This window comes from Leptosomus discolor, chromosome 6 (genome assembly GCF_034619465.1).
Source record: "Leptosomus discolor isolate bLepDis1 chromosome 6, bLepDis1.hap2, whole genome shotgun sequence".
NCBI lineage: Eukaryota > Metazoa > Chordata > Aves > Leptosomiformes > Leptosomidae > Leptosomus > Leptosomus discolor.
The window spans coordinates 50,914,995-51,179,069 of NC_141396.1; the positions used below are offsets into that span (position 1 = coordinate 50,914,995).

Consider the following 264,075-nt stretch of genomic DNA (forward strand, 5'->3'; position numbering starts at 1 on the left):
TTTACAGAGTTTCTGTATACAAAGGAAGGACTGGGACAAAACAATGTGTTAAAAACCCTATGTATTCCCTTACAGAGATTAGCATGAAGAATAGATCCACTGTGTTGAAAACCACAACATACACAGGGAGAATATTTTATGTGTATATATAATATATATATAAATACTTGTTATCTCTATGTTACAAATAATTTTTTTTTTCATGGAGACTAAAAGGATTCTAAAATGTGTAAAAGGGTGTTATATGCAATATATGTAGCATCTTTCAGATGGCTCTGTTTGTACTGATAACTCTCTCATGAGTGATATGTCACTTCACAAACATTTTTTAAACAGCTATTGAACATAGATGATCTTATCCCCAAATACCATTAGATTTTCTGTGTATGATGCACAGTGGAGCACTGGCCACTCTTCCTTTGTTCATGTTGAATGTTTGAATTTTTATTATTCTAAGCCTAAAATTCAGGCCCCTCAGCAGGCACCCCACGGGATGACGTGCTACCTGAAGCATGGCGTGTACTGACTGCGCATTTGTACATGGAGCACACCAGGTGGGCTCCCGCAGCATGTTTTCAAGTGTATGTTTCATCTGAAAGGCATTGGGTACATCTCTTCCAGATCCGCTCCACAGGTCAAAAGCAAGCACAGGAAGTGGGGACAACTAGGAGCCTGGCTTTGGAAGTTGGCTCGTGGTCCGAACTAAGATGCTGATGTAGATGCACCAGTGTGCAAGTTTGGAGCTTACTGTCATGATTCCTTTGGATCTTCCATTTAAGTGCACAGACTTCACAACAGTGTGTTTCCAAATCTCATCTTTTGACAACCTCTTCATAGCCCTGATCAAATGAGTTCCTGTTCTGTCTTCCCCACAACAGTTTACATACACTCTCCCTGGTGCCCAGCTGACATCACGCTCTCCTGCTACAGAGAGCAGAAAAAAATCTACTTGGAAACACCTCTCTTTGGCCTGGCCGTCAATGGAAATTGAATGTAGTCTGAAGACCAAGCTAATTTGTAGGTGTGATGAAGCATTACAATAGCAGAGAGATGAAAAAAAAAGAGATGGGAAATCTTTGAAAAAGCCAACAAAAAGGAAATACTTTGATGTAGTCTTGATTCAGCAAATCACTTCGGCTTCATGCTCAACATCCCAGAGAAGCCATTGGCACCTGGACTCTGTGTAGACAGAAGGTAGACGTGGAAATGACTCACTGGTGTGGGAATACAGAAGGGAGGCCACTGAGCATTGCCTGTAGGAACCTTTGAAGGGAAAAGAAAGCGTTTCAGCTCACAGAAAGTTGGAAACCTTTGTGCTTGTTGCAATGTGCACATCTGACCTTCAGCACCATTCTAAAAGCAGATAAGAAAGTATGAAGGGAAATAACTACTTTAAGAAAAGCAATGAGAAACCTGTATTTAATTCTACAAGCAGTAAAGCTTTTGGCTGTGCTGAGGCAAAAGCAGACCCAGCAGAGCATGATCTTTGCCTTGCTGCTAGTTCTCAAGTGAAAGCAAACAGGAGTTTCCAGCAGAGTGCATTTTGTTTCCTCTGCAAGTTACAGGACTGTTACACAGTGAGTGAGGACCCTTCTTATGGCTGTCTTCTACTGTCACCAGTGACAATATATGAGTATGTCCTTCACTTCTCAGTCTCTTAAAAAGTATGACCTCCTCTTTCACCTGTCACAGAAGTTCTAGTGCCAATAAAAATATAAAACAGCCATAACAAATTTGTTGTTTCTTTGTCAGGTCACTCAACAGCTGTCCTCCTGAAAGCCAGAGGGCCCTTAGTGACCCCAAGGGAGCCAGCCAGTCTCCAGGCTGGAATCACAGAGGGGTGAGTTGGGGCAGAGGAAGAAAGACTGCGTGGGCCTGATTCTTGACTGCTTGCAGAAGTAGCAATGATGGGGATTCTGTTCCCCGCGGTGGTGGTGCTGCTGCCTTTTGCGGCTCTTTCAGGTAGGGCTGTGTCCGCCAAGCTGCGGCTCCAGAGCAGAATTATCTCAGATGACTTGAAGCTGGCCCAGCAGTGTCCCACCTAGGAGATGGTGTCCCTACTGTGGCTGTGCTCTCCACCCCATGCCATCTGCATTTCTAGGAGCATCCCCTGCCAGTCACTGTGCTGCTCCATGCAGCAGGCAGGATAGGGGAAGAGCAGAATCTTCTCTCTAGCCCATATTGCCTGCCAGGCTAGAGGTCACCCCAGGCTCAGGTTTGTGTGGGTAGGCAGGAAGGAGGTGAGGTACAACTCTTAAGCAGCCCAGCTAGTGCTACAGTCGAGACAGCCCCTGCACCCACGGAGGGGAAGCCGTTTCCCCTGTGCCCAGGCACCTTTATAAAGAGAGCATTCATCTGCTTCCTCCCTGCGCTGCATGATAACCCACAGCAACTCAAGAGATTTCCTTTCTCTTCTCTCTCTCACCACAGTTGCTCCTCACAGCACCACAGCTGGAAACTCAACTTTAAAAGAAAAACATTGTTTTCTGTTCCACTGGCTTTCAAAAACGGAATACCAACATGGATCTGGACACAAAACGGATCTTCCCTTGAGATGCTTGGGCTAAGCCCATTTTTAACTGCAAAAAGTAAAATGTGCCTTCCCTACATCATGTAGACATTCTACTCTTATCCCCCTGAATTTCACACATGTCTTATCAAAGAGGAAAACAGAATCTCCACTATTAGCTGTGATTATGGCTATTATTTTTGCATTTTGACTCAATGGATATCACGGGTGGTCCAGCTCATACACGAAGCTTGATTTGTTCTCCCTCTGAGCTACAGCTGGGTGGTTCTTCTGTAATGAGACATGAAGCCAGGTGGACACAAATATGGATCCCAGGCCAAGTTTAACTCAAGTTTGCAGAGTCGCAAGCCTTTCAGCAGACGTGGACCAATTTCTGCTTCCAGGTGGGAGTCAGACAAAACTCTGGCTTTGTCTGTTTTTCTAAAAATCCCCAAACAAAACACAGCTCAGCAGTTTGAGAGAAGTTTGGCTCCATCCTTATGAATTTAATAGGGAACAAATCCATGCAAACCAAAACTGCACAAAATAGCTTCAAGAACCCCTGAAGCTAGGACTGCTGAGATTAATTTACTGTCCCGGATTACTTCCCTAGTGTAAGTACACAGTGATTTCTGCCGGCCTGCTCCCACGAACTCAATAGGAGTTTTGTAACACGTTCCATTGCTACAGTCACTTTCCATTATCCATGGGTGGCTTCTCTGTTAGCAGATAAGCTGCATCCCAGGCCTGAGCCAGCTGAGCCAGCTCTATGCAGCTCAGCCGAGCCAGGGCTCTTAGCTCAGCCCTGGCCCTGCACACCTCTGGGTGACCATGGAGCAGACGCTGGAGCTGGCTGCTTAGATCTGCTGTGAAGTTGGGAGAAACTTTCAGAGGATTGAGAAGGGGGAATGGAGGGTGACAGAAGGCAGTAGTAGGTCTGGGAGCAGTTATAAGGCTTTGAAAAACAGATAGATGAGAGATGTGTACGTTGAGAATACACCCTTCACTCTATTCACTATTGGCTGCTTTTTTTTAACTGGAAAGAAGATCTCTCTTACGTGCAAATTTTTCTCGGTGCTTGTGAGCCCCAAGGCACAGGGGAGGTATTTCAGAGCTGTACCTCCCTGTAGGCACCAGCCAGCTTCACCCTGCCTGGGCAAGTATGCTGCCTGCTCTCATGGCTGACGGTAGACATTGAACCACTCCTCCACCCGTTGCTGGGTATTGGCAGTTCGCAACCACAAACTCCCTCCTGCGTGGTCCTTGCATGCAGCTCACCCTTCCAGGCAATGTTCAGCCACTGATACTGCCAGTACAGCTCCAGGTACAGCCTCAGCCAACTTTCTCTACTTCTGCCAGAGCTCACCACCCAGATCTGCTGGCCTGGGATTTTTGTCTTGCACATGTTGCCTAATTTACACAAATGCAGGAACCTCGGGTCTGAGCTATCACTTGCAGTTCAGGCACCCCCAGAGTAAAGGGTTGATCCAACAGGGATGAACTTTGCTCAAGTGAGCAATTTCTACTTAGTCTTTGTCTGGTGAAAAGGGGAGGGAGAAAATGAAATGCAAAAAACATTTGTTGCCCAAGTTCACGCTGATGCTAAACTGCTCTAATGTATACAAGTCCTGCCTTTATACAGGACACCATGTACACTGCGTATATACATTTATGTACACACAGCCAAGTCGCATGGCAAGTTATCTGTGGCATGGTGTCTTGTAGCTCTAGGAAGTCAAGGAGGAATGCAACTACATAGATTTTGGGGGAAATTCAGGAAGAGGTTTTATTGTTAGCTAATCCAAAGGAAGAGTGTTAACAAATACTTGGAGTGTATGCAGTGGAGGTTAAAAAAAATAGTAAGCATGGAAAAAAATACCTCAACCTGTCAAAAACATATAAAATAGGTCAGTTTAATCAACAGTCTTTTTATTTCCAAGCAATGAAACTGGGGCTTACGGAGCTCTGCACCTCCTAGCCTCAAGTCCCCTTGCTTTCAGAGTGTTTGTGTGGCGAGGGAGCTGTCTGTAGCAGCACAGCATGGACATACCTTTCATGACTGTCACAAGCAGCCTTACCCCAGTCCCCCAACAATAACAGTATAATATTTTCTTCCCTCTGGACTTTTATACCACACAAGATTTCCCAAAGATGCATAACTAAAAGATATCAACCCCATGCTAGCCAGTTTTCAAATGAGACAGATATACAAAGTTGCCTGGGCTAGGACACCTTCTCTCATGCTGTATTTCACTGAGCACACAGAAGCACTGAATTGTTCCCCACTGCATTAGAGCTGAAATGCCAGGTCTCACATAGGTCCATTTTAGGGCCTGTTCTGGCACTTTCTCTCTCTCAGTGATGGACAGCTGCTGACACTGGCCTCTTCTCAAACCCAGCTGTGTGGTAAAAGTGAAAGTCTGCTCCAGTTAGTTCAAAATAGAAAGAACAAAGTGCCCTCAGCAGTGATCTGCAGATACCTTTGCCTCCTCCAGGTGCCACTGAAAGCAGCTCTCTCCAGCACTATGCTGTTTCGTACCCTCAGGGCTGTCACTCTAGAGCTGGGGGGCGGGGGCAGAGTAAGGGTTGGGATATACCCTGCAGTCAGGCACCCATCGGTAGGCAAGAGCCTCCTGAGGGCTTTCTGTGGTCAGCACTCCAGGCTTCACTCCACAAAGTTGCAAGAAACTTCAGTAGAAATTCTGAAATTACCTGTGAGGCGCATGTTCCTGATCAAAAATACCCAGGAGAAGACAGAGAAGGTGGCTTGGCGCTCTGTAGCGATTTCACCAGCAGCTTCTGGGGGCGTGTTCTGCAAAGTGCTATTGAGCTACATTGCTCTTCTGCTTTCTGTGCAGGGATGTGTGAACACCTAAATCCTAAGAACAAGAAGTGTTCCCAAACCACAACAGCAAACATCATCCTAACAAAACTACTCCAAATCAATGGTCACACAACAGAAAGCTGTAATTCTTGAGTAACCTCAAGTTACTCAAGTGCATGACTGATGTCAGATTTTTTGAAGAGAAAGATTTAAATCACCTCAAGCTGAAAACTGCTTTAAGGATCAGAGAACAGTCAGAAGCCCTGTTCTTTTCTCCCAAGCAGGTCTCTCCTTGATATATGGCTCCCAAAGTATCAAGGGTAAGAGATTGCACAAGTAACAATCATCTCAAGGTGTGTGGGATGAGAGGAAAAAGAGCCTCAGACACAGATACTGCTGGAGATTTGGCACTGCCTCGTATCAAGCCGAGTGAAAATTTCAGACATCAGCAGTTTGGTCTAAACCCACTGTTTTGCATGTGGGTTTTACAAACCCAGGCTTGTACAACAGATGTCACAAGACGTCCCCAGACATGTCTAAGAGACAATTCACAGGCAGCTCCCTCCTTCCTACACATTTTGAGGATTTAATCCATAATCCGAGAGTTTGATCTCAGACATGTAAATGTTTGAACTAAATGCTTGATTTGGACCTGGCTCCCTATCCTGTCTTATTTCTGCTTGGGTTTGCTGGGAATACAAACTTTCAGACTGTGGATGTGTCATCTATTTTGTTTCTGCTGACTTTGGCATGTGAACATATCCTGCTTGTAAAGACAACAAGGCCGGCCCCCGCTGTGGCCAGCTGGATGTATCTCGTAAGGGACTACCTCCTGTTGGAGTAAATTGGGTTTTTTCTCAAACAGAAGTCAGGAGACTTCTACAATAAATGACCTAAAATATTGGAATGCCTGAATTCTCAAAGAAAACAGGTTGTCAGAGCGCTACACATTGGGTTTGGTGAGTGGTGGCCTGCTGAATTAGCCCTCCTTAATTATGGCGGAGCCAGAATTTTGTACTGCAGGTTCATACTAACTGCTAGTGATAAATTTGACAAAACCCACAAAAAGCAAATTAAACAAAATAAACTGTTTGTTATTTTGTATGCATTGATCTGCTGCAGGGTGCTGGATCTGCATAGGTGCCTTGCAGAATAAGGAACATGCCAGGAACCGGAGAACTGTTGCTTTGGGTACAGTAAATGATACCTACGTCTGAGCAGTCCTGCACAAATGCTATGTGCCCAGAGATAGCAATGCCATACTGAATACATTTATTGGTGTTATTTCTAAATGCATAGTTATTGTTTTATCTTAACAAAACCCAGTGTTGTGCATTCCACACTTGGGTGTTTGATACCTCTTCCCGTAAGGACTGTCTCTCTACATTTCAGGGCAGACACAGCCCTGCTCTGAATGAGGTTTTGAGGAGGCAGCAGTGTAGTCATTTCACGTGGGCAGGGGGCAACGGGCCACTTCAACCAAGGATGTGGGGAGAAGTGTGAAAAGGCTGAAGCTCTAGCACAGTTAGGTACTGCTGATTCTCAAAAGACCCATTCACAGAGGGAACCTGCATGATCATCTCAGGAGGGTGCCCATGTGCTGTAACCCAACTAGTAAGTACAGCCCAAAACCCACGGAAGTACGTGGGGCAGGAGCAGCTACATAGCTATGCATCCCTGACCATGCCACAGCACTAGTTAGGCCTGTCCTATATGAATTTACAGGGCACTGAAAGTGGAGAAAGCTGTTCTGCCTCAGTGTGACTTCCAGGAGTCTGGAAAGGAGCTAGTGTAGCTACTGTAGCATAGATCTACACCATAGCTCACTGTGCCTTAATCTCCCTGGGCCAAAAGCAGTATAGCCAACCATCAAATTAAGAGAGCAGTCAATGTTTTCACATGTTCTCCTCTTTTTTTTTGTGCTAGATACAAAACATACTTGGCCACCAAGGGTGGTGGCCTGGAGAAGAGGCAGATGCTTAAGCCCATGTGCACATCAACCCCATCATCACTTTGTTGCGTGGTGGCTACATTACCAGTTAGAGGAGCTCAAGGAAGGTCTGAGAGACTACAAAGGATCCAGATTAAATTTTATTTACCACATATTTGAATAATTATTTCTACAGCAACATGATTCACTTTTCGTTCTTTGTAAATTCCTCTGTGATGTACTCCTAGGAGTCCACTATCTGTTCCAAAAGCTGTTTTATCCTCTTTTTAATGAGTATCAGATGCATCCTTGTAATTTGGACCAGCTTATTCAAGTCAGGGCTGCTGCAACCCAACACTTAGAAATGTGTTCTACATTCATTTGGGAAGAAAATGACACTGAAATAAAAAATAACTGGGCCCAATGGTCCAGTGCTGTGTTTGGAGTGAGATGCTATTCAACCTAAAAGCAGCCAAACAGAACCCTAAATGGTTTTGTTTGATATTAAGTGAGAAGGTACCTGCCGGAGCCTCATATGTTTCAACACGTACCCATACACTGAATTAGTCCTGCCACTTTCTAATCTGCTAGATCTCACCTCCTTTTTGTCCTCTTGTTTCCTCTCTCTGGAGCGGAGGGCGTCGTCCTACAGACTGGGATCCTGGAAGTCCAGATATGTCTGAAAACAAACAAGCCTTTTTTATCTGCCATTTTGCCTCTAAATTCCCCTTCTGCATTGAAGACCCGCTGTGAATACAAACATATGTTTTCAAAGAGACACAGTTTTGTCTTGCTGATCGCAATGTAATTAGAAAGCTATTTGGCACATACAGGAACTTCTGTACTAATTTGGCACTATCCCATCCTGCTACTGGCAGCATTGGTTTCATTCCCCGTTGGCGATTCTCCTAGATGTCTTACAGCTCCTGGAAACATCAGCCATGCCTATTCAGGGAATAAGTCTGGCAGGATGCTGACACCTTGTGCAGTACATCCAGCAGCAATGTATGGTGTTCACTCATTATCAGACTCCACCACTGTATCTTCTGATGGGGTATGGCATTATAGAGACAGGTGCATGGTTTGCGTTATGAAAGCCAGCGTGACATTTCCCATTGACTCAGCTTCAACGATGGAGTTTTATCTGAGTTATGCTTCAAAATGGGGTCCTATGTCAATTCCTCATTAGCTTTTCGCTGAAGAACTTAAAGGAGAAAGCAAACATTTTCTCCTTGATCGTCAATTGCTTTAATAGGGAAGGACACCTCCAGCTCCTGAGTTACGACGTTTCAGATTTCAGATGTCTCAGATATCCTTGTTGATGATCCATGGGGCATGGGTCACCCTAATCTAACGTGTTGTCTCCTGCATTCTCTTGTCACACCAGCAATGAAAAAACATGTATTGCAGGTTCCTATGTGGCAATTCTGGGAAAGAAGATCTCATAACCTTTACACAAGAATATTCATATCACGATAACTTGTCCAATGACTACTTCCTTACCACTATTTGGATATTTTAGCTGTCCCACTAAATCAGAAGCTCCATGCCCTCCAAGTCAACACACATTCAAAACATGAAGTAATTCAGTGTGGTGAAGTCTTCCCCTGCTCTTCTGCAGGACTGAGCCCTCCTTCTTGGGGCTGTTGATCTTCATTTTCAGCAACCCTTTGAAATCTAGCCTCCCTTGTTGTTTTCTGGATTATTTTAGCTTCTTCCAGAGCCTTTGCACTGCCTTCTTCATAGAATTTTAGAATAGGGAGATGTAGAGCTACTTTTTCTTTCCTAGCACTTCCCTCCATTTTCTCAGTCTCTCTGTGGTGTAAGTGGCTATTTGTATCTCCTCGTGCCTGTTGACACACTCCTTACAACTCCTGTCAGCTCCAGGAGCTATTCTCAGTTTCGCTGACACCAACCACTCACATATCATGACCTATCAAACCAAACATGTGCAGATTTCATTAGTTTTTTTCTTCTTTTTTGAAACTTCAGGAGTCAGATATTCAAGTTCATTTCTACAAGTGTGAAAGCAAACAATTTGTTTCCTTCTTTTAATGAAAACTTTGATTTTCACACAGTATTATCACCACTGGGAAAGGCCACAACAAACAACACTGGCATAAACTTCATAATAAATGAGGAGGGTTGCACATCAGAGTGGACCTCCTAGTGTCCCTCTAGCTTGAACTGAACCCAACTCACTGTGCCAGGCCAGGCCTGTGCTGCCTCCAAGGGAAAACACTTTTGCTCTTAACGTCATTTGCAGCCACTGTAACTAGTGCAGCTGCAAACATTACTTATATAAAAGGCTGGTGCTTTTCTAATCCTGCAGAATCCAGTAAAAACCTTCATCGTTGAATTCTACAGGTTTTCTCTATCCTACTTATTCTTGGTTCTCTTTATCTACTTTAAACGTGTCACCTTGTAAATGTGAGCACCCCCTTTTCCTTGTTTTGTGGGACAGGCAGAACAAGAGCATCTGACTGGCAAAGATGTTGATCCTCTGTGCTCATGAAAACGTGGGAGGAATTAGGTCCTTCCTGCAGATTTGACTGCATTCTCCAGAACCTAAGCTTTCATTTAAAAAGCTAATGAAGTGTTTAGCCCTTCTGGTTGCAAAGATAACCATGCTTCAGTTTGCATTTTGCAGAGGTTATCTTGTTGTGTCAAAGCCAGAGAAACTGCAGCTAAACCATGGAGTTATGAGCTTCCTCTATTTATCTTAGAAGGGAGCTAACTGTGAAATGATGTGTCAGGGATCTTGGTGCACCACAGACCTGCAGACAGAGAAAAACTTTGCTGAAGAGAGGCCATCCGAGAGGTTGATCCAGTCTAGATGGGAGTTCCTGTGTGGTTCTGCCACCTCCTGCCTTCTCTCCTCTCCTCGCTCACTGGCATCGCTCTCCTCCAGCTTCATCCCTCAGCCCTTCTTTGCGTGGTTCCTTTGTGAGTCCTGACTGACGCCATTTCACTTTTCTATATGGGTTTATGAACCCAGACCATAAGCATGACAATATTTAATAAATATGACAGGCAAGATAGGCCATGATCCTGGTTGGAAAATGACAGAGAGGGAAACTTTGGCAGAAGCAATTGGAAATATCCTGAAAAGAAACAGCATGGCCAATGCTAATGAGGAGTCTGAGTGCTTAGACACCCCTTATGCCAACCCAAATCTTTCCAGGCTCCCAACTTTTGGTGCATTGCCAGAGGGACTGGCTGGCTCCTAGATGCAAGTGACAAACTTCATCATCCTCGGCCATCTACTCACTCAAGAAACGTGAATTATTCAAATATTCTTTTACCAAGTTCACATTTTACATGCAGCATCTAAAGTCACATGCAGTAATGAGGCTGATGAGCCACCCCTCGGTGTGCACGTGTAGCTACACGTGCAGCCATGTCTGGGCACCAGGGTAGGTATGCTCTTATACTCTACTTAATGCATCCCCCCACTTCAGCATCTCAGGCACATTTTTTCGCTTCTGCTGCTTAGTATCTTCACTGAGCAGTTCACAATAATGCTCAGTTCTTTTCCCCAGAGATTACAGTTAATTCAGAAGCCATCAGCGTGTCAGAGTAGTTTAAATTATTTCTTTCAAATGCATTACCTTTTAGTTCAAGTTCATCTGCCATCATGTTAGGACAACCACTGCTGGTATTAGAGTTGTCTGTTGTTTCAAACAATCCTTTGCAGCTTTTCCTTTCTGATCAAGCTTTTATCAGCAGCACATTTTGACATTTCATTGTTTGTCTAATTCTTAGTGTTATTAGGAAATGCAGCACTTAGCAAATCCACTGAAACTATGATCACAGTCTTAAGACATAGGAAATAATTCTAAAAATCTCTAAAAAACCTAATGGGTATATTCCTTATCTGAAAGTCCATATTTGTCTCCTATGTGTTGTAAACAGATCCTCATAGGAACTGAAGGAAATCAGTGTAATATATGTACAACATAAGTCACCTGCACATGGATAGATTAAAAATAGTCCTTATAGACATCCTTAGGGCACTTCACTCTTAATACTTTTCAGCCTAAGGCTTCAGACATTTATTCCCACTGCCAGCTTGTCTCTTCAGCAGTTGTTAATCCAGGACAAGACTTTACTTCACCTTCTTGTTTCCAGACTTCTTTTGTAGTCTCATGGGCAGAATCCTATTGAAAGCTTTTCAACACTAAATAAATTATATCCATCATCTTGCCTTAATGTACTATTTTTTTGACTCAACGAATTCTAGGAGTTTAGTAGAAGCATAATTTACTTCTGTGTATGTCACACCAATATGTTGTTATCAAATTATAAAGATTCTTGTGCTTTATTACTCTCATGATTTTCTCAATTTTCTATGCACTGAAGTATTTATTCAAAAATTATCCTTAACTCTTCTTTTAAATTTGGGCTCCATATTGAGCGCTTCTACTTGTATTTGTGCTTCAGCTGCTGCTTCATGTGAGGGAAAATTCCCTAAGCTTTTTCATCACAAACTATCTTCAGATTTTACAGTAACCTGGTCAACTCTTGGAATTGACTGCAGCAGAGAAAGCAGCATAGCTTGAAATGAGAGCTTTCAACAATTTTTTTTTGAAAGACCGTTTATGGATAACTATCTCACTGCAAATGTCCTCCACAGTTTTAACAAATCTTGTTATAATAATTAACTGGGTGTTATGCACAAGCTGCTGTGGCACAGTCGTTTCTGTGAATAGCTTTATTTGGAATATTATTGCAAACCGAGAAAAACAAAAGCTCTGTGGGAACTTTACCAGCTAGAGTACAGTACTTAGCTATCATCAGGACTATTATTAACCCAGTTACAGAAACAGTTACCTGAATAATGAATGAGCTATTACTGCGTGCTGTAAGCTATGAGATTTAAAAAGAAAAGCTGAAAGTGTTCACTCAGAGCAGTCAAGTAAAAATGAGGAAAAAGGAAGTCTGGCATTTTCTTTTGTCAAATCTTTAATTTGTCTTTTAGGTTAGTTTCGGAAAGGTATTGATCAACATCTGAGGATAGTGATCTTCTTCCCAAAGACTATGATGAAAACCAGTCCGCGCAGGAAACCGCACCTTTGAGAGGCTGGAATATAAATTAGCCCTCAGACACAAAACTCCTAATTTTTTCTTCCCTGCACAAATGGACACTCTTCCCTCTCACCCACTTTTATCCCACACGCCACAAAGCAATTTTTTATCAAACCTCCAGGAATGCCACAGTCAGGCAGCACCAAGGCAATGGCTGGGCAGTCCTGACACCCACCTGGGTCTGAGTTCCCACTGCCTAGAAGGATGCCCAACAGCACTGCAGTGCCCCAAAGAAAATGGCACAGAGGACCTGGAGTTATCCTGACCCTGAGCCTCAGGTACTCCCTCCAGGCCACATCCAGTCAATTCCAGTTGCATCTTCCTCAGAGTGATCAGGCTGGTCATCCTGGTTCTCCTTCTGGAGCTGCCCAAAGGCTGTATTTACTGCTTAGTCCCATAAACTCCTTCACGTGCAGTTTACAAAAGGAACAATGTGTTTTGCACCATTTCCCACCATGCATAAATAAGATCTCTCTGGAAGGTGATGGACAGTGGTGTGTCCTCCCACCAGGAGACATGGTTTGTGTGTTTTGTGCAGAGTGAAAGTACTAACCTAGTGAGGCGGGAGAACCCTGCGAGCAGGGGGATCACAGGAGAGGAGGAAGACCTGCATCTGCTCAGCTTGCGGCCTGATCTGCAGGAGCAAAGTGAAAGAGGTTCTCCTACCTTGTGACCTGTAACCTTCTCCAGGGCTCCTCTACTGCTGAAACAGTTCTGCTTTGTGCAAAAGTTTTAAATCATCGCAGAGACAGTGTGAGGAGGAACCACTAGCCCTCTGGTCAGACACCTTCCTGAGGCCTCAACCCCATCGATCTTTCAATGCAAGAAGCTGAGAGTCCTCTTGGGTACTTTATGGACATTGCTTCGGGCATTTCTGCAAGGTCTGGTCCTTTCAGAAGAAGAAAGGATTTGGAGCTAGGTCTCCCATGTTGCAGACAAAGGCCAAGGTGAGGTCAAGATGAAGGAGGATGAAACACCACCTTCCTTCCTTCCTTCCTTCCTTCCTTCCTTCCTTCCTTCCTTCCTTCCGCCCTTCCGCCCTTCCGCCCTTCCGCCCTTCCGCCCTTCCGCCCTTCCTTCCGCCCTTCCTTCCGCCCTTCCTTCCGCCCTTCCTTCCGCCCTTCCTTCCGCCCTTCCTTCCTTCCTTCCTTCCTTCCTTCCTTCCTTCCTTCCTTCCTTCCTTCCTTCCTTCCTTCCTTCCTTCCTTCCTTCCTTCCTTCCTTCCACCCTTCCTTCCACCCTTCCTTCCACACTTCCTTTCTTCTGCCCTTCCGCCCTTCCGCCCTTCAGCCCTTCCTTCTCACTTTTTCCAGGTTTTGTTTTCTGACTGGTTATGGTGCATTTATTGGAAACAACTTTCCTCCTCTGTAGGGCTGCCCATGAACTGTTGTGAGATATTTCAAGCTCCTTACAACTCATTTGCACCCTGCCTGCCTTTTCATTTTTGCCATCTCTCCAATCACGTCATTAATGCACATTTTAATCATCCCTTTTTCTAGAACAGTATTTTGATTTAAACCAACAGTCAAATTTTTGCCCAGGCGAAAATTAACAATTTACTCCCATGTATATTTTTGATTAGGCTGAATTCACACACACCAGTTTTGCACTGATAAAACTGTTAGCTAGGAAGAAACTTTTCCTAACTTAAAGTGGCATCATACTGTAATTTGTGCCTTCCATATCCACATGGTAATAAGTTATCCTGCTCATTTCCTAATGAGTTTACTGAATCTCTTGAAGGCACTGTTGCCAACACACTTAAAAAACCCTTTTCTCTTATTTTTTCTGTTTTGTTTTTTTTTTTTTTAAATTATTATTATTTCTAGGGCTACCTTTGCTACAGATACACCCTACAGTCATTTCATATTTTTTTAAACAAGACTGTTTATATTTCTTCTTATGGATACAGAAAGGAAGGATTTCCATTTTCTAAAGGATACCTGGCTGGCTTCGACAACCTGTTCAATCTTTCCGCTTAGCCATCTGGCAGAGGGAGCTGCAGGGACTCAGCCCTGGACTGTGTGTTCATACTCTGCCAAATGTGGTGCCTGCGTTTCTCACAGTGGGAATCACCCTGCCATGTCCCAGGGCCAACTTGAGCTTCATATTTATACTCTCATAGCTCATTCATCTGATGAGGCTGAGATAAACATTCACCAAACAAGATGTGCTAGACAGCAACTCTAGATCAGATGAAATGTGCCACAGAGAGCAGAGGAGCTGCATTGCACATCACTGGGAAGACCTCATTGCTTTGAAACTTCTGGCTTTAGTACACATTTTTAATGGCTTTGCTTTCCAGTTGTTTTTTTTTCTCCCGTCTCAACTCATCTTGCCACCCAGAAAAGAATCCACAAAAGTCATTTGAAGTAAGACAAGGTTAATTTCTATATTGCAATCATTCCAAGAAGTGGCATAGCTAATGTTATGCCTGAGGGCAAAATATATTTGGAAGGCTTTCATATTTTAATGAAAATATATTCTACTGAGTATTAACGCTAAACAATATTACCTAGAGATATGTAAATAATAATTTTGTAGCTTACTGGAAGATTAAGATTTGACAATTCCCACAGAAGCACAGCCTTCTGCGTAAATTCCTCTTAAACCTTGACAACAGTACTACAGAACTGATAATTTATTTATTTAAAAAATGTCAGCAGGGTATGACCACTGAGCTGAAACATCTCATTTTCAAGAACATCTTCAGGGATGATGGCAAATTACAGGCACTCACAGCAATGCACTTGGCATTAAAGAATACAGTGTATGATCAAATATGACAAGTAGAGGACTTGGGTTTTTTTTATAAACAGAGCAATAAATTTGCTTAAAAGGTAGATAAATTGTGATAGAATGTAATATTCTGTACTATGATGTTCTAGTCCAATGGCTCTGAATAACTAAAGAATATTTTTTGCTTTTATTTCAGAGAATTTAAACTCTGTCATATTCACAGCTCTCAGTCTGTGTTAGTTATCAAGCAGGGCCTGGTATTGCAGTAGATGGAGAAATAATAACCTAATAAACAGCAAATCAGTTTTATGCAACTGGATTTTTTTCACTTCTCCCTCCCAGGGAAACTGTCATGGAATTTCCTGATGCTGCTTTATGTAAGTCACTGCTGTAGGGTTTATGTTTTCTCCCTTATATAAAGTACTTTTTAAAATCATTTTAACATTCATCCTTTGACGTTTTTTTTTTTCACATTTAAGAAATCTCACACTTTCCACTGTATTACAAAAATGGTCCTGTGATCAAAACATACCAATGACACACATGAAGTTTCATTTGCTGAAATAAAAACACAGATGCTTTAACAGAAAAATCCACTTTCCATCAGAGCAGCAATGGTCTGGGAATTACCCTATCAGTAAATATGCATCCAAAGATCACAGAAGGTATGGAAACATTTTAAGGGCTCAGTGTAAGATTTTCCTGGTGAAGAATGGCATGCTGTACTTTTTTATTCCTTTTGGCAATACTGTCTTTGTAGAAAGATGCCTTTTTCAAAAAAAATAGATACAAAGAAAGAAGTGCTCAGAGCTGCACGGCTCCCAGATATAGACTCTATCACATGTTTTAAAGGCCTTAAAGTCAGACCCTCTCCTGGTATAGGTCAGCATGGCCCCACTGCCTTCAGTGCCAGTTCATATCAGTTGGGACCAGCTTTCATGACTTTAGTGAAGTCTCTGTACTGTACAGTGGGTTACAGATTAAAAATACTTTTAGTTTTCTTGAGTACATGAATGTTTCCAAAGCGCCTGATGTTGAAACACAAGTGTGTTGTCTGCAGAACAGATGTTTCCCCCTGCTTGGCCGCTGCAGTGACCACTGACAGAAAGACCACTGCAGGGCTGCATGGACATAGGAGTTTTGCTTTCTTAAGACTCACTTATCTGAGAGTATCTAAGGCTCATACTTGGACCTGGGTGTTGCCTGCCTTGCTGCCTGCATATTGATTTTCCCCGTGCTCACTCAGGTGTAGCTCTTCTGTGGGTGTGCAGGACCAGGGCACACCAGCTGGGACCAACAGTGCAGGACCAGGGCACATGGACTGGCACCTACAGCAACCCTACCTGTAGCACCAGGATGACCCAACAACACATGTGAGACCTGGCAAAGCTGTGCCTACACCAAGTGACATAACCAGCAATTCTGCAGAAGCTCCCAAGTGCTGAAGTGTCCCTCCTTCAATAGGAAACTGTTTTTCATCTCTAAACAAGGGCTGCATTGAGGGAATGGCAGGTGATTACAGCAGAGTGTCTGAGCCCAGCGTGGAGCCGGGTGCCTGCCACCACCACTGCAGAGCCAGCCTCCTGCCTCTGTTCTTTTACCATACACTGCTAGACACCCAGACAGACCAAAATCTCAGAATTAAAGTTATTGCAGTCCTCAGCTGTGGCATAAATGATGCAAAAGCTGCAACAAAAATCCAGGAAAGGATCAGATCCATCACACTGATAAGATACTTTGCACTGCTTTACTGGGGAAAACCTTTCTTCAGTCCCACCAGGACTCCCTTCAGTAGGGGAGTTATTATTAAACAGGGAGTAAAACCTGTTTCTTTATCATCTCCACTTCCAGTCCCAAAACAGGGATGATGATTAGGGAAAAAAGGTCTTGAGAATGTATATATAATCCCTTCAATGTCCTGCCCCTGCCATAGGCCTTGGGACATTCAAAGCAGCGATAAGTCCGTCTCAGGATTACTTTTACACACATCAAGAATGGCACCAGTCCATTATTTTCCTCCTCATCCTGAGCTACACTGGATGCATCTTGGCCATTGGTAGGCTTTGGCCTGCAGCCTATGGAGTGCTGGTTTGGCATGAACTCCTGCTGGTTTCCCTGTGGGGAAGATTGAGATGATCATCTCCAATAATCCTTGCAGACAGTGTGAGTTAAAAGCCTGGTTCATGACTATTTTGTGACTCGTGCCCACCCCACAGCTAGGTGAACCTTGGGTTCTATGCCCAGTTCTCACTTTCTGTCATGTCCAAACGCACAGCACCAATGGCTGAGAGAGTACTCTACCAGGGCTTCTGCCTTCATTTCAAAGCAAAGGGCTGACTGGGATGGTGTGTATGCACCTGGGAGCACGGCAGGATCACAGCAGGGGCTGATTCCTCCAGCAGGCACCTGCAGAAAGTGCTTTATTCTCCTGCTATTGCCCACAACGCTCCAGCCTGCAGCTTGCAACCCCAACAGAGAAATCTGAGTACTCTGCAGAGCTGAGACACACACCACTGTCTGCTGCAGCTGCATCCTACATCCTCCAACAGTCCGGTGGACTGGGCTTTAAGGCTGAGTCCTGAGCATGAAGGTGAAGGAAATACTTTCAGGACAAGCATGTCAAAAATTGGATCAGAAATCTGTATCCCAAACAGGTCAAAATGTGAGAAGATAGATTTCCACTCCAGAGTAGTCTGGAGGGAAAGCTGTAAGAAAGAGAATAAATCTGCACAAAGATTGGAAAGAGAAGTGATAAGCAAAAAGAGATGAACATAGCTAATCTTAGTACTGCCAAAGGAAAACTGAGATTGATCTCACAGAATTTGAGGCAAAAAAGCAAAAGCTCTTCAGCAGCATAAAACACAAGGAAATCAGAAGTGAGGCCCTATGAATTCAGGCTTTGCCTCAGTTTCCCACAAGGGTGATGAGCTGAATCATGAGAGGAAAAGACAGGCGATGGGAACAAAAGCTGGAAATCATGGTGGAAACAAAACTCAAGGAGTTCAATGCACTTGGTTCAGAGAAACTGGGTGATCTCATCCCTGCATTCTGAAAAAAACTGGCACAAAAAATAGCAAGACGGGTGCTTAAGAAGGAAAACAAAGTGCTCGGATCAAGTCTAGACTCATTAGTCTGTCTCAGCGGTATTCAGGGTTTAAAACAGATTCTGAAGAAAATCGTAATTAAAGACAGGAATGTGAAGGGAAAATGTGATAAAACACAACAGGAGTGATTTTAAGGTAGCTTCTGCCCGATAGCCTTTGATAAGACCTTAAATTTATGTAATAAAGAAAATGTTACAGTCAAACTCTCTGGACTTTAGTAGGATATTTTTCTATAGGTCATACGGAAATCCTCCTTTAAACTGGAAAAGCTGGGGTCAATTGGGAAAGTGAAAGGTGAGTAAGAAGCTGGCTTAGAGATAGGAGTGTGGAAGGAAAAGGAGGCAATGAGTAATCCTGCAAGAAGTGTGTGGCTGGAGGGAGGTTACTAGGCAAGACTCCAAAGTCTTAATATTTTGATAATGACCTTGTCAAAACCATTAGAACTGTGCTAATAAATTAGCTGGTGACCTAATGTTAAGGAACATCATGAATACAGAGCAATAGCAGATTACCATGCAAAAAAAAGAAGTAAATGGCCCTGAGGTCTAGAGTAAAGGAAAGGGATGAAATTCTGCAGTACCAAAAATGAGCTCATGCACTTGGGAACAAAAAGTCTTCATACAGACCCAGTGCTACCTTCAAACTAAGGAATTTGCTCAGTCATGCCAGCCTGACACAAGAGTTATCTAATTTGTATTGATTGGAGTGGGAAGCAGCCTCCAAAACACCCTTAAATTGTGGAACATAAAGCAGATAGACATCAAATATCAGTCCTTGTCCCAGGCAAAATTCACATTGCGTGGGCAAAGCAAGAAGTGGTAACATTGGACACTCTGCTCCAGGGTGAATGGGTGCCCCATCAGCAACACCTTCATAAAAACCTCCTGTGAATCACAGCCTCGAACACAGGACCGGTATGGCCACTGCAGCTCCCTGTGCTGGCAGGTACCCTGCTGCTGGCTACTGACTACCCAAATAGGACAGCCTGTCACCACTTTCTGGCTGGGCACCAGGCAGCATGGGGTCACAGGAGACTTGAGGGTGTCCAGACTGCAAGGATTGTCTTACCACAAGTTGCTCGACAGTCATGCTCAGGAACAGGGGGGTTGGAGCAGGTTCAGTAACAACAGATGGTCAGCCCCAAGGGACAGGTTTTGGAGCAGAGCACTCACAAATCCCTCAATAAGAAATAGCACTAGCTATTGTTTTCCCCTCATGTGGACATGGCAACCTTCATTGCTTGGCACTTCTGGGTTTTTTTTTCAGTTTTCGTGTGCTGTGGAGGGCATGGGCACAGATGACTTTTCACAGAGCAGTTTCTCTCAAGAGAAGCCTCAAGGAGAAGCACTAGCCAAAATGCAAACAGAAGCAGACCCCGAATTTGTTCCATTGCCATATTGCTCTGCCACCACAGAGGCAAGCAATTGAATCCAGATTTAAGCATACGTGTTTGCAAAATAACAAATGCATTTCCCAGAGCTGGAGGTACTTTGCATAAACTGAATGGAGGCACTTTGGATTAACTTGGCTGTAGATCCAGCATAAAGCCAGAATTTGGGTCTTCACACACAGTAGGCTAGGGGAAAAGGAGCCTTCTTTTAGCTTGCTGAATAGCTACTGAATAGTATTTTCAATAATCTTTACAGAGCATCTGTAATGATTAAATCTGAGTCTATAAGCAGTGGATAAAGATCTCTGAAGGACTGAAAAAGTAAATATTCTAAATATCAAGTACTAGTAAGGTGTGCAGAGGCCCAGTTCTGTATGTGAATAAACTATTAAGGTATTTGTAAAAAGGAAGAATATAACCTACCCAAAAAATCTCCCAGGTCAGAAAAATAAATTTAGTGGCTACTTTTCAGCTTTGAAGAAAAGGGCGTCATAGCTTTATCCAATTTCCACATGCTAAGACCTCAAAATTACAGTCATATAACTTTGTGGGCATTACCACTGCAATACCAGGACCTGTCTATAAAAAAGGCACAGAAAGAGTTTGTCCGAAGAACAGGAATTCTGACGACATGGTATCAGCAAGGAGCTTGGTAAAGACCCCAAACACATCTAGAATACATGGGCTGAAATCATGGTTTAAATTTATTGTTCAATTACAGCTTCAGGCTTTTGGAGTTCACTGCTGCCAAGAAATATATATGACATTAAATTATGGAGTATTTTGTTAAATATTTCAATACATTTGAGTACTTATAACATTTTATTTAAGCATGTTATTCAGAGAACAGAAAACAGTGCTCTTTCCTAATTAAAGGTGTGAGTCAGCAAGACCAATAAAATGCTTACTCCAGCATTGGAGGAAACTCTGAAAAGGAAGAGAAATCCTATTAGAAAGTTGCCGGTTATCCTGGCAATGCTTGCCTGAGTGACATCTCGATGTATTTTTGCTGAGTTAAGCCTTACAAGGCCCATCCACTTATGGCACAAGATTTCATTTCACCATTAATTTATTTGATTTGTCAAGAGATTATTAGGCATGTGAGATGTTAGTTAAAATTTCAGAGCACATTGTGAGGCTCCATCAGCTGGAGGAAGGCTACTATTAACAGGAGCACAGATGTTATTTGAAGGGTGGAGGGCCACAAAAATTGAGGTGGGACTGGCCAGCTTTCATGGGAAGGGCCGTGCAGACAATGGGCAGTGCCTTCCTGCTGCTTTGGCCAATGAACCCTGTAGAAAAACTCCTCAAAAAAAGAACCAGATAAGAGATCTTAATTTCCAAAGAATATTCTGGCAGGGTTTGAGGTGTTTTGCTTCTTGTGATCACACCTGCAAGACATGCTTGACCATGCAGCTCTGGAGAATTATGAGGAGTAGCAGACCAACAGTTTGATCTCTCACTTAGAAGGTTGGCCCCACACCTAAAGAGCTCAGCAGCTGGAGGCTTAGCCATCTGCACCTAGACTAGGCAGGTGTGCTCCTTGGTGCACTCATGATCTATCATCCAGAGCACAGAGATCCAGGTTTCTTTTACCTTTGCCTTTTTTTGGAAGCCACAGCAGACAAAGAGTGCATCCAGGTCTCACCTCTGTATGGTTTCAGGATTTCAGCAGGCTGTGTAGCTAGGCATGAGAGGTAGGAAGTGCCCTTGATCCTGTAATTTAGGTGGAGCTCTGTGGAGCAGCAAAGCCAATACATAGGATTACGAATAGAGTTTCACCTTTACTCTAGCTCTTTTAATTTCTGAATGGATCAATCATTAAAGCAGCTTGGATGGGATTTTTGAATGTTAATGATTTGTGACCATCCAACTTTCTCCTTTGCATTCGAGGACCATTAAAGAGGCTGTCTCCTATCTAAGCTCTGTTAAATAAGAGCCCACTATTAAAACTGGGATCCCCTCTCAGCTGCAAATTTTTAATAAAATTTCTAAATGGCAACATCACTGTCATTAGTAATGAAGAAGATACAATTATTGCTAAGTGAGCAATCAATACATATTAATAGAGTCTCATTCAAACATGCAGGAAAATTGCATTAGTTCCAGAATATATCCTGCAGGGAACAATCTCTCACTGCCACAAGGCCAGATTCCCATGTTGTTCAAACCCATACAGCTAGAGGAATAATTCTGCAACTTCTGATGGGTTTGAGAGAAAAATATTTTCAACAGCCTTCCCCAAATGAAGGCTCTGACCCCTTCTGAGTGGGGGGTAAATCCACAGTGGAGTATGGCCGCTCTAATGTTCTGCATCCCACTCCTACTCCACAGCCTCCCTGATACTCTCTGTCACCCTCAGTCAACCAGGTACACTTCAAAGCAGGAGATGATGGCCAGAACCCTTTCAGGCAATGACAGCATCTGAAACCAGATTTCTTCATCCTGGAAAGTCCTCCCACCACTAAAACACCAGGTAAACCCAGGTGTCACAGGCAAACACAGCCACCTGGTTCTCAAGTCCTGCCCAGCTGCCTGCTGAGCCTCAGAAGAAGGCTCCCACCTCCGGGCCATGCCTGGGCAGACACTAGTGACATGAAGCTCCGAGCCAGTTCTAACTCCTAGAGAGCAGTGGCCCCTCTGTTATTTTCTATTGCCTTGCTCTAGGTAGCTCCCTCAGGGTTTTCTGAGGACCTAACCCTCCCATACGCTCTCTAGCCTGCTCACAGGCTAGATCTTCCCCATGCTTCTGCATCCTCTTCCTAGTTCAAATCACCTTATTTTAAAGTATTGCCTGAATTGTAAGCACCTAAAATGGCTTTTTGGATGGCACCATAACACGTCACTGAGCCCCGTAGCCTTTTGCTACGTGTTTCATCTGCCTTGTAAGAACTGAAATCAGCTCCTCTGCCTACTTTCATGGACTGTTTGAACCAGAGCTATGCTCTTTAGCTGCAGGTACAGGCATCTCTTAATGCTATAAGGGTCTGCTTTGACTTCAAGATAATCAGCTTTTTTGGATGAGCATGTATCTCTTCCTTGGGCTTCAGATAATGCTCTCTTGACCATGAGGGTCACATACAGAGATGGTGATACTGCAGCCATCCTTCCAGGAGACTTTCCAGAGTCCAGCAGTGTTGCTACTGTACAGATTTCTTGAAAACATCTGTCTGCTGAAGTTTGCTGTATCTTCAGAAGTTTTATGAAATCCTTATAGAAGCTGTGGCTGAAATTAAAGCTGGTAGAAGAGTCTGGTAGGATTTGAAAAGCACAATTCACTGGAAGTCATGAGAGTCACTTGAAGCAAACCTCTCCAAAGTGGGCACAGTCATTGCTCTGGATGAACATATGTTTGCCTTGTCCCTGTAGGAGTGGAGCACATTGCCCACCGACGCACAATCTCGTTGTTCTAAAGATGTATTTTCTGAACATCAGCAGCTTGTCCAAATGCTAGTCCTGAAATTATTGAAGCAATTCTCTAAAGACTGTTATTTTTCCAATACATGTTAGAGGGTTATCCTGAACATTGTTTTTCTTTTCATTTATTCACCAAACCTGCAAGAGATTTTCCTAATTAGGGCATGAGTCTGCAGCTTTGAATTTAGTAGGAATCTTATTACTGAAATAATATAAACTAATTTTTTTACGTGGTACATAAAATAGGACATTTACAATAGCCATGACATATAAACATCACATATTTTCCTTTTTTAAGGGAAGTGGCATAGCAGTGTTGCCAGAAGAGAAATATTCCCTGTTCTCTTTCCATTTCTCCTTCATGCACACACTTTTATAGTGAATGTCAAGAAAATTACAGCGCCATAACTGAGAATTTAGAAATTGCCCAGAACTATGAAAATGCTGGACTGAGAACAGGCAGGAAGAGCTCCTGACGTGCTGAGCACTAACCGTGAGTGCCACAGTGGAAGAAGATGGACATGGATCTTGCAGTAAGAGACTGGCAGTCTCTTTGGTGAACTCGCACTCACTGTAACTGAAAATAACCCAGATAACACATATCCCTAAAGCCATTTGGTCTGGGACACAGATCTCCTCCTCCTAGTACCAGAGCTGGATTTCTGCACATTGACAGTGTCAGTGTTAGCACTACCATCCATCACGCATAACTCTTTCCCTTCTAGGCAACTCCATTAGTATAATGCCGTAATTGCTATCTGAAGAAGATTGCTTTTATCTCGAAGTTAAAGCCCCCAGTGTAATGTTTTCCCAGGACTGGCAATCCAGGGTTTACCTGGAATGTGTGACTGCAGGCAGAAGAGCCAACGGTAAGTGCTGTGGGCTAAGCAGGCAGATCCAGACATCAAGGTCTTCACTGTAAGCATGGCAGCACTGCAGCCTTGATGTCATAGCTCCCACCACGTCCCACATCTTCCCTTTGCACCATGTCTTGCTTTCATTACCTCTGTTTCCATCTTCAAGCATTAACATTGCATAGGCACGGGGTGGTTTTAAGCTATCCTTGTAATTCCTTCATTTTCCGTCAGGGGAACCAACACATTTCTCCATAATGTATTAAGAATTTCATTTAAAGTTAACCTATCTATATGGCAGACATCAGATTTGAGCATTTCAAAATCAGCATCAGCAGAATGCATCAGAATATGGGAGGGAATGTCTTGGGATACCTGCATGGGTTTTTCCATATATATGGGAAAAGTGTGGATTCAAGACACTGTGACTCTGTGATTTGCAAGAACTCTGCAATTTTCAAAGTTTCAGTTGCACATGCAAGGTAATGACTCCCTTAATCCTGAAGATTTTCTCATAGTGTTCCAAATGCTGATGATTATTTGGAAATTACAGCAGCAGTGGGAATTCTGTACGGGAAAATGTTGTTCAAACAGGTGACATTACTTACTGCTCGAGGAATACATCTATTAGTGTGGTCATTTTCCCATGCAACCCACCAGGAGGATGCTGATTTACAACCCTACTCTTAAAAAACTAATAGTCTGTTCTAAAAGTGAATACGGAGAATGCAAAGTGACCCATAATAATTCATAATTTTCTGTGAATAAGCAACCCAAGACTGTGTTATCAGAATGGGCGAATACCTTAAGCACAGCAGTTTTGCTAGTAGCCACCTGAGGTTAAATACTTTGTTTGAACCTCATGCAGACAACCCTGTCACAACCGTGAAATCACTGTGGTAAATGATAGATGATACTGCGTGAGTCCAAGGACACAGCTGAGCTTTACATGGTTTGTTCCTGGAAATGGGTCATAGACATTCCTGTCCTTTATTGATCTTGTCATCATCCCAACATGAAATTGGGAAATAACCAATACAATTAATTTTTCAGAAGAAATTATCTGAATGAGGAGTTTTCATGCTCCTTCTTAACTGAGAGGATCAAATGCCTCTGCAGATTTTCCTTTGAATTTACTGATTTTTTTCCTTTGAGCTTTTTGCAGGTGGAAGTGTTTCCTGGGGAAAACAAGGCTTCTAAAGAGAAGTAACCACATTGTTGCAGTGGCTGAAACCTTGGAGTCATCCACAAACACTTTCACAGGCTGAAGGAGTAGCCAGGCAATAGGTGTTTTCAAATTACTGCTATCTACCTTAAATGGTCCAGCATCCAGAATACCCCATGTACTCCCAGCCTCCAGTTTTTGGCCTGAGGTGTGGATTTCTTGGGCCTCTTGGAGTAACTCCAAATCCCAACTGAGATGACAGTGCCAAGGTCTTAAGTGCTGCAGCCCTGCTTCTATCGCCGCACAGAGCCGGGGAAGAAAAGCAATATGGGTCCTGCCAAGCAGACCAGAAATGACTTGCTGAGCCCATTGTTGGTTTGTTTCTCTCAAAATAGGGGTTCTCTTCTTTTCCTCACCATGTTTCGTACCCGAACACGGTGCTGATTTGTTCCCAAATCTGAAAGGAGACCTGGGGGGCTCTGAAATGGCGGGGGCCTGAGGCTTTCCAAGAAAAAAGAAAGTCTCACGCTTGGTTTCCCAGCCTTGCCAGATCTGGTGGCTGTATCTGGCAGCAGGTGGATCGTCGACCTCCCAGGAGCAGACTCCACATCCACAGTGTTTTGGGTTAGGCCAGTCCAGGTATTCTGGCTTATTAGTGACCCAAGTGAGCGGCGGGAAAGGCTCCCTTCGGCTGCACGTACCTCCTGAGAGCTTTCCTCATCACGCTTTGCACCTCTCCTTGCGATGTGCAAGGTGGCACGGGCTCTGCTGGGCTGGAGGTAGACAAAGAGAAGGAAGGCATTAGGGGCAGTAAATAAGTAAAAGTTAACGCCATCAGTCGAAAACCTCAGAGGTGGAACGTTATCAATCTTTGAAAGCTATTATGCAGAAGCAAAAACTGCTGAGTGCATAAATATTTTATAGACCTTAAACTTTTGAACAGTTATTGGAGCTGGGATTTAATCTCTTTCGGCCTGACTTGACAAAATAACAAAAAAGGGGATCATAGTGAGAAAAGAGACTGCAAACTAGTATGATGAAACCTTGGAGTCTATCCAGAGAGCCCATTCTCTTCCCATACTTGTAACTGTTGTAATTCACTGACTTTAATGAAGTTACTTTTTATTCACACCCAAAATAAGTACGAGAAGAATAGAGTACAAAGCTTTTTATTAATCTTTGACAGTTTTGGAGTATTCAAACCTAATTACCTGCAATGCTAAGGGCATCTTCTCAGTGGTAAATACTCCCAGTGCCCTTCAGACTGCAGATATAGTCTGCAGAGTGTCCCTGGAAAAGCCTCTCTTTCTCCCTGGGAGGGGAAGAACAAGCCCTGCCAGTCCCTCTCCTGCCATTGCGAGCCTCTGACTTCTCCGCTGTGACCAAACCCTCCACGTGCTCACAGTGCAGAAGGATCCTGTGGCTCAGAAAATGGCCTGCCCTCAAGCACAGCCTGACAAATGTCATCTTTTTTCTTTTTTTTTTTTTTTTTCCAAATTTGTATGTGTGTAAGGCAGGAAGGTCTGCTTTCCTGGAGTCACTCTATAAATGAGTTGACAAGCTCTGACCCTGTGGTAGAAAGGCAAACTCCTGTTAATATATTAAGAAAGGGTCTCATTCGGGTTAAATTTTCACAGATTTTCTAATGCAATACACTAGAGCAGATTTTGCAGTAAAGGTTAAAAATCCTTTTCTTTAGGAAAAACATCCCTTTCTGTTACTTTTAAGACCTGTCAGTCAGCCTTGGTTGTGCTTAAGGAAAGGTGCGCAAGGAGCACATGTACCAGCACTGATCAGAGAAACATTGGGCAGGATTAGACCGTATCTGTATGACAGCAGCAACCTTAGACGCCATTAAATTAAATTAGACTCCCCATTAAATTAAATTAGACTCCTCTTTACTTCTTGGGCTCACCTGACAAAAAGAAAATTAATTGCTGCTATTTACATGCTGCTTTGGCTTGTCCCATCTTTCAGCATCTTGACATGTAAGACACATACACATTTAAATCCATGTAAAATAAAGTAAATGAAGGTGGATTGAAGGAAACACAAAAAGGATGCAACTTTCACCGGGTTGATGTGAATTTGTCCTACTACTCTCAGTTCTGGCAAAGGATGGAAGCCTTAGAGGGCACAGCAGGATGAAGGCCCTTCTCCATCCCTCCCCTCACCGTGACATGATACCTCCCTTCCTTCTCTAGCAGACCTAGCCCCATTGCCACTTCTGGGTTTCTTTGGTTTCCCCAAGGTATGTGGAATGTTTTTTATATTCACTACCTCCCTCCATCCTCCCTCACTCCTACCCCTATGACAAGCACAGAATAACATTTATTACCACTGAAGAAAAACTTTTAACATTTCATTCACTCATTAGCAATTTTTGGTGCTTGTTTCCCTGCTGTGTATCTGTGAAGTTGGGTAAAGAAAGAGAGACTACTTCATTCTGACATTCTGCCTACTAAATATCCTTCTCCTGTTCTTATGCAACAGCACAGCATATAATTAAGAAATATTTTCTGCTTTGGAGTGACTGTTTCCAGAAGCAGCTGGTACAGAAACATTCTGTTAAACTTAGGCTGTGTTTTATTTTTAAAGTTACTTCTCCACAATGTAAATTCTTACTCTAGAAATTTCTTTCCAATGTTTAATCAACCCTTGGGAAATGCACTTGCAGCAGCTGTTCTTTTGAAGCTGGCACACCAGATCAAGCTCTGTGTTAGATAAAGTGTGTTTCTCATATCTCCATTCAGAATAGTCAACATTTAAAGGCTGGTTTAGATATCTTCCAGTGTCAGCAGTGCTAACAAGAGTCCACTCAGCCTGTGCCTTCAGCTGTATGCTTTCGGACTTTCAGGACTTTATAGAGCTTTAGGGGTTCAATACTGCATCGTACAAGAATTGTGAATTTGCCTTGGCCCTATTTTCTTGCCTGGGGTTTGCATTTTGTCTGATTTTTCCTCCCATCCTTTCTTCTTCCACTTTCTTCTTTATTCACAGACACCTGCTTGCTAATGTCTACGTATTTGAGGAAGGCATCATACTTCCTCTGTGTCCACCTTGTATGTATTCAGGAACTGTTCTGCAAGATGTTGAAGTTCTCAAATGCCTCAACCTTGGGCTGCAAGGAATCCTACATTGCTGAAATTTAACTTTATCTGAGAATCCTGATAAATTAAGCTAAATGTCATTGATGCTGGAGGGAGCTCAGTTTTCTTCAGAATAAGTCCCTGCCTGCGTAGGGCATTGCTGGGAGAGGTGCTGCAGTTCTGCCCCAGGGAGCAGACAGTACTGCATGCTTTTCTATTATAAATCCTCTAAATCACTGATTTTTCATAAGAAAATATGAATAAAACATAAAAGAGACATCCATATGCTTGCATAAGTTAGACAATACTCCGCCTCCTTGTGTTGTGCTACAACCTTTCATTACAAATTAATAGTCTGGTTTTATAAAGCACATCACAAGGTTGATTTAGTTTTTCTGCAATCTTAAATTCATGTAAAAGTGCCATTCAGTAATATTGATTTCATACTGTTATGTATACTGTCATGTTAGTATCAGAACATCTCAGTGTGTCTTTATCAGCCTGGGCCAACACCTTTGGTCCTAAATGCAGCAATATGAGTAAAAACAGTTTCACTTTTAGAGGTGCAGAGAGCAAAATGCCTCTCCTGGGAGTCACCTGGAGTGGAGATGTCCATCAGTACACGGACTCAGGGAGTTCTAAGACTCCCCAGACTTGCAGCTGAGGGTCTCTTTCAAGACAGATGAATGTAAGTAGACTACAGATGCCAGCAAATGTTAACTATTGTTGTAGGCTTAGGTTCTGTTTGGCTGGCGAGCTGCAAGGTGACCTGTCGATAACTGCTGTCTTGCTCACGTATGGTCCTATAGATAACTAACGGCTCCGGCCCCTGCGTGCACAAACAGAAACAGAGCCCCTCTCTGCTACATCTATAGAGGACGATAACAGCAATGGCTGGTGAGAGCATGTCAGAAGCAGCAGAGGATGCCACAGAGATGATAGAAGTGGGGGACAGGACAGCCAAAGGCCAAAGCTCTTTGGGACATGGCAGGAGCTGGGAGGAGACCCCCATCTGTCCTGCATGGCGGGATGTGATCCCTACACTCACCCCCTCCTCAGCCCTAGACTCAGCTCAGCATGGGTTACGCCGTGTGACACTTGCGCAGCTTGGGGTTTGTTAAAAGAGGAAAGTCCTCCTGATCCTTTTTGAGATCATGAAGCTCTACTGACTTACAAAGTGTTGTCAGCAGGATTTGATTATTTATAATTCCCAAACCAAAAAGAATTGGTCTAGACCCTACCAAATGTTTTCAATAACTTGTATCTGTTCTTGTTGTGAGATAAATGATTTAGTGAAAAAAAAAGTGAAATAGAGACACAGCCCAAAATGCATTGTAGCCTGGCTAAAACAGCCAGTGAAAGTTTTTGGATTTGGCCATACATATTCTTAGAAGTTATAGTAATAATGTGACTCAGGTCAAGAGGTCGATAGGAGGAGAGAGGACAGCAGCGCAGAGGATGCAAAAAACGAGCAATTATGCATAGATGGACAGTGCAAATGATAAGATCTCCTCTGAGAATGCAATTAGTGGGAGAAAAATGGATGACCTCAGAATTAAAACACAAATTGGAGCACTGACATTTGGGAAGTAAAGACCTCCATGATTATTAGGTTGCAATATGAAACAGTTTGTCCCATATCTTAAGCAATATACAAGTCAGATGAGTGGAGTCCTTTGGTTCAGCCTTTGTGTGCTGCCACACATAATTTAGGGCTCAGCAATTTATTAAGTATATAAGAAGTCTTCCTTCAGCTTTTTTTTTTCCTTAATGAGTCTTCAAAATATAGTCCAGTACATTTTTCACTCAGTGCTTTGATATCAGGGTGTTGTACGCAGTTTAAGAAACTGAACAACAACAACAACAATTTAGTAATACATACTAATCCTATACTTGGATTAGGAGCTTGGCAAAAATGCTATTGAATATACGGGTTTCAAGACTCCTAGCTTGGGCAAAGCAAAACGAAGGATATAGCTCATGAAGGCAGTCTAAAAAGCTTCATTCTCACTACAGCATGTGTTTTAAATGGGCTACAGTACTTTAATAATCTACTTTCTGGTTTCCTTCCAGGTCTCTTCATTGCTATCTCCACTTGCTGCAGAAATCGAGTACTTGTGTACGTGGGAGACATGGTGTAGCACGGATTTATCACGGAAAAACAGAGCACTTCTTGTTGGAAGCACACTGCTAATACCTCTGAAAGGCTACAGGGCTTGTTGGAGGGAACTTAAATCATCCACTGGTATTTATTTCAGCTCAAAGTTATGCATGCAAAATAGCCATAAAAAGGGTGGCTCGATGAATCTTGCCTGACCTGAACTTGCACTGCCCTGAACTTGCACTGCCCCTCCTAGGTGACCTGCTCTGGCACAGATGTGTGGCACACAACCTCTCCCATCCCTGGCCTCCTCCACTTCTCTTCTCCTGGGGAAAGAACCACGAGGGGAAGCTTTCAGCTGCAAACCCTCTGGCCGTATCCTTCGAGATGTGTGAGTCTCCAGCGAGGGCCCAGCAGCCCAGCAGTGCCTGGCTGGAGCCGTCGTGCTCCTCGGCTCAGACTCGCCATGCAGGGATGCCACCTCCAGTGCTGGGATCCCTCTGGCAGCCCCCCCGACCAGCCAGCCCCCCCAGCAGCGGCATTGCTGCTGCTTCAGGACATTCGGGGGTTTGGCATTCTCTCCTCACGCCGCTGCCTGAAACAGTTGTTATGTCTCAGCCCAGATGCTTCATTTCAGAGGCGAACGGTGTGATTCCTGTATACATTTGCTTTCTCAGTTTGTCAAGCACTTAAGTGCCTTTCATCTTGAAGTATCCTAAATGATAATATGCACTTATATAGCTCAAGCTCCTCTAATGAATGAGATTCTTCATAAACACTTGGTAATTAGACCTCACAACAGCCCAACGAGCTGAGAACAACTCTTTGCAGTGGTGCAGAGGGATGAGCTGAGGCTGCACAGAGACAGGCAGGGTTCAGGCTACCAGCTGGACACACAATAGCCCAGCAGCCACAAGGCACTGGGAGCTGGGTCTGCACCAAGGATGGTCCTCCTGGTGTCCAGGAGGAAAAAGCATAGAAACTACAGTCTTTTTCCCAGAAATTACTTTCCACATGAACAAGGAGAGTGAAAACTGAAAGGCTTCTGCTTCCTCAGTGCCTGCCCACTCCCTCTGCCAAGAGCTCCTGGTGGCCCAGCCCAGCCCCTTGCCCCACCATTGATCGGTGGTAGGACGAGGGCCCTGGCACCGCTGCCAGGTCCTGCAGGGCAATGGTGCTGGACTTGGTCATCGCAACCTCCTGGGAAACTCATGTCAGTTTTGGCTGGAGAGGAACAAGAGGCTTCTAGGCGAGCAACCAGCTTCAGACATGCATTCTTGAAGGAAATTAAAAAGGGAAATGTCAATATAGTCAAGTGGGCATTTCCCATCAGAAAACATTCCAGCCAAAGAGGAAACAAAAAAGCCCTAAGCAGATCTGCCTGCACACTTCTCTTGCTCTGGCTCTTTTTGTACCTTTCTCAGCACTGCTGTCATCTGTCACTGGCAGCTCTACTGTGGGAATTTCCTTTCTCTCTGATTTTTTGTAACGCTTTCAGCACTGTGACAATCAGGAATTGTATCTATCACAATTGTAGCTTTCAGCCAAAGGAAAGAACCTCTTCTGCAAGGTCTTTCATTGTGTCTTCCATAGTCTCTCTTCCAAAGATACAATGAAAACTACTTGCTTGAGTCAAAGGAATTGGCACAGCTCAGATGCATGCAGCTGCTACTTTCCTTGTAGCAGCGTCTTGCACAACTTCCAGATACTGAACTACCTTCTGCATGTGATCTTTCTGTCTCCTTGCCTCTGCCACTTGCTTTTTACTAACCCATAGGATTCAGGTCTCCTGCTGAAATACACAGAGACCTGATGGTAATGTTGTGCCATCCTCCCGTGATAACCATGAAGAAATAAACTTACCCATTTCTCATTTTTCAAAGCCTTGAAATTACCCACCCCAGCAGTACAGCAGGAGTGCGTTTTGCCTTGCCAATGCAGCGGCAGAACCTAGACACCAGCGTGGCATTGTGGGAAACTTGTCCCCATGCTTTTCCCAACTATATTGTGTCTTTGCTGGTGTTGAGGTGCCTTTTTGGTGGCCTGCTCCTGCCCATCCTCCTGCCCTATGGGGATGGTCCCCCCCTTGCCATGTGGGAGCTCCTTGCTGCACCTTTTATAGTTTCCTCTTTTGTTTTCCTGCCAGCTCCCCCCTTCACCTCCTTCCCCCTGTGCTGAGGGTTTTCCTGCCTTATCAGCCCTGCTCCCTGTCTCTGTTCAGTTCAGCAAGCCCTGGGCCTGCCTTGGTCCCCAGCAGTAAGGGACACCAGCCCTGTCCCCACACCCACAGAACACTCTCACCAGCAAAGTTGCACTAATGCTTTTCTTTGTCTCCTTTTTCGCCCGCCCTCTCACTTGAGGTGGGATCTGTCTTTCTTTATACCAGATAGTGTGAGCAGAGAGAAACCAGACTCAGGACAAAATTCCCATTAACTTCAGTGGGGGCAGGATTTCACCTCAAGTGTTTCATGTTCTGGGCACTGGTCAACAACATGAAAGGACTCCACACTTGTAAAACCTGAGCCGCCGCAGCCATTCAAGCCAAGCAAACACAGATGCAGTTCCTGGTGCCCCCTCCAAGCCCCTCACCGCAGTCACGCATGCTCCTTCCAAGACCTGTGAAGGTCGTTAATCTCTCCTCTTAGCTGTTTATTGTTGCCATGTTGGCAGCTATTGCTGAGCATGTAGTTACCTCTGCATAGCCTGAACTAGGCTCTGACTTTTACTGCTACCGCCCAGCAATACCTTGAGTCTTATTGTCTTTCAAGTGTGCTCCACTTCAGTCCAGCCTTCCACATCTTGTTTGTGTTATTGCTACTGATGGGGCTTTACAAGCCTCTTTGGCTGCTTGAGTCTTGCTGGCTGGTGACCTGCTGCTCCTCTGGCTTCCTGGGATACTCATTTGCCCAGCACTCCTGTGTCAAATCTGTTAAATAGATCTTGCTATGTCTTCATTGTTCTCCTATGTGCTTGCCAGCTGCCTTCTGCTGATCCATCTTCAGTTTTAGCTCCGCTGCTGCCCTAAGTACCAGCTATGCTCCATGTCTCGCTACACATCACACTGTTGCCTTTTGCCTGATGGTTGGTCTTCCACTCGGTCACTGTCCTATAGTGGCTTTACCCTCAGCTCCCTTTATTGCTGCGAGCCACTGATCTATCCCAGTGTTGTCGTGCCTGTGGCTGCTGACAGCCTGTCTGTTAGCTTACCCTGGGGTCTTGATTTTCCTACTCATCCGTTTCTCACTGAGCTGGTGTTTAGTCCCTGGGAGGGTTGCTGCAAGAGCACAACATTTCCAAGTAGACATTTCTTCTTGTCTGTGCAGTTTTTGCTCCTGGCTCTTTACTGTCATTCCTGCCTTTCACTTGTTTTGTAGGTACCCAGGGGAAGAGGTCTTGTGCTCAGATTCCCATGGTACTGAATCATTTGAATTTTGCTGCAGTGCATTACAACCTACTGTCTGAGAAAATGTACCTTGTGTTTCATGATCTCAGCTCTTGCTTGAATGCCCTCCAGATAGCCCATTTTTTAGAAAGAGAAGTAACAATTTAATATGGCCATGTAGTTCCTGTCTTTAAAATGGAACAAGTCAGTTCTGACTCTGTTTTAGGGCTGATACTTTCCTGGCCTGATCACTCAATGCTCGCACTGTTTGATATACATCAGCTGAGCATCCCAGTCTGGCTGGCAGAGCTACTCACTGGCTTGTCTGCATGTCCATCTCCTGATGACAGTCTGCTGGGACTACTGCTTTGCCTAGTGCCGTGATCACGGATGGTCTCTTACAAAGCAGCAGGGTAGTTTCTTTGACACTATCCCTTTACAAGTGGCCATGAGCTGCCTTAGTCTATATAGCACCGAGAGTTCTTCAGTGCCTTGTTACACGCCTAGACATTCCCAACACAGTGTCATAATGTGTTAAATACTATTTATTTTCCTCAGAGAAATGCAGTTTGGATGTTGTTGTAAGGGTAATACCTTGTTTTCCACTGTAGTACTAAAAAAAAATCATGTAGTTTCTTGGTATAATTACATGTGTCATCAAGACCTCTCTGGGATACCAGTGATGCTCAAAAACTCAAAGCTGAACTAATGGACCCAAAGAAAATACAGAAGAGAAACTCTTCTCTCAGTCTTGCTCTCTTGTTGGGATGCTGGGACTCTGCTAGCTGCTCTGCCTTATTCACAGTTGTCCTCCTGAGGCAGCAGGTTGGAGCTCTGGTTGTCCCACAGGGACTGAGGCTGATGGTTCACTGAGGAAGCCCCCAAGGTCTCTGTGTGCCTCTTCCTGGGCTTTCCAGAGCAAGAAAAGACAACTGCCTGTCTGCACAGATTTAATCTTTTGGTTGTGGCTTGCCAATCAACGTTCTTCAGAAATCAACAGACGTCAGATGTAGAGGATTAGCATTGGGCTAATTTTGCCCCAATATTCTCCTTCTGACCTTTGTGCTGAGGTTGCAGAGTGCAGCCACACATTCCTGCCTGCTTCCTCTGGCACGCAGCTCTGTCTGCAATACCCCTGCGATGCCTAGGAGTTGCTGGTGTGGGCCAGTTCATGCTGCAGCACCTCTCCACCTGGCCTGACAGCCGGGACCTGTCTGCCAAGCGTTACTTGACAGCAGCTGCATCCAGCATTGGTAGGTGGCTGAATGGCTCCACTGCCTTGGAAAGCGAGGACCCTTTATTGTGCTGCAAACTGTGCACGCTATTCCATACACTATTAGGTAGCTTTTTCTCAGCCATTAATAATTCTTTTCAATATTCAGTTTAACTGCTTTCAGCCAGTGCAGACGCTTTGGTTACCTGATGTTTTTCTCTCAGCCACGGGCAGACCCTGCGCTGGGACTAGAGGCTGGATGATGCCTGTTTTTTGCAGGCCTGCGTGTCCTTTATCACTGCCTCGCAAAAACAAATGGTCTGCAGCTTGGCGGTCGTGGGTGCACCCTATGGAGTGGGACAGGGGAAGCTATTTGTAGCTTCAGCCTCATCTCAAGCTCTCAGAGCTGCAGTCACCCAGGGGCTTCCTCCCTGGAGGTTCGTTTAGATACTGCTTGGTGATCCACCCAGCCTCTCTCCTCCAGCAGCAGCAGCAGGTGATCCTGGTGACAACAGCTCTGGCTTTAGATGTCTCAACAGCTGCCTGCATCCCCTTACTGGCCACAGGATGGGTTTGTGATATGACTTAGATCTCGGTGGCTTTTCTCCACCTAATCCTGCTGCTCAGCAGTGCCCCGTTCACCCGGATGCACCCACAACTTCTGACAGTTCAGGAGAGGACAGACAGCTTTCTCTGGTGTCTCATATCTGGTTTGCCCTCATGTCCATTTTTTTTTTCCCCAGGACAGTTTAGTGGGCCTCATTATTTTGAAGCATTTATCTATGGTTTAGAACTGTTTCTTTCACCGATCAGTCCTGCAAGGTGGAAGCACGAGTCTCACAAATGACCCTGTCATTAACTGGGGAATCTTTAATGTCTCCAAATTCATAGAGGGTGTCAGATTTCTCATCTGCGTAGTACAAACCTCTATTTTCCTCTTGGGCAGTCTCACCTGCCTGGAATAGGCTATTCATCTGACAGTGTTATCCACTGATTCTGGGGTTTGAGCATTATTCTTTGCTGAAGTCTCATTCCTTGTCATTTCCTCTGTGTTTTGAGAGCAAAAGACAGAAAATAAATAAAAAGCTTTCCCTTCAATTTCTTCTTTTCATGACTATGGCCATGGCTCTGTACAAGCATTCAGATTTTGCTCCCATTTGCCCCCTGCTCAAAGTATCTTTTGCCTGGAAATCCAGCACTGATATATCCTGACTCTTTACCTGCTTTGTCTACTCCTGGAGTTTGTTTGTTAATCCCAAAATTTGCTAACAGCATGTATCAAGTGTTGGGGCCAAAGCTGGGAAAATAAAGGTGATGATATACAAAGATGTTGCACCTGTGGCAAATGCTGAGCTATGTGCATGGAGATTGACCTTTTACTGCCTTCTCCAAAATATTCTGCCTTGCAGGCTGTTTTCCTTCCCCAGCTTCCAAGTAGGTTCATATATCCAGTCTAGCTTAAGACCTCCTACCAGCATGACCTCCTACCTTGAAATCACTCATTTTATTAAAACATTCCTCCAAGGTAGTCTGGGTCTATGTCACAAATGGGGAACAAAAAATCCAGAAGTTAACTCTTTTCCTGGGGAGAAAAAAAAAAAAAAAAAGGTTAATCTGAATAAAAGCAAATTATAAGAAAGCGGCAAAGAATATTTTATTCTTATATAATGATATAAGAACAGAGAAGAGAAAGCTTTCGATGGTCTGGTGCAATGGCAGCTTAGAAAGTCAGATATTTCTGATTTCTAATTCATTCCAAGATAAAAGCAAATGTCATAATAACAATGTTACCTTATTTGGGGGAGTACGAAGGGAATTCAGGGACATCATGAAATTTGGACGTTGTAAATATAAAGCATTTTATGGAGTAAAAGTTACTTCCACTAGGCTCTTCTCTTTGCTCCATCTAGGCAATACAGGCACTTGCAGGTCCCACTCCAAACATACTGCATGTTTTGTATCAGGGCAGAATCCGGCTGGTGTCTTGAAGTAATAGAGTTCTGCCTGTCTTCTGCAATGAGGAGAAAATAATTTCTTAGAAGCATATTTCTGAAAAGTAAACAAATAAGGAAGGAAGAAACCCTTGCCTTTAAGGGAGTTTTAAAGTTTCAGTGAAGGAGGAGGCTGGATATCAATATTCTTTAATTCAATTAAGCATTTTTCTAAGTAGCAAGAAAAAAATACAAAATTAAAATAAAACGCATCAATAACATAAAGAAAGGAGTGAGCTTGAGACTGAAGGATTTGTGTCCACATCCGGACCTGGGGCTTGAAAACTAGGTGGCTGAGGTCATTCCGTTTTATAAACCCAGCTTATGAACTGTATACACAGCATATGAACAAGTGCAAAGCCTGGTGTCACATAAACTGTGTATTTCATTCCTGGACATTGAAATAACAAAAAGGGCTGAGTCAAAGGGCTCCTCTCAGCATATGTGCCTTATATATATGAGGAGTGCCCATGTGACACTGAAATAATAACACCGGGAATGTGGAAAATGAGTCTAATATTTACATTACCCTTTCTTTTTACTGGGGTGAAGGGTTAGATTTGGTTAATGATAGGCTGATTTGGTCAAGAATATGGGCTCCATCACCTTTCTGAAGTTCTCTGAACAAATAAAATTAATAAAATGTTTTCATAGGATCTCATTTGTAACCTGAAACCATTTCTCCCAGAAAACACGTTTACTTGTTAAAGCAAGTAAGAACACACTTGCTTTACAGTGCAAACTGAAGTAAAGAATTTAAATGGACTGTTCCTTCAAATCTTTGGCATCTTTCTTTCCCACGCGCCTTCCCATCCCAGTCAGGAGGTCAGAACTATCCGCTAGTGCACAGGGATTAATTGTGGCAGCTATGTGTGTCACCTATGCCTATATTAGCAAGAAGCCTGCTCTAGCCTCAATATGACAATGAAGAGCTGTTTCTGTAGCCATGTATTAGCCTCATGCTTTTTGGTTGAAATGTGCAATCACAGTAAGTTTAAGGGCAGATCTACAAGCAGAAAGCTCTCTACCATCTAGAAAAAACAGGCCTGTGTCTCTCAAAACCAAGGAGGTTTCTGAGACAGCTGAGTCTGAACACACCAGCGTAATGCTTTGCAACAGCTGAAAAGACAAGCAGCCTGTAAGCATTATCAGGAGAGAAACAGCAAGCTGACCAGAAACCAGTGTGCCACCGCATCAGTCCTCAGTGCTCCTGTTTCTTAAATGCTGCATGAGGTCCGGTTATCTCATTTCAGACGGTATGCAGTGGAATTGCGAAGAATAAAGGGTATATGATAAGGATCAGTAGTACGGAACAGCATTTCTACAGGGAACCTGCAGTGGCTAGGACTTTCAATTTCAGAAATTAGATTACTCTTCTTGTAGAGGGTTGTAATTGAAATCTATGAAATTATGAATTGTTTGTAGAAAAAAAAGAAAAGGGGACAATTAGATGCTGTCTGTCACAGTAGGATTGGGGGCTGCCAATGTGTTTGTCCAACAGTAAGTTTAAAACAACCAAAAATGTGTCCTTTTTCCTGCAATTAATGATTCATCTCCGAAATGTATTGTCATGGGATATAGCTGAAAGTATAGCTGAGTGCAAAAATGTGATTTGTGGTTTGTAATTAAACACCATCATAGAGGATATGTTGAGCTATGACTGATGAGCCCAGTGCTCTAGACTGAACTTCTTACCGTGAAATTCCTTAGAATATTGATTTTTATAAACTGGGAGGTACCAAGGAGGCTCATTCTCTAGTTGCCCCTTTCTACACAGGGCTTTAACATGGCTCCTAAACACACTAGGAACAGGACTGGTGGCAGAAGGGGCTGGGTCTGATCCAATTTGCTAGTTTTCATATTTTTAAGAGAGTTACAGGCAAGTGGCCACTTGATATGCAACCATGTGAACATCTTCATGGTCAAAATGTGAACGTACAGACTACAGTCATCATGAACTTGGAGGTTTGAAGGAGCTTGGAGAGAGAGGAGGGCTATCCTATTCCCAGAACTGGTCCCCTCACACCACCAGGCCTTACTGCTGGTGATGTGAACACTACCCTTCATTGGGGATTTGTGTTCAAACTCAGCTTAATTCACTCTTGTCTAAACAGGAGTGAACTGCAATGATGATATCTTTTTGGTAGATACTTATTACCTTCACCTAGCTGATGACCTAAACTTTCTCAAAGAGCATGCCAAAGATTTGCACGACTCCCATCACAAAGTATCTGTTTAAGTTTGTTTCACCAAACATTGCCACAAGACAACCTTTACCTGAGACTGCCTTTAAAATAAAAACTTGCCCACTTAGACTGTAAAGCTGTTTGTCAACTTTGAAAATAGTAGTTGGAAGCTCTTTTCCCTTCTCTGACCCACGTTTGGTTTTGTTGCAGTAAACCATTTGTAAACCAGTGCTGTCTTTTGGTCAGGTCAGACCACGGTTCAGATAGCAGTTCTGTGACAAATAAACCTCCCAGAAATCATAGACCAGAAAGCAAATGAGAGATCATACATAGGTGATAGATGAAAGTGTATAACCAAATTGTGATAGCTTTCAATGAGAAGCACTCAATGTGAGTCAGCCAACACGATTTTCAAGGTGCTAGTCTGGGTCTGCAGAGGCTGGCAGCAAGCCCCTTTCAGGGTGAGTAGATTTAATAGCGAAATTTAAATTAAGAAGATCTTTTCCAAATTAATCTTTAATATGTCAAACAATATTTCTATTACATATTTCTCCACATTTTCTTCCTGGATCTTGTTAAAGAAACATTATTTCTGAAACTTTAGAAACTCCTTGTCAGCATTAAGGAATGGAATAGAAGATTCAGTTATGTCTCAGTTTTGACCTAAGAAATTGCTTTGCATGACACAACCCAAAACTTCTACAGAAGAGTTGTGACTTTAATGACAAAGGGGTCCTATATATCCCATTTTATTATTGTGTGTTGGTTGTAAATGTACACTCAGCCCGAAAATAATCAGCTCACTTGAAAAAGTCATGTCATGATGTCATTACATAGTCTGCTTTACTGCTAGCATGGAGTTCTTTACAGTTACAGTTGAACTTGATGATCTTAGAGGTCTTTTCCAACCTTAGTAATGATTCTATGTTACAGAGAGCACCAGCCTCTGCAAGATAAATTAATCTGGTTTGCATACACCATCCCTAAATAGGGCCAAAGACCAAGTAGAAGAATTGAATAACTCACGGAATTGTTAAGGAAAGAGGAAACCTTTCACGGCTTGAGGACTGGTAGCAATCACAAGCTGTTTCAGCTGATGGCTGTGCTCATTTGATGGCGTATGAAAACACAGGTGTGCAAATTGCAACCAGCATAGCCCAGATGGCTTTCCTTTGGGTGTCTGGATAAAATCAAGGATCTATTAGGCCACAAAAGCCACAAGGCTTTACCCTGATGACACTGCTTCTTTGGGCTGGAGATGATGCACTGCTTGTGGGACAGGGAGGAAAAGCCTGGGCCCCCACTGCAGCTGCTCGGTGGACAGGCAGAAAAATCTCTCTCAGCATGCTTGTTCTAGCAGTTTTACATGACCACTAAGTCCAGTGCGGGGAAAGCCTTAGGTAGAAAAAGAAATACTGTTCAGTCTGTTTTCTTCAAAATGTCAGACTATTTCCTGAACTCATATGGTCAAAGAAAAACTTCAAGAAAACTGCTGAGATGTTTTTAATACAATTGGTCACTTGAGACCTATATTTTCATTCTTAGAATTTTGCCAGTCATTTCAAGGGTTTCAGCACTGAGAAAAACATCTTGTCTCCATAACCACAAACAAATAACATCGCAACAAAGGAGATACCTCTTCCAGACTCAGCCTAACAATTTATCAGAGCAAATCTTTTGTAAGATTTCTGAGTGATTCGGTTTTGCTGCCATTAAAGTATTTTCTTATTTAGATTCACAGGTTCAACATTTCTGCTAATGTTGCATTTCACATGCTATCTGCTAGGTGGATGCTTCTGCTATCTTTTTCCTTTAGGAATAGAAGTTAGTGACAATAGGCACTTCAGCTTTTCAAAAAGGTACCGCTACAGAAAAAAACCTGTCCTACTTTTCTAATGTAAGGGTGAACATACGTGCTTAATGCATGACTCTACTGTGCTCACAAAATGTATATGCCTTCCCTAGCCAGAAAAAAACTAATGAGACAAAGTCTCATTCAGGAGGGAGGTTGTACATCACTGTAACTCTATTGAGTTCTGTAAGTGTGCAATGTTCAGTTTTGGCTCAATTTTTTAAAATTTGAATCACTTTTTTTTATTTTTCTATTTTCCCCCCAAAATCCTTGTTATGACAGCTTGCATATTTTAAGATTTATTTGCTTCCCATTTCTTAATGTTCCCTAGAGACAGCAAAACAGCTTGTCTATCAGTTAACATAAATTTTAAAATGGAGTCCAAATATTTAATTGAATTGGTTGTGTCAGTGACCTAATCACCTAATTGCTGGGATTCTATTTCTGTGATACAGATTGTCAGTGAGTTTGATAGATCAGTTTCTGGAGGCTGGAAATAACCTCCTTCCAAACTACATAAATTGTTGAACAATACAGGCAAAATATGCCCTGAATGTGCACCCAATTCAAACTTTGGCTTAAACAAGTCAGAACACTGTGTCTGTTGTTCTTAAAATTGATTTTTATAGAATACTAGGTGTCTACTTGAGTTATTCTTTAAGATGATAGCATTATTAATATAATTCTTTTGCATCTTACATTACTTGGATTAAAGATATGGGAGCAAACAGCTCATTTTTAAACACACGCGATCAATATCACGATCTTCCACCATCTGCAGTGCAGAAACAGAGAGAACCTGGAGGGTTGAGGCTTTCCAAAGGAAATATCATAAGATGAAAGTGAATTAATCTTTGGAAACTATATCTCATATCTTTGTCTCAAAGTTGGATTCTAGATAAAATCTCATCAGCCTTTTAATTTTTATTTAAATAAAGCATGTTCTTTAATGGTTGATGAGAGTATCACTCAGAATCTACATATTATTGTATGTTATATATGCTCTAAATGGTTTTTATAGTTGCCAGTTGGTAAGTGTATTTCAAACCTGGCAAACTCGGCTAGTGCTCACACAGTTCCTCAGTTCAGCTGCAGATGAAAAGAGAGCCAAAACACATACTTGAAACTGGAGGAGAAAACCTGAGGTGTGGCACAGAGCAAGAGCAGGGGGTAGGTGTGCTTCATGAAAAGGTGCTTTGCCTGCTCGTCTAATAGTATTCACTTTTTAACACATTAAGTCTTTGGAAACAGTAATTTTGTGGCAAATCCAAGGATATAAACTTACCCATGTTCCAGTACTAGTAAGAGAAGAAATCCTTGTGATAATGCCAGGAGGTCTCTGGGAAGCTTTGGGTGGGGACTTTGGGTAGATAACCGCTGTGGAGGAGGAGGAGGAGGTTTGTGGCTGCGTGGCAGAGGCACTGCTTCCCCATTGCCTGCTGAGGGCTGCGGCTGAGGAAGGACACCTGGCCTCGGGGACTGGAACATTATAAATTCCCAACAATCCCAAGGGGAGGGCATGGCAAATTCAGTCTCTGAACCTGAAACTCGATGACTTTAACAGCTCCGCTGTTTATGGGACTTTTTCCTACGTGACAGATAGGAAATCAAAGGCTGGCCGTGGCCGTGGCTGCGGGGCCCCCCCAAGCAGAAGGCAGCCCGGCTCTCTGCACGGCCCTGGGCTGCAGGTAGCCATGGCTGGAGGGATGCCCAGGCTCCTGCTGTGGCTCAAGGAGTGAAGGGGAGAGAAGAGTCAGGCCCTGGCAGGGGTTGTGGGAGGCAATGCTTATGCTGTGGACAACGAAGGTACAAGTGTGAGTGAAACAGGCATCATTCCTCACCATCAGAGCAGGTCTGGGGTTTGATTATGAACCATGAAAAGCCATCCAGAAGCTCAGCTGAGCTCTGCTCACAGCAGGAGCAGTGGGAGTGCTACCTGGAGAAGGGTAATGCACAACACTTCTGAAACTTCACCTTTTGAATTAAACTCACTGCACTGTGCAAAACTTCACGAAACATTTTAGGCTTTGACAAACTTGGATTTTATGGTGACCTTAAAAGGGCAAGGCTGGAGCAATGTGTCGGGCAGGTGGACACTTTGCGGGCTTCTCTATGTAAGCCCACTCTGTTGCTAAGAACCTAAACAATTATAACTTGGATACGGCCAAACAGATATTGTATTGTTCCCACTTTTTGTAAAATAAATTCATTGCCAGACTGAGACCTTGTGTGCCAAGTTTCAGACTGGAGTGCATTTTACGGCTGAGTTATAAACCCCTGGAAGAAGAGGTTTGTAACGTAAATGCTGACACAGCCAGAGGTATAACAGAGTGAACGGTATTGCAATGATATCTTGTTTACTTCTAGCAAGGAGCATATAGGGAAAACTAAATACTGTATTCCTGCTGCTACAGATCATTTAATCAGAAAAACTTCTGTCAGATTTTATTTGGTAGGTTAAAACTACAAAGTTCGTGCATTGACTAAGGAAGAGTAGCAACAGTCTATATATTCCTATGCATTACAAGACTTAGATATTTGCATGTGGTAAAGCACTCCTACATTTACTAAAATGTATTAACCATTATCTTACAGAAAAGGACAATTGAGAAAGAACAGAAAAGCATAGCACAGAGTAAGCAAAACTGCAGCAGCTTATTGCAAATGACTACAACCGTTACAAAAGGAACAGATAGGTGACTGCTGTATGTGATTGAGTATCCAAATATTAGCTGGTGCTGCTTTTCTTCCAGATATGAATAATTTAGAGCAGAAACCCCAGAAATACTCTGCTATAGCATGACATCTGCTTAATTGAACAGGAAAGCATCGGACTGAGGTAGCAAGTTACGAACAGGAGGCTGGTCATTCAGTCTGAAGAAAGCGGTCTGGAAATTATGGCCACTGACTGCCAGTCTCTGCCACCAACTACACCTACAGCACATCTGTTAGGGATGTATATGGTGCAGAATTTGTGCAAATAAGTAGTCTCTAAGTTGGTCCTGTACAAGAACCAGTGCCTGTGCTTCAGCATTTCTGTACTGTGACCTCTCTGATGTCCCCTAATGGGTCTGGAAGCCTGGGCTTGGCACGCTGCACTACAAAATAAACCTACTAATTCTGAGAAGTGGTTTTTCAGGCACCACTGTCACTTCTGGATGAAATACATTCAGCCTTCTGGAGAAGACAAGTCAGTCTACCCAAGCAATGTGTAATGTTTTCTTTTGTCCTTTATAAAACTGAAACGACTGAAATAATATTTCAAGAGAAGATTTTGCTGTCCTTGCTCCAGTGTGCCTTGGCAGTCCCCACGCAGTGAATAGTTTCTCCAACTTCAGTGGAATGCCTCTTGGATGGAAGATAGGGCTCACGGTGAATTTAGCTGGCCTGCTGCTGCTGCAGGAATTCAGGAGCACTCTCTTACATATTATACAGGAAAAATTACACAACTGTCCAATGACAAGTGCATATTGTCAACACTGTATCCAAGAAAAACGATTGTATACATTAAAGAATGTGTCTTTTTGGCACTTGCCAAAGTCAAGAATTTGTGGTTCAAGCTCTTTTTAAGTCTTTACATGATGAGAACAAGCAACAGTTTCTGAGCATTTTTGCAGCACTTCCCTGTATCGGTCCCCTTCCCTGCTTCCCTCGCCAACAATTCTCTACGGCTTGCTGAGCGTCTGCTTAAGCTCAACCATTACTGGTAAATCTTACACTTTTCTGCTTAGGCACAGGAATCAAACTGAAAAACTCAAACTGATTTTCTTTCTTGTAACTGGTTTATTTCTCCGCCTACAAAGCAAATTCAGTCTTTGCTCTGTAATTTAAAGTCCGCCTCTTTTTCCGCCAAGGTTGGTTTGGTATTTCCTTTACAAACCTCAATTGTTGGCATTAAAAACTTGGCCATTTCAACTCTGCTGGACTAAAACTTGGCAAACAAATTGTCAGCTAGCATTTAAATTGTCCTGCTAAAATTTCTTTCTTTTTATGAGTAATCTATGACCAGTCTTTATCCCTGCAATCCCTACTACATTTCTAGGTCCGCTGAAGGTGAATCACTGGAAGTGACTGGCTTGAAAATGCTGCTGACTCCCCTTACAAACACTCAAACCAGAGACTGCATAGCCCAAGCTCTATACCAAAATGCAATTATCATTCTATCTGTCTGCAGGCAGCCTTTCTTTATGCTTCATATCAGGCAAAAGTCTCTCGGCAGAAGCTACAAGGTAGAGTCCTTACCAAAGTCAGAAAGGCAGAGGAGCAAGAAAGCACATAGTAAATCTCTCCTGGTGCAAGGTCTGGGCTTGGTCACCTCAGTGATCTGGCAAGGTATTCCTTGTTAGGAAAGGAGACATACCATAAAGGTGTTTCTACTTGTTGTAGTTTACAGGAGGCTGCACCAACTAACTATGCCTAAAACCAGTGGGACCTTGGTGAGGGGAAGCCTGGAGGAAGGACCACAGAAGCAAAGCCCAAGAGGGTGCTCACCCTAATCCAGAGCAATAGCTTGCAGCTAGAAGAAGGACAAGAGAAAGTGGCCGTGTTGTGGGGCCGGTTGAGTTGGGAAGCGGGAAGAGCCCTTTACTGCTGCCTGTATGGAGCATAAGGGGCTGTTGGTGGGAGAAGTCACTGGGCTGGGCAGTGCCAGCCCCATGCCACCCCTGCCCTGCCCACTGCCAATGCCAGGGCTGGGGCACCATTTTACTGGCAACCCCTTCAAACTCTCTAGCCAAGCCTTCGTTGCTGCTAGCCAAGTCCTGCCAAAGGATTATGCTTTTATTTGTTTTTTCTGTCTGGAGAAACAGAGGCAGCAGGAGCCGTGCCGCACTGGCTTAGCATCCCCCTGTTTGAGGTGGGACCTGAATCCAGTATTTTAGCGAACATCTCCCAGAAACCGTATTTGGCCTTCCTGCTAGCGAGCGAGGGCTAGCAGCACAGTCTCGGCAGCATTTCTGTCCCTGGCATACTTGTTTTGAAGCAACAGTGATATCGGGAAGGAGACTGAGTAACTATAATACAGAAACATATTTTAACGGGATGTGCATCATTCTGAAGAAGTACTAACAATTTTAATACGATTCTCTTCTCTCATATTTCTCCCTCCCACAAAATAGCAGCAAAAAAATGACAATATTGTACTGGAGCATTACAAGAGATGCGACTGGGACACGGCTCTTCCAGGCAAACACTCACCAGGATCCAGCTCATGGAAAAAAGTATTTTGCAGATATGTGAACTCAGCTCTACGCAATTGCTGGGCAGATCTAAATGCGTAAGTGAAGCAGAATATGCTCCTCTTTCACTGCTGTGGGAAAAATTGAGTCGTAAAAGTAGACCCACTTTAAGAAATGCAGAGCCTACCTCAAAGCATTCAGCTCAGTGGTGATCACCAGCTTTCCTAAAAGCCCGCAGCCATTTGGAGGGTTTCCAAAAGGCTTCATAGAATCATAGGATCCTAGAATGATTTGGGTTGGAAGGGACCTCAAAGATCATCTAGTTCCAACCCCCTGCCATGGGCAGGGACACCTCCCACTAGACCAGGTTGCTCAAGGCTCCATCCAATCTGGTCTTGAGCACTTCCAGGGATGGAGCATCTACAGCTTCCTTAGGCAACCTGTGCCAATGTCTCACCACCCTCAGGGTGAAGAACTTCTTCCTCGTATCTACTCTAAACCTGCCCTCTCCCAGCTTGAGGGAGTGCTGAGGAATTAATAGAGACCCCCTCCTTAATGTTTGCAAAATGTACAGTCACACTTAACTTCTCAAATATGGAAGTTCAGAAATGATTGACAGAAATTATCTGACTTGAGATTATGAAATTAAGTTACATATAAAAAATGCTTAATTTCAGTGCAAGTAAAACTTTATTACCCATGACCACTGAATCAGTAATACACTGGTTGCTAAAGGGCCACAGCCATTAAACTGCTTTGCCAATTGTATAGTAAGGACCATCTGGTTAAGCCCCCATCCAAGACAAACATTGATTGAGAACTCTAAAATGAAAACAGAAAAAAAATACGTTTAGCTTTACTTTAGCACCTGTCCTGTGATTGTCCTGTGAAATAATAGCCATAATATATGGCTACTTCGTGAAATATTTTTCCAATTTCAAGTCCATTTTGTTTGGGATGTAACTATTTCCTTCCACCGCAGGAGCCATCAGAAGAAGAGATTTGTGCTTATCTTTCATAAACCTTTTATGCAAAAATAACTTTGATATTAGGAAGAATTTTGCCTCAAAAGCATTTTACATAAACATTTATTACTAGGTTTTGTCTCTTTCTCTGAAGCTTTGGGGACTCTTGCTCCTCGGCTGAAGACACTAGAGTGAGTGGGTCATTTTATTGAATAAATTCAAGGGAAAAGGCAATTTGCCTTCCAACCCTATTCTGCTGTAGCAAGTAATACTAACACACCGTCTCAAAGATGCAATTTGTTACTTAATGGGAAGTGCACCCAAGTCCACTTCAGTGCTGACAAGAGACAGTCTTGACCTTCCCTGCTGATGTCCCGCTGTGTGTCGTGCCTCAAACTGTGGGTTGACACTCACTGAGCCCTCCTCCTGAGTGGGTACATCAGAGCGGCATCCCAGCAGCATCAGGAGCTCCCTTAATGCGGACAAACCCTCTGCCAGCCAGCCCCACTGCTATGGCCAAGTACAGCACATTTGCCCAGAGCCAGCTGGTAACTAAAACCTGATCCTAGGAAAGAGAAAAAAAAAAAAAAGCCAGGAAATAAACTGAGCACTTATTTGTCTGAGAACCATGGGTAGAATAGGGTGGAGCTGCTCAAAGAGGCACAGTTAGAGATAATATTTACTTCTCTTCCATGGAAAGGCACGTGCTCCCCATCTCTGACCCCCATCACCTAACAGAGGCTATGCAGTTGGTGGAGCTGGATTCCCTTTGGAGGAGCAAATAGAACAGAGGGAAGACTTCCTGACCATGATCTGGTCACAAGATTCCTGGGAAATGTAGCAGAGACTACCTGATTCCTGGCAAATCACACACAGGTAATTGCAGTTTTTAAAGGAACCCTTCTATAACTGCCCATTTCGGAGGGGAAGGAGGTATTCAGAGGACTGTGGTTTAAAGTCAGGATAGCAACTCCATTTTTGGTCTGCTAGCAAAGATTTCTGGTCTGCTACCAATGAAAGGCCGCTTGAGTTTATGGTGCACCTTAAGTTCTCCCTGATTGACATGGGAAAAAACATTCAAAGCCTAGTATGCCAGGATGGATGACACTATTTTTCTGAACCCAGTTGCAGGGTATTCTCTTGGGATAGGTGGCATAGCATCTGACTCATCTGCTAGTAGGGAGTGCTGCTAAGTGACCACAACTTAAATAAACTTGAATTCCTTAGTCATGACTGAGGGATAATGAAAGTTCCCTCCTGTCCTGCAAGTAGCTTCTGCAGGTGTTGGACATCTGTGACTCCCTCAGCTCCCGAGATCTATCAACCACAGAGAAGAGAACAGATTGAGTAGATTATTATGGTTTTGGATGATACAAGAAATCAGAGACCTTTCTGATGAACAAACACTGTCTGTAAGTGCTAGCAACATTCGTTGTTCCCGTGTTAAATGGCTTTTCTCTAGTAGTTACCACAAAGTCTGTGGTTTTAATGAAAAGTATGTAAGCTGAACAAGTTACCTGGTCAGGACAGTCCACACAGAACACCCAGATAAATTCTCAGGCATGCAAGTCATTTATCATATCTCAGGAAAACAGAATATAAAGCCATATAATTGTGTAAAGATAACTTGTGCTGAAATACAACAAAGCATGTTATTTTTAGTAGTTGCAGATCATAAGTGGACATTTTACAGAGAAACCTACAAAAGTTAGTTGTACTTTCTGGTAGTAATTACCTCCCACAAATATGACTCACTTCTGCAGTTTAAATGCAATGGTTTAGTGTCCCAAAATCAACAGTTTTATAAATAAAACTCTGAATCACAGACTGAATGCCTGAAGTGTTTAAATATCTCTTACTGGCCTGGGAAGTAGTTTGCATTTAAGGCTTTAACTTCATAACAAATTCCCAGTGAGCAGTACTGATACTGAAAGGGAGTAAATACAGACAAAATAGGAAGGCTGCGGTGAGCTCTGTAGCAGAATAGCATAAACTAAGTTGTCCCCGTCTTTAGTAGTTCTGCTAACGTGAAGTGGGATTGCCAAGTTGGATGTGAGTATGGCCCAGGATGGGCTCGATTTTCCTCTTTCACAGCATCCTCTCCTATGGAAGCACCCGGGGCTGAGGTCGCCTTGCGGCATGGCTTTCCGAGCAAGGCTGGAGGGGACTGCCTCAGGTCTCCTGGAGAGGCAAAGCAGAGCCCGCTCCTCACTGAGGAACGGTGGCGGAAGAAGAGGCCTCTCCTCAGGGAGCCAACGCACTACAAGGCGAAAGAGGAAAATCATTTCACTCTCAGATCACAGGATTTCACATTGCGAAAATGATAGCATCACATTTTTTTACAACCAGAGCGCTTTTCGGCCGCTCGGGCGCAGGTGAACGCACCCAGGTTCGGCCCCGAGGCGCAGCGCCGCCCGCTCCCCCCGCAGGCCGGTGCGCGGCGGGGGGCACCCCCCGGCCCCGCCGCCGCTGCTGGGGCTGAGCTCGCACCCGCCCTGGCTTCGCCCCGCCGCCCGTCCCGCCGCTCCCCCCGCCGGCAGCCGGCGGGGCCCGGGGAAGCGGCCGGGGCCGGGGCGCTGGGGGCTCCCCCGCCCCCGGGAGCGGGGCCGCCGCTGCAGCTCTCCTGCGCCGGCCCGCCCGCAGCCCCGCCGCGCCTGGGAGCGCCAGGCAGCCTGGGAAGGGGGGAAAAAAGGAAAAATTAAAAATAATTCTAAAAAATCTTAGCTATAGAGCTTTGCCCAAAGGAAATAAGGTCTCCCAGAAAAAGCCTGAGTTTTTGCGGCGATCCTTCTAGTTTCATTGCACATTAAACTCGGATTTTCCTCAGTCAGAAAGGAAAAAAAAACCCGAACCCAAACCCCAGTCACTCCCCTAGCTGATAGTGGTATACCAGCATGGCTTTCTTGACTAGAGGGGACCTAAATAACACTAAACTGATCAGATATCAAGGCAGAAATATTTCTACATGTACCCATGTTAAAATGTCCTGGTTTACGCACTGTTAAGTTTGCAATGACCACCCAGAAGACAAGCAATGCAGATTCACAGTTGAAAGCTATAAACCTTCTATCTTTATTTTGATTACAAAGTCAGTCAAAATCACTACTGAATCTGGGATTGCTAGTGAGAGTTATACATCGTAAGTGACAGCACTTCTATTTTATTACAGAAATATGATTAAAGAGAAAAAGGAAAAGAGAACAGAAATCTAAAGAAACAGGAGATGAATAAAAGAAAGAAGGAAACAAAAGCAGGGACATTTTAGATGTCATCCTCTAGCAATTAATCAACGATTTCTAAAAAGTTCAAGCTCAGATTCTGCAACCTTATCTTGGTTTCTAAGTCTCAGTGTGATCTACAAAACAGCCCACTTATGAGTAAATGCATTCACCTCTTGGCTGACTCATCCTCAGACATTTGCCTTTCTACTTTATTTATATTTCAGCTACTATAAAATCTCAACCACTTCATCAAACCCACCTTTGCGGGACTCGCGGATGGATCACTGCTGTTTCTGCTGCATGACCACTCGGAGATGTGCTGTACTGGCCTCCTAAAGCAGCAAATCCTCCAACTGTGAGTTTTTAAACTATTTTATTGGGAACAGGATGGGGAAATTATATTCTCTCAGCTTACCTCCAGCAGCTGGAAAGTCTGATAACTTTGTCAGTCTTGGTTATATCCATTTACATTTATTTATCTAGAAATAGATGTTCCTCTCATATTATGCAGGCAAAGATTAGAACAAAGCACATCATTACATAGATTGTGAAGCTCCAGTTTTGATGACTGTGCATAATATCATTTAATCAATTGCATAAAAACCCTGTGAGCTGCAGACTCTGTGTGTGTTGCCAGCTACTGCAACACTCACTTTCCACAAGCTAGAAGCCCTAGTGCAGCGGGCAGGCACACGCTGTCTAAGATTATCTGAATTGATGCAACTCAAAAAAGAGCAAGGTCTCCTGGCTCTCCTACTTAGAGTTTTACATTATTATTTTACATAAAAAACAGTGCCTTGAAGAAAATTATTGGGTAATAATGAAGATAAGGCGGCATCATCAATATAGCATATTTTTTTTTTAGAAAGAACCAGAAAGGGGGAGTGAGGTAATAAAAATGAGCTGGAACTTAGAAGTAGAAAGTATGAGATCAAGAGCTTCAACTAACTACTACAATGAAATTGAAACAACAGAGGAGGGAGATAAGCATGAACGTACTGGTTGATCACAGGATTACCGCAGCCTACCAGTCAGTGTGGTCCTGAGAAACGACAAACATGATCATAGGATACAAAACATGATCACAGGATACAAAAAAGTGTTGGCAGAGCATAGGAAGAATCCAGGCCTTTGTCCAAGGCATTGGTGACACCTCACCTGACATCTTTTGAATAACTGGGTTGCTTACATTCAGAAAAGACAAAGTCAAATTGGGATAGGTGAAGAGGAAGGCTACAAGGTTAAGCAGGTTATTTTATGAGTAAACTACCTTAGGAGACTAAAAAAGCCTCCTAAATAAAGTCAGAGAGGAGATATGATTGCTCTCTTCAAATCTCTCTTATTGATGTTACTGATGCTAGAGGAAAAAAAAAAAAAAGGTACAGCTCTAGAAATACCATAGCAATTAAACACATTTGCAGAACTAAATGCGTTTGAAAACCCACTCTGGCTTTTCCAAACAATGCTTGAGAGCTGTGCAGACACTCCAGCCTTCCCAGAGCCAAGTCAGAGATCTCAGACTGGGCGCAGAAAGGCCCAGTTAGCTGGGTCTAGAGATGGAGTGTATGGCAAAAAGAGCTGGCAGATTTCCAGCATCTGCTGTGCCCGAACAAACCACCCCATAGTCAGCCTTACAAAGGGGCTGAAGCCATGGGGGTGCTTTAATAGCCTACAAATGCTGCCCATTTACTTCTGAGTCCCTCTCTCAGGGGGAGGCAGGTTTCTCTTAAATAGCCCTGGGAAAGACTATCCTCTCTTGCATCGTGAGTTTATGAGGTAGAGGCAAAGATTGCCTAAAATATGAACACCCCAACGCTTAGCCCTTCAGAGAACAGAGCTCAGACACAGCTTCCCCTGCTGCTCCTGCGGAGTGTAGCTGCTCTGCCATCCCCTCCGAGAACAAGCGAGTTGCTAAAGGTCACGTTTCTCATCAGGGACACCACGTTCCTGCGCAGGTTGTGCCCTAGGCGTAACCAAGCACAGCACCCTCTGTCCTTGCCCGCTCTCACCTCCCTGCAGAGAGGCCAGGCATAACTGGGTTCCTATTTTTGCTCTTGCTACAGAATGCCTGAAAAGGAAGAAAATTTTCTTCACAGTGAAAAGAGATTTGAAACAGAAGAAATGCTCCCCAAGTGGACTGAACTCGGTGACTCTTGTGGTATGCTCCCTATACATGTTCAAACACTTAATGTAGATGCTCCAAGTCCTTCCCTTGGTATATCTTCCTCTCCAAAGCTAGGGAGAGTCTTCTGGTCTTCTGCTTGGGATCACAACTGTGAAATGCCTCAACAGGCGAGTGTGCTGTCCCAGCTCTAGCTGCAGTGACAGAGGGGACAGCTACATACCCAACGGAGGCAGGAGCTTGGCACGTCACCCTGAGAATGCAATCTGAAGCAGTGAAGAAAATGGAGTCTGATTAATGCATCCGCAGTGCAAAAAATGGACAGTGATTGTCCTTTGTTTCTCTATTTGTGACTTTGCAATGTGGATTTGATTACAGCGGTCTGAACTCAGCAGATTTCCTCCCCGCGAACAGTGGAAAACATTGATGCTCTATTTACAAAGAATTTCTGGGAAGCCTGTTGCACATACGTATCAACAACTACTTGCTTGGATGGTTTTTATTTAATAGGGTTTTGAAAAGCATATGGAGAAAATTTCTCCTTTGGTGCATTTAACTTAGAAATGTGCCGTGCCTGGAGGAATAAGCTCTTAGGAGTCACAATGCTTTTGTATCTGGGTAAAGTGTGCTGGTGTAGGGATGTGTATTTGGGTTCTTGTCTTATTGTAGTCTCTGGGGCCTGTGGCTAGATTGTACCTTGCTGGAGAGTGCAGCCTGTATAGGCAAGACTCTGTGTAGAACTTGCTTTTGCTAAATTTTTTTGCTCAAGGCCTTGAGTTTTATAACATTTTTAATGACGTTTTCTCTTTGGAACAATATCTACAATATGTTCATTTTCCTTTTACTCCAAGCTCCAGCAATCATCCTAAAATGACATTACATAACATAGCACATCTGGCCTGGAAAAGGACAGTTCAAATGCTCTATATTTGGGTTGCAAGCATTACCTTAATATAGGTCTAGTGAGGGGATTTGAAGATGGATAATGTCTCTAAAATTTGAAAAATTCTATCGTGTCCTTTTATGGTATTTGTTTTAACTGACCTTTCTTTATTTCCAGATCACAGGAGAAGCCCTTCAGAGCTGACACATAGGAGCAATACGGAGTACAAGCAAGGCGCGTCTAGAGTTTGCAGGGACCCAATATATCCTGCACTCATGGTTAAATGAGTGGAAATTGCAGCCCTTGAACCCCACAGCATTTGGTTACACTTGAATTTGTTCGCTCCCTTACAAATAGTTTCTGAATTTCCTAGTGTGCAGTAGCAAGCCTGAACACACAAAAAGGAGGTCACTGTTATTCAGACATTTTTTTATTTCAAAATAACCCAGTATCTCATGCAATTCACTTTAAATAGTACATCCTCAAATCATTGTTTTAAAAGCTTCCTTAAAAATTATTAAGGGACTTTTCTGTTTCCCTATTGAAATTTACAGCAGTCTTTTCAGCAAGGAAGAAACTAATCAGGATCCCAAATCTAAAAAGTCTTTACACAGACAGTTAACCAAAATAAAGTTAAATATACATGTTAAGTCTTTGCAGGAATTGGACTCAGCTAACCATAAAAGAGAAGTTATAAAATCTGACTATGCTGTCCAAAGCACAGAGCAAACCAAAAAAGTGAGACTATTTAGTAACTGATCTCAATTTAATCAAGCTGCAAGAACACGAAGTACTCATTTCTGAGCCAGCACTGTGATTTTCAGGTGGGAGGCAAACCTTTGGGGTAATTCCAAAGAGGTCTCACAAGTTATTTAAAAGTCCATATCCATTCTTTATAGCTGAAGTATTTCTTTTGTTTCACTTTCAGTAAAACTCACATTTGAAACTTTATAGGTTTAAAAAGCATCATTCGGCCTGGTTAAAAGCTTACTTTTGCAATACAGACTGAAAAATACAGCGCACTCATGACATAGCAGGTAAATATGAAGAACAAATGCATACACACTATGTGTAAGGCAACAGATCTCACACTGGGAAACAAGAGGGGGAACTGAAAGAGAAAAGACTGGGAAGTAGGCAGAAGAGGAAAGGAGACAAGAATAAGCACTAACAACCTGAGTCAACATTAACAAGAAAAGACTCCCTGAAGGGAAGAGGTCCCTTTCTCATGACTTCTCTGTTTATTGATTCAAATGGAAGAAGATAGATACCACATTGTGGACCTGTTTTCTAATTAGCAAACAAACTAAAAACTATAATTAAAACCTCTGATTTAAAGAATGCATGAAAAACAACCTTACCGTTTTGACTGTGACCTGTTTTGTCTGGTTTGAGCTTTTTAGAAGCTCAATATCAGAGGTTACAGAACAGATGGAAAAAAAAATAATGCCAGCACATTTTTTCCCCTTAAGCTAAATAATAGGACACGCAGTAGGCAGATACCACATACGCAGTAGAAAAAACCTTGATTTAGCTTTTAGAACTTGCAAGCACCATACACATCGTGATTCTTAATTACGGAAAATCAGTATTATATCTTTAAAAAAACAACAATCAAAACTTCCTGGATGATTTTAGGATGCAGCAATGTGTTCTACTCGCACATCAAAAAAGTCCCAGTTCATGTTGTTCATTCTTCTATATCTTACATAGGAGGGATGCTTTCAGCACGCTGTAAATCAGTTGCATATCCTTATTAACCTTAACATAGTCTTCCACAAGGTTTTGAAGCTCTGCAGCGTCCCTGGTCATGCTCACAGCTTGCAGCAATCACGACTAAGTTGCCTACATACTCCCACTGGATTTTCAAGGTCCAACGAAGGCATAAGAACATATGTGTTTGCACTGATCCCACGCTTAAGCTCACCACAGGAAAAGCTGCTCGGGCTTGCTCTAAGCCTGCCGTTAAATGGAAGAAGACAGATAACCTCTAGGGCCTGACTCAATATCCACCAATGTCTTTGGGAGGCTTGGCAATGATGGCATCAGCCCATCAGTTGGGCCCCTGGGCATTTGGTGTACAGTACACCCAGCTCTAAGAGCTGTTTCCAAATCAGGAGCAATATGTCTTACTTCAAACCTGTTGGTTTGTGAACTTATCTCCAAGTAGCCCCACAGGAAAACAGTGAAGTGTCAAAACCCAATATCTTAAATTATTGACACATGGAGTAACCAGCAAAGGAAAACAAACACATTTGCTCTCTTATCATGAAAACAAAAGATTGGCACTGCTTCTGTAAACTATAGTAAAACTGGTTTTTTACCGGTAGTAATGCAGATTCTACACCTTTTTATTTCTTAGAAGATTTTATTGATGACAGAAAAAAACTAATAGGGGGAGGATACATGGACAATGAAGAGCAGAACAGGTTTTTAGTTTGGTAGAGCACTGAGCAACCAGAGCCTCTGATTATGGCACATCAGTAATATTCCTGTTGGATAGCAATGGGCTGGAAATTAAAACCAGACTTAATGGAGAGTGGAGCTAAGACATAGCGCTATATACAGATAATGTAAATTGATCTCCACTGACCAAGATCACAAAATTATGTCATCTTTATGCATCGTCAATATTTTTATTCATATAGCTAAAATGTCAGTACCCAAAGAGCATTTGTTAACACCTTCTAGAAAAACACCTAGGAAGAAGTCAGTGAGTCAGAGGGTCATGTTTTTTGGTTTTACAGTGATGCTAAAGACAAAATTCATTTGTAAGAGACAGAATAAAGTTTACACTTTGAAGTTGAACTCTCAACAAGTTGTATTGAAGTTTTGTCTACATCAGGGAATTATAGTGGTAAAACAAGGAAGAAAAGTAACTTTCCACCAGCTAAGCCCCACTACAGTTAAAATTGCTGGGAGGTTAAATATGTACATATTTCTGCTGTCTTTCAGCATTTTTACTGGTGGATCAATCAAGTGTTCCTCAGTGAGCTAATTCTGTCCCTGCTTTGGAGCATGCTTGGAGTAGATGGATTTTTTTATTTATTTTGCACATCCGTGTGCTAAATTTGAACAAGTTTCTACTGCCTATGTATCAGCTGAGATTTTCCACAGAAAGCAGAAAAGACATCCCAACAACAGGGTGACGACTTTGCCAAATTTTAAGCAAGGGGTTTAGAACTTTTCTATATGGTCAAAATAATGTGGTTTTGTTTAATTGCTTTATAGATACTGATGAAAAATTTGCTGAAATTCTCACTCTTTCTCTACTACATCCTTCTCAAAAAAGTCAGATTGCAGGAGGTATCCAGAAAAAGAAACTCCTGCCTAATCAGTTAAAATTTAAACCAACCAACAGCTGAAATTACAGCCAACTAAAACCTGCCTCTTATAATGGAAATGTCAGACATCCTTAATTATAGGGCACCAACAGTTCTGCCTACAACAGAGTAATTTTATTTGCATGCATAGAAATGAATGGAGTTTGGGGGGGGGAATCCACCTATTAAATCCAAAATCCAGGCTGCTCCTTCACTACCACCCTGCTTCAGGCCAGCCGAGCAGCTACAGAATTCCCACCCTACTTGTTTGCTGTGGTTACACAGTCCTGTGTTATTTCCACTATCTCACACACAGAGCCAGGAGAACTTGGAAGATGAAAAGACTTTTGCTTTCAAATATTTTCCTGTTAAAAGCAGAAAGCTAAGTGTGATTCTATTAATGCATTATTATTTTGGAGGGACTGCTGAAGTCAGGAAATTCCAAGTCATAGCTATATTATATTCATTGTGCAGATGTACCACTTTCTATTCCTCTTTTCCTTGTTAAATATAACCTGTTGTGGTATATTTTTTATTACGGAATGTACAGAGGGACAGTTTCTGAAGCAACGCTGGAATCACCACCCAGGGGAGATCAGTTACATCTGAAAGCGGATGGACAAAACCAAAGTGTAAAAAATGGCTGAAAGCAAGGCAGTGTGTGCCAGAAAATGAAGATCATACTCCACTGGACTTTCACTTTGATACATTCAAGACATTGATCATTTTCAGAGAATTTCTGGGAGGTGTCCCTCATGTCCCACTACAGGTAGCTTTGTTATTTTTTTTTTGTAACACTGTATCAAAAGTTTGTACTCAAAATTCTGGGGATGATTACTAGTTCAAATATTTGGAAATTCTCTTGTTCTTTATCTGTGCTCCAGTATTTTGGAGCACTTAATTTTAAAACACTTAGAAATCTAAAGTTAGGATATTTAAGATGAGAGAGAAAACAAAACAAAACACACAAAAAAACCCCAAAACAAAACAAACCCTCCAAAAACCCAAAACCCCAACCCAAACAAAACCCAACCCAAGAGTCCTCAAGCTACTGACACTGACTTAAAGACCAACCTTTTCTTCCCAGACATAGGTCATTATCTAGCCTCGAGGCTCTTCCTAATTGAGGATCCTTAATTACCGACTGATGCTTTAGGTCTTCTAACCTGATCTTGCTGCATTGTTCTGCTGAACAGGGCGCTAAGGGTGCCTCAGGGTGCCTTCCCCAGACTGCAGGGAGGGGTGGCAGAGGGGCGTCCGGGGCTCCCGGCCGGGGAGCGCTGGAGCAGAGTCAGGCAGGGGCCATCAGGCAGGGGCTGACCTAAACCCCTCCGTGCCCTGATCCGCTCTTGAAGCTACTGCCTGCCAAATGCAAACCAGAAGAGTTTTCAGAAACCTCTGGTTTGCGGCTCTTCTAATCAAGCAGGAATTAAACACTAGAAGGCAGTTTCTGTGCTTGCCATTTCAAGCCTGGTTTTAGCCAGCACTTTGCCAAAAAAGTTCTTTTGCTGGACTTTCTCCCCAAAGCACATTTTTACTTCTCCTCTTGTTGCTTCTCTCTGCCTCTTCATGAGCAGCTTTGCAGGCTGTATGCCAGTGACACCCACCCATCCCTCCTTTCATCTGCAAGGCTGACTCCAGACAGTATTGCCTATCGTTACGCTTTGGGCAATGGATTTATTTCACCTGTGTCACTCCAAGGAAGGACCGTAACCACTCTTCACTTTTTACTGCCCTGAGATGAATGAAGGGCAACTACAGGCTGATTACTCTCAACAAGTTGCATTGAAACACACTCATAACAATATAAATTGTTACGAAAAACTGAATACACTAAAAAAAAAAAAAAAAACAAAAACCAGCTGCCATGTACATCAATTTAAGCAAGGAGAAATGGAGACTAAGCACCAGCAGCCTTGTGTACAAAAGATACAGCACTGATGCTGGCAAATCTTATAGTAATGCCCACTACAGACAGCTCTGTAGGGACTTGCTACTGATTAATTTGTCACCCCAAAAATCCAATAGCAGTCCTGCGGATGAAATCAATAGGGGTGAAGCTGGGTATGGCCTGCTGTTGCAGCTCTTGGGTTCTGTGGGTCATGGGTCTCTCCTTGTATTTTTCCTGGCTATTCAAAAGAAGAGGCTATGAAAGCACTCCAGCCCTCCTGTTTCCTTCCATAACTTCCTCAGATCCTCAGCTGTAATTAGGACTCCCAGGGGAGAATCTGTATGCACTTAATGCTGACTTGACTCAGCAGAATGCAGCGAGGCACCAGCCAAAAACCTCCTTGTGTTCATCTCAAAGAGCACTGCTTCCCAGGGAACAGCCTCCTCTGTCTCTTCTTTAAGTGCCTTCTGTAGATTCTCACTCGGGGAACAGTTGGTTAAGCAGCACTGTCAAGTGAGGAGGGGACATGCTCCCAGTGATGGATGCACTGCCAGCAAGCAGAGCGGCTGACAACTGCTCAGATGGACTCTGTTTAGGAAACACGTGGTTAGAGCTTGACAGAGCAGCACCAAAAATTTCATAACAGAAAATGATAACAAGGAGATTACCTTTAGCCTTATGGAATGTGACCTAATCCCTAATGGCAGAGGCACAGAGACAAACCTGACACTCTCATCAACATATATCTTAACTCCTAAGATGTCTTAACATATAATCAACATATCTTAATCTTTGTGTTTTATTATTATAATTATATTTCACTATGTCATTATTATTATTAAATGACTGCTTTTTATTTTCTGCATAATACTAAGACAGTAATTTCTTAAACTCTTTGACTCTTTTTAGACAGGAAGGTTGTACTCATTTAGCATCTAATGGAGGAGTTTAACTTTCATCTGATACTGCTTTGCATCTTGCTTCAACATGTTCCAATTAAATATGGCAAGCTGAAATATTCTTTCTAATATTGGAATGATGTTTTTCTTATAAAAGGATCCCAGATGGTCAGGTAACAGAAGAGAGGTCTCTTACACTGAAATGAATAATAACTTAAAAATGGGAGATTATTAGTCCCTAAAATCAAATGCCATCTTCTAATGGGAAAGATAGAAAAATGACTGCTACATCATCATCCTGAAACTTACATTCTCATGCTCCAGATCAATGTCCTGATATTAATTAATCTCTATGTTTTCTTTTTGAGATCATATCTGTAACTAGGAGATAGGAAGGGCTCTACATAGTCTGGTGATGGATTGTGGTCCAAGGAGCACTGGATCCTCTTTAGGAAGCACGAGCTTTCCTATGACTTCAGGAAGTGATGGATCTCTGTAACGAAATAGCATGCTTACCTTTCATAAACTATCTAGGAAAACACAGGGAAAGCCATATGGCATCTCCTAAAATTAGATATCATTTAACACAGTACCTAATTATAAGGCCACAGAGCCTACATCTGTTGGAACTGGGCGTAGCACGAAATGTCAAATGCAGATTTAGATCCAAGTAGGACTGCAAAAAGGAAATTAAGTGTTTTTGAGGAAGAAAGAGCTTCCTGATGAATTTGTTGAGATTCTGATGGGGAAGAGCAAAAAAGGTTTGGAGAAATCTGAATCTTTTCCTAGCAGAAAAGTGGAATAAAATTTACTTGGAGCTTTTCTGTTACCTACTCCCGCATGCTACTCTCCCACAGAGATGTATACCTCTAGCTGGTAGTTATCATGACAGTAGATGCTGTTGGAACAAGAAAGTTCAAATTAATCCACAAACACTCTTCTTGTTTAATGAATTTCCCATGTTGTGATTTTGTCTAGTTTCTCCAAACATTTGGGAAGCCAGCTCTGATGAATGAAACGTGTCTGACATGATGCATGACCTTCCATATAGTGCATGTCATGTAAGTCAAAATCAAACATAAGCATATGCCTAGAACTGTCTTCCATGGAAATTCCAAGACTGTCTTCAGAGTGGGGTTTGCATAACCTGCATGATTAGGATTTGGAAGCTATTTTGAACAAGGAGGAGAGATACATTAATACATTGCCAAGTGACACTTCTCCTCAAGGTGCAGGAAGAGATGGGGTAGGTAGTGTAGCTAACATAACATGGGACAAAAATTAAAATTCTATGACTGCAAAGAGAAGCATTAATATTTCCATTCTATAATGTTGCCATCCATGCCGGATATAGCTGGAGCAGCTGAAACCAACATTGATCATACAACTGGAAGCAGTAACCTCTTCAGCCACTTCAGATAAATGGGAGAAAGACTGAGTCTGCAGCTGCTGGCCCAGTGTAGTACTTTTAATTTGAACTACGCTGCTTTCAGTTTGCTAATACGTGGGGATTTGAACGGCTGCCTCGGCTGTGGCGGCAGTAATCTCTTGGGGAGGGACAGGGCAGGCAGATGTGGGTATAACCAAGGGATCATGAATCTAGGCCAAACCCATGACTTTGCGACCTTCCTAATCTTTACAAATAGCTTTATGCATGTGTGTGTGTGTGTACACAAACAGATGCAAAGTAGTAACAGTTATACACCATAAATGTTATCTAAAATTGTTTTGCATATTTTTTAATATTCTGAAAGGTGAGTAAAGCTAGTGAAGAAAGGCACCCTGAGCTCTTGTGCAGTAGGATATAAGAGACAGCATCGAGTAGCAAGTAAGAAAAAGAACACACAGATGAATTTACATAAAATATTTCTGTTTCGGTTTAGCCATGGGTTTTGCTCTGGTACATTCAGTGATCCTGGGCTGGATGCATACTCTGACTAGTATTTTCTTCTATGCATGAAGAATGGCCTGTTTGCTGAGCTTGGCATTGCAGCCTAGGTAGTCACAGCAATGGACAGGTCTATTTGTTTGCTTTTTTTTTCTTCAGTCTTGACCAAGTCAACAGAAAGGGTTACCCATCACTACACCACAGGAAAACCAGGCTAGGAAAACAGCACCAAACCATTTTGCTCAGGATTCATATCAGTATGTATCAGTGAGGAGAACGGAGACTGAGGCAATGCATATGTCCTCAAAATGCAGTTTCAGAGGCTGTAAAACTAATGCAGTGCATTACTATTTAAGAGAAAATGTGACCGTGATTTAGTCTGATTCAGATTAAGACTAGATTGTAGTTAAAATGTCTTGAAATAGATGGTGAAAAATAGTTGTGCATAAGCTACATTTCATAGGGGAAATTAACAGTAGTCACAAACATAATTTTTCAGACCTTCTGGAATAAAAATTTAAGCATGCAACAATGTTAAGATAAAAACACTACAGAACCTATAAATAGTATTTAGGAGCAGAGCAGTCTTTATGAAGCAATCACCAACTAAAGATAAAGCAGTCTAAGGTGAAGCATACAAGTAAGTATAATCCTGGATTCATGGTGAGAATGCTATGGTAGTGAGGAGCTTTTCTATGTTGCAAATTAAGATTACACCTAAAATTATCAATTCCCATTAAGTTCTTGACATTAGAGTAAATGGCATGGCACCAAAGCACTATTATGAATAACAATAAAGCGAATTTCTTCTGTACTCCCAAGATGTTGCAATGATGAATCCAAATACAAGCATACCCAGCTGCAGGAACAAACTTTGAGCTTTTGAATTATACATCTTTGAAGAATAAGGTTTTCATAGTCATCCTCTCTATGCTAAGACTGCCCAAAAGTTTTATAAACAATTGTCTAGATTACAAATATTAAAAAAGAAACAAACACCATTTTTTCATGCCATAACAAATGCCCTTGTTGCCTTAGGTGTTGTGTGATATATAGTACACTGTGCAAAAATCTGCAGAGCTGGTATGGCCTTATCAGGGAACAGTGTCTAAAGATACTCAACAAAAAAGACACCAGTTGCAGGTGAGTCAAGAAATTCTAAGACTTTTCACGCTCCAAGACTGGGAGTAAAAATTAGAGCAGAGAGATGAAGTCATCTCCATAAACCCCAACCACTTCATGACAGGAAAACATATCTCACTGATTGGACTGCTATCGAGAGTAAGAAATGGGGTGGGATCCATCTCACTTAACTTTAGATGCCTGTGAGGTATACCAGGCTCTACTGACCAGATCCCCACTAACTACAAAGGCAGTCTGGAGGGACTAGCCCAGAAGTAAAACTCTACATAAGGCGGCTAAGTCCCGCGCACAATCACCTGCCACAGTTACGAAACATGACTTAGTCATCGCCTGCAAGAAATCAACTGCTTCAATGAATGCCTACCAACAGCTACTGAAATAGGCACGGAATCTTTTAAGTAGAAATAAAATTACCTAAAACACAACAAATTTTAATTTTATTACTCCGGATAGCTTTTGTATTTGCAAAACAGCGGTCACACAAGATCCTCCAGGCATCTAAATCCAAACAAAGCTCTCCATTACCGCTTTCAGCTTCCAGCTAATCCTCGTTACTCGGGATTTTTCAGTTAAATTCTCCACGCATGTGAAAATCTGCTTCTGGTCATCCCCACAGCTGCCTAGCTCTCCACCCTACATAACCACCTGCAGATTTTCAAGCTCAGCTTTTCTCTACCTGGCTGCTCTGTGGAAACTGATTTGGGCCATTCAGAACATGTCCTGTGTGTGCATGAAATGTTGGGTGTAATCCATCTTTAATGTGAAATCCCAGTAGTCACTGAGTTCCTCCAGGATATTAAAAACAAGGTTCGATTCTATCCCCTCCTCAAAGAAATATGAATCATCATCATTCACCAATGATGCCAATTCACCCTCCTCCAGACAATTCAGGTGGTCTTTATCTGTACTGATGAATGGTTTTTGTTTCTATAAAATACTTTAAATAGTCATTGAACTAGAGAAAGATTATAACCTAACGGCCAGAACATTTATCTAAGTGGAGAGAGGAGTAGAGAGTATTTCAAAGTACTCGTCTTAATATGACACAGGAGCTCTTGTCCTTTTTCATGCAGTCAGCATCAATAACAGGAAATCATAGTTCTTCAGAATATCGAAAGCCCAGCGATTTAGGGTACTGCCCACCATAGACATCTCTGTTCAAAGCTTCCCAGTAAGAATAGAGAATCTAATAAAGGGAACTTTTGAATAATTTGGTTCATGGAAGCTCTTGGACCACCTGCTCTGCTTGTTACAATTGCTCTAATCCAAGCTTTTAATACTTGTGTAAAAAAGACATTTTCTATTTGATCCCGTATAAAATCTTTTTAGGCTTTTATTTCCACAAGGGAAAAAAGAACAGTTTGTTGTTTGGATGGATACAAACTAGGCTTTCCTTGTTTGATCTTGCAACCAAAAATTCCTGATATGCACAGCCTTACATAAGAATCACAATCCCTTTCCAATTCTTTATCAACACGTGATCATTCTTGCACTGAACTGCTGTTCCCCACTCCAGCAAACTAAAATCAGATACGATTACACTAGATTTTACACAGCTCTATAGTGCCAACAAATTCGGTCCGTGCACCTGGGTTTCAAACATACTGTTGTCCATTTTAATACCATATGTTTGTATGTACCAGGCAGACCCTTACCTGGCCAAATAGGAGAATCAGACCAACTATTCTGAGTTCATCTCAGAAAATAACCATTACAGTATCTGTGGTTCTCCTTATGGCATTGGGTGATTGGCTGAGGTCTCTTAAACAAAATTAGACTTTTAATTATATTTGTTTGGGTTTTTTGGTAGACTCTCATATTCTTTTTTTTTCCTGGTTTTCTTTATGTTAATTCTGTATATTCAGAATACACAGCGTAAACTCCAAAATTATAGCAGCTCCAAAACAACATCATTCCTTTATGTATTAACAAACATTTCCTGCAGTGAGAAAAAAAAATGAAAGACAAATGAGAGATAACAAATGAATAACATCTACTATTAGAATGTGTTCCAGCAATTAAAAATGCCAAATATAAATGAGAAGAATATGCAATGAAATAATTAAGAAATCAATTTTAAGTTGGGATTTAAAGAGCTGAGTGAGCCAGCTGTACAGATATCATAACAAAGAGAGTAACTCCAAACAAGAGCCAAATGAGCAATCGTACAAAACTGTGAGAAAGCAAACAGCAAGAGGGCTGAGGAGTAAAAGTAAATCAGAAACAGAGTGTAATTTGCAGAAGGAAACAAACATCAACCATATGGGAAAATATTCACAACACATTAGTGTTTAATTAGATAATATAATGGATAAGGACAGTTATGCAGAGTCATCATAAACAAAGATGAATTGAAAATGTGCCACTAATAAACCCAGGTAATCTAACTGTACTACAACTGTAATTTGATCACTCACAAGTTCAGATGTAATTTAAACCAAAAAACAATATTTTTATACAGCATTTTGCTACTGCATCTAGTACTAGAGAATGAAGTATTGAAGCAGGCATTCTCAACTGAAGTTCCAGGTACTTTGAAAACAAACAAAAAAATCACAACTGTTCACAATCCAATGCTCATACCCAAATTTCCATTCCAATTCCATTTTGAACATGCAAGATTTGCCTTTTGGATGAAGAATGTGGAATGACCTCTTCAAATTTATTCCTTCTCTAAAATAATGTTTTGCTTGTGTGAAGGCCCTGAAACAGAGACCACATCTGCAGTTAAAACTAGCAAAAGAACTGAATTGTGGGTCCTGGTTATGTTTTTGTACACTTATTTTATACAACATATCAACCTGACATAAGTACCAGCACAGGTTAATTGCTTTCAAGAGAAAAACAATATGCAACAAGTAGGGCAAAAAGAGAGAAAGGAAAACAAAATGGTCTTGAAGGCCTTTGTGATGTTCACAAACACTTTTTCTTAACAAGGAAATTTTTGAAAAGTCAGTTGCACACATGCAAGTCATTACCGCTATACACAGCTACGTGCACCCATTGGCGCTTTACGGCAGCTTACATTCTTAAATCTTTCAAGCAGGTACAGCCTTCTCAAGTCATGCAAGACAGGACAATTTATCAGGAATCATAGCTTCAAGCTTTAAATGAATAAATAAATTCATAGTAAAGTACAGAAACAGAAAAAGAAATTATAACCAAGGAAAGTGAAAAAAGGGTAATTTCTCTTGATAAATATGTACAAATTGTGCTCTAAGTGAATGTGCAAATTTCAAGTGACTTTACCATTTTTTGAGACTGTACAACATCTCAGGGTACCCCTTCAAAACTTATTAGATTCACCTGGAAGCAAAAACAGAAATTGAAAGACCATCTGGAAGGGCACTAAACCCATTTGTTGATATCTCTAAAGTCCACACTTTATTCAAGAACAGTTCCTCAGCTAGCTGCAGTCAAGTTGCATGTTTCTGGGCCATTGTCCTCCTAGTAAATCTTTCAACTACAATTTCTATAAAGGAGCAAAAGCACATTTCCAAAAAAGAAAAAAATAATCGATTGAAAAGTAAATTTTAACTGACATTCCAAGAAAATACATGGAAGTAAAACCAAAGTTTCACTAACAGAAATCAGAGAAGAAAAAAAAAAAAGAAAAAAGAAACTCCACAAATCAGAAATGAAACAAGAAACAATTCACCGAGTCATAGTCCACTGTAATTCTAAATTCTTTCAAGTAAATGAACACCATTAAATCTAGGCTCAAGATAGAACATGAAACTTCATTTCGTAAACATGAGTAAGGAGTAGGCATACAGAGGACTGAGTGCTTTTATTTAATAATACATACTCAAGAGATTATAACCCGTAACACAACATGCATGACTATTTTTAAAAAGGCAAATACTGTAATAATCATTAGCTGGTTTTTGAGCATCCATACTCCAGTGTTACTACTGAAGTATTCTAATTCCTGTCTTCAGACAACAGAAATGAATTTCAAAAAAAGGTGAAGTACAGCAGCTATGCAACCTGACATTTCAACTACATTATGCCTATTCATGTTGCCTAATTCCCAAACAAATGATGTCTCTAGAGATAAACTAATCATTATGGATGACCACTGTCTTAGAATTTCTCCTTTAAAGAAACGTATTCTCAAGGCCGCCACATTTAGGAGGATGCAGAAAATACACTGCTTGGCTGAGATTTGGCAAATTAGTACATTAGTTAATGCCTGCATCCTTGACTGAAAAATCAGACTGAAAGCTATGCGCCAAAAAGAAAACCAGGATTTTTCGTTCTTGCAGCACAAACCAGTTGAAACTACATATATAATGTGCTCATATATTGCAGAACACTACAAAGATAGCAGGAATTTTAACTAGTGGGTTTGTATCCAGGATTTGAAGAAGGTATTAGGTCAAAACGCTTTAAGAGTGGCTGCATCCTTAATCGTGATGCTTTTCAGCACAGGAAATAATGGGAACTTTGTATATAAAGATGTGAAGTACCCAGTTGCTTGTATTAAATATACCAAAAGCTTTAAAAAGGCTTAAAAAACAAACCCCAAAAAACCCAACCCATCCACAAAACTGATTACAAGTTCTGAATGAGGCGTTTTCCACAATGGATAGTGATTGGGGTAATCAGTAACTTAATGCAAAACACTATCCTCTGCTTTTTTAGTTTCTAGACCTTGGTATCAAAGGTAACATACACAAAGATTGCTTTGGTTTTCTCTTCTCATTTATCAAAACTATAGCAGTGTAGAGCTAGCAGTGCTCCTGCCAGTTTCAGTTCTGCTCTTCAGAAACTAATGGGCAGCAAGACTTGTCGTGGGTTTTTCCTAGCTGCTTGGAAATCTCAAGAGACTAATGCTCAAACAGACACTACAGCTATTTGAAAAAGAGCAATAACAAACACCAGGAGACTGCTTCTCTCCTCATTCTGTTAGGAAACATAAATTGCTCAAAATGAAGTGACAAGAATTCTTATCCAGAGGTGAAAAGTGACAAAACTCAATGAAAACAAGCTACTTGAAAGTGGCTTAAAGAGGGGCCTGGAATTTTGTGTGGGCATGCAGGGGAATATTGTTACAAGCCTACAAATATATTTACAGATACATTATTATTTTTATTTCTGCAACTGCCTTCTAAAACAAATTTTAAGGAACTAAAAACTCAGCATGAAAACCTTTATGTGATAATTTGGTCAAATTAATCCACAGAATGATAAAACCACACAATTCCGAAGCACCTTAAGCCCTCGTTTGCAAACAGTGTCACAGCCACAAGTATCTTCTGTAGAAAAACTTAACAGGCAAGGATGTGGAACTATCAAAGCAGGTCAAAAATTAAATTCTGCCTTAAACTTTCCAATTTACTCGCTCAAAACTCTGCTGGCGTTTCATTTTTATCTTGTAGTTGGTTGCATGTTGCTGTTCTTCGCTACCCTTGTATTTGGGGTTCAGTACTCCCAGCTAATGCCAGATCTAATGCTTTTATTTGCCCGTCCAACACTTTGTACTGTTTAACAAATTTAACGACTTCTTTAACGACTCTCAGGTAGATCCTCATTAAATTGTTGAAGTCAGCAGCCAGTTCACACTGTGTAAAGATATATATGCAAAAACACTACCCTAAATTGATCAATTTTTGAGAAATATTAGACAAATGATTTGTACCTGTAAAGAAGAGCAACAACTATTTTCACGTGAGTACCCAAATCCATGACTCATGTACATTTCTGAGTGTAGAATTAATTCTTAAGAAATCCCTCTAGCCCTTTACTAACTCTGCATCCATTTTAGCCCTATACCTCTTTTCTAAGCATTTCTGATTGTACTGACTTCTAGGGAAGCCTCAGACACAAGGTACTTCCACAAATTGCTGGTGTTCAATAGTTCATTTTCTAGAGCCATGCTATGCTGCTTTCATGAGATGAGGCGATATGTTACAGTGTGTGATCATACAGTACATGGACACAATGTAGAATAGCGAAGGCCTCAAATTCAGTAGTGTATCAATTACTTATTAAAAGTATCCCATTAACAGAAATGCTTTCACTGAAATTTAATTTGTTCGGATAGAAGAATTCTCCAGAAGCACAGAACTATAAATTCTACAGAATCATTCTATGATAAGGAAAAAAAAAAAAAAAAGGAAATAAGAAAGCCTAGAAACAAATGTAAAATAAATTATTTTATTGCTTGAAGTGAAAAGCCAGAGTAAATAAATAGTACGAGAGTTTGATGGTAATGTTCTAGTTTTTAATATCTTAAACAAGTTTATTATGAACGAGCTTTTTTATTAATTATGCGTGAAAAATGGCTCCCTCCCCTTCTTATTTTTCAGGGCATAGAATTTTATACCTCTTCTTCTCTTCGCTAAGTATGATTAAGGAAAGCCCAGGAATGACAGATTTCACATGCGGTGGGAACAGCATCACTCTCGTCCAGCTGTCTGTTTCATGATCAGACCTGGAACGCAAGGTCACCGTCACGATGCGAACCAGCCCGTGCCAAGACCGCCGCGCCGCCCTCCCCGCCCGACTCCTTCCCCGGCCGGTTACGGTAAGGGAGCCCGGGGGCTCCAGCTGCAGGCGGGTGAAGAGAGGACCCCGCGGCGGTGACAGCCCCATCGCTGCTCTGACGCCGGAGGCAGGTGCCCGGCGCGGGGGCGAGGGGAAGCTGGGCCGGCACAGGCTCAGCGCCGCCAGGCCCGGCCGCCCCCGCTGTACCTGGGGGCGGCTGCCGGTGGCTTGCTCCGAGCAGGCCTCAAGGCAGCGGGGCGGCAGGCACCTGGCAGCGGGGCGGCCCGCTCGAGGCGGGAGGCGGGTCGGTCCGTCAGCGCGGTGATGAGGGGCGGGGGGAACTCCCCCGCGGGCCGCGCCGGTGGCGGGGATCCCCCTCCGCCGCCTGGGGGCTGGCGCACCCCGCCGCCCGCCCCCCCCCCCCCCCCCCCTCCCCTCCGGGCTCCCGCCCCCTCGGCCCGCCCCGCCCCGCGGGGATCCCCCCCTGCTGCCGCGGGCGCAGGGCCCGAGGGGCGCACTCCCCCGGCGGGTCGGGGGTCCGCGGGTGGCGCCGCAGCCGCCTCAGGAGCCAACCCCCCCCGCTGTGGCCGCCGCTGCCGGTACCTGCGACCGCAACTTTTCCCCCGCCGCCGTTCAAACGTCCTGCCGTAAAGCGCCCGTCTCCCCTGGCAACAAGGTTCCGGCCGAGCACTAGGTGTAGGAAGGTGATGTAAAAGTAAAACCACCCAGTGTCGTAAACCAGGTCCGGGGGGGAGGGGAGGGGAGGGAGGGGGGAGGGCGGGGGAGGAGGTGACTGGAGCATTTAGACACAAGCGAGAGGATCATGGCGGATGGCCCCAGGTGTAAGCGCAGGAAGCAGGCGAACCCGAGGCGCAATAACGGTCAGTCAGCCCGCGGGGCAGCGGCCCGGCTGCGCTGGGGCGGCGGCGGGGCCGGGGCGGGGGCCGGGCAGAGCCGTCCCGAGCGCGGAGGGGGGGGGTCGGGCCGGCGCGAAAGTAATTCCCCCGCCGCTCCTCGCCGGGAGCCCGGCTCCCTCCGCACCGTTATATCCGCTACCTGGTGCCTCCCTCGCCTCGCTGCCTGCCTCCCTCCTCCGCCTAGCGGTGCCTCCGCACTCCGCCGCCTGTCCGGGACCGTTACACGCTGCCTTCCCCCACACGCCCCGCGACCGCCCCGCCGCCGCTGCGGGGAGCGGGCTCGGGGGGCCCCCCCCGGCCGCGCCGCCGCCCTCCGGCCCGAGCGGGGACGCCGAGCCCCGCGGGGAGCGGCGGGGGAAGTCTCCGGCGGCCGGCCGGCCTCGGCAGCCCCAACTCCGAAACTTGTTACCTGCGCGCCCCGCCGGAGCGGGGCCTCCCCGCCCGCCTCGTCCCCCCCCCCCCGGCCCCGCAGGCGGGATCGCCGCGCCGCCCGCCCGGGAGCGTCTCTCGGCTGCCCGCCGGAGTTCCGCTCGCTCGCCCGGTAGCGGGCCGGCTTCTCGCTCCCGGCCGGCGCCGCGGGGCGGGCTGGCGTTCGCCTCTCGGGGGGCGGCGGTGGGGGACGCCGGCCGTCACCGGGGGGTGGGGGGGGTGCACACCCGGGAAGCGCGGAGGGGGAGGCACCGTCGCCGCCGCAGCGGGCAGCGATTCGCGCGGGGGCAGCGCAGCGCGGCGCGGCCGCCCCGGGCCGGCGGGAGGGGGCCGGCGCCCCGCCGCCCGCTCGCCGCTCTCGCCGCCGCCTCCCCGCCGAGAGTCAGTCCCCGGCGGCGCCCCGCGCCCGCGGCTGCCTCCCCGCCCCGGGTCCCGCCGGGGCGGTGGGGAAGGGAGGGCTGCTCCCGGGCGGCGGGGCGGACGGCGAAGTTTCTTCCCTCTGGCTTCGGAGGTACCTGTTTGTATAATAATGGGTGGTAACGGTTTGGCCGGGGGCCCCCGCTCCGCTCTCCGTGCGTGTGTGACCAACTGCTGCAGTCTATATAAGGAATTACATCTACATTGCAGACTTGAGGGCTGCCGTGGGGTTGGTGGTGTTTTTTTTTTTTTTCCTTGTGGTACGTGTGTTACTTTAAGATGCATTTGGAAGGTACACGGCGGGGGGAATAAACGCTCGTAACACCCACTCTCTACTTATATTCTGGAAAATGGAGAAGTAGTTTGGTTCTCGTAGCGACTCTTCGCAATAGGATGTAAAGCAGGAGATTTTGTAACCTTCCTTGGCAATTTTAGGTTTTATGTGGCATTTCCTGTGCAGGGTCACAGATAGGAAGGCTTTCGCCTGCGATCCGAGATGTTTTCATACGCAGCGAATGGTCTCCGAAATAGATCGGAGAGCCACGATCGGTGCTTCTTCTCTCTGATCCTGACTGTTTCGGGTGTAACGTGGTGATAAATAACGGCCTTTCCAGGGGCTAACGAGTTGATTTGATTGCTTTCAACTTAGGAGGGTTTTCTTATTTCTGCTGTGTGTGTTTTCTAGCAAGTATTTTTTGTTTGCACGCTCATGTTATTAATGCCTTGTCCTAGTGTAAATATTTATATTTAGCTCATGATTTGGCTGTGCTAAAGGTAAGTTTGGAAAGTGCTTTTCTCCTTACCTTATTAAAAATGTTGATGATCAGAGAAAGGGGCTTTTCTTGTTGCTGACGACATGTGTGTGACATGTGAGTCTGAACCACCCAGCGTCTGTGCAGGAGCTGTAAACATGTTTACCTGAACAGGAAAGAAAATGGATTTTTCTCTTAAAGATCCAGTGATATGAATATCATACTCTTAAAGCCTATCAACAGATGACTTGAGAGAGAAATTTTCTGAAAACCTAGCTTTTGAAATCAACAGGGAAAAGAGGTTCTTGATTGCTGCAGTAAATGGCAACTTGTGCAGGTAGAAAAAAAAAAAGATGGTGTTTAGTTTTCTCCTGCATGTGTGTCAGCCCCCTCCTGTCTGCTGCTTTCGCTCTCAAGGGAGGGATTTATTTACCACGCTTGCTGTCAGTGTTTTTCCTTTGTGCTTAATATTAGAAAACCAGATTTGAGGCTGTTTAGCACAAAACGTTTTGTCTGCAGCATGTATCACTCGCAGAAAACAAAAGGTGTATAAGATGTGGTATCATCCCAGGTATCTTTCATCTTCATCACTTTTGGACCTCATCGCTGTACCCGTTTTATTCTAAAAAGCCTATGAGTCTTTATCAACTAGTTCTGCAATGTAGAATGCAGTTTGTCTTGGTTTAGGCTGGTTTTGGTTCCTTTTTTTGAGGAATTAAAACCAACTTAAGTCATTGTGCATTGAAGCATTAGGATCTGTTCAGTAATAGATTCTGGATAATAGAGGTTTCTCAGCAGTGGGTTTATGTTTGACTCAGAAATGTTTACTAAAGAAAATGGCTATGAAAAATGTTAACCCTTTAACTTTTAAAATAAATAAATATGAGACTTATTTTTTTTCTAAATCTCAAAATGCACTTTGCTTTTGTAGATGAGTATCTTCTGATCAGCATACAGGAGATGCTTCAGCAACTGGCTTGTTTGAAGTATATACTAAATCAATTTTATGCTGTTCCAGTCGCCTTCTCCCCTCCATTTGCCCAGAGAACGTGTGATTATTGGAGAAAGATTGCACTTAACATCCAGTATACCAGTTAATAATACTGGGCTATGGCATTGAGTTGTTATGCTGTAAACTTTCCTTCTGTTTATCTGTTGATAAACTTAACACAGCTATTCTTGTACTGTAAACTTTTGCTTCTTCCCCCACCCCCCTGCGTTTGGGAGCCAGAACTTACAGCTGCCTTCCTGATGCATTAACTGTAGCTGGAAAGACAGTCTTATCTTCTTAACTCTAGAGCTGGTTCCTTTTTCACCTTGTTTATTGGCCCTTGCAGGAGATCAGCAAAAGAGCCGACTGGTGCTGCCATTAAAGCCTCCGCTTACAAGAAAATCTGGCACTTCGTACCTGAAGAAAACTATCTTGTGTCATTGTCCTTTTGGCCAGCTCACAAAAACGACCACTGCAGCAAAGGAGTTAGCGAAGTGTTGGGATGATAGCATCATTCTGATAAAGTAGAAACATAGTGTGCTGGTTGGGAGTCTCTCTTCCTATCTACCTTTTCCCCTTTTCACCCTCTTTTGATAGAGAAAGGAAGAGGAGAAAGAGGGATGTGATTTTTGCCAGTCATCTGCATTGCCACACTATGCGAATCCTGTGTGGACCTTAAATAGATTCAGTATCAGCAAAGGTTTTCTTATTCTGAGTTGACTTGCAGGATCAGGATTAGTTGCTTTCTTAGCATGTCTCGTATATATTATAGGATTGTCTTAATTCTTATTAAACAGCAAAACTGAAAGTAACACATCTTGTTCTTTAGCAATGCTGTGAGACAATTAAAACAAGCAAAATATTTAAAACTTCCCTTACTTAGAGGATTAAAAAGATACCAGCCTTTTATATTGATGTTCTAAAAATACGATAAGTATGACTTCTGTTCTTCAGATGGTAAAAAGAGGCATGTATGAAACTGAGTAAGTTCTGCATGAGTTCTGCATGCTGTCAGGTATATGTGAGGAGATAGTATGAGACAGGCTTTTTTTTACCCACTCGTAACAGTGAGTTCATTACTAAAAGGTTATGTAGATCGACTTGTTAGAGTGCTATTTCAGTTGCTTTACAGTTGATTTCCTTTTTTTTTTTTTAATTTTTATTAGATAGTCATTTCATATAAACTTTCATTATAAAGCTAAGGACTGTGAGAAAATCATAAATGCCTTTGAGTAAGGCCAAAGCATGGCGTATTTCTGTTAGCTCCAAGGTGTTAACTGCTGGCAGGATGTCAGGTGTTAGTGACGCTTGGGATACAACACTGCTTGTCGTGCCTTTCTTCTCTTGCTCCCCTCCCTTGCTTTTTCACCAGGTATGATGTTTTCACTCCAGCATTAATTTAAATTTGCAATTTGGGAATTGAAGAATTTAGCCTGAGTTAAAATTCCAGGCACAGTGAACAGGTCTACATGGACAACTGAATTAACTGTTTGAGTTCAGGGAAATCTTCTCTCATATGAACAGCTAATACTTCTGGTTTTGTGTTAACTACTGAAATATAATGGGAATACACTTTAAGATGTCATTATATCTTCATTTTTCTCTCAGTAATCAGTGCTTGTTATTTTGACAGTTGTGAGGCAGGTTTTTTTAAGGTTATTAGCTACCTGAAGTGGGTTTTTTTAAGGTGATTAGTTGCCTGAAACAGTTTTCCTTGCTTATAGAACTCTGGTAAACATGCGGCTGATGAAATAGGCGATGAAAAGTAATGAGTAGATGGAACATTCCCTCTGATATGGGCTTCCCTATCACAGAAGTCACTCAGGTTAAATTTTTTTGGTTAAAAGTCTGAGGATTTGACTTCTCGGAACTCAGGCCAAATTTTCTGTTGAACGTTTTCTGTTATATCAGATATCCCTCTCCACTGAGTCTTTCTGTGGACCTTGGGCTTTATTACAGGTCCTGTTAATGTCAGCATTACTGACTTCAGTGAGGCCCTCGCTCTCTGCAAGTGAGCTCCCCTGTCAGCAGTGCAGGGGGAAGGGGTTCTACAGCTATCCTCTGCCTCCTTCTCCATTGGGGCTCAGGTGGTGGTATTAACCTGTCATTTCTTCCTGTAGAAGTTTTACAGTGGTGATGGGAGAGGCTGGAATAATCTAAAGTAAAAATATCAGTGCAATGCCTTTCTTCATGTGGAAACATCTGTTTTACTAGGGTCTAAAATGCCAGTGAGGGACAGCAGACGTTTTTAACATGCATAGGACTATGGTACTGTGTTAGAGAAATAAAACCAACTTCTGTGAAGCTTGGGTTGTGGGTTTTTTGCTTGTTTGTTTTTTAACTGATTTTTGAGCAACGGCTCTGTATTGCAGGGAAACTGCTGGAACTACAGTATCTAGCCAAATGGCTCTTAAAAATCCCTACTTCTAAATTCAGTCATTATTATTTACCAAAAATACAAGCTCATTTCTTTCAACTCATTAGCTGTTTGTAGTAATTTTGAAAACTCTAATTGATACTGCAAGCTGATTAGAATACGGTGTGCTTCGTTGACTGTAAATCCAATATTTAACAGTGCATATTGCATCTCAGGAGATCATAAAGATTCTACTTGTGATAGGTTTCACACAAATAAAACAAGAGGTTGAAAAACGAAAATAATTCTGGTTTTGTGTAGGCTTTCATACCGATTTTCAAAGTACAGTTCCAGACGAACTTTCGAGTGCTTAACACCAATATTCCTGAAGTTCTGGTCATACCTACCTACATTTTTCAAAAGGGCTCAGCAGGTAGGATCTTCTGTCGTGGGCAAGTAAGCAGGACCTGGCTTACATCTGTGGTCTCAGAAACTTCGGTGCTTCATTCTGGCAGCTATAACAGGCCTGTTATTTTTGAGAACTAAATTCTCAAGTGACTTACGAAGGTCGCACAGGAAGTCCATAGCAAGACTGAGTCTCAATCCGTTTTTAATCCTTGGGCCTACCCTTGCATTTGCCTTGATCTAGAGCCTTAAAGAGAAGGAACAGATTTATCATTTAGCAGTTACTATTCCTTTCAGTTTGAGCAGTTAAGCTCTTTCATGTTTATTTTCTTGAAATACTTGTGCTTTCAGCAAACAAGTGGCAATATGCTAAACTCATTTTTCCCTTTAGTATTTCTTAAATGGTATTAAGATAGTATCTTCACTGGTGATGTTTCCTGTCTGTGTAGTTAATGATGATGTAATGATGTGTCAGAAAAGTAGAATTTTGTCTTCTGATGGTTTTTTTTTTGTATTCCCAAATACTAAGTTCAGTGGTGTGTGGGTAGACAAAAGTGAAACACAACAGGAGGGAATGAGCTTAAGACCTACAGTGTTAACGTCAACATCCCTACTCCAATGTGTGGGGTGTTTAGAAGACTGTTTTCTTGGAGGCTGACATCTGGGCAGAGATGATTTAATCAGCTACTGGTTTTGTTAGGACAGTAATGACTAAAGAAGAGTCTTGGCATGTGGCTGGTGCTTCTAATACTTGAAAATGATTGATAGGTAAATAAAAAAGCGTGAGTCCTCCTTAAAACAAAAATTCCACAGAAATGTGTAAATAAATGTCGGGCCTGGAAAGTCTACTTGACTGGGACAAACACATGGCAGGTCTGGGTTTTACCACTGCCTATTGCAGGGGGCTGCCCCCCGCTAAGGTGCAGTCATAGTGGCTATGGAAGGGGCTGCGGGTGTAGGTGGATGCTGCTTCTGCCTGGGGGGCCTGAGCAGTGCGAGGCGAGACGGGAGCACAGAGCGGTCTGGTATCTCTGTGAGTGAAGGTATGTGGTTAGCTCTAGTCACGGGACAGTGCGATAGATCAGTTACAAGAGGGACTCTTTTTTTGTTGAGGGAAATGCTGTTTGTAAGCTTTAATAATTAAAAAAAAAAAAAATCAACAAAACCCCAAGCACACCATGGAGGGCAGAGGGATGTGTGTGTGTGAGTGGACAGGAGCGCATGGGCGAGGCAGTGTGTGTGGGAAGGAGGGAGGATGGAACGGGGAAGGGAATAAATAATCTGTTTCTCACTGAAGATCTGGTACCTTATTTTTGATGCACCTTGGTGGCCTTCCAGAGAGTGATGAATCTGGTCCCTGGTTGGCTGTATGAGACGATCACAATGGGAAATAGCTTTGACCTCAGTTGACTAGATGATGCCTTGAAACACTGGAATTGCTGGGAGATTCTACAGCAGGAGTTGTGTGTGTAGCTTTTTGTAATGCTTTCTGCTTCCATGTTATGTTGGCAAGTTTCTTAAACCTCTCACTAAGCCATTCCCTCTGATGTTCTGATTGAGTCAATTTCTTGAGCTAATTATCAAGTGTACAGGTATTTCTCAGTCTTGATTTGCTTTTCTGTCTGTCTCATTCCAGTGCTTTATTTTTAAGTTATTGGAAAGAGTAACAGAAGTTTGATATTTAAAAACTGTTCAGTTGGAGCTTGCCCCCTTTTAAAGAAAGACTAGGGTTATTTTTTGTTTTCCTTTTATGTTGAGCTGCAGTTTGTTTATTTAATCATCTATTTGTCCCTTTCTTCATAGATAAGTAGTATTCCTGTGTGACAGTCAAGGAAAATGGGAAGTCAAGAAGAGTGAGACTTGAGGGATACAATACGGACTACAGTTAAAAGCAGCATAGCTTTATAAATCTATTTCGGTACTCCTGAGAAAAATACTACCCCTATCACCACAGTATGTAAGCACCTTTCAGGCAGTAAAAATATATGTACTGAGTCTACTCTTCCTGTATCTGCGCCTATGCATCTGATTCCTTGTGTGAGTACCTGACAGCTTACATTCACATGTTGGGAGGATAGGTGGTGGTAGAGCAGAAAGAAGAAACTTGTTCGGTTTGTGTCTTTACGTGTGGAACAGCCAGGCAGTGATTCAGATGTTTCAGTTGGTTAGTGCTGAACATATTAACAGGGTTCTTTAGACTTGTACATTTGTCCCCAGAGGAACCCCAAATAGGGAAGAAAGGAAACTTTCTTTTTGCTTTGCCTTGTTCTGTGCTTGTTTCTGGTGCCATTATTGTAATGTAACTGTATCTTTTATTTTAACATGCTTTTTCAGAGCAACAGAAGTTAACTAAAAATATGCTTTCTCATCTTTGAGAAGTCAGTAGTGTTTGAAAGCAGCCTGTTTCAGTTCTCTCCTTTTCAGCTGTCATTCCCAGCTGTCACAGGTTCCTTGATGTGACGACTTTACCCCTGTTGTTGCAAAGCAGTTTGGTTAACAACTGCTGTCACCTAAAGGATAAAACTTGAAAACTGGCGTCCTTTATTGCTTCCCTTACAAATATTTGCATTCTGTTTGGTGGCATCTCCCTTGTTGCTCTGCCTTCAGTGTGTTCTATCTAACTTAATTTTGGAGAACTACGTAAAGAAAATGTGTTCTAAAATGTGTCTAATGATGAATGTGTTCTTTGGGATGTGTTGGGGGTCTCAATTATGACTGAGAAGAGAGAGTAAAAAAGGAGTTCTATCCTCTGCTGAGATGACATTCCATCCTATCCAGTTAGGACCTGTAGGTATGAGTGGGCATCCTTCTTGGGCAAAGGACGTGTAAAATGACTTCTTAAGCACTAGCAACCCCATATTATATTGGAGTATATCGGAAGGGAGAAAAACAACTCTTCCTTAACTTTGTAACTAACTAGATAGTATTATATACTTCTTTTAAGTATATTTTTGGATTTGACGCGGATATCCTCTGTCTTTCTGCAAGCTCTTCTGTTTTTTAGCTTCTCACAAGTCAAGTGTTAGATCAGGAACATTGGAGGAGCTAGCAAGAGCACCGGAGATAAATGGATTATAAATCTAGCCTTTCACTGTGATCCTGAGAGTGACTTCTATGGATGACACTTGAAATAAAGGGGTTAAAAGTTTGATGTGGTAGAGAGAGTATTTTTACCTATGAACTAGTGTGCCTGTCCTTGTTAGGATCAAATGCTACTCGGGCCAGTGACGCTAGGGAGCACCTTCAGTTATTGTGATATGAAATGTTTTCATTATTTCAGCAAAGATTCCTTTTCAAATTCTGTCTGACAGACAACTGACAGACACTGAGGGCAGTGTTCTGTACTGTTTTGAAGAGACATCTGTCCACAGAGTCTGTATGGAAGAAAGCAAAATGAAATTATGAAACATCGCAAATGTGGCATGATTGAAAATGTCCTGGGGAAATCTATTCCATCTGAAAAAGCGCAAACTAAAGAAAAGAAAAATGAGGCCATGATTACAGGGATTAGATTACTTTTTGATAAACTGGTAGGTTTGACCTAAAGAAGCAGGTTGGGTTTTTTGTTTGGGGGAGACAGAAGGTGTTAGGAAAACAATCTTAACTTAATTTTTCTTAATGGCCAGTACCATAAGGGAGATAAGTTGTCCCATTTTTCTAAATACACTTGTTTATAAACAGTTTTTCTCAATGCCTTGAGGAATTTCTGCCTTATGTCCTTTTAGGTATGCATCAGACTTTCCTTCTTCACACCCTCTAGTCCATTTTATTCTTTCTCTTAAGTTCCTGTATGCTATCTACTGTAAGTCATGGAAAGTTCTAGACTGGAAAAGGAGGTACTACTCACAATCTGTAACCTGTTTAGTCTTCTGTCCTGTTTTATTTGTCTTTCCATAGTCTTTCCTTTTTTCCCTAGTATTCCTGGTACTGCTATGTAGTAAATTCAAGTGAAACAGAACTAGTCACATATAACTCGATTCATTCTTCTGTTACTGTTCACAGGAAGGACCTAGGTACAGTTGGCCCTGTAAAGAGCGTGAGGTGGTGAATAAGGACTTTGAAGCAGATTTGGAGCTGTAATGACTGGCTTCCTTCCCTGCTGCTGTCCCTTCCCCTTCCTTGCAAAGCATTTTCATTTGAAAAACTAAGGTGTGGTCATCGGGCATATCTGTTCTCAACTTCCAGTAATTTTTTGCTCACTGCTGAGCTACACCGTAATTACATATGCAAATGTAGTATTTTTTTCCCCCTCTTACCTTGTACATGTGGGAGAGAAAGATAAGGTTGCAGAATACTGGCGGGGATGATGCTGCTCTTGAGGAGGTGCTGCAGATGGCCATAGAAGGATTTCAGAACTTCTGTGACTCAGAGGCCACAAGAAAAGACTGTTCTTGCCACCTTTATACTTCAGATAGGAGCAGATTGTTGAATGACTTGTTGTAATAACCTTTTGATACATTCTAGCTGCTGATAGTAAATTTGCATTTACAATAGGAAGTTGTTTTGTAGACATACATATGTATAGTTATTATATCCAATAATTTAATCGATTAGGCTGGCATGAATGCTCTCTGTAGTAACGCAAGGTAAAACTTTTGTTGTTCATAACAGTGTTGTAATGATACAAAACCCACAGAGAGTAATTGTATGGAAAAGACTATTCTGACAACTTCTGCTCTTCATGGTAAGGCTTACCTTGTACCTTTTCCAGATTTTAAATTGTCTGACTGTATTCCTGAAACCTGAATATGTCTCACAACAAATAGTGGAAGTAAGATAGAATCAGTTCTGTATTGCAAACAAAATGCTAGGAGACTCTTCCTGCAGAAGAAAAGTGGAATAATAACTTAAACAGAAATGTGAAGCAAAAATTCGATTGATAGTTGTAGCATAGGAAAAGGGAAATAGTTCCAGTGACACATAATGCAGTATAATATGCCATAGTTCTCTGTATTTCACCACGTGATTAATCATGCCTTCAGGGATCAGCCTGCATGGCTGATGTTGTAGCTACACGATGGAGAGGGACTTCTTAAAAGGATGAGACAGGTTTGTACCTCAGCATGTGAGTGGCTAAAACTAGTGGCAGACTTTCTGTTTCTGTGAGCTAAGCCAATTCACATAAGAGGGGCAATTTTAGCTTTCCAGCTGCAAAGGATACAAATAGACTTAGTTGAATAAAAATCATGACACACAGTAGAGGTTTATGGTCCTGTCAGAAAATTCTTACAAGGTATTTGATGCAAATTGTTGCCTGTAGATCTGATGCTTAAAAAAATTTGCCAGTACTGCCTGTGAGTTTGAAGAGTTGCTTTTCTTCAGAAACAAATAAGGTAGTTAAGAACTCCAGCAAATCTGGGTATTTTCTTTACTTTGGTGTGAAGTTGCAAGCCTTCTCCATTTAATTACCCCAACCTGTTCTGAAAAAAAGGAATTAAAAAGCTCCTTGTTATGCAGTATGATATGCAAGTCACTTCACTGCATTTGTTTTTGCATATGGTGTCTCAGTAGTTTGGGATATAGGAAAGAATATACCACTCAAAAAATCTGAGTTCTTTTCTGAGCAGGTAAGAAAACAGGTGGTAAAATTGAAAACTTGCCAAATGTCTTCTAATAGTTTACAATTGTTTATATTTAGCCCTTATTTCTTTGTAACTTTTGCCAATATTTTGGAAGTATTTTGTAGGTCTTGTATAGCAAATTATCAGAAGAGAAAGATGTTTGTGACTTTTCAAGTTCCAAGATGCTCGCTTACTGAGTAAAGCCTTCCAGGTTTGTGCATCTTAATAGGCATCCTAATTGCTGCTTCTTTTTTTTTTTTCTTCTTTTTTTTTTTTCCCCTAAATGTCTCTCCAGCCTATCTACCTTTAAAGAACTCGTACATCTTCCTTTAACCACAGAAGCATTAGGTTGGGTTGCAATCAAATGTGTGTCTTGTTGGTTCTTGGGTCTACTGTTGAAACACTTTGTAGCTGAAGTGTGCATGCGCTTGCGCAACCATGTGTGCTGTTTTCCTGCCTTTTCCTTTTGTCTGTCAAGCTTCTGGCTGATAGCAGATTAGCCATCTGAATGTGGGCAGCAAAGAGTAATGGGCTGTACAAAATGCCTGAGGCTTCTTGCATGCAATAAAATGACTCCATTATATAGCAAAAAATGACAAGCCTGCCATGGAGGATATCTGTATTGGGGAGATGGAGAGAGTAGCCTTTGGTTTATGATCATGTTAATGGGTGTAAAATAAACTTAATTTTTTTCAACTGTCAAAAGTATTCCTAGGTGCTTTACAGAGTAGTGCTGAAGATCCTTCTGGCAGGAAAATACCAATGAGCTAAATGGATGATGTACTACTTGCTATTCCCGATTGCTGTGTATGTGTGGGGGAAGGAAGGGAGTAATAGCATGACAGCTCAGTTTCATTTTCACCATGCAGATGTGGTGTGTTTTTTTTTCCCTTTCTTTTCAATTTTTTATTTCAGGCTTTTGATTAGTTGCAGGATTACATAATCTGCCCTGCAGAACTGTGTTGGGTTTAAGTCTTTTGGAAGATGTGCTAATACGGATTTGAAGGAAATTGGGCCAGAAACATGGCTGACTGAGACAGAGGGAATCCAGATGCTGGAGGAGGATATAAAATATAAAGCTGTAGTGAGTTGGATCAAGCAGAGGCACAAGTCTGTGTGCAGAAGCACAGTAGCAGGAAAAATAACTAGGAATCTTATCAACATTTTTGGCAGCTGTACTTACCCACTATAGGAATCTAGTGTTTTAAAAAAAAAAAAGACTTTCAATTGTCTACAGTTTACTGTGTCTGTAAGCAGTAGTGGCTGCTCTTGCCCTCCTAACTTCCAGTTACAACTTTCAAGAGATGTGGGTTTTTTTGCTTTATGGCATGCAAGCTCTAAAAGGTGCTTTTTGCCAAAAAATGCTGCACTACTTTCATTTATGCTAAATGGAGGATCTTCCTGGATTGCATCTGCTCTGGAAATGAAGATGGCTTCTGATAAACGTGGGCTTCCAAACTAATTGGCAAGTCAGCATAAAAACAATTTGGTGTATAGAATACGGTGGAATTATTAAAACACGCAAAACTTCTCCTAAAATGCCTAATTTTTAAAGAAACTTAAAGAAACACTTAACTGATATTTGTTTTAGTCTGTCTTGCTTATTGGAGTCTGTTCAATGTGTTACTGTGTATACAACCTAAGTGGACTCTGGAAATCTATGCTTTAGCAGCAAATACACGAATTACAACTTGTAATAAATAAAATGGCATACTGTTTGAGTAACCTTTGTGTTATTTTTCTCATTCTATCAGCTGCTACTAGGTCTCATTGTGGCTGTTCTGGATGTATATTCCATCTGTTGCATGGACTGTGTCCCTTGAAGATCTCCTTTTAGCTGCAGTTTGCACACCAACTCTTCCCCAGTCTCTTGGATTGATTTTCCTTAAGGGAAAACCCTTCCTCAAAATGTGTGCTTCATGCGTACTTCTTTCTTTCCCTTCCTCTCCCCCAATAAAGCCCCCCTGAAAGAAAGAGGAAACAACGGAGGGTGATTTTGACACCAGCTATACCACAGAGCTCCACAGATGCTGCTCCCTTGACAGCAGTATTAATTCACTGTACATGCATTTTTATTTTGCAGTTCAGGATTGTTTCTATGATCGTATGAGCTTTTTATGGCGCTCAAGACTCTAGCTGCTTATGAAAGAAGCTGGCAATAAAACAGAAGCTTAGTTAACTATCTGTAACAGTGGGTAGTCTGTAGATGGTGACAACTAAAATACGTTCCAGGCTAGTTAATTAAGAGAGGATCTGTGGGCTTTTTCTCCTCTCCTCTTTCCTTGCCCCACGTGATTGCTGTGGTTTACAGTAGGAAGTCACTAGTTTCTGCAGTCACAGGTGGAAAGGGAGCTAGACACTGGTAGGTAATGCAAAGACATTTGAGTAACAATAAGAAAGTGAACTCTCTTAGGGGGGAAGGAGGTAGCTATTTTACAAGTCTTTCAACATCTGTGACTTAATTGGCACTACTGAAAGCAGTATGTTGCACACTAATGCAGCTTAGGGAAGTTGCATTTATGAATACGAATAAAAAATCCAGAACTATTTTCATCTTTTGTGTGATTTTTATAATCACATATCATACTGAGCAAAGGTATTGCTGCCTTGGGCCAACCTGACCTGACGTGGCTACAGTGTGGTGCCATGGCTGGCTTTCAGGACAGAATTGGGAAGTTGCAGAATACCAAAGGCAGAGTGGTAAAACAGTTGAAAGCTCTGTTTCACTTTACCAGAAGGGAACATGGGAAATAGGGGTTTTGTTATCTTAAAGGTATTTAGGTAATAGAGAAAAAATATTCTTTTGAAGGATAGTTTTACTTGCTGTTTTCTATTGTATTTAGAATACAACGGTGGAGTAGCTGGCTCAAATACCGTGTATGAGGAAAGCTTGCAGGTATGAAAGGATCAGTGCTAAATTATTCCAATCATTTACAAAAGAGATCTTGTGATGGGGTATACAATGGGGGTGAGACTTACTGTTCTTGCTTCCTAAAGTTGCATGACTGCTCTTAATCAGTGGCAAGTGATATGGTATGTCAGTCTGTCTGACCAAGCTGTAGACAGTTTCCAAATGTCCCTTTTCAGCAAATTCACTGCAACCAGCTATTTTTGAGAGATTTAACTGGGCCTTGTGCCTGCTGGTTTGAAAAGAAACACTTAGTTAACTAGTGTGGTTGAGGTTCTGTATTTAAAAGTACACTAGCAAAATATGGTCCTAGTACAAATAAACAGGATTATCTTTCAATTTTAACAGCTTTTGGGTTGATATTTAAGATCACTTTGTTTCACATTGGCAAGTACTAGCATAGCAGAGTTGGAATCCCAAGTTTAGGACACAGTAATTATGGCCACCAACTGCAGAGCTGTGGAGTGCCTGAGGTGGCATGGGGGAGAGATCTCAAACTTGGAAATCCATATTTTCAGGTTTAAAAGGTAACCAATTCAAAATATTTATCACTAGATTTAACTCAGTATTTTAAAACTTCCTGTGGACAAATTGTCTTTTGTTTGCTGATTGTAGTGAGGAGGAGGGAGCAAGATCTTAATGCCTCCTCTGTAAAGTATCCAGTGTATAAACTATGAAATTACAGAAGGTCTTGTACAAATGAATGTGCAATACTTGACACAGAATGAGATGACTAGAAGATGCTTTCTTGTATCCTCTCCCCAGTTTAGCTTTCATGAATTCTGATGGCCAAGCGTGGCCTTAAACTTTGGTGAACGTAGTGCTATTAGCATGTGGAAGCTCATAGGTTTTAGAGTGATTTGCTGTTGCTCCTTAGTTCAGTCCAGAACCGTGTGGTTACCTCAGTTTTGTCTGCTGTTTTCCATAGCTAGAACAGAAGTGTGTTTCAGCAGTAGAAGAATTAAAAGTGTGTGTTTTATCTGAGATACTGTTTGTTGCTGCCTTTTTCTGTGTGGTGTAGGCCCTATATGAATCCTAGTGACGCCAGTTTTGTGGGATTTCTTTTCTGTGACTAGAAAGAAGAGTCTCTTAGATGTGCTTCAGAGACAAATGTTAAAAAGCCTGACATTTTTTCCTTGTCCTAGAATTGAGTAGTTTTTATGAGAAGTTAAAAGGCATCAATACAGTGTTGCTCTCCCTCCTGGATAAGGTAGTGAACTCTGTCACGCTATCTCATCTAGCTGTCCAAGAACTTCAAGATTTTTAAGATATGGAGAACTGCAGTGTATTTTCATCTCCTTTCTTCCCCTTCCTCCTCTTCTAAGCAAGACTGTCTTAGAGAAGGGAAAAAACTGATACCAAAAAAGCTAAATAGATGTTCTTGAGCTTAAATAAGGTTTATGATTCTCTTCTATAATAAGTGGTTTAGGTTTCTTGGAGCAATTCATGCAATTCTGTAAAACCTATGTGACTATTGCAGAGTACTTCAGTGGACACTGTCTGTTAGAGTTGGGAACTCTTTAATTTGGGTAACTTGCAAAGATTGAAATGTAATCCTCAGCAGATCAGCCTGTAGTGCATGAGAACAAGGAGTGTCAAGCACTGTTTTGGAGGAAGCATGCGCTTAAAATTTTTCAGATTCATTCAGTATGTGCTTGCCCTTAGATTTCATTTTGATTTGTAAGGGTGTTCTGGAAAACAGCCAAAAGCATGTTGATATCATCAATAGCATCCAAGGCAATAATATCTAATAAATACCTCTGATGTTTGGTTTGGTGTTTTTTAATTGAATCTTATTCCTCTGTACCTTGCATATTTCTGAACTATCTGGTAGCCATCGCAGCCGTCTACAAAATTCACAATACTCTAAAACTAGTAAGCAACTGCACCAGCATGACAAATCTGTTTGCTTACATGGCATGATAGAATAGGAGGGATTTCCATACTATCCTGAACACAACCTGTCAGTCATTAGGAGACCAATGTGCTTTCTTCCCACTGGGGGATGGAAGGGATCTGGAGAGAAGTGAGGTCTGGCTTGCCTTGTGATGTCTGTGTTGTCATCCTCGGTAGTATCACATGAGGAAGAACAAGGGGGTTTTAGTCATCTTTACTGTCCCAGATGTTTTAGAAGTTTTGATGTTTTTATCCATTTCTGCAAGCAGGATACTCATGGAAAGCCTCTTACATGTGCATTTCCATTGGGGCATGAGGGCTCTGGAACAATATACTAAGTCTTTGAGATTATGTCAATCTTCTATTTAAATTGGATTCTTAGTTATTTATGCGGGAAGGGTGCAGATAAAGAAGTCACATTGGGCATCTGGAGGTTTGAGAGGGCCTGTTTCCTTAGCCAAAAAGAACAAGCACATTTTGTCCTTCCTTGAGAGGTTTTTTTCCCGTTTGTCAAAAGGATAAAGGCTGTCTTCTGCCCAAAGGTTATTTAAATTGATGCCTGAGTGTATGAGATGAGAGCATGTAATGCAACTAATTCCTGTCGGCTAATGGCGCATGTCCCACTAAACACAGGCTGTATTGCTGCTTCCTTGAGAAGCAGTCAGTTGTGGGTCTGATGTCTATTGTTACCAAATTGTATGCCTTTTTTGGAAACCTCAAGGAAAAAATGCTGCTTTTTGGCAGATGCACTCAAAATGCCTTGGTATAGGAGCCAGGGGTAGTAGTAGGAGATGTTGATGCCCTACCATTCAACTTTGGGGAAGTCTGCGTTGCTGACAAAGTGACAGAAGCGTGTCTGCTTGCCAGCTATGGCAAACCAGCATCCTTATGTGAACCTGCCTCCTGTAATAAAGTGAGGTTTGAGATTTTCTCCAGTAAAGAAGTCTACTGATGTCTGCTGGTGGCAGCGTGCTTTATTATATGTAATACATAGAGGCATATAGTTGTTTCTGAGGCAAGAAATGCCACTTTTTAGCGAGTAGACCTCTTCATCTGCAGTAAAAACAAATAACTTGTTTGCTGAACTGTGACCTGTTTTGGAGTGACAGTCTTGCAGCTTGCTGAATCGACAGCTGGGCTTGCCACTGTGCTGCCTGTAGCTGAGACTGAGCTTCACAAAGGCTTTGGAAGAACACATTTGTTTTCCTGTGCTGTTGTTATTTCTCAGCAGGTTTTCAGTTGCTGCTCCCCTACATTTTTTAGCCATGAAGCTTTCCAGCCTGCTACTGTTTCAAGTTAGTTTCTAATGCACTTTCTTTAGACATCCTTAATGAAGGTTGGAAGACTTGAATAATACTTGATAAATTGAGAAAATCAATGAAAAGTTATTTAATAAAGCTTTTTGAGCTCTCTGGTTTAGCTAAGTGATTTAAATGTGACTTTTTTTCTGCTTGAATCAACTGATCAACTTTTAGTTTCATAGGAAAAACTGGCTGGTATTTTTTAAAGGGGGAAGGCATATAAATGCTTTGTTCAAACCTTTTTTTCTAATAATAATTCCGTATTCTGCAGATGAATTATGTGAGTTGACATCAACAATCTGGCTAAAAAGGAAAATTATTCATATTTTCTAATGAGACGGTGTCAGTTATGAGGATTAAATGTTTGTCCAGAAATTATATTATCTCTGAGCTAAATTTTACTAAACATGATATGAAATGTTCTTGGCTGGCACAAACAGTATGTCAGTGTCTGTGGCGATCGGGGTTTAAACTAGTTCATTTTAAATCCTAGCAAGCAGCAGCTGAAACGCTGCCTAATGACCTTTGACATAGGGACCCATGAATGCCCCAAGTATGATTTCACTTTCACCACGTTCTTTGTGAATCTGAATGCTTGTCAAATCAGATGTGTGTTTAGACCTTTTCACTGAATGTGCTTGGAGGGAAAGAACAAAGCCCGAGGTCAACTTGGCATAATCCCTGCGTTTATCTTTATTCTATTATAGTAGCTTGTGGGGGATGGAGTAACTATTCTCTATGAGGTGAAAGTGCAAGTAGAGTGTAGGTAGGCTATCCGTCTTTTCTTCCAGACTTTCCCAAGCCTAACTGGTCTCCCATGATTTACTTGCGTTAATGTACGGCTGACTAGGCAGATTGCTGGATGATCCATGTGATCTGCTATTTGTTCTACCCATTGCTGTTTTGTAGCTGCTGCGCCTATCTGCTGATGTAAACAAACGTGTAAAGCTTGCCTTGGGAGGCACATGCAGAAATGGGTCTGTGTTACATAGTGCTTTGTTTTCCCCAGCAGAGATGGGAAGAGAAATAACATGATTTTTATACTACAACTGTTTTTGCTTCAGTGCAAGTCATCTTTTTATTTTAAGAGATGAACAGCTTCATATACTGTATGGTACATACGTATTTTTTGCTTTTTGCAGGCTATTAGTCATACTCAAGTAAGGAGTGACAAAGTCTGTTATTACCCATTCAAATTGGGAAAGCCTTTGTCTCTAAGGGAAGAACCGTAGAGTTCTACTAAATTATTGTTATAGACTTTTTGCAGTATTTTTAGATTTTACTCCTGTGGTAGATTCTCTTCACAATACAGGATTGTTTCTGTGTGGAGCTGGAGTGGTCTGAATCTGTAAACGAGCTATTGTGTGGTAAAGTACAAGTGGGTGGAGGAACTATATGACAAAAGGCCTAGTTACCTTTACAGTTTGTTCGCTGTACCTCATACACTTTGTTTCAGAAGAAAAGCACTATTCAAAGACTTGAGTATAAGGAGGCAGTCTTTCGCACGAGGCTTGTGGGAAATTTCTCTCAGACTCGTGGGTTTTCAGCTTGTGTAGATTTACCCTGCGCCTTTTGAGGCTTTGCCCGAAACGGCTTAACGTGTCTCTCTGAACCCCCCGTGCCTCGCAGGGTGAGCACTTCCTAATCTGACACTTCGGCCAGTATTTTCCACCTTACGTGTGCACTTATTTGGAGTTTTTCTGTTTACTTTTTAATCAAACTTTGCAAAGTTTATTTTTAACTAGAGAGAGAGTTTTGTTGGGTTTTAAGGTCTTACAAACTAGGAAATAACCCTCATTAACTTCAGAGATTAAAAGCAACATTAAGCAACAAGGAGATGTGAGTGTGCTTTTTTATTTTTTAAACTAAACTTTGAATCTGCAGTTCCCTTCAGCTTCTTCCACGTGTTTCACTGTTTACTTTTTCTTTTCATAGCTTAGTGGTTAAGTGCTTCAAAACCCGTTCATTCTGGTTGAAAACAAACGTGCCTCACTCGGTACCCAATTTTCAGATTTAAAACACTTTCACACAAAGTCTTGCTGATGAGCTGGATGGCTTGTGGGTTTGTATTTTTAAAGGAGAATTGAGTTATTTCATCCCACCTTGGAAGAGGAGAATGAGTGCTCTGGGGAGAGCAGGGCACTGCTTCTCTTGCCTGGCCCAGGCAAGCTAGGGTGGCTGAAGAGGAGTTGGACAGCCGCTCCTCTGCCAGGCGTGAACACCCAGAGCAGGCTCCTGCTTCTGTCGCAGAAGCAACTGGAGGAGACCTCAGCCTCAGACCAGCACATGAGCTGGAGCTAACACGCTCGGGCCCGGCAGAGTCATTTTAAAATGACGTAGTGGAGGCCTGGACCTATGCCCACATTAGCTGTCCGGCCTGTGGAGGCAGTAGCCACTGGCAAGAGAGCAGAAGAGGTATTTGGAGTTAAGAAGCAGTCTGATAGGATTTCAGTAATGACTTTCGTTCCTGGTTAGCTGCATTCTTTCAGGTTTTGCATATGTTGGAGAGAGATATTTTCAGCCTCCAGGCTGCTCTAGGAAAGTAATTCTGGGGAACCTACTGTCATTATCATCTCTTGCTGCTTTAAGGGATAAATTCAGTGCCTTTGTACAACACTGCCAAGGTAATTTTGCTTTGTTAATCTCAGGCTGAGCAGAATGGTGTGGGTCACCCCCCAATTGTTCACCGTCCCTGTTTCCATCGCAACCTGCCATACTCTGCTTCTGTGGATGTTGCACTTACATACCTGAGTGTCACCAACCTGCATCCAGAAGCCTGCGTATCTGACTGTAGTGTCTTTGTTGCATGCTTAATTTAATTGTGTAACATTAATGACAGCAAGAACTTGCATCTTAAAACTCACTTACTCTTGCAGGCTGTAAACTAGTAAGTTGTGTCTAGAACATCCACCTGCAAATATTTACCACAATGTTCACTGTTTCACAGTGTAGCAAAACTCTGAACGATTCCACCATAGTTGAGTGAAACTGATACTTGTTTTTCAGAGCTGTTTATGAACTCTCATCTGCTAATCTTGAGTACTTGTAAGTAATTCCAGAAAATCCTTTGCTTGTATTAATCAGAAGTAAAAGGCAACAGTCAAATGCTCACTTTTGCAATATCAAGTTTTTTTAATTGGTAAATCAAACCTCCCTTTCTGAAAATGCCACTTACACTCTTATATAATGGCAGCTTTTCTTCTCTTATTTCTGCCTCCCTCCTGTTCTGTCAGGCTATGAAACTACATGCTGTGTAAGAGTTTTCTTTTCTTTATGTTCTCCTTTTCAAGACTGTTTCAGTCTTGAGATGTTAAGGGAGGTTTTCTAGTAACTAGTGCTCCCTTGGCTAGTCTATTGGCTGTCAAATCTGCTGTGTTTTCTTGTTGTTTTTTTTAACTTCTGGCAGGGTGATGGTGGGATTTGGAGAAGCAGCTCTACCAGCTGCGAAGTGAAAAGGCTGAACTAGAGGAGCAATGCCGAAGGAAACAGACCTGCTGTTTCATACCTAGTTGCTCTCAGGGTCTTCCAAGAAGGTCAGAAAAACTGTTCTCCTTCTGTCAGCTTCAGGTGGGAAGACATGCAATAGAGAGAAGCAGCAAGGGAGTAAATTAGTGACAGAGCAGGGAACAGCCAGTCAAACCTTCCATTAAGCAGCATTTCTTTTAAGTGATACGAGTATTAAGAAGGTAACAGCGCTCTTGTTTTTAGAATTTATGTACAAGCCTAAAAATCCATCACGGAAACAGCAAAACAATCTAGCTCTGTGTTGCTGATCTAATTTCACAGTTGATCACAAATGCAGCTTAGTTTAAAGAGGCAGCTATATACTTCAGTAATACTGACAGTTGACAATTCAGGAATGTCAGCTTAACATGTCTGATTTTACATTTCTCTTACTGTCCTAAACACAAATGCCTGGCAGAATAAATGAACTCTAATATGCCTTAAAGTCTGTCTAATTTGGAATAGTTTAGACCATAAAGGCACAGGCAAAGTGCGTTCAAAGCCACAGTTCCTGGCAGAAAAGCTGACCAGAAGCCTGCCATGTGGGGGTCCTTCAGCTCATCAGCCCCTGCAACTTGTCATTCTGCAGAATCTTCTTGTTAATTTGGAAAGCCTGCTTTTCGAGACCTGGAGCCCACTGGTGTAAAGCATTCCTTCAAACTGTACTGAAATCTACATTTACAGTGAGCTACTATGCCCTGCTATAGTTTTGAATATAAAGAATAATTGAAGAATAGAAATGTGTTGAACATGTGAACAGCCTCATCTTAAAATTGAAAGAAGTGGTTTTGGCTCCAGGTTTCCCTCTGTCTGGGGACAGTGGAGTTGAGCCCTCTAGCAGGTCTGGCTACTGACAGCAGCCCCAAGGTTCTTGTTCTTACTTTAAGCTTTAGCTAAATATTATCATTTGGTTATGATGTAGAATACTTCATTCCAAAAGGAAAACTAGGAGTTACCTCACCTGTTAATTTAAAACTGACTTTGATCCTATTTAAGTAGCAGCTACTAAAGGCTTAAATGAGCTGACAGCTCTGTAGTGCTAGTACTGTGGAATTGTTTTCTGGGGTTTTTATTTATTGGTTGATTTGGCTTTTTTCATCGAGCGAATCCTGTCCCAGTAGCTAAGAGGGAATAAAAGGCAATCAAAGTAATTATGAATTTATGTGCTCAGGTGAAATAACAGAAAGGTTGCTACTGGGAATGTCTTGACAAAGTATTAGATGAAGGAAATAAAATTCCATTAAGCAAAGATTTAGGGAAAGCATTAGCTCTGGTCATCATGATGAAATCTTAGTAAAAGTGTGGAGATGACAGCTTTTGTGAAACTTGAAGACAGAATAATGCAGAATCAATGTCATGTTATTTACAGCAATATTTCATTCAAATCTAACTACTGCTTGAATCTACACTTCTACATTCTGGTCCTTGACTGAAAATCATTCCTGGTCAAGCTGGCCGGCAACCCAAGGGAGAAAGAACTAATCAATTGTAGAAAGAGGTCTTAGTTGTCATCTACCCTGGAGAAACCTGATCGCCAAGAAAGCTGGGTGCAGATGAACACCTCAGTAGGCCAACTGTTGTCATTTCAGTGGTAAAGAACATAGCCTGTGCTTGTGCTCTTCTGTCCTTTTGTGACTGTGTGATAATTGAGGAACTGAGAGAGAAGGATGCTAGCCTGCATAACTGTCAAGCATGTGGTTCCAGCGTTATTCAATGGGCAAGCAATCGATGTGGTCCTTGGCTCCGTCAACAAGTGCATCTATGGAAGGCATAGGGTACAGAGATTATCCTCTGTTTATTTTATCTTACAGTTGGGGCAGATTAAGAACAAGTGGTCGATTTACAGCAATTCACGGAAGTGGTGCTTTGTTGTCATGTTGTAGTGTCTGAGCATGCCCTAACTCAAATTCTCCTGGCTTCTTTTTTTAAATAATAGATTACTTTATTTCGATCAACCTTTTATTTAGTTAGTTTAGTAGTTTGTAAGTCCAGCACTACATACAGATATATATATATAGCAGCTGGTGAAAAATGTGGCACAACTATAATGCTTACTTATTAAAAGGAGAAATCCTTGTCAGTCCTTCTCTGCTCACACAGTTTATGAATGAGGGATATTTTTCCTGACTAGTTGTGTGCGGGAAATCATTCAGATATGTTGCTGTTTTTGAAGACAACTTTTGCAGGGCAGTATCTCTCCCTCCTTATGGATATCTAGAAACCATTTGCTTTTCATGCAGACTGAAACTTATATGGAACATAGTTCAGGAATTCAACTCGTGCTCTATTAGCAGGCTTTCTTATTATAGTGTCTCACATTTTCTCATAAGAGTCCTTATTTGGAAAACTTTTTTTTTTTTTAAAGGACAATTCCCTCAGCAGTTGCTTACAGCATGTGTATGTTTGGCCTATCAGCATGCTTGTGTACTTTGGCTGTATAAACTGTAGGGCTGGCTCACAGACTGGAGCACCTAAATTTAGATGCCAGGGTGTGAGCTCATTGCCTGTGCTCCCATTATAGTCTGCAGAGACCTAGTCGGTGGACCTGAAGAGCTGTTGAGCTGGCTGAACATAGGTATCTGCTTTAGGATGAGCACAATAGTTCTTTAGATACCATTGATTATAGTAGGAACTTAGGCAGCTAGTTGATGTATAAATTCTTGAATCTGTGTTTTGTTATCTGTGAGCTGTATCTCACTGTAATGCTGGTTTTATCTCTAACAGTTGAAAAACTGTTTGATGTTTTGCTATTAAAACTCTGCTTATGAGTTCTCTCGTATGTTACTATCTTTTGAAAACGATAATCATGTTTGAAATTCCTGAGTGCTAAAAGCTACATCTTGAAGATGATACCTGTCTCAATGCTTTCTCTTAACAGTCTGATCTTAAGTATCTTTCAGTTCTGTGTGACTCAGACTGGTATCTTGGTTCAGCTGGGAAGCAGGCATCCTGCTTTCCCCCTGCCCCATGCACCTCCCTTCAGAACATCTTGGTGTTGAGCTGTAGCTGGACCCATCTGATTCAAGTGAGGTTTGTGCTATCTCGTAATGGGAAATGAATGAGCTTCTTGCAGTCAGTATGCTAACTTGAGGTCTTGTTGGGAAACAGCAGTGAAAATCATTCTGTTTTGTCTTATTCAGTTGCATGTGCTATTGGAGTTGGTCATGGCTAGCTTTTAACTTAAAATGTTAATTTCTGTTGATATAGTGGTTTTGTACTGAATTGATGATCACAAGTGAAACTGTGTGGGGCATTGGAATGGGGAGGTTTGGTAATGGGAAAAGCTGCTTTGAAGTGTGAGATGTCACAATGAAGAACTAAGATTATATTTTATTTTTTTTAACAGCAGTGAATTTTTCAGTGTAATGGCCTTGAGTTCAATGTGGTTAGAGTAATTGCTAGTTGTTTCAGATCAAGGAAGAGTCAACTGTGTAACTGAGCAACTTGGACACAAAAGTATCTTTTCTTACTCCCTTGTTCTTCCTATTACATTAATACTTCCTTTTTAAAGGTTTCTTCGTATCCAGAGAGTGTCTCTCTGGATACGCAGACAGCTTGATTTTGCTGTGTCCTCAGTATTAAGAGTGCTCACTAACCAGAGGATACATTCTGTACTTAATTAGTGAAGTGACTGAGGGGGGCACGACACAGACAGGAACCTGAAGAATGGTGCCTAAATGAATAGATGGCTTTAGTTAAGCCTTCCACATTGTGCAAAGCTGTAGCTGAAATTCCTCCATCTTTTAATGTGCATACTGTACAGTGGTTGTTTTTTACAGTCTTTTTGACTTTATTTATGGAAATGAAGGGACTTACATCAGAACAGGAGTAGGTGTACACCACTGCAACAAGTCAGTGGTCTGGTGAAACACACAGTAGGTATCCTGTAGGAATTCAGCTTCTAACTGTCTCTTGTAAAATCTCAGATTCTGGAGTCAAGTGACGGGATTGTTTGAACCATCCCTTCAGATGTAGATTTCTCAGGAGGAGACTAAGAGGGGACTGTAACGCCTTTCTCTGTCAAACTTCATGCTGAGAGTTTTTTTTTTCAGTGTCTTGTTCAGCAGATACAAGTGTCACGCAGCCTGACAAGTATCTTTGTGCGTCCTTCGCTTCCTTCCCATAACTCTGTCAGAGTAGTATCTGTCTACTTTGAAACAGTGGTTTCTATCTGTTTCTTGTGTTGTGGCTTTTGAGAATTGTCAGGTGATTTAAAATTACAGAGGAGCCAAGTCTTATCTGCATAACTATACTAGAAGTTTTACATTAAATTCTCCAAATTGCCACTGGAAAGAACTGGTTTAATTTCATGGACTAGGCATTATATTAATCTATTTCCGTGGAAATAAAAATCTCTTGAAGTTGAACAAGAAGACTTATTAAAAGTCACCACATTCCTTCAGTAATCTGAAAATGTGATGTTTGAATGAAAATGGTCTATGCAATGTTCTCTTCTGATCCTTTTATATTAGTGTAAATTTTAAGAACTCTTTAGGAAATGCTGTGTGTTTTTTTCCGAAAACATTTTTTAGCTGTTCCAAATATCCTTTTGAAAAATTTAAATCCACATGTTTGTTAGCTAAATTTATGAAATGTAATATAAGAGAAACTGGTGGCCTGAAAATAATTTGTCCGATATGCAGCAGTAAGTGAGATTATTTACTCGGAAGGAATCTTCACTTGCTAACTTTTCATGTTGACCTTTTGGGGATTTCGGTCTTGGATAGCTAGCTTCAGCTACAGTCTAATTAGAGAAAACACTAGAAAGTTCTTCAGACTGTGTAGTTGCTCACTGCTGTTAACATGTGCATACCTTAGAAAGGGTGGTCCTGAAAGACGTTGGCATTCATGATGGCTAACTGATTGTGAGCATCCAGGACTCTTAAGAAATGGCTCCTTGTTTGCAGGAAAATGCTAAGGAAGTGGTGCTGCAGTTGTATATGTCACTAGTGAAGATGAGAGCTAGAATGTCAGGCCTGCTTCTTGTGCCAGCTCTTCGGCATAGTTGCCAGCATAGCGTGATATGCAGGAGAGATTGTGTCTGTGCTCATAATAAAAACAAAACCAACCAACCAACAACAAAAAACCCAAACCACCACCACCAAAAAGAGACTTACATAAAAATTGCAGAAAAACTGTTAGTGGGGAGAATAAAGAAAGCATAGTTTGAGTTTACCTGAAAGAAAGGTAGGAAGTGTTGTGTGAAGTCTCATAGCTCAAAGAAAGGAAGATGTGAAAGCTCAAGTTGAGAAGTTCTAGCAGACAAAGGTACATTTATATGGCTTCTTAGTAACTTTTAGCATAGCTTCTGCTTCTATGTGCCAGATCTTAAAAGATAGTTAAAATTGGGGAATTTACCAAATATTGGCTTATGATGTCGTAAGTGAATTTCTTAAATGGACTTTAAAAGCCTTTCTAAATAGTGGTTCCAGTAGGTACCTGGAAGCTGTGGACTTCGAGTTGGTGAGTAAAACTTGTGATTTGTGTTACTGGAGACATCAGACTAGATCATCATGCTGGTATCTGTTTATTAACCAGATATGGGGGGAACACAATTCTTTACACATTTGTGAATGAATTACAGTCTAGATACAAAATTTCCAGTATTTGTGTACTGAGAAACTCTTCCAAATACTGGTTGCTTAAGAAAAGTTATGAAAAACGTAACTCAGATGCAGTTTAGTTAGGATAAGTTGCCTGCAATGCATCTCTTAAGTCTGGAGAATATATGCAGCCTTTTTCTTAAATATTTTTTCAGATAATAACTTGACTGTGTATCTTCTACACTATGTCTTTGCTTAAAACGAATATGTCTGCAAAATTACATGACTGTGAAAGAATTGGTGAGTAGCATTGCTATCTGTGGTGGCTTTCCACAGGTGGTACTGGGGAACCCTGGGAGATGTTAGAGGATTATTATTGGCCCCAACAGACAAATTGGGAAGTGAACTAATAGCTGATTCTTACACCACTTCCACTCTTGAGTTGTGTGTGATGTCTAAAGGGTTGTAGGAGGATGTCTGCATTTTTGGGGTTATATCAGGAGAACGGCAAGTAAAACTTCTGCTTGGATAGAACTGTAGATTACATGCATTACTTATCTGTTCAAATATCAGATGTCTGAGTTTTTGAATAATGCGCCTGGCCATACTTTCTCTGGGGGCTGGATGCTACCAGATTCACTTTCTTGGTCACTTGCGCAGCAGACTGCCTTGTAGACCTGGAGATGCTCTTGGTCTACACCTGGTATCCCAGATTTCTTTCAACCAGACTGTCATATTGGGAAGAAAATTAGATTGTGCCGCTGTACAGTGTATTAGTTGCTGTTGGCTGCTAAAAACTCAGTAAGGAGTGAGAGTACTGTTAACAACCCTCTGGTACAAGATTATTTTGTTCCCCAAGATGTCTTGAGTATTTTTTTAAATCTAGCTTTAAACATGACAGGCTGTTGACTGAGGTGGAAGGGAAGAAAGCATGCGTTGCTAATAGTGCAGATATTTTCTGCTGTTAATTGTTGAGTGGAATAACTGATGAAGGCGATTCGTCCTTGCTCATATGCCAATGCACGTTAAACTTCTGCTGTTACCAAGAAAAGCTGCAGTTTTACTTTTTATAGCACTGTGCAGTTCTAGTACTTCTGATTTTAAAGCAAACTCCCCACCCCCAATCAGTGGAATATTCCGTATTCCAGAAGGGAAGAAAGCAGTAGCTGTGCTTCAAATGGATCAGTAAGGAGAGAGCAACTGTGCTGGTAGCCAGCATCACAGAATGTTAGGGGTCGGAAGGGACCTTGAAAGATCGTCTAGTCCAAACCGCCTGCCAGAGCAGGGCCACCTAGAGTAGATCACACAGGAACGCGTCCAGGCGGGTTTTGAATGTCTCCAGAGAAGGAGACTCTACAACTGCTCTGGGCAGCCTGTTCCAGGGCTCTGTCACCCTCACAGTGAAAAAAGCATCCCTGCAACTTTGTAGTTGCCAGCTATTGTGCAAAGTGATGATGGTGATGTGAAATCGTCATCTTTTTCCCCATTCCTCTTGAATGCATTCTCCTATAAGCTCTTGCTGGTGCAGTTGGTAGCCAGTACATAATGGATGTAACCTGCAGCGCAGCAGATCCAATATGTGCTTTTTCTCAGAGCTGGTTTTCTGGTGAATGTGTGCTCTTTGGTTATGTACCCTGTGCTTCAGCATACCTAAGGTGCCTGGCTTTCTGGAAGCATAGCCCAACCTGACCCTTAACTGCACAGCTGGCAAATGGCACTGGTGTTGGCCAGGATCAGCTCTGAAATGCTGCCAGCCCCAGGAGCCTGTCTGCTTTCTGTATTGTGCAGGAGTTGTCTGGGGGACTCCACTTGGTGACTGTGTGAGATTACTCCTTATGGATCAAGCAATGTCTGCCTTACTGGGTATGAACTTTAATTAATAACATCCTCCTGTAAATGAAACAAAACAGAGTTTTTTGGGAGAAAGAATTACCCGATGAGGAATATCCACATGGAGTGCAATTCTGTTCAATGTAGAATGTAGCTCTCTGTAACTCTTCACTGACTTCTGCAATCTCAGTCATTGGTTGCACCTCTACAAATTACTTTGCTGTGAGCAACACAGTTACCATTATTTTGGTTCAGGAAATCTGGTTCTTTCCTAACTTGATAACTCTTGAAAAGAGCAGATGTATTTAAGGTCTAGTCTAGGCGCACAATATGCACCATAGGTTTTCCACGACTGCATCTTGTTTAAGTTGGAATCTTCATAGGAAGTGTATCCTACTTGAAATTTTTATTTATTTATTTGTTTGTTTATTTATTTAGGTTTGGGAGTGTATTCTTTTACCTTCTCAACGAAAAATTTGTGCTTTCGACAGTATAAACCAAGCATATCTTCAACTTCTGGATGTTGTAGAGATTTTAATGTATTTGTTCTGTCCCAAGTGTAGGGATATAGATGACAGGAAAATGTTCTGGGTTTTATAAATTGGTTAAACTTATTCCTTCTTTTGGAGGATGTGATTGTTCTGGTGTATTCTTGTGCAGTAGTGTGTAAGAGAGGAACTGAATCAATGCTAGCCGTCTCTGTGGATATAATTCCAGCATTGAGGTGTTGATCAGGTGTGGGGTGGGGCAGGGTGGGGGGAAAATCTGATCTATGCTAGAAGAACTCAAGTTTAGACCAGGTGTGTCCATTTCATCGCATACATTCTCTTGAGTTAACCAAGTAGTTCCTTGTGTCTCTTTTTGTCTTTTTTTTTTAATTTTCTTCTCCCAGTTCTTGCGTTTTTGGCATGCTCTTTCAGTGTTTTCTGTTTATATTGCAAAGATAATGAAAGATTGATGCTTTTTGGGTTTGGGGCCCAAGTGGTCCTTACCAGTTTTGGAACTGCGTGGGGTTTTTTCCCTTTTTTTTTACTTTTCTCCCAAGTCTTCCACCCCATGCCCCCAACTGGGGAATTTAGCTCTAGCAGTGGTCTAAATTTCTGGTGAAATAGGAAAAAGCTTCTGCCAGCTATGCAAATGTGGAAGATCTGTATAAATTGCTAAGTGTGATGAATATATCAAATACACATCAGCCTTGGTTTTATTTTAGGATCATGCTCAGGAGTTAAACTTGTGAAGTTTTCAATAAGGTTAGTAATGACCCAGAACAGTCCTGTAATAACCACATAGAATTGTATTTGTATGTGAAGGGCTAGGGACAGGGACCTCTGTGTTAAATCACTGGGTTTTGTAATGGGAGTTTCTTTGAACTAGTTAAATACCTTCTCGTTACTTTGAACAGGTAAGGAAAATCTATGTTGTTTTTAAAGTAAAAAGCAAACCTGTTGCTTACAGCTTCAGTATCTTAGTGGTTTCCTTGCTGCCAAGTAACAGCAGCAAGTTCCTGCTGCCATGGAATTGAGATAAAAAATGAAATAACAACCGTGTTGGTAACTGATAGGCATCTCTTGTCCTGTGACTGGATTAATTGCTAACAACATTATCATATCTGTTAGTGATTTCCTTTGAGGTATATCAAGCAATTTTCGGTAAAGTGAGACCCCTGCTGTGGTGTCTGCTGGAGTCTGGACAGCTGGTCACTATTTTTTGGTGGCTATTTTGAACTATCAAAGCAGCAATTACGTGATAAGGGACCATTTAAAACCTGTATGGTCTGTGCTTACTTTAGTAGAGCTGTTTAGTCAAGCGAAGCAGCTTCAAATGAGTTGAACAGTTTTTGGATAGGTTCAAAGCATTTCCTGAAGAGTAATTTCTGAAAAGGACCCGTAAGGACTTTCTTTTAGGTGCTTAGCAATGTTTATGGTACCCTGAGATGTAACAGTTTTTCAGTGTAGAAAGCAGGCAACTGTCAGGTGTGGTTTGGAAAACTAATGGATGTTAAGGGAGAGGAAAAAGGAGGCAAAAGTTATTTCCTATGAGAATTTCTTATCCTAAAACTGTTAGCACTACCATACATCCAGCCCCCTGTGTAACCAGTATGAGAAGTATGGGACAAATGGAGATTTTGCCCCAAGCTTACAATGTGTAGGAGTTTGGGAAAAGTCCCATAAAGAGTATTTCTATAGCTTTGAGCTCCAGGAAAACAAACAAACAAACAAACAAAAACCACAAAAAAAAAAAAACCAAAGCCAAAACCAATTTAAAATGTGGTTGGGATAGATGAAACAAACCACAAAGCAAACTAATGCAAAGATGTCTGGCAGTCTCTTTTGCAGCTCATTTCCAGGCAGGACGTGTGGCATTTAGCTGGTGGTAAGAAGCTGTTCAGACTCCAATTCAGTAATTCAGGGTTTCAGACTCTAGGTATTCACATTTAGAAATAAATGTCACTGGTATTAGTTTTGCTATTTCTGATTCCAGGTTGCCACATGCTATTGTTACATTCATAAATAGCACAGCCAGCAAAATGTATTGGATATGGAAAGAGGCACTATTAAAGGTTTCCACTGTTATCTGTGGAGATGAGCTGTAAATGAAGAGCTCAATTTGTGTTTTGAAGCGGAGAACACAACTTTACTGCTGTACTTCCAGGGATCCAGACCTGAAAGCCATTACCTTGTTGAGTGAGCATCTTTTGGGGGATTGTAGTGCAGCTCACTAATAAATAATGTTTAAAATTGCCAAACTTCTCGAAATGTTGTGACGCTCTTACATTATAACACTATATAAATATATTGTGCTGTGTCTGTCCCTTCCTTCCAGCCTACCCCTGGAGTAAGACAGACAAAATCAGTAATTGTCTTCGATGATACTGTTCCATCAGTAGTCTCAGTAGAGAGGACTACTGTGGTGCTAATTGCAAGCCTGAGAAGTTGATCTGCTTATGTTTTGGTACTTCTGCCGTATTTGTATGGATGCCTCTTCGACATACGCAGACGGCACCAAAGGACAGTATTTTCTAGCCAATGCTAATCTGGACATGGGTGGCCTCTTAGATGTTTTCTGCTTTTCCCTCAACTTCACTTTTATGAATGTTAGTGGAGGGGGAGAGAGAGGACCGCAGGGAAGTGAAGTTATGTCTGCTTTAGCTGTTGAACTCTTGACTTCTTGAGGTGTAGGAATGATGCTTAGCTGTATCTTGAGTGGGCATTCCTGTGGTTCTTTTATTGTACTCTAAATGCTTTTAATGACATACTTAACAATTCGTGACAAACTTTCTGGCAGAAATATCTTCAGAAGCCAAGTTTTGTAATTTGCTGCTGTTATTTAAGCTCAAAGCTTTCTATTAGAAATAGATTAAGCAATTCCAAAAGTAGCATGCCCCAAGGTGAGAGTATTTTCTACAGATAACTGCTTGGTCTTGTGTCAGCAGAGGAACCCCCTCTTTTAGCGCATCTCAGAACTAACTTTGAGCAAGATCAGGAAAGTAGACACCATGATATATTCTCCTTGTCCAAGTAGTGTATGTAGTCACCACTTGGAATGAGAAATAAGAACAGATTTGGTGGAATGGGTTGTAAATCCAGCATCTATTGCTGCATGCTGATAGGTCTCATTGTTCAGCACGTGTATTGCCGTATGCTGTGTGGTCTCAAATACACGTGTGTTCTGAAGATATTCAAAACAGAAGGTTTTTTAGCTGTTTCTCAAGCATGAGGCCACCGCTGTATTTGGATAAAAAGCTTTGAAACACAGCCACCTGTTAACAAGTTGTTTTATGAAACCAGTTATTTCATATTTACATATGTAGATACCTAAGCCGATTTATACAGTGTATTCTTGTGCTGTGTAGTACCTAATAGTTATGATGAACTTGGATTTAGTCAGTGTTCCTGTAGGTCATCCAGGAGTGATCAAATTCAGAGGCATTACGTAAACAAGATGGATTTCCTTATTCTGGTAGTGTTGCAGTACCTGTACATTTCAAGTTCTGAAACTTACTGTTTTTTTCCCCAGTGTGGAAGCATCCACAGACTTTCCTCAAGCATAATTAAATATACTAAGTAGTAATTTATTGTTTTTCTCCAAAAGTGTCTGGCCTGGAGGTGGAAAAAGTCCTTATCCTGATACTGACATGTTTATTGTAGAGTACCTGTTCACTGACCTGTGTGAAACAGAATGATTTCCTTGGTAAAGCTTTTGGTGTGATCTCTTATCATAGTTGTCCCTGTTCTGTTAATGTAAAGATTTACTGTGTTTGAATAAGGAAAGATATTTCTGCTTATACGCAATTAACTCACTTTAAATGCACTCTTTGGAAGGGAAAAAGTTTGGCTCACTAGATGGATTTAGTTGTGAGATACAGAAAACTTGTCCACAGCTTCACAGACGGGGGAAATGAAGTTGATGTTCCAGCCACCCACTGATGCCTTGTCCCAAAGCACTGCTGTACTTTCTCTAAAGTAGGACACCAAAGCTGAGATAGTAGTGTGCTGAAAACTCATTCCGGTTACAGTGACTTCAGTGATGTTGGTAGGAGATGTGGCAGCGTGACTTGGCTGATACAGCTATGGTAGTAAAAGTTCCCTAAGTCACATAGGAGTTTATATTGACAAAACTCTGATTTTCCTGTAACACATTTGGAGATACTAAGGAAAGCCAGTGACTGTTATCAGAATGGTCCTTTTCTTAAGCGGACTGTGCAAGTCACCACTTGGGTGCTTGTAGTACACTGGCAAAGCCTTTCAGTTACAAATCTCACGCTGCACAGAGTGGAACAGGATTTTTGGGCATGTAGAGTGCAGGTTCCTTGCCCATGAGTCTGAAGGATGGTGTCGTGCCACCTCCCTTTTGTGCTGGCGTACAGCGACTCCAGCAGTTGCCTAACCCGCTGGCCAAATGCAAGAACTGAGGGCTGTACCCCAGTAAAACTGCAATTTTGTAGAACCAGAATTTTCTCCTCAATTCTCATCAATTTAACTTCTGCTGTGTCATGCCCTTTATTTTAATAGCCATGATTCACTGTATGCACACCAGCATATTTTATGAGGTTCAGACAATAGTCCTCATTCGGTCATGGCCGTGCTTCTGCATCTAGCTTTAGCCGTGCGCGGCGTTGGGTTACTCACGAGAGGAAGGGCGTGGAGGAAATGTGATACGGCTTGACAAATGGCCTGCAGCCCTTTTAGCCTGAACCTGCCAGAGCATACACGCATAGTCAAGGCCATATGCTGCTTAAAGATTATGTTATATATGAAAAGAGAAGAGCAGCTGGCAGATATAGCTAATATAAGGGAGTTGTGGAGTTGAGATGTCCCAGGCCTGAAGCTTCAGGCTTGTGGGGACCAGCCTAGTCGCAGGAGAGCTGACGTGACATAAGACTGTGCTTTGACTTAAGGGGAGAAAATCAGTTCTAAGTTGTTTGGGGTTTTTTGTTTGTTTGTTTGTTTTTCTTTAAAAGGAACTTAAGGGAAAACAGGAAGAATGATCAGAAATCATACTTTACATACAGGTATGGTGCTTTTTCTGAGGGAATAGGAGCTGATAATAGCAGAATGAAAATACTCCTATACAAATGGAGGGACTCATAAAGTGTTTGGACATATACAATGAAGCCTGAATGTGGAAGAGCAACCATGAGTGGGAATTTAAAGCATTGGAATAAGATGTTTTCTGTTTCTTGGCCCAACTTGGTATTGTATTTTTCCCTAGTAAACCTCACAGTTTAATATTTGAATACTGTCATTTGTTTTTAGCTAATAGTAAGACAAACTCAAGCCAAGCAGATTCATGCTCTTCAGTCTCTTGTAAAGACCTCCTGCTTCCAAGATGCATTGCAGAAATGATCCCAGGCATTATGGTAACATAAAAACCCTAAAGGAAGCATGTATGTAACTGTCAATAAACACCGTCTTGAGAGGCTGTAGGTTTTGTTGAAGTCAAGCAGCTTTGTTGGCTATCGTGCTAGTCAAAGAGCAGTAAAGGGGATGACTCTTTATTAGGATGTGACCAGAAAAGCACTGGAAAAAGGAGCCCTGTTCTCAAAAACATTTATTATGTGCATTTTACAATCATTTCCCTTGCACTTACCTGGGCTGAAGATGTTTCTGTGTAACTGCTGGTTTGTTCAAAGTTCATCCCCTACCATCCACAGTGGGCCTCCTCCTCAACTGCTTATCTTCTCTGTATCATACTGTGTGTGAAGAGAAGTAGGAATATTTTCCAGTGTTTGGGGTAGATTCAGGTAGGAGTGGCCTTGGGTTGTGTTTTAGAGCTGCTGCACCTGTTCTAGGGAGGTGTGCTGCAGTGAGAGGGGTGCACAGGGAAGCAGGCATGAAAGGAGTCATGGCAGACTCTGTCCTGTGGGATGAGGTGCACTGATTTCATCTTTTTTTAATGTGAAATGTGGGGGAAGGTTGTGGAGGTAAGCTCTGTATTACATAAAGGTGTAAGATTCTGGAACTTAGCTTTGTGTGAAGGAAGCATTATGTAACAGTATAAAATATTAATATGAGATTTTCAGCAAGCAGACATATTTAACACAACTAACACTTATCATAGTCAGCTGTATTAAAACAACTGGATTTGTATGGTTCAAAAAATCTAAGAACTGGCTATTACATTCAAGGGAGTCTCTCCCTGTGTGTCTTCTGCACACCCATCCTTTCATTTTCCATCCATTTGCTTCATCTCTTTTGGGGAAGAGGGATGTTATGTGACTTAAATGGATTTGAGACTGGCTTAATACACATAGGTTTGCAGTAACTTTTTGTAAAATGTTAACTGCTAATGATGGCTTTCTCCTCCTCCTCTTGAAAATACATTTTATGGTTGGGCAACTTGTGGAAAAATTCACTTAAGTTTTCTGATGGTGATTTTTAATGCTCCATTTGCTGGGGAGGCGGCCAAAGGAGGGAAATCGGTTTGACTGTGAGTTCCATGTTGGATTTGTTTTGCTAACAGAGGTCAATGCGTACATTTTCACTTCAAGAGCGTTTGGAACTTGTCTTTGCTAGACCTCTGGAAGAAGCAGTTTGTTAAGCTTCATTGCCTATTGAATAGGATTTTAGTGAATGGTTAAATTGCTTTGTATGTGAACTATGACTCTTTTATGACCTGTTTAAAACTAATTAACACGCCATGCTTACTGGAAGCAACTTGTGAGTTTTGACTTTGAACAACAAAAAAACTTCATGAAGAACTAAACTCCTTCAGTTAGACTTTAGTCCACTTCACAAAAATTTCCTCTGCATCACAAGTATGAAATCAACACACTCTACTTTTCTGTCTTGGGTTATTCATGCTTTTTTCTCACTTGCCGCCAGTCACAATAAAATACTTTATGTTCTACCATGGGAGGGATGGCAATAGCAGCACCTGTGGAAGATTGACCTTCAAAGGTCCCTTCCAACCCAAACTGTTCTATGATTCTAAGTTTCAGGGTAGAAGCATATTCAGTGCTGCCTTGTAATTCATGTCCAAATAAAATTCTCATTCATACTCTGAAGTCAGAAGACTTAAAGTGTAAACAACTCAATCTTGTATACACTTTCCATACTTCTGCATTAATAACGTGACTTCTATGAAAAGGGCTTAGTTACCCATACTCTACTCACTAGTACAATGGGCAAGCTTGCGCTGCCTTGTGTGTTGGAACGTGCGGTTGTGGCACATACTGCCAAGAAGAAATCTGATTTTCAGTAACTGGGTAGCAAAGAAAGATTCTGAAGCCGCTACAGCTAACATTCCCTGAGGGGATGAAGAAAACAGACTGGGTTGTATCTTGGTGTTCCTTTTTAAATGTTCTGCCAAGAACTGAATGTAAGTTTGGAGAAAGTAAAGCTTTTTTTCCTTTTCCACCCCAAGTCTTGAGACATAATTCATTAGCATTCAGCACCCTGCATCACTCTTCTGCTCTGATCTTATTAAAAAAAACCCCCACAAATCATGATACCATGACATATAACTATGACATTTTGGGGGGAGTGGGGGATAATATTCATTTTAAAGCAAAGTGTGTATGTAAGTTTGAGATCAAAATGTAGCAGTGGCGTTAAGTAAATGCTGAAGGGTCACAGTTTGTGCTTCTCAAGTCTGAAAAGGTAAGTAAAAAATACTTGGAGTAGAGCACCAATATGTAAGTCTTCAGATTTAAGAGCCCTCCAGTGGCTAAGTATATCTTTCGCTTACGCAGATGAAAACAGTGTGGACTAATAATGGTTTTATGGATGTGGGACTAAATACATTTGTAAGATTTCCTTTATGTTTATGTCTGTTTAGGTTTTGTTCTATGTAAAGCCCTGTTGTACTACGAAAGGAAAAGGTGACAGGAGCGTTTTTAGTAGGCATCTCCCCTTCACCCTGCTTATATTTGTTTGTTTGTTTTAGGGTTTGCTGATAAAGTGGCAGCATTTACCAAAAGCCTATGAGAACTGGTTTTTAAAACAGTGGTTTGCGTGTATTATTTTCTTAATATCATGCTAGAGTTATGCTGAATCTCCTATGATTGTAAGATTGTACTGCCACTGCTAGCCACACACTGAGTTACTGCTGTGACTGTTGCTGCTGTAGCATGATGTAAGGCGCGCTCTCATCCTCACTAAACAAAAAAAAAAAAATAGTTGCTTGGAGGTCGTTGCAATATTCATGTTGATTCCGTTGTCTCCCAGTCTCGTATGGAGAGCAGCATTACATTTTCTTTGGTTTTGTGTGTGGGTAGGGGTTTTGGGGTCTTTTTTGTGTCTTTCAGGAACTTCTGTGTAGTAGAGACTGACAGTAGAGACAGCTGGCTGGTTGCTCGTGTGGTCTTTAGCAGGCAGATGGAGTAAAAGGCATGTCAGTCTTTTTGGCACTATTTCAGTTACACTTGCCCTCTGCACAAAGGACTTTTGTGTTTTCTGTTGCACTGAGAATCCTTGTATAGCAAAACAAATCATGATGCGAAAATTAAGTGTATGGGATATTTGTACCGCTTGTGAATCTTCACCGTTGTAATCCTTCTGTTCAGCTTGTGATAGACTTCATGTTGAAGCATTTTTTCTCTCCCAGGAATAATGCAAGGCCTCATCCTGCATTTTAGATTAAAGCCCGCATGATCTTGAAGCCTAGAGGTCCGGACTCCAGAAGACCATACTACTTCATATATGCTGGGGAATAATGTCCTTTTTGTATCTCTGAACAAAACCATGCAAAGCATCTAAGAATTTGGGAGCAAGGGGTGCTGGAGAAAACTATTTATGAGACTGTTGGAGTATCATTACAGGGAGGTAATTTCTCTCAGATGTCAGACTGTTGTTTGGGTTACCCCAAGTAGGAAACTTAAATAAGTGTGGTGTTTTTTTTTCCCTGCCTTCATTATGTTTTAAACTTTGAAGATTAATATCCTCAGGCTAAAAACGTAAATTGAAAATAGCATCACACCTTGAAGAAGTCTGAGGCTTGTTGCTTTAATTTACGGTCTTTAGTGTATGTTTTTGTCACTTAGGATCTAGAAACTATGGCAGAGGCTTGCAAGAAGTGGAGAGTGTTCTCTGACTATAATAGAGAAAAGAGTTAGGGGAGTAGTTCCAGAGTATTTCTGACTTACATAAAAATGAGATTTGTGAAGTTATTTGTTAGGCTTTTTTAGCTGCCACTGCTGTATCTATTTTCTGCTAGAAGCCTTTAATAGGATCACTGACTACTCACACCTTGCTGAAAGCTTTTTACTTTAGAACAGTGATGCCTCTGAAGGGGGTGGGATGTGTCCAGAACCAGTTTTGCACATGTTGAGTTGTTGCACCATTTCCTGAAGAAACGGCCTTGTTTAAAGTTTCACAGGAGGTCATGAATAGGGAACCTGGAAACAAGCTTTTTTGGTCTTTTTGCCCATTAACTACATCTTCATCTCACAGAATTTATCTAAATGAACTGGAGGAAGAAATGTAGCTTAGGAGCTTCTGTCTGGTAGACAAGAGAAGAAACATCTTCAGACAATTGGAGTTGTTTTCTTGTTTGTTTTTGTTTCTACTTGATTTTCTGTTTTTCAGCAGAAAAAAAGCTGATGTTTTCTTCTGAATCTAGAAACTCATCTATATTTAACCATAAGGTCTATATTTCAATGTAAGATACACAGTGTTTTATCTAGACATATCTTCATGCACCTACTACAGAATTTAGTCTGATAGTAATTTTTCTCTTCACTTAAATATTGAACTTGGCGTTCTGGATCTGTGAATTTTCAGATGGGATTTAGAAAACGAGAACAGAGTTTTGTCTTTCATCTGTTTCCTGTACAACTTGAGGTAGCATGTGCACGCAAGTTGTGCAGATACACAAATGTGTATTGAGAACAGGAATTCCCTGTGCAGTGTATGTATATATATTAAAGGGGCACAGGTGCATTGCTCCCTTCTGTCCAGAACTTCTGCATAACTGGAAGGTGTAAAATATTTTTAGCAATCAGGCAAACTGCTTGTGCAGTATGCTTTAACTGAGTCTTGGATTAGACAGATGTTTTCAGTACATAATTGAGATACACATTCTGTTTATCAACTTTAATTGCACAAGATGTAAGATCTGTAGAATGTACAGTGCTCAGACACTTATTAAAGCAGCTTTCAGCCTCTTCAGAAAAGTTGGTTCCAGGTGCACCGAAGAACTCAGTCTTCTGTGGCAGACTAAAAGGAGACTTAATTTTTTATTTTAATTTTTTTTTCCCTGGAGTTCTTGGTGGTGTTCCTCACAGAGTACTGTGTCCATCAAGTGCTTCTGGAACTGAAAATTGTAGCCTGTGACGTCTTTGTCGTCTGTCTTAATGTATGGGCCTGCAAGTGGTGGGATTGTATGTGAATATTTTCATGTGTGTGTACGTTTAGGAAGGGATGGTATTGCTTTAATCTGTGTGCTTCTCTGAGCTACCTGTAATCATTCAAGTTGGCGAGGTGGTTGCTGCTCCTTAGCAGCTCCTGAGGATGGAGGATAACACTTCTTGTTAGCCTCTGCTTTGGTTAGCAGAGGTCTAGCAGTTCGGCTAGATAGCCATTTACACCCAAGTTTACGTTTACAGTTGCTTACTTAAACCTGAGTTTAAGTTTACAGTGGCTCTTTCAAATGTGTTAAGCAGAGCAGCTTTTGCATCTTGAGCAAGGATATATGGAAGAAATGGCCACGTCTCAGAAAATCCTCAATTAAATTCCTTCTGTTCTCAAGTTGATAGAAATGAGAGTTATGTTTTTGATGTTCAAGAAGGGGTAATTCATGGGTTACCTAGCAATGAAAACTGATAAGTTAAAGGGTGAAGTGTACCATGGCCAGAGTTTTGTGAAAGCATCAAACATGGTGCATGGTCAAATCATGAGGGGGGCTTAAAGTAGGGGGTTTTCTTTTTCTTGTGTAATCCTGCCTCAGAGTATTGAAGGATAAGTGTGGTATTGAAGGATAAGCATTCTTTTAAAGTAATCGTAACTGACCTATCTTTAATAACCTTGATTTACTTAGTTGAAGAAATGAATGCCTGTCTTGTATTACACTCTTCAAGAGATTTCATAAGGTGCAGAAGCTCTAAGGAAGCCTGGCTTTTTCTAGCTAACCACTTCAGTATTTCTACACTGAATCTCACTACTGTTTCTGTTGGTCATTTTTCCTTTTTTTTTTTTTCTTTTCTTTCTCTGCTAGCGTGCAGGTGTGGGTAAAGAACTTGCTGACAAAGTGAAACAGGTGACTGCTTTTAACCTTGCTGGAACCGTCTCTTTGGTGTGTATCCTCCTCGTAATAAACACTCACTGTTTCCTCACAAATCACAAACTTGTTCTTCCTTGCTACCCTGAAAGAACAGTAGTGAGGAAGTATCTATCCACCCTATGGAGGAAAAGTAAATCTCATCTTAATTTTTTCCTAGCTACTTTGACTCCTGTGCTGTCACCAAGTTCAGATGGAGTAGTTGTGTTCACGTTTTGGTGCTATCTAGCTCTGGTAATCAGTCTTCCTCTTCTGAATGAATCATTTTACGTGATAATGGTAGACACTGGCTTCAAGGTTGTTTGATGGTGAGTGAAGAGTGTGTGTTCAGTTCAGGGTTTTTTTGTTTGTTTGGTGTTTTGTTTGTGTGTTGGGTTTTTTTGGGGGGTCAGGTTTGTTCATTGGTTTTTTTTAATGTAACTGACACTGTATGTAGAGCATCCCTCACTTACTGTTCCTTTGGATGTAACTATAACTTAGAGACATTCAGGTAATTTGCAAACCCTGAGTATTGTGAGCAACATCCCGCCCCTTACAGCAGATGGCTGTTAGGCATTAGGTTACTATGCTGTACAGAATTTTTCAATGATAATCTGCTTTCTGTACTTACTAAGAACATACCTGTCTAATGTTTAGGTTGTTACTTGTGGCTTTTGACTGCCATTTTTGTATAATCTTTAAAAGTACTATGTAGGTTAATCTGGAATCACTTGTTTGTTTTGTTGGTAAACAAAGACAGTCGCTAGCTTCTGGCAGTAGAGTAGCTGATTGAGGAAGTTCCATGTGTTTATTTAAGGCCAAATTTAAAGACTTTACCCAGAATTACATGGAGGGCTGTTCTAAGGCGTGATCCAAAGGTTTCACTTATTGTTAGAGTCTCCTCACCTTGACTTGCATTTTAGTTAGTATCCTCATAAATAGCTTGCTGCTTAGACTATACTGTTTGTTCCATGGATTATGATAATAACGGATGTTATGATTGCCATTTGAAGAAGTGTTATGGACCAAATGACTTTATCAAGAGTCTCTGAAATTATTAGAAACTTCTTAGCAGTATTTAGGTCCTGATATCTTGTTTCATTTTGACTTTAGTTCATGTTCTTTTAGGTAAATACAGGATCAAAAGTTAAAAGCTTGATTTTGGTGATCTGCATCATGTAGGCTACCTTGATTCCTTCTCAGTGTATGGTTATCCTTGTGAAAGCTCAGAGGAAAGTTGTAGGATGTGTTATTATTCTAATCTCCTCGAGGAAGCATATGCAAGAGAAGGTAGAATCTTCCCAGGCTGTAGGAAAAATGCTAACTGCATACAGTAAATGTACTGTAAAGTTCAACTCGAGCTGACATAAAGTGATGGGGAAATTAAACTTCGCTGTTTATTTAAGGGTGGCGATGGACTGGAGCTGTTGAGAGCAATCCCTCAAGCAGAGCCATTTTAAAAAAATTGATTATAATTATCTTAAGCTTTTTGTCAAGACTGTTCTTAGACTATTTTGTTTACCTAAAACATTTAAGTTTAAAGCACTTGAACCAGGTTGTTTACCAAATGAAACACAAAATAAGAATTTGAATTACAGTTTTTACTAGTGTTATATCCAGCTATGACACTCTAGAGACGCGTGATATAACAAGGACGCAAGTTATCAGAAGACATATCAACTAACTCCATGAATGCAGTTTCAGAAGTCAAAACAACTTACGTTCATGGTTTGAGTAAATACTGAGCTGGAGTGAATTCCTCTGAATGTTTTGCAGATGTTTTGTGAAGTACTGTGTAACTCGGAGTAATACTTTTGATGGAGAAAAACTGTACTCCAGGGCATAACTAGAAGTGGTGTTATTAATAACTGCAGAAGCTTCTAAATTAAATTCAGTTTATATTAGCAAATTAGTAATTTATAATAGTACGTTACAGTATTTCCTGATCAAAGTAAATTTGAAAGGCAGTGTTTGTCAGTATAATTAAGGCTTTTATGGTGTTAATATATCTAAATAATACCTGTCAAAATTTTAAATCTAGACTTTCATAGCAAGACCACATCCAGAAATGCTCTGGCTTGAGGAAGATGAAAACAGGCACATGCAGAAATATATGAACCTTTTTTGTGTTTGTCTGTGTTGATAACCTCTTCTCACACTGTGCAGGATGACAAATAATGACAGCATACCCAAACGGATAAATTATTGAAATAATAATGATGAATAACTTCAGATACTTGTGCTATCAAGTCTGTCAGCTATAAAGCTTTTAGTACATGTAAAGGTCATTGAAAGGTAGGCAGTGTAGTTGTTCAGAAAGTTAAAAGAAATACTCAGCTTATCCAAGTTCTTCAAGCTGTAATAGTTTCTGTTTGTCAAGCTTTCAAGTACCATCCTAAGGCACTTCAGTACATGAAAGAAAAATGCTTCTGTAGGAGGCTCGGTAGTCTCAAAGCAGAACCATGCTCACTTGATGTACTGCTAGCACCCATGCCTGCAGAGATTCTCTGGGCCTTCCACCATTTTCTGCTTGTCCTTAAGACTCCAGCTTATGAATTAAGTTAATACTAGCAGTCCTCAGGGAAGATTTGGAACTGTAATTAATTTATTTTTTTTCTACCAGCTGGTCTTCTGTTCACTGAAGTTGCAGTTGTGCTTGGGAGCCTACTTTTGCAGTCCTGGGTGAAAAGCAGCCAATGTAGTTTCTACAGTGTAAGAGGTGGTCTTATTAACTGAAGGGGCAGAAAAGTATGTAAGTGATCACCCATCTAGGATGGGAGTAGATCTGGGAAGCAGGACAAATTAGGCATGTCCCCTCTTCTGAGAGGGCAAGGAGGTTGCTGAACTGATTACAGTAGTCTGTGTCCTGATATATTAGAGGATCTTTCTGTTCTGGGACGACAGCCCCCCTGTTAAAGTTAAAATAGTGTTCCCCTGTATCTTTTGAAGTTCTTTAAGGAAAGTTTGAAGAGAGGAATGGCCTAACTGTAAGCTATATTGACCAGACTGTCACTTTGTTCTGCGGATTCTGTTGAGGGAAGAGCTTCCCAGCAAGACTACCTCTGCCTCCTGTTAGCCTTGCTCATCCTTCCAGTGGTCCAAGGGCATTAATAACGGCCCTTTTTGCTGAAAATGTTTTGTTTATAATGACTATAGACCCTTCTTGGCAGTGTGGTATGTATTTATACCACACTGGCAGTGAGGGAAGTTTCAAATGTGAGGTGTAGAAGTGTAATGGTGTTGGACTGCTGTTGTGCTTATGTGTGGAAGATGGCTTTGATCTGTGACTGCATTGTCCTGGGTACTCAACTGAGAGGCCTGGCAACTGATAGGGTTGTGTCCAAATGCCAATAAAAGAGTCCTTATGGTATTTAGTTAGCACAGGAGAGCATGTGTTTTGCAGTCTGAAATAATTAACTGGTTTTGGACTTGGTAGCTCCATTTTAAATAGTGATGACCTGTGTCTCCTAATTTAGGTGAGATACAGGAATGAGAGGGTATTTGAAAGTTAATACTTAAATTTAGATACTGAAATTCAGACTGATATTTGACCTTTCTTTTTTTGAAAAAAAACGAAACCAAAACTGCAGCCTTCTATTTGTCTCTCTTAAAAGTTGAAATAAATTGATCTCAGTTTTAATGTTAGTTTTGTGATGGTGCTTTGGGGATTTTACCTTTTTTTTTTTTTAAGTTGGAAAGGGAGAGCATTTCCATAAAACTGATGCTGAATTCTCTGAAGAATCTCCTCATATCAGTTAGTGTTTGTCAAACACTGTGATACTTTTGCTAGTATGCATGGGCATTTAGTGTTTAACCTGGTATGCCCATCCATGTGTTTAAGTTACATTGTTCACAGGGAAGTTGGGAATTAACAGGATAAAAGATGATCCTTCCAACATCTAATGAATTCACAATGGGATTTTGATCTTCAAGTGATGGTATTTATTGGCACTTGGTCTCTAAATTTCTGAATTTGTTGAATAAAGCTAAATATATGGTCTATTTGGGAGGCTGTTCATATTGGGGGGTGGGTTGTTGGGGGGGTGGGGGGAAGAGTTTTATTACAGTCTTATATATGTAATTCTTGTTACCTTTCACCATCTACCTGGGCATCTTCTTGGTTTAAGTAACCTACACTTGTATCTCTTAACTTATTAATTTTCTTCCATTTATCCTCTTGAAAAGTGCTACTTTCAAGTGTCTTTGCAGTCATTTAAAGTTGAGCAACACAATGAGAACAATATGTCTCCTGTAGCCTGCTGTAGGAATTTTATCTCTTAAAGGCAGTTGTCCTTGCAGAGAGAAATGTAGAACTACATATTCATCTCAGATAACAGTTGCAAATTAAGTTCCTGAAGAATGTATCGTGAGCTGCAAAAAGTGTTTATATTTCCTGGAAAAACTTAAAAAGCGGTGCAAAACAGTCATTTCAGTATCCTTCCTGAGCACTTGCGCTCGCTGTACACAAGCAAATGCGGTTGTATTTCTCTTACTTGAATGGAGAACAAGTTGAAATTACTCAAAACTATTTGTATAAAAGTATGACTAGCTCCCACCATAACAGAAAAACATAAACAATTGCAGTTTGACTAAATCTTAAATTTTACATGTTTTATTTTCAATGGAGCAGATTGATGGGTGATAAGGCACAGCATGAAGTAGGTGTTTAAGCTTTACAGGCATTTCATATTAGTATGATAGTTTGCAGTCCCATACCTTGTGAAGGTACTCCTGTGGTAAGATTCATGGGGTTTGGTTTTGGTCAGGGTTTTTTGGTCTTACGAATTTTATGTCATTCTACCTCTTCACTCTTCAGCTGTCTCTATTGTAATCTTCCCTCATCCATATGTTTGTGCTTCTTTCAACTAAGTTACTGCTCACTTACAACGTTTCCAGATACTGTCTAGTTACTAATCAGTAGCCACACTAAAAACCCCCAGATTTTAAGAAGAACACACAAAAGGTAGGTTTAAAGAAGAAAAAGTGCTTACAATGAAATAGCTTAAAAAAGTATTTGGCTAAGAATGAAGAAGAGATTCAAAGAAAACTGGAGAAACGGCACTTGTTCTGCTTGTATGTAACTTCCCATGCTTCATTTTAAGGGATGTAAACAGTTAATCTAATGTGGCAATCTAATGTAGGTTTAAATGTTGAGTTTTTTTCTCTTCAGTCTATGGCTAGTACAAGTGCATAGTGTGTAAAATGTAAAGCTACTGGGCAAAATTAAAACATTATTCTCTTGGACTTCCATAAACATCCTCCCTCTTTATGGAACACATTTGAAGGCTACAGCTGAATAGTGCTCTGAATTAGTGATATAAGTCTGTTCTATGTATATTCACTGTCAGTTCGGTACTATGAGGGATTTAAAAAAATCCTTTCAGACTATGAGCTGTATTTCTCAGTGTAAACTACCATGCCTTGTACTAGCTTCCATTTTATTGCTTGTGTCTCCCTCGTCAGCATGTAGAACAGGAGCAGGAAGGAGGAAGGGAAACTGCGTGTGTCTCAGTTGCTGAACAAGTTACAGAATGTCCTTGTAAACTATTTAAAGAGGCTCTGCTCTTGCAAGATGTGTGCAAGCATTGGTGCTAATGGAAACTGCTGCATCATGCTTTCTGCCCTGCACAGCCTGGCACAGCAGCTCATAGGTTTTGCTTTGCAATCTGCCCATTGCTGCAGGTCTTCTCTGGAAGAAGGTTGATGCATTTCTGCTTGTGGAATTTTATTTGTTTATAATTGGTTGTCATTGTCTGGGAATGAATCAAATGTACAACTTGAACACATGTTACTCCAGATGATCTCAAATTCAGACTGCCACCAACATAGTGAGGTTTTAAAACCTACGTATTTTGAATTGAACTTGTGAACACTTGTAGCAAACCGTTCATTCTTCTGTGGAACAGGCTTGGATGCAGTTACTGCATTCGTGTTTGGCATGAATATTGGTAGAAATATTTAAAATGCATAATTGTATAGAAAGTAAAGTATGTGCTAAGGTCACTGTTAATAGAGAAGCAAAAGTTTATGTTGTATATCTGTGGCTTTAATGGTTCATAGTTGAAAATAACTGATGATAATAAATAGGAATATTTGGCTAAGTAAAGAGGCTCTACATTGCTGTTGTCATACTGATGTTAATAAGTGTTTTGAAATAAAGTTGTTCCAAGTCCAGCGTGATGATGGCATTAATTCCTATTACTCTACTGTGCAGAGCAACAATAAACCCTGCCAATCTTCTCTGTTTGGGAGGGACAAAAGGGTGTGGAAGAATGTCAGACTGTTAGCATAGCTTTCCCGTCCTGTTTCAGATATTTATTGAGCCTACTAACAAATTACGAAATGAGCCAGAGTCCTTGTCGAAGACAGGGCTTGAGTCCTTTTGTTGCCCTTGTTATGTAATGCTAAGTTATACAGAAGTGGGTCAGAAAGATAACTTGTTTTGTGATTCTGATGGTTCTTCATACTGCATGTTGAACACAGTAAGCCAAACAATAAACAGGCTACATTTAAAATGGTAGTTCTATGACTTTCATATTAGCGTTGTTATTGAGGGCTTTCCTTTCCTACCTGCCTCCGGCATTCTTAATTGATAATTTTATGGGTTTATAAAAGGCTTCAAACCAGGATCATTTCAGATTAAAATTCTGGATGATTTGCCTAGGTAGAATAATCAGAAAAAAGACCTAAAGAAGAGTTTCATACACTTCCTCGTTTAAAAATACACGCACATACATATGTATACATATATGTGTATGTATAGGTATGTTCTTAGAAAAGCCAATGTATTTGTTAGAAAACGTCAAATGAAGCTGTTGCTTAAAGACATTTTGTATGTATCTTTCCTGGATTTAGGGTTTGGAAGATGGGCTTACCCTCTGTAGGAGAGAAATCAGAGCAGGCTAATGCGTGAATGGAGTGATATTACTGAACGTCAGAAGATTTAAAATTTATAAAGCTCGTGTACAAATGTAATAAACAGAATTGCCAGAAAGCTGCATGTGTCAGTTAAGCTAGAAGACGGGATGGGACAGGACTGTGAGCAGCCAGTATAAATCAATTTCTTTCCCGATTTTCTGATTGAGAGCACTCTGGTTTTGCCTGGATTGGCTTCTCAGAAATCATAAACTTGTCAGAGAGTCAGGGGAGGTCTTTCTGCTCCAAACTGCCAGTGTAGATTTTTTTTTAATTACTTCTTGTTTCTCCCTTTTGGTCATTTCATACGTAATGTCTTGTAAGGGAATATCAATTTCCCCTAAATACTATTTCATAATACACAGCTGTCCAAAGAGGAGCTGTAAAGCATTAGCTTTCTGCCCTCTCTTTCTGGATGCAACTTCCTTGTGTAGGAATTTTGTCTGTGCTCTGTGTGTGGGTTTAATATGCACGTTACCAGCTTTCTGAGTCTGTGGGCATATTGCTAGCATAAGTTGCAAACAAGATACACTACTCACAGACTTTTCCCTGCAGCTGTTGTCTATCTCTGTGCCTGTAAGAAGCAAAGTAAACTGAAAAGTCTATTCTAAAAACCTAAGAAAGTACAAATCTTGACATTTTTATGCTCAGTATTTTGATGTTACAAACTGAGAACAAATTTATGATGAGAAATCTTAGCAATGTTCCCAAAATTAGTCAGTTGTTCACTATTTAGCTGAAGCGTTAGTGCTCTTATGATTTCTAGGCATAAGTATCATAAATCAATACAATCTCACCTGGCATTTTGTAGAAGAAATAAGCAGGGAGGCTTTCAGCAGTGTTTGAATGACTAGATACAGGCAAAATCCCTCTTTTGGAAGTCTCCTCCCCGCCACCGGTCTTTCAGGAGGAAGACTACTGGGAGCATGTTTGTTGCAGGGTGTGTTAGGAGATACAAAACCTGTGATTTGCCACTTGTACTGATGTAGTTTGCACTACACGGTTTTGTCTGTTTATTTATTTAGTCACACACACACATACACTTACCCATTAAAAAAAAAAGGATTTTTGCTGCTTTTTTCTTTTTTTAAAAAAAAGTGTCTAAGTTTGAGTAAATGAAATGAAACTCAGAAAACTTGTCATTTTAGGATGTCCTACCTGTCTACTGACTAAGTTTCAGTGGTAAGTATGTGTTGTAAGAAGCTGGTGGCATTGGTATTCAGTGCAAAGCTAAGCTGTTGGTGATTGTGAACCAGAGTTTCTTCTGGAGTTGTATAGAGAATATAGTTCTTGATGTTCTCTGTACTCCCCAAGATAGGAAAATTACTGAGGAATAAACTTGCGTGAAGGTAATAATGTTTTGGCATATAATTTAAATGGAGATGTAGTGCTTTGCCAGTCTTAACTTAGTATGTTGAGCATCTTCATTTTCAAGTAACAGAAAGATTCTATGATAGGAATCCATCCTTTACTCGGAACAAGTTCATTACTGCTTGTCCCCCACCCCACGCCTTATTACTTGTTGTGGTATGTGGTGTTTAAAATCTTTTTATCTGTGAGAAAATCCTAATTTGATTTAATTTTACTCTATAGATAAAAGTCTTTACAGCTTCATAATCCATTTTCTTACAAGTGTTAATTGTTGACAACAAACTTGATCCAGGCAATAACCCATTATGCAGGGCTTGGGAAGAATAACTGAAACTGGAATAAACACCAAGTAGCGTTGCTTGCAACCTAAGAAGTTCTGAAGTATGACAGTGGTTCTCTACTTCATCCATTTTAAGGGAAGACTGTTGTTCTTCGTTTTGGTGATGCTTTGATGGTTTTGTCTGATTCAAGTTTGACATAATCCAGATTGATCTTAAAATAACATCTCTTGTGCTCCCCTCCCCCCCCACCCCTAAACATACACACACTCACAGGCGAACTTTGTAGCTCTTAGTTTTTGTACATTGATAGCAGACTGTACTGTCTTGACCTACTTAGAGGATTGCATGGAAATATTTATGCAAGTCTTTCCTCAGCTCCTCAGCCTATACAGAGGTATAGGGAACTTTGCTGTTGTATGTGCTTGTATCTGTATCAGGGTGCTGCTTTCTGGGACTCTGATGTCGCCCTTAGAAGGTCTCTTTCTCATGTTGGCCCTTTTAAATGCATGCTGACCAAATTGTTTTAATTTTTTTTTTAAGATTTGTTGGTTTTCTTCCTAAAACTAGTATGTGGTTTAAAAGTAAATGCTTGTCTCATCTGTTACTTTAAACTAGTAGTCTGGATCCTTTATGCCAGTTATTACTTTGAGAACCTCAGTGATGGGACTGTTACACAGTTTTAAGTGTGTGAGCAGTGTGAAATGCTTAAGAACTGGGAATTATAAACTTAAGCAGCAGTGGTATTTATTAAGTGTAAGTAAGGCAATTCTTTAAGCAAATGTTGTTTATCCTAGGTAATTAAGCAACCTGTAATAGTCACATTGGAAAAGCATTCAAGCTGTTCAGGCCTTGGCTGAACTTTAATATTAAAATATTAAAAGTAAAAAACCCTTTTGCTTTTAAGAGTTCAGCCTCCTGGAAATGTACATGACATTGTTTCTGTAATACAGTTCCAAGAGCTAAGCTATTGCAGCTAATACTCAATATAAATGCACCTTATGGAGGTGGTATGCAAACATTCTACTGCCATGAGCAGTAATTGCCATGTTATAACTGGGAAGTCACAGGTCATGTGTATATGCTTTCTCTGAATTTCTATAAAACTTACAAATATTGCAGTTTTGGATTCTGCATGTAGAACTTTGTAGACCCTGATTACTTTAAAATACTTCATGTATTCCGTTTTTCCTGTGAATTCTTGCTTGATTTCTGTTACAGATACCAAATAAATAGCCCTTTAGTAGAAAAGCTTGTGAACGTGTAGTGCTCATATTTTAATTGTCGATACCTGTGTGCAATATAAACATGAACAGATTTTATTCTAGTTAAGTATTGTCCTACATTTTTATTAATAAAGGCAAGTTAAAAAATTCAGTACTTCAAAGTGCTTCAAGTACTTCAGTGTTTGAGTACTGAAGTTACACATCAGTATGTTTCTGTGACCTACATACTTCCTCCACACGCATCTTTGTGCAGAGGCTATAGAAAGTTAAATACAACATTTCTAAGGAAATCAGAAAGGTCAGGTAGAAGAAGAGACTTCCATACTGTCTGAGTAAAGAATGCTAGCCCATCAAAAATCCTGTTATGCACTTGCAAAGATGCCACTGTGGCATCTAGATCTTTTTTGTCCTCTTAGCAAAATGCTGTTTTTTAAAGCATTTCTTATTTCTCCTGTGCCCTTTATGAAACTGTTCCTAACCCCTGGTTGTAAAATACTTTTCTATTATTGACTTGTTTTTAAATCTTCATAAGATGGTATAAAATGTCCACTTACGACCTGATACTGCAACAGATGTCTGAATTCCTCCCTTGCAAGTTGAAAGGGGAAAAACTCCAACTGCTGAAAAAGAATCATTCTTTTTCCTTCTCCTGCTCCTCCTTTGAATTAATTCAGAGCAAATCCTGAGAACTAACAATTTTGATTTTAACCCCAGTGGGTTTATTTCCTTCTTGTTTTGAAATTAAAGATGAGAAGTAGTATTGCATAGCTGTGGCATAGTGATGGCTTCCAGGTGTCTAGATAGCAACCCCATTCAAGAAACCATTATCAGACTCGGTGTTCATGGCAGTAGGTAAAGTCGTATTACTAAATATGTCTCTCTGTCTATGTCTCTGTCTGTTTCAATAGTTAGAGATAGGTATTGAAGTATACACTACAATAAATAGTGAAGAACAGTACAGTACAGCTGAGGCATATATAGCATGAATTTTCTGATAGTATGATTGTATGCAATTATTATAGGATCATAGAATGATTTGGGTTGGAAGTGATCTGTAAAGGCCATCTAGTCCAACCCCCCTGCAGTGAGCAGGGACATCTTTAGCCAGATCAGGGTGCTCAGAGCCCCATCCAACCTGACCTTGAATGTTTTCAGGGATGAGGCTTCCACCACCTCTCTGGGCAACCTGTGCCAGTGTTTCACCACCCTCATTGTAAAAAATTTCCTTATATCTAGTGTAAATCTACCCACTTTTAGTTTAAAACCATTACCTCTTGTCCAACAGGCCCTTCTAAAAAAATTGTCTTCATCTTTCTTAAAAGCCTCCTTTAAGTACCGAAAGGCGACAGTAAGGTTTCCATGGAGCCTTCTCTGCTCCAGGCTGAACAAGCCCAACTCTCAGCCTTTCCTCATAGGAGAGGTGCTTCATCCCTCTGACCATTTTTGTGGCCTCCTCTGGACTCGCTCCAACATGTCCATGTCTTTCCTGTGCTGAGAACTCCAGAGCTGGACACAACACTCCAGGTGGGATCTCACCAGCGTGGAGTAGAGGGGCAGAATCACCTCCTTCGACCTGCTGGTCACACTTCTCTTGATGCGGCCCAGGATATGGTTGTCCTTCGGGGCTGTGAGCGCACATTGCTGGCTCATGTCCAGCTTTTCATCCATCAACACCCACAAGTCCTTCTTGGCAGGGCTGCTCTCAATCCCTTCATCCCCCAGGCTTGTATTGATACTGGGGGGTTGCCTCGACCCAGGTGCAGGACCTTGAACTGCACCTTGTTGAACCTCATGAGGTTTACAGAGGCCCGCTTCTTGAGCTTGTCCAAGTCCCTCTGGATGGCATCCTGTTCCTCAGGCGTGTCAACTGCACCACTCAGCTTGGTGTCATCTGCGAACTTGCTAAGGGTACACTTGATCCCCCTGGGTCTGTGTCATTGAAGAAGATATTAAACAGCACTGGTTTGAGTGTGGGCCCCTGAGGGGCACCACTTGTAACCGATCTCCATCTGGACATAGAGCCATTGACCAGTACCCTCTGGATATGACCGGCATATGGCTAGTAAATGAAAATTAAATGTAAATGAAGAATAGATAACAAAGGTGGTGTTTTTTTTTTTAAAAAAAAAAAATAAAATAAAAAGAACTGACCTGTTATTCTGAACTTGGAGATGAAAGTTCCAAGGAGGGTTTGAAACATCTGTGAATAAGAACCTCTGCATGAGCAAAGGTTCGGTGCCAAACTATTTAGGATATTTTATATTTAATAAACAACATCTTGTCTTACATCTCTACTGTCTCCTGGTTACTTAATCCCTGAAACACAGTGAAGTTAACATAACTGCCTGTAACTTTTACTCTTGAATACTAATTTCAGTTCATATTCTTGTCTGTTTTACAATAGTGGTAAATTCTGTACTTAAACCCATCAGAAATTAACAACAAGCTCTAACCCACCCTGTTGTGTGCATGAATCAGGTACAGTCTTGTAGTTTTTTGAGGTTTGGGTTTTTTGTGGTTTGATTTTTGAGAGTGTGTGTGTGTGTTAATAAATAGTTTCACCTATTCTTGGTACCATATCAAATGTCCCGTGGCCTACATTCAAAACCTCAGAGCTGGGATCTTATGATTACTGGTGCAGAAAGACCACAAGATGCTTTTGTATAGGACTTGTGGCAAGACCTTGGACCTGGCCAAATGTTCTCTGCTATCTTCTTGTTCTGATACTGCTTTGCTGTGTCAGAACGATGAGCCCATTGGTCTGTGCTCTACAGCAACTTTATGTATACTAACTAGCCAGTGAGACTTTTTCGTCTGTCACAGATTGATCTCCTGTACTTCCCGTTCCCATTCCCGACACCTGCCCGATACTTAGTAATTTCCAGTGAACCAGCCTTTGGCAGCCTTTCTGGTTTCTCACTGCAGTAGTTACTGAACTCCTGCATGTCATGTTTGCAGAATGCACGGTAAACTCAGCTTAAAACATTAGTCTAAAATGAAAAAAAATCTTTATTCTGGTAGGAGAAGAAAAAGGTATGTGAAAAAGATATGTTAGTGGCAAGATGCTTCAAAAGCAAATAGAGACAAACAGAATAGATGAACTTTGGTCAACTTTCAAACTTTTTTTTTTTAACTCTTTTATTTTGTCTCTAAAGCTGTTCTGTAATTTTCGTGACTAGAGAACATCTATAACTTCCATTGAAGCTGATGCAATTACCGGTGTTTATCATCAAGCAGCATCAGCTTCCTTATTTAGTGACTTAGCTGTAAGTCTAATGGAATTTTCTTTTAATCGATATAAAATTTAGAAATGCTCTAAATGAAAATACGCCCTTCAGAAGCAGGAGGAAAACAGCGGTGCAACTTGGTAGTGTCAAGGCAACTTGAAAAACCTAATAGCATAATGTTCTCCTAACTTGTTTAGTAGTTAATCAAGAAAATATTTTTCTTCCTGTGGAAATCATGTTAGTTTTCTGCATGGTAAACATTTCCTGCTGCTAATATGGGATTGATGAGCAGTAGTTCTGATAAGGATTATGGGATGTAATGAATACATTATGGTTCCTCATATTTATACATTCATACAGCTACTGAAAATATTTACCTGTCTGAGAATTCAGTACAGTATTCAAGCCCTGATGATTCAGATATTTGCAAATATGAAATTCAGAGTTTATTCAGCTTCAAGATGGCCTATCAAAGTGGAGATGAAATATTTGTGTATTTATTACCATTGGTGTATAACAAACTTCAAGATTTGGCGGTGAATAGCTTTAATTTTGGTGTTGACTTGCCTTAAAATTCCTTTGATTTCGATGGGGACTTTTTTGATTTTGCCTTTTGGATGCAGGTAATCCCTTCAAATTTTACCTCCTGGCATTAAGAAACCAAAGGAAATTATTAAATACATATGAATAACAAAGTCTGAAAATGAAGTTCTGTAAAAATTACAGTAGCTAATAAATTTTTTCACTTGCTCTTTAAACTTTTTTTTAAGAAAAGCTTGCAGGCTGTTTTGATTTAAAGACTTATTTAAAGCTTGTAGAGTTTAATCTCAGTAAGCACTATTGAGATGCATAAAAGTAATTCTTGTTTTATGACTGTGGCTATTGGTAAGAATTTTTGTTCTGTACAGCTGTCCCTAAGGAGTGTTTTTCGTGTGTACATGGAGACTTGGTTATTATCTCTGCTAGGTGACATGACCTTATACTTCTTTTCACAGTGAAACCTGACACTTGTAGGATTCAGGTTAAACACGTTTGCAATGTATTGATCTTAAATCACTTAGGTATGTATATAATAACACAAGTATTGTTGGTATAAGGAGCTTATTGGTTCCAAAATTTCTGTTTCAATCATTGTGACTTCCCATCAGTCAGTACTGACCTGGATAACATTGAATGCAGATGGACCTTTCCATAGTTATTTCTAATAAGAAAGCTAAGTCTAGTTGTTTATCTCAATAGGAGGCATGATTTTAAAAAATAAAAATAAAAAATGCAGCGTTAGGAGATCTGAGTCATCTTATTCATACATTTTCTGTGCTTTTGTTAAGTAAAAGAATACATTAATTTTATTAATGCCCAAACTTAACCCAAAACAATCTGGTTTCAGAAGGAATGTTTAGTTTGGTTGTAAACATTCCTGAGTTCTCACAAACTGAAAAATACTCTAGCATGGTATACAGTGGGGACAATTATTAGGTATTTAATTAGATATTTACAGTGGAGAGTGCAGCACACAAGTGAGCTGTAGAAGTGCAAAAATAAAAGCTGTGGTTGCTGAAGGGGGGTAATAGAGCTTTCAGTTCAGGCTGCTGTCATGCTCTGGCATTAATATGTAAATATATGCACATACACACAATAACATTGTCCCCAGTTGAACTTTGTTGTCCCCTCAAGGTCACCATAAAAATCATTGCCCACAGTGATTTTATTCATAGATAATATACTTTGAAAGATCTGGAGCTGCCTTTTAAATTACATTTTAAGACTGTTAGATTCCAGAAAGACCACAGGCATGCCTGGTCCCCCTTCTAGAGAGGGTGATAAGTTTATGCAAGAAGTTGTCAGTATTCCAGTACACAATTGACGCCTTCGTCAAACAGCAAAAATATCATGGACCAGATTGTTGGGGAGCTTGCAAGGAAAACTGGTTTTGACTTGTCCTAAGCTATGTGCTGAATGTCAGTCAGATACTGGGAATGCTGCTGTTGCGGGATTGTTCTAACAGCAATGAGACTGGACTTAATTCCTGCAGGGATGTTGCAACTGTCCAAAACAAGTCCTTTGTAGTTGTGCTGAAGCCCCCTCCAACTAGGAAGTCTGTAAGAATATTCCTTAATCCTAGAAACAAATGAAAAGGGGCAGCTGCAAGTGGTGTAATTTTTCTTGAAGCCTTGAAATGGCCACATAACCTGCAAGTGGTTGCCTCTTGTAAAAGATCAAGAGTTTGTGTGATTAGATGGTGCAATAAATGGAACTACAGAAAGAGAACAAAAAACATCTTTATGAAGTTGAAATGGTGCCCAGCACAGGGAATAGAAAGTATGTTAGTTTGTGGTAGGCTTAATCTGAAAATACCAAGGAGAAGGCCAAAACAAGAGTTCGGGGAACAATTTAAAGGTGCCGGAAAACTATTAAAGCCCATTTTTCAAGCATCAGAAACAAGAAGCTTGCTGTAATACTAGAAACTGATTAATATATAGAAGTGGCACTTGAAGAAAATGAGGTCCCAGAATAAAAAACCTGATGCTTTTAGGTAACTGTGTTCACAGTGTAGGGGGTTGAGCAAGTTCACTTCAGTCCGGCTTTGCTCCCTTATGAAAGGAAACTGCCTTAAAACTGGTTGTTAAGAGTTTGGACTTGGGGGAAGTGAGCAAAATGAACAACAAACCCCCAGATTAAATGTAGTCTTCCTCATGGATGACACGAGAATGAAATGGCTGAGCTATCTGCAGCATATAACACGTTGCCGAGGACTGCTTCAGTATGGGACAGTTGGAAGGCGGGGTATGGATCCAGGGCAAGACCACAGAGCTCCAGACCAGCAGGCTTGACAGCACTCTCCTGCTTTTTCCAAAGGAGTCAGAGCAGGTGAACAAGGAGAATGCAGCTGATGTGGTTAACCAAAACCTTTAATAAAGGTTCTTAAATCCTCGTCTGCAGTAAGATAAGGAAGGTCTTCAGATAGAGAAATTAATTTAAAATTGAGGGTACCAGAAAAAGAGAGTAGTGATAAAATAATTTTCTGCATTTGTGTGTGTCTCCCTTCTGGAATCTGTACTGTCCAATGCACTGCTGATGTTATAAATGATCTGGAAAAGCGAGTGGGTAATAAAGAGTAACTTCCACTAATGATGTAAAGTTATTCAGGGTCATAGAAACGGGTGACATGGAGTTGCAGAGAGATTTCACGCTAGAAAGGCAGAAAGGACAAGTGAATTTCAGTGTATTTAAAGACTCTACTACTGAAGCAGAGTATTTATCCTACTGTAAAGGATAAGTAGCTGATTTGTGATTCCAAATAAATGCATCAAAAGAACAGGTAGTCATCTTATCTTTTAGAGACACTAAAATCTAACATGATAAATAACATATTTCTCAACAGACTTTCATGCAATAGTCAGGCGCTGTAGCAGCTACATCAAGAAAATAAATATTAAATATGGTACTATTAAAACTGTGGGGTTTTTTCTTCTTTCAAAATAGGCACTGTTTGAAGCAAGAAGTGTATGAAAAGTAGAACCACAGTTCAAAAGAAGTGGAGTGACAATCTGAAAATTCAAAATGGCAAATAGAGCGTAGGTGCAGACAAATGTAGAAAGCAGAATTGGAAAACAGTTGGACTTAGACCCGGGCAAAATTGCAGTTTCATCAAAGCTGTTTTTTGCTCTAAGTTTTGGAACTAAATATTACTACATTCTAACAGCTGATTTTGAAATCAGGTGTGTAAAATCCATTTTTCAAAAGTACAAAATCAACTGACATACACTGTATAGCTGTTGCCAGTGTTAGGAAAAATTCCAAAAGCATAGAAAGTGAGAATTGGAGAGAGGGAACTGGAATGAAACATGGTAGAAATTCTAGTAGAAAAACTCCTGCCTGTTCTTAGAGTCTTGATTTATGTTTTAAGCATTTATTTGGGGCAAATGGTTCTGATTACTACAGCTGTGATTAGTCTCAGTCTCCAAGGATATGGACACCATAACCCACGATAAAACGAAACCAAAATTGTGGTACTGGCACACTGAAAAGGATTTTATAGTTCATTATATATCAGATTATCGTATTTACCAAATTACATGATGGGAAAATATCAACAACATTTCATCAAGTCTGTAGCCAGCGTAATCTAATTTTAAATGAGTATGATACAAAAAACAGTGCGAAACAGGAAAGTACAATAAAAGGAAAAATTGCTATCTAAGAGGCCAGTGTAATGCAAGCAAGAAAAATCCTTCAATATAGTTGCTTTATGCAGTTGCTGCTACCACGGAATTGCTTCTCTTGTAAGAAGAACCAAAAGAACAGATTAATTCACTGTCAAGTCAAATTTTCCCCTTGAGACCTCACATAACATTAAAAATGGGAACAGTGGATTTTTAGCAACTCTTCATCTGAACCAGAGTGCTGCAGACTCCAGAGAGTCCATCTAGTTGCTGTAAATTCTTTCAAGACCAGTACAAGGCATACCGTTCTTCAACATTCCCTTTTCTGTTATCTCTTATATGAGAGTTTTTTTAAAATACATTCTGTTTAGTCTTCAACTGCAGGAGTGGAATTTTTTGTTTCAGATGAAGTGTGCCTACATGTTGGATTACAGTCTTTCTCTGCATTTCTTTTTTATCCTAGTTCAGACCTTTAAGACCAAGCTTTTCCAATACAGCTCAAGAGAATGTATGTTAGCAAAGGAGAAATGTGTCAGCACTTCTGCTAATTTGTATATAGTCTCTAGACATGATTGACAGGTGTCGAAGTTTATTTTGGACAAAGGGTTGCTATATTTTGCAGGGAGATTCATCCTTAGTCATGCCTTTCACATGCATATAAAATGAGTCATCATCACCCGTTCTTTATTCACAGTGTAGAGGTAGAGGAGATGACCTATTCCTTGCGTAGCATTACTTTCCTCTCAGCCTTTGGAAGATCTGTGGATATTCTAAGCAAGAAACAAATGCTTGCATCCAACCAGAGATTAATTGCTCTTAAAAATCGGTGGATTTTTCCTGATAATTCTATGTATTAAACTTTAGTGGTAAAAGAACCTTTTAATGTTTTAAGTGGGCTGTGAACATAATTTAGCACTTTGGGTTTAATTAATTGTTGATATCCAAATCTTGTCAAATGTAATTTGCTTTGAAAGAAGCATGGTAGCAAATGGAATACCTGGAGATTTTATTCCAGGGCTTGAGAACCTTATTCTATTAAAAAGAAAAAAGAAGCTTTGAAGCAAGGCCCCTCTAAATTCCTATCCTTCTTGATCTACATGCTCTTATGTCTTAAATGGTTTTTTTTTTTCTCGTCTTTAAGTGAGCATTCAGAGATTAAAAAATGGCAAACTACACAGTTAATTTGTATCTCCCTACTTTTCCCCTCTGTTCTTTCTCCTCTGAACTCCGATGCACGTATTCTTCAGTGAATGTGTGTTCATGTATGTGTATGGATAATTGCAGTTAATTTCCTGTTCACTTGAATTTTTTCCATAGAACTCTAGTTTCAATGCAGATGTGTGATATATATATTTAATAGAAAGCTAGTCACAACGGTCTTCCGCCTTATTGTTCCATGTGTTGCTTTGTATCTTACAGCATAAAGTTCAATGCTATTCTGAAATAAAAATGATTTCTAAATGGGTGTTCATAAGACTTCACAGTTGTCTTTTCTTGGTGCTTCTTTGAGGTGGGATTGTAAAGGGAAGGTTTTCCATCAATTTTGGATTTTTTTTTTTTTCATTTTTAAATACTTCAATGCTTAAACCTGCGTAACTTGTGACTTAAGCACAGACGTATTTTGTAATACCAAGAACAGCTCCCACTGGCTGCAGCTGATTATTTAGTAGCTGTTTGCTTTGGAATCACAGTAAATTGGATATTTGAAAAATAGAGAAAGTAGCCTAATTAATAAGGTCTAAGAAATTTGATCTGAATGGTCTGGTCTCTGTAGCAAAGACAGGAGTAGCATGCAGTTGTATCAGCTAAGAGACTGTCTTACTGCAGTTGCTGTGTCATTCACAACTTTGCAAATTCTGCAGTAAATGAGCCAAAGATGCTAAAGTCACATCTTCTACTCCAAATAGTAATAATAGTTTTGGTGGAAAGGGCCATGTAAATAATGATTTTGTATTACTTTATTTTCACATGGGGTAGGAGAATTGGAGTTTAACAGCCTCAACTGATACCATTTCACTTTTCAGTTTCATTCTGTCACCCTGTATGCTGTTCATCAGCAGGTTGTGAACTCTTAAATACCACAAGAAATTACACTGCTTGGGCTGTTACTATATTTACATTGACCACACTAGAACAGGAGAAGGCATGTTTTGCTAGCAAGCTGTATAGTGTTTGCGAAGAGAGAAGAAAGATGTTTAGGAGATGTGCTTTCCAGTAGAAGCTTTGGAGAAGTCTTTATAGACAACTTGGACATTTCTGTTTGTTTTCCTGCAGCTCTGAGCATGGAAATTTCTGCTTTCTACCTTGCTTTCATCCCCCCTACCCCTGCTCTGTCTTTGGGTGCTTGTCTTGATCTTGTTCATGATACCCAGCTGCATTATTCAAGGTTTCTGCATCAATCACTCTTTGTTCAGTCTATACCAGTATCTTTATGGAAGCTTGCCTGGTTTCCTTCTCCCTTTTCTTTTTTTCTGACTACTAGTCTTTATTTCCTTTCATGGATCTCTTTCCCCCACTACCAGCTTCTTAATCTGTTCCATATCATTGTGCCTTCACCTCACCTGTGTCTATAAGGAGAACTGGAAAAGAGCTAGATGAATCTGTCTTCATGCTGCCTTTCAGCAGTAGTGATAGTCTCTGTGTCCTTTTCCTTGTGTTCCAAGTTTCCCAGCTCTGGTGATTGTCCCTGCTTTGGCTTTCCCTCAGTTGCCAAAATTTTCTCACCTTCTTAGTGTCCCCGTTCTCACACTGCATCCAAATGCTTGTTAGACCTTTGTCTACTGTTTTTCTTACTGACTTTTAGTTAATTGCCTCCTCTGTCTTCCATCCTCTTTACCCAAATGATTTGGCTTTCCCCTGACCCTCCAGTTCCCACTGGCCTTGCCAAGTAGGCTCAAATCCTCCCTTGCCAGCTTCCTGCAGCTTCCCACTCACGCGATCTCTTACAGTCTACTTTTTTCCTTTTCCTCACTTCATTCATGCTCTTTGCATTCTAGTTACATTTTCCTTTCTATATTGTCTAGTGTCAGCACAGAGTAGTTGAAAGCATAGAAGAAACTTTCTGGCTTCTGGATTGTGTTTTCAGTGCTTACCTAACCAAGGGGCTAAAACTGGGGAAAATCCATTTTTTTAAAAAAAAAAAACAACTTTATCCTTTAAATCATGTTTGTTAAAGATAGGTTGTAAAACTTTTTCTTGGTAAAGTTCCAAAACTTTTTCTAGTGCCACTGTGGCAGTACTGTTCCAGATATTGTCAGTGCACAAAAGATACTCAGTTATTGGGGCTATGTCTGTATACTATATAAAACCGTTTGGGTGCTGTAACTTGGAAACTTTTACTCTTGGGAAAATGGAGCATGGAGACCCCTGACGATATTGGGGGATGTCCACAGCTTTTAGAAATACTAGCTGATAAAGCTGAAAAAACCTACTGAGACTTGCTATGGGGTGTTGTGGATCTCTGCTTTTTTATGTCATTAGGATGTACAAATTTCCTATTCCCACAGTGCCTTGAAGACGTATTTTAGGCCAGCTCTGCGGGACAAAAACAGTAAAAGGCAAATTCCTGACCTGTAAGTTGCACATTGTTAAACATATCTGGTTTCTTCTACTAAATGTAAAGGTGCCGCTATGCTCAAAGATGAGGTTTCTGTGTGTGTGCACATTTTGTTCAGGCTTTGAAATTTTTCTTGAAATAATTGAAGCTGTTTTGTGACAGGCAAGTTCCATGTTGAGTATTTGCCTCAGATTACATGGCAAAACTCTTAACAAAGTTGACTGATGTTACTTCTATAAGCAAGTGAAAATACGGTATTCTAGTAGCAACTTGAGTGTTGAGCAATCTTTAAATTTCTCTCTAGCCTGCATAATTTTGAACAGTTCTCTTGGAATAACAACAAATGCCTTGATTCCCTGCTGGTCTGTTAGAAGAAGGAGCTATCCCTCAACTGTGATGACAAGATAATTAAAGCCCCTTTTCTGCCTCTTGACCTCAGCTGTCCCTTTGTTCTTGCACCCTTAGTGGTGAGAGAGTGCAATTCAACCAGAGCCAAACTAGTAAAGTCTGGTCTCGGGCTGGGATTTTGTGTCTTGTAAGATAAAAATTACTCATCAAAGCTGTTGTGTCTTTTTCTGCAACTCGATGATCAAATCTGAGTATAAGGTCTGTATGCACTGAATCAGACTTAAGGATCTCGCTAGTGAGTATCCTGCCCTGGTTCTCTGTATGGTTTTTGAGGTCCCCCCTGAATGGGAGTGGGAACAGGCCTGGTCTGCATCTGCATTCGAATTCATACCTTCTACTTCCAGGCTCCCCAGAGATTTCTGTGTGGTAGAGGCTTTCCTGAATGGCACATTCTGGCGTGGGCTTTCCTCTATCATGTCTGAGGGCTCTGATATGACCAGCAGTTCTTTACTTTCATACCAAAAGATCTTTTCCAAGACTATCCTGAGTTGCCAGTCTTCCACCAAAACCACTTTAGAACATGAAGTCTTCTCGGAACACCCAGATCCCCCTTGGTCATCAAGAGAGCGGGGAGAAACCTTGCTGAGAGCCTGCTGCATAACCCCCATCACTGCATGCAGGCCTGAAGGCCCTCTTACCAGGCTGTGTGCTGGTTCTGGCACGTAGCACCAAGGCTAGAGAGCTCATGGACTATATTTAGCTAGCCTTGGTGGATCCCATGCTGCTTGTGCAGCCCACCCACTGCATCTCCTTCTGCTGCTGAAGTTGAGGGCTACCTTACATCTTGCAATCTTCTATCTCAGGCAAGTCCTCCTGGACTCACATTTCTGGGCAGAGCACCACTGAGCATCATCCACCATCTCCTTGGGCACCTTCAGGTATCAGTGGGTGTAGGCAGGGCTGCTCTGCTTGTTGTCTCATTCCAGTTCATCTTTCAGCCTCCAAACCCTGTCAATTATTTAGTTTATTGTTCCTCTATGACAGTTGGGCTGTTTGATTTTTCCCAGGTTGAGGCTAATCCCCAACCATAAATGGAGAAAAATGTGAAAGATAGTGACTAATAGCAGAAGCTAAGGGAACAGCATGAAAAAATAACAACAAACCATCCAGATTCAGCAGCGTGTAGCTCCAGTAACTTCTTGAATCAAAATATCTGCATACTTTAAAAACCAAGCTAGAAGGATTTATGTGTGTCTGCTGTATGGAATGTCTTCTATATGATCTAGTGTGCTATATTATGTCACTATAAGAAGTTTTCTCATCATCCTTGTGCAAAGGTGTTGCCTTTTTGTCTAGATCTGGTTTTCTCAGTATTTCACTCTGCTTTTTCTAAATTGTTGGGTTTTGCTTGTAGGGAGATTTTTTTTTTTTTTAGTGGCAAACCAATAGTAATAACAGCTATTTTGTATAGTAGTAAATTACCTGAAATGGCACTTGCTTTGTTTTTAGTGGATAACAACTGATATTTCTACCTGAACTGTCACACGTTTCATAATTGTTTTGTTTAGTGTGTTAAAGTAAGCAGTGAATTTTACATCTCTTTTGAGTTAGAGCTGTGTAAATGTGAAACAGCTATTATGAAATGCACTGAAAACATTCTCAGCGAGTTAAGCACTGAATATGTGGATGTTTGCAAAGATTTTCATTTTCTGTATTAAAGTGGGTGTATGAAAGTTGATTTCCATGTTTAACCTTTTGTTTTAGAAACTTCATTAACATAGTTTTGCTTTTTGCCAACAGTCTGTAGCAGTACTCGAAAGGCATTTGATGTGGTTGTTTCTATATACCTTTATTGGATTTGCACTTGCTTTTACCCAGGTTTCACTATGTGTAAAACTAGTTTAGCATTTCAGTGCACTGATTTTTAGTTTTATCCCCTTAAACACATAGATGCACAGGTATTTGTATGTGTGTACATATTTTTTTATACTTATGGCTCTTTAAATACCTGGTTTGGGTAAGTAAAACTTCCCTCCTGTGACACAGCAAAAAAAAAAAAAAAAAAAACAACAGTAATGCGTGCTATTATATAGAAAATACTTTGATAAAACTTTGAAGTCTTCCGCATTTGATATGTAAGAATTGTTCCTTTTGTGGGTTTCTCTGCCTGTTTCTTAAGACTGGATGGAAAACATACATATTCTGTCTTTCTGGCTTTGAATCTGGGAGGAAAAACTCCAAACTTGTCTTGATGGTAGTAACTTAGAATTTCCTAGCATGACACATGAGCTGGAATTGGATGTGACAACTGGAGTAACAAACAGTCTTGACGAAATCGATTATTTGATTTTGCCTATTTATCAGTTTCATGCTGTTTTAAGTTAAGTACACCTGTGAAACTGAAACAGACTATTTTAGTGCACTTGCTTAGACAAAATACAGAGAATTTTTAACTAAGTAGTGTGGTGACTAGTCAACTTAAACTGTTCTGCTTGGAAACTTTGCTAATTTGATTTTTTCTTAACACTACTTATTTCTTCTTTTTTGTTTGCTCCTCTTTAACCTGTAGAAATCGATACTCTTTTTCCCATCTTTGTCAGTGTTTAGTTTCACATTACAGCACTAAAAACATGACCCTTTGAGATCCTTCCTGGCTAACATGAGCTGATGTGGCACAGATCACTTAGACAAGAGGAGTTAGAAGGATCCTGTTAGGGCTTTTTTTTTTTTCCCTTTCCTTGGAACAGCTTCAGCTTGTGAAAGTTGTCATAGTTGCAGCTTTACCCTGCAAGTGGCACTTTGATTTAAACATTGTAAGTCTGGAAAACAGCAGGAAGCAGTGGCTAAAAATAGCTGTAAATATTTCCTTATCTTCTAAAGTGTTAATTGACAAAAATCTATACTGCCCTCATCTGTTCTTTTCCTTTTTAATTCTTAAACATCTGCTTCACCAGCTCTTCCTCATAACAGCAGTTCCGGATTCTGAGATTTAATCTTAGGATCAACATGTGACTAATAGTTTAAAATATGTATTAAATATATGCAGCACCTGGGTAACACACTACCTTGTAAAAACAAAATTTTTTTTTTCTTTTATTTGGTTGTTTATCGCTTTGCGAAAACTTCAGTATTCACGCTGGAGTTTGCGCTACATTTCCGCCTTAGTGTGCATGTCTATTAAAAATTCCTTTTGCTGTGGAACAACTTCACTAAGATCGATTAGGTGAAGTTTGAGCAAGTGATTTGTCTTAAGCTCTGAACGCAATAAGGTTTGATTAAGGATTTTTATTTGCTTTTTGACTGAAGAAAGGTATCTATATGTTACGAAAGGATGGCAGATTCAAGGTGAGGAGAGGATTTTAGTATGGCTAATAACGTACCCTTAATGATGCTGTATTTGAAATTCAGGGTTCTCAAGAGCAGTTCATAAATATTTACTGTTGTTAAGATTTAGTTATCAGAGTTGTTAAATGATGCAATTTTTTTTGCTACTAATCATAATAGCTCTTACAATTACAGAAGTCCTCAAAATGATCATATTTAGGTGTCCTTAGTATTTCTCAAATTGAATCCATAGCTGAAAAACCACTCTACGCAGGAAGATTTTGCTGCTGACTCTGAGATGAGTATGGTTCCATTTAACATGATTTCCTTAACTGCTAATAATCTTGGAATATCAACTAGAAAGAAAAATAATTAAACAATAAAGGTTTTCTAAATTGTGCGAAAACTGCCTGCAAAACCTTAATTCGGCCCAATGATGAAAAGGCTTGGCATAGTATTTTTTTAATTGAATATTAAATTCTGCATGCCTCACGCATTACTTTGATATTACATTAACCTGTTTGAATTCTGTGGGTTAAAATGAAAAGGGACTGTAAAGAGGAAGCGTGCAGACTAACTGATGGGGAAGAGAAGGCTCTAAGGAACCAATCAAGGAGCAGACTGAAGCACCCCACCAGGGCTGGTATCAGCTGAGCTTGGGTGGACATGAAGGGCATAAATGTTTGCAGAGGCTTTTTAAGGTACCAGAGAATCCTATACAGGTAAAGCTTCGTCTTGCAAACTTTTGCTTTCATTTATGTCTCTCTTGAGAATTTAATTAATAGTATCTTTTGAAGATGCCAGTGCCGGGTTATTTCAGGTCTCTGATTGGAAACTCTTGAGAGCCAAAATAAATTTACCAACATTACTCACAGTGAGAAGCAAGGAAAGGCGCAAGTCAGAGATCCGGTCTGAGTGCTGAGTTATTGCAGGCGTTACACAGCACAGCTAAGATCCAAGAGTTCAGCCCAGTCAGCAGCTGAAGAGAAGAGCATATTTCAAATGTGAAGTGTGGCCACGCCATACTTGGAACAGTAGTGGTTACGATGGTCTTTAATTATAGCTGTGTACTTTCCGTCACATCTGTTCCTCATTCAGTGCTCAGCAAACAGAGGTTGCTCTGGCTGTGTAGCTGCTGCTCAGGTCACCTCAGTAGAAGCACTCGGTGTTCACAGAAGCAGCTGCACTTTGTCGCGATTCACATCTGCACATATACATGGCTGCCAAAATGAGAAATACTTTTAAAAACATGGACTTAAGTACTTCAAATTGAACTTCCAAATCATTGAGCACTTTGTTTTGATGGGTTTTTTTACTTTTTAAATCTGGTGTTACTATCTCTGTCAAGAGGAGCCAGGGCTTCCTATTGTCAGAGTGATGTTGTGAAGGTGTTGTGAAGTACATGCATACAAAGAAGTAATGCAAGATATTTTGGATTGAGTGAGTGATCACTTGGTGATACTTGTACAAATTAAATCTGACTACCTGCCTTGTGAGAGAGCATTGCCTGCCTTTTCTGCTGAATGAGACAGAAGTCACGTGGAAAAGTAGCAGGTGATCACGTAAATGAAAACTCTGTAGTAAAATATCTTAGGGACTCAACCTGAAGCTGCAGAAGGAGCCATTATTTTCCTCTCAACTGTGCAGTCTTCTCTGCTTAACTCCCAATCATGTTTTTTGTGTAATCTGTGCTGAATCATTTTTATATGCTGAGTCTGCTCTTATCTCTTCTACAAGTCTCGATGCTTTTCAGATTAATCCCTACAACTGTGTATCAGTCAGAACGTTGATGTATCACATGCCATGCAGGAGGTATCTGCCGGTAGCTTTTAACATTCAATTTGTAGATCCTAAAACTTTTCTGAGGACAATGCAGATGGTTGTATTATGAATTGAAGTTCGTTAATACATTTTCCTAGACACTGTTAGCAGAATTGTTAAAAATATGTTATTGATCTGTACAGTAAAAACTAATGGCTTTACTCCTTCTAATTGTCCTGTTTCCATCCTATACACCTCGGAAATTGTGCACTTGCAGCAATATAGTTTTCTTTTACTGAAAACAGCAGTTTAATTTCTCCCACAGAAAAGCTAAAAAAATCAACTTCTGAAGACTTCTTAACTAAAGCAGCAAAATGAAGCACTGACCTAAAGAAAAATTATTTAAAGTAGATTTTGAGTCTTAAAAAAAAACCAAAACCCAACAAAAATGAAACTTAGCCATGCTCTATCTCGCTTTTCTGCGTTTCATGTCAAAGCTAGAAGTTATGCCTGGTCACATGTCTTCTGAAATTGGGAATTTAGTATAGTATCAAAATTGGAATAGATGTTTCCGGATATGACAGTTTTTTCTTCACACACTAAAAGTTGTGTGATACCACTAATTTTGGTTTTGCTTTAAGCTGCCAACTATTTTTAGCTTCTGAAATTTCAGCCTGCTTCGTGTCCTTCTGAGGTACAGCTTGCTCACCTAATGGCTATGGCATAGCAGCTGGTTACAGGACTTCGCTTTTAGGTATCTAGGACGTCAATGCATTGCTATAATAAACTAGAAAGTGTTAAAATAACTGTGTACAGGAAAAGGAACAACATAAGAATTATGTCTTGCTGTTTTGAAAACATCATTAATAATGTTGAAAACTCCAGGAGCACTTCTGTCAGCTGCTCCTTGGAGCTGACGTGAGGTTTCTTCATTGTACTGATGTGGAGTTCTCTCCTCATTCCAAAAATAAGGACCCTTATATTTATAGCAGTTTTGTTGGCTCAGCAAAGGCTGTCGAACACAGTTTTTTGAATGTAATAGATTCTGAAAGTAATTTTTAATTTAATTAAAAACTTAGAAATTGGACAGAATATCAATGAGCAGGACAGCATAGATTTCGTTGGATGAACGGTGAAACACTAGAAAAGCTGCTCGTATTTCAAGTTGATAGCCATCCTGCTGCTGAGAGCCACTTAATGTCTTGGAGAAGATATTCAGTTAGCCAGAGGCCTTGGAGGAACCTGAAGTAAAGAATATTTTACTTTCCTCATCCTAGCATACTGCCTACTCCATTATCAGGGGAGCTTGTCCAGCTACTTCACCCATAGTCTCTATTTTCTTCTGCTTTGAAGAAGAGTAACGTGTCAGTCTTGACTCAGACTGTAACAATTTCCTATTGTTCTTCAAGTATGTGTTGTGATGCTTTAATATCATAAAGCTAAATTATAAACATAAGCAATAGAAGAAATTAGTGCTTTAAGAGGATTTCTCAAGTCTGTTATGGTTTGCTATCATCATTGTGGTGTCCAAATAGATGGTAGGACCTACAGTCAGCATTTTTTTTTAGTGTTTAACTTCATTAGATCCAATTTAATTCTCATATGAGTAAAATCCTTAACTGGCTATCAAGCCTGTCACTTCAATCTTTTTGTTGGAATCAAATAATATGGTTGAAACTTTGCTTTTTCCCAGATATGCTGATGTGAAGTTGTACTGTCACATCAAAAGCCACACACTGCTTCAGTGTACTCTTACCAAACATTTCAGAGGACAGTCAATGAGCTAAGTCTCAGGGGTTTAATATGCAAGTGTTTACTTTTTTTCCTCCCACCCAATGTCAGATTATATCATGAAATAATTTTAAGGATATTGCATTCGAATGTGGTGAGACAACTGAAATCAGTCTGTACAAAATTAACAATATGTCTCTCATGATTTAACATTGGAACAGAAGACATAAGATTTCTGTAACGTTAATTTCTTTGAAGTATGTGAATGTGTTTTCTAAGATAACTAAAAATGGTGAGCATTAGAAGATGTTCATATAGATACTTCATTTTTGAATATATGCACAAGTGAAAATACCTGGTCTCTCTGCTGTTCTGCTTGAAACATAAAGACGTCCTTCACAAGATGTTGAATTTCCTTATTTTAGTCATGCACATGCTAACACTTGACCATTTCTGTTTCTCCTTTACTCATTGCAGGAAAGTTTTTTCAGTGTTGAAATGACTTTGGCGTTACTGAATGCACAGTTGCTCCTAGTGAGTGCTGTTGAGATGGTATCTTTGTCGGTTGAAGTGACAGTCATTATTTGCTTTTTGCTTTGAAATTGCTATCACACCTAAAGAGCAGTATTGTGGAGGTTTGTTTTCCTTAGTATTTAAAATTTAAATATTTTTTGTGGTCTCTTACCTGTGATTTCAAAATTGTCAGTACTATCATGATTTGTTTTCAGAATTTATGGGCACATGCATGCACACCTGTTGTGCATTCAGTAGGTGGACTGCATGGCAAGGAGAGGGTGTGTGGTGTACAACATTCAGCCACTCCTGCAGAGATGCTCTGAATCATGGAGCTGATGCTGATTTGTGACTATAATGTGTTATTGAGATACTATTCTAAGTTAGATGAAATAAGAAAGATCTAGTGATTGGGGTATAGAGGCTATTACTGGAAATAATCTAATTGGCACAGCTTGCAGATGGCACATTTCTGGCTGCTCATCTGTTAACTGCTTGTCCTGATTCTGGAGGAAGCATTTATTTGGTGGCATTTCTTATTATTAATCTATTTTCAGAAACTTTCTTAAGTTAAGGTAGAAAATAATCCGTTTTTAAGAGCTGAAGTTAGTGTATAAGCATTTCTTAAACAAAATATATATTTTCACATGGTACCATGCAAAAATAACTTTCCCTTTACCTTTCCACTTCCTCTTTTCTAATCTCCAAGATAATTCTTAGTTTCAAGTTTAAAGTTGACTTTGTGTTATGAGAATTATTTTCTCATCTTCAGACCTGTCGATTTGCCATTTGCTTAAAAGTGACTATTTCGAATTTGCCTTTAGAGAATATTTTAAATGAAGTTTTTCTGTACACAGATTTTGGTTAACTAACCTGGAGCAGGAGGAGTTGCCATGTAAGTACTTCTGAAAAAATTCCACTAGAGGAAGTAAAAGGATGGTCTTCAGAACAGTTTTTAGTCCAAGTAGACAAGGCTACCACATGCCTACAAAACCAACTCTAAGCTGCTAATTGATAGACATAAATACACATCTGTGGACATGGATTCCACACTGATTTGTTTTCGTCTAAGCCTGTCTTGACACTGCCACCTCCACCTGTCCTGGGATTTCTCGAGCTTTTCACTTAACTGGGAAAACTGCTTCCTTCCCACTGTCACTTCTCGTTCTCATGTGGTCAGCAGAAGGCCAGGAGCTCCGGGAAGCTGGAGCCCTGGGCTCTGACCTTTCATAAAGCTGGCAGAGGTCTGGAGAACTTCATGTTCTGTCTCAGCACCCCTCACCTCCCCTGTGCTGTGTGAGGTTCTCCCTTACCAGCTGGGAAGAGAAGTTAGAGACCCATTACCACTTACCTTGTAAATGTATGCTTTTCTTTGTCATTAGTCAAAGGAGACCACCTTTATATTTTAGAGTAATTGTAAGAAAGCAAAGATGGAAAAAGTTGTCTTTCTCTGAAACCCACTTTTCTGTGTTCTGGAAACAAATGCAGTTTATCACTATGCTTTGTAAGCATAACACAGAGGGAATCTGTGAAATTCTACTCATATGAAGTAATTTCAAATGTAGTTTGTTATTTAAAAGTTGTGATCAGGTTTACTGTCTGAAATATTTTACTAGGTTTAATGAACAGATGTATTTTTTTGATAGGTTAGTTGAAGCTCTGGCATAGGTGTAGAGTTGAGCCTTCATCTAAAGGAACTACTTTTAATGTTGAGTGCTCTTTTTATTCATAACAACGGAATGTTTTCTGTTCCTCTTGCAGTCAGGTTGTGTGGATCCTAAAAGGCTTGCTGATGTTCAGTTTTTCTCCAGGAAGCTATACATTAGATTCAAGAGTATTGTATTAATTCACTGACATTCCCTACTAATAATAAGCTTTTTGTAGTCTGTCCTCAGTGTATGAGGTTAATAATAAGGTCGAAAAATTAAAATGGGTATAGAAATCACCCTTTAATGTATTTTCGTCTAAGGCATTGAGGCTGATTGAAATATGGAGCTGGGTGTATATAACTTCTAAGATACAGAATACAAAGAAACTGTCCTGTCAGATTCCTTCTCAACAGACCTACCAGCTGCATCAGTGTGTAGCTAATTCAGAATGACTTTAGAAAGCAAAACAAACCTTCCCGTAGATACTTTCTGACAACTGGTTCATCTTTTCAGATTATTGGCAAGAACCACATTAAGCCATTCTGTCACTGATCCTTTTTTCATCATTCTAATTCCTTTGCTCAGCGGGGTAAACTACAAATTCTCCTGGAAATTCCCTGCTGGTAAGCTGAGAGAAGACATACTCCGTGTGACACGACAACTGAATGTGGTCTGACATGTCCACAGCGTGGCTGGTTGTGCAGGGTGGCTTCTGAGTATCCCAGGTTAGCCTATGCTTTGGGTAGAAGAGCAAAGTTCAGAACTGAAGATTAGGTGCCGCGTTTTTGTCTTGTTGTACCTAGCGGCAAGTTAAAGTTATCATAAAACAAATGTATCATTTCATTATCCTGATTCCGTTTCTCCAGGGATTTGATAAAGCATCCGTGGTACCTGGTGTATCATCTGACATCAGCAATGTAGACATAGACACATAAGCAAAGAAAGTGGCATACTTTAAATCCAGAAGGAATTCGAGCACTTCTTAGTAGCTTGCAGTAAGGAACACTGAAAGCAAGCAAATTAAACTTTAGAGAACAAGAGATTGTGACTAGGGTGGTATTTTGAGCTTGAGAAGGATCCCTTTCCTATGGTACTGCACTATTTAGTTCTTCATCTATATTGTGCTGTGTATTTCTGTTTGGGCCCATTGGCAGCTGTCGCTATATGGACACTCTTGGAATCACTGACACAAAATGCGGTAAGAAAGCACTATAGGATTCCTGAAGAGAAATGTTATGCGGCAGTGACCAATGATGAAGAAAACATTTTACATGTGTGGGGAAAAATGAACTTACGGTCACAGGTCCATGCAAGTCTGTTTAACAGCGACCTTGCAGATCATACCTGTTAAATTAAAAGTTCCGAACATCTATTTCCTGCTTTTGCTCTAGCTGGAAATTAAAAACAAGGCCTGTGTTTTTGAAGAGCGCTTTTACACTTTGAGTAGGTATAATAGGACTGTAAAGCTCCTATCTGTGTGATATCAAATTGAGGAAAATGGGTTCATAAAATCTCATTTCTAATCAGTGTCATAATTTCTAAATAAAAATTTTCTTTTAAAATCTTCGTTCCTAGTTCTCCAACAGCAGCAAAAAAATATGAGAAAAATAGTGTCCTGTGTTACACTAATGTTAGGATACTAAAACCTTCTTTCAATTTTAAATGTTTTAGACCTTTTAGTGCATCTCCCGCTGTTTGTTTGGTTTTGGTTTTTTTCCCTAGCAGTTTGTGACTGGGTTAGGGACCCAAGCACTAATATACTCACAAGGGATGATGAGGGTAGAAATGCTGGACAAAATGAAGCTTCCTCCTGCACTGACAATCATTTTTTGAAAGAAATAAGACTGAACACTCCCTTGACACTGGTTTAATCTCTTTCACGCTGTTAATTTGTCTGAAGAGGGTTTGGAGTGGCAAAGCTTGGCTAACAAAGAGAATTCTCTGCTCAGAGTATGGCACCTGCAGCAGAAGAGTGGCTGCTGTTTGCAAGCTTTAGGAGCTCCTAGCTGATCTTGCTGCCTCTTTCTTTTTCCCCCTTAAGCTTATTCTTAGTTACATATTATTTTTTTGAATTCAAATTTGCCCATACTACTGCTCTGAATTAGTTGTAATAGGTGATCTATATCTCTATGGCAGTACACTTGCACTAATAAGCCAGGCTACATAAATAGCAGGATGGATTTGCTTGGGCTTGACACAGTGCTACGACACCTGTGAGGATTTTGGTGTGACATTGGCTTCTGTCAGGCCAAGTTGAAACATGGGCAGATGGAGATCACTTCTGCTTGCAGAAGAGTCTGTATACAAAGGTAGGTCCTTCTGTGCAGTATACAGCATGCCTTAGTTTTCTGCCAAGCTAGTTCAGTGATGGTGATGCTGTCAGCCTTTTAAAGTAGCTCCTTGTGAGTTAAACTTGGCCAGGATTACTCTCCTGTGATGCTTCCCCCCCCCCCCCCCCCCCCTACTTTCTGCAGGTGGCACTCACAATTTCTGCACAGTTAGGGAAGTTCAGACATCTCTTCCCAAATATATTTAAATTAGAATGTTAGAGAAGACCAGGGGAAAAACTGAAAGCCAAATGGGTTTTGTGCAAGGGCACTTACCTCAGTTTGCTAATATACATTGTTTACCTGCTAACTCCTGGCTGTAGGTTCAAGTCCACCTTAACTCTAAAATGTCTGTTTCCTTTCAGGTGATAGCCAGGTATCTTCTCCCAGGTATGTTCTTCCTTAGGTTTCCTTGTCATACTGTGCTAATTAGCTGTCAGCATTTTAGGTGCTGAAATCTGAGCTAGTCCTGCTACATTCATTCCACTTAGTCTTGGAGAGAAATAAGCGCTTCTACAGGGCAGTGCACCTCTCCTGAGGTGGACAGCTGTGAGAGTACACTAGGCATCTCTTGAAAGTGCCAAATATATTCTGTTAAAAAAAGGGTGACATTCTTTTCTTTGCATAGGCCACCACAGAGAAAAATAAAACAACAAAACATAATTTTAGGTGTTGGTTACTCCTGATTCCTCTGATGCTGTATCCAGTGGAGCATGAGTATGTTAAGGTGTAATTGATAACATACTGTATTCCAATCCAGGCATTGCATCATGACTGGGAGACATATATCTGTCCTTAAACTATTTAATTTCATGTATTTTGCATTAGTGTATCTATTACTGTACCAAATGAGTTATAATAGTATAGATAGATGTTTAACAAGGTATAAGTGTATGTTATTGATAATAACAACAGTTTGGCTTAAACTGTGCTGTCGGCAGGTAAGATGCCTGGGAAGTGTTTGAAGCAAGGAGTCAGAGGTGAGAAATGAAGCAGGGCTTTTCATAAGGAGGTCAGCAGACCAGCTTGTGTGATTTTTAAGTTTATCTTGAATAGTTTCGGATAACTTAGTAGCATTGATTTATATAGTTAAAATAATTTTATTATAAATAAATATATAATAATATAGTTTAAAATAATTTTGTTATAGTATGCTAAAAGGATGCTGTGCTTTTGGGCAGTGTTCCCATTGCAGTGAACTCATGTTCATGTGCAGATTCCTGTTTGCATGTGCCCCAAGATAGTCTTTGGAATGGTATCTCTAAACTTGAATTGAGTTAGATGAGATTTCATCCCACGTGGGCTTTCCACCTGCTAGTTTTTAAAGTTTTTGCTGTGCAAGTATTTGGTTTCACTCTCATTTATAGTTCATATAGGTGTAGCTGCTGTGCTACTTTCATCTGCACACGTGTGTCATGTTCTTCTCCACTTGCTGTGTCGTGCCTAACATTGAGTAATATTCTTCTATCATGTGAGAGTTGGGTTTCTTTGTAACTTTTCTAGTTCTTAGCTGAGTTGTATCTTTTCTGTTTCATTGTTCCTTTTTCCACTTCTGCTTCTATTCTCAGCTCACGTAAGAGTACAAACACAGCAAGGAGGGGTGTTCTCCTTGCAGGATTTACAATAGTATAGTGTCCTCTGTAGGTTACTTGACGGTCAGATAGGTTGCAATGCTTTTCAATGGTGTCAGGCACTTAAATGATTGTGCTTATTTTTATATATATGTGCATGTAAATATATATGTATATGTGTATTCTTAATACATGTATTTTATAAAATTCAAACTGTATTTTTCTTTTTCACTCTTCATAGAGGTCACCTCTGATACTAATGAATACAAGTAACAGGTATCGTTTTATCATGTTTTATGTCTTTACTACTTTTCATTGGTTTGGGGGCTCATCTTGCTATAGGTCCTTCTGTACTTCAGGGTGCACTTGCTCTTTTTTTTGTATTGGGAACATGTAGCATTGTTATTGGTACCCAGAGGTGATGGGATTTGACCAGTTTCATTTGCATGATCCTGTCATACTTTCTTGTGGAGTATCACTGTGGGACTGCAACTTTTGTGATCTCTGATGATAGTGCTGAGTAGCTTTGTCCTGAAATTTCTTCACAGTTCAGACTTGGCACCTCTCCAGTTCGTAGTGCTTTGTGGATCCGAAATATGCTCTTCTCACTGTGGCGGGAAACATTCACAATTCTCTCTTTTGTTTGTCAGAATTTAATATTCCTCCACGACTTTTCCAAGGTTGTGAAGCAGCTGAAAGCAAACTGTCACGAGACTTGCAGAAACCGCTGAAACTGCTGTACACTAGACTTCTCAGAACTACCAGGTTGTAAACCTAGTTCTATATTGAATGAGAAGTAAGGTTTCTGTTTTGTTGCAGATAGTGCAATGAAGATGTACTCTCAATATTAAGGAGAGCTTGAAACCCGCTCTCCCAAAATGCTCCTACAAGTAAGAAATCACCTATAATTGACTCTGTGTTTCTTCCAGAAAACTCTGGTTGTGAACATACTGTAAACAGCATGTAAGAGGCTTTGTCATTACTAAAAGTTGTTAGGATGGGAGTACAGAAAAACTGTCTTCTACAGAATGAATAGAAAAATTAGGGATGGTTTATCAGTGAATGTAGAACAGAAGGTGATGCATATAAGATAGCGTCGTAAGCATATGATGCATAATAAATTATATAAGGTAGTGCGTACTTTTGGAGGAAAAAAATTAGTTTCTATTCAGTCATTCATCCATTTCCCTGGCATCAGTTTTAAAAAAAAAAAAGAAAAAAAGGGCAATTAATACAACTTAGGGCTATCTGGAATACTGTCCTAGCTATTTGAAACAAATATGGAACTTAAGGTAGATAGATGGAGGGTGTACACCTAAGAAAACAAGGTTTTCAAGCTTTGGGGCATGAACCAGGGGCTGTTGTGAGGGAGATGACACTGAACTGGAGGAAAAAGTACCATGTCTAATGCAGAAATGGACATGTTCTGAGATGCCTGTGACATCTGAACCTTTTCTACTTATGTATTACCTGGGAACTGAAATAGCAAAGTTTGCTCCTTGAAGTTATGCCTTGCTTTTATGTAGATCTTGCTGTGGTCAGCTGTTGTTTTATTCGTTTACTGTGTAAGCTGCTGTAGTATGCTTTATTTAGGACATGGGATTCCAGTTAGAAGGCATACCTGTACTTCCTTACTTGGGAAAAGACTGAGAACACACCATCAGTGGATTGTTTACACTGATTTCTAGGGTGTTTATGGGTGTAGATAAAGGTTTTGATAATTATGAAGTTCTTAATCGATCTTAATGCCCCCTACCTGGGAAGTCATTCTTGTTTTATGGTAAGAACATGAAAAGGGAAGAAGATGCGACAGGGCTGTTAGGTTAGGTACAGTGCGATGGGGATAGAGCTTCTGGGCATGGGCAACTCAGAGTATAGACAGGATGAACTCATGTCTCCTGTGTCTGTCCAGATGCACGACTACGTAAACGTGAAATTGTAATATTAAGGTATGTTTTTAGTAGGGAAGATTTAGGTGTGTTTGCTGCTCATGCGAAATACTAGTTTTTTAAGAATCAGATGCACAGCAGCCTGTGAACTAAATAAACTTCGCTTCATGCTCAAAGTGCCTTTGAGCTAAGTCTAAGAAATAGATGAGGCTTAAATTGTAACAGGATGAAATACCTCAAAGTTTGGGGGGTGGGGCGTATTGGGGCCCCCTGCTCATGGAACCCATTTTCTGGAATGAGCTGTCCACAATGGGGCAATAAGGACTATCAGTACTTGGGCAGATACAGCACAATTATCAGTAGGGGTTTCTTCTGTGATTTTGAAAAACCACAGGTAAGTGTCTATCTACAAAGATGAGTATCAAGTTAGAAAGACAAAACCTGTAATAGGAAGGAGCTTTCCAGTACTTATCAGAGTAACAACTCAGTTAGGGGGTCAGTAAGATGGGAACTATTTGATTATTTTTTTCTTCTAATTCTTTCTTTTTCTCGTAGTACTAAGTTAGCTACTTCAATTTGCGGTCAACATCTGTGATTATTATAATGTTTCTGAGAAAAATTCTGCAAACGTATAAATATTTCTTTTTTTTTATCTTTTTTCCCTAAGCTGATTTGTAAAGATTTGATATTAGCATTGTTTTGACATATCCTTTTATCAGGTAACCTTGAACCTGAGAAAAACTGGGGAAGAGAGAAAAAATATGAACTCACTCCTACTTGTGCAGTACTTTTTCTTGTTTTTCTTCATGTATACATTTCTAATTACTTAAAATATCAAGAAAAGTAGAAAATCAGGTCTCATGATTCAGGGTACTCCATAAGTTCTTTATTTGTGTCCTGCTTCTGTGAAAGCACAGAGGAGCTGTTTCATATTCATGTAAAATGTTTCTGTAGCAGATTTACTCATGCAATGCATGTGTTGTATTAACTTAATTTGTATTACGGTGTATTTGTAAATAATGCTGTTGGAGCTGGATTTTATGAGCAAGCCTTAATAGTTTCGTTTCTTTCAGATCTGTTTGCAAACTATCACGTAATTGGGCTGGTTTATTGATCTCACAGAGATTACCCATCTGACACTGTACCAGTTAATAAATGGTTTTGTTGGCTTTCTTTAAGCTGAATATTTGAGAACGCACAGTTCTGTAATGCTGTAGAATTTAAATTGCTTATGTACTGGAATATTTACTACCCTCTTTGTTGTTTCATTTTAGAATGACCTTATTTAAAAATGTATGAGGCTATTTATAATCGACTCTGTGGCAGTGATTAAGGAGGTGTGAATAATAGCTTATTGGAAGTTGACAGCTCCTTGTTTGTTTAAACCACTGTTAGAACATTTATGCTGCTCAGTTGTTCCTCATTTTTCTTAGGGGAAGCTGCATTTTGACAAGTGCATAGAACAGGTATATGTGGCTGACATTATTTTAAAAAAACATTTTTTATTCTTTTATTCTTTAACTGCATAAGGTCATTAATTGCTTACCCCGTGTCTAATGATCTGCCTGTAGTGTATTATTAAAATAAGTGAACAAATCCATTTTTACTTGAAAAACTCAGACGTTGTTCTTCCTGAATAGAAATAGTAGCTCCAAATGAATTTGGTCAAGCAGTCAGACATCTGTCATTCTGATGTGAGTAAGACTGGTCTCTGATGTTTTTTAAAAAAATAATAATTCTTATTTTTGAATAGCAGTGTGTCCTCATTTAGGTTTTTCAAAAATAAGAATCAAGGAAAAAAGGACTGTGACTTACTTAGTTGCAAATCACGTTGAAGTAATTCAGGTTTGGGGTTTTTTTAACAACATACATAGATACCAATGAGCTTGTAGACAAGATTGATAATCAGATAATATTCAGTGTTTATCCATACAGCTGATAAGCACAAATAACTTTACAACTTATGCTCTGCCATTACTAGTATCTCATTTGACCTAGTGGACCCATTTTAAAGGTGAACAGTAATTAAAGCCCCTGTTCACTCTTGTGACTTGAATATGGGAATAAGTATTTCCTTGTAGGTCTGTACATCCCATGGTGACAATGTAACACTAAGACATTTCAAATTATTTTGGAGAGGATATATCAGAACTTTGCAAGGACTTTCATGTGCATCTTGAGTTTCTTGCAACCAAAACTTGGTAGTCATTTTTCTTCACTGCAGTGTTTTCTTTTAGCAGTAACATGAACATATTTTAAATCTTAGTGTGCACATCAGAACTGTTTATTCAAAGTGTTTCGTAAGTGATGCAGAAATTGTTTCCTATTTTCATATTGGCATATTACTAAGAACATGTTACTGATATTACTGCACTGTCATGCATAATGGTACAAATCACAGTAGAATTATAAAAAGAAATTATAATTTTGCTAGATCCTTTAAAAATTTTTAATAGAATAAGTGGCTACTGACAAAGTGCTGTCATACAGGATATCTCTCCGTAAGTGTCAGCTCATAATTTCACAAGTTTTACCCCATAAGGCACTAAAATGAGAGAGTGCAGAATTAGTATTCCAAGTTAATGGGCTCTACAAGATCTGGACATTGTTTAAATAAATATGTTGTAAAACTAGTCTGCTTTACTTCTGTTCTTGAGAACTAGATTGTGCTTTTTCCAGAGCCGGGATGCTGTTTCCTAGGTATGTTCAAATTATGACAATATATTCTTTCAGCCGTTTTAGTTGATAACAACACTCTTTACTCAGTTTCCTCAAGACACTGCTCTGCTTTAGCTGGCCCCAAATTAATGTGACATTCCACACAGGAGTCGTCTGTTTTGTAGCGTAGAGTGTTTCTGTTGTAGGTAGTCAGTCAAAATGCCTGGGAATTACCTGGAGAAAGGACTCTGAATATCATATGGCTTGAGAAAAAGAGTACGTAGCTTTGCAAAACAGGCAGAATTTAATTTAAAAAAAAGTATTTGGAATAACAACATTCTGGAACTATGTAAGTTTTTCTAAGTACTTAAAATGCTTTGTATTGCATTTTTATTGTTTATATACGTCTTATTCTCATAAAAATGACCTAAGATTGCACTTTTTAGTCTAAAAAAATATTACATGAACTTGCTGTTGAGCTGATTGTCATAGGATAGGCTTTAATATATACTCTCATGTCTTTTTTTTTTTTTCTTCAAAGTACCTAACTTTTCTGACCTTCTCTTGCATTTTTAACCTCACTTCTGTGTTACTTGAAAGGACAGTAGTACTGCATTCCCAGTATGCTGTTTATTGATGGTCAGCAGGCATGTTATGATTTGACTAACTATTGAGTGGAGTTATCTTAAATTCTTCATCATCCTGGCCAGCCTGAAAGTTTTGCATCTTGAAAGTCACCTGTCATTGTTCAAAACTCGTAGTCACAGAGTTTAAATAATTTTTGTGCTAAGGAAGTTTGGTTCCTTTTACGGTTTTTAATGGCTTTAAGTTAACATGAGTGGTAATACGACATTGTAGTAAGTCACAGAAGGAACCTGGACAGAAGCCAATGTGGGGAATGTTCACATGTGTTTCTACGCGCTGTATAGTAACATTGAGGTTGGAAAAGTTTAATTACCCACTCTACACTTGTGTGGCCTTGACTTTGTTAATCAACAGACCTCATAAGTGAGCCAGATGATGTATTGTTACAGTACCTTTTACAGCTGCTGGTTTCCGGAGTACAGCGATTACCTGCAGTGGCCAAAACTAGTTGCTTCCTATTAGAGTACTGTGATTACTACTTGATCTAATTTTAGCTGGTAAAACAAAGTTGATTTTCACTTTTATACTGAAGAGTTTTTAAAGTAATGTATTATTTAAACTGTAGTGTGAAGCCTTGTGAGTCTGTTCTTATGTTTTTGCTCTTTATCTCTCTAGTTTCCTTGTCCTCCAAAAAGAACCAATATGTCATTTATATCAGCTTGCAAAAAGATGGATGCTCTGCGGGCAAGGGTGTATTTACTGACTCATATTTTCAGGGAGGAATATTTATTTCACCTCAAGTGTCTCATGTTGGGCTTTCAAAAAAAAAATTGTGGGAAGAGATTTCATAGGTGTCTCTCTCAGTTTTACCAGTCCAGAACAAATGCCTTAAGCTTCTACACAGTGTCTTTAAGCACAAAGGTTCCTCCTACTATTTTTCTTCCTTAACAGTCTGGGAGTTGAGAAAAACTGTTGTTGGATCCCAAGAGCAGTATGGATGTATTTGGCTGCTACTGGTTTATACTATAGTATTTTCAACTGTTTCATTAGACTTTTTACCAGGCAGCACTTCATACTGGCTGTTAACACCTTTGAGTGTTGTACTCCCTGGTGAAGGAAAGTTAGGACAGCTGTTAGATGCAGAGTCTTCCCATACGATCCTCAGCACGGTGGAAATGGGATATTTTTCCCTGTGCTGCTGTCTTTCCCAGAAGTACTATTTCTGTCAGGCTACGTTGCAGAGTTGTGGGTTTTTTCTTCTTAGACAATGCTCATCTCATGCTTTTGGCCATTTGTCTCTCATGGGCATATTGTTTTCCTATTCAGTGACTTCTCAGTGGCCTTCTGCTCACTGGCTGTGCTTGTGTCATAACCCTCAGTACACTTCCCTACACCTCCTTTCTCTCATGGCATTATGGCTTTCAAAAAAACTGAATTCCCCTGCAGAAGTAGTCAGGGGTTGACTTAGCCCCTTCCCTGATCCTGATTGTTTTAGGAGATCATGATCATTTTAGTTACACTTGTAACCAACCAGTTTTAGGAGAAACAGAAGATTAGATAGATCTTACAAATGGATGCAGATGTCTTTTTGGAAAAATTGTCAGATATTGGAAAACATATTTCTAATTTCAGAAGATCCAGAAGGCAGGTCTGATTACACTTCAATGCTTTATTCTTCTTCAAATTCTGTGTTTCCTTGTTCTTTTTCCCTTAGGAAATAAAGGGTTGTAAGCCTAGAGATGTTTAATAGCTGAGATATTAACAGCCAACTATCCATTATTAAGATTCACAAATGGAATAACTAGGTTAATGTTTTGTGTTTATTAGCATTATTGTTATTGCTATTACTCCTTTTTCTAGCATATTGGTGAATTGCAGCTGGACTGATCTGATAAAGCAAATAAGATTCTTAAAAACTAAAACCTACTATAAAAATACTGTGTATAAAATTAAAGGATTACATATGCTGAAATAGCTACAGGTAACACAATGCCTTTGCTATCTTCGATATCTCTCTGGCTTATGATTTTAACCAGATAGCTTTTGAGAAATTTCTAAGACTGGCTGTGAAGCAGTGAAAAACCATTCACAAGGCATTTGAAAGCTTTTCTCCTTTTTTAGAAGTTCTGTTTCTTCCTAAGAGACCAAATACAGTAAGCTTGAAAATCATTTGCCTCCTAAATAAAACATTTTTATTTTTAAGCCAAACACTCCCATCATGGTTTGTTAGTGCTCAGCTGTTTCTGTAGTAGCCTTTACAAAAAGAAAGTCTTTGTCTTGAAGTGACTGACAGACTGTCCTTCTCAGTATTTATCTGAAATCAAGCATGTCTTTGTTACTTTCTTACTGTCTTTTCCATTCATTTACAAAAGGTTGGCAAAATTAAATTTAAGAATGCCTGTAATGCATGTCAGGTCATTTACATGAATAAATACAGGGTTGGATATGTTCTCTTTTTTGGAAACGGATCTCTTTATTTAAGCTACCCTATAGTTGATCCTTGTTAAATTCTTCTTCATTCTCTGTTCATTCACCTTACATGTGAATTCCAATGTCAAATGGAACAGATAAGCTCTTTTAAATTAAAGTCTCAAAATGTTTAACTTCATCCTTGTGTAGACAATGAGAATTTGGAGGTGTTGGACTAAATTGAATAGTTATTACTCACCATTAACAAGTCTTGGAACATACCTGCTATACAATAAATTCCAATATTATGGTTAAAATCTCACAGTTGTCTTTTATCGACTGATATTTTAAATAATCTTCACTTGCTGGACTCTGTTTTAAAGTATTTGTTGGGAACCTTTTACAAGCTTTACTGTGCCATGTGTTGATCTTGTGCAAACAGAAGTGCATGCTTTCTTGGAAATTCAGTGTATCGTGTAGCTGCATACTGTAAAAAGTAATTATGAATATTTAAGAAGGGTTTTAGCATTAGCTTATTAGCTCCTATTCATTCAGCTCATATTACAGTAATGTTACACTAACTGAAGAATGTCAAAAAGCTCTTGTTTCTCACTTCTACTATGTTGTGCCAACACTTCATTTGCCCCTCCAAATAATAATTATAGATAATCTTAAGTCTTTCTTTTGTATTTGGAAAAAAAAAAAAAAAAGCAGCAACAAACTATTGAAAGATTAGTCATGTTTTTGCCTGTGGGGTGTTTTTGTGACAGGAAAATGCGAAATAATTTAAGGAATAATTCACTTTGGAGTTCATAAAGAAACAACTGTGAGACTGAATGAAGCAAAGCAGCTGAGGGAGCTTCTCCAGAAGCCCAGCAGAGGATGATGGACAGAACAGCTTTTTCTGAAATGCCGTCACATGACAGGCCCAATTGCTTTTGTTCAGTAAGCAAAGCTATTTCTCTTCTGATTGGAAAAAATGCTTTCTTGGCTGTTATTTCTTCAAACTAAATACGTTCTTTAAATTAGGTACAATTAGATAAAAATGTTGGAAATCCTTGCCATTGTGCCAGTTACAACCCCTTCTTCCTGTACTGTTTGTGTTTATGAATTCCGCATCTCTATTGAGGGAGACTGAGATTTTTTTTCTAAATCAGGGATTAATATACAAATTTTTGGTAGCTGATAGGAGTTGCAGTTGCTGGCAGGATTCATCAATATGAGAGTGAACTTAAATCAGTGTAATATAAGGCCTAAAGGCAAGGGGTTACCATTCGGAAGGTGACTCTGTGCTTGGGAAGGGAAGCAGGGAAGAGTGGGAGCCCTGCCTGGTGCATGCCACCGGCCTTCAGGACTGTGGAGCCAGTGGGCCGTGGCCACCTGGGCCAGCTCCATTTGCTCTTCAGCTAACTCATGCAGTGTTTAGGCTCCAAGGTTTGAACTTGTCAGATTTCAAGCTCATATTCATTGACAGACCATCAAAGTCTATGTGAAAATGTGTTTTATGCTCTTTAGATGTGAATAGTTGTTAGGAGGGGGAAGAGGTATTCTTGATTTGGCCATGAGAAGCGGTGATGAGGAGTCCAGGTAGGGCTAAAGCATTAATATTTAAGTAGAACTGCCTGCTCTTCTGCGGTGTGCTTTTTCCAGTATCTATGTGCTCAATTGAATGGTTACAGAATGCTTTACTAGGAATCATGTATACACTCAATATTTTCACTACTCAAATAGTTTTAAGATTGTAAGATCTATCTTTCCTTAATAATAACATTTTCTGCTATGTAAGTAGTTCAGACAGATAATATCATGTCATCATGTTACATTGGCTCCGCCTGGCTATTTTCTTATTCATTAAGACTATCATTCTTCTGGGCCAACAGTGCTGGTTTCTCAGGATGTTATTCCACTGCTTCAGGAAAACAGTCTGAAATAGTTTGCTAGTACATCTATTAGCCCGTTAGTTCATCCAGATCATTCTATTGATAAATGAACGAGGTTTTTTTAATTCAGGCTAGTGCCTAAATTTAGTGTTTCTTTGTGTTAGCGTGCATTTGTGAGTCTGTGTTCCAACAAGAGGTCTGGTGTATTCTGGTCTCTATTCACGCAGCAGTTTCTCAATCCTGGTTTGAATCTTCGTCTCTTTCTGATGGGGAGCGGACATAGCGTCACAGCGTCAGCACGGCTGTGCAATCCTGGAAGCTCGTGGCGTTCTCTTTTCATACCTTCTTCATGAACCTGACTTCTTTTGAAGCATGTGCTAAGTGTGTCCATGGAATATTGGAATGGCTAGATGAGGGTCTTTCTTCGACATGGGGGCTGAAGAGCTGGTTTGTCCAATTCTCTGTCCAAAAATCTGGGTATAATTGCCTTCACAGGGAGATTCAGTAGCTATTTGTGAACAATTTCTGTACAGGAATGGAACAGCAGAAATCCAGCAGTTTTAAAGAAGTTAACAACCCTGCCTTTGGAAACATTTGTCATAAATTACTTGATCTTCAGAGAAAAATAAGCTTTTGCTAAAGTGTGCTGTGGACTACATTCACAGCCTTTTGAAGCTAAGAGGTTAGTATGGCAAAATATGTTTATTTCCTTAATATGTCAGAAATATTCCTTAGGTTTCATTCTGATTTGTATAAATATAAAAAGTTCTATTTAAATGTGTAAAAATTCTCTAACCTATAATTTCCCATTGTCATTTTAGCAATATATATTATCCTTATGGAAAGCATCTTTTGAAAATGTACTTTGTACTTCCGTTTAAACAGGATGAGACCTTTCATAATCTCATGTATCCACCTCTTTAAATAGAACACCAGGGAATGTCTACCCTTGAAGTCCAGTAAAACACTGTAATCCACTGAGTATTTTATGTCTCTTTATTGATGCTCCTACACTGCAGTAGGTTTCTGGGAATGATAGCTGTTCATTATCTTGCAAAATGAACAAGCCACACTTAGAATTTAGATGGTGCTTTATTTCTCACTTCACACAAATAAATTATATAAATGGTCAGTGATTTAGTGTTTTTTAAAGAATTGAAAATCAGTAGTGTGAAAAATCTGTAATGTAAAAATGAGTATTGTAAAAATATAGTAGATAATTAAAAATTGGAGAGACTTGGAACTTGTCACACCACTCCCAGACAGTAATTTTCTACTGCCAATGTTTTGGTTGATTGGTTGTGAATATAAATGCAAAAAATTATGTGCATGTCATATATGAATATGTGTAATAAATTCACATTATTCAGGATGCAAAAGTACATGAAATAAACCAGGTAATCCGAATTACATACTAAAACTGTGTTTGTCTACATTTTCACATTCTAACATCTCTTTGTAATCTTCATTTTCAGGAAAAGTGAATTAGGAGTGTTTGATATAACAATCTGCTGTGATAGTAACATGTAATCTCTATAAATTAGTTACCGTGAATCCAAAAGATAGGACTGAAAACTGAAACCGGGAACACCATTAAAAGTGGTGTTCTGTTATTATGTGAAATCATAGTGAAGCCAAAATGTAGCTTGTCAACTTAAGAGACAAATTAAAAAAAAAAAAAAAAAGTCTCTTCTCCTGTATCAAAAGCAGGGGACAGCCAGGGGAGTTACTTTAATACTGGAGTGTTTAAACCTATAGTCAGAATAAATAGCTGACCATTATGCATTTGGCAAACTAGCTGTCTTTCAAGAGGTATATTTAAGAAATTACTTAGAGGTTAAGAAAAAATGTTGTGAAATAGGGGATGAAAATAAAATTATACTTTCTAAATAAATTAATTTTGATAATTTATTAATTTAGATTATATTTATGCAACATATGTTTGAAGTTGTGTAATTTATTGCTCTGTTAATTTAGGAATGATTAAAGAACAATGTCAGAGCTTCCTAACTCACGTGATTTATTACAATGATGTCTCTACCATGTGTTTAATTTTCTTCATGCTGAAGACTTTTCTACCGGCACCTTATGATAGTCATAAAACTTCTGGGGCAAGAAAGGATTGCTGTAATAGGCTATTCTTGTATATAAAATGTGGCACTTGAACTATCATTCTTCTGCCTTGTATCTAACAGGATCTCAAAACTGTATAAGCCAAACCGGTACTCCTGTATTACAGTCTTTTTATTTTCTGTGAAATAAATAAGTACTGTGTATATATCCGAGGTAATGATGTTATATAAAAGCACCAGTATTATGAAACATATAACATACATTTCTGTCAACATTTCTGCTGTGCATTCCTGAAGAATTAACTTGGCCTAATGATACCTGAATTAATGGCACAAGATTCAGACCAGTTCAGGCACAAGTGGATGCTCTGTAACTGATACCCATGCAAGAGTGTCACAGGAGTGGAATTATTTCACACAGTGATTGAGTTAGCTTAGCATCATGGAGTGATTTTGGTTACAACTGATAATTTTTACTAACCTGAGTTTTTATGTATAATACTAAAACAAGGCTGTCGAGGTTTTGAGTATGGATTAAGGTAATTATCAAACTGTAATTCAGGTTAAGTCTTTAATGATGATAAATCTAAAACAACTGTATTACAGTTGTATTCAATTTATGCTACAGTTATGGGCACAAATAGGATATTATGCTTTTTAGCAGGTTGGTCAGTTTAAGGGAACTTGTATATATTTTGAAGAACGCGACTATGGTGTGTGTCTGTGTTTTGTGCCTATATATCTCTTACAATGAGTATCTTCATCTTGGTGTAATCAAATGAATTCCTGTAACTGACCACATCCTTCCAAACGGTTGGTACCCGTTGGTACCTAGCAGCCATTAATGATGAGACAATTTTCTGTGGTCCATCTTAGTGACATTTATCTGTATGCAAGGGTTAATTTTTACTGTAGTAATAAATCATCTATTTTTCAAAATCTGTCTCTGAGGAAGTAATTAATGATCTTACCTTTTAAATACTTCTCTTCACTAACTTTTTTTATTTTTGAGAAGTTTTAGAAAGGAAGAAAATGTCAAGCATCTGGAGTAGGAACTGCGTAGAAACATTGTGGTCATCTTATAAATAGAGCATTTTGAACTTACAACAGTGTGGTACAGTCACTAGCAGACAGATAATTTTTGAAGAGTAAAACAGTCTGTGTAACACATGGAAATACTTCCTCTGGGCCTTTCCTCAGTTTAGTTTACTGTTTCCAGTTGCTCAGTAATTGGAGGTACTAAAAGAGGAAGGTTTCTCAGGTATTTATATGTCTTGTGCTTAATTTTAACAGTCACCACGCTCACTTGTCCCAGAGGAAGTAAACCATTGCAGCCATCAGACTGCTTTCAGCTCTGAGGGACACCAGTTGGATATGTAGATTGGTTTTTCCAGTCTTCTGAGTAAAATGAAGGACTATAAAACTAATACTGGTGATGGAAATGCAAACTTACCTGGGATGAAATAGGACACGAGGGAAAGGTTTCTACTTTCTGCCTCTCTAAGGTGGAGCAGAGAATGACTAGATCATTGCCGCCTACCCAGAACTGGTCCCCACAGTATATTCTTTGAAAATTCAGATTATTATTTTTTTTAAATAAAGATCAGGATTTTATCTATTTGGTATTTCTGTCAGTATGATTTTATGGGAAAAAATATTTGTGTTCTTTAGAAAGAGAAAAATGGGCAGAGAGCAGGAAATTTAGTCAGAAGTTCCTGACTGAGTGTTATGTGGCTATCCCCACCTTCTATTTGATATTTATTTTGTCCGCATGCATTCACCAATATAAATACTTGTAAAAACTTTCATGTTGCGTAGGAGAGGTTTTGCCACCTGTAATGAGTGAACACTTTTCTGCATTTTGTGAGGCTACCTGAGGGACAGCGTATAAAATGGGGGAGCTGCGAGAGAGAAAAATGAACCAAGATATGGCTTCTCTGCTGAATGTTTAAAGCTGCAAAGAAATTACTGAAATTATATTTTTTTCCAGTAGATTAAAAAAAAAAAAAAAATCGCTGGGAGGGGATATGGTTCTTTCTGTTTACTACTCTCAAGTTTTGGTAAATAATTCCTTAAAGTTTTAAACTTAGTTTTAAAAAAACTTCCTGACAGCAGCAGTTGACATGGAATTACACAGATGACTTTCTCATTTGTAGAAAGCTCTGCAACCTTGGCTTCTACAATGGTAATAACAGGAAAAGGGTACAATTAATTTTCTCTTATACCTTCGACTATCTTGTTTCTGAATGTTGATTTTTTTTTAATTTATTTATTTTAAATTTTTTTTCCTTACAGGATCATTTTTGGTATTTCCTAACATATAAGCAACTTGTAATAATACCATTTTTCAAATTACGCTGCCACTGAGAATTTTCTTACTTGCATCTAGAATTTACATCAATCCAGAGACTAGAAGGAGAGAATATTCAGACAATAGTTAGCTTTTTCATTAGGAAAAAGACCGTCATTTGCAAATCCCATAGAGAAATTACCATTGCAAGTCCCTCTGTCTCACTGACAGACTGAAAACCTTTGTTTTGCAAAGCTATAAAGCTTCCATTTCTAGCACAGAAGAGCTGCAGAGTAGCGAAAAGTCTGAGCAGCATGCAAAAAATTACATTTCTTAAGTTACTTTTCTGAAGTAGCCCTAATAAGAGAAATATTTCAATATCAGATTATTTTTATATGATGATATAGGTATACATATATAGATAAAAATTTCCAAATCTAATTTTAGGCTATCAAACCTGAAAATATATATGTAAGTATGTATGTATAAGTACATAAACATATGTTTTCCTGTATTTTAAAATTGTTGGACCAAGACTAAATACTTGAAATACTTGTCTATATACTCTCTACTTCTCAATTTTGGGCTCATGACAGTTCTACGTGCAAATAAATTCTCATACACGCCGCTGGAGTTCATTTTAGAGTTGTTTTCTGCCGTTAGAAGTTCCAGAAAATTTTAACATGTGGCATTACAGCATCTGGAAAGCCATTCAAAGTGGCATGCATTTGGAGTTTAGTGTTTCTAGGAAGGGCTTGCTTATATATAGTAGGCTTATATAGTATCCCAGTGTACAACTGCTGTGATTGTATTGCTCAGGTGATAGACAGTTAAAACTAAGGTATGTGCGCTACCTTAAGACCTCCCACTTGGTGACTCAGTAGTCCTCTGTACTAAGGCCTCTTGTTGAGACATCTGGCTGACTAGTTTTGGTGATCCTTTCTAGTAAGTGAGAAACCAGTGTCCCCAATTGAGCTTGTCATCTGCAATCTCAGGAGTTACCTACACGCATGTGGTTGCCATGGTCAGGTCATCGTACTAGATGAGACTTGGTAGCGTTCAGAGTTGAAGCCAGTCAGCACTGCAGATAGGAACAACCGTGCCTATGATCTTAAGATATTTTGAGTGTAGAAGAAAAGGTTTTCATTCAAGAACCCAAAGGGCAAAAGTGGTGGTGGTCTCTCTTTTACTGGATTGTATGTACTGCATATGACAACTTGTTACCAGTCTGAGAGCTCCAGTGCTGTTCACTCATCTTTAGCCCTGCACTGCAGTGCTGTGATTTGGGTGCTCGCTGGCATCCATGTCTTCTGTGCCTTCTTTATTCTGTCTCCCAAAGGTCCTTTTCAAGCCTTCCTCTGTTGCTATTGCAGCTTCTCTGTCAGGATATTTGTTAGTGGTATAGATACAGACTCTTTTTGGGGAGTGGGATTCGATCTATGGAACTTGTCACACAGTCTCATCCAGTTTCATCCCTAACAGATGGTGGTTACTGGTTCTGGCCAGTATCTGCTACCACAAGCTCTTGGCTGTCTGGAAAGACCATGTATAGCTTTCCTTTCAGTTGCTGGTATGTCCTGCGCTCAAGGGTTTGTCAAGAATTGATTGATACCTTCAAAAAGGAAATTGTGAAAGGGAGTATATGACCTGGTTGCATGTAGGAGGGAGGAACAGGGTAGATGGCCCAAGAGGTCCATCCCCTCTACAGGCTGAGATCTTGATGTCAGTCACATTTAAGCATTTTTATAATGGAATGAGCGATGGAAAGTTTTATCCTTCATACTGAAGGCAGGAAGCGTGTGTCGCTTCCACGGGCGTTCGGCTGTAGGCGCACATCCTTCGGTGTTTTAATTCAGATCAGGACTGTGTTTTTGATGTGAATCTCCTGATTGTTCTCACTCACTGTGCTTTGACTTGGGAGCATGCCTTTTCTTTATACGAAATGAGAAGGTGGGAGCACTCTTCAAATGTGTGGCAGCCACTAATGAAAATTTACTCTAGAAGACCAGACTAGAATTAGATTTATTAAGAGACCACTCTGAAACACAGAGTGTGAACATTAGGTCCTCAGTGTCAGCAGTTTCACCATATTTCTGTTTCTCTTCCACTACCCTGCATGGTAGTGTGGGTACAAGCTCACTATCCTTGCCATCAGAACCAGCAACTTACAAATCCCATATAATCAGTGGGACTTGGTTTTGGATCCCTCTCCTGACTTGGTGTTGGGCTCAGCATCCTGGAAATGATACAGAAGTAAAATCTAGTGTCTTGGGTATATAATTTGAGAAGGATGGAGGGAATACATATATTCTTCTGCCCAGAACTCGTCTTAGTCATAGGCAAAGCAGGTAGTTGGCTAAAGCAGCTGCCTGCCAGGAGCAGCCAAAGCAGCAGATTCCCCAGCTGCTCTCTGCACTTCATTCACCTCCCTGGCAGAAACTCCACGCATCTGCCCCACTGGGAAACCTGGAGCTGCTTCTGCTTCTAAATAGTACACTACCAAGCTGTCCTATTCCAAAATAATTATGCATATGGGACTAAGTTAACCCTAAATCAGACTAATGATCAGATGAACAAAGGCAAGCAGCAAAAAATTTAATCACTGAGGCTGGAATATTTGCCAGATTTGCTCCAAGTATCACTTATGTCATCTCAGAGTCTAGTGCCAGAGCTGTAGCCATTACCCTCATGCTGGGGAGCTGGTCCTGACTTAGATCATCAGGCTTTGCTCTAGACTTTGCCGTATCAATAGAAGAATTCAACACTGAGGGTCAATTTGGTTTTCATCTCAAATACTATTGATTTTCAAACCATGATTTAAAATAGACAAGCAGAAAATTTGTATTTACACCATTGATTTTAATGTGTGTTTTGTAAGCCAAGCCAAACGCTCAATCTAGCTTTTGGTACAGCACCATTTAGCATGCAGTCCACTTGCAAAGCGTTTATTTTCAACTCAAAGTTTCTTTGAGTTGACTAGAAGACCGAATAATCCAGTACATGTGTATTGGGATAATTTATATACCTTAGTGCATATTAAGATTCTTGAATTTTATGGGTTTTATTGTGGCAGAATATTTAATCAAAATGTGTGTCAAGCTTCATTTGACTGGATATTAGTATTCAGTTAAGAGATGTAGAAACATTTTGAAAGATATTTTTATTAGTTAAACAAAATTATCAGAAATGCGCTCAGTACATGTAAATGTTTAGACTTGCATTTTTACAACTATTCATATATTTATATAAACACATGTGGGAGATGTAAGTTTGATCCCGTCAGGCAGTGGAAGGACTGAATTCAGTTCCCCTTTTCCTGTATTGCCGTGCTCATGTGTATGTGTGTCTAAATAAATGAGTCAACCTTTTATATATACAGTTCTGATCCCCACAGTTATAGCACATATACTATACTTAAAAGCAGAATGACTTCTGAAAATTACAAGTATGTTTTTAAATTAAATTTAAAATGGATTATTTCAGAAACTAATCTCTGGCAGGGTTTGGGTTTTTTTTTTTCCTTGAATGATTTAATTAAGAGTATAATATAGTTTCCTTTCACTTGCCACATACCAAGATCTCATTGTATTTTTACTGAGTTCAACAAGCTGCCTGATGCAATGTGTTCTGCTGCCTGGTGGAGGCTATGATATGGTTATATATTCACTAAGGATTGCTTGTACTCGTTTGGAAAATAATGACAGTGTTTCCAAATAGCCAAGGAGTAGTAAGGCAGACAAATTAACAGAAAATGAGGCTGTTGGATATGAAGACACCACATCTCACTTAGGAATTCCAGCAGCCACAAGACTACAGAAACAGGTGGACAATTTTAGGATAAGCATCAGCATACGCCTTCCTTTTCTTAAGCTGTTTCTACTTCAGATAGTAACATGGTTTTGTATATATTATTGTATGGAATGTACTTATTGATTTCAAATGTATGTATTAAACTGAGAGGAAAAATATGAAAAGAACATAAAGGTCTAACTGTACTAAAGATACTGGGCAGCTTATCAGTGGAGAGACGGAAGTATGGCATTTCATTCAGGAGTACTAATAAAATTCATAGTGTACCCTAAAATCTAAATATAAAATATTGAATGCTAAATTATCAAGTTTCTGCCTTTGCAATATATTTTGCTTAAAATATTTTTAAGACTAGAGCAAAATAATACATAGGTGCAGATTTTCAGTTGGGCTGATAGAGCGTAAATGGTTTCCAAGAGGTGATTGTAGGCTGTCAGAGCAGAAATCTGTGAACCAGGAATGCACTTCACAGAGCGCAGTTGTTCCAGTTTGTGGAATTAAAGGTTTCTTTTCTAATAGTATTCATGAATAAGCTTTCATTTTTTATTTTTTTTTTATTAGAACTTGTAAGAGCTTTTAGAAGTAGGATTTCTAAAAGATCGGAATCCCTCTCACTTATTCTAGTTCTCCAGCCTTTTTAGTGTTGAGATACTGAGTCCACACAACTCAAATGTGTTGGTTATGTGTCCCCAACATCTTGAAAAAAATGAAGGGTGTCGGTGTAAACTCACAAATTTGTAGAAGTTTATTTTTCCAATAGAAGTAGTAGGATTTTGGATTAAGTATGGAGAGGCATAAAAGAGACCAGTAATAAGAATGTTGGACCAGACTCTGCATAAGAGACAGTGACTACTGGCAAGCATTGAAGAAAAGATTGTAATAGATGAGGCTCAAAGCATCCTTCCCTCTGTGTGCTTCCAGGTCCTGGTAATACATACTAGAGATTAAGGATCAGTTCTGTTAAAGCCTGTTCTCTTTTTAGTGCAGTTCTGTGCTGTGGTCACCTGATCTCAAATTATTCTGGTGTATATTCCACCACGTACTTTTCTTCTTGTCGATATGAGTAAATAACTATCAGAATTTGAGTGGTATGAACTTGATTGGGTCATTCTTCATGTTGGGAATGTTGTCTTTCATGTCATCTAATGATTCTGAGGGCAGATCTGGATGGGGGAGCAGGAAGCAGGTACCTGCTGCTAGCTTTTTGAGAAGGTTTCCTTCTGTTGCCACCCAGGTCACTCGTCTTTTTGGGGACTGTGCTATTATAGTATATGCTATGGAAACAGCAAGTCCTGTAGTCTTTCATCACTACAATATTAGCGTTCACCTTAAATTTACTGAGTTCATTGGTTTTAAATCAGAGAACTATATTCTTTGCCTTTTAAATACCATGTTTGAATTTGACTAGCTTCATTCAACCAGCAAAATAATACATTGCTCTATTTTAGCTCTTTAATCGCTAATTCCATTTGAACATATTTCTTATTTAATTACATTGCACTACAACATACATCTTCTCTGCATTTAGGACTGTAAAAATCCAGAAAGCAAAACTCATTTTCTGCATTTCATTTTGCAATCATTTACTCCTAGAGCAATGAAAGCTTCAACTACAGATGTTCACTTGTTCTTTAAGAATCAGGATATTGTAGCAAGAAGGTAATCAACAGGAAAAGAAGGAATTATGGTTCATCAGATGTATTTTTCATGTATTATTTTTTAATGAATGTTTCATCTTTATTTCAGAAGTAATGTTTGTTCATTTTTATGCTAGGGTTGCATACTATGCGGTGGACAGAACAGGCCCGTATGTCTGTTATACGTCGTACGTGATTGTCTGGTGATCTGTTTTCAAAGGCCATGGTTCATGATCTGAGTCAGCTTTTACAGCTGAAGATAAGATGCCCTGCAATGGTCTGCTGCTTCTCCCCTGCTGCTAATGGCCATCCCTGGAGCAGGGTGGCAGAGGGTGACGTAACCTCTCTAGCAGCCCTTGCTTTTCACAGAGCAGTGTCTCATCGCAGACACATTGATTGCTGCTTGTGCCAGTGTTCTGTGATCCAGGCTGAATTACTTGGTTTAGGTAGTTGCTACTTTTAAATTATATTAACTAAAAGTAAATGTTACTGAAGTTGAAGTATTTGTAGTTACTTCACTGGAAAGCTGTAACTGTTCTTCTAAGCAAGGTTTTACATGTGTGTTTTATTTTCTGCATGGAATATTTGGCTGAATTAGAAGCCCATTGAAGTCATCATTTATGTACATTCAATTGAATTTCTTTCAGAGCTTGTAAGAAGTAGTCTCTACATATTGCTTTTGTATTGAATGTATTTCAGTCTCTATCCAAAAAGGTTTAATTAAATTTATTCCTCCCAATTTCAGCAGTTACTGTGGTGCCAGTCATCAAGCAAGGCTCGTGAGCTTGTTGTCCTCCTCTCTTTGTGGTGGGTATTCTGAGGAAACATCCACAACGAGAGAAGAAAACACCTGAATTGATGTGCAGATAGGGAATGTTTAGATTTGGCTCAAGGATTGACCTGGAGAATGGAGAGAGGGAGAACGGTTACCACTGGAGTTGGGTGCTGGGTGCCATAGTTCCAGAGTTTCTCTAATGTTTTCAAAGAGCTGTGAAGCATGTACCAAAATGCATCTGAAACAAATGAGGATAGTGGTCTCTACTACCTTAGTCTCATAGGGCACCAGGAACAGATCTACATTGCTAAAGCTAAGCTTTGCAGCCATGCAGGCATCAGTATGGTACCATGTAATAGGATTTTAATTTTAGTTAGCTAAAAGTACAGTAAATTACAGGGTTTGATTGTTCTTAACTATTGTTTCTATTTAATAATATTAATACATTCTTTGAAATCAAACACTTGTCTTTGAAAGTCAAGCATTCAAAAAAAGCTGGAAAATGTCAGAATGAAGATTGTTCAAACTGTTTTAATTTGTCCCTTGCATGTATGCATAATGATAAGATATTTAATTATGTGATCACATAATTTTTTTCACATAAGGAATGGTGCCCAGAGAATGAATCAGGGGTGTTTATTAAAGGAAGCTGTTACTTCCAGAACCCTTGCCTTAATTGCAGGAAAGCGTAGTAATTTAAGTAGAGGACTGCAGGAATCAAAAGCATGCTCTCTAAGGCATTTGAAAGCTCCACTGAAAGACTGGATGTTGTTCTCTGTCTTCCAATGAGTTTTTATGTGATTCTGGAAGGTCAGTGATTTTGGAGATGATCTCTCTGTTTCATGTTGCTGTGGCATGCAGGCCGAGGTACCTGGGCTCTGAGCACAGCAGCATTTGGAATGAACACAAGTGTGCTTTGAATATACAAAATGCTGTAAAAATGCAAAGTCCTCTGAAAAGTATGGCCTGGAATGCCTTACACTGGTGTGGAGATGCTAGGATTGCCGAAAGAATCCTCTGGTTTTTCAGTAGCCGGTTTCTTCTCTGTAAAATAGAGGTGCCATCACACTACTACAGTTATTATATGTTTTGAAGCATTCTTGCTGAATGCCATTTAGGGAATTTATATATAAGTATATAAGAAATCATATTAATATATTTTATATAAATATATATAATATCTAATATCTGATATATAATATATAAAGGAGAATCCCATTTTGACTGAAAAGTGAGGCTTTGGGAAGACTGCTGGCAGATGGGGATAAAAAGAATTGAGCTATCATTTTGCTAACTGAAAAAATGAGACAGGATCCTGCAGATAATCAGTTCACTCCCTAAAGCTCCATATTTCCCTGCGTATTTGCCATCACTGCAGTAGATGAGGCAAGGATCCTGTAGAAGGAAAACAGCATGTAATCATTTGGTTAGAGTTCCTTATAGATATATCGACGTTTCCATTGTTTTAAGAGCTTGACTTTCTGCTGTGTTTGGTATGTGTGTTGCCTGGCCATCCTAAATGTGCCAAGCCCTTTCAGATGCAGATTTGGCGGTTTGTTTCCCCCAAAGCTCCTCATAAGAGGAAAACAGGAATGTTAGAGCCAGATTTCTTGCTGATTTTATTGTCTTGCCTTGTTGACAACAGATCTTTGGTGGAAGGAACTGAAATCCAAAGACCATTTGTTCCTCCCTCTTTATGGAGAAGGAAGACTTTTTAAGTTTTGCCAAGTTAGCACGAGTGAGTGTAGTGAGAATGTATGAAAGTGTTTCAAGTTAAATAGAGCCATAATGAATAGATTATATTTAAGATCAGAAAACATATGATGAGGAAAAGAAGAGATGTTTTTTCTCCATAAGTGTAATTCTTCAGGACAAACTTTCTGATTATATTTTCATTTTCCATAAAATCACTCTAAATCTAATACAAGGGATTCCGCTTAATTTCCCAAACTAAAGAGGAAATTTATTTAAAAACCCCCAAGTATTCATTTTTCTACATTACTGAAATCTGAACTTATGCCTATAAATTTTGATCCCTGGTCTTATAGATCTCCTTTGCATGTGGCAAAGGTAAATATATTGGTGTTTTATATTAATAATCCTCTACCTCTAAGCATCACAGTAAAACCCAGTTAAGACAACAGTCTAAAATAATTTTTCCACTTCTTCCTGTTTTATGTTTGCTTTTGCACTTTTATTAAAGTTGTATTTACCATTTCTCAGGCAAATAAATTCATAAATCTCTTCTGCTTTGGTGAGGGAATACATGTATGTCTTGTCTTTCGCACAACGTTACAGCATCTCTTACAGTACCTATTTTACTTTGCAAAATCAGTTACAGACCATTTATCAATTGAAATGGTCCAGATACTACCAGTTAGGCAAATTGCCTAAATTTTTTATCTTAGAAGAGGTCGATACCATGAATAGTGGGGTGTTACTACATTTTTCAAATAACACTATGTGTATAAAATATGGAAACATGGAATTATTGTTTTAAATTCAAAAGGCTCTTTTGTCCTGCTTGTGCATGTTCTAGATGAGACCTTTTTCTCCTGGACTGGAAGGAAATTAAATAGTAGCCTGTCAGTTCATAATGTTACTCATTTTCCCTGCTTAAATGTTTTTTTAAGTGACTAGAATATCTACTTTAAAAAAAAAAAAAAAGCTACCTTAGAAGAGTAGGAGACTAGTTTGCTATTTACCTTAATAGGCGGGATTTCACATGAAAGAATCAGTCTGGCTTCTCATGTGCTAACAGTGACAGGATGCAGGTATCATAAAGCATCGTGGTTATGTGCCTCCCAGGTATAATTCTGATAACCACTGAAGGAGTACGGCAGCCAAGACAAGTCGTTAGTTTATTCATCAATAAATTTATTCACTTTCTTAAACTGTATTTTGAAGCATTTCAGTAAGAAGTTCAAACCTGGCAGTGAAGAAGTCATACACATATAGATATGAATGTTTAATAGTTTAGCTTCAGCGTGAGTAACAAGACATTTCAACATATTGTGGAAGTAATTTTTTTCTTAATACATAATCCTTAGAGTTTAAATTGAAGTGGCTGGAACTGATCTTTTGTCCTTACAAATGAAGACTATTTTAATCATAATCTGCTCCCATATGACAGAAACATATATATTGTTGTGTAATTGTTTGTCCACAATACTCTCACAATGTGTTCGCCAAGCTGAAAAAATATTTATGACTACCTTTTCATGGTAGCTGGGGAAAATCTGATGCGAGATTTCCTTTCTAAGTCACCTCTGAGATTTTTCCTTTCACTTTCATCCTGCTGAGTCTTTAATGTGATCTTTGAGTCTAAATACAAGTGCGTTTTAGCTCAGATCAGGAGCACTTTAGCCCTTCTGAATCAAATCTCCTTATTGTTCCCATTTATGCTCCTTGGTTCACATACCTGGAACATGGGGGTGGCATCAGTTACAGAAAAAGCCATCAAGAAGATGGACTGGGTGAGCACAGCTACCATGCGTGACAGCAGACAAGGGCTTGCTCGGTGGGACAGGACAAGAGCGACTGTGCTCCCCTTTCTGGACTGTGCTCAGGCTGGGGTCACTTGGTCTTCAGTGCCAGTTGTTTCCCTACAGTTTTGTCCCTTCTGTACCCCACTGGTTGCTATATACATACAGCCTATCCTCATTATACACCTCTGTCTGTAGCCAAATGGTTTTTGTCAGTATCCACAGATTATTGACTAGGCCATAATATTCTTAAAGGAAACATACAGTCATGCTGGTAACCAAATAGGAGTGGTCCAGTTGGAAGCCTGGTGCTTCGGTGTGGCCCAGAAGACAACTCTGGAGTTGTCCACTGCCTTTTCTTGTGCAGCCTTACGCTGGGTGTGCAGAAGTGAGAGATATCGTAGTTCCTAGCAGTGGGGGAAGCCCGGCAGCTGTCAGATGTCTTTCTGTGTGTCACCATTACATCCAAGCTGCTGACAAGCCACTGCCATCCCCGTGTGGAAAGAAGAAATAATAATGTGCCTCCATAGAGATGCCCTAGATATAGCAGTACTGGCCACAGTATTGAAAGCTTTGGACATCCATGCTGTAAATTAAGAGTATATTGATCTGTATTTTGCTTTTTGTCTGTCCACAGTCACCAATTATAATAACGTGGTAGAAGCAAACTCAGATTCAGATGATGAAGATAAATTGCATATAGTGGAAGAAGAAAGTGTAACCGATGCAGCCGACTGTGATGCCAGTGTGCCAGAAGATGACTTGCCAACAGACCATGCAGTATTACCAGAAAACAGTGAAAGAGAAGGGAGTACCAACAGTTGCTGGGAAGATGAAGGTATGTGCATTTTAACTGATGGTGCTATGTAGAGCACTATGTTTCTAAAAGGAAGATTTGATAGAACCTTTTTTGGTCACTTTGTTACTGACATAATGTGCAATATTACAATCGAAAAAGAAGTTTTTGAATGTATTTATTGTAATATATTTTATGTTCTTTATTAAAAATTTGAGGCAGATTTGGAGGTACATTTATTCGATTGGCATTGTTAAACAGGAGCTTCAGATCTGTAGATGCAGCATTGTCAAGGGTGATCAGAGACTAGTTACTTACTTTTAGTTTTTCCAAGTCTTTGCATGACGGGTCTCTGCCTTGGCTTCAAATAAGGTTCAGGGTTTGCGCAGCTTGAGGAGTAAGGAGTAACCCAAATCCATGAAACAAAATAATATTCAGATGTACATTTCTCCCTGTGAGCTGCTTCTGCCTTTTCCCTTGTAAAATATAGCCAGAAAAAATAATTTTAGATTATTGGTTTTAGTATTCACTATCATACTCATAAAGGATCTGTATTTTGAAAACACCGCAAGGAGGTAAATGTTGTACATATTAAGCAGCAGCCTTAGAAGCTGAAAATTTGAAGCAATCAGGAAATGGGCCTTTTTTACTGTGGAATCAGATACTGAGTTTCATAATATCACACAGCACGCTTACATTTGAGCCAAATTGGGATAAATACATAAATTAGTAGAATTTATTGTGGAATTTTGCCTTAATCCCCTGAAAGATACAGAATATTTTCCGGCATATCCCTGTTTGTGTCTGAACTCCAGCCACAGTTCTTTAGCATCCACCTTGTTAAAACTGGTGGTTTAAGACAAATTACATGACCTCACATCTAAATAAACAGAAAGCAGTCATATGGTCCCTAACTGCAATCCAGCTGGGAGAGCGCAGCTGAGAGTTCAAAGAATAGCATCAACTCAGCCTGTTTTTACATAGCTGCCATTGCCAAGGTATGCTGTGCAGGGAAATGAGTATTCTGGAGCTAAATTATTAGGGAGGTAATTTTCTTAGCTCTCCTGTAATATCTTTGCTCTACTGCAGGCTATTATTTATCAGGAAGTGCAGTTATGTAAAATGGGCTCTGTGTAGACTGTTTCTTGAACCTTCAAGCATAGATGTAGGAAACCTGAAATAGGGAGTGAAGAGCAGCACTGGCTCACAGAGGGGCTGGGTCAAGACCCTTTGGATTGAACGTTTCCTGGAGATGCAGCTACGGGTAGTCATGACACAGTGTCTTCCCTCAGACAACCTAGAGCTCTAAGACATGTGATGGCATCTTTTTTGACTCCTTATTTCAAATGTACCATTTCTAAACTTTTAAAATTTGTTTGCTAAAATGAAGCATTTGAACCAAATTCTACTGTGGTTGCAGAATCACCGTGTAGGCAGTGTTTTTTCTGCCTTGGTCATTGCTGACAGAGACAGGCTTTCATCAGTGTTTAGACAGACAAAAGTTTAAACAAGCACCATACAGACTTGCTCAAACTACTGTAAATTTCTTCTGTAAAAATTATGTATTCTGAAGCCTCTTTTGTAGCAGTCTGGAGGGTTTTTTATTTGACAGTAAGGTTATTTAAAATAAATTGTTTGAATTTCTGGTGATGACTACATAAGAAACACAAAGGCTACATTAGGTTTTATGGAGCTTTGATTTGCTATGGTAAAGTACTATGTGCGTTTTTATAGCTTTACTAGAAAGAAAGGTGTGAGTTGAAAATCTTATCCTCAGTCTTGGTTGCACATTAGAAATCTGAAGAGAGAGGTGTTGAATACGTGCTCTTTCTCATACAGGGAAAGGTACTGGGGTAGATGTCCGTGCAACACTAATACCATCTTCAGGCCTAGTGTTTATTTTTAGAAAACATACACTACAACAGTTTAAGTAAGTTGTGTTTCATTGGTGAAGTAGTACTGAAAGCTCTAGGTTTTAGCTGAACCTGATAGAATGAGGTTTTTTCATATTTATTCTGTTCATGAATGCCCGAGACTAGAAACAACACACGTAACACTTCATTATCAGATTAGTTTTCTTCCGTTTCCAGTCATTCTAACTGAATTTCTGAAAGACCTTCGGAACAGGTGTTTTAAATATAAGGTGTGTATCTCAAGAGGTTTAACTGAAACAGTCATATGGGTTTGAAAAAGTGAACTGCTTGTATCCTGTATGAGTGTTGGCAGCATGCCAGCATTCATGTGTGCAATGATTCTGTAATTTTTTTTGCTTTAGTTTAAAGTAAAACCTATGCTACAATTTTTTTTTAAAAAGCAAACATTAAGCTTATTATTATTTTAATACACTTAAAAAGCATTATTATGTATTACAAGTATTTAGCAAATCTGGAGATCTCAGACCTGGAACTAAGGTATCTTTGAAAAATTGAAAATTTAAAAAAATTGTCCAGATCTTGAAATAACCTTTAAAGATTAATGTTTAAGCTCTTCCTGGAACTCAAAAGTTCCTTTAACCCACAAAATTTTACGTTGAGCCTATGTGCTAAGGTGGATTGTGTCCTTTCAGCATGGTGGGTTGCTGAGGAAGGTTGCTGCACTGCTTTGTTTTCATTTCATTTGGAAGGAATCCTGAAAAAGTGTGGCATCTTTTTGATCAAGTTTTTACTCACAGAAGCAAACGCCCAGGTAATAGTGTAAGCCGTAAATAGTGCTCTCTACATGCATATCGGAAAATTAGCTCTAAGGAATTTAAATTAGAAACTCTTTTGATGGGCTTTGGAATTTATTCCCTTTGCTGAAGATAAGACTGCAGTGGAAATTTCAGTGAAGTTTGTCTTTCTGCCTACAGCCAAAATTTCCATTTTGCTAGTGGTTTAAGTTTGATCAGTTATCTTACCCTTGCAGAGATCTTTACAGTCAGCCTATGACACAGTGATTGTGTCATGCACGTTCGCTGCTAGTACACACTGTTGTCTGTGATGTGAAAATCATTAGCATTTAACCCTAGAAAGTCCCACTACATCTCTAAGCAGCTGCTCATAAGCAATGATGAGATACAGAAGTCCAAGAACATGTTCTACAATTATCTGGTATGTTAAGTTGTAATGCCAAGATGGATATTCACGCTATTTGTGGAGACCTGTATTTAAGCGGTCATTCAGCAGGTAGCTCAAATTTCTTCTGGAATTCAGAGCTGTGACTTCTTTGTGGAACAGTGTCTTTAAGATCTGTTTCTCCATCGTCACATCCCTTTCTGTTGCTTCCCAGCAGCTGTATTTGCAGCGCAGAAGTTGAGCTTCTGAGGGCCCAAGTGCAAAGTTGCATTCCTATGTGGACCATACATAGCTATAAAGATGGAGCTCAACACTTTTTAAATTATTAATTCCTACAGCATTAAGGAAGATCAGCCCCTGTGGAAGAAGGCTCCTCCCTGTCTTATACCCCACTTTTGCATATTGGAAAGAAACAGTGCCAAACAGAGGTTAAGATTATTAGAATTGAGAGAGTTTTTAACTTCAATGAGATTAATCTATAATGCCATACATTCCTTGACATTCCCTTAGGAAGCATAGCTTTTATTTGTACTGAAGCCAGTGTAATTAGCTAGAGATACTATAATTTAAATTTCTGTGAGTAACAACTGATACTGCCCCTCTTCTATAAAGTCTGTTTCATAATTGAGAAAAACCACAAACACTTTTTAAAGAAATTAATGGCTTTGCGTCACGATTATTTTTAGAAAATAAATTTTGGATTTAAATTTGCATTGCATGCAATCATCCATCTTACAAATTCTGAACCAAGTCTGTTGTATCATGAGCCAAAAGTATAATTAGTTCACAATCCAGTATTGACCAATAAAATACAGACTGGTTTTGGGGTTTTATTTTAGATTACAATTAAAATTAAAGTAAGATTTAAGAGTTACAGTTTCCTCTGAAGCATATTTCTTGTTTGTGATTATCTGCAGGTATTTTGGGTCTGTGGGATTGTATCAAAGTAGACACAATTAACAGTCTTTTCCTTTGAGGAAGCTGGTAATATCTGAGAACATAAAAGTTCTCCTCGAATTTATCGTCTTCCATATAAAGGAGAAATTGGCTACTCCTGTAATTAAAAAGCTGGAATGTTCTGGGGTTTTGACAAACCAACCAAGGGATTTTTCCCTGCACTGAAATAGAGTGAAGTAAGATCGGTAAAAGTATAGCAGTTGCCATTTTAGACCATAGCAGTTGTGTCGTCTAACCTGTGTCACATAAGGGTCTCTTTCCATAGCGTAGCTCTGAAGCATCTAAGGTTTCTGTAATAAATCTATGAAATAATGCTTTAATTTCATGTGTGTTAGCACAGCGTACTACTGATAAAGGAGCGAAACAACCAACATAGCTTTCCCGTGCACACCTGCCCTAAGGCAGGTACTGACAGAAATGGCAGCAGTGACCTTTCTGATAGGAGCTTCCCAGCCCAGGCTACCCAGCGAACGTAGATTAGGAGCAACTTGGGCTGTTTATTGATTTGAACCAACAACCTTTAGTGAGTTAAAACTTCCATGCTGCATCCTTGACCTTCCTTGACCTTAGACCTTCCTTGACCTTAAACCTTCCATGCTGCAGTTCAGCAGGAGCTGGTGGAGCTTTGGAGGGAGGTAGGGTCCACGGTGTTAGTTCTACCAATGGCTGGTACCTGGAAACTTGTACTGAATACTGGAATTGATACATGAAACGATTTTGTAGTGCACAGTTGATGTGAAGTGGTGACTATGTGTTTAAAATCCTTGTTTGTTTAAGCAATCACAGCCTCTAAGTGGTTTCTAGGCGATTTACAAGGATGAGAACGCATTAGATAGCTGTTTGCAGACATTAGCAGCGAATTATCAATCATTTCCGAAAACTGCTAATTGGAGAAGATAACATAAACGCATTTGTTTTATGATACTCTGGTTTCCAGAAGTAATATTCCACTGTACCAGATAGCTGCGTTTGTAGGTAGAGTTATTTAAGTAGCTGTCTCTATATTTGCTGAAGAAACACACTGTCCCTGTCTCCACCTTTCTTCAAATAATGCTTAATGTTTAGTGTTGCTTCCTTTTAAGATTTCGTGTCATTAACCATGGAATATCTTTGTGGTTCAACTGATTACAGATTGCTGAGATAATGTGCAATCCATATTTTTGAAAGAACACTGTGTTTAAATGCAGTTATTCTAAACGGTATAGAAATGGAAAAAACTGCTGAAGGAATAACTCAGATTAAGTTGTTATGTGTGTGGCTGGGTTTTGTTGTATTGGTTTGGTTTGGGGTTTTTTTAATGCTCCTTTTTCTTTTTTCTGAAATGTACTATTTCAGCTGGAAAAGAAACAAAGGAAATCCTGGGGCCTGAAGCTCAGACAGATGAAGTTGGATGTACAGGTATTTCTTTGTTAATCTGAGTCCCTTATAAAGTGCTATTGAGTTTTGGCTAGGCGAGAATCCTTCTGAAATCTTTGACATTCTCCCACCCCTCTTTACAAACCGCTTTGCTCTTCCGCGCTAGAGGTCTTAAATTGTGGACAGTGTTTTAGCTGAGGAGGAGTCAGTTGGACTGGGTGCAGAGGTGCAGCTGCCTGGTGGTGCCGGGCAGTCCCCTTGGGCAGGGCTGACCTCAGCACCACTGCAGCCACACAGGGAGTAGCACTCATCCTACATGTGGTTGTATAGGTTACAAGTACAGGTCCATAGATAGTGTTTTAAACTAATAAGGGATATACCAAAATAAACTTAAGCTACTACTGTATCTTGTTATCAGCCCCTCTGTTTGTCCTGATTATACAGAAGGCAAAATAAAATATGTACTTCAGTTTCAGAACGAAACAAAACCAGATGCTTTGTTTTTTTGTTATTTCTCTGGTTGTCAAAAAACAGAACATATTGCCCATCCAGCTTTTTAAAAGGTTTTTATACTTTTTTGTTAATGCCCCTAACACTAAGTAGATATTACTAGGGTAAGCCTTATTTTTAAAACCCACAAAACTAAACATTGATATGTTTAAAACTGTAGATTTACACATTCTTTTTAGTTACTTTAAAGTCAGATCTCCCCAAACAAATGTAGAGAACTACATTATGTATTGCATTACAGTCTATTATATGTGAGAGACTGCCTCCTGTCATGAAGAGATTGTGTCAAACTGTAAATTGAGTATGTGACTTCACACTGAGAGATGAATCTTAAAACTTCTCCTTCCTATTAAAAACATACCTCACATTATTAATAATGGAGGAGATCTGTCATGATTTAGTGTGCTGCAAGCAGCGCTCTCACAAAATGTTCCACCATGGTAAAAGTAAACCCTATTAACAATGTATGTAGGCAAATACTTGGTAGCAAATATTTATCGTACAAATGTTAAGTAAACGGTTTAATTTATTATTTGTTAACTTTGAGATACAGTTGTTCATTGATAGTGTTCCTAAGTTTTAAACTGGAAAATGTTGAAGGATGTTAACTAGATCTGAAACATTTTGATGGCCATTTCCAACACCGGAGAACGAGCCACTTGGAGTTCAAGTTTCCTGCATTTCAGCCGGACAACTTGCTAGTCAGAGTTTAAATATCTTCTGGGCTTGCGCTAATGAACAGGTCTTAAATAACATTAAAAATTATGTCTTGAAGGCAACAAATTTACTTTTGTAAACATAGACACCAAGACAGTAAGCTGGCCTTCAAACTACAAGGGTTAAATTATAATTAATGATGCATTTAAGATTTTTAGGGAAGTTAAGGGGAACAACTAAATTTAAAACTACAAAAATGCACCGAGTTGAAGAGGCAAACTGGTTTTAGTCAGATTTTTAAATGTCATTATGCCACTGTTTCTCTGTTTTAAAACCTGCATCTTAAAGGGCTTGACCTGTACTAGTATTTGAAAGAGTTTAGAAATCTTCGGATAGAGGGTGATTTGGCAATGTGAATTACTGAATCTCATTTGTCTTCTTTCTAAACTCTTCATTTCATATCTTGAATCTCGTTTTTCACTCTTAGTGAAAGAAGATGAATGTGATTCTGATGCAGAAAATGAACAAAACCACGACCCTAATGTTGAAGAATTCCTTCAACAAGAAGATACAGCTGTTATCTACCCTGAAGCACCTGAGGAAGACCAGAGACAAGGCACACCAGAAGCTAGTGGTCAGGATGAAAATGGTAAATGTGCCACCAGTTCAATTCTTACGAAATTATGTGAAAGAACAGAACAAACTATTAAATATGATGGAAGTGAGGCAAGATAGTGTGGTTTTATGTAAGAATAACTTAGGGTGAGTTAGAACATGTTTCTTTTTTTATATTTCTAAACAAAATGCCTGAAAGGATCTATTAGATAGGAGTGCTTTTATTAGGTAGCCAGTCTATGACAACTTTGGGGTTTTTTTCCTGAAAAGACAACAATGGAGAAAAAAACCCACATTGTATATACAAAAATGTTTATGTGAAAAAATAATGACCTGTTGTTAGTTTTAAGTAGATGTCTTTTTCCTCTAAGGAAATTTCATGCTTAAGATGTTCTTCTGAGTGAAATGAATAGTCATACTTCGTACATTTCTTCTTTGTGAAAGATTGAAGGCATCTTCATCATGAAATATTTGAAGGCAAAGCCTGTTCAGATAGGTTTTGCTTTCTGTGCTGCTTTCTGAAGTGTTCAGCTTTCATAACCTGTGATGACTGCAGTTTCGACCAGATTGTGTTCCTTTATTGGAGTATTTAAGATTGTTCAAAAGAAAGTAACATCCTAAATAGAGGGTTAGAAGTCGTTAAAAAAGTGTACATGATTGAACAAAAAATGTCATTGTATCTGTATTATTGTACTGGAGTATAGGGGAGAGCAGTGAAAGGGGTAATGCTAACAATTTTGTTCTGTTCTTCCAGAGATTTTATGTTATTAGAGATTTTAGCAAAAAAAACCAAGTAAATTAAAATATTTGAGAAACTTAAGCCATGTACATGCCCATTTATATACAGAAATAGGACCTGAATTACTAATATTTTATGGTTTACTTTACAAGTTTTGCAAAATTCAAGTAAGATATATGCTCAACAGTAGCATCTTAAAAATTACAATTTAATTAAGATTTTAATCTGTGGTTGCAGTGGCACAGATTGTCAAGTTAGTTTTACAGCCTTGCAATATGATTTCCATGTAATCGTTAAAAATACACATTTGTGTTAATAATTTAAATTGCACGTAGTCCAGTAAGTTAACAGGGAAGTATTCTGAAAATTACATTACTGAACAATAATGCTCAGTGTTTTAATTATTTGGAACAGAACATGTCAAAAATATAGTGATATTTGCTAAATATGCATGCTTCTAAACTGGGGGACTGGACAAGAGAAGTGACAAGAGAATGGGAGTCTTTAGTGGCTTTGGGAAACCACTGCCATTTTGCCGTTTGCTCCGATGAAACAGAATTTAAGTTAACGTGCTTCTGACATTTCCACTGAGTTGTATTTGTGCTGAAATGGAGTATGCTTTGTTGGGTGAATTGAATTGTAGGTGGAAAAAAGAATTGAAGGGAAGCACGCTGTGTCTACACGCGTTGGGCACAGGTTCATTTTTGAAACACCCAGCTAATCCAGGAAAAGCAGAAAGGGGTGGAACAACACAAAAACTGGTGCAATACAAGTGTAACCTTGCCTGTTACTATGAAAAGTGTAAAAGAACCTGTATACAGAGAAGGTATTGGGGTTTAGTAATAATGAAAACTGGTCTGACTCTTCCTTTTCGCTGTTGCAAGAACGGCACGTTCAGTGAAAATAAAGTCGTTAAATTCCACACAAACAATGATACTTTATAGAGCATATAATCAATCTATGGTGGTAAGTGGTAGAAGAGGTCATGAAGATAAAATAATTCAGAAGTACTTTCTAAAGTACTGGTTAATTTTGTGAGTATTAATAATGTTTGTAGTTCTGCAACTGAAAATTACATCGTGTACAAATTGCCCCTCATGCTTCAAAGCATAAAATGATCATGAGTTAAGACCTTCCACCTTCCTCTCCTGCTCTCACTTAGAGCTCTGCATAGGTACATCCTTGCAAAATTTGCTACCTGTTTCCCTTGAAGCATGAAAGAGTAGCATGGTCATTGGAGGATGTCACACCTCATAAATAGATAGTTTGATCGGATGCAGCAAACCCTACATTTATTTAAACATGCTTTTATCAAATTATAAAGAAAGGTACTTTTTTCAAGCCTTTAAAAATTAATTTTTCAAGGGTAGAATAACTTACTATATATGGGGGATAAATATATGCTGATAAAAAGAGATGGAGTTAAAACTTCATAAATGGTGACTTCTCAGAAATAGACTTTTGAAATTAATATTAAGCTTCAATCTGACTTCACTTTGTTCTGTACTGATACAGAAGTGACTTCATGCAAGCCAGCAGAATAGATTCTATGGATCACATTAGAATCAATATGTATGGCCTCACATTTGATCTCTCTGTCACTCAGACAGTGTGTCCTTTCTCCTTTCTGTCCTGCAGACAGTATGTCCTACTAACAGGTACATACATACCTGTATATTGTAGAATCAGAGAGTGGTTTGGGCTGGAATGGATCTGTTAAGGCCATCTAGTCCAACCCCCCTGCAGTGAGCAGGGACATCTTTAGCCAGATCAGGGTGCTCAGAGCCCCATCCAACCTGACCTTGAATGTTTCCAGGGATGGGGCTTCTACCACCTCTCTGGGCAGCCTGTGCCAGTGTTTCACCACTCTCATTGTAAAAAATTTCATCCTTATGTCCAATCTAAATCTACCTCCTTTACTTTAAAACTGTTACTCCTTGTCCTAGCACTACAAGCACTGATAAAAAGTCCCTCCCCATCTTTTTTATAAGCCTCCTTTAAGTACTGGAAGGCCACTGTAAGGTCTCCCCGGAGCCTTCTCTACTCCAGGTTGAACAAGCCCAACTCTCTCAGCCTGTCCTCCCAGGACAGGTGCTTCATCCCTCTGACCATTTTTGTGGCCCTCCTCTGGACCTGCTCCATCAGGTCCAGGTATAAGAATTATAAACGACTTTTTTTTTTTTTTTTCCAGTTCTCTTTTCACTCACAATTCTGTGTTAAGTAAAGAGAAAGAAAAAAAATATTCTCTGCAGTTCGCAAATATTATTTATTCCTTTGGAGCTGGAAACAGGATGACTATTAGATGTTTCAGGGATAGACTTAAATTTGTAAACAGGATTTGAGGATTGTCTGTGATTGAGCTAAGCAGATCTACAAAGATTAACAGGTCTTAAATGATGTTTCACAATTTTCAGACCACTTTTTAGACGGAAATACATATACTCCAACAGACTCACTGAGAGGTGTGCGTTTGGGTCATCATATTGTGCTGCCTCTCTCCAGCGTACACTGGGGCAACTGCTATACTGTAGTTAGTAACATAATATCTGTGGGAAAAAAATTAATTATAGTTAGTCCTTTTCTAAACTAGATGGAGCTTCTAGCAGCTGCGTGTTTTCTCACAGTAATATATGTAAATGTAAAGCATGTTTGTTGATGGTAATGTTTGGAGCTTACATTTATTACATATGGTGTATTGTCTCTCCTGTGTAGGAACACCAGATGCATTTTCCCAACTGCTTACTTGCCCATATTGTGATCGAGGGTATAAGCGTTTTACCTCTCTGAAGGAACACATTAAGTATCGCCATGAAAAAAACGAAGATAACTTTAGTTGCTCCTTGTGCAGTTACACCTTTGCGTACAGAACACAACTCGACCGCCACATGACATCACACAAATCAGGAAGAGATCAAGTAAGTCGCATTTGAATTACGGATTTGTCATCCTCTGTAACAATACCGTAATTTGTTGTGTGAGCAAAAAATGTACAGAGCAAGTGAACTGTTCTCACCAGATTATCTATGTGCTGAAGTCCCAGTCCCAGAGCACACACTTAAATTTGCTGCTGGAGTCAGACTTTTTCCATAGTTGTCAAAGGATGAGATCTGAATTCCTATGTTTTCATTTATCTGGGCGGTATGGTTGGGTTAAAATTTTAGTTTTCAGAAGTGCTTTGTTGGATTTATAGGCAATTAGGTTTTTTCTGTTCATTGGCTAACATTACATAAAAATTGTGACTCAAATCTCATCTCAACTCTTTAGTGAAACACATTTTTCTTTCATAAATCCTGTTTGGCTAATTCAAAAATTGTACTCATTCAAAAAATGTACTTATTTTTGCCCTTAAGAAACAAACCATGGTGTTGATTCATTTGCTTGAACTGTGAGATACAGTTTTTAAATGCAATTGTATATTGTATAAGACAATATACAAATAATTTGTGCATAAAATACAACATTTCAGTACTAAAAGAAGCAACAAAAAAGGCTAAAGGTATTCTGAGCTTGTTTTCTCTGATTCATGGGCTGACCTGAGATGCCTTCCATGAGTTAGCCATCTAATCACTATGGAAGGTTCTGAGATTCTGTTCCACTCTCCCTCTTTTTTTTTTTTTTTTTTTTTTTCTTCTTTTATCCCCACAATTTCCTATCATCCAACCCCAATTGCATGCTTCCATAGCTTATCAGGGGCACTCAGAGGATCAGGAACCAACTGAAACTCACTGAAACAGCCAGGAATTATCCAAGGAAAAAAGGTGTAGATTTTCCACCCCCAAGTTACAGAGAGAGGCTTGGACATGTTCCCTTCTGAGGACAGACTAAAAAGATTGATAATCTCCAGAGAGGAAACAGGAGAGAAACATCACAGAAAGATGCCAGTGAATAGTGAAAAGAATGTAAAGGGAAAGGTACGTCAATATTACTTGCAGCTCCAAACCAACAGATCTTTCATTAAACTGAAAGGCTGTAACACAGAGTAAAGGAGGTGCTTTTTTACACAACGTGTATTAACTTCCATTCTACAAAGCATCACTAAGTCCAAGAATTTAACATGCTTGAAAATTTATTATACATTTTTATACCTAAGTGTTTACATTCACAGGTAAATTAAATAGGAGAAACTGTTACAAGAAGTATTGGCCATCCTGTTGCAGGGATTTTACTGTCTCACAGGGTTCTGGAGTGGCAGTTCTTGTTTTTTCAAATGTATTTCCCATGAACAATTTGTTTCTGTTTTGCTCTCTTATTGGCCTGGCTTCCACTTTAAAGTTAATATTGTCTTACATACATCTCATTTCTAACTGTAAAATCTATGAATGCTTTTTGTGTAATGCTTTTTTGTGAGCTACCACATTTATTTTCAGTTTTTCCAACTAGAAGCCTAAAAGCAGAATAATAAAGTAGTTGGAGGGGCTAGGAACCTTTCCCGTATTTGCATGTAGTTTGAATGAAAAGATAAAAAGTACCAAGTGAATAAACAATCTCGGAAGAATTGCTACAAAGGGAACCTTAAATTGTATTCCTGCAGTTATATTTTAATGGGTTTATCCTTTTGACAGGACAATTGAATTTAATAAAGATTGTTTGTGTGGAGTGTCTGGAACTCAATATTACATCAGTTTAAGTGTATTTTTTCTCTAGAGCTGTAGCCAGAATCAAAACTGCAATAGTTTAGATACCTCGTAAATTCAAAATACTTATTTGCTTATGTTATTGTGACAAAGTCATCATGTCTTCAAAACTGGTTTCATGTGTGTGTACATGGTTACATCATTTGTGTAATGGAAATGTTTTTTCCATAGTAAAGTACAGATCTCCTGGTTGTGGATCTTAAATAGCTACATCTTCAAAACGTGATGTCTTATTCTTAAAGGACTTCACATGAAAGGGGATTATTTGGCTAACCTTGTTAGCTGGTTAATGTCCAGCATGTGACAATTTTGTAATTGTTCTGCACAAGGAAGCAATGAGCAAAGATAATATCTGGTGTAGTGAAGGCAGTGGAAGGTATGAGCCTCCCTTTGAGGAGAGGGGAAATATGCCAACCTGTGGCTACTTCTGCTCCAGTAGAGAGCCGAGAGCCGTCCTGCACCTCCTCCTTCATCCCTCCCTCCTCCCCATCCCCAGCATCCCTCATGGCTCCCCTGGCTGCTCTAAGGGCTGGTAGGAGGTGATGCTGGGTATGTATCACCTGCTGTCACATGTGAAGCCCCAAAAAAGATGTTGAAGTAAGAATAAGTGCTTCTTGAGTTTGTTCTTTTTCTTCTCAATAGTTTATAAAGGATCCATACATAGGCTGTTAAAGTTTCATTTTGCCATGAACGCTGCTGAGAAATGGCAGTTCTTAAAGACAATGGTCAAACTGTCCCTGAAAAAACCCTGATGTACCTGTAATTCCTGTCTTCCAAATAACTTCTGAGGATTCCTGTTAATTAGTTTTGGTTCTTTGGTATGAAGAGTGGACTTTAGTGCTAAGCACAGTAACTACTTGATGGAAGGATGTATTAGTGGCTAGTTACAGACCTTAATGCTGATGTTTCTTCTCTTATTCCTTAAGGGAATGCAGAGGAGTATTCTTTGAATGGTGCAGTTAATTCTTCAGTCAGCAGAAAACAGCAGTTATGTACAGTGCAACAAAAAAATATACCACACATCAGAGGCACAAAAAAATGTGGATTTTACAGTACTGAAAGGGGGAAAACCCTTTGAATCTGAGAAAATGAAGGTGAAAGAGTATCAGTGATGGTACTTTAGAGAAGAGTTATGATTTCTCAGTTAGTTTTAAAGAAGATCCTGGAGAGTAACTCTGAGAATGTCCCAGATTTATAAATAAGAAAAATGTAGGACAGACAGGAAGAAAGCTGAATAAAGGGTTACAAATATAAGAAGGCAGCACTGCCTAGCAGAAAGTTCAAAGCAGCTTATAGCTATGACCAGGAAAACAGGAAAACTCATTAAAAATTTTATAAGAGAAATGTGAGCTTCCATGCCTTGGAAACAGAACATTGAATTTTAAAGACTGGAGCAGAAACATTTCTGACAGATACATGCACTAATATGAATATTTATGTAGTCCAGCATCTGCAGTAGCTGTATATATGCTGAGATCCTTTAACTTGTATAATCTCAAGTCAAACAGTAGTAAGTGATTCTCTGCAGGCTTAAGTAAATCCTGACGTGGTCCTCTCGACTCAGTGAAGTTGGATCATTAAAGTGAAATGCAGCAAGTCAGGCACAATCATCTAGAACATCGTCTTCAAGGGACTTAGTTAAACAAAGCTGAAAAGCTGTGTGGACTGGCAGAAGACAGCTGACAGACCCGGGAATAAGGGTCAAGTGCTAATCAGGATAACTCAGAGTGGAGACCTCGCTGCAGAGCCTGGGAGGAGGCGGGAAGGAGCCCACCCTGCGGCAGGGTGGGAGCAGTATCTGCTGAGAGGTGAAAACTGCGGCTTAACCAAATGCTTATCCTAAGGGAACTGTCAAATTAGAATACTTGGAAGCAATTTAGATTATCTTGTTTCAATTTGTCTTCTCTTAGCATCTGTATCATATAAAGGAGCACAGGGTGTAGAGCAGGGAGGGCTGGTAATTTGGACGGCATATCTCATAGCACAGTGCCTAGACTTTCATCCAGCAAACTGCACGGCTGCAGGTTCTTCAGATCTAAAGGCATAAATGGGAACAGGAACATCATCCTGCCTTTTTATTCATCCCTGCTTCTGCAGTGCAGATCTTGGCCCCACTTGTGCTGTGTCTGCACTCAGGGAATAGCCTCAGCACTCGGAGAGCCTCTGCTCCCAGCGCTGCTGAGCACAGGAGACCAGAATTGGGTGTAGGAGCTCCCCGACACGGTTTCACACCGGAGGAAGTTAATGCACGCCAGCCGGTTCGTGGTAGCTGCCCATAGGCAGGCTGTTTCCCCAGAGTACATGAGTAGCTCTTTTAATGAGTTTATGAAAATACTTGTCCCGGTTACCAGAAATCTGCAGCTCCATCCAATTGGTGGTAGCGTATCTTTTTGCAAAGTGAGCTCTACTTTAAAAGGAGTTGCTGTTTTTTTAAATAAACAATTTGTTTGAGCAGAAAAATTTCTAATTCCATTTCATGTTGGAAATTAAGCTGCTCCATCTTCTAAAATGGATGTAATTTTTGCCTTTAAGAGTACACTTTTGCCTTTAAGAATTCATAGATTTATCGTTTGTGATAAAATTAGATATCTGACATATACGTATCACATATATACTGCATATATTTATATGTCTGTCTTAGATCTTGCTTTTTTAAACTAGTATGACAATAAAGAGAAATGAAAAATAATTTGGAGCTTAACAATAAATGCTCTCACAAGGCAGAATATAAGAAAAATAACCACAGACCTTCAATGCAGATAGTGAAGAGGTTTGATGTTGTGTACTTAAGAAATCCCTCCATATTGTTAATTATTTTAATTTAGATTTTTGCATTTATTTTGAGAATTAATTGTGACTGAGAGTGCCTTTGTTGTCACTGAGCCATCTTCTCTTGAGCAATCCTGTGGCATCATTACATAGAGGAATCCAGGGCCAACAGTAAGCGCTGGAAGCATTTGAATGGAAAAATCAAGTCAACTGATTAAACTTTAAACAGGCTTTTATATGCTTTAATGTTTCTCTGTCCTGCGTGACATATTCTGTGGGTGGTGGGCTTGGGGGTTTTTTTGAGTTTTTTGTTTTCACAAGTAGAATTAGCATGCATCCTGGAACTTCTTACTCACTTAACATGTCAGCGCAAGCTTCATCTGAAGTTAGGAGAAGAGGCAAATATATTTTGGGTTTGTGTTTTTTGTTTGTTTTGGGTTTTTTTTCTTTTTACTGTACCAGATTTATTCAGATGATACACATAGCTCAGTTTTAACCTGACTTCTAATTTGTTTCTTTTTCACACATAACGCGTACCACCTTCAGTCTCATAAAATTATGATTGATTCTTTTTGGTTTTGTATTGCATTTTCTCTGTTACAATGTGAAAATACAAGATGTTTTTCCAACATGCTGTCCCACACAATAATTACAAATTCTTTCTTACAGAGACATGTGACGCAGTCCAGCGGTAATCGAAAATTCAAGTGCACTGAATGTGGAAAAGCTTTTAAATATAAACATCACCTGAAGGAGCACCTACGAATCCACAGTGGTAAATAACCCATTGAATTGTGTGCTAAGGTTGCCGTTTCTACTTTTTAAAACTTTGGTGTGATATCAGTCTTGTAAGTCTAAGTTTAAAATACTAGTGGTTGCCTTTCTTTTTCTTCTGGGAATCTGTAAGCTCTGACTGCAGCTTTCAGCTGTGTGTGGGAAATATATAGAATAACTCAAGAGGATTTGCAGTTGCAACTTAAGCTCTGACAGTTAAGGAAAACTTCACTTGTGGCAGAAGAAATGGGGACATCCTTCTGGTCCTTTTCCACTTGTCTGTGTTTTCTCAATGTTTGCAGATCATTCAGCATGTTACGAGCTTTGCTAGAAAATTTTAATTGATAATAATTGGGACATAAGAACTATGCTTCCTACTGTGGCTGTGATTGTCATTCCAGACTATTTATATTAAAATAGCTTCAGGACAGAGGTCTAGGATTGTGATATCCTGTCACAACAGTTTCAATTTGTAAGTTCCAATGTAGAAGAAATTTAATTCATAATAATATATTTCAATACATAATGTAACAATAAGTTAAATGTGGTCACTCAAAAGCAATTGTCAACGTGTGTCTTTAGCCCAGATTTATCCATTGACAGAAAGTCTGAAAACAAGTTTTGGGGCCATTTTTTCCTTTCTTATCAGTTGCTCAGCTGTGATAGTAGCAATGAAGTGCACCTCGCTTACAAGTCCTCGCTCAGCAAACATGGTCTTCATTTCATTTCCAGAGGGTAGTGGCACTGTGCCTGTGCCTGTGCCTGTGCATGGGAAGGCCTCAGTCAATGTACTTTACAATCTGAAGCAAGCCAGCTCTTTCAATTCTTTCCTTTTTCTCTCTAGCACAGATCCCCTGAAAAGCCACCTCTTGTTAGGGGTGTAATGATTGCATAGTTGTGTGCCTCTTCCTGCCAATTTAACCTGACATTCGTCTCTGAAGGCAAATATAGGTCTGTCTTCTACATGTGTCTGGTTTCCCTTTACTCAAACTTTGCCTGGTTTTCAGCTGATGAGTATTGTGGGAAGATATGGATATATTACATTGCATTCCAGTTTGCCACAATGAAATGTGCATAGCTCCTTACACAGTTATACTTTGCATTTATGAAATTTTTTTTCTTTAGTTAATCATATTCTAATTTTTTTCCATTCTGAAGCGGTTTATGCAGCTTCCAAAGTTAGTAGTGGTACTACTTGAATGGAGTTTAATGAAGTCTGCAAGTATCGGATAGACTCATTTATATGATGTGTAGACAGTTACTGGGAAATACTGGGATGTATCATGATCATGTGGGCTCCATCCTATATCTACTAGTGGATCACAAACTTATTAAAGGACCCTAGGATCAGAGCTGTAGGTGACATAATTACTCTTACTCTTCAGTTCACTGTATAAGATTTTTTTCCGTAGGGCTCTTGGCGAGGTAATTTTGATGTATTCTTTTCTAGTTACTTTTGCTTGATGAAGTTATGCTGTAACCTAGTAAACTGTGCCTTTTTTCTTCTTCTTTTTTTTTTTTTTTTATCTTCAGGAGAGAAGCCATATGAGTGCCCAAACTGCAAGAAACGTTTTTCCCATTCTGGTTCATACAGTTCACACATAAGCAGTAAGAAGTGTATTGGTTTGATGCCCGTGAATGGTCGAGCCCGGTCAGGGCTCAAGACATCTCAGTGCTCCTCCCCTTCCCTTTCTGCATCACCAGGTAGCCCAGCAAGACCACAGATACGACAAAAGATAGAAAATAAACCCTTGCAAGAGCAGCTTCCTGTTAACCAAATCAAAACTGAACCTGTGGATTATGAATTCAAGCCCATAGTGGTTGCTTCAGGAATTAATTGTTCGACCCCTTTGCAGAATGGGGTTTTTAGTGGTGGTAGCCCATTGCAGGCAACCAGTTCTCCTCAGGGTGTGGTGCAAGCTGTTGTTCTACCAACAGTAGGTCTGGTGTCTCCCATAAGCATCAACTTAAGTGACATTCAAAATGTGCTTAAAGTGGCAGTGGATGGTAATGTAATAAGGCAAGTATTGGAAAACAATCATGCTAATCTTGCGTCCAAAGAACAAGAAACAATCAGCAATGCATCTATACAACAAGCTGGCCATTCCCTCATTTCAGCTATCAGTCTTCCTTTGGTTGACCAAGATGGGACAACCAAAATTATCATCAACTACAGCTTGGAGCAGCCAAGTCAACTTCAGGTTGTTCCACAAAATCTAAAAAAAGAAAACTCTGTTCCTGCAAATAGTTGCAAAAATGAAAAATTACCAGAAGATCTTACAGTGAAGTCTGAGAAAGATAAGAACTTTGAAGGAGAGACCAATGATAGCACTTGTCTTCTTTGTGATGACTGTCCAGGAGATCTGAATGCACTTCAAGAATTAAAGCACTATGAAACGAAAAATCCTCCTCAGCTTCCTCAGCCCAGTGGAACAGAAGCTGAGAAGCCCAACTCCCCTGTCCCATCAGAAACTGGGGAGAACGACCTATCTCCTGGTCAGCCACCTTTAAAGAACCTTTTATCGCTCCTAAAAGCGTATTATGCATTAAATGCACAACCAAGCGCAGAAGAGCTTTCAAAAATAGCAGATTCAGTAAACCTACCACTGGATGTGGTAAAAAAGTGGTTTGAAAAAATGCAAGCTGGACAAATTTCTGTGCAGTCTTCTGCACCATGTTCTCCTGAACAAGTTAAATTAAGCAGTCCTGCAGATAATGATGATCAAGCAGCAACTACAAATGTAAGTGAACCCCAGAACAGCACAAATAACTCACAGAATCTTGTCAATACCACAAAATCTCAGACTTTACCAGGGGGATCAACTCTGAATGGTTCACGCAGCAGCACGCCATCCCCATCACCGCTAAACCTTTCTTCATCAAGAAATTCACAGGGTTATACGTACACAGCAGAGGGTGTACAAGAAGAGCCACAAATTGAACCTCTTGACCTTTCGCTACCAAAGCAACATGGAGAGCTATTGGAGAGATCTACCGTAACTAGTGTTTACCAGAACAGTGTTTATTCTGTCCAAGAAGAACCTTTGAACTTAACTTGTGCAAAAAAAGAACCACAAAAGGACAACAGTATTACAGACTCTGATCCTATTGTAAATGTAATCCCACCAAGTGCCAATCCCATAAATATTGCTATACCTACAGTCACTGCCCAGTTACCTACAATTGTTGCCATTGCTGACCAGAACAGTGTTCCGTGCTTGAGAGCTCTCGCTGCCAATAAGCAAACCATTTTGATTCCACAGGTGGCTTATACATACTCTACTACAGTTAGTCCTGCAGTTCAAGAAACACCACCAAAACAGACCCAAGCCAATGGAAATCAGGTACTTCTGTCCCTGTATTCCTGTGTGTTGTGTATGATGTATTCATTTTGTATCCATGCTGAACTAACAGAAAACTGTTAAGGTAAATTAAATAAAAATGTAAATATAAGATCTGAGGTTTATTTGACTTGATTGTTAACGGGCTATAGATGTTACTGTTAAGTCCTCTGCAAAGCTAGTTAGCTCAGGCAGCTGGTGTCCAGACTGACAGAAACTATACAGTTCTGTGCATGGACAAGCCAATTCTTCACCGTATTCGGTCATTCAGAAGTGTCTTCTAGGACATTAGTGCTCAGTATTTTAAAGACAGTCTAATTTTCCTGATGAAAAAGCAAAGTAAGGCTTGGGCTTGTGTTTCTTGCTGGCTCCATATCTCCTCTTTCCCTACATCCAGAAAATAAACTCTTTGGAACTTTTGGCTACTCCGTTCACGCTGCTCTGCTTTCTTGGCTTGCAGAGCAGCTGAATTCATCCTACGCCATAATGGCGCTTTAGACAAAATTCAGATGTGTTCCAAATTGAAAGTCAGGCAGGTAGTTATCCTCATCTGCCATTCCTGTATCCTGCCCTGTTCCTCTCTGGGTACGTCCAGCTGTGGTCTGATCGGAGTCAGTCCTCCTGAGAAACACCTGTGAGTGTTGAGGTAGGGACAGAGCAGAACAGAAAAGTGGCTCATGTAAAGACTGATGGTTTCTAATAAAGTCTTAGAAATTGGCTGTTTAGCATTTTATGCAGGCTTCTGTATTGTCAGAGGTTGAGGAGCCTTGAAGAGTTATGAGGTTGCTTATATGTCGAAGTTTAAGACAGACAATGTTTGAGGTAGCTAACATACATTTTTATATTCAGATTTGATAATACATGATAAAATTAATTCTCTGTCTGTTGATAGTGCTGATATCAGAAGCTGTGCTTCTTACAGGTGAGCTTCAGCACTTGAAATGCTTAGAAATAGACAACAGTTATGGTATTTTAAAAAATTTTATTAATGAAACATTTAAAGTCCTCTAAATTTTGGTTTAAGTAGTATTTGTGGTAGCTCTATGAGGAAGAGGGTAGTCAAATATGCAAATTCAAATGGTAACTTAAATAGCTCTTTGTGAAAACTTCATCAGAAAATACAGTTAACTTCCATAAAATCCACGAGGTAGCAAAACGTGGATGACAAACAGTTGAAAAATGCAGTTAGATATGGAATTTGCTCTTCCAGCTTACTGAGGTACTTTATAGGTCTGTAACCTTCTTTTCCTTCCCAACATTGCTTTTATTTTACGGGCCCTAAAACATGATGTGTCAGTGTAGCTTAGACCTGGCCAACAGTCAGATTTGGATGTGATTTAAAAGTCAGTCCCAGTGTGAATTCTGCATCTGTATGGTGGCAGGGACTGCAAAGCAGAGTGATGCAGTGAAAGACTTTTTTGACTATGAAAGTCTAAATGATTTTGTTTAGCTGTTTACGGAATTGAATAACAGTGCAGCTTCAGCTTACATTTTATAAATTGTGTGCTGCATCAATGTGTTTTTTTATTGAACTCAACCTTTTTCATAATTTTTCTTAAGGATGAAAGGCAAGACACTAGCTCAGAAGGAGTATCGAATGTAGAAGATCAAAATGATTCTGATTCAACACCCCCAAAGAAAAAGATGAGAAAGACAGAAAATGGGATGTATGCATGTGATTTATGTGACAAAATATTCCAGAAGAGCAGCTCATTATTGAGACATAAGTATGAACACACAGGTATGTACTAGGAAAAGCAGTTTCAGATCGTTATTTCATTGGTAGTGTATACCAGATAATCTCAACCTGAGTCCAGTTCTTGGAAAGTGTAGGGAAGCGTAACAGTATTTCTTATCACCTGTGCTCAGCTTTCTTTAGAAACCTATGTTTAGTGTATTTGTTTGACAGAACTACAATTCCATGTTTCTTTAAATTTGTAAGACCTAAACCCTGAATAGAAAAAGGGGAGTTTCTTCCATCTGGCTCATGGACAGTCATCTGCGAGCCACAGCCTGTAATCAAGGATGTATTACTTCTAATTTACCTTGGCTGGTTATAAATTAAGAAAAATTAAAAATTAAAATTATAAATTAAGAAAAAAGGATTATGTCTGTGTGCGATACTTTACACAAAAGGCAGGGTATCTGTCTAGCATGAAGGATTTCAAATTAAGCCACATTTGTAATGATCTGAAGTTAACAGCCATTCATTAGACATGGAATATAACCCCAAAGGAACACGCTTTTGGCTTTGATTTTTATTTTTAACTTCTCAGAATTATTCCTCTTGACTCCAGTTCTGGTGGTTTTAGTCTTTTTTTTAAAAAAAAAAAGAACTGTTGCTCTCTTATTTCTTCTGTGATGTCTTTAATTTTTTTTTTTTTTTTATTGGTTAGGTGCCTGTATTTTATTTCTGCATATAGATGTTAAAAATTCATCTCACGTATAGAATGAAAGATAAAAAATTCCTTTTTGTCTTTACCACTTTATGAAGTTTCTCAAGTTGTATTCGTTAAAGCTATCTATTTTCATACCTTACCTGTCCTGAGACTCTTTTAACTCCTTTTCATTACACAGTTGTTCTTTCCGTTCTACGTTTAAATTAAGGGCAGCGTTCAGAGTCATAGAATCATTTAGGTCAGAAAAGACCTTTAAGATCATCAGGTTCAACCGTTTACCCAGCACTGCCAAGCCCACCACTAAATCACATCCCTAAGCCCCACGTCTACACAACTTTTAAATACCTCCAGGGATGGTGACTCCAGCACTTCCCTGGGCAGCCTGTTCCAGTGCTTGAGAACTCTTTTGGTGAAGAATTTTTTCCTGATATCCAATCTAAACCTCCCCTGGCACGACTCAAGGCCGTTTCCTCTGGTCCCATCCGTTGTTACTTGGGAGAACAGACTGACACCCACCTCGCTGCTTGTTTGGCATAAGTTGACATGGAGGTGTTGATCATCTGTATAGTGTGACCAAAAGGCCGCTGTCTTATTGTCTCTATCTTTTATGTCTGGGCTAAGACTGTGCAAAGCTGTTTTGTGTAACAACCTTGAGTGTTGAAATCAAAGTAACATTACTCGGTTCCTGCTATAAGAGACTCTAAAAAACAGGCAACAAGGTAGAAAGCTGGATAACAGAGCAGAAGGAGAAATAAGTGAAACAAAGCAGATTTTTCTTTTTAAATATGTGTAGTCAGCAAGTTTTGTACATAGGGAGTTTATCTGTGCCAACCTGGATTTTAGAATGATTTTTGCTTTACGTATTACATGGAAGAAGAATTTGGTACATAAAAATCAACGTAAGAGCTTAGTTGATTTAAAATTTCCATCAGTAGAGAAAAGTTAAAATCGTCTTGAGTTGGAAGAATGTTTACTGCAATAAAAAGGTCTCCTTTTCTAATTTACTCATATTCCCACTTTTTTGTGCCAAAAGTTACATCTGAGAGTCTGTTTGTCCTCCTGTGTTCAGTTTTACCCTTGTAATTGTGACAGCGTACCCTTGCACCCTCGTCCTTTGGGCTCAGGTGAGAAATGTAGGCTGATAATGTGTGGAGTAGTGTGTCTTGTTAAATAAAATTATTATTTGTTGGTAATACATGCACCAACAACATTTTCTGATGAAAACAACGGTATATAATTTTAAAACCTCGGCTAGAAGATGTCCAGTTGTTTGTGCTTTATTTTGTAGGTAAAAGACCTCACGAGTGTGGAATCTGTAAAAAAGCGTTTAAACACAAACACCATTTGATCGAACACATGCGACTGCATTCTGGGGAAAAACCCTACCAATGTGACAAATGTGGGAAGCGGTTTTCACACTCGGGGTCTTACTCTCAACACATGAATCATCGCTACTCCTATTGCAAAAGAGAGGCAGAAGAGCGTGACAGCACGGAACAGGAGGAGACAGGCCAGGAGGCCCTCAATAACGAGCATGCTGGTGCGAGGGCATCTCCATCGCAGATCGACTCGGATGAGAGAGAGAGTCTAACCAGGGAAGAAGAGGAAGACAGTGAAAAAGAGGAAGAGGAGGAGGAGGAGGAAAAAGAGATAGAAGGACTTCAGGAGGAAAAAGAATGTAGGAAACTACAAGAAGTCGAGGATGAAGAAGAAGAAGAAGAAGAGGAAGAAGAAGGGAAAACTGAAGGTAATAAGAATGATGAAGCTGCAAATCAAGCAAGTAATGCAGAGCCAGAAGTTTTACAGAATAATGGGCAGGTGTCAGAAGAAAAAAACAAATAAAGCTTAAATGATAGTTTTTTCTATAAGGAAAAAAAATTGGTAATGAAGTTCGTTCTATATTATACATGCTTTTCATGGAAATGCAGTAGCCTGCTTACTGTGATTTCTGTTCACTACTGTGTAAAAAAATATATATGTAAAAAAAAAAGAAAAAGAAAAAAAAATAAAAAGAAATCCAGGTGTGCCTGAACCTCAAACTTAGTAATTTTTCACACAGTTTTCAAAGTTAGGAACAAGTTTATAACATGAAGCAGATTAGAAAAATACAGTAACTCTGGAAGCAAAGATTTAACAGGTTGTAGGAAACCTGATTTATTAGACAAGCATCTGGCATTGTTTGTTTTATCAGTATTAATTTTCATTCTTAAGTTGATTAATTTTTAAGCTGTACAATTGGGAGAGATTTATATGATTTTTTTTTTTTTAATGGTAAAACATTTCCTAAATCCACTTCAGTATTTTCTTATGTTTTAAAATGTGAGAACTTCTGCACTACAAAATTCCCTTTTGCAGAAACCTGTAATGCAGTTGCAAACAGTGCTTGGCTACCTTTGTAAATTCAACCTGGAAGGTAGCGATTTATGACATTAGATGTTGTAGTAGAGCATATTATCATTTAAAGTGTATTGTTAGCCTTAAGAAAGCAGATGATAGAAGAACTGAAGTTTCTTACTCATGTGATTAAAAATGTAGTTGAAAAGATTGTCGTTGAGTTCTGATTGCAGGGACTAACAGTGTTAATACTGGTAAGGACAGCAAAGTCGTCAAAATCAGTGTTTGTAATTGTGTTTTGAGTATGTAGTAACAATATGAAGGATATGATATGAAGCTTTGTATCTCCTTTGGCCTTATGCAAGACCTGTGTGCTGTAAGTGCCATTTATCAGTATTACAAAGGCTCTAAGCAGCCTTTATCCAATATGTGGCCTACAATAACTAGCATTTGTTGATTTGTATCAAACTTCTAAACTAATCATGGGGACAAAAACACTCAGCCATCAGAGAAGTAAGAACACTGGGTATATTTCATTATTTAATTATTTGGTGGTATTTTGGGTTAATACCTGACTTGCAGAATTTCTCTACAATAATTACAAGGGAAATTTTCTAATCTGCTTTATTGCTTTATTGGTTTACTTTAATTTCAGACACATACATGACATGTTATCTGGCTCATAAGTATTTTCAAATGTTAGTTATTATGGACCCCATTTATTAACAATGTTAGCTGATTTTTACCTATCAGTATTATTTTATTTCTTTTAGTTTATAGATCTGTGCAAGATTTTGTACTGTATGTCTTCAAACCTGGCAGTATTAATACCCTTCTTACTGACATATGTACCTTTTTAGTTTTAGAAAACTTTTATATTTATGTGTCTTATTTTTATATTTCTTTATTTATTACACAGTGTAGTGTATAATACTGTAGTTTGTATTAATACAATAATATATTTTAGTATGAAAATTTGGAAAGTTGATAAGATTTAAAGTAGAGATGCAATCGGTTCTCTTGCATTGAGATTTGATTTAACAGTGTTATGTTAACATTTATACTTGCCTTGGACTGTAGAACAGAAGAATTAAAATGGGAATGTATTAATTTTACAATTGCAATCAATTCATTTTACCTTTACCCAGTTTTTAATATAAAGCTCTTAAATTTTGAAATTCACTGTGTGACTAATAGCATGATGCTCTGCAGTTTTATTAAGAGATTAGTCTAACCATAAAACTCTCATTTCCTTAGTAAGCCAAATTAGAATAATCTTATAAACAGTGTTGGGAACAATGTTTAACATTTTTGTGCCAATTTGTTCCTGTATTCATGTATGTATGTTACAAATCTGAAACTTCATTTTTAAGTTCCTTGTTACATCATGGTCATTTTCTAGTTTTTTACCAGACTCCCCATCTCACAATAAAATGCGTCAACAAGTCTGACTTACTGTCATTATTCTGGTAATTTAGAAAATGGTTTAAAATTATTTCTGTGAGGTGTCATTTGAACAGGGTTCCTGCTTCAGTGTCGATACTCTTTGTTGTATGTAAAGAGCAGATAAGTGAAAGAAGGGTTTGAGTGTGTGCAGGCAGAGGGATTGCCACATTAGTTTATTGATTTACCACTGTTAGCAGAACAACTGAGTTTTCAAAACGAACCATGTAGGTTTGTGATTTATTATTTATCCTCTCATATCTGTCTAATATACAGTTTAATGCTCTCTTTCAGTAAGGCTGCTTTTAAAGGAAGTAAGTCTGTAACTTTTTTCTTGATTTAGCAGTAAGCTAGTGAAAAGGTTGATGTATATATTGCTGTTGAACTTTCCAAAGATACAGCGGCAGCTTTAGATACATATAATTTCAATTATGTAAGTGTGAAGGCTTGAAAGTTATTACATATGCATGTTTACAATGTTTTGCAGTTGAAGCAAGGTTTAGAGACTGTTCTTTAAGCAATGTTGTGTCCTTTAACGATCCCTAGAAGAGGATTTCTGTTGTTAATTTTTGGGTTTTTTACGGGAACTTCGTGTAAGTTATTTCATATTCACATATCTCAGTTTTGAATAATTCTCAATCTTACTATCTCAACATTAGTACATAGAAAGGATTTATCCCATACATTAATTGTATTTTGCTGTAGAGTATACCAAATACTGCACTTTGGAGTAAGCTTGTAACTCAGTGATATCGAGGTAAAGATGAGAAAGCTGTTTTGAAAAAAATAACCATTTATATTGCATCAATACCGTTGCCTTGTTGTTATTATCATAACAGAATCAATCAGGTAGTTCAGGATTTCTTGCGGTAAAGCTGGCTCAGCTCTGCTCTGTTCTAGATAATGAAATTCTATTTTAAGATTTTTCACATTTTGCATATTCCAGGAACATCTCCCTTGTCTATAGTAATAAACCCAGTGAGACATTTGTTGAGATGAGAAAACTTTGCTGTCTTTAGTAACAGAATAAAGAATTTTAATAAATCCAAGGTTACTCACAGAAGTGACAGCTGCACATGGGAAGGCCAGTAACTTTTGGTTTCCAGAACCTTAAATGAAGCAAGAGAAAACTGCTTGGGTAGAGAGCAAAGTCCAAGCAGTTTTGATTTGGGGAACGTCATTGGTTTTGGGGAGAAAATTTATATTCGTTACTTAGACTGTGGAACCATAATTAACGTTTTTATCTTCAGACTGGATTGGTGTATTGAATTTTGCATCTGTTAAGCTCAGAGATGCCTCTGATATTTGTGACCTTATAACATCATTTATTATTCATTTGAAAAACACTAAAGCTGTGATGCATCTTCATTTAGCAGAATAAACTCATCTGGAACATAGAGGTGCTTGGGAGATACAGGGTTTATTCACAGCCCCATCAGTGAGAGGCTTGCAGTGCCGATAGCTGGGCAGTGTAGAGAAGCCCAGGCAGCTCTGAAGGAGTTCATCCACCCAGCACCAGAAGCATTGCAGCTGCAGCCACGTGGACCTTCTCTCTAGTCAATGGCAAAGCAGTTTCAAGGAGAGTAAGTTTCACACATGAAGAAAAGTGAAAGCAAAAGTGTAAAGCCTTTGCATTCTGTCCTTTAAAGATAAAGAAATGTTGGAAAAGAGCAGTGAAAATGGAATGTAGTTTTAGCAAAGCTTCACTGTCCTGTGACCTCTTCTTTGGTCAGAAGATGAAAAGTACAGGCATTGCCCTGTGTGCCCAGGCTGTTCTCTGTGCCTACTTCTTCCTCGTGCTCACCGTGCATGGCTCATCTTAGCGAAGCAGTCAGGGGGCAGTCACAGCCCAGACTGACAAAAGTGTCCTTTGAATGCAGCTTGGGACAGAGCACTGACCTGAGCCTGATGTTCTGGTTTTGGTTCTGCTACTGACCCATTTTGTGACTCCAGAATATAATTAATTGCTGTGTTTCAAAATCGGTTCCAGCTGCAAAATTTGACAGTGCTATGTTCTGTTTTATCAAGTAATTTGAGAATAGGAAAAATATTACAGAACAACTATAGGAAGACTGTTACAGAAGAAGTAAATACCATACCCTGGGATAGGGAATATCCTTCTGAGATCCTCTGCAAACAGGAGCAGAAAGAGGGACTTAAGGTTACAGAGAAACTAGAAAATAGGCTGAAGAGAAGTAACAGCTTTCTCTTCTTTTAGTAGTATTCGGGTGGTATCCCAGTGGTGATTCTGGTGACGTTCTCAAATTCTCTATCCATATGTGTAATTGGTAACAGCAATGCTCAGCAATGCTCTATGTATGAGCCTGAACGTTTTTTTTTTAAATTGTATTGCGTTAGAAATAATCAGATAAATTAATGAATACTAAAAAAAGAAATCAGGAAGTTTTGTTATTTTGGCTAATCTCAGAGTGCCAGTGAGTTTCAATAGCTATCCTAAATTTTAGTAGAAGAAGAATGCACCATAACATATCAACCCAGAACGCAGTATAGTTACCCTAAAAGGCACTATTCTTTAGACAGATTGAGTAAAAACTGCTTAAGCTGGCAACAAGTGTTGTGTTTGCACTCTTGAGTAAAATTATTCTAACACAATCATTGCCAGTAAACTCACAGTCAGTATCTGTACAAGCACACTTTACTGATGTTTGTGCTGGCAAAGTGTGCCTGGGATGGTGGTGGCCACAAGCCTGAGTGGCAATTTGAAAGCAGAGCCATTTACAGGAGAGAAAATATGACACTACTAAAAGCACCATTTTTGCCACAGCAAAATGCTACATTGTGGCTTTTATTATCAAAGCGATGAAAGATCAGGCATACACATCCAAGCCAACCTAGAAGTCTACAGCGGAAAAATGAAAATACTTCCTAGCGTACAGAAGACCATTAGAGGTGAAGGTAATGATTTGAGGATGAGAAATGTCCGTTTTGCTCATGGAGGCTGTAGTGAAAACAGAGGATGGCTTTTGAGTAGAGGAAGAGAGAGGATTGAGCTTAATATGTGCTGTCCTAAGCACCTCTTGGAAAGGGTATACTTTTCCATTTATTTATTACTACCAGTATGTAAGTCCGCCAACAATTCTTGGCGGAGGTTTTGGTGTGTGGTTTGCAGTTCACATTCTGGTACTTAAGCACAAAAGTAATTTTTTTTCTCTTTTCTTGGCAGACTAGCTTGTTTAATTGTCACTAGAATAATTCCAAATTTCATAATGGAAATTCAATATTAGAGCATATTTTCAGTCTGTATTTTATCATTTATTGTTCATTTCTTTCTTGGGCAGTTGTTCCAGTATTTGGACAGTCTGATTTTCACCAAAAAATGAATACAAAAGGGTTATGGTGATCAAATTAACTCTTAAAAGTGATCAAATATTTACAACTTTTATTTTATCCCTCTGCTCTTCCATGACCTCTGGTCACTGGTCTGTCACAGTCTTCTTAATTGTGTGTATTATGCCTGTCATGCACATTGTATGTATATTGTCTCTAGGGGAAGCAATGTGTTATGATGTATTTAATTGCTTCACAGAGAAAAATCTGCTCTTCTTTTAAACTGTAATTAGAAAATAAACTGATAGTTGGGATTAAACATGAAACGTGCTGATGTCAGGAGCACTTTCATGGCAAAGTTTGTCCTAGTAGCGTGCCAAATGTCAAAGTCATGTAGTATTAATCTACAACTAGGTACAGTTCTCCAAGGCTGTACCTCTACGCTAGCAGATCCCCAAAGATATCTAAAAATTATGACAACAATGGGAGTAATCTTTAAAATAAGTATGTTGAGAATTCCATCTTGGTCTTTCCTTTGGTTTTCTGGTGAGTCTCAAGTTCTCTGATTCTGCTTTTGAATTTTAAGCTTTCTGTACTGGGAACTGTCCTTGGGTTTTGCTCATCTTTATATGGTCTAGGGCTTGTGTAATAATCACAAGATTTGCATTGCGTGTTAATTCAGGAATTAAGGGGATAAATGAGTTAAACCCTAAAAAACCTGATATACACCTACACTAACTTTGTGTCATTCCTCATGAGTTTCTGTTCCTCTTTTACCTGGAAAGTCTGCTTGTTTTTAGCACACCCTGGGCCCAAAGACAGACTGCAAGTCTGACAGCACTTTGTGTGACTGGGTCCTGTTTCCATCCCTTACTCTTTAGGCCAAATCCTGCATGGCTGTTGAATATCACTGGAACTCTTGAATTCTGTGAAACTTTCTAAATTTTTAATGACAGGTAAGCTGTTGCAAAGGTACAGAGAGAGCATTTTTCTCTTCTCAGTGTGAAAGAATAATATTGTTCAAAGCTGGGGCAAATTATTCAGGAACTAAGTTCATTGGAAAATCATCCCAAATTCTGAAAACAGCAAGGGCTTCCAAAAAGTTTGTAAGGTCGTGTCGCTGTACACGAAAAGAGTACTTGGAATTGTTTTCCCTCCCTCGATCAAATCAACCCAATAATGGGAAAACACTTCTGTGGACAGCAGTCCTCGTTTTCTTTTGCTCAGGCTGCACATAATGCTGCCACCGGTCTCCTCCAAAGAAGGAGCTGAAAAGCTGTCTCACTTGTACATACTTCATTTTGAGTCCTTGTGAGCAGTAAGTGTCGAAGTGAAGGGAAGGAAGGTTTAACCTTTCTGACGGTTAGAGCTGGTTGTGCTGCCAGCAGGACCTTTCTGCAAGCTGCTGCTGCTACAGGCCAGGGAGTGTTTGAAGTGGTCATGGTTATAGCCTGACCAGGTCAAATGATCTCAGCTGTGGTTGCAGAGATAACAGGGGCTTCAATCAAGACAAGCTGACTAAGTTGACCTCGAGTCAGCTTTTTTTCCCCATTTAGACAGCTCTAAAGAATTCCTCTGGCAGGAGACAGCAACCATTCTTGGGGGAGCTGCTAGCCTGCATCACTCAAGGCAGGAGAACAGCTACCCCTCAGTCTATCAATGATAAATTCTCAGGAGTAGTGCTTCATGTTCCCAAAAACTTGGCATTGTCTTTAGAATCCTTTTTTAATCTTTTTAATCAGGATTCTTCGTGTGGGCAGTCTGATCTCCAAGACAATCTGTTGTGTCAAGTGCTCCTAAAATGTCCTGAAGCTTAGTGAGAGGCCCTCTATAAACGAAGTAACAAGGAATTCTAGCATTTGCACTTGTGATGAGTGTTATCACAATTTCTATGTTTCCCAGCCTTAATTATGAGGCCAGTTTAACTGGCTTGGGGGGGGGGGGGGGGGCAGGAAACCCAACAAAACCAAAACCCACAGATAAAAAAATTAACTGATGAATGATAATATAGCGTGCACAGGGCTATTCGGGCAGAGTTGGGAACAGAATGGAGGGGTCTTTACCATGACCAAGACATCTGCCTTTTACTTTAGCACGCAGTTTGTTCTGCAGGAATATGGCAAATGGAGCATTTCTGTGATTTTCTGCAGCACAGTGGAGCTCACCCTTTAGCAGCTACACCGCTTGAGGAGCTTATCTTGACAAGCTATTACACTGCAGTCAAGAGGCCAGTACTTCAGCTCAAGCAGCAAAGACTCAGACTTTGTAGACAATAAGGGTATCTTTTCAGGGCCACTGGATGCCAAAAAGAGCTGGTGGGACATTTGGCTAGACGGTTGGTTGCCACTAGCAATTTATTTCCAGAACTTTTTCCAGAAACCCATAATCTTTGTGCCCCATTCCTCCCTGCACGGGCTGACACAGGGATCGCTGCTACAAGCAAAGTGGCAAGTGTGCTGTCAGTCTGGGGGGAGTTCAGGTTCTGCTGGTGATGCTTATGGAGGGCAAAGAATAAAAGCTTTGCTGATTCTCTACAGCTCCTGCTGGCCCCATACATGATTTTGTTCCTTGTAGGTTGTTTTTTTTTTTGGTGAAGGCCACCTGTCAGGGACACTGTCTGGGTCCTGATGGTTCCCTAGTGGGGACTTCAGCTGTAACCCCTGGGGGAGAGGAGGGGAGGGGGAAAACCACCTCAGTGCAGCAAATTGTTCCGTGTATGAATAATCCTTCTTTACAGAAATTGCTCAAGTCACGATTACTTATGTAAGTAAAACCTTTGCAGGATCTGCTTTTTCTCCTTTGCAGTTAAAATACTCTGATTTTTTTTTTAAATATTAAGGAAAACAAAAACTTATTTCCTGCTTTACTGTTGTTTGTTATTTAATCTAGTTCCTAACGGTGTTCCTGCCATCTCTGTTTAAGAAGGGCAGTACTGCATTGCTCACTCTCTGATAATGGAAATGTATGTGTTTCAGTGAAATCTGAATCTGTTCAGCTCGCTGTATCTAAAACTAATTGAAAATAGCTTAAGAATATGATGCCAAAAAAAGGCAAATATTTCATGACCAGAACCATGTATAGGCCAAAGACCATTTACGTTCCTGTTTTTTTAAACTGTATGTTGAAAAGCGCTGTTCAGGTCCATCTGCTCCTCCCGTTACCTAGTTTCTACTCAGCTGCTCTCAGTTTTGCCCTGTAGCCCCAATCCACCCAAACACGGCTGCGCCACTTGTGACTGCTGTAGGTAAAGCAGGTTCTTCTCATGTTGTGGCAGTGCTCCAGTGACTGTCTCTACTGCTGGAAAAGCAAGCATTGAAAACACCAAAACAAGAGGCAGCCTAGCTTCACTGTCATAGTCAAACAGGCCATTGCACCGTAGTCTAGTCATGTACCTCCTTCTAAGCAGAAATTTTAAATTTCTGTGGGATTTCTCATGGTTAATGCCTTCATATTGCACAAATTGGCTTTTCCTGTAATTCTACTAAATGTTCTGTCTTCTGTAGCTTCTGAAATGCATTTTGCCCACCTTTCTACTTAGGTGTTTAGACCTGTGGTGTCATCTGATGCGCAGTTTGCTGAGTGCATGCTGGTACCCAGCTCTCCTTGTAGGAAGCAGAGTCTTTGCTCCCCCAAAAGGTGTGTGTTACCGTCAGTGTCCTGCAGCACACAGAGATGCTCTGCCAAATGACCAGCGGCGGCAAGTGGTGGAAGAATGCTCTGTGTAGTCTCTGGGGTGCTATAAATTTGGGATAATGATGTATTTCTCAGCCAAACAATGGCAGCAATAAATAAAGTGGCAAAATACCATTCACTTGCTGTTAATATCTTGTAACCACCTACCTTGGTTTTGGCCTTGGGCTCCTAAGCAATGGCGTTTGTGAGCTTGTGCTGCATGTTCCCTTCTCTGATCTTACAATACATTTTGACCTGATGACTATGCCTTGCTAATCTTGACAGAGAAGGTGATATGTCAACAATGTGACATCCTTGCATGACTTCTGAAACTTGGCTGCTTAGGGCAGAGAACCAAACTAATGTCCTTTCTAGGCAAAGGCAGGTATTATTCAATCCCTTACTATTGTAAGCAAAGTTCTGAACTATTTACAGCATGTGCCACTGCTTGTCCAGCCAAGAAAGGTAGGGAAGGTGTAGAGGGTTTCAGTAGTTCAGTTGGTCTCTTATTAATGCTGTTATTTGAGACGACAAATGAGAAAATGAGAAACACACAAGATCAAGTATGAATTTCTAATTAGTAGTTGACTATTGCACTGCCTTTAAAACGGAGATTTGAATTATGGGACTAGCTATAGTGTCTGGCCATGATTCACAAGGGTCACTGCCAACAGGATGTCATGACACCCTCATGTCCATCACAGGCTAAGAATCATGTTTATTTATTCACTCTCCAGCCAAACAAATATGAAATTCTGTCATGCAAAGTAGAACTAACCCAATAATAGAGTCTTTGTCTTCCAGGAGGGCCAGAACAGAGCAAGTTGTCTTTGAACCTCCTCATTTTCATGGAAAAACTGAGCACAAGTTTCATACGTCCCTCATGAGTTCTGTAACATGGACATAATCATGGATTATCCTGTTATTCCCACACCTGTGTGCAGCTCAGTCCAAATGGTTTAAGTCGGTTTAAGCCTGTTTCACCGTGCTCCCCAAACGATACAGGTGAAGGAAGACCTGCTCTGTGGGCTCTGATGGATTAGTCAGCACGTTGATGCTGGTGGCCTTGTGGGAATGCCAGAAGCAGATGTTTAAACCTCATGAGAACTGTTGTTCCAAACACTGAGCCTGCAATTCAACAACCAGTTCAATCAGTATTAGCAAGTGCTGCTGCTGCTGGAAGGGAAAATCTGGCCCCCTCTCATCTGCTGGTCTCTGCCTCCACTCTCTGCTTCTCCCAGGCTGGTACAGCCCCATCAGGACTGATACAGTTAACAAGTAACCAGTCTTTTTTCCTGTTGTTTTTTTTTTTTTTATCGGGATCAGTTCACTGCAAAACACAAAAGCTTTTGCCAGTGCAGGAGAAAGGAAAGTTGGGGCGTGGGGTTGCCCTTTTACACTGGCATAAAGCAGGCACTTAGCAAGTGCTGAGCTTACTTGGCGTGAGCCTGAGCTGCCTGAAGCATCCCTGCCTCCGGAGGACAGCAGCGCCTGGCTGTTGCTTCCGAGGGCTGCAGTTTTGTGTGCAGCTGCTGAAAGTATGAATTAGCTCAGATGGAGAAGTTTGGTTCTGGTAGTGGATCTAGCTGACATGCTTTTTGAAGATGTTTTATGGTTACTGATAAGATTCATTATCATCTTAATGCCATTGATTTTGCCCTTCTGAAATATTGTTTACTTGAATTTAAAACTGGTTTGCCAAAGAGTGACAACCGCTACAGAGTTTATTTGGCCAAGACACATGCCCCAATATCAACGGTGGGCAACAATTTAGGAAAGAGTCTCTCATCACAGTCTTCAGCAGTAACAGCTCACAGTTAAACCCGAACTACTGGGTTTGCTCTGCTCTTATTACTGCACCGACATTTGTTACCCTGAAATGCAGTGTAACCAGTGCTGTGTAAACAAATATCTTGGTTCCCTGCATGTGTGGCTGCATAAACTTACAACTATTGCTAAAAACTTCATTTATTTTATGATGCAAGCAGGTCATTTTGGTTATGAGCTAAGAACCACCTCCTCTGCTGGTTGACTCAAAATAGTGCTTCCCCACTCTCCCACTTCTATGTCCATGCTCTGTATGATGCTGCTTTTGGTAAAAATAACAAGTAGGGGCTAGATTGCAGTTATTCTACTCTTCTGGGCTTGCTTTGTCCATCGCAGGGTTTTTGTATGTTCTGGTAGTTACCAGAATGTAGCCAAGAGCAATGATGTTTAAGATGGTACTGATGGCCAAAACCAGAAGTAAATCATAAAGGCGAGCAAGAACCCAGCTTTGCTGGCAGAGCGGCATGTTCTCTGCAAAGGCAGAGGGCTGCTTTAGTCTGGGCTGCTGAGTTATTGTCAGAGCTAGACAATGTCCTTTGCCCTATTGCGTCAACATCTCTTTTTCACTTTCAAGCTGTTACAGAGCAGAGGCCACAATTAGCTCTATTAGTCATTTAGCATATTCAAAATTAGAATGGGTTGGTTTTTCCCATGCTTACAAGTGAGCTACTGCCAGCAGGATGTCATTACACTGAGACTACAGGCTCGACATAATAGAGGACTTGAGGGCTGACTGTGGAATAAAGTCCGGGGATCTCTGTTGAGAAGCTACACGGTGCAAAGGGAAAACTGGGTGCACCAAAACGTGATGTAAATCAGCTGGTGCTGCCTTGGCTCAGGGATCCACTTGGGTCCTTCTCTCTTGGAATCTGCATTTCCCCAGGACCTGTGCTGGGCAGGGCTTGCTGCGCTCCTTCAAACCCTACTCCTGTCCACGTCCAAAAAATAAAATTCATGTCAGGAGGAGGAACTCAACGTCCTATTTAACTCACCCATCATTGCCGCCTCAGTGACTGAAAACTGTAACCCAGCAGACACAGGATATTTCAGATCAGGGCTGGGGCACTCCTTTTCCTTTTACTGAGAAAGTTTTCCTCTTTAGACGTTATTTCAACACTTGGAGATGGGAAAAGGAGACAAGAACTGTACAAACAAGCACAGGCACCAGAGGGAACCTGTCCCTGATCCCACAGGAGGAGCAGTCCCTTGGTGGACAAGAAGCCCCTGTGTCCCAAAGGCTAGTCCATGCACATTGAGCCACCATGATGGAGTAGGAGATAGCAAGCACCAGCCTGAGCACAGCACAGTGTCCTTGGTGAGTGGTCTCGCAACAAGCCACTGCGTAAGGGACAGGTACCTTCTTCATCCAAGCTTTAGAAGAAAACACTGTCTGCATCTGTATTTCACAATCAGTATGTGTGAGATGGGCTTTGGACACAGCCAGAAGGTCAGAGTCCTCAGGAGATTTTGGCATCTCCCAAAAACTAGCTGCCCTTCACCTTGTTGCCTTGGACAGGAGACGCACTGACCCACTGGCACTGGGGTGGCCTTGGACACCTGGGCAGCAGGGACCTCTGGGTGCCTGCCAGAGAGGCCAAGGGCTACTACAGGCACTTATATCTAGCTTTTGCTATCTATGTCCTGTCAGCAAATACTCATAAACTGGCTGTTTCCACCAGTTGTGACAAAGAAAAAGAAATGCACCAATGTCAATTGCCTCACTGGTTTTCACCCAGTCTCCATACAAAAATCTCTCCACCAAAGAGGATGGCCCCACAGTGTTTTCAGACCTGGCCCCACATCAGTGTTTTTGTAGCTACCTGGCTGATGGTCAACAAAGCTTCCAGAAATCCCTGAAGATCAGCCTTATTCCCCCTGCACTCAGGGCGAGCAGTGTGCTGCCCTACTGAATAAAAAAACAACATATTTTTTTGCAGGGGTGCAAGTGGGTCTTCCTGCCTTACTTTGGGTACCTTTCTGTCAAAGCCAGGTGGCAGAGGTGGCTGCAGGGGACAGCTACGTGCCCACATCCTACCCCACTGCACAAATATTTGGGGTGGAAAGTAGAAATCCCAAATCACTAATGTCAGATTCAAGGATGAAAACCATTGAAACATCTCTGCAGCAGGAAAAAAATCCCTGTCTCTGCTCTGGTTCCCTATCTTTAGAGAAAAGATAAACATAAATCATTATCCACAGGCATGCTGTGGGATCTAATTTCAGTAATGGTGAAGCGTGGGAGCTCTAGGAGAGCAAAGCTATAGCTGTGTGGATGGGGTTGGAGCATCTCCTACAGTATGGAGGTTGCCTGGCATTTAGTCACCAGATGCCCTGTGCAGTATGGGCTGTCCTGTAATTACTACTCAAATCGCAAGGCTCATCTGAAGGGAAGACAGGTCATGGCTTTTTTCCACTTTTCCTGCCACACGTTAAATCCCACACATGCAATGCAACTCTGCCATGGTTGCAGCAGAGCCAGGGCATTAGACTTGAAGACACGGCACAAAAGCAGACGTACATCTCTGAGCCTGCTCAATATTTACAGTCTGACAACCCTGCTTGACTCTCCTCCAGCAAGATCTGCTTCAAGCTGCTTATAGTTTTTTGTAAAAGCTCTATTTTCCATGTGGGGACTTACCTCCCAGTTAGTTTTTCAACTGTCTTTTTTTCAAAAAAAAAAAAAAAGGGAGAGAAGACAAGCAGCTTGCCCTTTGGGGAGATGAGTGGGGAAGGGGTTGGTGGAGCATCGTCGGTATTACATGAGAAGAGGCAAGTTAATGCTTTTCTTTCAAAGGCAAGGGCTGCCATGGTTCCTTTATCTACTGGACAAGGTGGGCAGCAGGTTTGCTGAGGCTGGGTCTCTCCTGTCTCCTGGGGCAGTACTAAGCTAAAGACCATCCAGACAGAAAAGGAGCACAGCAAACCCTGCTAAAAATGTGCAAGTGGGGACAGGCCAACCAGGCAGGTAGATGGGAGAGATGGGCGTCTGCAGGTTTGCTGAGGCTGGGGCTCCCACGGGCTTGGGGACAGGGTGTCCAGTTGCTTTGATTTCCTCTGTGCTGGCTGCCCATACTCATCCCCCATTGACCTGCTCATGCTGGAAACCAGGGCTGTCCACAGGTGGGATAGAAAGAGTATGTTTCTCTTTTAAAGAGCTTTTACTTGCCAAAATATACAGTTTCGATTTATATTTATGAATGCAATTAGCTCAATATTTATTTGTAGAAGTAAAAAGCTTACTTCAATTTCAAATGTTATGAGACAAAATATTACGAAGAATTACCTCAATATGTACTTCACATGCTTATTACTGCAATCAGATGAGAAGGGTTCATGCGCAAGCAGACTGCAGCCCTGAAAGGCTTTTGTTATTCATACCCAAGGTTCTCCAAGACACAATGTGCTAAGGAGAAACACAGCCAGATAAAACTGTACGTAGTCATAGTTCAGCATTATTTAGGACTGTTGTGCAATACCTCACAGTAAAACCACCAGTCATAAAGCAGCAGAATTATTTACTATTGTTTCACAGCAGAAAATCTTCCCTGGAATCAGCCTGGCATTTCTCTTTTTTCTTCTGGTGTTTCACAGTGAGCCACTGCTAGACCACTTGTTCTAGAGCTAGGAAACTGCATCTACACGTGATGGAGGATGCTCACGACCGTCTCAGCAAAGGCGCATCAGGCGTTGTCCAGCTGTTTCCTCAACTGACGGACAAAGCGGGATTCTGATTCTTTACAGCCTTTTACTTTTGGGTGTTGATAGCTGTGATTCCACACCATGAAGACCTTTGCTACTGGTAGTAACAGGCTCGCTAGAAGAGCTGCCACTAAAACCTTTGCACACTGCCAGTCAGACCACAGGATTATCTCGGTGGCCTGCAGTAATGCTGCCGGGGCCAGACGTCATCCCTTGCCTCTGTGTTGAGAGTTGCTCCGTTCACCCTGTTTTCGAGAGGGAGACAAAATACAGCAATAATGAGGATATTTCAGTGTGATAACTACAGAGACCAAATGAGAATAAACTGTCCAGGATCTTGCACAAGAAATGGAAACAAAGGGTAGCTGAAGATCTGGAAGTTGCCTACATTGCCTTAGAGATCACTGCCAGCAGCCTACATCTGTGCACCATATGAGCAAGTGAGAAAGTGTCTTTGAGAAGGGTGTAATGTTGGTCCCGCGTCAATAATGGATCTAGTCCAAGGTACTGAAGCATCTGCTGTGTATTTCAGTATTTTATTTCTCATAAGGATATGCAAGTGGGTGAGCAGGTACACCTAAAAAACTGCATCTGAAAGAGAAGCTAAGATGAGGTCACCACCAGCCAAAGTACTCGCTATGCTAGGAGGCACTTTGGACTTTCATTCGGGTAATATGTCAGCATTAGGAATGACCACCACATGTAGGTCTATAAAGCTCCTAAATTAGCTGTGCAGAGAGCAGCTCTGCAACAGTTATGCTGGGTGGTTAAGTGCCAGTGCAGGTGAATTAAATTGTTATTGGCTTCAATTGTGACTCCCATATGCTCCTAATTCATTACCTATGGCTGAATTGCCAGCAGAGTGGTGCAAAGCTCTTTCTCATTTCGGGGAGTATCACCAAAAAAAAGTGGTTTGTCTGTGGAGCCCTAGCAGAGGCCCATAGATCATCCTAGATGTGGGATAAATGCACGTGAGGAGTGGGGTTCAGAAAGCAATAGTTTAATCCATGTCTTATACACTCATCCAAATGAGAGCAGAAAATATGGACTTCTACTGTATGTGACATGGAAGGGAATTAATCTCACGCACAGTTTTTTTCTTAATTTCCTCTTCTAGAGCCTCTCACTGACCCGAATGACCGGAGTTTTCTTCTCTTACTTTTACAACTCAATTTGCTATGCCTTGGGAGGGGTGAGATGCTCTTTTGTGCTGGGGTGTCCCCCCAGCAACACCAGCGGAAGGCAATTATGATGCTGGTGGTGCTGTCTCCTTCCCTGAAGAGTTAACAAATTCTGCCCTCCTGTTGTTGTAGAGCTGGGATTTCCTGGGACCTGTGTTGGGGCTGAATCCTCCACTCTGCAAAGGGTTTGCTTCCTGGTAACAGAGCAATCCATTAGCTCTTCTAGCTGTTGTTCTTGAACTGAAAGCTCTGTGCTCTAAAGCCCAGCAGGAAGAGATAATTAGCACTAAATTGTGTATTCTGGGCAAAATCCATCCACTTCTGCCAAGACTACACAAGGCCTCAAATGCAGTGGAAATACATGTGGGGTGGATGCTTTTTGCATAAATGTGGAAGGAAGTGTGCATGATTGCACTCTTGGTCTTTGTGGCCCAGAAACAGGATCTGGGGTCAATGTGGGTGTGTGCCAGCTTCGCACTCTGGGCAAGCAGAGGGGTTGGGAGGAACGGCTCCAGTGAGGGAAGGGGAGGCAGTGCCTGCAGGAATACACAAGCGCAGTAATGTGCTGGGGAAATAGTCCTTATAGCAGCCATTCACCTTGTCTTGCTGCTTGCCTTGGCTTTCACATGTGCACCCTGCTGCCAGCCCTGCTGGGAACTGCATTGCTCTTGGTCTTTATAGAGGTTGTGCTTGTGGATGTCCCAGGATGTTTGGGCCTCTGTTGTAGGACGGATTGAAACCCCCATCTCCTGCCCAGTAGTGTTCGCTGCAGCATGGTGTAATTATCCATGCAGTAGGTGCTCCTGTTATAAGCAATTTAATAAACTTACTGCTGTTCCAAAGCTTCTGCCTCTGTTTGGGCAGCAGGCACAATTCAGCTGCTTGAGCCCAGGCTAGTTGCCATTTTTGTCTGGGAAGTGCCCCCTGAGTCCAGCTGCTAGTCCAGAAACATGTAGGTTTTCTGTAGGTCCTGTGTTGTACCTGCCAGCCCTGGCAGGTGCACCACTGGAGATGCCCATGTTGGAAATGGCTTAAGCTCTGTGTGTCCAGGTTAAGCCTCCTAGAGCAAGAAGTCACTAGGCAGACTGATGCTCTGCAGTAAGAGCCATCGTGTCCCAGAGCTTGTCTCAGCTTAATCACAGCATTGCAGGACTAAACTGTACAATCTCCCAGACAACTGGCTATGTTCAAAACTAGTTGGTTATGATGAATTCTGGACATAAAACTGGATCCTGAGGGGAATCTTGAGGGACTTTGATCTGAGGAAGGTCTGGTTCCTCCAAGGACGTATTAAAGGATTGAAAATGCTCTAACAGGCAGTCTAAATTTGCACTACAAAAGGAGTCCTGCTGTACCAAGCCCACCAAACAAAAGCAGAGAGCAGAAGACATCACACTTCACATCAAAGACATCATACTTCACATCACCAGTTTATAATGGGCAGAAAGAAGTCAGGTTTCTGCCTCACAGTTAAGTGTTGTTAGGTTTCCCTCGTCTTCCCATTTCCACACAGAAGATGACCACTCCATCAGCCTTTTGTCTTGGGCTGCATCTTCTAAACCTTCTGTCTTTTATATGAGCTTCTTTGGACCTTGTCCAGCTTCCATTTTCCTTAAAGCATGGTGCTGATATCTGGACTATAAACTTCAGCAGAGATTGCACCAGTGCCAAGTAGAGCACAATAATTTCTTCTGGGTCTTACATAAAACACTCTTGCAGGTGTGTCCCAGGCTGACATTTGCCTTGTCTTGTGTTGTGGGCAGACAATACCATGGACTCCCATAACTTCTGGCTCCCTAAAGGCTGCGGATCCCTCTCCACACACTGACACCTGGCAGGTCACTCTTCATGAGGGCCACAGGTTGGGCTTGTTTGTTGGGGACTTTTGCATTTCCCTCTTGAGTGTTTTTTACTGTCATCTGTTTGATTTCTGCCCATTCCTTTGGGCTTTTGAGGATTAATTTGAATGCAAACCTTGTCTTCCTATGGGAAATCTATGGGTATAGATGACTCGTGGACAAGACGATCATTTATCTTAGTTTGGGTACTGAAAGAGTAGCCAATATGCATTGGCTGTATGGACTTGTGCTTGACAGGCAAGGAGAATTAGTTTACCCAAAAGACCATAATGCTTCAGATGATAAATTAATTATTGCTTTCCCTTCCTTATCAGATGTTATAATGATTTGGATGTTTAACAGACAATTCTCAGATAAAAAAATTGCACAGGTTGTTTGCTACCTCCTGAGCTGCTCCTCCTGTCCCTGGCTGCAACCAGTTACTTCAGAACTGGTTTTTATTCCACCCCCCTGCTGAGGACCAGATGTGATGCAGCCTTGAAGCTCAGTTCGGTACTGGGTTTGCCATTCAGGTTACTGGGACAGTACAGTAGGTGGAAAGCAGCAGCCAGGGCACAGTGGGATCTAGTCTAGTGACCAGGATTGAGCACTCTGCTTCTGATTATGCGCACAGAAAATGATCAAGGGTAAGACCACTCTCATATAGCTTAGTACATCCTCCTCATGCAAAGAATTGTGCATTAACATTGAATATTTGATTCACACCATAGATGCGAGGCTGAGATCATCATGCGAGGCCAGGGCAGGGTGTCACCCCGCCATTTTGATACTCCATCGTGCCATTAAGTAAGCTACAAAGAACTTTCTGGTGTCCAGCTGTCAAATGTATCATGATTAGATCAGAGTTGTGCTGTGAGGTTTCATGTTTTCTTAGCTGATGCCTGATGTTTAATGCCAGCTTTGGCTTTTATAATAGCATTTGGCCACTGCCTTTGCCTAGTCTGCGCCAGAATTGTGACAAACCTTGTTGGGACATTACTTAATCCTCCCAATATGACAATGAAATGTTGATTTTTTTGAAAAAACAACCCACAGTCTCTTTTCCAACTACTTTTTCACCTTTCTTGATATTAAATCTAGACATTTTTCCCACTGTTTTCCATGCAAGAGTGTTCTCAGGACTGCATTGAAGAAAAGAAATTAAAGAGGATGTACAAACACGAATTTCCAGTGACTGGTTGCTGCTTCAACCCCAGCAAGGCTGTTTGTATAACATTCCAGTGAAGTTAGACATCGAGTTTATTATGGAACCAGGTTTTTTTCTATTATAAGCAATAAAAAATGAAGTTATAGGAGAGCTTGTTTTGGAAAAGCAGTAAGAAAGAAGCAGAGGCTTGACAGCAGATGTGCCTGGTGCTGTAAGCCTGGGGAGTGGTGTTAGTTCAAAGAACCTGAATGGTACAAAATAGAAGGTCTTTCAGCAACATAAGAGCCAATATAGCTCTTTAGAGCTATTACTGTGGCAACGTTGTCATTGACTTCAAAGGTGCTGACTGGACTTGCAAAGGGTTATCAGGGCTTTCTGTGATGTATCAGCTATGGGACTACTGTTAAGTTCATAAGGACTAGAAAACTCTCATCCCATTTGGAAGTACAACCCCAAGTGCATCTCTCATTACAACTGAATAGATCTCTTTCCAGATACTGTTGTTTATGGTGCTGTATGGCTCTGGATGCCTGAGAAGTAGAAATGTGCTAAAGTTTCGTGAGGGTTTTTTTTTTGTTATAAAAAAGTTGTATATATAACTTCCCTCCATTTCCTAAGAAAATTCCTGCAGAATTAACAGCACTCATGTGCAGCAGCTGCCCTCAGATGGGCTATGAGCGTGTTCTGCAATGTAAGAAACAATTCTGCAGCAGAAAAATGATGGTAAAAGTGACTTAACTGGGTCCTTCAGGGCTTCTAGAAACACCTTCGGTCTTCTGACAATAATCCACAAATGAAGCAGGATTTCTACAGTATCAGTAGGGTTGCTACAGAGGTGTTATTGGTGTGACGAGTAAATAAGACCTTCCTCCGGTGATAAGATTTGTCATCATTTGTATGACAAATCCTCATGAATTAATGTGTGAATAAGGAAGGTGGCAGATCATTTTAACACCTCTTCTGTGTCCTGGTTTCTCAGTAAGAAACAAAGATACTGGTGTTTGCCTGGATGCCTGGGACATGTCACTGTGTTAGCTGAGCTCTCCCAGTGAGGGAGCCTGCATGGGAAGGGCAAGTGATGACGTTGCTGTTTGCAGCAGTAGCTTTTTCTGCAGCCAGCATGTAAACAAATATTCCTTCAAAACCCAGAGCGATCTGCAGACACCCACCATCACGTACACCGATGTGGTGCTAAGAGAAGGAAAATAGTCAGCTTGGATGCAGCAGCCTTTCCCTAGCCCTTATCTGTCCCAGTCCTCAGCTGCCCCAGCCCTCAGCTGCCAGCTCCTCAGGCCAGTGCAGAAACTGGCAATGGTGTTTACAGCCTAACTGCATGGTACAAATCTAAGGTTATTGTATTGCAGACTTGTTCTTGGGTCTCTTGCTCACAGGCCTCTGGAGCCAGAAGGCAAAGGCTGAGCACTGAATCCCGGGCAACAAGTCTGCTCTGCCGTACACTTGAACTGCAAGCTGCCAGGGCTGCCTCCTGCTGGATACCATGACTGGTCCCCACGTCTCTCTTGGTGGGATCTCAGACCACACTGTCCATTCTGCATGGTGAGAGCTTCTTGCAGGGCTGCAGCATTGTACTTATACTCCTTTAAGAGCCCAGGTAGTTATATACTAGATGACCATAGTTTGGTTTGTGTCTTTTCTAGAACATCATCTTCTTTTCCTTTTTATTGCTCTGAGGCTGAGGCTATTTGTGCAGTAGAGGTGTCCCTCTTTCCTTCCTGCACCTGAGGTCCCAGGCACAGCTCAGGCTCCTGAGATCAGGCTGAGAAACCCCCTTGTCCATCCCTCCTGCCCTCCTCCCTCCCATCAGCTCCTTCCAGCACTGCTGGGGTTTGGGGCTCTTGGAAAGAGTGATGCTTCATTTAACCCTCATCACCTTTTCTGCCTGGAAATTAAAAAAGAAGGAAAAAAGTTAATGTTTTGAGTAAACATGTGAAACTGTTTCAAACCCCGAGAGCTAAGCTGTGGCTCACAATTAATTATATTTCTCTACAAAGAAATGCAAGAAGTCAAAGGACACGGTGAAGTAATACATTACAAGGAAGCTGACAGGAGAACAGTAAGTTTGGGCTTAAGTGAAAAATTTTTTGCTTTGCTGGCTCTTGGTATGGAGCCAATTACAACAGAGCAGGAGCTGGCTTGAAATGACGACGGAGCGCAGGTGTGCTTCAGACATTTTTGGAACTACTGAAAATAGTAGTCTGAGCTAGTGCATTTCTGTTCAGTGTCTTTAAATAATAATAACAATAATAATAACAATAATAACAATAATAATACAGTCTCATGGTAAAGATTTGCCCTTCATGAGATTCAGAAGCACTGAAATGCTGTTTTATTAGCAATCATTTTGCATGCCTGGGAAGAGTCATATGGGACATCTTCCACTCCACATAGAAACAAGCAGGTCTCTTTTGTTTAAATATAAATTTTGTTCCATACAATGTGCAGTTTGTTGAAGAGTCAGGAGTCCAAAGCCATCTGAATTAAGAGATTTGCCTCCCTCCAGGGAGCCAAGAAGGCATCTGCTACCTACAAGCCTTCCCAACAGCGTCTCTTTCTGTTCCCCATTTTACGCACTGTTTTGCTGTAGTGAGGCCAGAAGCAGCAAGATATTTCCAACACCAGGAGTCATGACTGCATTTCCAGGGGAACAGGTACTGCTATTACAAACCCGGATCCATGCCGTCTGCTCCACAAAGCCAGGAAGTTGTGCTCAGAAAGCTTTCGCACTCTACCCAGTCAGTGGAGACCTCTTCATTAAGTAAAAGCCATGTCGCCAGATCCTAAGGGGACATGAGCACCTAAAGTCCTCTTGAAGACACGTTGCTTGTGAGGGCTTAGGACCTCTCAGGATTTGGCTGTGTGGGTTTAACAGTCCACCCACTGACATGCTTTTATTTCCCCCTAGTGTCTATTATTTTAGACCCTGTACTTGCTGTAGCATGTGTTTCTCCTCTGGAGTCATGGCATATAAAATCACTGTGATTCCTGAAACAGCTTCAGCGGACTCCTCACCACCAGGCTGGTGAAAGATGAATTAAAAATGCTTTTTCCATGCTGCAGGCATGGCAGAGTGCGCCTGGCTCACCTCTGGCTCACACTGTGCAGGGAAATGGGGTAAGATGAAAGAAAGGCAGCACCTGAAACCACAGGGACAAGGGAAAGCTTTCCGCTCAGATAAGGCTTTAGTGGATTTTTTCAACAGTCAAACCAAAATAATAGGGTCTGCGTACTGGTAACAATAAGATTTGTACATGTAGTTATGCTAGGTACTGAAAAACTGCACAAGAGGCAATCTTTCTCCTTAAGCATATAACTTCATTGCCAGGTAGAGGCAGAAAAAATTTGCCTTATTTCACGCAGGTGAATCTTAGACATTCCTCTGAAACTTCCAACACCAAATAATGCTGGAGAAAAGCTCCTGAACTGCGTTGTTCATGAATGGTGTGGCAAACAATTATTTCTGAAGAAGAAAAGTGCTTTCACATGCAGACTTGCTGCGTATAACCCAGGTTATAGAGCAGCAAGTGACTGAAGAGAAAAGATTGACTGATATCTTGACATCAGGGTGGTTAGTGTTTTGGGGTTTTGATAAATTTTCTTTACATAATTGCAATTTCTTTCCTAGGACTAGATTATCAAATAAGCATGGTGCTAATTGCATAACTGCATTGTATTAGTCATCACAAGCTCTTCTGTGACTTTTCTGAAGTGCTGTTCAGGATAAGATTACAAATGTGCAGAGGAAAACACCCAAAGCAATTCAGTTTCATTTCACCTCTATTTTCTTTGACTGGAAAGAGAAGCACAGTAGTAGAGAGTTATGAAGACTCATAATTTTTGCTAAGAAATGAACTGGAATGATCTGCGGGGGTAAGGGAGACAGCATGGCAGGAGACATGTACTCAGTGTTAGAAATAAAAAGATAAGAGTGGATCTTACGTGGGATAAATAATAAGCCCAGAGAGACTGTTGAAGGAATAATTACATCAAACCTGGCCGAGTCCAAGCGCATGTCACCGCCGAGGGCAGGGCAGGACGCAGGTGGGGTGCTTTGGTTTCCCGGGCAATAGATTAATCTGTTACAACATCACTGCAACCTGCCAAGACCAGAGCATTGCTGGAACTTAAAAAGCACTGGTTTCACTGCCTCTTCTAATCTAAATATGCCTTTGAGCATAAGATGCAAGAGGGAAGAAAAAAAATATATGGGAGGGAACCTTTGAGACAGGGGCAGGACAGACAGAAAAAGATGAGCTGAAGAGAGCTGAAAAGGTTACCTTCTAAAAAGGTAACAAAAATTCCTGAAACAATAAAGTCAGTCTGGATCAAGAAGAGGACTGAGTTGCTGCCTCTCAGAATGGACTCGAATATCAAACCAGGGCATGTTAGCACACAAAATCTGTAAAGGAGTGGGGGAAGGTGGGGAAAAAGGAAAAGAAAGCCTGGCAAAGAGAAGGCTAAGTTCCTTCCCCCTGTTTTCCTGTCAGCATCCTGCCACCTTGATGTGTGGCTGGGCTGAGTCAAAGAGTGACAGCAGGAGGCAAACATGTGTGTGTGTCAGGTATGGGGTGATGCCGGGCAGGTGCAGAGGACAGTCAGGGCACAGCATGACTACGAGGGGTGGAGATGCAATTGATGCTGTTACCATCAAACCACATGGTGGTTCATGGAGGCTGTCAGTGGGGAAACAGCTGGTGGGCAGGGGGATGGTGGGGAAGAATATGAAAAACCACAGGCAAAGGGCACAGCTGAAGAGAGCAGGAGGGAGAAGCAGTCAAGAGAGAAAGCCGTTTCTGCTAGGTGAGCAGCCAGGGCAATTGTCCATGGGTGAAGGGAATAGCAACAGGGTTCTCACAGGTCAGGCTAAGAAGCTTCTTCCCGTGTGCTGACAGAGGAGGGATGCCCAAGCCTCCTTTTTCTCTTGGGTCCTCTTGAGTCTGATATTATCTCCAGGAAGTAGGAGGATTCCATGAAGGAATACAGGAAGGCAGTGTTGGCTCTGGACTTTGATGTGGGAGTTCACAGGGAAGTGTGAGAGGGAAGACCCATCAGAAGTTGGGCAGAGCTGATGGGGGGGGGGGCATGAAGCACCCCAGCCACAGCAAGTGCCATTTCCCTGGGGCAGAGAAATTTGGGGAGGAGATGGACAAAGAGGAGAGAGATGCTGTGGGGAAGAACCTCTGGCAAGACACAGACATCAAGAGAGATACACAGGGGACGGAAAGGAAATTACAGAAATTACCAGTCCTGTGCCAGAAGCAGGCTGAGGCCAGCAGGGAGAGGGGCCTGGGAAGGGTGATGGGGCTGGGGAGGCCTTTGAGCAAGGGCTTTAGGCTGAGGGTTTGGGCTGAAGAAGCTATGAAGTTCAGGCAGATGTTGTGCTCCGACAGTCTGCTGGCACCGTGGCCTCGCTGCCTGCGGCAGGCAGAGGCCACTTGCAACCAACATTGTGGCACAGGGCTGTCACTGTCTGTTGCCTTGTTAAAGCTTTTACGATGGACCTGTGGGAATGGAGCAGCAGCTGCTTCTTCCAGAGCCGCCTACTGAACATCAGACGAGAGCAGCTTTAATCCTTTTTTGTCATTAGCCATAACATCTGTAATGGCAGAACGGCCTTAAATAGGTGTTTTGGTAATACTTGCCATGAGAGATGAGACTTAAATAGGTGTTTTGGGTAGGGCAACCTTTGTTTCTTAGCACTTTCTGCAGCGCAGATTGGTGAGCAACAGTAGTTTCGATTCTGCTTTCTGCCTCTTGTAGGTTTATGCACTTCAGACACTGGCCTCTGGCAGGCTGCGCTGGAAGAACATTGCACTCAGATGTGTGTGGGCAACTCTTACAGAAATGAAATTATGTTCCTTTCCTATGACACTGCCCCATAATTTAAAAGTAAAATTCACTTTAAGTGATTACACTAATCGTAAGTAAAAGCCCAACAGAAGACATATCCCTGAATTTTCAATTAAATCTCTCTTTCAATAAAAAATAACCTGCAATTTCCAGGGGCAGATTAAAATTTTGCTGAAGCTATACAGTTCTGCATAGTTCAAAGGTTGCTGGATAAATTCCCCAGGAGCACCTCCCTCACCTTCCATCCACCACAGACACTTGACTAAGTGGTGGGAGGAAGGGCTATGGATGACAGTCTGTCGGGACCATTGCTGAGAAACACACAGCAAAAGCAGTGGGAGAGGAGTCACAGTGGATAGAGCAGTTCCCTCTCATGGTGCTGAGTGCTCCTCACCACCGGAGAAGTGAGAAATTCTGCAATGGGACTAGTAAAAAGTTTGTTGCTTGGGGTATTTCCAGCCTAGTCCCCTTGCTGGTTCCTCTTCCATAGCTGATGGCCTGCTGCATGTGCGTGCTTGTTCTATGCAGTCCTGAGTACTGGCTGCTGGCCATGGCATGATGCTGTGGCCCTGCACCCCTGCCTCTGAGACAAGGAGTGGCAGAACCTGGACATCAAAGGGGAGCAAGAAATAGGGAAGCCAGTTATCTGAATCACAGCATCCCAGTTTAGCCTCTCCTGATCACATGCCGTCTGCTCCCTGACAGCCTTGTGCTAATGTTACAGATATCAGCAGAGCCCTGCTTGGAGGCTGTGCTTTCCAGTCAGAAGCGGAGTCATGAGCTGGAAAAAAAGCAAATACAAGCTAAAATTGCAACGTCTTGAGGCGAGGAAGGAAGAAAAAACAACAACCAACCTGATGGGGATGGCCGTAATGTTCTGCATGCATAAAAGCTCTTTCTCAGCTGTCCCAATTTAAAAGTGTGGGTGAGGGTTTATTCGCTCTTTAAAACTGGCATTTCAGTGTTTGTCACATTGCTAAAACAAGGTACAATGACAATGGGAAGAAGATACCGGTAATGACTGGGGTCCAGATAATCATAACTTGAAAGATAAAATACTGTTGAGAGAAACTGCACAGACCCTGACAACAACTGTAATGGCTATATCAAACTGTAAAGGAAGTTTGCATTGCAAAATATTTTATTGAAGGCCAATATGTTCTGCCAAATGAACAGTACCATTTCGAGAGAGCTTCTTCTTGCCTTCTAGAGTGACTGCATTTTGGTGCCCATCCCCTAAGCCCAGCGCTGGTGCTGGGCATGTCGAAGCACTGACCCTCTATTCCAGCAGTGAAGCTGAGGCTGGACACCAAGGGTCTGCTGCCTTCCAGCTCTCAGGTGCTGGCTCTGTGCAGCAGGGCAGCCTGACCCCGCAGCGCTCCCCACCATCTCGGTCCCTCGGACTCACCCTGCACATGCCCTGGCCGTGGGCCATATGCCTCCAGGACTCCCCCAGGGAAGCCCCGGTGCACAGACAGGAGCAACCACCACGTGCTGATGGGGCCGTTGGTGACCAAGCCAGTGGGACACGTCAGTCAGTTCACACTAGGTCTTGCCAGCGATGGGCAGACACCAGAGGCACAACTCACTTACAGCTGTTTTTTGTCTCTGCCTCACTCCCCTTACGATGTTGAAGGCGGCTCAGGGCTTCCCACAGTGCTTGATCATGAGGACAGGGCAGCTCTTTGGCTCTAGCTCTTTCTGGTAAAGGAGCAGGAAGCGGAGCCTGCACTGGGCTGCCCTCCTGGGGTTAAAAAACCCCAAAACCCAAAAGGGAAGTGAAACCACCCTTTCTAGAACATGGAAATGCTGAGGGGGTGTTTCATGCTTCAGCAGCCAGAGAGATTCAAGGGGCAGCAGAAATCCCCTGGTACTTCAGCTAGCAGCAGCAGTAGGTGCAGGAGAAAGGGCAGCACCACAGACATCCGAAGGAAGCAGCTGGTAGACGGCTGAAGCAGCGATAAGGAGCTGATTAGTTGCTGCTGACACCACGGAAGGGGACAAGGGATAGGGAGGGTGTCCCAGGTCAGGCCTCCCTCAGGAATCCCTGCAGCAATTTTTCCCCATTTCTACTGTAATTCTGTAATTGCCCTGTGCTCCTTGTAATCTCACCACAAAAGGAATTCCTGAGCAGTGCTATAGGATACGTCCACAAGGAAAGGTTTTCAACATAGGTCCTTTAATCCATGTTTCCTGAAAATCATATGTTATAATATAGCATAACATTTAGAAGTGAAGAGGCGCCTAAAACACAGCAAAGGCTTTCGGTGCAATGACCAAATTACAATGGCTGCAAGGGCATAAGCCTGAGATCCTAAGATGAAACAACATGCAATAAATCCTTTTTTTAAAAAAAAGAAAAGTAAGAAAGGCAAGGAAAGGGGCCTCTGGAAGGAATACTTTTGCATTAAGAGATTATAAGTAATAACAACCAGCTGGAGAATGAAAGATCTCAAATTTATGTAGAGATTGCCGAGCTACCCAGACACAGCATGCCAAGAAGATAAACCTCTCTCTTCCAGGTCAAGTTACTGCCAGGTAAATTATGTCTAAGCCATATTTGTAAGAAGCAATAGTGACCTCGCATGGCTTACTAAATTATTCCAGCAGATTGTGATCTCAGATCTTGTTATTACTTTGATGAAATAATCTAAATTCAAATCAGGCAACCAGGTCTCAATGCCAGGGCACTCCTGTTCTCCTAGTAATGAAGCTTCATTACATGATGGGAAAGTTGGTGACACGGGGCAGGAGATTGGAAATAATTTCATCCCTTGAAGTATCCTGACCGGCCACAGACAGGGTCTGATCCAAGGATCTAACACTTATTTTGCAACTAATATTTTTGGTATTGGTGTTCTCCTTGCAGCTGATTTGGGGCAGAGAAGGGACAATATCCAGGCTTTGAGGGTTCGCAACTGACAAAATTTCTGGGCAGCACTTTTGGGCAGGAGGCTATGTAGGAGAAAACAATTATTTGTACAGCTCTTTTGCTGTAACATCCAGGCTATTTCATTTCCAAGACATCAGTCACTATGTAGTTTAGGCACCAAATATAGGAACTGCTGGGGAAACTCCCTTTCTGTCCTCCGTGGCCCTATTACAAAGCTCTCACAGGGTTTGGACCAGGTTCCTTCCAAACAGGGAGCAGCACTCTCCCACATGCTGACCTACTGCAAAGTCAGTAGCATTTTTCTAGGGAAAATACAAGTTGAAATTTCCTACTAATGCCATACAGCAGTGCTACAGCCCTGGAGGCTGAGGCTTGCTAGGCATTCAAGGCCAAGATGTGGGCAATGCAGATTTCTCTACCTGTGTCCCCAGATCGAGAAGGAAGTATCTTAACAGCTGGAGAGTAGATGGCTCTCCAGTGTACTCAAGAGGTCACAGATAGAGTAAGATATTCTGACCAACTGCAGTGCTGGTGATGGTGTGGACAGTACTTAAACCTCTAGTCAGGAAACTCATGAGCATGGAGGGGTTTTGTTCAGTACCAGCATGATTACAGCCATCTCCTGGTTAGCACTAAACCCTGCTCCAACTTCAGTTTGATCCTGGAGCTCCAGATCCAGAGGTGATGTTGGTACACAGGACACTGCCAGATCAGGCCATGTCTCATGTCCAACATGAGCTCCAGGCAGCCTGCAGCGATGAGGTGGATAAAAACTCAAACAGGGTTTGTAGATGCTCTGGTCTGTTTGCAGCTCTCTGGCAGAGTCTGCACACACTGGAGCCACAAATCCACCCCAAGCAGGTCGCCTGCCTGAGAAACTGCCTGCTGAAAAGCTGCTCACATAGTACTAAGTGTGCACAAGGTTTAGTTTATAAGAGATCTGTGCGTGACTGCCTATGGAGGGAGGAGGGCCTGAGGTCACTGTTTATTCAGAAAGGAAGATGCTGAAGAAAGACAGTGCTGTGTGTGCAGCTTTCCACCACCTTTGAAAAGCATTCCTGAAAGCTGACACCGCCAGTAGTTTTTTGTTTTGTTCCAAGGTGCTCATACTTCAGATGGCGGCATCTTGACATTCACATCCATTATGTGAATGGATTGCGGAAATAACTCGGCTCTCACTCTCTTTGTGACATTAATCCCCAGCCGCTGGCTGTAGCACAGAGCCTGCCTTGGACAGCAGGCACCCCGAGCAGCCCACCAGCTCCCCAACCCCTGCTGCACTCGGCCACAAGGAAGGCGGAGGAGCATTTCCAAAATCAGGCTTCTCCTGCTGCAAAATCTGAATCCAAGTTGGCACATCAGAGCTTTCTTCCTTGCTGAGCAGCCGCAGGTGCTTGGGGTGAAATATAAGGCCTTTAACATGAGCATTGTGATAATATAATATCACATCACGGGAACCAGGCGGGCTTCATTAAGCAACGGCTGAAAATTGTACAAATGAGAAAGGAGCCAGCAAATTAAGATCCACGGCTCTTGTTCACATGGCAAAACATCATTAGCTTTGAGGTGGGAGACTCTGTTACCTTTTACACCCTGTTGGCTTTTAGCGCTGGTGTTTTTAATAGACACACTGCAAGCTGGTTCGGGAAATGCAAACTGTGGTAATTGCTCCAAAGCTCAGTTCATCATTCCTTGGAACAGATGTCAGTGGGGAAGGAACCTGCCGAAGAAGGGGAGGAGTGATGGAAAGAGCTGGGGAGAGGAGCAGAAAATCAGAGTAATTTTACATTAGTGAAATGGGATACCCATCTGGACACACAGAGAGGGCTGGCAGCACGCAGTTACTGCACAGGGCCCTGCTACTTGCTTTTACCAGTAGGCACTTGTACAATGAACAACATTTAGGAGAAAACACATCAGATGGGAGCTACATCAAAGGCTGAAAAACAAATACTTCCTTTGCTTAAGCATTCCCACAGCTTAAACCCTACCTAGCTGTAAAAAGCAAAGGTGATGCATTCTCTTTCTTTCTGTCTTTCTTTGGGGATGGGAGGAAAAAAGAAGGAAGGAAGACCTGAAGTGGAAAACCAAATCCCCAAAAAATAAAACCTCCATGGAGCCGCGTGTGCAAATGCTGCCGGGGAGAGCAAAGACGAGCTGACAAAACAAGCCAGGAATGTTGAGGCCCAAGTTCTGAAACACATACGGTTTATGTTGTTCTTACCACAAACCAAAAATATGTTCCCATTTGAAATGGTTGAATCCACAGCTGTTTTAAAATCCCTTGGTACTTCTGAGACAAATGATCCAAGTCAGACTGTGCTAACAGGGTCAGTTTTAGAGCCAAGCGAGAGCTGTGACTGATGCAGAATCACTGCAGTTCCATCCCTTTCCACATCAATCATCGCTCAATGAAAATCCTGTGGGGCTGTCGGGCTCTCTTACAATATTGTTTACATTAGAAGATGATGTAAAGCTTCTCCAGCAAAACTGCGCTGCTGGATCATGATCCTTGCTAACAGCAAAAGAGCTTAAGTTGCAGCTGCAGGACAGCACGGAGAGATGCAGGCACATGCCCCCAAATTTACATCTACAAAAGCAGTCATTAATGTTTCATAAAATACACCCATTGATTCATCTCTGCAGGCAAATTCTCTCCCTTTAAACTGATGATTATAAAGCACCTTGGGGCGACTCTACATCCTAGACGCTCTATAAAGTAACCACCTTGATATTGTCATAAAAGCCGAAATGGCTTTAATCCATTTCCTCACAATAGCAGTTTTAATTCACTCCGAGAGGGCTGGCTGTCAGGAAAATAGTATTTTTCTCAGATTCACACCTGAGGTCAAAACCTTGCCCTCTACGCCAGAGCTAATAAATCACAATTCTTTTTTCCTGCTCCTTTTGAATGGCGAGGACAGTCTCTTGTAGAAAGACAAAAAGGGTCTTTGCGGGAGCTGGCGAGGCATCGTGGGGGAGGGATGTGGAAAAGGCCTCAGCAGCATCCCGTAATCGTGTATTGAGGAGGGCAGGCTCACAGCTGTGCCAGGCCTTGAAAATAAAGGCTCGGCACCTGTTTAATCTTGACTGAAAGGTCTCAAGTTATGGCTGTTATGCTCTAATACACCCCATTAAATATTTGCATATTAAACATACAGAAAAAAAACCTTTTTGAAGTGACAGCGAGTGAATAGCATTGCAGGCCCACGGGTCCCTCTAATTGGTCCCTCTTGTCCCAGCACTTGGTTGCCCTCGAGCCAGGGTGGGTTTTAAGGCAGAAATTCCCCAGGCATTCCAGCGGTGCAGAGAAGCCGCTGCTCACAAAGCCCTGGCAGTTGCCATCGGAGGTACTCGGGAGCTGGCAGCCTTTTCCTCAGCCCAGGAGACTGGGCTGTGCCTCATGCTGTGTCAACAGGAGCAATCAAGAGCTCTCTTCAGCCTGGCTTTCCCACCATCAGCATCTTTTCCCAAAACCAAGGAGAAGCCTGAAATCCAGAAATGTTTCCTTCTGCCTGCAGCCTCTGCCTGCATCCCCTGAGGCCCTGTGAAAGGTCCGCCTACCCAATGCAGGTCCTGCGTAACTAGACCCAGACAAAAACATTTTCTGTGCTGCTCAACAAGATGTCAAGGTGCTCACAGCCCCCGCTGCCATTAGCCACCTGGCAGCTCCTGCTTCTCTGCAGACTGCGCTCATTTGGGACCACTTCTCTCTACCTCCCACCTTACGAGCTAGCAAAGTGCCCTGTGCTGGCAACAGCAGATAGAATCAGGTCTTGCTGCACTTTCCAGCTCAGCATTTGAGCACTTGTACAACCCGTGCCATGTCCCCAGTCCTGCTGGGGAGCAGCCGCACGGCTGGGGAGCACTGGCAGCAATGGGAGCATTTGTATCGAGGCGCCTAAAGGCCACTCCTTCCCCTGGCCAGTGCTGCTGGGGATGTACGCTCTGCTTCACAGCACTGCAGTGCCCCAGGCCTGGGGACAACAGGAAACGTGGTCACACCAGCCATTTTGCCATGCAGATTTGGCAGATTCAGCTTAAAGTCAGGCCTCACATGTGGTTTTAGAGGTAGCCGGTGTCTGGTTTGAAGTTCTGTTGACACTGTTTTTAGATGTGGTTTCAAGCATGGGCCTCACAAGTGCTCGTGCCTTTACAGAGTGCTTTTCATTTGGGAAGGATGGCAGCAGGGGCTGCCTCAGCTCATGAGCTGGGTCTGGACCAGCACCAGAAGAGCATTTAAGCACAGGCATCTCTGCATAGGGTGTAAGCACTTGTTTCAGGCTTTCCGGCTCTCCAGCTGGCACATGAATTGCAACTCTGGCCCTGCAGGGCTCAGGAAAAGGGGTTACAAGCTCCTGGTGTCCCAGCCATGCCTGGCATCCTTGACAGAAGGTCCCTGGATGGCCTGGATATGCAACAGCAGCAGTTCCCAGTCTCCTCGCCCTTTCTCTTTCAGAGACAACCATGCAGCAGTGATGTCTTGGCTCTGTACACTATGAGCTCCCACCTGCTGTAGTGTGACTGCCACGGGCCTCGCTCGGCTTGTCCGCAGCCTGGGGGGAGAGGCGGGTGCAGGAGAAGGCTTCTTGCAGCAGCTCTTTTCTTTGAGATCAATGTCACTGTGTTTCGCTGCGAGAAGGCAGCGTCAGAGAAAGATGCCTCGTGCTGGGAAAGGACGATGGCGAATGCCTGATGCTGCCCAGTCTCTAGGGGTGTTTCTTCCACTGCTGCACACTGGAAATGCTCTGCTCCCCACACAAAGGAGCTTTATTTTTATGGCAGAGACTTTTATTGTGCCGAAGGAACTTGTTCAATACAACAGCCCCCTTTGTGTGGCTGCTTCACCCATGAGCTATATGCAGTCCCAAGGCAAGACTTGAATACTGTGGAGGGCATTACAGGATCCCTCTGCACAGAGACACATTCAGCACAAACAGTGTTATTTCTGTCTTGGTTTTTGGTGACTGCATGGGGGGGACGCAGATGAAGACAGTGGCAGGGAAAGTGTGTGTGAGCCCTGCAGACATTTTATGTCTTTTCACTTACAAACACGGAGAGAGAAAAAAAAAAAAAAAATCACTGAGTTCCTGATGTGCCTAATTGCCCAGCAGCGGCAGAAAGTGAGTTGGCAGTGTCTGCGTCAACCTGCACCGGGTGGTTCTTCACCTCACCATATGTCTGCTCAGACACTCGCGACTCCCCCCAACAAGACACATGGCAGCTTGGATGCTCCATAAGGGCTGTGCATGCTGTTCTAGAGGAGTAATAAAAAATAATTCCAAATGTTCAGTGTTTCTGTCCTTGCCAGAGACTAGAACTGGGCTTTTATGGTGCTTCTCTATTCCTTACTTCATTATAAGCATTATAGATGTTGTGAACGTAATCCTGCCATCTTACCAGTCACAACTTCAAACAAATGGTTTACTTGCAATGACCAACCAGGTTGGCATTTCCTATCACTCTTTACTGACTGGATTATTTTTCAGCCTCAAAACATCTACAGTCACATGTTAGCTTGTAAGAAATGCCCTCTCTGTCTGACGTTATTGCTAAATGACCCTGAGCTGGAATGGTCACATGCTCTCAGAGGTCTGGAAGGTTCAGCTAGGGCTGCCACTCAGCTTCAGGGTGAGTTTCTGGAGTGGCACAGCCTGCAGACCCCTGCCTTCCAGCTGGCTCTGCCTGCTCCTGCAGAAGACAACACCTCTGGGTGTTACAACACTTGCCCCATTCACCAAATTGACATATTTCAGAATGATATTTGGCAGTACTCTGAGCTCCTGTCTCAGAGCACAGAAGTACTTCTTTACCAGGATATGTGCATTTCAACCATCAAAGCAGCGATCTCAGTTTCTTAGTTCTTGCTGCTGGGGGAAGGAGAATGCCTGCAAAATCTTTTGTCATTAGCATATCATTATCATCAGCATATCACCATTAGATGCTTCAGTGTGATGAAGGGTATTTTGGTCTGACAGATTCCTAACAGTGGCAAGCATTAATAAATGCCTTGGCATGAGTATTACTTGCATCTATCTATTTTGGCATTTAGCCTCCCAGCAGCAAAAAGTTGACAACTGCCTTTCTCTAAATCCACTGTCCTGTTACAGGCTTAATCAGGCAAAAATCTTAATAACTTTCTTAGGGTAATGAAACAAAAAAAAAAATTCTGGGGAAATAAGACCATGGGTACAGACCTGGACATTTATGTTACTCTTTGGAAGCTCAACATTTTTCTTCTTATCCAGACTTATACCCCATGGCAGTCAGATATGTGAGCTCCTCTTTTTAATTACCTTCAGCAAGCAAATGCTCCCTAGAGGCAGGGGAAGAGCTCTACCAGCTCTAAAAGCACTGAGAAGAGCTTGAAACCAGCAGTGAAGCCTTTCAGCCCAGGGCATGCCCGAGGGAGATGGGGCGTGCACAGCATTGCTGGACTCCCAGGCCATGCTCCTCTCCTCTGGCAGCTGCATGCAGAAACACAGATGGAAATGTTTTCCACACAGGCACTTTGCAAACCCTAACCCAGTGGCCAAGCAGCTCAAATCCTCAAAGAAATGGCTACCAGCTGAGGAAAAGTGAGCACCAGGCTATTTGCAGCGCTTTGGGTCCTCCACTACCGCTGTGCCTCCCTTCCATCTCTAATCCCCTCGCAGCTATCTGTGTTAGTGCAAGGGTTGGGGCTGCTTTTTTTTTTTTAATCTTTTCAGGCTGCCAAAACGCAAGCTGTCAAATACAAGTTAACAGACCGAAAACACAGATGTCCATTCTTGACTGAGTTTTCCGTACAGATTGGACGTGCTCAGAACAGCTTTTAAGGTTGAAGGACTGGTCCCTTTCACCATGACCACCCTCCTCAGCAGTCAGTCATTTATTGCCAGTGGCACTCACTGCACCCATTTTCTGTGAGCATCACTTTTCACGTGCACCTGTTTCACACAGCACTGGCACACATCATATGGGGTTACAATTTATTAGGGTCAAAAACAGGGGCTTCATGACACCTATCCCTCGTGTAGTATAGTGCAGTGGGGATCAAGCGTTTCTGAGCTGAAGTGCTTGGGACTGGCCTGAGGCAGGGAGATTCAAAATCTGAAGAAAGTATGTCTAAAGACCCTTTTTCCTCATCTGGAAACAGAGGTGCTCTGCTTGCTCACACACCTGAAGAGATTTGACCTGCAAATGTGCACGTGAAGATATGGCATACTTGTATTATTTGTGTGTTGCCCCTGAAGAACACAGCATTGGAGGCCTCTAAGGTTCTCTCAGAGCCTTTATTTGCCCTCAAAGCCTGGGTGCTGAGCACCTTCTTCATCAATGTGCCCCAGACGTGCTCCAGAGGGCTATACATCTGGACTGAGAGCATCACTCAGTTTCCATGTCACTGAAACCTCAGCTTTTCTGCTGACGCTGCCAATAAAATCACATACTCAATGAGCAGATCAGATCTGTTATTGTAGCAGTGTGGGAGAAATCTGTTAGTTTTCTCCTGATGAATATACTAGCCCACCCTCTATCTTCCCTACTGGCTTACCACTTTCATTCCCTTCTGACAACTTCTCTTCTGGACTATAAAGTCTTTGAGGGCAGGGAGTGTCAACTCTGAGTTAGGCTTGGGCATGGGCCACTGCAGCGGGTCCTGGGCAGGATGGCATAAAGAAGCCTTAATACAGGATAAACTATGATAATAAAAGCATAACCTAGTTGTTGGAATCAAACTGTTTCTGCAAAGGCCAGCCAAGGTGCTGACTTCAGGGCACTGCGCAGCTCTTGGACTTGGACTGTCGAGCTGTAAGTGAAAGGCAGTTTTTGTGTTTCAAACTGCTGAAGTCAAATCTGATTGATTTCTGAGACACTCACACAACAGAATTACGCCTGTGAAGACACAGCTCATTTTCAAGTGTCAGTGAAACTCAGAAGCTGCATAAATATTAGAGTAAGGTCTCTCCTAATTAAGTGATCAATAAAGTGCAGCAAAAATTGAATACAATCATTCCTTGCAATACTGTATGAAGTTATTTTGTTCTCTGTAACTCCAGTCCCAGCTACTTAAGATGAGGTAGTAAGTCTGAGTTAAGTATCTGGGATGCGTTTCCAGACAGGTGCATTATTATTATTTAATTTTTTTTGCTTTTGTCTGAAGCGTAAAGAACAGGCCACTGCCAGAGGCAGGGTACCAGGCTTGACAGACCAGTGGTCTGATCAAGTCTGGCATATCCTTTGTTCCTCTGTTCCAATTTAATGCCTGCTGGGAGTGAATTCCAGTCATGTGGGGATGTTTTTGCCAATGAATATTTACCAACATCCTGACTACCCTGGGAATACAGTTAAAAAAACAGCTCCCAAGGAAGTGAACACATACTAGAATAAACACTTAGAAATAAGTCACAAGCATTTTTCTTTAATGCTGAACTAAACAACATCTCAGTTTGGTTCACATGTACGCTTAGGACTAAACCAACCCAAAGGCACATACTCCATGTGTCATTGTTACAAGACCTGGATTTTTAGGCCATTTATAAACGTGTGTATCATGTTGTAAGAATATATTATTTTAACGATCTACTGCATCCTTACAGTCCAGTAGTGAAATAGGAAGGTGGTAACATGATTTCCTTAAGTGCAGAGAAGCTAACTCAGAAAATACATAGGTTTGTGTAGCTAACCTCAAAAATCCTAGTCCTTGAGTAGTACCAGGAACTCCTCCATCACATTGAGTCTATGTACATGTCAGTATATGTCATCTTTATCGGATGCTTTCCAGTTATGGTTTGAAGACCACTTGCTGTTTATCTGTGGTAACTGGCTGATGATGCAGCGTTTGTTCTACCTTCCTTCTAGCTGCTAAACTCCATTAAAACAAGCAAGAAAACAATGATACTCTTCCCTAGTATCACATAGAAGAGTAAGTAATTGCAGCAGCTGTGGGGATGGCATTTCAGTAGCTGAAGGACACGGGATGGGTTCTGCGACCATATGTGGAGGTGGAGGACATTGCCACCGGGTGATCTCTGCTCCAACCAGTCAATGAGTTTCAACCCCCACACTGGATTTTTTAGCTCTTGAAACAACATCAGAGGGAGGTAAATATGAACTGTTCCTGACCTCAGACCCATCAAGTGAGACCTGTGAGGGCAGAGGGCACTTAAAGTCTTCACCTTCCTCTTCCCTAAATGAAGTTCGCAAGAAAGAGACACGCCTGCATAGGAGCTTTGTAGCACAACTCTGCTAACACAGTGACTGGAGGGAAGTCCAGAAGTACAGAATGGCCCTGGTCTATGTGCTGCTCAACAAAGCAATGCTGGCAGGCTCAACATTCAGGGTGCCCATCTGCCTAAAATCACAAGATTTTACAAATAGCCCACAACAAGGATGGGAGACATTCTGAATTTTAAATATTTTACATTACATTTGGTCATCTTTTCTAGCATTTCTGTTTAAGAAAAAGGGTTAGAAAGTTGGTAGGGAGGTTTTGTGAGTATTTTAGTTTGGTTTATGCTGAAAACATCCTGTAAACCCTTGCTGCAGAGTCTATGACTTCAAGAAAAAAGAAATCAAAGCCTCACCATGAAAGCTCTGATGCTGGCGGTGCAAATGCTCTGTTCTGCTCTATGATGCTGACCTGCTGTCCTGCACACAAATCCCCAGCCTCTAGAGCGGAGACAGTTTCACCTTCCTGCTTTCATGTGCAAAATGATGGCAGGGCAGGATTTTCTCAAACAGAAGCTGCTTTGGGCAGAGGGATCTAGTGTTGCCAGTTTCACCTTGACTCATAGCACTTTGGAGCTCTAATAAAACCCAGGCTCTTGGAAGAGTGTGTGTGTTCCCATCCATGCCTTCTCTGGCACTGACCTCACTTCCCATGCAAGGAGAATTCACTACAGGTCTGGAAAGAGGAACAGCTCCCTGAACTTTCTGCTTCTTTCTCCTGCCTTCTTTGGGTCTCACAGGCACGACTAGGGAACCTCTGCATCTCATTGGAGAGAGCAAATGAGCAGCACAAGGGAGTTGGTAGTGGGCAGCCTGACATGGGAATGCACATTTGTCCCTCCCCTCGTCCTTGCTTATTTGGGATGATGTGGATCTGATTGCAGTGGAAGGAATGAGACAGAACTCCAATATTTATACAGGTCATCATATAACCACAAGAAAAGTAGGACAGACAATTTTGCATTAACCTGTAATGTTAAGTACTTAATCAACAGCTTAAATATTCTTCAAATTCCCAGCTTGATTGACAGCACCTGAATAGCTTTCTGCAAATTAAGTGGGCTTATATTTAAGCACATTAGGGTTCTCTAGTTAGTATTGACAGTCCTAACCAGGGTTTCAGCATGCATATTTATGTTACAACCCAGATAGGGTGTTCAATCTAGATTTGAAGGATTTAGGAGTTTTTAGAGTTCCAAAAATACATGTAATGGACCAAAGTGTCAGAAGTATGACATCTGCTCTATTGCATGATTTGCAAGAGACTGTGGGTCTGTTCCTTTGAGAGTGCCAGAAAATACTAAGTCCTAAAAAAAGTGTCAACTGTAATTTGCAAATACTGAGCCACATTCCTCACTTGGGGCTTTCCAGGGCAGCCTGTCTACTCTGTATCTGTCTAGGACGCTTCTCTCTTTTTAGTGTGAGAGTCTCACAGTCTTAAACATACATACCTCCACCATCCTTGCAGAGTAGCAGAGTGTTGTCACCAGTCTTTAAAAGATGGGGAATATGAGCCTTCGGCTTGCCCACAGTCTCTGAGGTAAAGCAGGAAATAGACTGTTTTCAAAATTCTGGTTTCCCCTTTCATCCTTCCTACTGGGTGGCTCTGCTGTTTAGGCAGCAGCTTTTAGTGCACAGGTCTGCTGGTGAAAAGTGCGCTTGAAAGCAGTGTTTCCCCTTCAGCCTCAGCAGTCTGGCTGCATGTTACTGGTTAAAAACCAAGGTCCATACACCAGTCAGAACAGGCGTTGCCTTTTTTACACAATACTCAGCAAATAATAGGCAATTTGCAAATTATTAGTATTTTATGCCTGTTATTCATAACTCTGCCTGTCATTTACTTCAGTGCCCTGAGTGTTACTGCTACGTTAGCATTTCCAAAGTGATTCGGTCAGAAGTCCTGTTTACAGGGACGCAGTTTTTGGCACAGCTTCCACACCACTAAGAACAAGGCTCATAACTACCAGCAGAAAGGAACTGTACAAGAGCTTTATAGAGCTTGTGAAGGCTGTTTTTAATGCCACTCACTCAGTTCTAGCTTGCCAGGAGATATAGTCCTGAGTTAAACACATTAAACGCTGCCTCCAAGATGGCTTTCAAAGACGTTTTTTAACATGGGTTAAACAGAACCTGAATTATAAACATCTGCTTAGTCTGTCTCTCCTCCCCCCCACCTCAAAATTGCATCAAATATTTGATACTGGCTACTTCTCAAGCTTAAATCTTGCCATATGGGACGTGTAGGCCGAAAGACCCTGAATAGACATATGTGAATAATGGATTTTTTTTTATCTGGCAGCCAAAACTGTTACAAAAGAGTGAACCCCCAAATACTTTCCTCAGGCCAGATATAAAGGCTTTTTTTTCTGAATCACCTTTCCTTACATTCTGATAAGCATAAGTCAATGTTAAAATAAAAACAAGAAGTGTTTCAATTTTTTAAATAAAAAAAAATAATTACCTAGAAGTTTCAAAGTTGTCTTCCTGTTTTGGGGAAGATGGTTCTTGTTGGGCTTTGTCACAGGCTGGTCACTGTTCAAACCTGCTGAAAGCTTTGATTGCCCTGCAAATTTCTGGACCATCCAGCTCAGTAAAGGCAGGTACAGTGGCCTGTCCTGGGCATAACTTGCTCCATTACAGGCTCTGCTTATTGAACCATTTGTATGGCAGTAGCTGTTTTCTCCTGCAGCAGTTCCTTGGAAGTCTAGCAGGGCAAGTTTCCTATCAGGCCAAAGTTAGGTGCTAAAAATATGGCACCTGTTATCATATTATTATATGGAAAAAATAATGCAACAATCCTTAAGCCATAAGGCCACATCACCAATCTCTGTATGTGGTGTGTCACTGAGAAAATTAAAGATTTTAGGTGAAGACCTATTAGATACCTTGTATAAATATTGGCTTGTGTTTTCAGAGGTGCTCAGTACACACTCCCTCAGCATCTCTGAAAATGCAAGACATGTCTTTTTCTCTCTTTTTTTTTTTTTAATATTTAAAATTAAAAGGAGCTGGTACCTCTGCATGATACAAGAACAGCAAACTTAGGAATGCTCTGAAGAAAAATGGCAGCAGCCTTCAGGGATGAGCCCCCTTGGACAGAAGACTTGGCACCAGCGAAGGGCAGAGGCAGAGCACATCCCTCATTCCAGCCTTGCTTGCTCACGGTGAACAGCTCTGCCAGAGCTGCCTCGGAGGGCAGAGCTTTGCTAGAGAAAAAGAGCATTTACTAATGTAGTTGTTAGCTGCCATTAGCAGGGAACCAGGTGTAGACTGTGTGAATATTTTAAGTCTAATTTAATTTAGCACTTGGATTAGGTGTATGCTATTTATAAGTGATTCCTTGGTGCTTACAGCAGGTGGGAACCTATTTAGCATGGAGTCAGGGAGTGCTGTGCACACTGCAGGGGGAAGCTGGGAGGCCTGCAGGGCTGGCAATGCCAAAACTCAGCATATAGAGAGGAGATTTAAGTTGTCTAACTAACTGAAGATTTATTACTAGGCAGCATGAATGTGTCTCCTCGGCTTTGTAATCACATCCCTGGGAAATAGCATAACCTTTTGTGCTAAGTAACATTTGCATGAAGTAAGAAGTGGTTTGTTCTTGCTTGAGGGCTCTCCCTGGTATGGAATAGGGTTTGGTATCTTCCACCGGACACAAACAGCCATTTCCAACCACTGGGCAGGAGGCCGCGGTGAGGAGCCGTGCAACACCATGCTGTGTGGCCGTGGCAGTGAGCGAAGGTCGGGTTCAGTGTGCTCCCCGCACAGTTTGCTTCAGCATCTAGATGCTGTGACTTTTATTAGATCAAATTCGAATTGGAGACATGGCCCTGGCAAAGTTTACAGAGCAGTAAAACATTGTCAGAGAGAGGAACAGAGCGTTTAGCCTATCAGATCTGGACCAACTGCAACCTTGTCAGTGGACAACAGAGCTCCCAGCAAAAGCACCTGAAAATCAGGATGAAAAGTGGGATGGGGAATTGCTGAAATCAAGGCAAACTGTTGATTTGATTAGAGGTTATCAGTTACTTCCCATGCCCTTGGTTGTTTAAAACTTAGCAGTGCAGGCTGATGGCAAAAGGATTGATAACAAACACGACATTTTGTCTTCTGCTTACATTATTGCAACAATAAGTCCTCTGGATAGAGCAGGACGCATACCCTAGACATTCAGTGACCGGGGTCCTACACTTCTGACTACCTGAAACACGACAGGCACCTAGAAAGATCGTCTGCAAGCAGCAGGGCAGTTTGCACCCGTGGACCTGGCACTGCCAGGTGCTGAGTGTCTGTCCCCACAGCTGCCGCCCAGGAGGGCTGTGCGTGGCTGCTGCCACAGTGTGTTGTGCAGTGAAGACCTCAAGCACGGCTTGTTCAGAGGGTTTGGATGTACTTTGTCCCACATGCACCTATACCCTGCAGTCTGCAGACAATACCAAAATGGGGGGGATAGTTGATATGCTGGAGAACAGAGCTGCTGCTGTTCAGGGGTGACAATAAGCTGGAGAAATGAACTGAGAAAAACCTCACGGAACTCAACAAACACAAAGTCCTGTACCTGGGATGGAACAATCCCATGCAGCAGGACAGGCAGAGGCCAAGCAGACAGAGAGCAGTTTGGCAGAAAAGGAACTGGAAGTCCTGGTGGACCACACATGGGACATGAGACAGCAATGTGCCCTTGCAGCAAAGGCAGCCTGCTCCACACTGAGCTGCATCAGCATGAGCGGAGGCAGTAGGCTGAGGAATATGAGAGCGCATCTGGAGCATTGTGTCCACTTTTGGACTCTACAGCACATCAACAAACAGGAATGAGTCCAGAGAAGGCCACAGAGATGGTGAGGGGGTTGGAGGAGATGATGTATGAGGAGAGGCTGAGAGCTGGATTGTTCAGCATGGAGAAATAAAGGCTTCAGGAGGTGGTTCCCCAAAAGGGCAGATGGGGTCAGACTCTTCAGTGGTGCACAGCAATAGGCAACGGGAACCAGCTAGGACATGGGAAATTCCAATTTGATAGTGGTAAAACCTTTTTCATCAGGGGAGCAAATGAAGGTCCTGACACTGCAACAGGTTTCCCAGGGAGGTTGTAGAGTCTCCATCCTTGTAGATATTCAAAACCCAGATGGTCAAAACCCTGAGCAACTTGCTGTAGTTGACCCTCTTCCAAGCAGCAGGTTGGCAAGATGATCTCCAGAGGCCCCTTCTGACCTAAGTAAGTCTGTGGCTCTAAGGCACTGTCCAGGCCAAACTAGCTGGCTGGTCTCAAGCCTGTGCTCCAGAGCAGTTCCAAGTTAGGTTCTCTGATCTGCCCACTAAAGAAGCCTTTCATTCTTTATTGAGACCTTAGAGAGATTAGCCAGGTAAATAGGTATGCAGTATTGGATTGTGGGAATATGCTCCTTAATTATCTGCTGTAAGCCTTATGACACAAATACAGCTGTGAATGTTTAATTCTGCTGCAACGTTAGTCTTACTTCTTTTCTGGAGATCACAACCTGAACCTGAATCTTTTTGTTTCTTACAAAATGATTACATACTCCTTTTTTCAGTTTTCAAAAAGCCTCAGCTAAATACTGTTAGTGTTGCAAAGCATTTAATCACATGCTCACTTAATTAACATGGACATTATTGGAGAGACCAAAGCATTTGTATCATGTGCCATCTTCAGACAAATGTCAGAAATGTGACATACTATATTTTTCACTGGGATTTTCTGTCAGCTGCTTGTTTTCACTGTCCTAGTTGTTTGCTGCATGCAGACTACATGATGAGATGTAAGAATTGTGTTGGTTCAAAACTGCAGAAAAAGACAGCAAATGCTGGCATGGGTAGCTGTTTTGGATTTCCTAGCGTTCCTTTTTTTAACCTATCTCACTATCTTTTACTAGGTATTCTGAGTTACTTGTCACAAAACTACTAATGCATCAGTGCACAACTATCTGCAGGCCAGTCCACATTGCTAATTAGCTGAAGGCTGGACTAGGAGCTTTCTTATCCCGTGTTCATTTCTATCTCAGCCTCTAAACCTGGGTTACTTCTTACCATAATCAGGAGCTTTCTGTAACCCCAGGGTCACTGGCCAGTGAGCTTGTTAAGAAAAATTGAATTTTTCCCTTAAGCACCATTTAAACAAGAGTATTCTTCCTTCCTGTTGCAGACAATAGTCAAACTTCGGAGCTTCCAAGTATCTGAAGCTACCACGAGCTTATAAAACCTATGGCAAGTTCCTATGACTGCTTGTATCCAGTTTTATGGCACTGAGTTGTGAAACAAATACATTTTAAGGCCGTGTCCTAGCACTGCCCTGTATGAGAGTGATTCAGTTTGTCGTGACAGTGTCCTAAGAGCCATGCTTTTCATTACATACTTGCAGGTTTAGGCCACAAAGTTATACAAATCACTCCTCTGCACATGTTCAGTTTCATCTGAAATGGATAGAGGCTAGCAGGTTCTGCCCAAAATATGAACCCAGTCTTCTTCTGGAATATGGATATATGCAGGCATTCATAGCTGTAGTCAGATGAGGAAACAGAAAGAAATCAAGTACCTCCAGAAGCAACCTATATATCTGTTTATATCCTAGCTCTGATTGTCTTGAAAAACAGAAAGTAACCCCTGTTGTCCTTCAGCTTTTGAAGAGCACTAATTGCTGGTAAGTATTGAGGCACCTTATGGGCTAAGGGTGTTCTCAGCAGTGCTTTCATCCTTCCAGAGAAAAGAGTTTACCCCAGAATTAGAAACTTATAAACCATACAGGCCTGTTAGATCTTTCTGCCTTTTTCCCACTGATAAAAGGTACAGGATGGAGTAAAACATCAGCATTACACTTCATCACTTTATTCTAAATAGGATTGATTGTAGCACAGAAACTTTCTTCTTTAGGTTATCCGATGTGCAAATGCTGGTTGTACAAGAAATGGAAGGACTTGTCAACTCTTCAGAGACACTTTCTTTGTGGAGGTGATCTCTTTACTAGACCCAGGGAGGAAGGTGTTAATCTGTTCGCATGCAAGGCACAGTCTGCAGGCTGCTGGTAATTGCTGCCCCATAAATGTGCCTGTCATGCCTCCTTAGTCTTTAAATATCCAAACTCAAAATAGATGTCTGTGCAACATGTTGAGCACAGCACTATTGTTTTGTGAGGCAGTATTATTCATTTAGCTTCAGCCAGCTGCTCTCTATATTCAGCTTGGAGGAACAGACTGGAATTTGTAACCAGACAGGCGGGCTGGGAAGCTATAACTTATTCCCTGGGCTGATAAACCAGTGCATCAAAAGTACAGTAAACAAACGCCCACTGGAAACCCATTCCAGTGCTGTGTCCCCTCCTTTCCCCCTGCCACAAATAGCAGTGATCACAAGGGAACCTGCCTTCATAAACAAATACCCTAGACCTTAATTCTAGTATCAGCAGCATGACATAGTGTTACTGGTATGTCAAACACGGCACATAACAGCAGGATACACTGTTAGGTCACACGTGGCAATATAAAATACTAGGTAAGGTCTATGCCTTCTGCTGGGTGGGGACCTGGAGAGGGCCAGTTATTTGTAACTACATTGCCCTCTACTGACAGATGCACAAAGAGGTTGAGACCCTAATTCTGCTGAACTCAGGCTGTCCTGTCACTTGTGGTGAGGCAGAAGCACGAGGTGGTGTCATGGCCCAGCCTGGCAGAAGACAATCAGCTTTCATCTCCTTTGGTGGAGGCACCACTTATTCTAGTCCCAAAGTCATGTGCTTGGCCGTGAATTGATGCTCTCCACTGAGAGAATCTCTTGCTTTTCCTTTTTTGACACAAACAAACAATTGTCTGAGCTGTTTTCTCTGCATTCTTCAACCTTTTGGGGACATTGGAAGCAACTATGTGCATAATCCAGCTGCAGGCAAACAATCGTTGTGAGTGGGAGTGCCTCCAGCCCTTCTGCAGCACCCTGCAGCTGTGTGCAGTCTCAGCACAGGCACATCCTCTTTGCAATTGTTACTGCTGCTTGAGAAACATGAATCTTCACAGGGCTGGGATAAGCTAGGAGGTCTGCCTCCATATCTCCCTACAAGAGATATCAAAGCAGCAGATGACTTCTCCTGGGCCAACAGTTCCCAGTCAACAGTTGTCACTCTGCGGTTGCCTGTGGGAGTTGCCAAGGCTGACAGAGCAGTGGGCTAAGCAAGCACAGTCTTGACTTCATCTGCGCATCACAAGCTCTCATTTGGCTTGTTTCCTGCCTTCAGCAGAAGCAGTGCGATCTTCTCCTTGTAACAGACTCTCACTCCCCATATGTCTTTGAACCACCTCCAGCAACATGTGGGTTGCAGAGGAGATGGCATTCATCTGTGGAGCTGTAGTTCGAAAAAGTGAGAGTTGGCACATCAGATTAAAAAGCCTGTGAACCCCTGTTCTGGGACAATGGTGTACTTTACTAAGGTAGTTCCCTTTTTCTGGCCTCTGCTTAGTTGAGGTGGCAGGAAAGCTTCCAAGAAGGCAAATGCAATTCTACAGCTATGAAGTCAGGATAGCAAGGGGAGTGATACTCTATCTTCTCAATTAGCAATTCATACAGTCAAGGCTCATTTATATATGTTCATGAATGTAAGGAGAAATCTCAGGTGCAACATATTTTCACAAAAGAAATTTCCATTAGTGCCTTTGCCATAACAATCTAAATGATACGAACTTCTTGTCGGTGCTATGCGCTATTTTCTGTCTCAAAAGATACCGTTTCATACGAAGAGCAACTAATAGAAGAATTTGCATGAGAAAACATGCATACATGCACATGTGTGACAAGAGTGTGTACAGTATGTGTGTGTGTGTGCGCATGTCCCTTCATCAACAGGGCACATATGATTAAAATCACCACAGTTGCTCGAGGCCTGAATTATTTTTCATCCAGTCACTGGTGGATTTGAAATGTTTTCAAATACCCTATGAAAACAAAACAAGTGGGAACATCTGGGAAGCTGATGGGCTGTGGTGTGTGTAGGACAGGGTGAGTTCAGAGGAAGGAAACCAGCCATGGATCAGCTCACCATCAGGTGTCATCTCCGTCACTGGAAATGCTGGCAAGGAGGGAAGCTGGACACGGGAAGGAACTGAGCAGCAAACAAGCCATGCGTGAAGCCCTAGAATAAAAAGTGTAAAAACAATGAAGCTTAGGTAATGGAGGAACTCCTGCCATGTAGGAAGAGGAACAGGCTGCAACTCATTCCAGCCCAATCACTCCAGGGCAAGCATGTAAATCATCTGAGTGTGCACATGAGATGCTATTTATAGCTGTTGAAACACTTGTTATTTATTGTTGTGTTTATGCAGAAGGAAACCCCCCAGCACAGGAAAGATGCTACTCCAAGTCTCCAGTGTTTCCTGCTATTTTTATATATGCTTTCCCTGGCTTTATTTAGGTTCATGTTTTTTATTTTAAAAAGCATATGGGCTAATGATGGCAGCGCTGATAAATGTTTATCGACGCCAGTGTGGTCCTCTCCCAGGGGCCGGAACCTCCTGCCGGTGGGCTCTCCAAATGCAGTGTGAGGGACCCCCAGGCTGATGAGTGTGTGCGTCTCCTGCCAGGTCTTCCATTACCTCCTCCCTCAAGGGCGCAGAAAGGGCTGAAAGATGAAACGCTCCGGGCTCATCTGGATAAATAAATAAGGAGCAGGCAGAGGGCTCTGGGGGCTGTGGGAGGCCCTGAGGAGGAGGTGGCAAGTGAGCAAGAGGGCATGGCGGATGCTGGCGTGGGCTTTCCACTGGGAAGTCTGTACAGCTCCGTTACTCCCCACCAAATGCCCCAGCCTGACAAAACGTGTTACTCCAGCAGCCCCAGGGGCCTGCCTGAGGAGAGCAACCCAGTGGCTGTGGGTCCCCCCAGAACCGCTACCGCTCCACCACCACTGCCTTGCTGGGAACGCTGGTATGGGCAAAAGCAAGGAGTTCTGGGCAGGGCCAGCCCCTCGGCCCAGCAAAACTGCTCCCAGGCCTGCCTGGCTCTTGTCCCCAGGGCCATGAGGATGTTAAAGATTCATCCCTAAATCACCAGCCCTAAAACATTAGCAAGTTTGCTTAGCTCCGACAGGTTGCTCCTCTGCCCTTTCTGTCAGCAGGAGTGCCCTGGTAACGGCCAGGAGAGATGCAGAGAAACTCAGATGGGTGTTCCCCTTGCTGTTCTTGTGGAGAAACAGGAAGGTTAATGGGGCAGATCTGTTTACACTGACGCCTCTCATGGGACGGGACAAATTGGTGGCTGCCATCTCTCCTCCTGTGCCAGCTGAGTCCCCAAGGGCACGTTTCTGTCCTGCCCAGCTGCTGCAGCTTGGTGCGGGTCTTTGTCTGCTGGGCTGGAGATCTCCTGCCCAGGAAGATGCTTTCATAGCTTGGGTACACTTCCCTGATTTGATAACAGGGAAACAGAGGCAGTGAGATAGTGCTTAGCTATATTAATTGTCCTCCCCTTTTCCATACCTGTGTAACCTCAATTCAGTGCCAGCCCTATTGTAACCTTCAAGATCTCCTTTCCTGGGGTTCTCTGTTTAACCCTTTCCAGAAATACAGGCTTCAATTCTGTCCTTTCAGAAAGCATTATATGGGTCTTAGTTATTGACTGAAGGTGTCAATAACCCCTGTTAACATCAACGAGGGAGTACTGTACGGTTCCTTAATAAACAAACATTTAATACATTAGAAAAAACCCAACATTAAGTACTATTTGGAATACCAATGCTCTACTTTTAAACAAAACCCATTCAAGCAGTAAATCCATCGTCTTTTTTCATACAGAATTTCCCCTTTGTTATCATTACATATACCTGTTATGCAAGATTACACCATAACACTTGCACTTCTGTACTTCAGTACACACATATAAACATAGTCCCCTCTGAATGTCTTTCAGAGATAATTTTTCTGCCTTTGAGGCACAACCATGATTTGTAGTGTAGCACCTGAATTCCATAGACCTGGAAAAGAAAAGCATCATCTTACTTGTTTTCTAAACACTTCAAAACCATTTCAGGAAGTAGTCTGGGGATCTTCACAGCTAGCAATATTTTGCTCTCATGACTTGACCAGCCTCTTCAGCTGCAGTGGAACTCCTCTGAAACCCTGCTTTTGCACCTACACTAATACCAAAGCATTTGGCCAATTAATGCACACAGCTAAATTTAATTTCTGAATTTATAACCTCTCTCCAGGCTAAGGCCTGACTGTCTCAGCAGTGCAGTGGTCAATGAAGCGTAGACACGTTCACCTGATTAGTCTTTTGAGCCAGGTGTTAGTTAGAAAGTTAGAAATTGGGGAGTTTCTTCACTTGGGCCCTTTTAGCTGAATTGTCCTGGGAGCCACATAATCAAATCAAAATGCATCTTCATTTTCATGTGGTTTCTCTCCCTTTGTTTGCATTACCCATCAAAACCTGAAGTGTGAAGAAGGTGGGTTGTTCCTCCATGTGGGAGTACCCGATTTTAGAATTGCAGAATGATGTAGACTAGAAGGGACCTCGGGAGGAGATCTCACTCAAACCCCAGACATAGCAGATAACTTCCAACTTATTAGCTAACTGGAATTTCACAGTTCCAGCTTGCATCCATTGCCTCTTGCTGCACACCACTGAAAAGAGCCTGGCTCCCTCTTCCTTACTCCCTCCCACTAGGCAGTTGTAGACAGCAGTAGGAGCCCTGACAGCCATCCCTCACCAGGCTGAGCAAGCCCAGCCCTCTCAACCTCTCCTGATGCGTAGGTGTACCAGCCTCCAACCATCTTGGTGGCCTCCACTGGACATCAATATCTGTCTTGTACTGGAGAGTCCAAAACCGGACACGGTACTCCCAGCATGGCCTCGCACATGCTGAATAAAGGGAGTAACCACTTTCCTGACTCTGTTGCTTCCTCAAAACATGAAAACATACCTCAAATAGTGGGAGAAAAAGCAGCCATTGCTGTGATTTGGGAATGGGGACATCATAAACAGGAATTTTTAAAACAACATCCTTTCCTGTCTCCAGCTGAGGCTTTAAGCTAAGCACCTGGGAGCTTCTCTTTTGTTGTAGAAACCTGCTTGGGAGCCACCTTTTCATGTCCAATTTCCCCTTCTGACAACTTGGGAGAAGATGCAGTACAAAGGGCAGAGGAAAGCAGCCACTTTTAACTTTCCTTTCTATATTTTACTTGTCCACAAAAGCCAAAGTAAGTCTCTTTAATGTCTTGGGAGCAAGGACAAGGAGGCATTTAACCCAGCTGCTCTATTCCGTGTACCTGATTTTAAACCACTTGCATTAATAACTTTATGATAATAAAGAGCAGTTTGTGCAAAGAAGAAATCCAGCCTGCTTTACTTTGCTCTTCCCTGAAGTGAATGCATTTCTCTGTCTGCTGAGTGTACCTCCCAGCATCTCACAAACATATGGTCTCTTAGGTGTAAGTGATGCTCACCTGCTTTATTGTCTTTAGCAGAAAGGAACTAAATATATAACAGATGCTCAAGTACCTTGAAATGAATGTATTGTGCAAACAGAACTGTCATCACATCCCTTGCAGTCACATTTTTCACCTGTTCTATGCTTGTTTATCTGTAGCTTGTTTTGACAATGTGTTACATGTTTTTTTAATAGTTGGAAAACTCCCAGTTTCAGAGCTGGGCTAGTGTCTTATTTCCTCATAGGTGGTGTTTTCAGATCTAAACTACTTAATCGCTGCTTAAAAATCAGATGAATGCATTGCACTGCCAGCCCTTTCTTTTTTCTTTCTTTCTTTCTTTTTTTTTTTTTTTTTAAATTGTGCTAAACTCATGCTTGGTAACAGACGGTTTGGCAGGTAAAGGTGTCTAATCTTCAGACAGCAGAAGACTTAGTCCTTTTTGGGTTTACTTGGAACAGATCCAAATATGAAGTCTGGACCCGAATTTGAATTCCTTGCATTTCAGAAGCTCTCAGATCAGATTTAGACCATTACAAAACACAAACCAAACATTCTGGCTCCTGATTCGGGTTTTTTTTTCATTTCTCCTCTTCCCATCACTTTCAGCAAGTAAGGTTTGGATGAGGATTTTACCTGCTCTCACGTTCCTCTTTGCTGAAATAAATAAAGCTCTGTCATGTCGGCAATTGAGCAAGATGCTCAGAACAGGGGCTTCAGCGAGTCTTGCATGCAGTCAGTTTTCCTGTTTTATTAAACGTCCAGTCTTCGTAACAGAAGAAGAGGAAGGCTTGCTCTGGCTTTTATGGCTATGGTTTTTATGACCCTGCTTCTGTCTGTTAGGTGATTCATGCTACAACCCTTTTGGTACAGAGAAGTAAGCAGTTGGCCCTTGTGTTCTCCTGTGGCTCATTTTCCAAGGTCTTTACCATTGCTGGGACCCATCCTTTCCTCCTCATCTGTTTCACAGCTGCCTTGTGTTCATGCTGTTGGCTGTGCTGTGCACAATGTTTGACAGGTGTACAACAGGGCTTACCTGCGCCAGGGCTTCTCTTGTGGAGGCGAAGAGATAGGGAGATTTGTTTTATCTCTGGGTATATAAAGCTGTGATGGAAAAGATGGTTTCATGCCTAGTTTGCTTGGTTTGAGGGTGTGCTTGTTGCATTGTTGAATTTGAGCACAAGAATGTGAACATCCATACGGCAAAGCTATGGTCAAGCGGTGAACTCCTGGGAGGTGCTGTGCCGCCAAGGGCCTCTGAGACATGTCCTGTGGGCTGCTGAGCTGCTCCACAGTTCACATGTAAGGCAAAATCTCTGAGAAAAGGCGTTGAAGAGATCTGTTGATATTCAAGGGATTTTAGCCTCCATCCTCTCTATGGAATATTTGAAAGCCTCTCTCCCCAGTGCAGTCACATCAGAAGAATCAGCTTTTCCCCAGGTGAGGCAGTTCATTGTGATGGTTTTACACTCAGTGCAATCTGCCACAGAGCTGCTGTACCTGACTCGTCAAGTGAGTTTTCTGTCTCTTTGACCCACTTGGCTCCAGCTTCGCTCTTTCTTTCAACTGCTTCAAGTTGCAGCTCTTGTGGGGTTTTTGTGTACAGCTTCATTAAAGGCAAGACACTCTGAATCCCTTTTGACTTTGAAGAACATGTGATATCTTGCTGCAGTTTTACAAGCAAGCAGAAGTGTAATACTTCACTATAAGAGCAGAACTGTAGAAAATTTGGAACATTTATGAAGAAGATTGTCTTCTGGCTGAATACAATTTTGATGGGCGTTTCTAAAGTCAAGTAACAATGACCTAAGTTAATTTGACCCTCATTCTCACCTACAACCTGCCGCATTTTTCCAAATATAGATTTCTGTTGCTATAGTTTAACAATAAATTAACCAACATTGGTCAACACCAATGGTTTGAATACCAGCAAAAATATACCTAAATGCAATTCTCTGCTACTCCTGAGGAGCTGCAGCTTGCAGGTGCTTTACTGTATGGGCCTGATATGATTTACTGGCCTGAGAACAATATCATGAGCAAGGAGTAACTAACTCTGCTCTTACAGCATCAGTGCGGGTTTGGCAGCAGAGCTTGGCCACTGAACTGCATAGCACCCTCTTGTGGGAACCTGCACTGCTCCTCTACTCCCTTCAGACGGAGTAGTGCAATCCTTTTCTTTGCAAAACTGGAGGCTGATTTTTCAACCATAGCATGTCTAATTTCCAAAATCCATTATGGTGTACCTGCAGATGTCAGTATAGCCTAAAAAATATATCCTTAAAAAGAGGGCTTCTAATTAGCAAAGGTTAAGCCATTCACTCAAAGTTGGTGACTTCACTCAAGACTTGGGGTTTTTGTAAGTAAAAAGGCTACTGCACTAAGTGTCCATATGTTTCAGTCCACAAAATCAAGACAATTGAAAGGAGACAAGTGGGGTGGAGGCTGGAGAAAGTGGCTTGCACGGCACAGGCAGGAATGGGTTGGGGCTTTTAAGGTTGTGCGGCAGTGGCTGTGGCTCTGGAAAGTGCAGTTTGACTTCCCTTAGAAGTGAAGTAGTTGTCCATCAGGGCACCTAGGATTTCTTTTTTGGCCATGTTTCTAATAGGAACACATGCTGAAATAGTGTTTCAGGACACGTTAATTTGCTTTTAGAACCCACGCCCAGCTGGGTCAGCCTGTAGTGTCTCAGCTCAATACAACACATGCAGATAAAAGATGGGCATTTTGCATCACCTTTGTGTGTTTGTACAAGCTTAACAGTGTGCCTTTGGGTGAGAAGCTGCTCCTTTTTGTTTCATATGATTTCTGCCTTGGAGAAGAAGGCAGTTACAGAGGTCAGGTTTCCTGCTCCACTCTGAATTTTTAGAACGATGAAAATTGGACGGTTATTCTTATTTTGTAACTCGTGAAGTTAATTCACTGCACTCGAGGCCACTGCCTGCCTTGTGAGCTGATGGCTGTGCATCAGAAGTGCTTTTTTATGACCAGCATGCAGACAGATTATGGATGGACATGCAACAATATTACTAACGACAAAGTTTCAGGGGAGAACATGGAAAATACAACTACGAGGGAGCAGGGGGAAGGGAGGAGAGGGTGACTGTGATGACCACATGCAAAGGTACTCAAGATGGCTATGATCGTGTATCTTGCAGCAGGGAGGTGGCTGTGGCAGTGCACCAGCTGTGAAGCATGAGGCATGGGGTTTGATGGCCTGCCGAAACAGCAGTCTTGCTTCTGCTGGGCGGGACAGAGCCTTTGCAGGAAGGTTGCAGCAGCATTTGATGGGTTTCCCCTGCAGCCTGAGCGGAGAGTCCCCAGGCGGGGCTGAGTTAGCTCTGTATTGTAAAGCTACGTGTATTTACATCGTAACTTTGCAGCCTATCCAAGGTAACCTTCCCTGGAACTGAGCAGCAGATGAGTGTCAAATAACTTTCTTATAACTAACTTCATGCTAAGTCTTTTAGGAGCCTAGCTGACAGCAAATACTGTGGGGATGTAACACAGCAACAAACAGTCCGTGCAAAGAGCCAGGACAATTCAAGCGTGGTGTCTCCAGAGATTACTCAGAGGAAAAAGAAAAAGATGGTATCTGGCTGAGCCCACGCCTGGACAAGAAAGTGCCTATGTGTATATGTGTGCCACTCTTTCCCTTCCCCAAAAATAACCCAAGTTGGGTTTTTTTGTTAAAAGTTGGGAGGGGTGGGGGGTGTAAAAATGAGTGTCAGCCAGCACCCCCAAGATCCTGCCAGCAGCCCACATGCTAGCATATGGGTTTTGTGCCCACGTAAATCAGTGCAGGGATTCCTGGTAAGGGTTTGCCTCATACATAAGCTCTGTCCTGTGCCAATCGTCTGTTGTTGGCTAAATAGGGCTTCATGAAAATGTATGAGTAACAAATGCCTGCATGGCCTATTTATAGGTTTTTGTGTCACAGGCCCTGGTCTGAGTTTGCCTGAGGCTTTTGCCAGGACAGACATTGGAAGCACTTGGTGAGGCTCTAAAATTATGCCAGGAGATGTCAACACAGGTGCAGACACAAACCAAATGGGACCACACAAACCAGAAGAAGGCGAGTCCAGGTGAATATGATGTGGATGTGACTTCTCATCTGGGTGTGTGCGGTGCTGCTTGCCTGTGAGTGTGGGGATGTGCCCCAGGAATGGTTAAGACAAACCTGTCTCTACACGGACAATGGCATGCACTGGGAAGACCGATGCTTCCAGGTGTGGAGGCTGAGCTGGCAGTATGCAGTGCACCAGCACCTGCTCCAGCCTTGCAGATTTCGATGCCTGTTTCCTGATCAGCTTATCCCCTTAATCTGTGTAGTTAATCCAATAAACCAGTATGTGCAGGAGCCAAAGACAGCAGAGGAGTGAAACAAAAGCTATTTATTCTACCCAAAACAGCCACACTGAGCAGTTTAAAGCTGGCAACAAGTATCTTTGGCTCTTAGAGTTTGTCCTAAGCCAAACTGAGCTAACAGAAGTCCCCCAAGACTGGGTTTGTTTTCTGCTTTGACCATCACCTGTTCATGGGATAGAGAGGAAAAACTTTGTGGTTCCTCGTGCTAACCTCTCTCCCCTGGTGTGGGAGGATACCAGCCCCTGCTACTCTCAAGCTGAGTAGAAGAATAAAGAAATTATTGTAGAAACAAGAATCTGAGTATGTCATGTCTTGCTGATCTACTTCAGATCTTCTGGTTTTGCATATGAATAATAGCAAGGTGTACATCAGACTGAGATCATACCCCAAGCCCCAGGTCTAGATAGAAAAGCAACTCCTTTTCTTTCTCCTAGGACCCACTGCATCACCACTTGAACTGCTCTTGTCAAGAGTTTCTGAGGTTGTGAGAAACTGGGGAACCGCAGCATCCTTATGCCTGAGTTTGGGGCAGCAAAGGAGAAGATGTCAGAGAAGGCTGAAACACCGGTTGCACAGTGCTCTGGAAAGTATAATTTTCCCTCCCTGAGCCCCAGTGGAGCAGCCAGGGCTGTGCCTGCAACTGAAACGACAGCTTTTCAGGAGCCATCTCAGATTTATTCCTTAGGATAATCCCTGTCTGACTTTCCCAGCTGGCTATGGCTGGTGGCCAGTAGTAGATGCTGAAAGGAGGAATATGATGAATCTGTCTGTATTGTAAGGGCTCGTCATCCATTCCTACCTGCTATTCCCTATATTTGGCATCCTTCTTCATGTTCTCAGTAAACTTCAGTTAAAGGACAGGCCCTGAAGTCATCCTTTTTTCTGCTAAGCAACACAATTTGATGAACACTGGCAGTGCTTAAAAGTGAGGTTTTGCTGGAAGCGCAGCAAATTAAAGAGGCAAAAGGATGCTAAGCTGTTACATGGCCTCACGTGAGTGGAAAGGGTTGTGTGATGCTGAGCTGCCTCACCCCAGCTGCTCTCTGGTGGTTTGGGTACTGACTGAACCTCTAGCAGCTCTAGATCCTACTGCTCTTGCAAGCAAGCCTTCCACAAGCAAAGCTGCAGGCAGGCAAAAGTGAGAGTCCCAGAGGAGCACTTCCCAGCGCAGGAAAAATGTGCAAAAGAGAAATTTCTAACTGGAGTGCTTTCCTCCTATTAGGTTTTCAAATAACAGATGTTTCCCTCTGACATTTCACAAAACCTCCTCTGTGAGGTTTTTGTTACTTTCAAGACAGTTTCCAGTTAAAAGAAACTTATAAAATTGCCTACTGTTTAACACCTGTTTAGTATCAAGGCGAGTAGAAATTCATGAAGCCTGTGCTGGTGCTAAATGACCACTCTCTAAACATGTCACTTCCAGTTTCAGCTCCTGCCATGCTGTGAACCAGGACACGGCAACATCTTTGATCTCAGATAGGGATGGGGGGAGTGTAAGGATGTGTGCAAATACGGAGACTTGCAGGGGGGTGAATTTGCTGTACTGAGGGGTCTGGCTATGCCAGTATGTGTCTGTAGCAGCAGCCAGTCAGTCAGAAGTTTTAGAAGCATTTCATAGTGGGTAATTATGGAATAACTTTACTAAGCCTTGTCACTCAAAACCTGTTTAGATCTTGAAATATATAGGCTTAAATACCATGAATGAAGTGGCCTCTTATTTCTTTAATGATATAAATACACAGCATGTTAACTTGAAAGCTTTTGGCACAGCAAGCCTGCGACTTTGTGGGTTATGCTACAGGGAACAGAAAAACTATGTTTTCAAAATACAGTACCGGCATAAGAGCAAAATGACAATGTAGTTGCGATAGTCTGCTTCGCTCTTCATTCATGCTTATTGGCCCTTCCCAGCTCCATTTGGCTTTTGCCTTTTTCCTTCTTTGTAACCAGCTCTTTGGCCACTGTGATCTCCTTCTATGCTGAGTCTTAGTCACTAATTTCTAAGGAAAAACATGTCAAAGCCTTTCTTTAAAACCCCATGTCTCAAGCGAATTCTTTTGCACCAATGTAGTTTCAAAGAGCACCAGCACATAGGAGAAGACTAAACTCTTCTTTGGATAGTTCAGTGTTAGCACTCCTTTCCTTTGTGTATGTTCATCTCTATTCAAAACTGTTGAATCCACAGCTCTACTCTCGATATTCCGCCTCTTGCCCAACGTGATCTTCCTTCCTGAGGGTGGTTTTTGTGTACCTGTAGGAGGTTTGCAGTGTTAGATCATAGTCAATGCAAAATTTCATTGCTTTTGTATTGCCGTTAGCTGACACTTAACTGTCTTCCTTTTATAAATCAGCTAACAGGTGGTAGGATGCTCTGTGGACGACTCTCTAGCAAGCTGTTCTTCAGACCCTTCCAAAATGCCCAGAAGAGGCAGTGAGAGAGTAGCAAAAGTATCACACCTTTCTGCCTAAGACTTTTTATGCTGGTTTTCAAATTCAATTCGTTTTCAAATTCACTCTGTGCCTTGATACATCAGGAGACTGAGAAATGCAGGCTTAAAATCCAACCGTGCTTTGCTGAGATTCCCAGTGAGCTCCAGCCTGCAAGCATCCGTCATGCTTTGCTCGACTGGGAGCTGAAGGACTTGATCTGCCACACACCCGCTCCCAAGGCGCTTAGACAGTTCTCTGACAACCTGCCATGTCTAGACACAGTAAGGTGAGCTAAGGATAGCTTAAGATAAACTTCCATTTTCCTCTTCCCTTATTTGGACTTACAGCACAGCCTTAACTTTGTTAATTACTTTCTTCAGCTTGGCAGATTACTGTGAGCGGCACTGTGCCGGGATGACATTATAATATTAATCTCTCAGTGAAAGACCAATTTAGGGCTTTATGTATTTTCCGAGATGCTCCCAACATCTGTTAACAATTTGGGCATGAATGTTCATTTTGTTTTGGCAGCGGGTACAGCCACGATTCCAGTAGTCAATAAACCTGTGATGGGAAGGGAGGAGGCTGGAGACTCACTGCCTGCCAGCCACCGAGGAAGCCCTGGCAGGTTGGGGTTTATTTGCCTTTGCTGCTGCTTCTTTGCAAGAACCTAAAGCCTAAGTGCTCAATATGTTTTTGGGTGCTGCAATGCGACTCCTTGCAGCACTCGGTCTTTAGCCATCTGTGATGTAAAGCCCTTGTTCGTCTCTGCTTTCCCGGTCATGGGCGTGTGGTGCCCATGGAAAGGTTAATTCACGGGGGGTTGCATGACCTGGCACCCAGGAGGTGTATTGCTTAGGGCCATGGGTCCTGCCATTTGGGGGGTTCATTGCCCGGACTTTTTCCTAAAGTAGTCACTGAGGACGGGCTGAGAGAAAAGGCTTTTCTTTCCAGACCTGGCCAGAGGAAGACAGGATGGCTCCACCACCGCACTGCTGGTAGGAGTAGCAACAAGTTGAAGAAGTGGGGTTTGAATGACAATTACGCCCCTCCTGGATGACCACTATTGCTTCCCTGATTTGTGGCATGGCTGTGCTCTCCTGTCAAAATGTCCCAATCCCAGAGGACGAGCACTGTGGTTATCTAGAGGAGAGATGAGGAGCAAGCAGAGGTGCTGGCCTGTGTGGCCTGTGATAGAGGATGACCACCATCCATCGTGTGATGATCAGCAATTGGAGAGCATCCACGGCGTGGGGGCCTCTGGTACCTTCTGAGCCAGGCAAGGAGCTGAACACTGGGCTTGTCCATGTGCATGATTGCTCTGATGGCAAAGCTGGAGGAAAGGGGAAGGAAATACCAGCAGAACTAATAGTGTCATGAAGTGCTTATTCGGTAGGAAAGGGAACTTTCAAACACTGATCTATTTTCTAGCAAGCCTCCTAGATCGCATTTCTGAGGAGCAGCAGGGGGAGAGGGGGAATGCTAGATTTGGGTCTTCAGATCAGATTATACCAGGCTACGGGTTCAGTTCAGGCCAGCCTGGGGTGTCATGAAGTTCAACAAGGAGAAATGCAAAATCCTGCACCTGAGGAGTAATAACCCCATGTACCAGTATATGCTGGGGGCCACTCAGGTGGAAAGCAGCTTGTCAGAAAAGGACCTAGGGGTCCTGGTGGTCACCAAGTTGAACATGAGCCAGCAGTGTGCCCTTGTGGCAGAGAAGGTCAATGGTGCCCTGAGGTGTATGAGGCAAAGCGTTGCCAGCAGGCCAAAGGAGGTGATCCTTATCCTCTACTCAGCACTGGCAAGGCCACAGCTGGGGTGTTGTGCCCAGTTAGTTCTGGACTCTGCAGTACCAGACAGACGTGGACATGCTGAAGAGACTCCAGCAAAGGGTCACAAAGATGATTAAGCAGCTGTAGCATCTCTCCCATGACAAAAGGCTGAGAGAGCTGGGAGTGTTCAGCCTGAAAAGAGAAGGCTCACATGGGATCTTATCAATGTACACAAATACCTGAAGTGAGAGTGCAAAGAGGACAGAGCCAGGCTCTTTTCAGTGGTGCCCAGCAACAGGACCAGAGGCAACGGCCAGACTGAAACTCAGGAGGTTCTCTCTGGACATCAGGAAACACTTTTTCACTGTGAGGATGACTGAGCACTGGCATAGGTTGCCCAGGGAGGTTGTGGAGTCTCCCTCCTTGGAAATATTCAAACACCATCTGGACACGATCCTGGGCAGCCTCCTCTAGGTGTCCCTGCTTGAGCAGGGGATAGGACCAGATGACCTCCACAGGGCCCTTCCAACCTCAACCCTTCAGCAATTCTGTGTTTCTGACTCTGTTTCCAGCAGGGCAAAGCTCCAGAGACCCTAAAGCCATGGATACTGGTGACCTTGAGGGATGGTGGCATTGACTGCCCATTTGGACCACAGGGCTCCCTCCCAGCTTCCATGGCTCTTCACTGATCTGCTGCTGGAGTCACAGCCATGGCAGGAAAGCTTTGTGATGGGCACCAACATGGCTGGTGTTTCCAGAGCAGCTTGAGTTAAACATGCCAGCCCAGGGTTAGACGCAGGGCAGACACTCAGGAATGTCCCTCTGGGTCTGTGTGTTTCAGTGCAGCCTGTAATTTTTTGTTCCTTTCTAATTTTTGTAACATGAATAAAGCAAACATGGAAAATCTTGTTTCAATGCCCAGTTTGTTGTAAAAGATCAGGAATGTCAAGGCTGTGTAGCTGTAGTTGTTTGGATGGCTGTAAATGGCCTAGAAGAATCTGTGCTGGCTTATGAGTTTGTCCTCTTTCTTCTTAAAGCTTTTCCTTCTGCTCACTGTTGGAATTAAATAGAAACAAATTAGGAAAGGAGGCTTGCTAGCAAGAAGCCCAACAGGATATATTTTTCCTTTGTAGGCTTTCTGTAAGTAACCTTGTGCTAATTGTATAACATTTCTTTGTGTTGCTTAGGGGCATTTTCTTACCTGGCCCCGCTGGCTCTCACCTGCAGCCTCGCATCGGAAGGATGGGCTGCTCCCCAGCCGCCTTTTGCCAGCTCCGCTCAGTGTGTGTGTGCCTGACATTTCACATGGCCACTTTGGAAAAGTTTTGTGTGTGTTGACCCTTTTTTGCAGGCCCATTTCTGCAGCAGCTGCGGACTCTGTAAGGTCTACAAGCCTACAGGTCTACAGGTGTAGCCCCTACCGTAATGTCATGGTCACTATAAAGGGGGAAGATTTCCTGAGGGAGGGGAGCTGCTGTGGGGTTCCTCCTGCTCCTCCTCCTCTGGCTTCTCCTGAGGACTGCTCTCTGGTCAATTGTGACAGCTGAATATTCGTTTGGCTGAGTATAACTCTGTGAATGCCTGTTGGTATTGGTGGTGTTTCATTAAATCCGCTTCGCTTCTACCCACAGGTCTGCTCTCCTTTTTCCTAATTCCCCTCCCTGGCTGGTGAGGGGTTGTTGGATGATAGAGTGACTGTTGCAGCTTAGCTCTGGGTGCAGGCTAAATGTAGGCAGTGGTAAATGCAGTTCTCCCATGATCAATGCATGAGTTGCAAGTGGAGGGGTTGGGGTTTTTTTACTGAGTTGTCTCACTTGCAGAAACACTTCCTGAGTTACACTCTCATCCTGCTTTGGAGATACCCACACCAGATACTGACTGTATTTTTGTTTTGCTTTCTTGGTTTTTTTCCTTGTTCTTTTTATCCCTTGCTTCATTCTTACAAAGGTTTTTGCTGAGCCTGCTTTCCAGACTGCTTGAGGGTAGAAACTTGCTTCTGCAGGTGCTATCTCTCACCTTTCTCAGTGTTCCCCACCCCCAGCTTTAACCTGCTGAGCTTATCTCCTTTCTATTACTGCACATCCCAGTAATTTAATATTATAGACAACCTGTGACAGAGCCCAGCCAAGATGAGGTTATGCCAATTATGCAAGCTTTTTCTATAAAGACATCTTGCTCTTTTAAGCAACTTTATTGTTTGTCAAAATAATTGTTTAATTATTTATAACTCCACATTGCATTGCTGAGATTTACACGCTTGCTCAAATAACAGACACCTGGCATTTGTGGTGACACGAACAAGTTTCTTGCAGAAGCCTTAATTTTTGCATACTCTACAGTGATTATTATCTTCTCCAATGGCTCAATTACATCAGAAATATTTATCTTGTCTGTCCGCAAAGCTTCAAGTAGGGTTGTTGAGCCAAGCACTGAAATAAAGGCAACTCTAAAATTAAGGTCGCTAAAATAACTTCAATTTGGTTCTTTGCTCCACCAGTGCTTGTGCCCCATGAGGGGAGGTGTGGAAAGCTCCGTTAGTGTCTGGCTGCCCCTCAGCTGGAGCATGTTCAGTGCAAAGGTATTTTAGCTGGCACTTATTGCTTGTGTGCAGTCTCCGAGTTTTCAGAGGCTCAAAAATTGGCCAAATTTGGTCAGGCTGTGTGGAGATGGCAACAACTTACCTTTAACATGGGGGTCATCTCTCAGCAAGTTTCTAAATTTCTGACTTGGACAATAGCTGTGCTAACGCTCCCTAATGAAGGGTCTGTAACCTTGGGGTCTTTCCCTGAGCTCCTTTTGAGGCTTCTCTGGGCAGGTTTTGTGACTGCTTCTCTCAAAGGTAATGAACCAAAGCAGAAATCCCACATAGCAAACCTTGCCAAACTCTTCCACTTTTGATGGTTTTATAATCCACTGGAAAATGGTCTTGTGTTCAGCTTTTGGACATCCTGAACTGTTTATAGTTGTAAACACTGAGATGCTTCAGGAAAGGGGTGCGGGAAAGTGAGTGATTCTTGCTGAAGGATGGGAAAGATAAAATGGAGGGTGAGGGAAAAGAAATGGAAGCAGATGGAGAAAAACAAGAATGATTAAAAAGAACTAAAGAAAAAGGAAACTGTAGCCTTTTCATGTACGAAAAGCTCCCAAACCTGTGCCAATGGTTCAGCTTGGATGAAATGCCCCCAAGCACCTTGCCTAACTGTGTCCTGGTCCTGCAGCACATGCAGCTGGTGCCAGGTGCTGCAATGTTAAAGCAGTATTTACCTCCTCTGATGCAAATTTCATTTTAAGCCCTGTGTGTAAGCAGAAGCTTCTTTCAATCACCTTCTAACCCTATAGCTGCTCCTTGGCCCAAGCTGCGTAGTTCCTTCTGTGAGGGTGCGCTGGGATGCAGGTGAGATGCTCTGTGTGTAAGATGTGAACACGCTTCACAAGCATGGTCTGTGTCTCTGGCACACTCCTCTTTTCTTCCTTGCTCTTTTGGCTCATCATGTTCCATGGTACACAGGGGGGTCCTTCCTCTTCTTCCCCTCACTGCAAGCTGCTGTTATTTTGGTGTCTCATCAAATACCCCTGTTAAGATTGGGCAGAAGGTGGTGGTGCTATGTGTTGCTCACTGGAGCAGAGGAGCTACATGAACAAAGCATTTTCTCTCTGAAACAGTCCGAGCAGCACTAGTTGAGCCGGTGCTCACCCCTGTCCTGGACAGAAACCTCATCTGCTCAGCTCTGCACAGTGGCAGGGTGTCACCAAACACCTCTGTTAGGGACAAAGAGGAGGACCAGGAACTCATGGCAGCTTCAGGGAAAGGCAGCACAAGCCTCAAGTGATCCTTTTCAAACTTGATGCAGCATCTAAATGAAACACCTTGCTAGAAGAACTACTTTGTATTTCCAATCTGTGCTGACTCATGGAGCTGATGCAGTATCTTATTTCAAGCAGGTCTGCTCTGTTAGGCTGCCTTTCAAACAGACGTTCCCTGCAAAGATAAAAGATGCTAAGAAGTAGGCATTAGGGCTGCCTTTCAGACTGCACTCTCTCTTGTATTAATCTAATAACATACAAGATGATAGACGGAAGTTCTCAGGAGATGTCATATGAAGTGTTCACTTTAAAACCAACAAAAACCAGTCCAGTTTTCAAACTGAAACTGTTATAACTCAGTGCCTCCGGCCCCAGGAGCTCTGGCAAGCCTAACTTCAGTGGAGATTTGAGACTATACAGTGTTTAAACACAGACAAGAGGTACAAAATGTGGATCCAGATTGCACGGCCACCCAGACCCATGACCCAGGCTTGGGAGGGATGGAAAAATCAGAACTGGGTAGCTTCACTGACTTGCATGAGCCTGAAGCTGCTTTTCTTCCTTCTTGACTTTTGGGGCCTTTTAAGTGTAGATGATATTTAAAATAATGCTTTGGAGTTGTTACACTATTTTATTAGCTAACCAGTTGGGATGGGTGGTGGTTGTTTATGAACTTAATGAATCTGTACTTCAGGATGGGAGAAATGCATGTGAAGCTTAATTAAAATTTTCAAAGCACTTTCTGCCCCTAAGCCCCCCGAGCCACCAGTGCGATGTAAGAGGGACGGTATGGCCTTGCTGCTGATTGGGGTTGGCAGAGATGAGGTGCGGAGGGCAAACACCCACCTGGCAGTGGTGGCAGCAACATGCTCAAAAGCATCCCCGTGGGGCTGTAAATGTGTTAACGTCAGAACTGAGGCTGTGTACAAGGCAGGGCAGCTCCTGGGTAGCCAGTCCAACACAAACCTTTCGGCACCAGCCAAGGGCAACTTTTAAAAAATGCAGTGTTTTCTGTGTGCTGCTTTTATGCACTGGCACATCATCCTGTGCCAAAAGGAGAAAGGGCGGGGGGGGGGGGGGGGGGATTTTTAAAACATTCTCTATTTTCTGTGTTTGCTCTGGGAATGGACACGTATTTCACATTAACTATGTTCTTCTGCCAATTTTTGTCATGCAAGCACCATCTCCAAATTGTAGAGCCTGTGAATTATAGTGGTAAATGCTATATTGCTTTGACCTTTTGAAATGTCTCCGACGTGATTGGCTGCCTGTCCTCCCCTTCCCCCAGAGGTCAGGCAGGCTGTAAATATAGGCGAAATGGAATAGCCAGATAATCAAATTGAACCTGTTTCACTGCAGTGCAGTGCAATCATGGCACAGTGAAATTCCATCAGCGTTGGAGGCTGCATTTCGAGTGCCACGGAAATCGCTTTGTAACTGTCCAAGCGACTCGAGGAGCAGTGTTTACCATCTGCGACGCTGTGGGCTCTGCATTTTTAAGCCTTCTTTACCAAAGAAAAAAGGAAATCCCAAAGCCACATAAAAAAGAGGAAGGAATAGGCTGCCATTTAAAAAAAAAAACACATCATCTGAAAAAAATTACCTTGACATATAGGAAGATTGATAAGTTTTATTTGCCTTGGGGTTTGGTTTTTCTTTTCCTTTAAAGACACTAAAATGATTCCTCTGCTCTGGAGCAGATAACAGAATTGCTTGCTGCATCACCTGAGCTCACCTTCTTCAAAGTACTTTAGTCATTATTTTAGCAACAGCATTGAAGTACAGTACACAAGCAGTGGTATAAAAAGCACCATAACTGTAGGTATGCATGAGGATGATATTTAGGAGCAATGTCCTCCGACCAAGTGAGGTGAAAATCTGGACACTAAAATCTGTATAGATGATTTTTCAGTAGTGTGAGCCAAGCACAGCGCTGAGCTTCTGTTGCTTGCAAGCCCAGCGATGATAGCAGTGGGGTAGCAGGGCATAATTAATGTTTACTTATAATCAGCATCTTTCTGTGCCAGCAATCATGGCAGACTGAAACTAAGCAGGGGAACCAGAAACCCTGCTGCTTTCAGCTGTCTGGAACAATAATTACACAGTGCCACGGCACCTCTGGGAGTCTGGCACCATTTATCCTCCCCGACTCTCAGCGCTGGTTACCTGCCACAGAGCAATCCCCAAAGCAACTGATCCTCAGCATCATTTTCATACAAAAGGTGGAGAGAATGATAATGGCTATGCTATTGCTCTGCCTTCAGAAAGCCGGGCTGATGGCTTAATTGAGGTTAAAATAAGCTCCAATCAGAGAGGTAAAAACCTAACAGGGCTACTTAATCTTATATAAATACAAGAGAGATACAAGTGCATGAGGAGAGAATAATAACCGACTCTGGTAGGGTTTCTATGGAGAATAATCATTAGCCAGGCAGTGAACAGATTGGACTGGGAGCAGGCTATTTAGCATTCAAGCCCTGGTGGTAGAGGCTTTGAGCTGGAGGCTAATTTGAATTTTAGGTTTGGGTTCAAAAAGAAAAAAAAGCCCCCCGTCTGGAGCAAAACAGCATCATACTCATTTTTGCCCTAGACTGTGCTGAAGAAAATGGACTGACTCTTACTCTGTGACCGAAGTGCGGATTGTCTAACCTAAGGGAGAAGTAACTGAGGGACAGAAAGGCATTTGGTTGACTCTGGAGCAGGGATTTGCCCTGCCCAGGGCAGTGTTCCCTAGCCCTGTTTGTACTCTCAGCCCCCCTGTACTCTTTGTAAGGGGGAGAAGGCAGCCCAGACTGCCTGCCTTTCTTGAGCACCACTGGGAATGCTACCAGAAAAAGAAATTAAAGAATAATTTTTTTTGCGTTACAGTTTCATTCTCAGAGCTAATTCTCCTTAAGAGATTGAAATTAAAATACTTATTCTTTGGCAAATTACTGGAAAGGTTTCGCAAAGCTCAGACATATTTATTTTTCAGGCTTGTAGGTTGTTGGTGGTGTGTTTCAGCAAGTTAAATTAGACGCTAAATTTTAGAATTATTTGAAAACATTTCTTGCATGAAACAGCATTTCAAATCCAAACTAAAATTTCAACCCATTTCTGCTCTGGTTTTTTACCAGCTGCTTGGTAAGAGTGATTTCTGTTACAATTACTGTGTGAAAAAATGCAATAGCTAGCTGGAGATGTGCAGATCCTGCCAAAGTATGGTTTCTAGGCTCTGGTTTTCTTAGTGTGTATCCCAGAGACGAAGCAATGTCTTTCCTCCACCAGCAGCTCAGCTGACACAACCACATACCAGCTGCAACGGGGGGTCTGGCCTCTAGGTCTGTAGCTGGAGACAGATAAAGTTAGAGGCATGTATGACATTGCCGATTGTATTTCAGAGTTTATTTTAATGTGACTTGAGATCCCTTCTCTCTTGCTGCTTTTTACTTACAGCTTAGTATTTGGTGAAGTGTATCTTGTACAGTTTCAAAACCATGTTACATCCACCATGGAAGACTCTGTGGTTTGCTATGAGCTTCTGCAATAATTTGCTTAACAGCTTTGCTTACACCTCCCCATTTTCCTGATCTTAGCTGTAATACTTCAGCTTATGTCCATCAAGAGATAAAAATAAACTGTAGGCTGCAGCTCAGTGTAGCTGGATGCTCCATTACTGTTCCCAATTGCAAGAGTCCTCAGGAAAGCAATGAAAAATTGCCCCTCTCCAGGCAATGAAAAATGTCTGGAGCCTCACGGTGTCTGAGGCCTTAACGGAGAATAATTATGCTGTGAACAGATTGCTGCGTGGCAGAGACCTCGCAGCGCTCTCAAAGGGAACACTACGAGACTCCTTTAAAGGGAAGATCAGAGCCCTCACATGGCAGGTTTTGGGAGAAAACAGGTTAGCATAAAAAGACCATATACCCAGACTGGCTGGCTTCATTGAGGTGAGTGGTCCTGTGCCTTACAGGACTACCTGCACCCACGAAAATAAAGGATAAACATGGCCCAACAGATAATTGAATGGGTATTTTTAACAGACTGATCTGTGACCTTAATTCTTGCCTTGGTAGCCAAGCCCTGCAAGACAGCTGAACAAACGGAAAAAGTGTGTGAGGTCTCACGCAAGGAAAGGACTTGGCCAAAATTTCCCTGGAAAGCCCACCTGCCCCTGGGCTGGCAAGCACAGTCTGTCTTCTCCAAGGCACTCTTCAGCCAGAGGATCCAGCCCACCCTTGGCCTGGTGGGGCAAGCTGTGGCCACGCCGGGAGCCTCACCGCAACTCGTTGTGGCTGGCTTGGCGCGGAGCCGGGGCCCTCCTGTCCACGCAGAGCTGCATCCAGCATACAGCTCAAGGAGCGGGATAAGAAGAGGGGATTTTTGCAGCCTGGTAACATTCATGGGTATGTTCTGCAGAGGAGAGGTAATGAGAATGATGACCAGGACCAAGGACAACCGATACAATCAGGTCACGGCAATTCTGAAGAGATTTGTGCTTAATGGGTAACAGGGGCCAGAATTTGTTAGATAGTTCACCTTCTTAGAAAGAATCTGACAGATCTGAGTTCATTATCCGGGGGAAGGTGATAGCGCTGTTCTGCCGGCTTGAACAGAAGCAGGGTTAAGGTTTCAAAAAGAGGACTAGAGTACTCCTAATTATGTCTTCCACCTCTTTCCAGCGCTGTACCCATAAAAAGTGGCTCTCTGCAGTAGTGCGAGATGCTGTCAGCCAGCTTGGTGGGGAATAGGGCTTTGGGGGAGGGCAAAAATTTTGCCAGGGTTTGTTTGGAGGGCAGGTGGGAGGGGGCCCAGATGGTGGTATCAAAAGAGCAGTAACTCAGTCACTGTGAGTCTGCCATCTGCTCTGCCCTGGGTTGTAATTTCCACCTCTTCCAACTTCACCAAGAGTTTTGTGGCTTGATTAGGGAACACTTGGTGTGAATAAAAAGGGAATCAGAGGCTCTGCTGTGCAGACCTTGCACTATCTGTCAGGAAAGAGACTCAGGCACGCCCTCCACACAGCAATGCCCTGGGAGGAAATCCTTACTAGCCCCAAGCTACCACTGCATGGCTTTACAGTATTTTCTTTTCAGGGTTTAAATTGCAGCTTTTCAGTAGTGCACTGCCTTTTCATGGGTGCCTGGAAATTAAAGGAAATTGAGGTTTTGCCATGTTCTTCCAGTGATGCAGGTGTAGTGCTGCTGCCAGCCCTGGTGAAATAGTAATACAGAGGTATGCACTTTTAATTTGTCAGACAAATCTGCTAGACCAGGCCAAATCTGCTCGTAACTTATTTTTTCTTTAATCTTGGTTCTTAATATTCAGAACCTTGAAATTTTGTGCATAAATCTTTGTACATTAACTCTCCAAGTTAAATAATTCGTTGTCACAAGCTTTGTCTTGAAAATGATAATCAAGCTAAATGCATTTGGCGTTTCTGTCTCCAAAAACCTCTTCCAGCTGCCATACTGTAGCTAACAGCACTGTCCCTCAAGTGTTGGCTTCCACGCTCTGAGCAGAAATGTAATTCCAGCTTTTCCTTGTCTCCCTGGTGCGCAGCTGGCAGTGCAGCCCTTGCCCAGACAACCTGACTCACTGAAGCCACAAATTAGGGCAGGACAGTGTGGCAGCTGCTGCGGGTACCACCCAGTCACTGTGGGAGCCACAGAGGGATGTGGTACTGGCAGAAAGCAGGGAAGGGGAACCCGGGGCCTGCCCCAATTTGTGGCACTGGCCCTACCTGGGATGTTTGCAAGGCTTTGCAATGCGCTGTAGGGAGACAGACACAGGTTGCGCTGGGGCTCCTGCTTTTGGTGATGGCTTCTGAAAGCAATCCTTCCTCTTCTCCCTCCAGAGACTGTATTTTGGGGGTTGGTGTGGTCACTTTGCAGTGCCCTAGTGACAGCTGGGAGGTAGCTTGCTAGTGCTGCTTCAGGCTACATCATCCTCACAGCCCAGCCCTTGGAGCAGCACTTTCTATCAGTGCTCTGGTCCCTGGTGCTTCAGCAAAGCTTTTGTTCACATGGACAGCAAGCGTTGCAGTCACCTGGGTATTGATGTTGCCCAAACCTACTGTTCTGGAAAGGAATGAGTAGAGACCTCAGCTGCACAGTCTTAGTGCAGCTGCCCATGATGGTATTCACTTTCCTCCCTGTTACGTACTTAATGCTAATCCTGAGTAGATATGTAAATGTTTTAGCACTTTGATATACCAGCTCTTAATCTGAGCTTTTGCTCCCTACAAGGACGTAGCCCTACAGATGTCAAGCAGACTGATTTGCACACCTTTCTTCCTTAATACCCTACCATGGACCTCCAGCCTGCGGTGAGTGCTCAGGCATGGTAGCTACCACACTTGCCCTCAAGCCACTCTAATATATCTAAAACAGGGCATAGGTGCCTGAGTTCTGGATAACTGCTTTAGGAAGCAAAACATGCCTTGGTTGCTGCGTAGTTCCAGGGGTTGTAAGGTCTCTAGTCCCAGAAGGGCTGGAAATCAGGGATTCAGGGACGGATTCAGGGACACCCAGACCAGAGCTTCTGTGTCAGCCAACAGTGGGAGTTTCCAGGACACACCAGTGGGACTGGACAAGCTCATGAAGCAAAGGCTGGGGCTGGCCTGGAGGGTGGATATCAAAGGGTGAAAGGGAAGTGAAGAATATTCTGCAACTTCTGGTTTTTTAATAGGTGAGTGCTGAAGGCATCTCCTTGAGGGGGCTGTGAGCTCACACCTCCCTGTCCCATGCTCAGACCAGCCAGCTGTGTGACATCTGAGGAAAGATTAAGAGGATTGAGTTTGCTTAGTCTAGAGAAGGGAGAAGTGAGACACAGTGACCTTTTATAGTTTCGTGGACTGCTGTTGCATGTGTAGAGACACATGGAAAAAATAGCTTGCCATGTACGTTGCAGATAAAAGCAATGGATAAGGACAGAGTAAGGAAAAAGATGAAAGTAAACTGCAGCAAGGGCTACTGAGATGTGCAAAAAGAAAAGCTTTCTGAGTGAGATGAGAATTACCTGCTAGGTAAGACTGACTGGGAGACTCTACCCTCTCCATCAGTGGAGGTCTTCAAGGTAGCCCAAGCTGCTGCTGGGCCTGGGAGAAACACAGCTCTATGTCTCCCAGCCCTGGCTTCTGTGTCTGTAGTTGTCTTCTGTGCCCGCAGTTGCCTTCTGTGCCCCTGCCTATGGCTGGGGAGTGCTGCATGCTGGCTGTGTCCAGGCAGGGATGGACAGGAGCACTGGGTGCTCTGGCAGGCTGCCTGCTAGCTGCTTTGCCTGGTTCGTCCCAGAGAGGCTGGGCTGGGCGAGAGGCTGCGGTGCTGGGTGCCACGTCCCATGGCAAGACTGTGCCAGTGGGGGCTGCCAGGGCCCCTTCACGCCTGGCTCTGCTGCATGGCGGCAGAGTAGCAGTAACTGAGGTTTTACACCACCTGGCAGCAGCTTGTGGCTGGAGGATTTCTTTGTGTCTGGTGTGAAGCACTTTAAAGAGGGAAGCCTATATAACCAAACACTTATATTTCAGACTACAGTAAGGAAAGAGTAACTTTAACAGGACTTCATTGAACTTGTGGTCACCAGTGGGGACAGTGGCAGCACCTGGTACCACCATGGCCATCCCAGTCCCCAGGAACGCTCCAGCACAGTGGAGCTGCGAGTGCTGCCATGGGTGATGAGGTTTGCTCAATAGAGTGGCGTTACTTTAGGAGAGAAATGGGAATGAAGCTTTGGCCATAAGAAGCGCTTTCATTTGATATAGGATGTGAATGGCCAAGTAGGAACAAGGAAGCTAATGGCTAAATGGAAGCTTACATGCCAACATCATTCGTAGGCTTTTTAAAACCATTAAAAAGAGAGAACCACTATAATTGTGCTGTCTAGCCTGCAACATGCTGGTGCAGGCCTTAGCTCCTGACCTAGGAAATTAGAAAGGCAGCAGGAAGGAAGGAAAGGGGTTAGTCCCCACCTCTGGCTCATACAGCACAGGCATCACTTCTGCTGTCCAAGACTGATGCTGGCAAAATAGGGTTTGCCTTGCCAGCAACAGCAGCATTCAACGTTTCATTGCACTGCATCCTGTGCAATGGCTTTCTTTTTGTCTCAGGGATGCAAAGAAAGCCCATAACGCATTAGGACAACCACCTGGGGAGTTAGTTATGATTTTTAAGAGCTAATGATGCCGCCCACTGTTCAATGTTTATAATAAACTGTCTTCTCCCGCTCTTAACTAAATTGTGTATATACAGGGGAAGAAGCTCTACGCATAGACACCCTGAGCACTTGGCTTGCTGCACAGAGCTGCTGTACTCCACAAATAGAAAAGATGGACAGAAAGTCATTTATTTTCATGCGTTTGAATGGGGCAGGCTGGGAAGCTCAAGGAAAAGAAGGGGACGAGTATGACCCTGGCCTATAGCCGCGGTGTTCTAATGCAAACCTGAAGATTGTGCAGTCCTCCTGACAGCTGGCTCACAGCTCAGCCTGCACAAGCGGTATGGATGGTGATTCAATGGTTGCACGGAATTACATTGCTTTCCCTCAGTCTCATGCCAAATATACGTAATTGCTTAGCTTATGTGCATTTCTGCAATACAGAAGAATGGGCACTCTGGGAAACAGGGGAGCAGCACGCAGCCTGCTTTAACGGTTACCTGGAAAGCACCATGGTTTTATTCTGCTAGTCTGTGCTTTTTTTTCTTTTTCCATTTACATTACCATTTAGCATTAGCACTGATGACTTCTTCTTAATGAAGTGTCTATGGCTGAGTGGCCTATGCCTCAGCCTCCGCAGGCAAAGCAGTGCTCTGGGCAGAGCACAGCAGATTCCAGCCCCTGGGCTCCAGGCTGTTGTACAAATCCAGGCTGTTGTACAAATAAGGAAGTAAACGGTCCAAGTCGGATTGACTTTCAGTGCAGCACGAATAGCAGGTGGGTGGGTGCAGGAAAAGGAGAGATTAATAGGAAAAGTCTTATCTTTACAACTTCAAAGAAAATTTAGAGCAGGACTAATTCACTGGCAAGAACAGCACTTGAGCTATGAAAGAGCTATTTCATCGTGGGAAATATGGTGGCATCCTTCACTGTTCATAATGCTTTAAGGGCGTGCCAGAGGAGAGTACCTCTTGCACAACCACGTCTCCATTTTTCTTCACAGAAGAAAGCCATGTAGGTGAATGGGTCACGCATGTGTGTTGGCAGGGGCCAGGCCAAGGCCAGCACACACAGAAGATCAGCTTGCTCAGTCCCGGGGGAGAGCATCCCTGCAGCAGGCAGGTGTGCTCGGTGTCAGCGCTGTGCAGCAGAAGTGCCTGTGGACAAAGTGCTGCCCAGGCTGGTAGGAAAGCTTTTCATGGGAAAAGGTGGGTTTCAGTTCTCTTCGTAGGTTAGGCGCCTCCTGTTATTGGAACAAGTAGCTAGGCAGGATGCTCACGTACAGAAAGCCAACAAGCCACCACCAGCTCAGCATCACCCTCTTGGTAAAGAAAAAGCAAAGAGCACTGGCACATGGGTGGCAGGTAACACTGCCTGCAATTTGATTCCAGCCATTTGGCTACCGCACATGATGAACTGGACAAGCTAACCAATGTTTTAACATTTATCTTCCAATGCCTGATGTAAAAAAATTACAGCTTTTAATTATGGTATTTATTTTTTAGAAAACACCTCTTTCTTTCACACTACAAATGCAACTATTTAAGCAGATTCGTACCATATATGTAAATCTAAACTGGTTGCAAAGATACTTTAGCTTGGGGTTTGTTTTTTTTTTTCTGCATGCTCCCTCTTCTCAGATTCATACATTTCTTTCTCCTGGTGTGCTGATATTTAACAGACAAGGCTACCTGTGCCACAAGGTTCAGATCTTGGATGGGGCTCTCCACCACCAGAATTATGTTCCTGAACTGAGACCAAGTTTATTTTTGTATGGCACAGAAGCTGGTTGTGCATTTATGATTACACTGAAGGAACATAGTTCTTGCCTCCTATGAGCACTCAGGTGTTTGTGTCAAGTGAACCTGGACACAAGTGCATCACTGAGCAGCTGACACATCGAAGCCACTCTGGGAAAGTCCAGAGAAAGGTGGGCACTACCATTTTGCACTATCACTGGAACTCCACCTGTTTACAGAGCAACTTACCCTTTCAATACATAGCCAGGCCTTCATCTGTAATGTATGAAGTAGATAAAGAGAAAAAAACCTACACCACCACCACTCTTGGCAGCCTGGCTTTCTCCCAGGTCTCTGGCCTGGATTCCTGCAGATTTTCTAAGTGACTGTTTCTTTGCTGTCTTGCTTGTCCATCACACCTACTTTGTCTGGTTGTCTTCTGTGTTTTGCATTTACTTATCCCCACACTAAGGATCTGCTCTCCCCTTCCCTAGCCAACTACATTTTAGTACAACAAGCCACAAGTTGAGGTTCTATGAGAAAAACCTGACGCTATCCCTGTTTCTTGCACTTCGCAGTTCTGAGTTTGCTGAATACAACACAAATTTCTTCTGAAATAAAGTAGTAGCTAAGTATCTTAACAAACTCATCCATGTGGGGAGCTGTAGGAAACTAATATTAGAGCTGCCATTTAATTCTCAAGGCAGTAAAAGGACCAAGAGGCCAATTCGCCTCTGAATGTCTTTCATGTTGGTTTGTTACACAGTGTGATCTTGTTTTACAAGTGCTCTGTTTACAAGAATGATGGGGGGGGGGTGGGGGTGGGGGGTGGCGGGGAATGTTCATTTAAGTCCCACAATCACATAGGGTTACTTTTGTAAAGGGCTGATCCAGTCCTACCAGCTGCTTGCCCACAAAACTTTGCAATTGTGGAGGCTAATTAAGATTCTTCAGAGGAGCTCTCCTCTCCCTGGCAGTTGCAGAAGGCCTCATTAGACATGCTGTACCTCTCCCTTTGCCCAGCAGAATGCCCCACTGTCCTTGGCTTACGTTATGGCTTACAAATTAACCAACAGATTCTGAAAATATCATTACTTTGGGGCTAAATAAAGTTGTTATCTTTAAAGGAAAAAAGTCAGGGCTCCACCTAGGAATAAACTGATACCGTATTACCTACAGACTCCCTTCTCTCACGCTGCGAGTCAAAGATTCACTTGCCAGGATACAATGGGATCAGTACAAAGGGAATTTATCATGGCTTTCTGTGAAGATGGGGAGGAAAGTCTGGGCCATAAGCATGACCTATTCACTTGCATGCAGAAAGCTTTATTTACATGCAACTCTGACTTTAATAAAAAGTATTTACATTAAATGGCTGTGTACTTTTGCCTTGTCTTTTTTTGTGTCTACTTCTTTCTCCAGCTTAAAAGTGAAGAAACACATAACTGGTAGAGATCAAGCACATCTGAGAGTCACATGAGAGCTGAACTACAGAGCTGAACACAGCTCTAGCGCTGCAACAACATTTCAGCTGTCACCAATACATAAAATTAGTTGCCCAGTATCTTTGAGTGGCTGCAAAAGTTTATATGCAGTCTTTAAA

General features: G+C 41.5%; 1 protein-coding gene across 1 annotated transcript; it reads left to right on the top strand.

Annotated features, from left to right (window-relative positions):
* The first annotated feature begins 69,661 nt into the window (after window positions 1-69,661).
* On the top strand, window positions 69,662-192,581 carry ZEB1 (zinc finger E-box binding homeobox 1). Its single transcript, XM_086466770.1, has 9 exons — window positions 69,662-69,719; window positions 167,433-167,633; window positions 172,937-172,999; window positions 174,612-174,773; window positions 178,191-178,393; window positions 183,551-183,656; window positions 185,189-186,999; window positions 188,557-188,737; window positions 190,684-192,581. The coding sequence occupies exons 1-9, from the start codon at window positions 69,662-69,664 to the stop codon at window positions 191,235-191,237; spliced, it is 3,339 nt and encodes a 1,112-aa protein (XP_086322896.1). The 3' UTR covers window positions 191,238-192,581.
* Window positions 192,582-264,075: the final 71,494 nt, after the last annotated feature.

Bases quoted from the DNA above. Each gene is read 5' to 3' on its own strand.
- ZEB1 (XM_086466770.1), top strand. From the start codon at position 69,662: ATGGCGGATGGCCCCAGGTGTAAGCGCAGGAAGCAGGCGAACCCGAGG. The intron at 69,720-167,432 runs GTCAGTCAGCCC...GTCTGTCCACAG, and splicing joins GAACCCGAGGCGCAATAACG to TCACCAATTATAATAACGTG. The intron at 183,657-185,188 runs GTAAATAACCCA...TTTTATCTTCAG, and splicing joins GCACCTACGAATCCACAGTG to GAGAGAAGCCATATGAGTGC.